The sequence below is a fragment of the Myodes glareolus genome, chromosome 3 (genome assembly GCF_982192425.1).
Source record: "Myodes glareolus chromosome 3, mMyoGla1.1, whole genome shotgun sequence".
Classification (NCBI taxonomy): domain Eukaryota; kingdom Metazoa; phylum Chordata; class Mammalia; order Rodentia; family Cricetidae; genus Myodes; species Myodes glareolus.
In genome coordinates, this window is record NC_142028.1 from 125551829 (window position 1) to 125840186 (window position 288358).

The 288358-nt window shown below is 41.5% G+C and overlaps 1 protein-coding gene across 1 annotated transcript; it reads right to left on the reverse strand.

Moving 5' to 3' along the window:
* Positions 1-3600: 3600 nt before the first annotated feature.
* Positions 3601-238570, reverse strand: Pappa (pappalysin 1). Its single transcript, XM_048459342.3, has 22 exons — positions 238165-238570; positions 207232-208294; positions 189334-189479; positions 184627-184920; positions 177006-177198; positions 169496-169617; positions 161346-161844; positions 132734-132862; positions 125256-125347; positions 98151-98344; positions 70627-70740; positions 69584-69719; positions 66573-66786; positions 59489-59657; positions 56927-57110; positions 47609-47819; positions 46185-46356; positions 38852-38999; positions 34536-34645; positions 25522-25593; positions 20918-21016; positions 3601-10480 (listed from the first exon to the last, which is right to left on the reverse strand). The coding sequence occupies exons 1-22, from the start codon at positions 238568-238570 to the stop codon at positions 10373-10375; spliced, it is 4875 nt and encodes a 1624-aa protein (XP_048315299.3). The 3' UTR covers positions 3601-10372.
* Positions 238571-288358: the final 49788 nt, after the last annotated feature.

Genomic DNA, 288358 nt, shown 5'->3' on the forward strand with positions numbered 1-288358 from the left:
TCGGTTTCTCTAATCTGCATGAGTCTTGTGATTCCTATAATTGCAGTGTTTCATTAGAATTAAAAGAAAGCACTGATCCACTTCCTCATATTAAAGAAATGTGTGTTTTCTCCATACTTGCTCTTCTTGTCACCTATTTGAAGCATATTCCAGGAACTATGAGATCATGCTGATTTTATTTTTTTTTAATTTCTGTTCACTCCAGACCCATGCAATAACTTGGTCTTGCAGTCAAGGTTTGTCTAGTTTCAGAGATGGACACAGCTTCATGGCTTGCAGAGCATCTTTCTTGGTGACATGAAAGTGATGCAAGTCTTCCCCATGTAAACAGTAGGGAGTTGGGATCAGTGCCTCACCTGCCTGCCTCCTTTTCTGCTATGCGGAGCTTCCCATGACGGGGGGGGGGGGGTGTCAGGGATGCGAGTGGAGAAAGGGAGAGAATGAAGGAGCGGTGAGCAGCATTTTCTAAGTACTCACTGTACTTGTTAGGCTTCCCTTAAGCTGCCCATGGTTTCCATAGCTCATCCCAGTTTGGATGGGAAATCTGAAAAGAGCTAAGAAGCAGAGCATTGCTCAGGATACCACAGTGTCGTTACAGCTGTGGTCCCAGATGCCTTCTGAGACCTTCCCCAGTGCTCTCCTACTATGGAGACCTCATCACCATACTCCCTTTGCCAGAACATTAACTCTGTTTCTTTTGTTATTTATTTTGTTTTGATTTGTTTTTGAGACAGAATCTTATATGTCTCAATCTGGCCTAAAATTCACTACGCATCTGGGAATAAGGATGAACTTCTCATCCTCAGCCCTCTGCCTTCCACACATTTGAGTAATAGGCCTGTACCATTGTGCACTGTTTCATGCAACGGAGAGCTCAAACCCAGGCTTCCATTGGTGGCCAGCATTCTGTACTGAGTCATATACCCAGAAGATTTTCCAAATCCTGATCGCCTGATCTCACTTTAGTTTCCCGAATGGTAGAACGGTTAAGACTGTCAGGATAACTTTATCTAACCATGTCATTGAACAGGAAGGAAAAGTTTGTTTTAAAGTCCTGTGACATTGAGCCAAGCAGTGGTGGTGCATGCCTTAAATCCCAGCACTAGGAAGGCAGAAGCAGGTGGATCTCTATGAGTTCAAGGCCAGCCTGGTCTACAAGAGCTAACTCCAGGACAAGCACCAAAAGCTACAGAGAAACCTTTTCTCGGAAAAAAAAATGTCCTGTGACATTTTCACATGAGCAGTGATCACTGCTTTTCCTGTACTACCCAGTGTTTTCTCGGTTATTGGTGTATCCTCTCTCAATCCCTCTAACTTTTGCTTTTCCACTGCCACGTACGGGGGCTTCCTCACAGTTCGTAGCTGTTGTGTTCGCCACTCTTGCCACCATTACTCTAGCTCGCTGTCGAATATAGAATACCTCAGTCCTTTCCAATTAGAGCACCGTGCTTTATTGTTGAAATCATTCTTAGGTTGGTCAGATGCAATGCTGGTCTCGTCGTTTCGTCCAGCACCTGCATTTTCTCATTATCAGCTCCTGTCTTTGCGAAGGCACGGGCAGATTGTACCTCAACTTCCCTTCCTCCACGGCAGCATTTACTTTCAACTCAAACCTTGTTCCTTTAGTGCTGAAAACTTCTACTCAGAGGTTGACAGACCTCTGTGATGAATATCATTGGTGCACACCTTTAATCCCAGCACACGGCAGGCAGAGGCAGGAGGATCTCTGTGAGTTCTAGGTCAGCCTGGTCTACAAGAGCTCGTTCCAGGATAGGCTCCAAAGCTACAGAGAGACTCTGTCTCGAAAAACAAAAACAAAAACAAAAAAAATCAGAAAAAACAGTGCTTTTATCCTAAGTTCTGATCACTGCCTCTCAGCACATTAGTCATGGAACGTATATAAAATTCTTTTTATGTTCATAGTTACCTGCATTTAACTACACATGAGTCTTATCATTAACAACTAGTTATGGAGCCAGGCCTGGTGTCACACACCTCTAATCCCAGCAGAGGCTGTGTAAGATCTCTGTGTAAGACCAACCTAGTCTATAGAGCAAGTCTCAGGGACAGCTAGGGCTACACGGAGAAGCCCTGTCTCAAAAACAGGCAAACAAACAAAACCTAGCTATGGGGTGGAGGAGTATTTAGCAATGTTTTTTGTTGCTTGGTTAGTGACTTCCCTTCTGACTCTCAGTATACTGTGTTTCAATGATTTTAAAAATGCATTATAGCTAGTCCTGCCTTCCCTTGTCTTGATTTTGCATATCATTCTAACTGATGTCCCCCAAACAGTTTTTTTTTGTACAAAACTCATATCTTTAAACATCAGCACACAAACAAGTATTTTGAGATGCCTTCTGGTGGGACGGCCAGCCAACAGCTCGGTGGACAGTGCCAGTCATAGAGATACCTATGAAAGAATCATGCTAGGGTATATTGTTCTTATTCAGTTTAAAAAATAAGGTCAACAGTAAAATTGGTATGGTATTAATGTTTACCATAAGCACCTTTTGTCTTGATGCGGGAGAATTGTCTGTATTCTGTCAATCATATTTTAATAAAACGCTGATTGGCCAGGCAGACAGTATAGACCGGAAAACCAGACAGGAAGTAGAGGTGATGCAATGAGAACAGGAGAATTCTGGGAAGCAGGGAGGTTCCTCAGGCATTCCTGCACAGACCACCGAAGAGGCAACATGTAAGCTGTCACACTGAGAAAGGTACTGAGCCCATGTGGCTAACATAGACAAGGATAATGGGGTAATATATGTTATAAGAGTTAACAAGAAGCCTGACCTAATGGGCCAATCAGTTTATAACCTTATGGAGTCTTGTGTGTGATTTTCTTTGGGGTTTACCGGCTATGGGGTACCGGGCGGGACAGAAACCCCAACAAGCCGGCCCCTCGTGTTACGTGGTCTCAATATGAAGAGAGCCAGTGCAACCCGTGGCTGTAATTTTCTAAATCACTGAAAACTTATCTTTGAGAAGATACACAATTAAGAGCCATACGAAGGCCCGGGCAGTGGTGGCACACACCTTTGTAGTGGCATTTCACTTGTGTTTTAATAAGTAAATCTTGCCAGGGGATTGGAAAAGTAAAGCAGCCACACTGGCCAGCCTTAAAGACCTGTCAGAAACGAAACATGCCTTTAATCCCAGTAGCCACATTTGTTGCCATAGAAACCAGACGGTGCATACCTTTAATCCCAATGGTACAAACCTATAATCCCAGCCCTAGAGAGGATTAGGAAACAGGAAGAAACAGCTCTCAAACATAGTCTCATTCTGAGATTCCTGGAGGTGGGATCACCATTTTTGACTGAGGTCGAGGTAAGAGCCAGTGACTGGTTGTTTTGCTTTTCGGGTCTTTAGGTTGAACCACAATATCAGTCCCTGAACTTTTGTTAATTGCAATTCATACCTTTAATCCCAGCACTCAATAAATAGAGGCAGGGGGATCTCCAGATCTCCATGAGCGAGAGGCCAGCCTCTTCTACAGAGTGAGTTTTAGGATAGCTAGGGCTACACAGAAAAGCCCTGTCTTGAAAAACAAAACAGCAAACAAACAAACAAACAAAAAACAAAACAAAAAGGGAGCCTTATGAAGTTGATATTTTATTTTCATTTCACAGATAGGAAGACAAGACCTTAAAACAATTTAATAATTTTCCAAAGACTGCCTAGTTACCTACTAACTGGCGCCTGGAAAACAGTAAAAATGTGCTACATAGAGCGAAAGCAGCAATATTTCCGTCTCAGCTATCGGGTACATGAATGGACAGGATGATTAAGTGTTCATTGTTTTATTTATTATTTTTAACACAACTTCATTTTTAAATTTTTATACATATACATTGCGTTGTAGTCAAATTCACCCCTCATCGTCTCGTCCCCTTCCACCTCTGCAGATGTCCCTTTCAAGGCAGTCTTCTCACTTTATTGTTTTTTTTCTCGGACACTTGTTTAAATAGGTTTGCTTCTTTGAGCTTGGGTAGAGGGTTATTTACTGGAACATGGGCACCTTGCCAAAGGCTAAAACATTGAAGAAAATTACACTTCTCTTCACCTGCAACCGTGAACTGGCAGTGACACCATAAAGAGAGAGGAGTCACAACCAGCACCCTGTTCCAATCCCCAATCCATGGTGGAATGTTGAAGGACCCCCCCAGTATCTCACAGGTTTATGTAGTACCATCATCTGTAGTGAGCTCAAGATTGCTACAACCATATTGTAACCAGAAGATAGGATGTGATCTGTTTTGGTTTTGTTTCGCTGGTTCTTTTTAATGAAAATAAAGAATATTCTCAGAGGTTATTGTTGAAGACAGAGTTCAAAGAGCAATATATAGTGACAAGTGGTATATGCTTCAGGGCCACAAAGTGGAAATGTCTTACAGTGAACAATAATGTTGGCCAGGTTGTGCATGTATAAAATATAAATATCCTTCAGGAATTATGTAGAAAATTTGGTATGTATCAAATTCAATTTAATGTTTTTCATTGATTTTTTAAAGTTATATACTCACATATTCTCTTTCATATTATTGTGTGTACGTGTGTGCACACACACACATGCACACATGTCCATTCTATAAGACTCTACAGTAGACAAAAAACACACAACAATATTTTTAAGCAGACAAGCTATTATATATTTTCATAATATAGAATTTTAAGGTATAGTAATCAACAGTGGCAAAATATTTGTCTTAGACATTATTTTTGTGTATGCGTGTCAGATCCAACCTGTAACTGAGACCAGAGAGAACAATAGGAAAACACAAACCCATGAGAAGAGGATAAAAAATACCATGAACAGCAAAATATGTCTGAGTATTTAAAACCGTATAGAAAAAATAAATTAGATGAACCATCGTGTAAATATAAATTAAAAAAGATGACATTCTTAATAAATAAAGTTAACTATTTACATTTTTATATATTGCTGAAAGCTTAACTTAGATCCATAAAAACACATTAACAGGAACAATAAAACCCAACCCAAGAGCAGCACATTCTGCGCGTGAGGTACAGGAAGAAGGTTAGAGTTGTACTTAGTTTTTGGTGTTTACTTTGCTTTTGTCTTTCTTTTCACTCTCTCTCTCTCTCTCTCTCTCTTTCTTTCTTCCTTTTTCTTTCTTTTTTTGTTTCTTTGTGGCTTTTTTTGTTTTTTTTTGTTTTTGTTTTTTACAGTAGACCAGTAGAATTCTCATGAGAATAGATTCTAAGCACTTAAATGAAGAGTCATATTTTTTGGTTGCTTCCAGAAGGTGCCAAACAGATTCTAAGATCATAACAATTAGAAAAACCTCAATAATTTTGACAATAATAAAAATGTATAATATGATACATAAATATGGAAGAGCAGTTTGTAATATGAATACATTTTCTCTAGATGAGATCACAGTTTTGTAAATATTACATTTAAGTATATATATACACACATATATGTACAACTATATATACATGTGCATATATATGTAAATTTTTATTTATATATAATATCTTTATATAGATAGGTATCTGCAGACAGGTTATTGATTATAGAGACCCAAGACAGTAACTCAATCATTGTTCATAGTTCTCCTCTTACTGACTGCTGGTGTGAAGTTTAAGAAGCCCAACTTGTTCTCAGAATGTTATCTGAATTATTACTGAAACACATGTTGTGGAAACTAAGTGTCGGAAGGGAGGAATCTGCTGGAGGAAAAACTTCAGACCCTCTTACTCTGCAAATTATTAATGTCCCCCCACCTCCCAAATCTTAACTAGACGTCAGTAGTCTGACTTTTACACTGTAGGAAGTCATTGGATTTTGGTCAAATCATTAAATTGGTAAAGGCCAGAATAAGAGAGGGGAAACTTGCAGTTATCCACAGAGAGAAAAAGTCCCCTGTGCACTCTGTTAAGGTGAACTGTAATCCAGGCATTCGAGGTTTATGCCTTGAAATGTCAATCAAGCACTCCCTAGGTCTGAAAAGGGCAATAGGCCTATGAATTCTTGAAAAACAACCTATGGACTTTGCACCAGGTGGTGTCTGTAACAGATTACACAGTCCATGTAAAAACCTCAAAGCCTTCTGACCCTCTGTCCTCCCACTGTGAGGTAGGTAAGTAGTAGTATCCCCATTTTTCGGCTAGAGAAACTGAGGCAAATGTGGAGGCAATCTGATGACTTGTTCAAGATCACCGAGTGAACTGACTGATGCCTGGTGTCACACATTCTGGAACTTTGTGCCAGGCACATAAACTTCTATGTTCATTGTGATTACATTACTCTTACAAAGGAAATAATAGCTAGAAATTTGACAAAACTTGAATAAATTACAAAAAGAGAATTTTATAAAACTCATTTTGTATTTTGTTATTTATTTGGTTTGTTTTCTTTCTCAAAATTCATTGGGATCACCTGTCTGGTCATTTAGCAGCTTCTTAGGAACTGAGCTATGCTGGGTGGTTCTGAGTGTGGTCTTCAGGAAATTCAGGGCCAGACAGGCAAATATAAATAACTTAGAGTGGGACAAAAACAAAGACATAGTTTATCTCCTTAACATTTGGTAAAAAACAATATCAACCCTCCTCTGTCCCCTCTGCCATAGACAGTCACAAAAAAACAAAAAAAACAAAAAAACAAAAAAAGAACAATGCCCCAGTAAAAACAATTCAAGGGAGAAAATGCCTTACTTTCTGGACCTACCACAGTGTATAGAAAATAGCAAACAGTGCCATGAAACCCCACTCTTCACTTTCTAGAGAAATCTATATGTCATCTCTACATACTTTGTCTGTGGAATAAACAGTTTCCTCAAGGAATAATAAAAATAGGGTTCATATCCTTAGGTTCTGATGATACATTTTAGTTCCTCGCAATCATATTGTCTTCTATTAATTTCTATCCATATAACTTTGTCATCGTCAATTTATTTCTCACTTGAACTAGTTCCAGAAACACACACACACACACACACACACACACACACACACACACACACACCGTTAACAGGACTATGGTTTCCTCCTTTTCTACTCTTCCCTTTTCTTTCTTTCATTTCTTTTTCTACTTATTTCTTTAAAAACAATCAAACAGGTAAGACCTTTAACAAATCGACAGTTAAAGCCAAGTTAAATCGAACCTGGAAGGGAGGTAGCTGAAATCTGTCCCAAAGAATTATTTTCAACAAATAGCATTTAAGCATTGGCCAAAGTGGGAATGGGACAGAGAACAGTCTCGGCAGTGGCCCAGTGTGCTGAGGCCAAGTGCGGCAGCTGATTCCCTCCCTTTCCAAAAGCCTGCTATTTAAGACTATTAATCTCTTCTCTGCTTTACACCCCTCTTCACCTACCCACACTGACTTCCCATACGAGCTTGTTGGCACACAGTCTAGGGGTATTGCAAGTCCTCTGGGCAGACAGTGAGTTGCGGTTTGGAACAGTTTCCCGGATGGGGCCTAGAGAACTGTCCACCTCGTCTGTGCTTCCTTGCTGCGAACAGCCTGATACTTCAGCTGCAGAACTCCCCAGTGCTTTAGGGGCCTGAAACTGTGGCTGTGCAACAGTGCTACAGACCCGCCTCCTCCTGATTACCCCATTGTCGGGAGCAGATGACTGAGGGGATGTGGCAGGGAGTTTATTCTCAGGAAGAAAATGAAACTGGGAATCAGTGCGTTGCACAAATACAGCTGACTGTCCTGCGCTAAGAGAAGATCCTCTGAATTACACATCCCTTGTGGACATGAGGCAGGCTACCAGTTGTGTAGCTTCTTTTATCTAATAGGCTCAGCAAATATGAATTTGCTCCTAGCAGGTTTGATTGGCAGCAAAGAGAAAACGGGATGGGATTTTGCCTGGAAAGGCCCACTTCACTGTATGAATCTTCAAAGAGGAGCCAGCCTCCAGAAATCGGCTGGAGAGTAGGAACAAATAACAGTGGGAGGAAAGAGAGACTTGGATGAGGAGTGATTGACAGACATTCTTATCTCTTTCTTCAGTTTCCATGACTCTACTATTTATAATGTCATCTTTGGGTCTTAGGTGGTTTCTGTACTACCTATGGGCATAATAATCTGTTGGATGGGCTGGTTCTGTACTACCCTTTAGCTTGTCCTGTCTAAGCTGACACAACATATCTAGTCAAGAGAGGGGCCTGAAGGGTTGACAAAAGTTTCAGGATCCTGGAGAGTTAATAGTTCTTATTTATTTTGTTAAAGATTGGTCCTAGTAATTAGAGTGGGGAGTGTTCTCTATATAAATGTGATATGCTCTTGGAGGATCCAAAGTGCTTGGCCATTACATCATTGGCCATTTCTCCATTCTAGACTTCAACTTCAGAGGACAAGCTTCCTACAGGACAAGCTGCCCAATCTAAGCACTATATCCTTATTTGTGGGCACCTGTGTGAAAAGCACCTTGGTACATTTCTTGATATTACAAACCACTGATGGTCAATAAATAGCTTTGCAAATATTCTTGATCAGTAGGAAAAAGCTATTGGTCATAATATGAAAACACAGTTTGTGAAGCTACTGTTGGTCCTAGTAGAAAGGAGAGCATGATAGATTAACAATGGAAGCCTGAGATGCAGGGTGGCTACGCATGGGCTGACATTTTGCATTCTGTTCCAAACTTTGCTTGTATTAGTTATCCCCACTAAACCTGAGATCAACTGGTATCCTGTCATCTTTAAGTTATACAATTCATTTAGATCCTGCCATCTCCTTTCTTCCCAGCTCCATGTTTCACAAATTATAACAAATTTAACTACTCTATACACCTCAACCTGTGTTAAATCTCTTCCCATAGTAATTCAGAGGATATGTATAGGTAACTGGACAAAAAGAGGCCCTGCACACATTGCTGGCCTCCATGTACAGTAGACTCATTTCCTCTTAATGTTTGAAAACTAAATATGGGAGGAGGAGAAGGAGTGGAGACCAACAGTGAATGTGGAAAGATGTCCTAACATCGAGAAAATTATATGGAAAGATGGAAAGTATGGTGACTGTGCTGGGTGCTGAGTCTGGATCTCCAGAACTTCTTACTGTTCCTCTCCTCCTCTAGAATACCACCTACACTGATCATATCCAAGACGTTTTAGAACGGCATCTGCTTAGAGTAATAGTGGGAGTCTGAAGAGCAAAGCTTGCTCTAGCCTACAGAGTTGGGAAAACTGAAACAAGGATAAGAACCCTTCCAACAGCCTCTGGGGGCTCCAGCATCCCCAGGTTTAACACTGTTCCACTAGATTAGAAAATCTAACACTGGTTTAGATATTCTCAGGAAGGGCTTGAGCATCTGATAGCCCTCAAGTCTTTTCCAGACTAAGAAGTCTTAAGCATGTTAAAGTTGTTTTTTTTTTCCTTGAAGATGGGCCATGAAGTGAGGAACTCTGGAAAAAATATGAATCACTTTTAAGGCAGTCTACTTGGTTATATGGAGTCTGTCCTAAGCTAGTTCTACCACCGACGAACACTCAGTGTATGGGCAGAGCAGCAGGAATAGCAGCAGGTGTGGTCCAAAGGGGAGATCTGGAGAATGGGTGGATCTGGAAGGCATTTGAAGACCTCAAGTCTCAAACAGGGAGCTGATAGAATACAGGACTCTGCAGTCCTAAGCCATTTCCAGCTAGGCCTCACACCCTGGTGTTGGGGCAAAATTCCCATGGCAGCAGAATAAAATGGGGAGCTTTGCGTACATTGGAATATTTACTTATTCTTGGTCCCTAGCTCCCTAGAAGATCGATAGTCACAAACCATTTCACTTCTGGCCTCAAAACCCTACAACATAATGATGTATGCACTACGTTTTTTGTGACTTGGATTCTGAGTTATATTTGCTTTTCAGTTCTTGCTGTAGTTTCTATAAGTCTCTTTCTCCCAAGGGCAGTGTTGGCTGGAAGCTTGGGAAAGGAAAGAGTGAGATGCACTTTTGTTGTTGTTTTGTTTTGTTTTTCCAGTTGTTTTCTGATTATTTTCTAAAACTGCCCTCACACAGATGTTTGTATGGGTGTGTATGCATGCATGTGTACTAACCACAGATGTGCATACTCCTTGATACAAAACATGGTTTTGTTGTTGTTGCTTTGAGCTTTGGTCATGTGACAAATGGTTAGAATTTTAAGAGGCTCTGGGACTACATGTAGTGTACGTAATCCATCTTAGACCGTGGGATAGTATGCCATTCCATCATTCAACATGGTGAGATTCAGTTCATTGCCCCACAGTTGGTCCTTCCTGGGTGAAATTAAAGGCAGACCGGTTGGGTGCTAAGGATCCCTGGTGTGGAGAGGCCATTTCATTGAGCAGCAGACTGTGAAATCAATACCAGAGGGATGTGGGTCCTGGCGTTAGGACATCTTGGACAGCTCCTTTGTTTAGCCGTGACTATATCCCCGAAGGTCTTTCCGGCTGTGTTCTTGGGCTTCAGGGTCCCGACAGGCACAGTCTTCTTGGAGGTCACAGGACATAGGAAAGGGAGTGACCTGAAGAGAGAAACACTGGAGTGAATCAGATGATTTGGTTTAGCTTTCAGTGTGGTGGTAAAGAGCGAGAAGACAATCATAGATTTGGAAAAGAGATTCAAGGTCATGTCATAGTTCTCCTTTTGTGAAGCACTACAATAACCTTTTCTGCAGTACCGGGTCACTTTCACAACAGCTGCATCCGGAGAGACAATTGCTACAGATAAGGCAATGCTCTCTTCATATAAGAAAATTCTGATTCCCCTTTCATCTCTACACCAACTGCCCTTTATCAATGATGAAGCCAGGAAAGGGACACTCTTTGCTGAAAGTAAGAGATCAATCTGCTACTTAAAGTAAAACAAGTTACTTCTCTCTGTGCCTCGGAAATAACTGAGTAAGTTATAGGGGCTGAGTAACATGGGTAAATATCATTATGAGTGCTAATCTAGTTTGTTAATACAGTTCTACAGTGGAAAAACTAACAAAGAAAACTGTTGTGATTAATAAATTAAAATAAAAGATGTGGACATGTCTTTTCAATGAACATAGCTCTCTGAACATACTGTATATATGGTTTGGGGAGGCAAAAATAAAATCCAAAGAATGTATGAAACAAGTTTATGTGACCTCTACAGAGCCTGAAGTTCTAAGAAAGAAGCATTTTACGCAAAAGTTTCGAATTAAATTTTTTGTGAAAACCTCTCTTGGAAACAGAATTTAGCACAAGAAAAAATGAGAGGCTGAAGTTCCATTCCCAGTCCGCCCTGTCATGTGCTCTGTGACCTTGGCTGGCTGGCCTTTCTAGAAAGTGGTAGGAAAAGCCCAACAGAGCAAGTGTCTTCCCCATCCGGCAGATGATCCGTCTTCCCAAAGATTGCAGTGCAATCCCTGCTGAGTCCCAGCCTGAACTAACGCAAGCCGATTTCACCGTATTGCATCATGACATTTGTTTGTAACTTTCCCCAGAGGGTCCCCCATCTGCGCGAATGGGCTTAATGACCTCATTCGCCTCCTGCCTAGGCAGGGTCTCCAAGTGCTCACTTTGTCTCTGAAAGCATCTTTGTCTTCCTTGTTCTTATATATTTGTAGACTAATTATCTCTCTCTCCCACCCCTCTCTCTTCTCTAAGCCTCCATACTAACAATCTTTCTCCTTCCTGAAATTTTTGCAATAATTTAAATTGAAGTGTTAATATTGGTCCCTCTCTCTCACTTATTTCCGGCATGACCTTGAACATATGACAAGTTCTGGAGTCTTAGCAAACTCATTCATTACGTAGGAACAATAGAAGTACATCCTTATGTTTCCTGAAACCGTGATGAAGGATAAATAAAATAGCTCATGAAAAATACCTAGTACAATGTTTGACAAACAAAGTGACCAATTACACAGACATATATTCATGGACACAGATTGCAGACACACTGATACAGCTCCCTCCCACCAGTTCTTTGATATTGAACTAGAAATAGGGTCAGTCTTGTTCCTTATAGCTTTCTTAGAGCCTAAGCCACAGAAATAGTGAGTTGCTCTTTGTTTCCCCTGCCATGCCCTGTCCAGTGTGCCTAAGACAACTCTTTTCTTCACCTTTCAAATAAAAGATACTTTACTTGGTGCCATGCTAGCCAGATTTAGTCTTCTTTCTTTGAGTACCTGCCTCTCAAATTACACCCACTCTTCCTTCTTCAGGGTATTTACAACCTAGCCTCTAAGGCTGTGGTTCTCAACCTGTGGGTGGCAACCTTTTTGGAGGTTGACTGACCCTTTCATAGAGGTCGTGTATCAGATATCCTGCATATCAGATACTTACATTACGATTCATGACAGTAGTGAAATTACAGTTATGAAGTGACAACAGAAATAATTTTACTGTTGGGGGGTCACCACAAGACGAGGATCTGTATTTAAGGGCCTCAGCATGAGGAAGGCTGCTCTGCTCTGAGGACTTGTTTGTGGGGGGGGGGGGGGGAATTTGAACATTCTCTCTAGAATCTACAGTATTCTTTCCAAGACTTATTTCCCATAGATTCTTCCTCTTCAGGAGGAGCACACAATGTTAGAACTGAAAGAGACACAGAGAGAAACTGCCTGTCCCAGGTGGAGAGACCGAGCCTAGATCAAAGGCAAACTCCAATAGCCAACTCAATGTGGAGAGTCCTGTGCTGGCAGCCGGGAGACCTGGACCGCCCCTCCTTCATTCATGCTCACTGTACAGTTGAAAGAAATGACCTCTCTGTCATGACCCATAGTTTCTCCATGTATGAAACAGAGATTAGAACAGCCACAATGCTATATACGGCTGTGAGGTTCAAGCAAGAGAAAACACACAGAATCCCTAAAACAACCCAACCCATAGGGTTTGCAATGAGGAATAAAATACGCTAACTCAGGCTTTTCTCTCACATATCCACCGTCCTGTCAGCCTCTCGTCCCTTCTCTCCCTCCTATGCTAACTCAGGCTTTTCTCTCACATACCCACCATCCTGTCGGCCTCTCGTCCCTTCCCTCCCTCCTCCAGACTCTGTCCCTGACCCATCCGTCCTCCTGCCCCCTCCCTTGACCGTGCTCATCTTCTGCCTTTAAAACATTCCAGTTAGCACCAATGTCTTCTTTAGATTCTCTGTGTAATTCTTTCCTACCAGGGCAACTTCACATACTGAACAGACAAGGATTTAACAAATTCTGTTTCTTGGAAGAAAATTCAAACTGTCCGCTGTAGGTCCAGGGCACAACACCATCCATCCAAGCACTTTATGATTCTCAGCCTTCATATGCCCCTTTTCTCCTTCACCTTCTGGGCTGTAGCCCCTTAGAGTTTTTCAAATACTACGTTTTTTAGTAGGATTTTTACATTTGTAGCCTTTGTCTGTTCAGATTCCTGTGTCCTAACGGCTGTGCCACATGTCTTAGCTTAAGACCTCCTCACCTTTCTCTTTGATCTTAGGAAAGCACAGAACATTACATTTAACTCTTCCTGCACAGAATTGTTCTCACTTGGGGGTCTGCTCAGTCTGGGAAGGAGGAGGGGCAACTGTTTAACTGAATATTTGCTAAGTGATGGCCCCAAGTCGACTCATCTGTGGATGAGCACGTGAATGCACAACAGACGTAGCACAGGTCATGGAGGCCCTGGTCGTGGACACATTTTCTGATAACTTTGCACGGACCCCTTCCTTTTTAGGACTTCAGTTTCCCAATTTATATAATACACTTTGATATTTATGATTTAACATCTAATATGGCTGAAAATAAGAAAGCAGAACCCTGTCCAAAAAAAGTGTGATATCATGGTGTGTGTGTGTGTATGTGTGTGTGTGTGTGTGTGTGTGGTGTTAAGTCTGGGGTCTTATACTTGATAGGCAAACCCTCTCCCACTGAGTTGCTCATACCTCCTTCCTAGGAACTTGGAAAAGACTTTTCACAACAAACTCTGCCTTTTCTGTTTCCTTTCCTACCCTCTTCCGTTCTCTTAGAGTCTCCAAAGTCGCTGGCAGGCAGAACTCCGGCACCAGCTGATTCTCACACTAGTTTGGCTATGTTTGGATGAGATCTCTATGCTCCATCCTACCAAAGTCATGGTGGGATACACTGCTTAGCCTTATTACGGGGGGTAGGGTCTTGGTCCTGCTTCACTTAGTATACCAGACTTTGTTGATTCTCCAAGGGAGGCTTTACCTCTTCTGAGAAGTGGAGCCGGGAGGTATGGTGGGAGGTGGTGGGGACAGAAGAAAGGGAGGAAGAAGGAATAAGGGCTATTATGTGAAATGTTTAAAGTTTAAATAAAAAATAAGAAAAAACAAAAAAGAGAAACATATCTGAAAGTAAACCATGAAAAATGTAATTAGAATATGATTAAAGTCTGGAAGACTTGGTCTTCAAATAGGAATCTTGAGTTCCACTGTGTTCTTTTAATACAGGTGTATTAATAAGACCATGGTAGAAGTTTGGAATTTATTTGTAGAGCTCCGAGTGAGAGTCAGAGGCCTTCATAAAGTTTGTACAATGTTCTGATGAGGAATCAAAAAGTCGGCTCCTCTACAAAGCAGCTCTGAGATCTTTGTCTCTGAAGGTGAACTGAGCCTGAGCTAATCTCATCCTGCATTGTCTCATTCAATGCTTCCCAGCAACCCTAATAAGGCAGCTATTCTTATTAGCCCCGGCTTATACCTTAGAGGAAACTAAGATGCGAAGAAGTGAGTCACCAGCTGGCACGAGGCCAGGGACATTCATCTGTGTTTATCACCATCTCTCAGTGCCACCCCCAGACCCCAAAAAACAAGAAGAGTAGGAGTCAGACTCATCTTACTGCAAAAGAAAAAAAAATCTAGGCCTAGGGACAAGGAACACAGTCTGTTATAGTAAAAGCTATGCGTCTGACTTCCAGTCTCTGAATCCCTACTCAGCTTCCCTTCCAGGTGACTTGAAACAGAAATCTGCCACACACCATGGTGGCCATATCAGATCATAACTGAAGATTCCCAATAACCATGTAGCTATGTGTCTCAAGCCAAGCTCTGCTAACAAGACTGGATCAATGACTCAAAGTAGGAATCTCTCCCTTTTCCTACTGGCTAAAGAAAGGTGTTCAGGCCTGAGTTGTCTCCATCTGGGTGAGCTATCCATGCTAAATCCTTCATCTATGGGTGTGAATGGCTCAGGAATGCAACTTAGGCAAGTCCACCACAAAACTCTGGCTGTAGGTTTTGTCTAGGGTTGGGAGACAGGCAAGGACTGGATTCTGACTCATACTCATTGGAGAGGTAAGAGAAAGCCCTCTCTCTCTCTCTCTCTCTCTCTCTCTCTCTCTTTCTCTCTCTCTCTCTCTCTCTCTCTCTCTCTCTCTCTCTCTCTCTCTCTCTCTGGTGTGTGTGTGTGTGTGTGTGTGTGTGTGTGTGTGTGTGTGTGTGTGTTGAGGAAATAAGAGGTGTCCTGTGTTGACAGTCTGAAAGCTTTGGTTCTGCCACCCCTATTCTATGGTACTTTGGGTCAACCACTGTATCTTCCCAAATCTTAGGGATTGTTTAGTAACCATATAAATTGTTAACAAGGCAAGTAGAAGACCTGACGCATATAAACACCATGTTTCTTGGGAGTGGGTGGATACAGCACAATCAATGGATAGAGTGTACAAGTGTGAGTAAAATATTCATGTTTACGAATATTGCATTAACAGTGAGGAAATCTGGTAGCAATGGAAAGAGAACTTGGATTGGAGTTCTTGCCCAGTGATTGACTCAACGTATACTCTCAAGAAAATCACTTCCTTTTCTGGGCTTTGGGGTTTTTGTTTATTTGTTTCAGTAAAATGAAGGCAATAAGAATCATATCTGAAGAGATTTTCTGGGAAAAAATGCAGCACAGTGTATTCCACAAAATCTGTGTTCATGAAATGATGGTGATAATGATCATGATGATATAGGCCATGGTGATGGTGATATTGGTCGTGCCAACACCGTCACTGATCGTGGCATGGTGAAGATGATGGAGGTGATGATATTGATAATAGTGACATTGAATATAACACCTTGAGACAGAAGAATTGAATTCACTCATAGTAACAAATTGAAAGGGCTTTTTCCATGTCTGTTGCACATAAAACGTCAGGGCCAATCTTGAACTGGAGGGAAATGGGGCACTTTTGGTATCTGTGATCACTGGGCATGGAAGAATTGGGCTGCTCTGCTTAGCTGGGCACTTGTATTCTGCTGCTAATCCTTTACTTTGAGCATATATACCCTGCCTTCTAAGAAGCATTCTTGGCTCCTATAAGCTGATACTGTGCTTGCAATACTTTCTGTGTTTCCCTATTACCTTTGTAGAATGATCAGGCATACTGGCCTGAGTGGTTAAAGCCTTATCCTTTTAGGCCTCTTTCTATTTACTCTGTGCTCTGATCTGCCTCTACAAAGGGAGATGTGACTTTCTTCCTCCTTCCCCTAAGTGATGTCTGGGTCCTGGAATGCTCTGTGCCCTCTGCTAAGACACTCTTCCTTCCTTTCCCTTATGTCTGCTCCTTTCTTAAGCCTTTCACCTGAGGTCCTATGGATGTGTAATGTCTCATCTACTATGTAGCCTTTTCTAGGAAACATTGTTAACACTCTTTATTTGCTATGTTGTCACCAATACTTGCTCGAAGAAATTACATATTTGTCCTTCTGATACTCTTAGTATGGCTGAGCCCAGTCCATTATTGTGCAGGGCTTATCACAGTATCCCTCCCATAGCAAGGGTTAACATTGCACAGATATCACATTTAGCCTTGTTACAGAGACGCCTATCTACAGTGTATGGATATGTATAAAGCAAAATACTTGCTATAAGGAGAAACACACAATGCTTTGACAATTCACAAGCCCATTGAAAGATGGTCAGAAAGCTTAGTATCTGGTGACATGTTTATCAAATGCTATAGATTTGTATCTCAGACCTGCTAGTTACTGGTTGGATGACCTTGACCTTTCTGAGTTTCATCAATACCTACAAGAGAGCTATTGAACTTGTGAAATGAAATGACAGAGAAAAGCAGGTAACTCCGCGTGTGACAGGGTCGACTGTCATAACCACTCACTAGGACAGCTTGTCTAGTAGTAGGGGTTCTTATCCCACAGACGTCTCTGTCACCTTGTACTCTTACTTGACCTCCCAAGTCTTTTCTCTTCCTCAGCAGACAGTTCTGGAAACACCATGCACAGAGTTTCCCGCCACCGGTCAGTGTGTAATAAGTCCTCAGCAGACACATTCTTGTGTTGGTAGCACCCCTGTGCTGTGGGTGAGTTCCTGAGAACCAGACTGGGTCCTCAGAAAAAGAGAATTTCCGCTGATGGAGGCCAATAGTATGGGTGAGAAGTAGACATAATAGAAAAGCTCAGGACACAAATCCAAGGAAGCCTTTCCTGTGATCTAAGAGGTTACCTACTGGGGGGGGATAGAGACAGAAGCAGAACTTTCTCCTGTTCCATGTAAACACAGAATAACCCCCAAGCTGGGCATCCTGGTATGGTAAAGATACTTGGGCAAAGCTGTTCCTGGGATAGTTGCCTTCACCATCTACAGGGAGGTTCCCAAATTCATGTTCCCTTGCAGCCTGGGCTCACCATAAAACCTCTTCAGCCTACACTGGGAAGACCATGCCAAGGTGCACGAGAACAAAGCCCTGCTCACAGGTACTGTCACCTTCTGAGACTTGGCCTTGTGCAGAAGCAAGAACAGGACTTGTGCGTCAGACAAAACTGGATTTGAATTTAAACTTTGCCAACCATTGATCAAAGGAACTTGGGAAAGCCTCATAATTATTTGGAGCCCAAGTTATTTTGTCTATTCTGTACAAGAAGTTGGAACTTATTTAGAGGTACATTGGGCAATTTGAATAGGACATGTGACATTAATGCAAGGTACTTTCCCTCTTCATTCTGGAACCTTTACTTTGAGAAGTATTAAACACTGGTGAACCTACAAAATAACTAGGACAACGTCACACATACCCTAAGAGAGTCATTTAGCATCTCTAGTCCATCCTTTTGGACATGGAGCACCACCATTCTGTCCCGAAACCACAATCACTGGGATGTCTCTCCTCCATCCTTAGGGAACTTGTCTCCCTGACGTACTGCAGACCTCATCCATCACATTTTCACAAAGACAGCTGAATGCACTGTCACTGGCTTCCTGCTCCTCATAGTCCCTAGCAGGCAAGTCTCACAAGGAAGCAGCTGTGTCCATTTGGCTCCTACTGTGGGTACACAACCTCATCCAGAGATTATGCTCAGTGGAAAGTCATCTCATTGGAAGAAGACCATACAATATACTGCTTTCTCCAGAAGGGTGGAGCAGCACAAAGTAGATGTTAATGCAAAATTCCTAGACTACATTTATATTGTTGGTGGACAAGAAAAGAAATGAGAGAAGAAAAGATCAGGAAATAGATTCAAAATCATCACAGCTCTTCTTTGGACTCCTTAGTGAAGACACTGCCTAAGTAAGGAAGGGCTCAGTAGTCTGAAGTTATTGCAGAAGCACCTAACTCAGGAACAGAGAGCCAAATAATGATTGATACATGCATGCGCGCGTACACACACACACACACACACACACACACACACACTAGAAATAAGCCACTATAACAACTTCGGTCACATTATTTCATCTCCCCACAAAATAGTCTGTTAAAAAAAAAAGTAATATGCTTAGGAAGGCTCCTAAGCAAACTGAGTTTTTTAATATTTTAGTTTATAAATTACAGTAGTATAAAATGCATTATAATCAGAAGCACTTTCTGACGAATTTTTGAGGTCACACAGGGTTGTAATTCTACAGAAACTTCTATTTGAAATAAAAATGACGCCCTCCACTCATTTTCAACACAACAGACTACTCTGATGAGAGAAAATATGAATTAAGATAGATTATATTCATTAGGAAGCAGCTATCAAGAATGTTAAAAATGCTTATGCCTTCAACCCTAGGAATTATTTTGTAAAGGAACAATAAGAGTTCTGAAAGTACTTACGTGTACAAAAAAAAAAAAACCCTCAAAAGTTCAAGACAAGAGTCAAAGCACATCACAACTCACTATAAATAATAACAGTAAACAATGACCTGAAGTGGTAGGCCATTTATACGTATAAATTTTCTTGTGCTAAGTCAACAGACGTTAGATCCCAAATTGGGAATGCACTGACTCATAGACGTGCATAGCTTTATATTTACAAAATACATAAAATAAAACACACCAAAATGGGAATGTTATTTTTTTAGTGGTATAGTCGCTGGCAAGTTGCCTTTGCTCTAGTAAATAGTCCGACCTAAATTCAGGCAAGAAACCCTGATTAAGTCGGTGGGTGGGTCAGACACAAAACGAAGGCAAGACATTAGGATCTGGACCAGCTCAGAAGGAGATTTCAATGAGTGAGGAAGGTATGAGAGGAGAATGAGGAGGAAAAGTTATTAGAATCATTGTAAAATGTATGAAACAGTCAAACAAAAATCGTTCAAGATAAAAAGCAACCATGATTTTCTTCAGGCTGGAAGACAATAAGTATGTTCTTCTGTTTCTTTCTTGCTAGATTTCCCAAAGAATAAAATATATATTGTTTCATTTTTAGGATAAAGTTTGTTAACAGGAAATTGATTGTATTCTCTTACATTAAGCATAAAATATGTTTTAGTAAAAGTACAAAACCAAAACCACAATAGGTCAGGCATTTTGTAAAAAATACTGCCCACTCGGGACTGACAGGACTCCAGAAAACATATAAGCACTCTTATGTGTCAGCCGTTAACAGTTCTTTCATTTGACTGTGTGCCCATTCATCCCTGCAACATGAGGCAAGCATGCTTCTTAAAGCAACTAACTTTCTTAAGGGCATTGCAGTATCAGAGGGCTTAGGTCGGGAACCAGGCACCCTGTGTCATTTCCTCTGCCGTGTGGCACAAAGCATCCCTCCTTTGGTTGCAGTGTCCCATTAGTGGTATGAGAAGACTGTGTGGACAATTGTCAAGCACTCAGCTGTCACTAAGATTCTTTTGTTTTCCTCTACTAGTAACTCAGACCCCAGTTCTTTATAATGAAATTGAGCAAATCATCTCTGAGATTGAAAGACCTTTTATCTCAGAGGGTAGAAAGCTGCAAACACTGAAGTGTTTCCTATGGCACATTTGCCACGTGAATGCTTTTCACAACAGGGTGCCCAGATTGCTTACTATACTCTCAACTGGAATCCCAAATTCTAGTCTTAGCTCTTCTCAGAAAGCTAGAAGAGGTAATGACTCTTTGAGATGGCAGATGAATATCTCACTGTAATGCTCTATTTTACTACAAATATTTGAAACACTGGTGTGTGTGTGTGTGTGTGTGTTGTAATGCCAGTGGAACAAAATACCACCACCGTAAACCCTCTCCACACACATAGACTAGGTCCTTCATACACCTACAATCCCACAAATAAAAAACATAAATACATAATAGAGAGTTCCAAGGTTGACGATGTCCTAGTAGGAAGTGTCCTGCACTTTCTTCCCCTCTACTTTGGATGTATCTCTTAGAATATATATTTCTCTAGGATTTGTAAGCTTGTCGCTTGTTTTGAATGCTCTTGCCCTTAGCACCTCCATGCTCCTTTCCTTGCTGTTGTGATATAGCTACTGCTCACTATGCAAGGTCTTCTCCACCCAGGCTCCTCTCTCCAGTCTGTTCGTAAAGTGCACATTGCTCTTTTATGCATCTGCTTCTACATGAAACACTACCCTTTGAAGAGTACCTCTGCAAAGACCATCCAGCATCCAGCAAATGATAGTAGCTACACTCCTAACGAAAGGAATAAAAGCTAGAGTAACTGTAAGCCTGAAGATGAACGCTAAGCCAGTCACAGCCACAAAGCATCGAGCATGAGGAAGAGACTTTGGTCAGCAGGCTAGAGCCACAAAGCTGGCAGGAACGGAAGGCTGACGTTGGCATACCTTTTTGGTCTTGACTGTGGAAGTGCAACAGTCCCCACCATCATAGTTGCAGAAGGCTCGATTGTTGATGGCATCGCAATAATTGTCTCCCATGAACGGCTGTAAAGGGAAGAGAAGCAGGAAGGGAACAAAGCTTTGTTATTATCTGACATAGACGGGGACTGCCCTCAGCCCTTCGCCGAGGCCTCTGTGATTGCCTGGCAGTTTCCCATCTTGCAAACCAGAATCAGTCAATTTGACTGTCAATCTCCAAACCCCCTTTGGGTACATTTTTATTTTTACCATTTATAAACATTTTTATAGCCACATTTCTCCTGCTGAAGTATGATTATGCTGAGAAGCATATTTTGTTTGCTGTAGTATGAAAATTAGAACACAAAATATACCCCTTCTTTCTTTCTGAATTAGAAGGTACAATTTACTTCAAGACATGATAAGATAATTTGCATTTCTGGCTTTATATTTCTTTAATTTAGTAAATTGTGTACATACAAATTAGGAATCTGGATGTAAACTATCAGAATTGCAAATATAAAAATTACAGATTATTAGGGATTAGGATGGAGAATGTGTGTATTAATAGTGGCCTTCCTCACAGGAACACAGATAAATTCAGTGTCTGAAGAATTGGCAGGTCTCTTTTTACTCTTTCTCTAAACATATGAGGTCAGCATGATTATTCTTACTTCATAGGCCTACACCTGGAGAGTAAGGGTAACGAAATGACTAGTTCAAAAAATCGTACTGGCAAGAAACAAAAAAAAAAAGTTATAATCTAAACTCATTTGCTTCTATGTTTCCCCAGTTCCCCTATCCATTCTGTGATGTTCCAGTTCACATTAATTTATTTTCTTCAATGAGATCTGTAAACCTTGTGTTATTCCAAAAATGAGGGAAAACAGAATAAAATTGTTGCTAATCTGAATCCTGAGGATCTGAAGAAATTCCTGGAGTCTCTTTGATGACACCAATGTGTGTGCGTGTGTGTGGGGGTGTACTTCAGTTTTCAATATGGTATGTTGTGTGCCACTAATATTAGGAAACATGAGCACTGTTCATCTGTTTCTCCAAATTTCCTAGAAAGCTTTGTAAAGGTACTGGTGTGGGAAGGACATCATCTTTTGTCCTAGTCTCATCCCAGCACACTGCGAGTCACCTGCTACCACCGTTCCTTCCCACCTTTGCTGACTGTAAGGAGAACCAAGTTCACAAGGAGTCTAAGCTGTGTTGCATGACTGGCTTTTGTATCCATACAGCCTTTGTGTCTGCAATTCTTCATGCCAAATTGGGGGATGGGAGAGAGAGAGAGAGAGAGAGAGAGAGAGAGAGAGAGAGAGAGAGAGAGAGAGAGAGAAAGAGAGAAAGGAGAAGAAAAAGAAGGAGGAGGAGGAGGAGAAAGGGGGAGGGAGGGAAGGAGGGGAAAAGAGAGAGAGGTAGGACTGCAAATTGAGGGATGAGTCTGTCATGTAAGTTCTATGGTCAGCACATTGTCCCAGTTATATTCAACAGCAGAACACAAGCCCTCTCCATCTGAGTTCTTCCCCATATAATGTGTGTACAGATTTGTGAAGGTGAATCATAGTCCCTTCCTGAGAAAACTGTGTTGTAAAAGGAGTAGATGGCTTTTTCCATGTGGTCTCTTCCTGAGGTGCCCTTTCCTGCAGCCATAATAATTAATCTCTCCACCCATCCACCCATTCATCCATTCACTCTTCCCTCTTTCCATCTACCATATCCATCTAGATTTTATCTATGAAAGAAAAAGTCTTTAATCAAATAGTCACTCAGTGCTATTATAGTAAATAAAGTATTTGATCTTTTCTAAGATTGCTCAATAAAAAGGTCCCAGAAGAAATGACATTTAAGACATTTAAGTGGAGAGCACAGTCATAAATAGGAGTTACTAGGTGGGGTTAGAGAGAAAATTTTAGGGATAAAAGACAGCATGGAAATGCTTGTTGTGTAGAGATTTATCCTATGTCCAGTTAATACTCTGAATTATAGGGCATTCAGACAAACAAAATCCATCCTTTGTGACATAGCTCAAAAATCATCTTGACTCATACTTATATGTGTTTCTAGTGGCCCCTGGAAGCTCTGTGCTTCCACAGCTCCTTGTTCTCATTTTAAATCCAGTATGGCTCATAATCTTAGACTTTCATCTTTGCCTTCTGTTATCACTAAGTTTTCCACATATTAGATGTATATCTTCTGGTTTTGTGCCCTGAATTTCCTATGAAGATGTCTCACAACTTATGCAAATATTAACAAAAATATAGTCAGCAAATATTTAGTAAAATGATTAATAAAATGATAGCTATTGGGTGGCTATGTGAGGGACAAAAGATAGCACAGGTGGCTGGGGCAGGTGACACAGCTGCTCTGTTACCTCGCACGAAACTGTGTATAGCCAGAACTTCATTGTGACTGACCACACAGCGAGCATAGAGTTGACTGGGACACAGTTTTGAACAGAAAGATGGGACCTGGACGTCCTTTCTAGAAAACATATTGACTTCCTTTGGACGCTTGGAGATTGATAGCTCATTCCTGTTCCCAGCATTTATTTTTCTTCTGAGCATCCTTCTATCTTTCGGTAAGACACAGATACTAAGCTAAGAAGAGCAGATGAGGTTGAGAGGCACCTGCAAGGGTAAAAGCGATAATCATCACTGTCAGGGTTCAGTGCTCGGCAGGGACAGAGGGTCTCTCGGCTTCAGTGCTGAGTCAAAGGAGGAATCAAATTCTGCTGTCACACTGAATGTCCAGACTGCCAGCTCAGCATAATGAATACTCAGGTAACTCAAGATGTGTTTCCCAAAACACGGCACTGATCCGCAGAAATGGACAGAAGCAAAAAGAGGCAAGACCATGGCCATATTTTGCTATTCTAACTGAAACTGGAAAGAATGAGAGTCCTTAAAGGCTACCATGCTTCCTGTCCTGAGACAATATACTAATTACAGTGAAAGAAATGCAAGACCCTATTGCTTTATGGCACTTATAGGAAGTGATTATGAGCAGGTAACAGACAAAAGAGAAGAAAAAAATGCAGATTGCCAGTACAAAAACTGGGCTTATGTTTTGACTCTTTGGCTATCATTCTGTACAAACAGAGCACCCCAACCCTTTCTGACCCTAATTTCCTGTTCATACTGTAATCAGGTTAAACTAGGTCATGTTATGAGCATCCTAAGTTTGGGAATTCTGTTAAGTCTCCAGAAGACAATTGCCTGAATCTGTTTCCCCATCCTTTAAAAATGATTGGGTTTAACAACCTCTTTATTTAGGGCGTTTCTAGTTCACACAATTTTTTAAGGACATGAATGAGGTCCTCTACCACAGTCTCTTTGGTGGACTCTGGAGACTAAAGAGCTTTGATACCTATCTGGGAGTGGTTGTAAGTCTCTTTTTCAATGCATCTGAGAAGAATAGGGGCACATAATTCTTTCTACACATTTGTAGAGACACTGTGTTGCATCCTTTCAGGAAGTGAGAAGGATTGAAGCACAGAAATGGCTCTGGTTTCTGCGAAAACTTTTCCTTGAGAAAAGAGCTGTATCCCAAGAACCTACCTACTGACTCCATCCCCAAAGTGTCGCTGATAGGCAGAGACAGCTTTCCATCATTCCAAGCCCAGGGAGTGGTTTAATTGGGAAATCAACAACTTTGAGGGTCAGAAAAAATCTTCCATTTAAATTCAATGGTTCAGTCAAAATGGTTCAGATTATTGCTGAGACTGAAGAAATAGCAAATAACCAAGATGTGGGAGACAGACAGAATTCATCTAGAAGTAATGATCATCCGTGAAATGGAAATTGAAAGAAAACTTACCTCATGCAGTACTATAAAGGCTCAATGTCCTATTGCTATTAACATAACTGCTATGTTATTTATGTTACACAAATAAGACTTGTGCTGCCTTCTCTTCATGTATTGTGTTGCCATGAATACATATATACATATGGAGGAGGGAAACATGCATATGTTTGCATGTGTGTGAAAGCCTGGTGTTGATGTCAGGTGGTTTCTTAAATTCTTCTCTATCTTACTTGTTGAGCCAGGATCTCTTAGTAAACACGAAGCTCACTGTACCATGTGGCTGGCTGGCTATGGAGCTGTGAGGACGTGGTTGGCTCTATTCCCTCAAGCGCACTGTACGGTGTGGCTGGACTGGCTGATTCGGAGCTGGGAGACTGCTCCTGCTCTACCTCCCTGACACTGAGATTATAAGTATACTCCATAATGTCTGCTTTTCCCAGGGTGAGTGCTGGCTGTGAGCTCATGTCCTCATGCTTGGACAGCAACCGTGTCTCTGAGCATCTTCTTAACCCCTGTGCTCCAGAAACATTTGGGTATAGGATTTGCAGAAAGAAACTCCGGGCCCAAACTCTCGGCACTGTTTTATCCTGACTTTCTTTTTGTTTCCAGTACGTTTCTATCTTTCTGTGAATTCTGTCATCTGTAGAATATGATGCTACTTCATCAGTAACAACTGTATTAGTGCATTATGCGGCGCTTAGTAGGTCTAGTAAACCATAACCATCAAAAGCAAATGTCGGAAGTATTTGTTTGAAGTGGAGAGATCTCTTTCTGTCACTCACCTCACAGCCTTTGACACAGTGGATCAGAGCAGGGTGGGGATACCACTGGAGACCAGCAGTGCAGACGATCCTCTGCGGAGAGACGGAGAGAGGGATCAGGTGGGTTTGGGCTGGGGAGGGAATCGACGCTTTGCTGGCTCCACATTAAATCACCTCACCTCTTTTGGACTATCCAAGTATTGACCTCACCCTGGTATTTACCTGAAGAAGTTGCCCAGGATCTTGCAATAACAGGGGCCTGAAGATTAAAATAATATTTGTGTTCATTGTATGTGTCATGGCTCTTTATTTCCCTGGCAGGAATAATGACTGAAGAGAAGCATAATTGGGGAGAAGAAAGCAAGAGCAGAAAAACCTTTTTTTTTTTGTATTTATAGAGAGAGGGAAGATGTGAGAAAAGTATGGAATAAAGTTCCGCCCAGTAGAAGCGCCTTCTGTAAGTCTAAGTGGAGGATCATTTAGATCAGAATGCTGTAGAACCCCACTGAGGGAAGATTCCTCTGCCCTGTACTGCATTTATTGAATCAGAATCTCTGAAGGCAGAGACTGTGCCTCTGCATCTACAGATCAAGTGTCTCCAGTGTTGATGCACACTCCAGTCGGAGAGCAGTGGGACTGCTGAAGGCATGGGCTAGCCCCTGGAGCGGAGGGAGCTTCAGGAAGAAAAAGGCCATCTTGCCGTCATGTTCTGCCAATGTCGCATGAGCCTGCTGACAACTCCCTGATGCTGTACACACTTTTGTTTTCTAGAGAATTGGTTCTTCGTTATTGAAATACTCTTCATGAGTGCTCCAAACATCTTTCTTCTTCCATAGTTCTTTTCATAACCATCTCAGCAGAACACACATACACACGCACATGTGCACACACACACAGTGTACTCTTTTAGTACTAATAGTTACAATGATGATAATAACAGACAAGGTATATTGAGTGCATTCATAGCACTAATTACTTTATGTATTGCTGTGTTTATTTCTTGCTAGTGTGCTGTGAGGTAGGCATTCATCTTGGGTCATAGTACCATAAACTCCTTAAGCTCCCAAGCTGTAAAGTGAGCAAACCAGGATTTAAAAACACCAATTGTTCCAAAAAGGATTAATTTAAGTTAACTTATTACATAAAATACAAGTGACAATATTTCTTAGCATTGATAAACAATGAAAGATAGACAAAACCAAGAAGGTGACATGGTTTGGAGAATAGAATAATCATCAAACTCCTAAAGACTCCCTTTACACTTCCCATAGAGGCCTTTCTCTTCATTCTGAATTACAATTGCTTCTTTAGGAAAGTGAACTAGCATGTACTTGGGTATGCAGCAAGAAGTAGCTATGGCAGGGGCCAGTCGTGGAAGTCTGGAAGTATATGTATGGGTAGGGATCGCTCTGCTGGCTGAGTGCCAATTGATTAATTTAATTAAGAAACGAACAGTCACATGGGCCAGAGAGTGGGAAATGCATGTGACCATCCTATTCTCTCCCGGAGGGCAGACTTCTTCAGGAGCCAAAGTGTAATTAGTTTCTTGGCAAGCTTCTGACAGAAAAAAATCACATGACCTAAGCCTAAGACTAAGAAGATTGACTTTCTTCTCCATTCTGCCATGTTTCAGCTTCATGGATTGGTTCTCCTTGCCTGAGACAGTGCCTGGCACTCATAGAATATTCAACAAATAGATTTTTTAATGAAGGAAAAGATCCATTTCGAAGTAGAGATTATTTTATTCCATGGAAAATATTTTCTCCACATGCCTTCCTTACTCCTTGAGTGTATGAAGAATATTAGTGATATTAATAAAGTTAGCGTAGACTGAGCTACAGCCCCATAATGTCTCTATTGATAAGTGACGTCATAGGGTTTTGCCACACCCATCCTCTTTTCTAAGAAAGAGTCTTGTTACATAGCCCAGACTGACTTAAATTCGAGGTACTCCTGCCTCAACTTCCCGAGTGTTGGTGTTCCTTCTGCAGCACCAGCATAAGCACGGAATTTGCAGTTGGGCATGTATGCTACTATCTTAACTTGCACTGCTTATAAAATTTTGCTATGAAGTGGGGTATTACATATATGAAATAGGTCCTTGAAAAATCTCAGTGACAGATTAAGATGGACAAATACTAAGAATGGTTTCTAGGACAAAGCTCTCACTTCCGGAGAGTGGTTCCAGGTCTCAGGTCCCTCTGTCTGCGTCAGAGGCAAGCAGGGCATCCATCTAAAGGAGCGCATTGGAAGGGATGTCGGTGCTCGCCACTGCTTGCCAGTCATGGGGCCAAAGTGGACAAACCAACATGCTCTCTTTCTCTGAGGAAGTTTACAAAGACAGTCTTCTCTGAAGCCAGAAGTTTGTTGACATCCCAAACCCAGGGATATTGGAGAGTATTTAGTAAAGGTGAAGCAGAAGAAAACAGCAAGGAAATCCACCCAGGCATTTAATGCCTGTGCTGCCCTTGCTTATTTGAGAGCTAATTTAGTCCTCCTGTAAGAGTGTGTTGATGTGACTACAAGGTTCTGTTCACTGAGGTTTATCTGATGTGTGCTCAGAAAAAGAACTTTTGTACTATCTGTATGAACATATTTATCTTTCCAAACGTTTGGACTTTCCACTGCTCCTCCAGGCTGCACACCCACCTGTTTGCCACAGGGCCGCTCTGTGTGCCAGTGACGGAGACTGGCTGTGAGAGCGCAAGCAGAGGGCAAGCTGCGTGCACTGTGAAAGGGGAGAACCTGGGAGGGCCCTCAAATGCCAGTCTTGATCTTCTCAACGTCAATGAGACATCTGACCAAACTAGAGTCTTTCATATAGGTCTTATAAGAGGGCTTTCGTTCTCTGCTTTGGGGTGGGCAAAGATTGAACTTTCTTTTTACCTTCATCACAAATCATCAGGACCAGAAGTGTAACCAACAAAAGCTTCTGGGTTTAATTCTTGCTAAGCAGCTTATGTGGTTTTAAAACATGATTGATTCATGAATGATCTGACATATCAATGAACTAGTCACTGATAAGTTAATTATTTACTGGACTATTGGGACATAGTGAAAACTTTGGAGGCAAGTCCTGATTTGAGGAAGTAGAGGCTAGGGCATGACTTCAAAGGATCTTTATTTTGCCCCTGCATCCTTCCTTCATTTCCTTCTGCCCACTGTGTGATCAGGAAAAAAAGTTTTGAGACATCAGATATCCTCATCATGGTATAATACAACATATACATACATATATATATGTGTGTGTGTGTGCATGTATATAATAAATAGTATATAGTATATAATATGCACTGTATTATATACATCATGCTATATATATAGTATATGTGTATATATAGTATATAAAATACTATAACACAGAAGGTTCAGAAAGACTGTAATCAAGTTTTCCATGGACTGAAGCCTTCATATCTATGAGCAAAAGTAAATATTTCCCCCTATAAGTTTTTCACGGTGACAAAAAGTGAATAATACAGCTATCCATCATCACTAGCAATCAATATTCACCCTCACAGCATCACTACCTCCACCACCATCATAATCACCACAAAAGATTAGTGGAGTCACTAAGAACTCATTCACCACCACCATCACCATCAGCCTTGTCCTCAGTACAAAACCGTCTCTTAAGCCAAAACTCTATAAGCACTGCGCCCACTATGCCTCACTGATATCTCATATCACAAATCTGAGAAAACTATTATTTTGACTCTGGAAGGTGAGACAATTTGAAATTAAATTGTTCAAATCACATACATATGCAGCATCCATCAAAAAGTAAACCTACTTCTGTCTTATACCAAGGACTAGACTTCAAACTCTCCATTCTTCAAAGTTTTATAACCCCTAAAATTATAACAATAAAGTATCTTCCTCTTTTGATTGATGGGAAGACCCAAGGTTTGGAAAGGTGGAAGGGCTCTGAGGCAAATGTAGGAGGAGCAGAGTGTTCCAAAGATAAAGGCCAGAAACCAAAGACAACAGTAAGAGCAGAACCAAAGACATGTGTGAAAGATCCTCACAAGGTCTTCCTCATCTCAGGACCAAGATCTTTCTCCCGGTTCCTCCTCAGACAACTTGTCCTGTTTCCGTGATTTGCAGGACCTTCCAGGAGCGACTCTTCTCAGCTACTGCTACTGTTTACACCTTCCGCTGTCAGTCACCGTGCGCTCATCTCTAGCCCTCAAGTTTAAAGAACACATGCCAGGTGGAAACACACGACTGCCACGTATTAAATGTCTGAAGGAACAAACCATCAGTCTAATGAATGGATATATGAATGAGGCAGTGAGTGAATGGGAAGTCAAGAGATGGAGGATGCATTTCTCCATGTTTGGCTCCCATTCAGGGAACTTAGCATTTCCATCTTTATATCAGGTAGGCTAAACTCTGACTTTAAGAAGACCCAGGCAGGGTTTCCCACCATGCTTCTTTCATTCTTAGAGGAAACAAATTCTGTATCCTTTGTCTGCATGTATTACATAGTTTTATTTTCAGATGTGCACCTTGGATGTGTTGCAGAATGCAACTACGGTAGCTAATCCAACCACCTTGGTTAGTAAGATGGGCAATGGCAGTGTTTCTGTATAAACTCAATCTGGAAGATGATGACCACATTTATCCTACTGGGGTGTAATGTAGACAAATGATGGAGATGACAGTACAATAACATGCTACATGATATTTACTTAGTCCATAAATGATCATTTTTCTTTCCTTAGTTTTCTTCTTGTTCTTTTTTCTATTCCTCTTTTCCTTCTCTCCATTCCTTTTCTGGAAATAATTGTAAAGGTCAAAGGCTCAGTCACCTGGAGTGATTAGATATTTGTGAGAACAAGAGATACATCTTTGATTGTGTGACATTCCTGGGAGCCCTAGCAAAGGGTACTGTACATCGGAGACCCTTGTCAAGATGGGATGGGGAAGAATCTCTAATAATTCTACATAAATGGTTGTAGGCCGGCAGCTTCCGGCTGCACAAGCCACAGAAATGCTTGTGTTGGCATACTAGTACTTTTGAAAGTAGAACTTAGTTGCCAATATTAAAAGCAAAAAGAGGGAATATTTCAACATTAACAAAACTCCAGATTTATTACACACACACATACACACGAAAATGTGGCCACATGACACCATATTTCCACATTGCTGTGTTTGGCTAGAACCACCCCCAATCTGGAAATAGTTTTTAAAAAACAATGTCAGTGGGGCATGGGAGGAGGCTAGTTGGATGATTACAGGGTAAAGCCCTCACTGTAAGACACTGACAACCCGAGTTCAATCTTCAAAGCCTGTATTAAGGTGCAAGGAGAGAACAGAGTTCACAATATTATTTTCTGACTTTCATAAGCATATGTTGACACATGCCACACACAGACGTCATACAAATTTTTATGATGACAATGATGTTTTTCATACTTCCTATAATTACTAGCATTTTTTACAGCAAACCCAATACCAAGCTAGAGGCATTTCCATCTATTATTGAGTGTGAATCACTTCACTCTTTCAATTAGAGGAAGAGTCTGCCAGACTACTGTCTCTGAAGAATCTATGGTATTTGTAACAAGGGTTATTGAAAAGGGAAAAGAGTCCTTAAAAAAAATCATAGTCCTGTTCTTCATAGAAGTTAAAATATGCTCATGAATGGAACTCATAAGATATATATTCCATGATTCTAATTAAGCTTAAAGATAAGTACCACTAATGAATACTGATAGATACCTAAACTCTGGTTGTCTTGGTGCTAGAGACATTACTTTGCCTGGGGAACAGATGCTCTCATGGCTATCTGAAAATTTTCACATTTTGATATAGTAGTGGTTTCATGAACTTAACAAGCCTTGTGCTTGATAAAAACATCTGATTTCACATCAAGAAAAATGAAGGTACTTTTACTACACTAAGTTTTCTTCTATGTTGGGCAGATACATGAGTACCTGTTGCATTTTTTGAAATCTTTTGAGTTTCTGAACTGTCTAGTAAACAGTCCAGATTTCAAAATTAATATGCTTCTGTGTATAAAATAACATACATAACAATATATTCACCTAGCACCCCCATCCATCCTATCTGCCTGGTTCTATGTGTTTTTGAACTTTGAGCACATGACCAATGCCTAGATCTCATTTCAAGAATAGGAAAATTGTAGCCTAGAAAACAATAACATTTATCCCAGAACATGAAATAGAAAGGTAAGGTACCAAGTTTTATTAGTTGTTTTTCTCCTGTCTGTGACAAGATGCCTAACTGAAGTAAACTTAAGGGACGATTTACTGTTTACTATTGCACATGGGCTGCAGGAGATGCAGAGGGTCACAGCTGCTTGTGTCTTTCCAACTAGGTAGTCAGGGATAGGCACTGAGAAACCTTGACAACCTACAAAGGAATGTTTACACCAGAAATATGGGTAAATGTCAAATATCAGAGCTCATATGTCTCTGTGCATGTGTGTACTCATGCCTACAAACCTTCTTATTAAGGGTTTGCTGGTACATCCCTTGCAAGAAATCAATAAACTCTTTGCCTTTGTTGCTATTCTATATTCCATAGAGGCTGCAGGGGTGGTTAAATAAATTGGGTGACGGCCTTCTCCGAGATTTCATTTTCTCCCCTGAAACAATAGGAGTCTAAATCCATATATGCATATGTATGAGCGGGATGGGAGGCTGGGAGTGGGTATATGGCAGTAGTGGATGGAGATACATACATGGGGATACAGCAGGTATCCATTAAATGTCTGTTCTTGTCTGTCATACTTTTACCCTAAAGCAAAGGTGGCTAAGCGGACGCATGGTGACATTCCTCACCATCGTCCTCACTTTGGGGAATGGAGTCATTTCTTAGAAGAGCCATCCAAAGCCTCCCTGGGCCTGAAAATGCCTGCACCCGTCTTCTTTCTGAAACTTTCACTGCTCAGGGCCAAGGAGCAGCAGAGACTAGCTTTGCTGCCTCATTCTGAAAGTCATCAATCTATGCCCTCGCCCCCTCCCTTTACCTACATTTTTTTTCTTCATGTATAATGAGGCCTCCAGAGACTGACGGACGTCTGAACCTCATTATGACTCTCTTGGTAGTCCAGCATCAATAAAAGCAAGCAAACCAGGGAAGAGGGTGGAGACTGTGACCGGCAAGCTGGTGGGCAACTCAAGGAGGGGCAGTTACTGAACTTTCAAATCCCTGGATTTACTTCACTATGAATTACAACTCAACTGAACGCTTTAGTGCCAAGATTTCCGAGAGAAAAAGATAGGAATTCACTCTGTGGGTAGAGATGCCTTAAGTAGGAGCTGAGCCAAGCCAAGAAGACCTTTGATACTAACATGGCAGGGAAGCCTGTAATATGTGGTGATGCTCCTCTGCTTAAAGGGAGCATATGGGAGGTAGTGTGGGGGGGAGAGGTGAGAGATGCTACTAATCTGAAGTCCTGAGTGGTGGGTCATGCTTCCTTGCTATGTGACTTTGATCTGTTTCTTAGACTATAATCCTTGGTTTCTCTAGCCTGAGCGACCTCCAACTGACTAGGGAGTCTTACATGCAAGCAGGCACTCCACTTAATGTTGCATACACCGGGACATTAGGGAGAATCCCTTTACTGATTTGTCTAAGAATGGGTAATAAAGCGGAGGAGAGCCTGAGGTTTGGGAATAAGAACATAAGAACATATATATATATATATATATATATATATATATATATATATATATATATATACATATATATATATATATATGTATATATATATATATGAGAGAGAGAGAGAGAGACTGGGGTGGCTGGGACAAGTGTAGGAGGAGAGGCTGAACCTGACGATAAAGATGGCAAAAGAAATAGAAACAGTGTTTAAAAACAGAAACAGGATTAAAGGAAACCAAATGGTAAAGACAAAAGTAAAGGCAGAGAAGGGAGGAGCAGAGAAAGAGGCAGGGGAAGGAGGGAACGTGGACACTGGCACTCGGTACCTGAGGGGCCGGGCCAAGTCCCCATGCCTAGAGTGCTGAGTAAGCCCTTGAAGAAACTATCCCCTCAGCTCATTTAAGAAACAGTACACCTTGTATCAGGTTCTACCAAGCTATCTGGATCTCCATCTGCAGGAGGCAGACAGGCAGTGGCTCCCAGAATCCCCGGCAGGAAGGCTACTGGGTAGAGATACAGTTGAGACTTCCCTGCCCACCCTCTGCTCCTGTTTCCCATTTGCTTCTTCAAGATGGAGAGTCAGTGCTCAATTGGACCCATGGAAACCTCAAAACTGTGCTCTTTTGGAATATGAGAGTGGGGTCCCAAATAATCTTTGCAGCCCTCAACTGGTCAGGTAACATGAAAAACCAATGACTATCTTCAAGGTCAATTTGGCAGTGGTCCACTTAGGGACGTCTACCATTATCGGGCCACAAGCCAGACACCCCCTCCCAGTACCGAGGGAAGCTCAGAATAGCATCCGGTCTGATCTCCCTTGAACACCTGAGAGAGCAGTACCCATGAGTACAGACTACGGGCTAAGGTTCAAGTCATGCTGTATGCAGAGCTCCAGGTACCTGAGCTCTCCATAAACAGCAGGCAGTGCTACTTCACTGTCCTGAATATTCCATTTTCATTGCGTTCCACAGAGCAAATAACGCATGGAGAAAGATGGAAGAGTTTGAGGCAGCATAAAGTACAATTACATGGAGGGTGCTAGTGATGAAGAAGAGCCCTGCCCTATGGAGTACGGGCTACACAGGCAGACACTAGGCTGGGACCGAGCTCTGTGCCCTCACCCTATGTGCGCTTGCCTCATTTTCCCAACTGATATTCTAGGTACTTGATGAGGAAAACTTGTTGAGAAAAAATACAAGGTTTTTAGGAAAGAAGCTGATGAGGTGTACTAAAAAATTGTAGAGTGAAAAACCGTTGTGAATAAGTCCCCCATAAAACTGATGTGATTAAATGTGATCCGATCCACAGAGGATGAACTCAAGTGGAGCCAAGACACAGACATCAGCAATGGCATTTCTTTTTTCCTTAGCCACAAGAAGGTGTCCCTCGTCACTCACCTCTACTCGTGGGGGGTTCATCCAGTGGGGAATGTCACGCACCGTCACGTTCACTGGCAGGATGATGGACTCGCTGTTGTGATCCAGGCACGAGGTGGCACACTCTGACCCTGAGAGGAAGCACAAGGTAAACTAGTGACTAAGTGATATCTCCAAACACCGATGGCCAACATGCCCAGGGCAGAGACTGCTTTCTGCAACTCCATTGTTCCAACATTCAATACCTGCTCCAGCCACACTGTCAATCTCTTCACCACCAAACATCCTGATGCATTGCTTGGCTCAATAGAACTGAGCTGTACTTAATACTCTCTGCCCTATCTCCATGAATTGTCCCAAATTTTCTTTCTATGACTAAATCCTATCAGCTTTTCAAGAACCAGCTCAAATGCCCCATGCTGTCTACCCTCACTTCTGGTAAAGCACACTCTTTACCAATGCCTACTACATTGAGTAACACTGCTGGACACTGGTGATCTCACCCCAGTGTTGCTCCCTGGTGTGTTAGTGTTACCCTAGGAAAGATAGGCACTGCTGACTCAGCTCTGAGCATAGCCCAGTGTGCGGCACTGAGAAAGTCCTGTGAATCTGGCCTGGTGCGAACTGAATGATGCAGCTGCATGGTCTTACACTCCATGCTTCTCCTGAGGAATGTTTAGCCCTGTCCGCTCTGTACCTTTCCACTTTCCTTCTACTAGAAAGCCACTAATGATGCCCAGACCTTAGCATAAGTGCCACTTGCTCAAGGACAATCAAGCCATTCATGGGCCCTCAGTGGTATCCGTCCTCTTACCACCTACTATTTGCCTAGTGATTGTATCATCAGGGGCTTTCTTTCTTCTTAGGTTGTCACTCTGTAGGGCCATCTCTGGCCTTGTTCCCTCTTCTGTCTAAGTCTGGAGCCTGAAACTTTACATAGCAGACTGGAGGCAATCAAGAAATAAGTTGTGTGAACTGAGTGAAAGAAACCATGAAGAAATGATTGCATCAATTAGCAAGGAGAGAGGATTGAGTGAACACATGGGAAAAAAAAGGAGTGACATAGACATATAAGGAATAGGTAGGTGTTGAGCACCTTATGACAGAGGACATGAGGCAGAGTGGATGAGCGAGTGGGTAAAACATGAGCCAGACAGGTGACCAGATAATGAGGGAATCAAGCCAGAAGTCAGTGGAAAGAAGATGACCAGGAAGGCCATTTACAGCCACGGTAGGTCTTAGTGTGGAGGTTTCTAAAGACTTTCTGGTTAAGGATGCATGAGTTGGCTTTAATTTGTCCCCAACAGTCTCTGCTTTATCCACACACGTTCTGAGGTTTCCTGAAAATTAAGCCTGTTTCACGGTATGTCCCCATGACTCCAGCCAGTTACAATCTGACCAAGTACAAAGAAGTCATTTTTCTGCCATGGTGTTCAAATTTTAAATACCACCCCATGTGAAAAGAGTGATCCAAATCTTTCTAGTAAGAATCCAATTAGCTGTTCCAAACATCCATTTCAAGATATATCCATGTATACAGACAGGTGCACACATCACACACACAGAGCTTATCCAGTGCCCTTCTAGTTACTATATCATATAATCCTTAGTCTAAAAGGTGCATGAATTTAAGCAAGGGGCAACTGGGGCTGCACATTTAAAGTGCTCAGAATAGTTTCACCATAACCTAGGTGCACTGAGTCCAGGAGAGATATCCTTATTCTTGCCAGCTGACTTCCTTATGCCTTTCTAATTTCCTGAGAATCCATCACCATAGCAATATGGGTGTTAATCACATGCATTTCATAGGCTGGGGAGTCAGGAGACACAAAGGTCATGTTTCTAAGCTTAAAACACAGAGAGTCTCACTTTCTGGACCAGTGATGGGTAAGCTATAGCCACAAAGGGAGAAGACAGAAAGGTTGCAACAGAGAGGTGAAGAATCCAGGGGAGGACCACATGACAAACAAGAAATGAAGACACAGAAGATTTTTGTTTTTAAAGAAAGATGACTAATGAGAATAAGGGGACAGATGTCACTAAGCTGTAAGAAAGATTCCGTGGCACACCCTAAGTTATCATGAGACCAATTCTAAAGGAGATTTGAGGGCACAAAGATGAAATAAAGCTGTAATGAGAAAAATTGCCTTGGAAAAAGATGTTCCATCTGGGTAATAGACAAAGGCAGTGTGTCCCAAGAGAGGAAGAGCAAAGCATGATGGGAAGAGGAAGAACTGGTTGTTCTCTGACACTGTCTCTCTCTCCCTCCTTCCCTGTTTCTCCTGTCCTTTCTTGCTGGCCCCTCTCCCACGCCAAGCTCTGGCTCTCAGGCCAAGGCCGCAGTGTGGTGACATCCGCACCACAGCTGGCATCGTCACAGACGGGTGATTTCACCAGGCACTTGCCTCTCCCTCCCAGGAAGGGAGTGACCTCCCCTGGAACTCATGGCAGCCACATATGCTCCCAAGGTTGCTTGGGGCAGCACCAAAGAGGACCAGAGTGACGTCTAGTGGGTCTTCAGCCACAAATTTGGCACCTACGTTGCCCTAATACAAGGTTTCTAACCAAACCCCTCTCCATAGAGAAAGGGGATTCCTGGGTAGGATTCTTTCTGGAACTAGATGACAGCCACTAGAAAGCAAGGAACAGAGAAAGAAAACTCCACCCTTTATTTCTCTGTCTCCATCAGTATCCTCATGTTCCTCCTTTCTCTCTACTTTTCCATAAGAGGCCCTCACTCACTGACTGACCATCCTGGATTACTACATCCAGAGGATCAGCATCCACAGTACCATGGGAAAAGGATTTAAAGGGACAGGAAGACAGTACGGTACTGGTAACACAGAAATTTCCTTTGTTTCCTTATTTAGCTGCATACAAGCCCCCACCAGGTGAATAACTATTACCACCATCCACCCTTTCCTCTGTCTATAGACTGTTCTCAGGCAGAAGTGTGTAGAGACAAGCTCAGCCATCAGAAATAATGGAGAAGAGGAAGGCTTGGCCTTGTGATACAGCAGCTAGGTGTTGCAAACCACGGAGACACTCACCCCAACTGTCTACAATGCTTATGTAGTAGTCCCCAGACAGCGCTTAATTTCTCCATAATTCTCCTGGTCAGGGTCCTTCAGTAGTTCTTTAAGATCTTGATCAGAGGAGAGCAAGCATGTGCCTCGCCATCTTTCGCCACTGGCAGGAGCTAGCACCATAAACAATGTGCTGGTGCTGGCTCGAAGTTCAGAGGACGACAAATCCCACTCTCTGTTTCCTGTGTTTTCATCTTCAGAAAGAAGTGGAAATCCCCTAGGCACCTCCTCTGTCACTCATAGCCTTGCTTCTGCGTGTGCTGTGGCTCATGCCTAGCCTAGTCAAGGGCTTGCGGCCTGCCGACATGCTTAGACGACCTTCTGTGCTAGACAGCCCTGGCAATCCTCCCATAAATCACTCTGGCCCAGAGGAAGGATGTCCAATTCCCTGGAGGCTTCCGTGCAGTCAATTAGGGAATCATCTCCAGAGGTCAGCATCATTGCCCTTATATTAGGTCAGGTTCTATGTGTTCTGAGTTTCCCCAGAGACAGCGGTGCACCTGATAATAAATGAGTCTGTCCCAGAGCCCGGGTTCTACTAAGCAAACCCCAGGCCATTATTCACTGTAAGCATTAACAACATTAACAAGCTGGCTGAATACACACACACACACACACACACACACACACACACACACACACACACACACATTGAAAATGCCATTTATCCTCCAGAGGCAACCAGGATGCTGAGGAGAGAGGTGTGGCTTTCAAATCAGTCAAACCTCAGGACTTGGGGTGAATTCCACAGTCCATTGGAAGTTTTATTCTCTCATCTGCTAATGTTTATTAAGAGGATCATTCTTGATGCCCTTTTGGGGGCCAGAGTTTGACCAGTACCATGTGCTCTTGGGTGATACATAGGCTACATTTTTAAAACTCATAATGAAAACACCACTGTGCATTGTATATGCAGTCATACTTCCTGCTCAGTGATCACTTGGTTTCAGTTTCTTCTCCTGACAAGGTCTAGCAAATTTGTGAGAATGCATCCCTTCCCCTGGGCACCTCTGTGTCCTCCTTGGTAACTGAGAGCCTTTCTTAATACACCAGTGTACAGCCTGTCACCATATGGTGTAACCATATAGGACAATCTGGATCCTTACTCTTGAGTCCCCTGGTGGGAGGACAGAGTCTCCTTCATTCTTCTCTGTCTCCGTTACAGAGACAGATTTCATACAGATATGTGCTCAGAAACACAGCAGGATGGGCACGCACATGCCACTGTTTCCCCCAGCACAGCCATCCTACCTATGGCATAGCCATCAGGACACTGCAACTTGAGGTTACTGTTGAGCTGGTTTGGGGCCAAGCACTGGCCTTGCATCTCTCTGCAGACATGGAAGGAGCCGCTCCAGGTGCCGTCTTTGCGGCAGTGAATGACGTTGCTCCCACGACCCTGAAAACCAGAGACACATACTTAGGATGTGACCGACTGCAGCTGCTCAAAGGACATGCCTCAGAAGGAAAGATGAAACAATTTGTCATTTCCTCACAGCTTTAAAAAGTGTTCCAAAGTAGTTTGTTACCAATAGCTGAATCTTAAGCATCTTGAAATGGGTATTGCTCGTGTTTTCAGATTGAGAGACTTCCTCTGGTCTTCCCAGACCGTCTAATTCCCAGATCTCCTAATTCTTAGGTTACGTATTTTGGGAAATTTCAATTTTAATAATTATGACTGAGAATTGTTTTATGACTATTGTTGTTTCTATTGAGAAGTTGGGAACCCATCAGCTGATACAGACAGGAAGATGTAGTGATGGGGGTAGGGTCATACAATGGAAGCTACGAATGATTCATATTTTCCTTCTTTGTAGACAATGAGAAAGCAGCCTGGGTGAGAGACTTTCTCTTCCAAGGAACTTCCAATGACAATGGCTCCCACAGGTTCAGAGGGGGTCATATGTATTGCTACTCTGAGTTCTTTCCCCTAAGAAACAGGTTCTTCCTTAGCCTTCTGTAAGCAAGTAGGAAGCACAGTATGAAAATAAGGCCTTTCTCTAAGCCCCACTCAGCATCCAAGACTGTATCAGACCAGAGGTTGGATGGGGCTCAGAGAAGGCAGAAAGGGAAGGGAAGTTCATTCCCGGAAGAGAGAGGTTCATACGCAGGTGCAAGCTAGGGCAGTGAACATGGCCAGGGCAGGTGTGGCTCTGTTCTGTGGCCTGAGGGGGGAGTAGAGGAGAGCAGAAGGCAGGAGGTATGGGTCTTTGATGCCAGTTCTGACTATGGAAGATAGGTGGATAACTATTATCCCCCAAGGGTGCAAGAGACTCTGCAGGGACCCCTGTACTCCCCGACTCATGCCCGCATCCTGTGTGCCCTTTATTAATGCAGGCCACTTCGTCTATCCCTTGACTCTCTGTGGTTATTTCTGTTCATTCAAGACTTGTTGATTAATGAAAGATGGGATGAATATGGAGAAGTTGTTTTTAACTAAGCAGGAAATAAATGAATAAATAGCCAGAAAAATAAAAGGCACAAATGAGTAAACAAATGAATGAGGGCATAGACAGTGGGTGTCTGTAAGAGAAAACGTGAAAGGGCTAATGTGGGATGAGCTGCCTCGTCTTTAAAAAAAACAGCTGCATGGAGTCAGGACCGAGAAGAAAAAGGGGTCCCTCTAGAGGTCTCTCCCCAGCCAGCAGAAGGTGGGCACTATTGCAAGAGAACCCTCTTACCCATGGGAGAATATGGCCCATCTGAGCTTGCAGTTGTGGGGGAACTTTAAGAGGCTTGATGTCGGTTTGTGGCTAGCTTCTGCAGCTTCATAGGCGTCTAGAGAACTTGGACTCCCCCGTTTGGAGCCCCAAGCTCTAAGCCCCATGATCCTGCTGGGCCCACAGGGGAGTAGGAAATTGACCCCAATTTCCTGGATCCTTGGCCTGGGACTATAATGCATTTGGCCTCCAGCCTCTCAAGGCATGCAGACCTCAGCACTACAAGGGCCAGAATTGGCTGAGAAGCAAGGCTTGCAGCAGAGGATGGTTTAGAGCTAACTGGAATCTACTCCGGGAATTTCAAGTCCCGGAGGCCTCACTGTGGAAGGTGGGAACATAAGGTACTGGTCTTACTTTCTCAAGATTTCCCCTCTCTCTCCTTCTCCTCGTTCGTCCATCTGGCACTTTCTGAGGCTAAATCTGCCTTTAAAATATGGCAGCCACCTGCTAAGACACTTTAGCCCTCAAAGCAAGGCAAGCATGTGGGCTAGCACTCCACAACTTTTATGTGGATCTCAGACATTTCCAGCTCCACCTCTTGGCTGTGTGTGTGCCCTTCATCTACTCAAGTAAACCTGCTCACCCCTGCCCTCCCCCCCAGCTTGCCTTGTCTCACACGTTTGTGCTGTTTTCACTGAACGGCAGTCTCTCTGGAGCTTCTGGATACTCAGCACTTGCTGACCATCTGACAGTGAGGATATCCCTGCTAACTGTGCTGACTAATTTGAGAACAGAAGAGCCAATGTAGTTGAGTATCCAATCTGAGAATACTACTTCTGGGGTTGTTATCAGGGAACCAAACCAACTGAGTGAGTGTAGTGTGTTTGATTCCAAACGCACAAGTCAAGTCCCAGCACAAGACATGACTTTACCTGCTAAAGTAAAAGATCCACCAAGAGGATTGTGCATCCTTCACCCAAACTGCCTTCCTCTCTGTGCTTATATGGAGGCCATATTGCACTCTCTTTAGACCCCCATCTCTTTAGCCAAGAAAACCACACACAGTTGAAGGTGTTTACAACTAACTATATTATTGAAACCTCCATCATGCTCAATGTTCTAAGGAATCATTTTAACTACTGAATGGAAGAGAAACCATATCCCATGTCAAATCTGAAAACTTACATTCACTCCGGGAAAGAAATAAGTGCTGAACGCTATAGTTATGGTTTACAACTACACAGGTTCAAATGTCAGTTCTGGAATATCCCAGCTCTGGGACCTGGGAGAGTCTCTTCATGTGCTGTGCCTCAGTTTCTTCAACTTCTAAGTGGGCATGGATCATCATGACAACCAAATGGTCAATTTATGGGAGTTCTTAAGACCTAACACATATGTACAGAGCTATGCATTAGCCACAGTTCCTAACTTTCCTGTAGCACTCAGTGTCTCTAGGGAACTTTCCAGAATGAGGAGGCAGTGAGTAAGAATGGCATAGGATGCCAGGTCCCAGCCCTTGACTGTGAACCTCTGTGACTTCTCTACAGTGGAAGGAGGACATACAGACATGGAGGGAGAGAGAAAATGGGCAGGAAAAATAAGCCACATCATGACAGAGGATTCCCATTGTAACAAAGCCAGGCACAGCCAGGTGGGAGAGGACAGGATGATCATCAGCTGTGGACATCTGGATCTACCTTGTCCTGATTGAATAACAATTAAGACAAAAAAAAACCTTCCTTGTCTGAATATATAGAGTAAAACAGAAACGCTCAGTGCATTTATGCGAATCCATCAACATGAAGCAACCATTCAGGACTGATGAGCAGTTCCAGGTGTTGAGGATGCACTGAAAAAAAAATGGCTTGTTCTGTTACTTGGTTTAAGACCTGATTCTGACATTAACGGGGGTGGCTCTCCTTGCCAAATGTCAGGGGACTCATCTGTAAGCCAAGTGGCCTGAGTGAAGGTCTCTGAACATCCACCAAGCTCTAATGGCATGTGCTTCCCTGGCCTTCCTCATGGTCTCGAGGCAGCCCTAGTGCTTGATGCACAGTTATCTTTGAAGGAGGACACTAGCCATACCTGCTCTGTCTGCACCCATGGGGCTACGCAGCATCCATGGCAGAGCCCATACGGACTGGACCAGTTTCATGCTTTCATGGCAGAAAGAACTGCACAGTCACCCTCTGTCTCCCCTGCAAGCAACTGGGAGTGTTGCTGGTTCTACTATTCACCTCCTCCTGCTGAGTTCTGGAAACCCATTATTAGATGCACCATTTGACCCATGAAACACAGTTAGCCTTTTGCCTTGTTGTGTTTCAAGTGTCTATCATAGACCTGGTCCTCTCCAAAGACTGGTCACTCCTCTGATCACTTGCAACACTCCTCCAGAGCTTGTCACTGCGTCCTGGGACTAAGTTGTTCCTTCACATCCAGGGCCTTCTGTGTCTCATTATATTAAGAGAGGCCTGGCACCTCTCACCAGCTGTCTGGACAGCCTACCTCGGTCTCTGCCACCAGCCTACCCTAGAGATATCTGGGGACAGTTGAACAAACATGACTGAATAGTCCCAATCCCACCAAAAAGCTCAGAGTTCTAGGCAAAAATTTAGACTTCACAGGCCTTTGTTCTGCATCTGGAAAGTGGAAAGACAAGTTTTTTTTTTTCTTCAAGGGTTTGCTTTATGTTACCAGAATGAAAGAAAGCCTGTGACACCAACCTGGCATCCATAAAATCCTCACATTAAAAAGCAAAGTTATGATTATTTGGACCTTCCTCCTTGGTTTTACTGGGGCAGGAACACTATAAATGTCAGAGCTGAAATGAACAATACGGAAGCATGAGTGACTATTTACATTTCAACACGAACTATGGAGCTGGACATGATGGATCAGGCTGAAAATCCCAACACTGAGGAGGCCAAGGAGAAAGGGTTATCAGTTCATGGGAGGCCTGTATGGGATGTACAGTAAAACCATAGCAAAAATAGGTAAGTAAAATAATTTGTTTGAGAAAAGGTCTCTTGTTTCATGTAGTCAAAGCAGCTTGTCCCAAACTCACTATGCAGTCAGGCCTGGCCTTAAACTTCTAATTTTCCTGCCTCCACCATCCACTTGTATGGATTAATGACATGCGAATTTCACATTTTTTAAAACAATGTAAAATCAAGTGTAGTATTTAATTACTTGGACACTGTAACCAAAGACTTCAGAGACACATGATTGGAGACACATGACAGATGTAGTATATTTTCATTGTAGCAGAAAGTTCTAGAAGAACTAGAGGATTGTTTATTCTACAGGTTGATTTGGGTAGCATTCGAGGTTTCCATGTAGCTCGTATGGATCCTCACACTGGACATCGGGGAGCTGGCTTCCAGCTGTTGGCTTTGTGCTCAGCTCTAAGGAAAGTCGCATGCAGCATCAGAGATCTCTACTGTCATGACCATAAAAGCAGATTAGTCTATTTGTACCGTCATCGGGACTACCGCTTACCTAGGCTCTGCACAACTCCAGGTGTACCCAAGCCTACTCTCTGCTACCACCAATAAACTGTGAGGCAGGCTGTGTTAGTTCTTTACAGGTTCCATAGAGGGAAACAGAAGCTGGAGGGGTTAAGAAACTTGTCCCTTTGTTTAGGGGCGCATAGTGACATCAGCATTTGAATCTAGATCTAGCAAGCCTCCTACTGGTTCCCTTGGAAGAGTCAATGAAGTAGAATTGTTTTAGATTCTGCAGTAGTAGCAGAGAAGAAGAATGTGACTCTCCCCCTAGAGTAGCCTCTACCCTTCCCTGCCAGGATCTGGAACTTGTTTGGAAAGCTAAGACTCTTTACTCCGTAGAAGCTGTGGGATTCAAGAAGTGTGGGCCTTGCGTTCCTGCTATGTTTACAGGCAGCGAGAGGGAATCTGAGGTGAACACTGGTGTTGGCTCTCAGGCCCTTGGTCTGAGGGTAGAGGAAATTCATTCTTAGTACAAACTAGAAACGTCAATTGTACTAAGAGCCCATTTGGCACACGCCCCCTCATTCTCTGAGCTGACAAACCATACCCTGCTCCTTCGAGTCCAGCCTTCCCACACACTGCCAAACAACAACAGTCCAGTCCTCTGCTGAATTTACATTTCCCTCTTCTTTAAATACAAACTGCCCATGAAAGCTACTTGGCAGGCTGCAAGCAGACTGAGTTTCAGTTTGATAACATGGCCATGGCCAGAATATTATTTGGCTCAGGAATAACTGTTAGCAAGAGTTTTATGTGAGGGAGCGAAAGGGAAGTTGATCAGCCTGTAAGAAGCATGGTAATCAGGGTCCTTGCTTGTTGCAGGACTTCTGCTTCTTAGGTGTTGGAGGATGGGCGTAATTCCCAGGAGTGACCACCAGCACCCCAGAGTATCCCCAGACAGCTGTGAATGTATGATACTCAGGACTTGGAGGCAATACCTACAAAACTCAGCTTATCCACAGAAGGGCCACCTGGTCCCTAATCTGTCACTGCCTAGGGACCTACTAGGTGCCTGGCACTGTACTAAGTGCTAAAGGCACAGGGACATTGATAGAGGCAGTAGAAGACTTCACAGCCTTGGTGGAGCCAACAATAAATAAGTCAGAAACATTAGAATGGGTGACTGCTGCTATAAGCAGGCAATCTGAGAGTCAGCTGAGTCCAGGAGTGGAAGGAACTTGCACAAAGAACTGTAGAAAGAGGGAATTCCTGGTCAGAAGAGGGCAAAGAGGAGTCAGGCATCTGAACCAAATGATCGAAACCCTTAAGATAGAAACACAGAGTGTAGGGGGCCTGAATTTTTCTGGGGGTGGGGGTAGAGTCTGAAACTCTGCCTAATAGGGCTGAATTTTATCCCAAGGAAACAAAAGAATTCTGGCTTAGAAGGGCTGGAAACCAGAGAATTGGGGCGATAAGAAATGACGCCATCTAGAGCACTGTGATCCAGAAGAAAGACACAGCGTTTTTATTAGTGTAGTTTCCTTGGGTAGAAAGGGAACAGCTTTAAGGGGTATTTTTGAAAGAATGAGTAGATCTTGGAATTGCTTAAATTTTGGAAAAGAAAAAAAGAGCTTCTGAAGGTGTTGTTTTAGCAGTATTTGAAGGTTAAGAAATAACGAACAGGAAAGGCTTCAACCCATAGGACGTTTATCTTCCAGGTTCACCTGCCTGGTGCCCTTTGCTCACCAGTGAATGACAGGGTTAGCCTGTCAACTCTACGTGCTGGGTTCTGGGGAAATGGGGTTTCTGTGGACTTTTGTGTTCTTTTGGGCTTTTGTTTTACTTTTGTGACACCCTGTCTATCCACCTGAGTAGCAGAGGTTGGTATAGGGATGAAGGCTATTCCATCACAGAGTCTCTTCTGTAGAAGTAGCAGGAACACTTATCCTTTAGTTACGTATGGCTAACGCTGAGACTCAAACTCACACTGGCTCCTTCTGTCATGTTCTGCTGCACACTGTGATCAGATGTGTTCTCCCAATCTTAATAAAGCCCCATTGCAGGCTGCAAGGGTCAATCGATGGCTAAGGACAGTGGCAGTGTCATGACTTTAAATGCTTCAAGGACAATTTGAGTAGTGATGTTGGCAAGGAGTGGGCAGAGATGATCAAAGTCCCCATCACTCCTATCAAAGTCAATCAAACTGCTAAAAGGCCATATATAGTTTACTTTAATAATTGCTCAACAAATATCTAACAGTTCTAGTGCTTAAAAACAATTCTCACCGCTAAGGACTCTGGGTGAAATAGGCTCATAGAGAGAAAACACAGCTCAGAGAGCTTATGAAAGAACATGCTGGATGTGTCAGCTCTGCAGGGGTGACACTTATTTACAAGCTTGGCCGTGTAGCAAGAGGGCCCTGGAGACAGCAGTGGTAAGCACGGGAGGAGGCCTTGATCTAGGTTTCAGTGGGCTTACCTGGGAGCCTTCGCTGTCTTCACATTTGAGCCTGCATTCACTGTTGAACTGGAAGCCATTACTGCATTGATAGAGCCCATGGAATTTGGCTGGAGGTGGGTCACAAGTCACAGGCACACAAGTTCCCTCCTGCCAGCTGCCGTCTTGGGTACACTGTGTCTTGAAAGCCCGTCTTCAGGAAATATGAAAGAAAAGTCACTCCAAGGATCCCATGGGTCGAACGTGAACAGTACCAGGGAGCCTCACTTTGTCTTCCTGTTCATATTCCCTGCCTATCTATGGGATGTATGAGGCATGCATGGTGGAGACCACGACAGAAAACCACAATTTGTCACAATGTAGAGTTTTGGAGCCCGGAGCCAAGCAATACATCTATAATACAACCCATGCACCTAAGCCTCAGGGATCATTGCATACACAACCAGGGGAGGAAAGGCTGCAAAAGTCAAAAGATTAAGAAGTTTACTGTCATATTTTTGTCTCCTAGAAAAATCAGAGGAGCACCATGAAGTCTCATCAACACGGCCTAAACAAGGATGACACCAATAGTCATGCTGACATGTAAATGGGAAACTTACAAGGGCTCCTCCATAGGAAAAGAACTACAGGCAACTGAGGACTGCTAAGGCAGGAGAAATAGTCTTGTTCATGTGAATAAATGGAAGAGCGACAGTTATGTGTGTGCAATACTATGTTGGCTGAGCAGGCCATATTTATATATGTTTATATATATTTAAATTTATATATATATAAATATATATATATGCACAGTACGTGTTTTGTGTGTGTGTGTGTGTGTGCGCGCGCGCGCGCGCGCGAGCCAAGAAAAACAGATCACGAATTTGAAAAGTGCAAGAGAACATACATGGGAAGGTTTGGAGGAGAAGGAAAGGGAGAATGCTGGGATTATAGTGTCATCTCAGCAACCACAACAATAACAAAGGATTCATTGAATGACATTGACAAAGATAGGTTGTCTGCCAGGTGTGGTTTGGGACAACTCAATCCCCACCAATGCCCTGTATTCTCTTTTCCTTTCTGAGTGTTCTCATGGGTTCCTGTACAGGCCTGATGCAAACATCTGGTATTTCTTGAACAAGCACTTTGTGCGAGGCATTTCTGGAAGTCCTGTGTCATGAAAACACTGTGCGATAACTTACAATCTTCATATTGCCACTGAAAATATAGGAGAGCAAAGAAAATGAACCACTGGTCTGAGATCATATAGCCAGTCTGCAGAGGGGCTGTGACTTGAAAGCAACCATATGTGACCCATACCTACTCCTCTATGTCTTTTGCATGGGACAGAATGGGATACTCTTGGTATAGTCTCCAGCAAAGTCAGGAATGATTCCTGTCAAAGAGGTCTGTGGATCTGACTCTGCCTCCTTGGAGCCTGGGAGGGTGTTCCCAGCACCACTTACTTCTTGGACTTCCGAGAAGAGCCAGGCACGTGGTATCCAGGCTTGCACTTGTACTTGCAGAAGGATCCCACCTTGTGCTTGTTCTCTCGACATCTGGCTGTCTGCAGGTCTGCGTTGGGAACTGGGGGTGGCGCGAGGCACATGAGCTCACACAGGGCCTCTGGGAAGGACCACAGCCCATCCTCCATACAGGTCAGAATGCTGTTGTTGCCTGGAAGACACAGACAGGCGGGGTTAGCAGAACAGTGAGTCCACACATGAGCTGCCTGAATTTGAACCAACATGCAGTCCCCAGGGATTCCTGACTGGAAGTCCAATGCCTCCCTCTAAGAACTCAATATCTCTGAAGAGCACCAGGCAGTTGCTGCAAGCAAACAGCATGGAAGCAAGACTCGGCCCATGTCTACTGTGCGTTAAAATCCAAATCATGAGTGCCTCTTATGCTGCACAGCAAAAAGCCGTTCCTTGTCCTTCCATCATCCCTTAGTCCTACAGATGTGTGTCCTTGCTGGAGACAGTGGTACCCATCCTAAATGGTGTTAGCCCTGCGTACAGTGCTCGATGTGATCCAGAGTCTGGGCCCTGTATCTGTCCTGGCTTCCCCAAGCCTGAAAGTGACAACACCATGTTTTTAGAAGTCTTTCTTTTCTTTCTTTTTCTCGCTTCTCTCCTCCTCTCTCTTTCTTTCTTTTTGTTTCTTTTTCAGGCCCCAGCACTCAGAGAATTTCTGCCAGAGAAGATGAAATAGCAGCACTTTCTGCCCAGAGAAGCAGCCAGCTCTGACAGAGGATTTACTGCCTTCAGGATACTCGTGTGATGGGGTTTGGTACAGAGAAAAGTAAAAGCCGGAAGCTAGACTTTTCATTGCCTGTTCATGTCTTATGGGGGCCCAGCCTTTCCTAAGCTCAGGACCATTGGAAGAGGACCTGCAGTGGGTGTGTCACCACTGATCCTTCTCTCATTGGTTAACGCTGAATGCTTTTGACAAGCAGTGCTGGTAAAACATGGGAGTCTCTGGATTTCAAGAGTGGTAGGGAGACCATGAGCTCTAGGAAGGAAACTGATGTTTATTGAGCAGTTACTATGCATCGAGTGCTTTTGAAATGCAGGGTGCTTAACATGCTAATTCCCACTTGGAAAAGAGAGGGCAGCTTGATCAAACTCTTGTAGCTTGTCAATAGCAAAAGGTTCAAAACCAGGTTTGCCTCGCTATGGATACAGCTATGGATACAGTAAAGGGTTGTGTCTGTGTGTTCAGCAAAACTCTTATTTCCCACTGAGGATGGTCTTACCTTAATTTTGTTTCTGTAGAAAAAGTGACTTTTCCTGCTTTTCCAATGCTCAGAAGGCTAAATATAGCAACACTTTTAAGAAGTGTCCATCACAGGCCTGTTTGCTCATTAGCCTTCACCCTTCCCTCCTCCTTCTCTATTAACATCACACTCACACAAGAATGATGATAGGACCGATGTGAGATGCAAAGCCACCTTCATCCATCCAACTAACGATGACAATGCTTATGGTGTGCCAAGTACGTTATATGTGGGGGCAAAGCAATGAACAAAACAAGACAAAAATAACATGTACATGGTACTTATAATCTAATGTTATATGAAGGGGGCAAAATTTGAAAATGTTATATGAAAATGACAAATTTTCATAAAATTAAAATTAACTAGTATTCTTACACATGGTAGAAACTACTACCTGAGATCAAATGAAGAAAGAGGAAAAAGACAAGAGAACTACTTCACAATTTTATGTACACGTTTCTGTTTCTCCTTTCATTGTTAATTTCCTGTGATTCACTCTCTGGTCAGCATGATTCACCTAGATGACATGAAACATGTTTGCAAAGACCCACAGAAAATGCTAACTTGTAAGCTATAATACCACCAGTCAGATATTTTTCACATCCCAGGGAAAGAGAGAGGGGTAAAAGGTGAGTCACTGAGTTTTCATCAAAGCCAAGAGACTTCCAGAACACCAGAGATAGGAAAATTCCCTGCATTGTTTTGGGGTTAAGAGTTAGGGTTGATAGTTGTTTGGGAATGCCAGATGTATCAGCAGTTTGGTAAGAATGAGAGCTTCAGCAATGTCCTTTGGCATTGAGCCTACAGTTTATGATCCTGTAGAAGCTAAGTAATAAGGTGAACCCAAAGAAAATTATATAGAGATCCACCTGGAAATTAGAAACAAACAAGATCACCTGACAAAATTGGGAGCATGGAGGAGGGAGGAAAAAGGAGGGTAGAAGGGGAAGAGGAGAAGAGATGTAGAGGACTGAGGAGAACTTGAGGGAATGGGATAGATGAGATGGAGGAAGGACAGAGATGAGAGCAAGGAAAGAGAGATCTTGATTGAGGGAGCCATTATAGGGTTAGCAGAAACCTGACCCTAGAGAAATTCCTAGGAATCTACAAGGATGACCCAGGCTAAGACCATAAGCAATAGAGTGGAGGGGAGCTGATCTTTACTTGTCCTGTAGTCAGACTGATGAATATCTTAAAGATTGCCATAGATCCTTCATTCAGCAACTGATGGAAACAGAGGCAGAGACCCACATCAGAGAACTGGACTGAGCTCCCAAAGTCCAGTTAAGAATGGAAGGATTGAGGGGCTGGAGAGGTGGCTCAGTGGTTAAGAGCATTGCCTGCTCTTCCAAAGGTCCTGAGTTCAATTCCCAGCAACCACATGGTGGCTCACAACCATCTGTAATAAGGTCTGGTGCCCTCTTCTGGCATGCAGGCATACATGCAAACAGAATATTGTATACATAATAAATAAATATTTAAAAAAAAAGAATGGAAGGAGTGAGAATATGAGCAACAAAGTCAAGACCATGATGGGTTCACCCACTGAAACAGTCTACCTGAGCTTATAGGAGCTCGCCAGCTCCAGCCGGACTGAAAAGGAACAAGCACAGGACCAAACTAGTTCCTCTGAATGTGGTTGACAGTTGAACTGCTGGGGCAGACAGAGGGGTCAGTGGCAGTGGCACCAGGATTTATCCCTACTGCTTGTACTGGCTTTTTGGGAATCTATTCTCTTTTGGATGTATACCTTGCTCATCTTAGATAGGGAGGGCCTTGGACCTTCCACAAAGCGATGTGCCTTACCCTCTCTGAGGATTGGATGTCCGTGGGGTGGGGGAGTGTGTGGAGGGAATGAGAAAAGGGGAGGTAGTGGGAACTTGTATTGGTATTTTTAAAAAAATTTTGTAAATTTTAAAAAAAAAGAAATCAATAATGTTTTGGGAAAGTAAACATTTAGAGAAAAAAGAATGGGAGCTTCAGAAGATACAGGAATGGTGTCCTTTCCAAATTGCTCAAAGGTGTAGCCATAGCTAAAGTGTTGGTGCTTTGATCAGTGTTAGGACTACACCAGCTGCAAATGCTATAAACAGTAAAAGGGGAGGCATAGTTCTTTGTTGTGAGATGATATAAAGATTGTAGAGCCTCAATAAATAGGAAAGTGTCAAACTAAAAATGTACATTGTATGAAAGAGTACATAGGAGCTATCTGTCAGAGATAAAGAATGCGCAGAGTAGAGCAGAACTATCATTCAGGAACGTGGATGTGTCTTCCGCCCTCACACCCAGCTCACATCCAGTCCAGACAAAGGAATCCACGGGGTCAGGATTTCCAGTCCCTAGCTATGGCCACTGCCTGCATCTATATGTGGTGCTGAGGCAAATACACTCTTTGCCCTTGACAATGGTCCATAGACTCAAAAGGATGGTAAATATACTGAGGTTTTTGCTTCTGGTCACAAACATGTGCTACCCATGTGCATGAAAACCAAGGTGTGCTGAAATCAACACCCAACCAATGATTGTTCATGGACCTATAGACCATTTAGAGTTTTGACCACTCAGAAATGTTCCACTCTAGAGAACAGAGAATACACTCTCATTGTTTCCCTTGCTAACCGGCTTTAGAAGAAACTCTTATTGCCTTGTCAATACCATGTCTTCCCTCTTCATATCTTCCAAGCTATGGTTTCTGGACAACATGATTTATGTCACAAAATGAAGACTGGCCTTTCTAGCAGAGGGTGAGAATGTATATATTAGACACCGAGAGCTCGTGAGTTGTGGTACTCATCAATTGCATTTGTTTAGCTTGTTAATTTCTTTAGATTTTTATTTTATTTCGTGTGTATGAGTCTTCTGCCTCCAAGTATGTACCTGTATGATGTGTATGCCTAGTACCCACAGAGGTCAGAAGGGGGTGTTATATCCTCTGTAACTAGAGTTTCAGCTGGTTGTAAACCACTATGTTGGGAATCTAATCTAAATCATCTACAAGGGCAGGGGGTATTCTTAACTAAGCCATCTCTCCAGCCACTGTTCATCTTTTAACGTTTTTTAAAATTATTCCTTTAAGTTTTTGAGGTTATAATATAATAACATTATTTACCTCCATCCTTTCCTCCCCACAATACCACATAAACTTTCTTTACTCTTTTTTATATTAATGACCCATTTTCTCATTAATTATTGTTATATACTTATATGTATATATGTATGCTCTTTTAAAGTCTGCAAAATAAATCTGGCTTAGTTTATCTCCAGATGTGTGTAAGGACATTTTCCTCTCTAGTAAGTATGAAAGAAACTGTGAACATTTAGTCATGATGGAAGAGTGATACTCACTGTGATTAGCTTACTAAAACATCACTCAGCAGGCAAGTCCCATTGAGAATGCTTTAAAACATAGGTTTGTGCATCCTATTACTGTACTTTAAGGTACACTAGGGTGACTGAGGTTAATCATTCTGTGCTGTACATTTCAAAAAAATGAGAAGATTTTGAATGACTTCACAAGTAAATGATAAATGTTTAAAATAATAGGTAGATCAGTTACCCTAATTTGATCAGGGTACAATTTATATGTGTATCCAAACATCATATTGTCTCCCCAAAATTTTTTAAATCATGGTGCATCCATGAAAAAATTAAGCACTGGAATTGTCACAAAATATAACCAAGAAGTACAGTGTCAGACCTTCAGTCTGGTTTGGTTTGGTTTTGTCTTTTTTCCTCTGTTTGCCACATGGTATGGTCACTGATACCATCCTAAGACTAGGACCTGCATTGTGCTCACTCTTTATTCCAAAAGCCTAGGACACTGTCCAGTATATAGCAGTCCCTCAGTTTCCATTTGTTGCATGACTGAAGCGTCATGACTTTATTTATGATCTTGAAGGAGTGGTTTAGCTTCCCTGATCCTAAGCAAAAGTTACTTCTGAGTTCTTAGCAAACTTGAGCATTTTAACATGAAAGGGTACTGATCACTCATACTCTGCAGAGAATAAAATTTCAATTAGCTGGACTAGAATAAGGAGAAGCACATCTTCCAAAATCTTCATTAGCCTAAAGCTAGGACTCTTTGGATTACAAAGATACTCACTTTCATTGTTCTTGGTAAGGAATAGACACTGACAAAAGTTAGCAAAGAAGGGGTAAAATGAAAAACAGATAGGAGAGAATCCAGTGGGGCAGGAAATGTGGGCACAAAGGACTTTAGACTGATTTCCCAAAAGTAACACATGGGAATTTCTGTCAGGAATGTATGGAGCTTTAGAAAGTCAGGAAGAAGGTAAAATGTTAGTGAAGTTATCTAAAGAAACAACTAATCCTTTAACAGGTAGTTCTAGGTGACTGGGATTCCCAGACAACCCATCAGACTCCTCATTCACACTGGAGCTCCTGCCCATGAACATGGTCAAAGAAATCCTACGAAGCTGCATTCAGTGAAATACTGATGGAGTCAGTGGAGCATCTAGGAATCAAGGATCAGCTACACAGTGGGATACTATCCCTCCCAGCTTCTCCCCTCACATTAAGATTTCCTTACCAAGGTAGCTCATTTTTCTTTCCAAATAGTAAATACAGAGGAAAAAGAATGTCTTAGAAAGCAGCTGTTTTCAGGGATCATTGGCAGAGAATCCTTCTTCAGTAGAGAAGTAAGGGAATCTGGAGCATTGTTTGCTACTGCGCAAACAGATGGAGGAAGGCAAAGGCAGGCATAGGAAGGCTATTTCACCAGTAAACAAGGCGGTTTGATGTCATTGTGCCACGCTTCATGCTCACCGCATATTTGGCAACACCGAAGAAGTCAGAGAGTGTCCCACAGAATAGCGTGTCTTTGTGACCTCAGTGAGTTTTATAAACTCACATGAAAATCTGAGATAGCAAAGGTCCCAGAGTCAGAAGGAGAAAGCAGAGCTGCTGTGGAGAGGTTGTCTCATGAGGATGTGCTACCTTTAGAAGCTGTATTCCTTAGTTAATAGTAAATGTACCTGTCTATTCTGCTTGAGTGAGTTAGACTTTGCTAGGTAATGAAAGCATTGAACTTAATCCATTAATTTAGTATTTATGGTCTTCATCTTAATGTTGTCTTTCTTAAATCTGAGAGCACTTTCCCCACCTTGCAGTTTTATAACCTTGACCTTTGCTTATAGAACTTATTTGAGGACCACTAACAATAACAGTAATGAAAACCTTAGCAAAATTTATTTTAAGACTTCTAACTCTCTTGTTCTTTTGCATAAATCTTGAAAAGAAGCTTGGATTAAAGCAATATTTCAGGATATTTGAGAACATAAATCATTGAGGTAGAGGAACAAGAGGGATTGTGCCACTTGTGTGGGATGAAACTCTTTAGGGGTGCAGTTACTGAATTGTGCCTAGATGGGTGTGCTCTTCTGAAGACAATACTCATGCCTGAGAACTGTCGAGGCTACAAGGACAAGGACAGCAGTGGGGGAGGGGTCACCCACTGCTGAGATGTGGAGAGGAAAAGGAGTCTTCAGCAAGCGCTTTCTCCAGTGCAGGTATCTTACAATGCAGCTTGTGTCTCTAACGGCTCTTTGTCTGTGAGAACTCCTGAGCTGATTGTTTAAGAGAGACTGTGGCGGATCACAGGAGCAACACTGACTATTAGCTAAGTCAGAGAGCTGGTACAGAACAAAGCCAGTTGAATCTGGACTTTCTTATTTTTAATTTTTTATTGTATCTCATTTATTTATCATTGCTTATTTGTTTATGTGTATGTGTGGGGGCGTGGATGTCATCATATGAAAGTTATCCAATGAGCTGTCTTGCTGGATCCAACCTAGAACTTTCTGATCCTATGGTTTCTTTTTTCCCCCTTAAAATATAGTTTAAATAAAAATAAAATAAGAAGTAAAGAAAGAAAACAAAGCAATGAAATAAAACAATGGAAGAAAAGTTATGCTGATTACTTCTTGAGGAAGGTGAAGTGGGACAGCATTGAGGAGCTCAAAGAGGGAATGGGCTGATCATCCAGTCCTTGCTGCCAGCACGTCCACGTGGAATCACACCAAGGATGTGTGCACAGAATGGTGCTGACAGCAAAGCTACAGGGACAAGATGCTGGTCCCCACAGGCCTGTGCAAAATGTCAAGATGTTTCCCTGAATTCTCCAGAGATGGGCAAAATGAGAATCAACAACTGCCCAAATGAGTCTTCTCCCGAAGCCACTTTTCTATAGCAATGTCTGTCTCCTTCATCCATAGGCACGGAAAAATGGCAGAAAGATTTGCTTGAGGATTTGATATGCTGAGAGCTTTAATAATCAATACTAATTTATTTGCCTCTTTTCCCCGGAGCCTCTGATTAAGAAAGGTATGATTTTCTAGTCATTAATCCATCCTCCATCCAATTGGCAGATAGAGCCATGTAACTGGCTCGGATTGCTTAGATTCTAACATTAGTTTTCAACCTGTGGGTCATGATGCCCTTAGGGGTTGTCTAAGACCATGGGAAACCAAGGATATTTACATTACAATTCATAACAGTAGCAAAATTGCAGTTATGAAGTAGCAATGGGAACAATGATATGGTCTGGGTCGCCACAACATGAGGTACTACATTAAAGGGCCGCAACATTAGGAAGGTTGAGAACCACTGGCCTTAGAAGCTGGAAAGCTTCCCTCTTTTCTTTGGTCTTAATCTTTACAGTAGTCCTTCTTCTTCAGATCTTCTTTGATAGAAAAGAAGGAGGAACTAGCTTAGTAGCCCAGATGCACTTGCTGTCTTTCTCGAGGAGCAGCGTACAGTTAAAGCTGGCTCTTTCATTCTCATAGTATTCCTTCTTCACAGCATTCAGCCACCCAGACAATGCATTTTAAGTTTTAGTACATGTTGTTTCCTGAGCTTCTCAACATAGCCATTGCCTCCAAATGGTACAAGTTCATCTAAGCTTTGAAAGTCAATTTTATATAAGCTTTGGGGATCAATGTCCCCTTGAAAAACTGGTGAGACTCATGATACTCGTCAGTCATCCAAGTATCCAAAACTCAGCCCACACAATAGTTTATCTGTTCTTCAGACTATTCAGGGACATAGTGCCAATGCCCCCACAGTGGACAGGCACACTTTGTGGCACAGTGGACTAGAGGAAAGGCCTGTATGATCAAGCAAGTTATTGTTAGTATCTAAGAATGAAACATCATTTCTTCTAACAAACCAACAGAAATATAGAACCCTTCTATCTCTGAAATCAGACAAAATTGCTGCTATTGAGCTCTGTGAAATTTCTTCCTTTCCTTGATGTACTTTGACCTTCAGTATTTCCAGTTATTCTGGGCGGGCTGTGAGGTCTTTTTTAAACCTTCCATTTCCAGAAATTCACTATGTGCCTCCAGACCAGTTGCTCACTCATTTCTAAAGTGTGGCTTCTTCTTCAACCTATCAAATGCCCTCTTCTTCACCACCATATTCCTATTGCTTAGCCGAGGAGATGCTGAGTGCTTACTGGCCACACCTCCTTTTCTCCAGATTCAAGCTCTCTTTATAAAGAGTAGAACTGACATTGGGCATAAAGAGATCCGGGGCACAATGTGGTTGCCATCACTAATATATCAACCTTGGGCTATTTCCAAAGATTCTAATAGTTACTTGCATTTTCCTTTGAGTAATTCAAAGACTAATAATAATACCTCGTGAGGGTTACTGATTCTTAATCATGCACAGTAAGCTAGATATAGCCGTTCTAAATAGAATTATGTTTACTGCTTTTTCCCACCCCTATCATTTTTTTCTGAAAGATTTACAAAATCTTGAGTGAATATTAACTTCCATTTTATACACACATAAATTTCTATATTTTTAAATTTCTGGCTGCATGGCAGGCCAGTTTACATGACTACAAAAGGTAAAAAGAAACCAGGAAGAGACGCAACTCTGAGCAGCTCTTGGTGTCTGAAACTCAGAGGGAGGCTTGGAAACAGCCATTGGGCTTTCCAGGGATGATGAAGGCCAGGCTGGGACAAAGAGATCAGAGTACCTTTCAACTGGGCAGGGTGGCGACACTGAAAGGAGCATCTTCTACCAAAAGTGGTGCCCTCTGGGCAGGAGAAGGAGGCCGCATAGACGTGGTGGTGATCTGGGACCCCGCAGTCCACTGGCTCACATGCCACCTGCTTGTTCCATTTGCCCTCCGTACATGTCACTGTGATGCTTGGTCCTACCTGCGAAGCACAGAAAGATACAATGAAGGATATCATTGTATGGCAGGTCACTGTATATGAGGACATGCACTTTTCTGCAGGTGACAAGTCACACTCTTGTCTAGCAATGAGAAAACCTATTCTCAGTGTTGAATTTGAACTCATTTTTAATAACTCAACAACGTTTTGGACTAGATATTTTAATCCTCATTTAATGATACAGAAATAAAAGCCTAGAAATATTATATGACTGCCCCAGGTTACCTACTCAGAGAAAAGCTAAGTGTGACTTGAACTCAAGTATGTTCAGAACTACAATCTATAATGTCTTCCAGATAGATCATCAAATCCATTTTTTTTAAATCTGTTTTTATGAGAATCTGGAGATTCAGAGACCTTACAGGGTGTGATTTCTGTTTCAGAGCATACTTTAACACATGTTCAATAGACTCACACCAGGGGCTGGTCCTGATATCTTCTCTTGAAGGGATTTACACAGAGGTAGCTGAAGTACTTGGTACTAAGTTAGGGAGTGCCTTTGGGTGTGGGAAACCTGATGTCTCTGCATGAGAAGGCCCTCTTTCTTGAATTCTGCCAGTCAAAAATGAATGGACTGGGCCCAAGGATTGCATCATATGCTACTGACTATTATGAGATTTAGGGGCTCCAGTAAAAAAAGATTTTTGAATAATAAAGAAGAAAATTGATTCAAAAACAAATTTAAGAACACTGAAAGGTCTATCTGATTTCAACTGAACTAGGAAATGGCAGGGCTGTGTAGGTGGAAGGGTGAGGCCAGGCTGCGAAGCCAAGAGAAAGTCTGTCATTGGCAGCCCGGAGTCTTCCATTCAAGGAGGAGGCAGCCAAACCCCTGGGGGTTGAGAGTGCCAAATGTTGACTTGGGCTTTTTAAAAGCAAAGGACATTTTCCTCTCTTAAGTACACATCAAAGGGAACAGTGGTCTCTCACTGCCAAGGCAACCTAATTGTTTCCATAGGAGTTCAGACCTGCCGTGTCTGACACACGGAAGTAGGTGTCTAAGACAAGCCAGCCCAGAAGCTCTACATGAATAGGCATTGCCAGCAATGAAGAATGTGCCCCTGTGTGCTAGCAGCAAGAGGATGCAGTCTACCGGTGGGAGCCGTGGGAAATGCACCTACACTGCTGTGGGATCCTCAAAGTTTGGGGGCTCCAGTTCATTCCACTCACTCCTGTCCGACCTGAGATTCCCAAAGCAGCATCCGGCTAAAGCAAGCTTTGCCACACCACTTATCTCTGCTGGTTTCTGATAACTTTATGAAGGATACGTCCCAACCTTCAAGGGCTCCATCGCTAACATCCCCATGGGGCTGTCTGCTGTCTGTCTCACTGCTTACATTCTATGCCACTCTCATGTGGACAGGCAAATGAGGTCTTTGTTTATCGGGGTTTAATCCTATCATGCCCTTCTACAGCTTCTTGTTATCACCACAATTCCAAACTTCCCAACTAAACTGGCAGGACCTGGCTTCAATGGACTCAATTTGACCCTCTAGGCTCATGACTTGAGTGATTTTAGAAGCCTAGTCCTCAGATGTGGTCACTTACAGCACTAACAGACTTTCACATATATTTCCCTGCCTGTACAAGAGCACACTCTTTTTATTTGTTTCCTTAAGATACACCTATGCCCACAAACCACCTCTCAGTTGTCATATTACTTCTTTTGGGCACTTTCTTAAGTGCCTACATTTCTTCAAAACCGTGTATGTCCTTCTCTGTCTCCATGCTCTCCTAGTCACTAAGATACAATTCAGTCTTAAGGGCTATTTTTTTTTCTCCAGAACCTAGCACAGTTTCTAATTTATGGTGAACTCAGACATTGCAATGAATGAATGAATGGGATAGTGACTGAATGAAGAGACACGCAGACTGAGAATCCCCATCTACCTAAAACATCTCACTCCATCACGCAGAATTTTGAGGGTCAGACTCTCATTCCAATATGTTAATTCTATATCCTAGATCTGTAACCTACACAACAGTATTGATATATGCTGTCTACAATATTTATTGGACAGAAGCCCTCTTCTTACAAATTCACAATTGATTTATATTTTATGTTGACTGCATCAATGATTCATTAATTGGGATAAATCTACATACATGAATGTGTGCATATGTATGCTTACACACATGTATATGTATATATATACATATATATATATATATATATATGAGAAAGAGCTGAAGAGAGGGAGAGGAAGAGAGATAAGAGGAAGAGAGAGCACATTTTTTATTCACTTGTTTTCTCTGGCAGTAGTATTTTTAGAACTGAGGCTGAGGCTTCAGCGGTACCCATCCTACACCCGCCAGCCTTCCCTGACTGGAAAAGGGCTCTCCTGTCTGCATCCACAAACCTGGCTCTTGATCAGCTCATCATCCCGCTGTATCTGCAGCACATAACCCGTCTGACAGCTCACAGTGCACTGGGCACCATGGTAGCGGTGACTGCCGGAACAGTTGAGAGCAGCATTCTCCACAGTCAATACTGGACAGTCCGTGGCTTCACAGACAAAATGGACACAGCTGGGGAGGAAGGAATAAGAAGGTGAAGTGGGGTTTCCTCACAAGGCAGCTTTACTCTAGCTAGAAGCTCAAGACTAAGCCTCTCCCCAAAGTTTCAGGAGACGAACACTGAGTCGAGCAAAGATGATTCAGAAGGCCACTGTTATGGCTTTTTAAGAATACAAGAAATGGGGATAAAGTTGAATCCGGGGTCATCCTCCCCCATTTCTTGTGAGTTCTGACTTCCAAGAATCATGGGGAGAATTCTGTTGTGAGTTAACACTCTCATACACTGTAAAGATTTGTCACTCATATTGGTTTAAAAAAGCAAAAACACTGGTTTGCCAGTAGCCAGGCAGAAAGTATAGATGGAATGAGCAGACCAGGAGAATGATAGAAAAAGGAAAGGTAGAGATACAGTCTCTAGCCAGACACAGAGAAAGCAAGATGAGAATGAAGAAAAGGTATCAAGCCACATGGCTAAATATAGATAAGAATTACTGGTTAATTTAAGTTGTAAAAACTAGTTTATAACAAGCCTGAGAAATAGGTCAAACAGTTGATAATAAATGCTTAAGCTTCTGTGTGTTTATTTGGGACTGGACAGCTGTAGGACCAGGTGAGACAGAAATTTCCATCTACAGGATTCGATGGATTAATTTATGAAATGCAAGTAGCCAAATTCCCAGCACATTCTAAGCCTCAACCATCAGTACTGTATTTATCACCTAGAAATTGTGTGACTTGGGCAAATGCGCTATTTATGGGAGCCTCATTGCCCTTGAGATTCACCCCATCTCACAGAGTCATGAGACTCTGTGGCAGTGGCAGGGGCTGTCTTTCCAAACTGCAATGCAACTCACAAAGCCTTAGAATAAAATGTCCAGAAACCATGCCTTATATCTTTCTTTGGCTGCCGTTTTCACTTTCTGGCTAATCTGAATTCTGCCCAAGGTTCAAGTCATAACGAATTCCATGAGAGAATTCCCTGCTGTCCATAATGAATTTCCTCACAGGCATTCTGACTTCCTGTCTTTCATCCTGTTGCCTCTCACTCAGTGCATTTCTAGTTCAGGATGTAGACGCCTACGCAGCACCCAACTGTAAGCTAATCTTTACAGATACAAGTGAAAATGACATAAAACCCCTGTACTAAAGTAGCCTTTCCCATTGGGCAATTAATCACGGAGAGTGGATCTAAGTGAGCTCATTTCAGTGTAACAATAAATCTATGAGTTAAGTGTTATTCCTTTTTTAGTTAGAAATATTGAAACCTGGCAAGAAGTTGCTTGTTTAAATTTCCACCCCTATGTGAGACCTGAAGGTCTTTATGGCTAACTTTACCCTATGGGTCCGGACTAGAACGTTGTTAGGGATGGACACAATGACTATTTCATCCTGCCATTATGAATAAAAATGGCTTTCACCTAGATGTTGACTAAATAGAGAGAAACAACTGGTGGTAGCACCTTTCAATAGCTTGGAAAAGTTTCACAGGTCCGGGCGGTAGTGGCACACACCTTTAATCCCAGAACTTGGGAGGCAGAGGCAGGCAGATCTCTGTGAGTTTGAGGTCAGCCTGCTTTATAGATCGAGTTCCATGTTAGGGATACAAAGCCACAGAAAAACTCTGTCTCCAAAAAACAAAAACAAAAACAAAGAAACAGGAAGGAAGGAAGGAAGGAAGGAAGGAAGGAAGGAAGGAAGGAAGGAACGAAGGAAGGAAGGAAAGAAAGAAGAGAAGAAAAGAAAATTTGTGATAGTTGAAATAGTGTTTTCGGCAGCAAACTCCAGTGAGCAAAAGTTTTCTCTATGTCCATCCTAAAGCCTTGACTACAGTGTTCCCAGATGGCTAGATTTACATCCAGAACTCTAGGTCTTTGGATTTCTTGAGATTTTTTTTGGTCGGGGAGCGGGGGAGGCGTGTGGCATTTAAGGCAGGGTCTCCCTATGTAGCTCTAGCTGTCCTGGAGCTCAGTATGTAAACCAAGCTGGCCTCAAACTCACAGAGATCTGCCTCCTGCTGCATCCCAAGTGCTGGGATGGAGGTGTGTGATACTTCATCTAGCATTTATTTTCCTGCTTTTATGTAAGAAAAACGAAAATGTTTGGAGTGAAGCAGCTTCAGATGAATGTTCCAAACCTTCATGGTCCCAGCTGTGAGATCATTACCAGTATTTTGTTTTAGCAGGGAGTACAGGACCTGGACCTCATCCTCTCAACTACTCAGATTAAACAATGAGTAGGAAAGAAGACTTTGAGGAAGTAACATCTGAAGGGCTGGAGCCCACAGGTTGAAAATCACTGCTCTAGAACTCACAAAGTTCAGTTCTCAGATGCACTTTGATGATGTTCAGCAAGGCCAAAAGGGGAGGTCACTTCCCAAATGCTATTTTTTTTATTATGGGGCAATTCTTAGACTCAGTGCCTTTTTAGAAAGTTCTTTGGATGTAAAGCATCCTTTTCTTCTCAGAACATCTGTCTGCACCTGACTTGTAGACTTGCAAATAAGGAGGAAAGTCACAGGAAATGAAGTAAGCCATGCCAGGCATTAGGCACAGACGTCGCTGTCCCACCTTCTCAGCGGCTGCACAATGGCCCCAGGACTAATGATGGTATTCCCACTGGAAAGTGAGGATTTGAAATTGCTTGCCCAAGGGCACGTCAGCCTGGACATTAGCCTTTATGCTCCCCAAGACCTCGGGTTTGTCAGTGCTATCCCATTGTCTAGAAAACGTTCTATATACACACTGCCCAAGAATGACAGTTGAACCTCCCAACATATCATCCCCCCATACAAGGGTTATCCATTTTTGAAACACAAGACCTAGGTAAACAAAACAGAAGGCTCTGATCCAAAGCAGAGGGGCAGGGTGAGGGTAGCAGTGGGGTGTGGGGCTCAAGACTAAAGATGGGCAGTCAAGAAAAAAGAAAAAAGAATAAAAGGAAGTCTGTCTCTAAAGGAAACATATGTCTGGTTGGGTAAATGGACCAGAGGAAACGTATCAAGGTATCACAGCGAGGCAAAGGTGCTATTTTCCTTCCCTTAGCAATCATGTGTCCACACTCCCTGCATCTGTTTCCTTATGCCTTCAAGATCTCCACAAGGGAAGAACCTACTGCAACTCCATACCAACCCTTCAGCTGCCCTCTCCCCACCGATAACTGAAACGAACACCCCGCACTCTGTGACTTACACCTGAGCAAATCTGCTAGCCAGGAGGAAGACAGTATTAAAGAGTGAAGAGGACATTTTTCTCAGCCTCTGCCCTTTTCTTAATGACTGCAGCCTAGTGCTTAACTACAATGACGCCATGAGCGGCGGTCACAACAACAAGTGGCCACATCGTCAAAAGTGGAAAATGAAAGGAAAACCTGGGCACCAACTCTTCAGGTCATTTTGGGAGAAACAGAGAAAAGTTAGCCCAAGAGGACCTTGCTTTACTGCCCAGAAATGAGGGGAAAGCAAAAGTGATATTACATTTCCTACCCAACATTTCCTGGGGGTAGGGTATGGAAATCAGATAAGAGTGAGGGACAAACTCAGTGACCCACAGTGTGTAGAGAAACTATTGAAAGTCAAGGTGAGCTGGTGGGTGCCCTCTGGCCAGTGTGTGACTCAGGAAGTAGTGAGTCTTTTCTTGACTCTCAGATTATTTAGTAGATAGAGGCCTGTGACTTCTAGACCCTCTGACTTAAATAGTTCCATATGGCCCTGAAAAACTTCAGTCTGAGCTTCAAATGCGAGGTGCAAATATTTGTTTAGTGACTTCCTGGGGTATCCACACTTGGAGTCCTGGAAAGTGTAGACTTCAGGACCATTTGTCTCCAGTCTGAGTCTTCTTCTGCCCGCCTGGAAAGAGACCCCAGCAGCAACCTGAAGAGCTCGAGTCTAGCAAAGTCTTCTAAAATACAGGTGTCAGTGTTACCTCTAGAGAAGGGCTGGCTAGCATGGAGAAACGGAGAAAGTTTGAAATAAAGGAAGAGAATAAGAAAATAAAAGATAAGAGAAGGTAGGAGGGAGGGGAAGGAAAAAGAGAGGAAGGGGAAAGGGAGAGAGAAGTGGTTTTAACTTAGTTGTTTAAATATTTCACCTACAAAAATTTATAAGTTGTTTGATTTTGTTTTTCTGTATTAAAAATCGAGCAGTATACGGATGGGTGAATGACTGGCTGGTCGGCTGCCTGGATAGATGGAGAGGCAAAGGAAGAGATGGGAAGAAAAGCAGACAGAGTACATGGAGAAAGACGACACTGGGGCCTGTTATCACGACTGGACATTTGTCCTTAAAGAAGCCTTTAGCCCCCGACTCCACCCATGCCATCCCACTTTTGTCTCATTCTCCTGCTAGGTATAAAGCTAGAATTTATACTAGATTCCAGCTAGAGAGAGGCTGGAATTCGATAACTGAATCTCTTACTTGAAACCTGATCCTTTTGCGGGGATAAGGCTCTGAGGCCCAACGCTGCTCAGGTGCTAGGGACCCTTCGCTCTAGGTCGGAACACACAATCTGCATTGATTTTGCTGCGGCAATGTTCTTCCTATGGCAGTTCACTGGAGGGAAAGGGGAGGGAGAAGAGGGAGAGGTGCAGGGAGAAGACAAAGTGTCCGGGTGGGAGGGGAAAGTGACTTTTAAGGCCAGAAAAGAGTAAAATGAAAAGGTCCAAGTCCAGCCAACCGAAGTCTCCGCTGCAAAAACCAAAGGCATTGACTGCTCTGATTTGCTGATTTTAAGAATGAAACCCACATCCCAGGCCTTTGTACACATTGCTGCTTATTTTTCTTTCTCTTGCTTTCTGGGTTGTTTTACTACATTTGCATGATTGCAGAGTCCTGCCTGTTTTTGTCAAAGCCTCTGCAGCTCCCAAGGAACAGCTGCTGTCCTTTCCCCATTGGGGAATTCAGAAGGATCCTACAGCTTTGCAGCCCAGCCCTCTGGGCAGCCTGGTCCAAGTGCAGAGCCCAGCAAGCCAAAGCCTTCATGGCTTCCTCTGCCTCACTTTGCCCGGAGGAGAAGGGTGATGCTCAGAAAACAACAGGTTCGGAAGTGTCTTTTCTCCCTTGCACGTTCTTTGATTCAGTGGGTGGGCAGGCTTTGCCTTTCAAGGACGAATGGCAGGGTCCCCCTCTTTCTGCCTTCTTGCCCTTGGTTCACCAGCTATTTCTCTGTGATATGTCATTCCCAAACAGTGTGAAAATCAAGTCAGATACTGCACTTATCACAGGCTTAACAGAAGTTTGTTTCTTTCTTTCTCTTCTTACTATGCCTAGTTCTTGGAATCACAGGCTGTGAAACCTGGAATAAGCCACAGAAAATACACTACTCATTAGCATCTCTTAAAGAGAAACAGAGGCTTGGAGAATGGGAATGACTACAATCTAGAGTCATACGAAGTGGAGAGGATAATGCTTTGTCCCACATCCGTGTTCCTCTGCCACGAAAGAACTGTATAATCATATATCGAGTGATTTGTTTCAGGGCTTAAACACTGTTTTCTTAGTACACAGGAGCGGCGAGAAGTCAGTACTGGCTTTGGTCGGCTTGTGAATGGTACAGACAATCGACTGAGGATGGTACCACATTGTGGGGAAGAGCCAATGGATTTGCATTTTCCATCGGCATTGTTTCCCTGGGGTCAGAGAATTCACTTATTTTTATAGCGCCTGTAGAGCTGGGGACAGAGAAACGCTGGTAGAAGGGATCTGACAATGAGAGACATGTAAGGAGCTCTCCTGTCACACTGATTGTGCCACACTGTGCACAACAGAAGCTGGGGACTGTGGGTGCAAAACAACGCGGATTTTGCAACCACCTTTTTTGTCCTCTTGAAGCAGGGGTGTGGGAAAGGCTAATGTCCCCCATCATTCCTCTTCCTTCTCCTTGCCCCAGGTGCACAGGGCAAGGCTGAATGGCTACACCGAGAGCTCTACTCTGCAGAGCCCACCAATATTCCAATTCTCCCTCTCAATGTTATTAAACGAGTTTGAGAGATTCTCAACAATGCTGAACCATTTCCCCTCTCTGGGCCTTGGAGTCCTCGATGCTAACACTAAGTTCGGATACGCTGATTGCCCTAGATGTCTCTGAGGTTTCTTTTGTTTCTGACTTCCAAGAGCAATATACACAGATTTCTGTGCACAGAGGCACCACCGTCGTAGTTGGAAAGTGACTGTTAATAGTCCTCAGTGATACACTGACTTTTCACAAGGAACAGCTTGCAAGATCATTTCATCTACAGTATAATAGTTCCCCCTCACAATCCCCCAGCTGGGTGGATAGCCCATCAAAGAAGCAGGAATGGGGGGTTCAGCCCCAAGTTAAGAGTATTCCCCAAACTCATCCTTTCAAAGAATACTGTCCTTTTACAGCAAGAGCTGAGGGTGTTAACAGATGCCAGAGCAAAGGCCTTGATGGAACGATGCTGCGGTGCAGTTAAAACACAAGATCCTCCACCGCTGAGGGACTCCCCGGAACTAAGGCTGCAGAGGGGAAGGGGCTTCAGTCATCACTAAAACTCCTAGGAACTGGAATGAAACACACAGTGGTCACATCATCCTTAATAGATGAGGACTATGTCACCTGCCACAACTCCACCATCAAAGGAGAATATTCAAAATCAAGAAATTGTCCTAACTGGCCTGTCTAGTGAAGAAAACTGCTATTTCTACATCACCTGGGAACGTATTGTCAACTCAGCAGCTGAAGGTCAGGTGAAAGAAGGATTCCTCTCCACCACCCAGTACATATTGGCTTTCTAGGATACTCTAGAGCTCAGGGATTTGTGGACTTCTCAATCTTGAAGACCAAGTTGGCCAGAGGACAGAGAATGGAGGACGCTGAGAAGAACACAGATCGTAGCAGCAACAGCAGTGGCTCTTCAGGCTCTCTCGACTACTGCAAATGATCCAGGGTGGGGAGGCCCTGGTCGGCTTACCTCTGCTCAGCAGGGCTGTAGGTCTCTCCTCTCTGGCAGCTGCTCAGGGTGACGGGGTCAAAGTTGTCGAAGGAGCGGAGGGCCACCCCCGAGATGGCGACCAGGGGTGATGTGAAGCTCACACGTACTGCTTGGCTGTGGTAGAAGGGCTGGCTGAGGTCATGGACCACAGGGATAATCAGGGGATTGTTCCTGCAGCTCAAGACATGGAGGCCTGTCAGGGGAGACAGAGGGCCGAGGGGCCAGGCTCATTACTCAAGGCCAGTCACGCCCTCCCCAACGGGCCCTTCCCGAAGCCCCCAGACCCTTTCATGTCACACCACAAAAGCACCATTGGGCGGCCAGTGAGGATTTTGAGTTTGATTGAAAGTTTCTTTGTCTGCCTTTTTTCTTGCCTCCAAATCTTTCCAATCCCCCTGCCTGCCTGGCCCCTAAGCTTTCCTTCACCTAATGCCTGCACTCTCTCTCCCTCCCCCAAACGGCCACCCTCAGCCAAGCATCCATGGCTCTCCCTCCCTCCCTCCCTCCCTCCCACGATGCTTCAGGACTTGAAGATTTGAGCCTTCGATGTTCATGCTGCCTGCCTGGGCTGTAGTAAAGGTGGAGAAATAATGCATCACCGCAAGGCCTTTGCAGAGGAAAAAGTCCACTGTCACAGCTTGACCGCAGGCCTGTGAGCAGCCCTGCGTGGGAAGGACCTCTGTCCAGTCTATAAGGATGGAATCTGGGAAGCACAGACAGGCACAAAATAATTGTGGCACCAAGTACAAGTCGAATCCAAATTTGTCTTAGCCCCGTCCTTCATATTTTCTTGTTCCTTTCCCCAGGTTTAGGAAAATACACAGGGAAAATACAAACAGATTGCATAGTAAGTACGGAGCAAAAGCAGGCTTCGGTGGATTAGCTGCTTGCTGCTGATGGAGTTCTAGTAAGTTCTTAAGCCTTTACTTCTGCCAGTAAGAGTGGTGCAGTCTTGGCCCTGTGCCGGCACATGGGAGAGTTCTCCTTGTGGGAGGAGGAGGAGGCCCTGAGCCCATCAGGTGTCCTTTCTCTGTTTTACACTCACACTCAGAGTTATTAATCCTCTGCCCAGTATTCAGGAGGCAGAGAACAGGACGATCTGGTGGGGAGAGACAGGGTAACACTGGAGCCTCAGAGAACAGCAATGGGGTCCAAGGAGCTTCTGGCGAGCCTGACGTTGCTCCTCTCTGTTCCTCAACCTTTGCAGTGCCAGGATAAGTATGAGAATAGTCGCTTCCAACTTCCGGAAGTTTCCCAGGAATCCAGAGAACTCCTAAGAGATTTTCTTTCTCTTTGTTCTTAATGTTTCTCTTTTGCCTTTAGAACTACTAAATAAATAAACATGTAAACACAACAACAGTAACGGTCTCCTTGCTTCTCTGGCTTTCCTTGGACCCTGAGGTGACCCTTTGTCTGCCTGCTTCTTAAGAGTTTTGAAATGGGCTCTCCTACACAGTGATGTGCACAGAGGTTTGAAATGCCAGCTCCATGGTTAACTTCTGATTCCAAACATTTGCAATAAATGGCCCAAGGTTCAAGGTAGGTGGCTATAAGAGTGTGTAGCAATCTTCTCAGTAGCAATAGGAAGCAATTAGTGCCAAGCATTACAGTGAGGACAGTCACGGTAGTGACAAGTAATGTCCCCTCTGGTCATACGGCACCACTCTCAATGCAATCTGAGAATGCCCGGCTTTGAGTGGGGTGTTATGGTATCAATAAAATTGCTCACATTTTCAGATTGGGTTAACGGTAAATATGGGATTACAACTGTGAGGCCTGCCATCTTATACTCGTTCAACACACTGGTGGAAGTGCTCAGGGGGCACCAATGTTCTTGAGCTCACAGACAACATTAGGAAAGTCAGGGATGTTTAAACATGCAAGGCCAACTATTCAAAGAACAGCATGAATAACCAATTTGCCACCCAGAAGTCTGGGGTTGGAGGTAGCTAATGGCCTATGTAAGCCCTATGCTTTCTGTTGGGCCAGGCTATATCTGACTCCCCCAAGCTCCCACCACCAGGACCAGAGGTGACTCTAATAACCCAAATGATCACTGTGCTGTCTGAATGGCTGAGACCACACCAAACCCTCCCCTAGGCCCTCACGATAACACATGTAGCCTATCTCTAGGTCCCATCTTCACGGAAAAAGTAATAGTCACTCTGAAAAGAGTTCCGGTGTAGTTTTGTCTCCTTGTGCACAGGTGATTGTGCTATACCAGGAAACTTTTCCTCTTCAAATTGTACTGTGCTTAAATATGCCTACAATAGACTGCTTGGTGTCAGACACTAGAAGCTTAAGCCAGCACTGGCTATTGAGTGGTGTTCAATTCAATTTCTTTCCTGCATGTATGAATTGTTACTCTGGAAACCCTGATGCTTACAGAGACCCCCACAGCTCAACTGAACACTCCTTACATCTCTGCTCCCCCATAGGTGTGACTTGATTTCTCACTTACTTCTCTCATCCTGAACCTGACAGAAAGCTTTCTAATACCTGTCCCCACATGGATGGCTTCTGGAAAGTGTGCCAAATATACAACCACTCTTGAGATTTGCAGAACATCTGGCAGAAAGGGTTATGATCCTAAATCCTGGCTTCTGGCAGTGTTGGATTGCTGAGTGTTGTGTGGTCTCTCCAGTGCCTACCAATAGGTTTCAGATGTTGACATAGATGGTGGGGAAATGGCCTTGCTCAGTCGCCTGCACAGAGTCCTTTGAACTATGCTGGATTCCTAAGTTTAAAGGTGTGTAGCATAGGGAGCTGATGAAGGTTAACTTTTGTCACCGAATCTGTTTCCTCATATTTGCCAAATTCGGGATTATCTGTATACACCACCTTGTGTTGATTAAGGCAACCAGAACTCCAAGCAGAGAGGAGGCAAGAGAAAGAGAGGGGGAAGGAGGACATCCTTTGTAAAAGGGGGAAGGCAACCACACATGGAAGGAGGTACCAAGGGTGAACCATGCACAGAAAAACATGCTTGCCTAGATCATGGCTTTGCTCTTTGGTATCAAGCAGCTGTACACTGATGGTCTCTTGCTTTTGGTCCCCATAGTATGTCCCATCAGTCACCAGATGGACAATAACAGCCGCAGCGACCATTGGCTGAGAGAAAAATGTCTGAAACAGAAAATACGTAAGAGGATCATTCATTTACTCAGCCACATGATAGGGAAGCAATCACATTAAAGTATACCAAAGGGGAATCTTGCTCTATTTCTACCTATTCCCTCAGTGGGAAAGAAGAAGCAGGGGATCCCAGTGGGGCGGCCAGGCCAGAAATCTTGCTTAAGACTCTGCTCTGCTCCTGCCTTTTTCTCTGATGCTGGTGGATGTCTGGAACATTCTGACCCTAAGTTCCTTCATTTCTAAATAATTGATTAAACAAAATAGTTTGTAGGGTCACTGTGGAGTTCAAATAAGACAAATGGAATATAGTGTTTAGCACAGGGATAGCACATAGAGAAACTGCACACACACACACAAAGTGCATTGTAGGTTTATTACCCATCACTGAGCCACAGTATCCTCTACCAGATTCTAACATGCAAAAGACAAATAAGGCATGGTCCTAGAACTTGTGTGAACCATGGAGCTCAACGTACGTTAGCGACATATAAATAAAAATGAATATAATCCACAGTCTGGAGACATGATGCCACATATAGATGGGAAATGCCACATGAAGGTTGCTGTCCAGCAAGTGACCAAGCTTACACAGAGTTACATGCTCACTTCGTTTTGTGGATCACAATAGATTCCATAGTGGAAAAGATTAATATTAAAGTTTTGAATAATAAGTAATAAGTGGATTTCCAATTTTTCGTGATATAAGCATTGGGTGGGTGACTCCATGAGCAGTTGTGGCATTCGATTTTAGGAAACATCCCATGAGTTCCTGTTTCCTGGCCTCACAAATTGACAGTCTTGGAGAGTGGAGAGAGAAGCTCAAGCAAAAGTTATCACAGTGCTCGGCACTTCCTGGAGACCAGACCTAAACACCATGGTTCTCAAGATAGGAGCTTACCTGGAGCCAGAATGTGGTCTGAGGCAGCTGGTAGTATGGGTAATTAATGGTGCAAGGGTACCAAGCATGCTGGGAAATGCCTTCACTGAGATCTATCACCTTGGTTCGGCACACCTGGCAAAAGATGGAGGGAAAGATAATATTTTTAGGGTCCTGAGAATTTAATTAAAGTTAATAAACCTTCAATATCCGTCTGTTTTGTTGGTAGTCGAAGAGAAAGCAGAAGTGAGTAGACGAGTCTGTTCCAGAGACTCACAGTCTCCTGTAGAAGTAATTCCCAAAGCTAGAAAGGAAGGAGGATAGATGACATATTTTGGTGGCAAAGTAACAGGGATGTTCTCATAGGAACAAATCCAGGAGGAATTGACATTGAATCTAGCTGGACCTGGAATGCATTTCAGGCAGAAGGACTAGAAGAAAAGACCCAGAAGAAAACAGATAGAATGCCTAGGTTGGTATAAAATACCTAGCAACCCGAAAGCTCAAAGAAAGCTGCAAAAAAGAAAGTTGAGAGACTTCTCACTGAATCTTTGATGTCATGTAGAGTATTATAGAAAGAATCTGTAAATTATGTTCAGAGCTCCACGGAGACAGGAAAGATATTGAGTGTGAGCTCTGCCTTCTGTGCCATCAAGAAACATCAGTTCCAAAACACCCCTCGTCTCCCTCTCCTTCCTCCATCTCCCTTCACCCCATCCCCTCTCTTTCACCCAATGATGCTAATACTAAAGTGCAACAAGAACCAAGAAGAATTTATACAGTGGCAGGATTTTTTTTAAGTTAGCAGAGTTTTTGTTTTTGTTCTTGTTCTTTTTTTTTTTTAATTGCATGTCCAGTGGCCATTCCATTTAAGTGATTCAATTCATTCAAAAGCTACTTAGTGAAAAACTTCTGCTTATTAAGCACTAAGGAAAAATGCACAGAAAAGTGAGGTACAGAGGAGACATTGCATGCAAATATGAAACAAGCAACCCCTCACATGTGTGCAACTGTAAAGTGACCAAAGCTCAATGTGGGGAAACGAAAGAGCGATGGAGCTATTGATATCAGATGGATGTTTGGTAGAAAAGGACCCTGAATTAATGCTGACCTGTGATGCGTCTCCGCTCTCAAGACTTTTGTGTGAGTTTAGACCTGATATTTTACACTTCCAGACTGCAGTCTAAATGTTTGAGTAGAAAGGCTGACTTAGACAGTTGTAACAATCTTAAAGACTGTGAAAAAGGACAGCAAGGCAATTTAGTCCCAGTCAGACTAACCCCCCCCCACACAAAGAAAACAAAGAGTAAAATGGATAACAATTAACAATAAAATATGTCTAGTTCTTCAATAACTACACATAAATGTATATGTATAACTGATGCCACAAAACCAGAGATGGTCTTTGTGTTCATCTCTTGGGGACGCGGTATATAAATGTGAAATATTCATGTGGTAGAATTAAACAGAGCACAAGACTGTTAAAGATGAATTAACTAGACTCATTTGAGCCCAGGTCAATCCCAAAGGGAGATCGAATGATGAGTTAGAAGATAGCAACATGGAGCAATGGCATGTCAATGAAGAAAAGAAATGTGCAAATGACTAAGTTCATTGTGATATATTTTTTAAAACCACACATTAAAACCTTCTGTATGTGGCCAGAGGTTCGTATGGACTACATAGCACGAGAAAGTACACACTGAATGCAAAGAGGCAGCTGCCTCTGCTATCAAGGAAATGGAGAAAATGATGTGGAGCCTTATCTGCAGTGTGTTATCTTATAGGCAAAAGAGAGAAGCCAGCAAGACCAGATTCACACAATTATCAATTTAAGTACTACACAGACCTGTTACATGATACACATACTTGACAAACATCACTGTTTGGTTTATATTATTTCACATAATTTTATGAATTAAAGGAAAGTAAAACTCCCCAAACTGTGTATAGAAGTATGTACTTGTAGTCATAGCTACTTAGGAAAGTGAAGTAGTAGGACTACTTGAGGCAAAGGGTTCAAAATCATCCAGGAAAACATAGCATAGATGTTTATCATGAAGGAACCCAATCCTGAAATATTAGTTTATAAAGTCATCAAAAATAGACGTAACAGTACCCATGTTAATTCCCTTAACAGTGTGCTTTAGCTCAGGGGCTCCAGTGAACTGGACTAAGTCAGGTTCTTTTGTAACAGTTAACCCTTCTTGCTCTGACCATCACCAAAGCCTCCTTTTAACATCCCAAGAATCCCACCTATACACATGCTAAAATTCAAATGTCATTCTCCATAATATTTTGGGACAGATGTAACTTCTGGAGGTTCTCAGAAAATGTCAAGTATTTGGCTGATTGCTCATCATTTTCACCACACAACCCCTAAGACTCAGGGGACATACAGGAGTGGAGGCATAAAGAATGTGAGAGCCAGAAGACAGGGAGAAGAGCTGCAAAATGCCATCTTCAGTCATGAATTCTCAGCAGCTTTTGATGCCTACATTGGGCCTGCATTTGACTAGACCTGTCAACAGTCCATCATAGATGGAGGAGGAGCTCACTGGCCCTTACTGAGCTTTGACAAACTATTGGCTACTGGTAAGTTCTGAGAAAGGGATGGTCACTGCATTCAGTTAGCAATGCTTGTGAAGTCACCAGGTTCTAATGGATAGTCAAGATGCTTCATATATGGAATTATGCAGTTAGCCCTGCTTAAACTTGAGACCACAAAAGAATGAGGGAAAGAGACTTAGAGAGAAGAGGGAGGGTTGACAGTGTCAGGAAGGAGATAAGATAGTCAATGGCAACCAGACAGTCAAGAGTAATGAAAATATATTATATACATGTATAAAATATCAAGGAACAATAGAAAGAAATTAAAAAATTAAAAAGAAAATGTCGGGTTTGTTTTGTTTACAAAAATGTTACACTAAACAATGTTCAGATAAAACACATCTTCCGTTATGATTGGAATGGCAAATAAAGTTTTTGGAGTAAATTCACTTGTGGGGTTTTAAAGAAAATGCGGAAAGACATTTACACCCTGCACATACTTTCCCTTCATGTTAATACCTCTATCAATTCTTTCTTGAAATCTCAGAGGAAGATAAACCACTTATATAACATTAAGAAACATCAAATATCACCCAGAAAGATCAGTAGTTGGCTTTAGACAAAGTAGATCTACTCCTAGGGCATTTTGGCTCAAAACCAGAGGGAGGAATAGAAATCGGTTCTGCCTCTTTGAATCTTAGCTGATCTTGGGCATTTGAATGTTGGATTGGTCATAGACACAACGGTGTCTCCTTGTGATCAACACCTTGTTGGTATTGGCCTGGATGTCTACTTAGTATCAACTGGGAGAACCTTTAGTCTTCTGCTAGTTTATAATACTTCATTTAAGAAAATGACTCATTATTTTAGAAATATCAAAAAGTATTAATCTCATCAACAGCCAGACTTCTCCTCCAGCTCTAAGAACTAGAGCCTTGTGAGCCTTGTGAACGCAATACTGATTTCTGAATTATCAGAAGATGCTTTTAAAAAGTATGAAGGTGCCAAAAATCACCTATGCATTGTCCAGAATTAGGCACAGATGCTGGGAATAAAACATCTCTACTTTAGCACGCAAGTAGACATTTTTCAATTTATTTTTTTCTCAAAACAACTGGGACTAGACTTAGGCAGAGCAGCCGATAAACTGTGTTATGACTTTAGAACAATGTGAGACTTTGCATAAACTATCTATGGCATTTAAAAGCCTGGCCAGCGATTCGACATGTATCATTTTGGAATGCACTTGCGTTCTTAGCTGCCTGTCTCCCCACAGAGTGTGGTGAAGCGTAACCCTAAGCTCTGAGCTGGGGGTCTTATCTCTGCATCTAAAGCATCCATGGTCAGAGAGTCGACCAAAGTGTACAAACCCTTCTTATTACTTAAATACGATTTCCTCCTATCTCGTCAGCTTTATCAGGACTAAACAGGTCATTAGCGGAACATGGTGTTGTTATTTTGTTCTCTTATTTTTTCTATTTAGTTGTGTGTCTCTTTCAGGCTGGCTGTAACCCCAATCAGGGATAATCAATCCAAATCAGAAAGGCACAAACAAATCCAGCTGAACTTTGTCCAAGACTCTCAGCCGACCTTGAAATAATCTGTGTTGCTAGGGTGGAGGAGAGAAATTGAGACTCAAATCTTTAAGAGCTTCCTGCCTTTATTGGCATTGCATGAATTTACCTACTCAGCAGCCTAAACTGAGGGTGCAGGCATGTCAGGCTCACCTGTGCTGAACAACACTCAGTCCTGTGGAAACACAAGTTTGAGTGCTGATTTTATGGAAATGTTCTCTTTTCAACCACATGTTTTTATCCAAAAAAACAAACAAACAAACAAACAAACCAGCAAGTCTAACTCCAAAGAGAGATACTGATAATAAAGATTTTGTGTGGATATTCTGTTGGGTACATATACATTACACATTTTCTTACTCTCTAAGACTCTCCAGCACCACTCCGGGCTCTCTGTCCTCTCCTCTCCTCCTCTCCAGGGTCCCTGTCCTCTCCTCCTCTCCAGGGTCCCTGTCCTCTCCTCCTCTCCAGGATCCCTGTCCTCTCCTCCTCTCCAGGGTCTCTGCTCTCTCCTCCTCTCCAGGGTCTCTGTCCTCTCCTCCTCTCCAGGGTCCCTGTCCTCTCCTCCTCTCCAGGGTCTGTCTTCTCTCATCATCCTCATCCCTCTAAATTCTCCACTGTGACTGGCTCCATGTTCTTTCCAATCTTTCCCAACCTCCCTTGACCAAGCCTGTGTTCATGTCTCTGAAATCTAGTGAAGGGCCATTCTTTTATTCCTCTTAATATTCTAATTTTATAGGGCAAATTTGAATGACTGTGGTTGTAACTGGCTCTCTCTCCCTATAGTTGTGAAGGAACTAAGCACAGCAGCACTTCCTTCTCGACACATTAGTGTGGCTTCGACTCTCTTCTTTTGTGTGTTTCACTGTGTTTTGGAAGACAACAAGGATACTCTAGAAAAAAGCTTGCAGCCTCTTGGCAAAGCTTGCAGCCTCTAGGCTTTGGGTCTTCAGAGAGAGATTAACACGGGCTTCTCTGGAGCTCAGTTGCTCTGTAGTTCCCATTCCTATATTTACTCAACCAACGGGAAAATTGTAACAACCTACAGTCTATAAATGGATGGATAAAAAAATATTGTGGTGGGCTGGAGAGATGGCTCAGAGGTTAAGAGCATTGCCTGCTCTTCCAAAGGTCCTGAGTTCAATTCCCAGCAACCACATGGTGGCTCACAACCATCTGTAATGAGGTCTGGTGCCCTCTTCTGGTCTGCAAGCATGCACACAGACAGAATATTGTATACATAATAATAAATAAATTAAAAAAAAGAAAATCTTTAAAAAAATTTTCAAAAAAAATATTGTGGTGCATGCATGTAAAGGAATGTTATTCACCTTTTAAAAAGGAGAAAACTCTGCCACCTTCAATAAAAATGAACCACGAGGACATAATACTTTGTGGAAAAGGCCTGTTTCAACAGTGGCCTTATTATTATGAAGGTAATCAGCCACTTCATGATTGAAGTAGATGCCTCCTCCACAGGAGGGGACTTATGCCTGTTTCTGTGCCTGTCAAGAACCAGAGGATGGAGAGAACTCCTAATGTCCCTGGGTCATAGGACAGAGTCTAGTGCTGTTGTTTTGATAAGTGGAAATGGTATCAAACTGCCTTAAAAATGTTCATGTGTAGGCCACGAGATTAGTGACACACTTCTTTCTGTGATAAGCTTTTTTCTGCAGTGGGTCATGGTTAATGCAAAGACTTGCAAACGGTCGAAAAGCCCAGAACAAGTGAATGCTGAATCTGCCCTGAAGTGGAACCTGAATCATCCTTCCAAGGTTCCCGGAGCACTGCTGAAGAGTGAATGGAAAGAACATGAGGGGGAAGCTGGGGAGCAATGCTGTAAGGCTAACTTCTGAATGTGACAAAGTCATTGGATTTACAGACTCACTGTAGCTGTGGTTACCTTCATAATTCCTGTATGATAGATATTGGACCTGCTAATTTTATCATGTAGAGGGCAAAGGCTTGTGGTACCGGAACCCTCACTAAGGGACTATGGGAAATTAACAGATGCTGATGGAGTGTCATTTTCTTTAGAAGTATAACACTGATAAGTTGTCCATAGTCCAGTAAATAACCTCCCACTGATGACTGTGAAAGCAACATTCATTACGCTCAATGAAAAACAAAGCAAAGCACATATAGTAAGAGGGACCTTATTGTTCAGTGAGAGAACAGGGAAGGGGAAAGGGGGAAATGGGAGGTGAAATTATCAGCTATCAAATATGTACTTGCATGCATTTGTCAAAGAATGAAATAATTTAAAAGTTACAAATAAATGAAACAATTCTACCGTAGACAGACAAATACCACATAACTGCTCAATAAGAGGCACATAAACTGGATGAAAAGACTCAAAGATGCAATGGTGGGTGCCAAGGCTTTAGGAGAAAAGGAATGGTGAGTTGTTCATCAAAGGACTTGTAGTTCAGTTAGTGAAGATAAGATAGAAAGGTCTGTTGCTTATCAACATACCTGTAGTTAACAATTCAGTGCTGTGCATTTTAGATTGTCAAGAGGCATAATCATCTGGTGGGTTCTTTATTATAGTAAAGTCTTGAGAAAACAAAGCAAGTGTGAGCAAAAAAAGGAAACATCAATATTGATGAATTCATAAATATTGCAATCAAGAAAATTTAAGTGGAGCTGAGCAGTGGTGGCACTCGGGAAAAAGAGGCAGGCAGATCTCTGTGAGTTCGAGGCCAGCCTGGTCTACAAAAGTTAGTTCCAGGACAGACTCCAAAGCTACAAAGAAACCCTGTCTCAAAAAAGAAAATTAAGTTGAGACTTTAAAATATTGGTGCTAGGCAAACAGCAAAGGTGGTTTAGCTGGCAAGCACCTTCACCTTGGTCCTTTCAGGGTTGGAGGAGGAAATTACCCAGCGTTTTCTCATTGTTTGTATCAAAGATTGAAAACTCACTCACTTCCACTTTTATTCTTAGGACAGCTTTGTCTTCAAGTGTACACAGTAAATGGTTGTTGTTTTCATGTTTATCATCTATCTCTATCTATCTATCCATCTATCTATCTATCTATCTATCTACCTATCTATCTATCTATCATCTAAGTGCAAGTGTGTGTTGTGGTAATTGGTTGTTTTGTTTTCCAGTGCTGAGAATCCAACCCAAGATGCTTCAAGCATGTTTCCCATCATCTGTTTCTCTAGCCTTATTTGTAGTGCTCTAATTAGACTGGGCTTAGAAGAGGTACCCACAAAGAGAATTCTCTTTTCAGAGGGCAAGAGGGGCATAGTTACAGGTATATGGTAGGGGGCAAAATGGTCATGAAAATACAAACTCCTGTCTCTAGTTTTAGTGCATGCTTCTCCCTGATGCTCTGGGTCTTTGCGACTTTGGTGTAAAGAACCATCTTTGATAAGGCTTTCACTTCTTTCCCTAAAATAGCATAAAAACATAGCATGCAGGAGTGCTGGGGCTCGTGCACCCTCTTCTGTAGGAAGTCCATCGCAGGCCAGGTGCTCTCTCTCCTTTACAACAGCACTCGAAGGAATCAAGGGACAAGTGACCACTTCTGCTCTTGGCCTTGGAGAGCCTCTACTCACATAACCCTTAGACTCTTCATCGCATGTGTTTATGGAGACAAGAGGAGCCCTCCTCCAGTTCTATCTGGGCCATGTATGAAACAAACGGTGCTCTGCCAGGCATTTTTCCCATCTGAAGGGTGTAGTGGTCACACTGAATGAGTACTGAGAGCCCTAGCAGCTTGCAGACACTCGTAGTGATCCTGTCCACCCAGGCTCTCACTTATTTCTCACATACTGCACAAGGCTGCAGTCATTACCCGCTATCTGTCAGGAAGAAATTGGGGTGCAGAACCTCTGAGCAGTGCTCTCTTTCACATGCTCACTTGTGTATAGAACTAGGAGGTGTGCACTCTGACTTTATGCTCTGGAGTTTAATGGAAAAACAGCACAACTGTTGCTTGGGTTTGACACATCGTCAGCTTCCCCGATGGAGAAAAGGGCTTCGCCACTGCTACTGCCTCAATCACTCCACATTCATTCCTTTTTCAAATAGAAAAACTAATCACATCACCTTCTCCTTACAGCCTACCCTGGGGCCACTTGATGGAGATTTTCCTATATGCAAATGACAAAGACCTTTGAAGCAGTCTCCTGACCAGCTGTTCTTTCTCTTCACCCACCAAGCAGAAGTTGCATGTCCACTTTGGTACTTCTTTGTCACCAAGAGACTCGTTTTTGTCCCAAAACTCATGGCCACGCTGCCTACCCAGACTCACACCCTGCCTCTCCTTTGCCTGTTCTGTGTACACATACTTCAAAGCCAGTCTCAAATAATACCATTCTTCTAAGAGCTCACCCCACAGCCAGAATTAATTGTTGTCCCTTCTATGTCCACAGCTCCCTGTGTGTACTGTAGTTATAGCACTCGTCCATTACATTAGAGTTACTCCGAGCCTAGCCCATCCCATTCGAGTCTGAAGATTTCTAAGTTGAGAATGGTGTTTTATTTTATACCCACACAAATCCCAGTTTATTCCCTAGAACCAAGAAAATGATAAATGCCTGTGTCTCAGGCCACAGCGGCAGTAGTGACATACACAGTCACCTGTTCTAAGCCTTAAAGGTGTTCAAATACTCTACAAATCTGAGCATAATGGTGAATCACTCAAAAGGCTGGGACACAGGGATTATAAACTCAATGCTAGTCTGAGTTACCTTGTGAGTCTCATGTTATCTAACAGGAGAAAAAAAACCAACAGACAAACAAAAGACTCTGTATGTGCTGAATCTTAGGAGGTAGAGGTGGCAACTTGTATATGTACCCATTTCATACATGAGAAAACTGAAGTCCTGTATTTTCCCTAAGGTCCTAAGCAGTTTGTGGTAAAACCATGATTCAAATCCAGATCAAACTCAACCTATACTCTAAACCACAAATGCTCCTTTGAAAAGGACCCATCTATACCTACCACTTATCTGAGGATATATTGAGAGAATGGATATATCTATATCTGATGAAATTTAAGTCCCAAGCCACATAGACCCCATGCTCAGAACTGCTCCTATCTGTTCTGGACACTCAGGAAATAAAAGCTGCCTCAACAGACCCAAGCAGGCCTTTGTAGATCTGCTCTGAGTATGATGAGCTTATGGCATGAGCCTGGGTTACACCGGAAGAGGCCTGCCTCCTTGAACTGACTCAACTGCTCAGTTTCTGACCCTCGTCCTTCCCACTTAAAGAAAGACAGAGTGAAGTGAATTTATTTCCTAAGGATTTGGTTTTGACAAGTTGGCAGCTTTACATCCCCAACCTCTTCCAAGTGGATGTCCTAGAAGACAGGACTGACCAAAGCAGGCAAACACATCCTCAGCATGAACTCAGTGACTATCCTGTCAACCCTGAGACTTACAGGTCTCATGCCTCTGATACTGAGAGAGAGACAGCTAATCTCCAGTTCCTTTGTCTAGTAAGGACAGCAATAGGGAAGTTGAGAGCTTTAGTGCAGCCATCCTATCAAAGTGTTTTCTGATTTTCCTTTTCTTTTCTTTCCATTTCTGTGCTTACAACTGCAACTTATCACTGAGCTGGGGAAATTTGTTACCTAGATCTTGAGATTCCCAGATGTCTCACCTGAGAAGGTACTTAGAAATCCTTAGGCCAAATATCTCATTCTATAGAGAACAAAATAGTGAGATGGGAGGAGCCTAGCTTGAAAATGCACAGTGATCTCTGTAGCCTCTGTGATAGTCCACCAGTCATCCTGGAGGTAGCTGGAGATGCGACTCTCAGACCTGCCTGCAGCTAACTCTCATCCACTCCACCTATGCCAAAGACTACATCTAGCACCCCCTTCCAATTCTCCACATTTGCAGAAAGCTGTTTTCAATTAGAGGAGTTAGTGATGTTTTGCTTTCAAAGGCTTTCTAAATCCAGTTTATCCTCGACCCACTCACAATGTACACAAAGAAGGGGAAATGGAGGGAGAAAAGAAGGACAGAGGTTCTGGTAATTTTTTGCACGGGAACCTGCTATGATGTCTCCATAGAATTCTGACGTCACAGTTCTCCATGCTCTCTTGTCAATCAGGGGAGGTAAGAATTGACTTTCAAATCTTTAGCCTATCCTCTCCAATTTCTGCTTTCTACCTGGAGGAATGTGTGCTGGGCTTCATAGAGAAACAGAAGAGAGGAAGAAGGGAGAAAGTAATGTAGGGTATCCGCTAACAGCAACACTGCTGTGTGCCTGCAAGAGTGTACACGACAGCGTAGCCAGGCAGTTGTCCACCAACGTCGCTCACTACAGTTTATGTGAAATGCAGTTTCCTTAAAGCTATGGTTCATCTTCAGGCGTGCAGTCCCGTAACCAAGATACATGCCCCAAGATACAAACCATCAAGATCTCAGGGTCCTGAGCGGAAAAGACAGGGGGCTAGGAGAGAGCCCACCACCCGCCACAGCTGAAGGGGGCGGGGAAACTGGACACAGCTCAAATAAAACGTACCTGCCTCCCTAAACATAACTTTACTCCCTTCTCCGGGCTCTGTTGCCAGATGGAATGGGCACCGACTTTTAAATATAGTATGTGCTTATAGGCTGGTGTTCATCAAATAATCTCATGTCCCCTTGTCATAACATGGAGAATAAGCATTTGGTTTCCCATTTCAGAGATACGGGCTTTGATGTTTGGGATAATACTGGTCAATTTACTGCACCAAACTAGTCTGACTCAGTGTCTGTTTCCTTCCCTCCGCCTGGCTAGCCTTTCCCACACTGTGGTTTTTCTCCTGCCTCTCTGATTCTCCCTGTCTACACTTGAAGAATAATGACTGGCCACTTTTTTCACCAGAATCTAACCTGGGTAATTAGGTAAGGCTCATTGAATATTGCCAATATTGAATTGACATGTTTTTCCCAAGGCCATATATGACCTATGGGTAATGCATTCAATCTAGGGGTCCAGGTCACCAAGACCTAGACCAATATACAGAAATGCTGTTGCAGATAAAGTCCACGTAGTGCCAGGAAGGCACCAGGATGCCTGGATAATTCCAGAGCTGTGAAAGTCGCAATCTAACTCATGTTACTTTGATATGATGAAATATGTAGTGGCGATACTTTCCCCCAATAAGTATAATTTACCAAAAACCTATTTGAGTGTTTTATTTTATTAAAACATTTATTTATCAAAACTACCCCATAAGAAATCAATTAGAGTTACCCTTATCTCCCAGATAAGCAGCAGGCTGATGACTGTTGTCAATGGCCTTGAGCCTGCTGGACCAGTTGAGCAGAAGCTATGTTCTCATTGCCACCATTCTCAGTCCATTCCCCAGGGTGGGCATCACTAACTGAGCTCGGCACCTCCTCCACTGTTCTCTGGCTGTTGTTTCTTCTTCCTTCCTTTCCTCCTCTCCTCTTTCTGCAAATCCTGCTCCTCCTCCTCTTCTTCTTCTTTGTGGCATTTCAAGATAGGGTTTCTCAGGGTAACAGTCCTGGCTGTCCTGGAACTCGCTCTGTAGACCAGGCTGGTCTCAAACTCACAGAGATCCACCTGCCTCTGCCCGCACGTACTGGGAATAAAGGTGTGTGCCACCACAACTGGCTCTCTAGGTTATTTTAACAAAATGCCATGGAGAGATACTCCAAATTGATCAGAACTGACCCAAGAGAAGAAGCCAATTAGACCTTGAACTTGAGCATTAACTCACTATGGGCCAGACTGAAGTCTTCACCACATTATCAGGATTGAGAACAGACTAAGTCCATAGTAGGCCCTGAGAAAGTATAAGCAGGATGAAAAGGTAAACTTGGGGCAATAATACTTCACATAGGTGAGATCAGTTGACCCACACATTGAACAAATGTAGTTCAAACATTCCATCCTGATTCAGGGCTCCCACTGCCTGCAGAACAGCATAGACCTCTCCCATCTGGGTAGTTTTCACCGTTTCTAAGCCCATTTTTACTGGTATTCTCTACCCCTGATTCTCACACTGACCCACTAAGCATGGAAACTTGAAAGGCAATAAAGGGTTAAGAGATGTACAATGCAACACACATACACATACACACAGCTCCAATTTCTTTCCCCAGCCTCCATTCGCCGCACTTAATAACAATGGAGAAGGAGGAGGGATGGGGAGCTGGCTTTCTTTCACCGACCATTAGAAACAATTATCACTTTCCCCAGGCCTGCTGAGCACTTTCCTCTTTGATGCCTGCCTTAAAGAGATAGAGAGAAGGGGAAGGGTGGGCTGCCTTTCTTCCAGTCTGAGGATTTATTATATGGTGTCAACAGAAAATCAAGCAAAGAAGCATTTCCTGTGTACAAGACAGAGAGTTGCTTCCTTCACCCTCCTAGAGTTCTGGAAATAACAGCAGACCTCTGCCTAGGAGAGACGCTTACCAATAAGAATTTGGCATTTAAAGCCTTCCAGCCTTGGGTTTCTGCTCAGGCTTGAATAGTACCTCATTATGTATGTGACCACCCCACACACAGGGAGCTGTCCCTAACATATTATGCCTTTCGTATTCCTTAGAGATCCAATACAGGCCATTCTTGCTTCTAATTTGATGTGCAAGCCTTTGGTCTGTTATGACCAGGAGAAAAGGTGGGCTTTTCCATAGAAATTACTTCATACATGGTTCTCTGTCCCCTACTAAGATGGCTTACAGATGGGTTAACTAAATCTCACAGAGGAGATAAATCTCTGAATCATTGTTACAGACCTGATTACTGGAAAAGGACTGCATACTCATTTGCTTATTTCTTAGAAAGTGGCTTCGAATTCCTAATGGACAGAAATGGATATCTCAACTGTTTAAGAAAATAGCCAACACAGTATCCATAAAGTTGAGCACACTAGTTTCTTTCATATCATTTACTGGCCAACTTTTATGTCCCAAGCACAGTCCTCATGGTCTTGGGGATATACTCCTTTGGGGTTCAGAAAAGATAAACAGCATGCCAGGGCCTTACCTGTCAAGGGGCTGAAGCCTGGGTATGATTTCTGTCTGTGTTTCCTACCTCTGATCCATTCTACTGGTGAGAAAACGAAGGCTCACACAATGTAAATGATGCTCATAGCAAGGCCAGCTACAATAGAGGTGTGATATCAGATATCACCCCAATTTTCTTCAACCCTTCCTTCCTGTAAGTAGGGTAATTCATGTTCTATTTTTGTCAGACAGTCAGAGTAAATAATCACGATAACAATGACAATAATAATCAATAAATTCCAGTTCACAATTTAAGGTATAGGAAATGTTAGTTCTCGTGTGTCCTTAGTGTAGGGTTGGTGCTCTCCCCACATGCAAACAAGAGTCAGGCACTAGCCTAAGCCCATTCTGGACACCGGCATTTAGAAGGCTGGATGGTGGCTCAGGATTCTCCAGCTAGTAAATCCTCTAACAAGGCAGAGTGATTAGTGTCGGATGTGGTGGTAGGCTTTTGTGCAGCTGACAACTGCGGCCATGAAAAGCCCGTCCGGGCTTATTTCACAGAGGCCCTCCCAGGCTGCCCTGGCTCTCTAATTATGCCATTCACCAGTCACCCAGGCTTGCCTCTGAACTCCTGACCCAGTACTGAAAGACTTGGGATCTCATTACTAATCTCTTAAGCCACCTAGTTCTCCAAAATACATCCATTTAAGTTGGAGGCCAAGGCTTCAGGGTGGGAGGTAGAAAGAGAGAAAGCCTGACTCTGGGGCTTCTCATGCCATGACCAGATCTCTTCCTGAAGCCTCTGTCCCAGTTCATAGAGCAGCTGGTATGGCTGGGTGACTCAGTGCAAGGCAGCCTTGCCAAGGGTCAGTGTCTGAGCTACACTAGAGCATTTGGCCCCACCTGTTTGTAATTTCAGGGATGCGGGTGGGGGGACAAGGGTTGTGTTTGTTTTAATTATTATTATTGTTGTTGTTGTTGTTGAAAAGGAAGAAAAAATGAGCAGAAACTGCTAACATCTGGAGGCTGCCCTTCAGTTTGTGTAATCTCCTACAACAGACCGTGAGATTTCCAGCCTATGGTTGATGATGATGGTTGATAGGTGGCTCCAGGCTCATGTAGCACTTTCAAGACTAAGATGCTGTCAGGCTAAGGCAGAAAGGTGAAGGACTATCTTGTATTTCCAATAGAGAGGGGGAATGGTTATGGGTCTTCATAAATCCAAATTTTCTTTTGGAAGAGTCAGCTGACCCTTCTGTTGAAAAGAAAACCTTTCTCTTATATTATTTTTATTCTCTCATTCATTCATTTACTCAACTAACATTTATTTAGCTCTTATTATGCTCTAAGTTCTTTATTCCTAAGGTATATGTGAGAAAAATGAAACCCGGAGGAAAATACCAATAGAGACTTATGTGTTTTCCCATTTTCAAAAATGGTTCCAACATGGGAAAGAAGAGGCTGAAGAATTAAATATAGATATACATTAAAAAATGGGTTGGTTTTGGCTTCAAGATTTATATAAAGGATGGGCATGGACAACGAGGCGCTAAAGCCAGATCAGACGTGCGAAATTTTTGTGTCAAGTAGACTCTGGAGATAAAGGAAAAAAAAGCAGCTTAAGGAGTGGAAAACGGAGCCACAGCTGAGCCACGACAAACACGACAAAACCAGTTTCCCAGATGTTGTCAGTTGCATAAGCACGAAGGTTGAAGGTCAAGAGGCTGTGCTCTATTCTGCATACAGCTCCCAACAAAGCATTTTTGAAAAAAGAAAATGCTATTTTTTTCTGATATTTCTTCTTTTAGAGTTATACAGAAAGCAATTTTCAATATCTCTTGATCATGACACATGACCAGTATATATTGTATAAACACGAAACTTTCAAAGCCAGAAATATTTTAAAAATTCATATAGACTCTGAATCAAATGAAAAGGTCTCTGTTTACTTCCATCCAGAATAAACACTGAACACTAGAGAGGAGAATATCCCCAGTAGCTGGTTTCCTGAGTCATCACCTGATACAGAAAAGAATCAAGAGTTGTGGATTTTCCTTCAGAACTGTAAGACACTGGTAGTTCTAGAGAAAGAAGGCATTGAGAAGATTCTATGAGCAGACCACAGCAGAGAAAGCCATGGTGCTTCAACAAGATTAAGCAGTATCTTCTGTTCTCATCCTGGACTGCCTATTTAAGATTTAAATATAAGAGCTAAAATTACAAATCCAGTTAACTTTAATTAAAAAAGAATGATCTCATTGGCCTTAGCGCAGAACTGGGAGTCATAGCCAACTCTAAATCAAAGCCCTACAATGAGAAAATCCTTACCACCCAGCTCAAAGACTGAGGGGCAAGGTTGTCAGACCCCTTCAATCTCTTCTCTACTTTTCCTTGAAAAGCCCTGAATGCTCATGGGTTAATCAAGAAAGTGATGACCACATCCAAGCTCCATTCCTGGTCACCTAAACCCTTGATTGGGAATAGCTAAGCAGTGGTTAATGGCAGTCTTGACCACAACAGTCAATTCAGAAAGGTCAGAAGAGTGATTTTTCACTTCAAAACATGTGTCCTAAAAGAACACGAATTTCTCAAGTTCATAAAACTGGGAGTCACCAAGTTGTTTTTGTTTTTGTCCCTCTCTGCCTTCTGCAGCCCTGCTAACAAAGATCTGTGTTATACAAATTGTATTTGGGATGAAGCAAAAGTTACAGTGCTTGTAAAGAACTCTGGCCATATATGCCCATAGAGAAAGGTTGTGTATATTTGCTCCTGGGATCCTCCTTCCTACTTTAGCATGTAGGCTTTCTGATGTCCTACTAGAGATGCTACATGCTTGGCTTTTTTTCTCTTTGCTTTTTTAAAGGAGGCAGGTACTTCCTGAGATGTCTAAAACTTCATTTCTTCTGGGAAAAGATTCCAAGGATTACTTTAGTGACATGTGCAAGGGGCAGAGATTGGAGCTACTGAAATTGTTGACTGAGTCCCTATGACCTTGTGGTTTGAAGAAGTACCTGAGTATTTAGGAGAAAAATAGGTATCGTGACTGTCTGGACTGGCATGAGAGATTTCAGAAACAGAGATAGTAGCTGTGATCAGCAAAATATGAAGCTTTTGGGATTTCTTGGGTGCCCTGACTTTCTTGTCTACCAGTTGATTGGAAGAGTCTCTGAGAGATGGGGACCTGACAGAATGATGCTTTCACCATTGGCCAAGTCAACTTGCATCTGCGCACATTGGCATTATGTTTGGGATCCTACAGAAGAACTACTTCACTTCCCCTACACCTGACTCTTTTGCCAATCACTGATTGAATGACTTCAAACCAGTCACTGCCTGTATTTCCCCACTGCAAAATGAGATGACTTTCTATTCTGGAGATAGGACCTAGGAATTGAAAGAGTTCCTGAGCACACACAGGTGTAGGCACATCAAGCAGAGTAGAATGTTTTTCCTTCCTACCCCTTTCTTCTTCCTATGCTTTTTGGGGCAACATCTCTAGACAGTCCCAGTTCACCTTTGGGCCAACTGAAAGCTTCTTAATGTAGTTCTTCTGTAAACGAGTGAAAATTATACAAGCTGCTTCATAGGACATGCAGCAGGTGTGAATGTGAGCACACAGTCTAAAGATCCAGCTAGAACTGTTACCCTGAAAGCCCTTCATAGTCTGCTATGCTCATTTGTTATTGCTATCACAATTCTGTTGCCATCAGTACCTGCTGTTTACTACTGTGATGACATCATTCCTTCTTCCATGTGCCTTCATAACCCATAATCCCCTTTCCCTCTACATTTCCTTCTTTCTTCCTTCCTCTTCCTCTCTCCATATTCTGCTGTTTCTTACTCCTTCACACCCACCAAGGCATAGCCTCTTACTGGGAGACCACTCTGAAAGCGAACCACACTTCCATAGATCTCATCGATCTCTTTAGGAAGCCAATCATGAGGACTTTCTTGATATTGATCTCTCCACAGTATCAGGAGGCAAAGAAGCAGAGCCTTTCCCCCAAATCTAAGCCTCCAAAGGCCATTTCCTACTGTCTGTGTAAAGTCATTCATAAAGGGAATGTTTATTCTTTAACCTTTATTATAAACTTATGACAACATATTGGATGGCAGGACATGCAGCAAACAACAGCAAGGGAAAGTCTGCAGGGTGTAAGGTAGGGTCCTTCTGCAGGCATAAAGGATCCTAAAGCTCTCCTTCTCTCTTATCTTCAGATATGCATCATCATCATCATCATCATTCACCAAGTGATAGATACATCAGGTGATTAAGAAGGCTAAGCCTGCTCTGGCCACCTGTGCATTCACAGGAAATTATGACCCAAACATTCAATTTACCACTTCCAGACACAACTTGTCGATTCAGTCCAGTCACAAAGAAGACGCTCTAAGCATATGTAGTTTATACTGGTGTCATTCAATAAATACAGAAACATTTTCACCAAAGGATGAAGAGTTCTCCAAGTATGGAGAGCCTACGCTAGGCATTGGAAATAACTAAAGGCAGACGGTAGAGCCCAAATCCTTAGCTCAACATTTGTTTATTTGGTATAAAAGTTCAGTGCTAACTGCAAGAACCCTAAATGCTGAATTATGGCTAATAGTCTTTAAAATGTGCCGGAAAGAGTGATGCCTCTCTCTACAGGAGGAAAGAAAACTCTCATCCAGGTCAGCCATTCGGCCTAAACCCTGCCCTTTAAGGGACATAGAGAAGTTCATAGCAACTGCACCAGGCCTCCTGCTACACAGCTTCTCAGTTTCCCCAGGCTGTGAGAAAGGATAGAGAGAGCTTTAGAAACAAGTGTGACGGTGAGCAGCCAGGTCTTGTGAACATAGGAGAACGGATTCTAAGGACAAAATTCTCTCATGAGAGCAGGTGCAGACAAAAGGAAGTCAGTCCATCGTACCTCACTCTGAGGAAGAGAGAAGGGTTCAGACAGCACCTCGGGAAAGGTGGCATGGTGTAGAACGCAAGGGGGTTGAGAGCTAGAAAGGGTGAGTGGTTCTCCTGCCACATAGTGTGCAGCTCTTTGAGAGGCTTCGCTTCCCTATCTGGGAAATGGGTATACTATTCCACTATGGAGTTCTGATAATTCAATTTAATGAATGAACTTAGGGGGCATGCCAAGTGCCTTGTAGCAGCTCATAGTCTCTAAGAAGTCACTTAAATTTAAAAGGCACAAAAACTGTGCCTTCATGATTACATGAGTCACATTTTATGACTTGGTGTCACAGGTGGCTGAGGATTGCTGGGTGAGACAGGGCAGCGTAGGACGTTTCTATCGAAGTAGGATGTTCCAGGGGAAAGCTGATCCACAGCTCTCACTAACGACGCAGTTTTGTTTGCTCTCAGACACAATTGTGACTTTAGCCTCTTGATATGTGTCAAGCGATATTCTTCCTTGGTTTGCATCCAACTGCTGTTCTGTTTCTGCATCTTCTGCTTTCAGGTGGCGAATGCAGGTTTGGGTATCGCCCAGGTAGCCTCCGTAGTCCCTAAAACAGTACCTACCAGCAGAAAACACCTTGTCCAAGCCCATGTTTCTCTAAGGATGGGCATACTCTTTCTCAGGAAGGGGAAAAAAATCACTCACTCTAATCAAATGTCCCCTTCCACTAACTGTACATATAGGCCTAGCTTGAGGAAGGGCACAGTGGGACACAGGAAGCTACAGCAAAGATGTATGCTTCTCAGTAGCAGTACCTTCCATGGGACCCTTGGAGCCATTTCTCTTTGGAAATTGCATATGTTCAAATGTGTCTAGGACTTGTTTATGCCTAGGACTAGTTGACGAAATTAAAGTTTTAAGAATGTTACGTAGTGAAAGTGGAGATAGAAAGCCTCTTCTGGTCTGATTCTACAGATTACACTTCAAAACTGACTTTTCAAAAGCAGATCCTGGAGGGAACTAGAGAGTGGAGCTTGGGGGCCTTGAAAAGCAAACATAAATGAAGGAGCATGCACACAAACAAAAAAAGAATCCTGGGACAAGCCAAACCCCAGCTCCCTTCACAAGCCCCTCCTTTATGCCTCCCTTGCGAAAGTTTAATTTCAGACTAGAGAAATGAGCATGTGGTTTGGGGGCAGAATTCAATACCAGCAAAGGAGCAGGCTCAGCAAAGCCTGACTGACGCTTCCTAAGCGCGTTACAGCTGAGTTTTCACATGCTACTCGGGTACAGAACATGGAACCTAAATTATACAGCAAAGGTCGTGTTGGCTAAGGCTGGTGACACCACTTAAAACAAAGCAGTAGTATGGGGTGGGGGAGAAAGAGAGAGGAAGGGTGGGATGGATAGAGAATATTAAATGCTTAAAAAAAATCACAGTAAAAGATCTCTGAGGAAGTCTAAGGGAAAGGCAGGCATGGAAGGAGGATCTGGTCCTGAAGCTGAAGTGGAGAATAAAGGCACCAGGATCAGGGTGGGTCAGATTTGGATGGAGAATATAAACAAAGGCCTAGGAATCTTCCTAGATGAGCCGTGGAGAAGGATGGCAAGAGACGGGTCTGATATCCTCAGAGCACTCCGAGGACTGAGCCTCAAGCCACAGAGTCCTGCTTGTTCTTGGGCTTCAAGTCAAATCCTCTGGCATCTGTGTGATAGAGGCTCACTCTTGAAGCATGCCCTCGGGGCTACACATGGCATAGTTCTTGAGAGTTAATCCATGTTTGGTGCCTGCCTGGAAGGGTTGACTCACTCTCTGTGACTTCTCTACCTGTCAATATTTTGTTCCCCTGTCAAACTTAGTTACTCTGGTACCAAATGTTTTATAGGGAGTGAGATGTGAAATTAATCCAATGCCCCGTAAGAGGCAAACATGTACTGTGTACTTGGTATGTTAGCTCATTGCACCATCAAGACCATAACACAGAGGATGGTCTGCCCTGTTTGCATGCGAGGGAAACTGAAGCTTGTAAAAGAGAGGTAATTTGTCAGATGTCACAAAGTTGACAGGTGCATACTCATATTTTTTTTCTGGCTGTGAAGCTTAGGCTTTCTTTATGTGACAATGAAGCCATAATACGACCTTTTGATTTACTCCCAATGCCCACCGCAAAGAAAATTAATTCCATGCTTACCTTCCAAGCCAACTCACCCTTCCTCCTCAAAGTACATCTTCCCAAGGTTACTCATATGTCAGAGCACTTTCTCACCATATGCTTTGCCTCAGTAGAGGGTCCCATAGCATTATCCTTCTCCCTTGAAAGTGGTGGCCATATTATTAATCTCCACGTCATCCAATTGCTAAAAATGGTACTTTGGAGAGGTTGGATACCAGAATCACCCCATAAGCAATGGGAGGATGGGGAGGTGCAGGAATTTATTTAGTGAAAGTTAAATCTGAAGTAAGGTAAGACTTGGGAACTCTCTAAGTCTCTAGCCACTCCAATGTCTGTGCTGGAAAACCAAGTTTTAAAAATCTGTATTCTAGGACTGAAGAGATGGCTCAGAAGTTAAGAGCACTGGCTGCTCTTCCAGAGGAGATGGATTCAATTCCCAGCATCTACATGACAGCTCATAACTGTCTATGCTTCTAGCTTCAGGTATCTGAGACACACAATGCACAGACACAGATCAGGCAAGGCATCCATACACATATATTAATAAAAGTAATTCTAAAGTAACGCTGTGTGTTATTTTAAATCATGTATGTCCCTCAGTTGCAAAAAATTAACAGGAGACAACTGCATTTCTGAGAGAGTCTATTATCAGAAGGGAAATCACATGCCACATAATCTCACTCCAACCCTTGAAAAACAGAAATTACGTGGGGACCAGAGGTCTGACTTGACTGACGTCACGTGACCAGGAAGCGAAGGACCCTAGACATACTCTCTTTGCAGATGTCAATTAGTTGCATTTGTTTCAAACTTGCATCACTAAAATATTTTCAGATGAAATTCCAAGTACAAACACAATGCCAGGGTTTCATCTTCTGTAGAAGGGCGATGAGCGAAGGGTGGAGAAAGAGGGCTGGGAAGGAAACCAGGAGCGTCTCTGAGAGCTTTAGTGTATTTAACATCTCTCGCAGCCCAAGCTCCGATGGGCTTAAGGGATGACAACTTGGGGACTCCATCTTGTGCTTGTTTTGGAGGGAGTTTGGTGCCCCACATGAGTGGACAGGCTGTAACAAAAGCACGGTACTTTCTATTCTGTCACCTCAGATGACTTGCACATGTGCTCGTGAACAATTATTCAGAAACCACCAGGAGAAAGCAGATCCCTTGGGCCTTTGGGGAAACTACTTGGAATCTATCTGCTCCAGCATTTCAGCATGTTCCCTTTCCCTCTCCTTCCCCACCATTGGCAAAGGCTGCCCCATTTTACTAATGAGAAGAGCTTAACGCTATGGTTGAAGGCAGGGACAAGGAGGGAAGGGACAGACAGCCTTTGGAACTGTCTCCTCAGCATGAGGCCCGGAGGCCAAGATTTCTCCTTGTTCTTCACAAATATTATTGTCTAAGCAGCTCTGGGGAAATGCTTCCCAGTACAATATTTTCGAGAGGAGATGTTTTCATGTTGACACCTGCAGCAAGGTAGAAGAAAACAGGGAAGAGAGGTGTAGGCGGGGATTTCATGTCTCTGAGCCAGCTTCTTCACTTTGAGAGAAGCCTGTTATGTTCAGGAAGTGGCCATGTTGTACACAGGAAAGGAAGCACTTCATGGGGTCTGGCATACAGGATGGCTTTAGAAGGCATTATTGCTGTTCTTTCCATCCTAGCATCTCCCAAGTTCACCTCATGCTTAAAACCTCAGAAGCTCCCCACTGCTCTGGGGGTAAAGAATAAACTCCAAGCATCTGTGGTGTCTCTGAGAACCCCTCCTGACTCATTTTTGCTGAGGTTTTGCTTTCTTATCAGTCTTTTTTTTTTTTTTTTTACTTTTTGTGTACCATTTGTTTTGTCTCTGTCACCGTCTTCGTCTCTAGCTCTCTTTTTCCCATAGACATGGGAAACATGCCCGTTTTGTTCTGTCCCTCAGTTTACCCTTCTTAAGACATGATCTCCTGAGTAAATTGGGAGCATGGGGACCTTAGGAGAGAGTTTAAGGAAAGGGGAGAGGCAGGGCAGGGAGCAGAGAAAAATTTAGAGCACAATAAAAATCAATAAAATAAAAATAAAAAAGTTTCAGCTCAACAATCATTTCCACAGATGTGTCTCCCAGTCTTTCTCTGGGGCTCCCTGTCTAAGCATTTCCTCCACAGCATCAAAGTGCATATATGAAGATGGTTTTTATTTCATTTTTTCCTTTTACACATGCACATGCCTGCAGCCATATGCATGCACGTGTGTGTGTAGTGTGTGTGTGTGTGTGTGTGTGTGTGTGTGTGTGTTTGTGACACAGACTAGTCTCACATTCTCTATGTAGTCAAGGGTGATATTGAATTTCCAATCCTCTCTTTCCCAGTGGAGATCAGAATGCCAACATGCCCAGGCAAAATGCAGAATGATTTCCGTCTTGTGCTCAAAGAGCCCAGGAGATATCTAGCCCTTCACTTTGGACACTAGTGGACTCCCCACTGTCCTGACAAAGATTGTGGCCATCAGGGGTGTACAGATTTCATGATTATCTTTTCTTGATATTTTGGAATTTCCTGTGTATAGCTTGTGAGAAGTGATAACTTGTGAAAGACTGTGCTTGCCTTCTTTTCCCTTCCCTCATCCAGCAATAATCAGGCACACATTCTAAACATGAGGCCTCTGTTTCATATGCAGGGATAGGGACTTGAAGTGTTCGCTATGTTTTTTTTTTTTAATGCCCCCTTATACTGTACACATTTTAGAAGGTTTTCTGAAAGGGCAATGCTCAGGCTAGAGGCACGGAGGCTGACCGTGGTATATACACAATGGTGTTTCATCTCATTATAATGAAGGAAAATACAACTAAAGTAATCACAGTAAGACAATTGAGTTAGAGTTGGGAGCGTAAATACTGACTGTTTTCTCTCAAAAAAATGGATCGTACATTTTGTGTGTGTGTGTGTGTGTGTGTGTGTGTGTGTAATTAAATACCACATTACAAAAAAAGTAGAGGCGAATTAACAGATACAGGAAGGGACTGGAAGAAGGAAAAGGGCGTGAGCTCAGAGTGTGAATACAGCCCAAGTAAGCTGTCCATGAATGGAAACATCTTTCTAAAACCCACCACCATGCCAATAAGGTAATTATTGAAAAAAGAACGGCGGCAGAGGTTGGAAACCTTAACAGCAATATGAAACAACTGAGTGGTATTTGATGTATTACATGCAAGAGATCCCACTTTCTTGCTATTCCTGAACCGCGCAGGACAGACTAGATGACACAGAAAGCCTTCATTCTTCCAACCATTTTCCCACACCCAACTCAGAAGTAGGTGTGAGCTGCTTAGTCTGCATCTGGGTTCCTACCCGAACACAAAAGCCTGTGTCCCAATTTGGTCTTTTCCAGACCTGAGCCCAAAGCCTTAGTGTGTTCATCTGTAAATGGAGACCACTCATCCTGTTCGGTATGGAGCTAGAGGAACTTGGTAAACATTGTTTCTATGATTTATCCTAAATGTTCTAGAAGTGGGCACAGGACTTTTCCACACAGCATGCTGGCTGTGATCCCAGCTGGCATAGTAAGACAGCAACAGTGTGTTTCCTTTCTTGGAGAATTTCCTCTGGATTTTACACCCTGAGATCTTTGACTACTGTTTTCAGGTGAACATACTTTTGGGGAATAATAGTTAAGCTCTCAGAAAGCAGCAAGAGAGCCTTGGCTTTCTGTAATCCCTGCAAGGACACTGTGAATTCTAGACCGTTGGAGCATCTCCATCTCTTCTTTAAGCCATGGCAAAGAAGGGCTGCCTGTTTAGACAGGAGGAAGTAGCCTTAGGTAGAAGCTCTGGGGATGAGAGCATAAGGAAGGCATAGCTACTTTGCATTTTGGCAGCCCTTGGTGTAAAGCATTAGAGAAATGTGAGACATGGAAACAAAGTATGAATAAGACAAGATCTTTGCAAGCACTTAAACCAAACCAAACCGAACCATTTCTAAGGTTCCCAGAAGAAAGAGAACTTGATTCTCTTTCTTCATTTCAAGTTTTGCTCACTTACAGGAACTTCTTGATTCCAGCTGGGTCAGGAAGGCGCATGCCCCAAATATCCAAGGAATGTCTCTTATTATAGGAGATTGGGCCCCATTTGCAAGACCGGGAAGCTTTGATATGTCTGATAACATTTGGATACAAGACTCAGCATTCAAGGGAAGGTTTACTATAGCCAAATTTGGGAAACTTGCTTAAGGAGAATGGGGGAGAGAGACTGGAAATCATTAGAAGTGGCAGGGTTATGCAAAAGCAAAGCTCAAGTTTAGATTGGTATTCTAATCACAAAGTGTTCCTCATTCGCACTAGTCACAAGCATGTGCTGAATTGCTCTGATGCAACTCTGATCTGGAGACAATTCTCACACCTATGTCTTTTATACAGTACAGAGGTTAGAGATGGGGTCATAAACTTTCATGGGAATAGGTACAGAGACCCAGAAAATACCTGAGCTTTTATAACACCACAGAAAGGCTTGCAGAGAGTAAAATAACGTGGATTGTAAAGGGGAAGAGGGAATAGCTATTTTTTTTCATAATCCCTAGGGTCAAGCTTGTCCTGGTGAAGATCGCAGACTGCAGATGAGGGAGTGTGTTTGGCAGGGAGTGGGAACAACCTCCATTACAAGAGACTATGATTCTGCTCCGAGAGGATTTGAGCCCCTGACACAGGTCATCTAGAGCTTTACCTGTTTTCCTGGAATCCAGCAACTCCCCACTTTGGGTATGGCCTCATCGTTCTAGGCTTCCACTGTCATCTTCTAAAACATTGCGTTATGATTAGAATATCCGCATATAGGTTACGTCCAGATTTGGAAGACCACTGCATGTCTTCCAGGGTTCCAAGGCAGACAACAGATTTTTTTTACCATGAAAAGGGCGAGGTAGTTGGCTATGTGTGTACGTTTAGCATGGTGGGTGGAGAAATTTAGCTACTACTGACTCCTTTACCTCTGTTTTATTGTATTTTATTTGGTCAGTGTCTGGACTGCGATGCTATGGGCCGATTCATACTTACATATGTGGGTGGGGTATAAGGGAAAAGCATGAGGAGAGGTTGGAAGAATGGGTGATGAGGAAGGAGGGAAAATGAAAAGGAGAAGGATGGGAAGAAAGCGAAGAGAAAAGAAGATCATGCCTAAGGAAGGAGAGGGATCCAAGAAACACCCTTCTATCTTATTCTTCAATCCAACTCTCAAGAGCCTCCCAGCTCCACCTCACGCCATCAACGTCTTCACTAGAGTCCCCGACAGAGAGAAAATGAACTACTAGGCTCCTCTACTCACTGACCAAGGTAATGAGTGGCATAGCCGTGCCCTGAAGGAAACAGACACTATGCTGCCTATCTGAGTGCATATCTATTTATGTGCACATGACTGTACCTGTGTGCATGGGCAGATGTGTACATGTGGGATAGGGACATATGTTTTTAAGTAAGGAAGCTGGGCACTGTTGTTCTGTACCCTCCAAACCTTCGTTTTCATTTTCGTGATGCTCCATCTAGGCTGCACACCCTGACCCTGTATACTCCAGCGAGGCGACCTCATTATGGCAAATTTCGTTACAGCTGAAGTGTCCTTGTAACAAAGACTATATCCAAGCTCAGAGTAATGGAACCTAGTCGATTTCAATAAAATAAAATTGGTAACAATGAATAATTCAATAGGATGATTTTGTTTCCTCCTCTCCTCTTTATAGATCGAGGAGTTAGTATTTATAATGATTTTTTAATTGGATTCTTGTTTAGTTAGAACTAATCAGCCATAATTCCTGATAGTCTTCTCCCTACAAGATTGGATTAATTGTCCCATGAAAGTCCTTTTTTTCCCAAACGAGATGGGGAATTTTTTCCTTTAGCTCACATGATGAGCAATAATCTTTGGATGGTTTTTAAGCACAGTTACCCCATTTCTCCTGTGCCTGAAAGGTTCTTAGGGTACTAATAATTCCCCCATTTGAGTGATTTTTTTCAGACACCTCTAAGAATGGGATGCTAGCTGAATTTGGAATTCCTGCGTCTTTGATGTGATGGAGAAACAATGAGTGGACATCTTCTTTTGGCCTCACTTATAAGTAGGGGTGTGTGTGTGTGTTTGTGTGTGTGTGTGTGTGCGCACGTGCCAAGCATGCAAGTGAGCATTTACAATCAAAGCAAAACTCAGACAATGCTGGCACCTAGCGTTGTCTATATGCTGGCCTTTGAGTTTGGGAAAAGATGAATGAAGCCCAGTCTATTCTCAGAGTTGTGGCAGTTCACTGTGGGAGGTAAGAGGGGATGCAGATAAGTCACTTGAAGTTCTCTGTGAAGGGAGGACCATGCGGGTGAGACCAAGTGCTGAGCCAGAAAAGGAGAAGGAGATCGCTGACCCTTTCCTTGTTAGGCTAGCACTGCACATGGAAGGCACCAGGGGATCCTGAGTACCCACATCTTTCCACTCTCCTGAGGGCATCTACTCACACATACAAGTGAGCAAGTAAAAAATTCAATAATAGGAGCATAAGTAGGAGAGATGATGAAATAAAGGTGAAAATAAATAAGGGCACCACAGTCAATAATTCTCAGCGGACCCCAACCCAAGGCCCAATTTCTCATTCATCTAAATTTCAGTTGGACTACAGTGAGCTCGAAATAAAAAAGCCATATTAGAGAGGGATGACCGAGAAGCATGGCTCATCTGCAAGGTCAGGAGACAGATTAGCTTCAGAAATGACCACTGTGCTGGCCAGGAAGAAGTCCTGACTTGTGTCTCTGAGAAATGGGATTCTCCAAAGAAGGCAGGAAAATTGTAAAGGAGGCTCTAGGGAAACACAGCCATCCCTAGGACCACATAAGTTCTGCAGCCCCCAAACTCCCCACCGCTCATCTAGGCTTCCAGTCCCCTGTGGGAGAACAATGTCATACACATAGTGCATTAGGGGACTGTGGGATGAGTCCCAGCTTCACAGAACAATGTCCCTGGGGTGCAACAAGCTGAATGCCTATTTTAAATATGGGGGGAAAGTGGAACCCAGAAAAATGGAGAGACTATAAAGGAAATCTGGATATGGCTGCTCTTCATTCAGTAAGCAGACAAATTGAGAGTTCCTGTTTAAAAAAAAAAAGACTAAAGATTTCACAAATAGTTCTCACCCCCATTGAATTCCAAAGGTATATTCAAAACAGCGTTCTTTCCTGTATCTGAGTCATAATGAAAAGAACATGGGGGCACAGCTGTTGTTTCCGTGATGCTCGCATCCCCTCCTCTTCACTGCTGTGTGCTGTATCCTTAACCAGTGGTACCGAGCAGGTGCTGGTATCACACTTGACTGAAGAAATGCTCAGGTGGACATGTCCTGTGACACTGTGTTTGAAGTGGGCACCTTGAGAGCCACAGCAAAGAAAAAGGGAGCCTTCGGCAGGAGCGCCCCCAAATTAGCAGCTTACCTGGGATGCTGCTGGTTGTCCGATAACAACCCAACCTGGGCACTGCTGGTCCTGATGGGATACTGAAGCATTGGACGCCCACTGGTCCAGAAAACCCTGGGGTGTGTAGACACCGCAGTCTTTAATGCTAGTTTTTTGTTCAAACTCTTCACACATTCCATCCCCATCATGGAAATAGCACCGGCTGGGTTCATCTGTGAGAGATTGACATAGAAGGAGGACAATAAGTAAACAATCCTTTGGCTTCAGCTATCAGCAGCAGCTGTGGAACAGAACATGCAAACTAGAAACTGTTGAACCCATGGTCGTTAGTCACATTAGGACAGTCTTCTTTAGCCTTAAGGGGAAAAAATATAAGGAAGTCCTGTTATACACAACAGCTTACTCAGTGGTTCTCATCCTGTGGATCAAGACACCTTTGGGGTCTCATATCAGAAATCCTGAATATCAGATATTTCCATTACAATTCATATCAGTAACAAAATTAGTTATGAAGTAGCAATGAAAATCATTCTATGGTTGGGGGTCACCATAGCATGAAGCACTCTATTAAAAGGTCACAGTGTTATGAAGGTTGAGAATCACTGGACAAATGAAACTGGCAGAGATCGTACTGAGTAAATGAGCACATGCTGCATGACTCCATTTTCAGAAGAAATAAAACTGTAGAAACCGAGAGCCGAAAATGCAACAGGAATCTAGAGGGACGGTAATGGAAACTGGGCAATGACCAAGCGTAAATTATAAACAATGAAATTATAAACAATGAAATTATAAATTATAAATAAGGTTGGCGCCTGTGGCTGACATATCTGACTGCACACCTGTAACACTTTGAGAGTAAAGAGCATGCTATTCTGTCTGAACAACAGACACACAAAGAAATTTACCATCCCAGGTAAATTGGGATGTTAAGCTCCCTTTTGGATAGGGGCTTGATCTTGATCATCCATCTAATACTTGCACCAAAATAATGGAGCAGAACTCTGTAGAAGATACTGAGTTTAAGACCAAAGACTTGAGTTTCCTTTATGCCCCTTGCACTGCCCGTATAACTCTGAAAAACAGCTTTCCTTCTTAATCTCTTTCTCACACCTATACTAGGGATCTAATTGTCCCTATCAGGACAGCATCTTCCCAGGAAATTAACACAAATATGGCTTGTACATTCTAAAATAAACACAACAAGAAAATGTTTCTCTTCTAAAGGGTCAATTCATTTCTTAGTGACTGAATTTCAGTAAACTTTTTAAATCAATACTTACTTGAAATACTTTCAAACATTCTACCTTCTAAAAAGAACCTGGGATCATGGGTTCAGGGGAAGGACTTGAATTTTTCTACTGTTATCTGTAAAGGGAGTCATTGCATTCAGGGACAGCAAAACTTTGAGTCTCTTCCAAGCCCCCCAAGCTTTTATTTATTTCTGCAAACAGTTTACATAGCAAAATATTATCACGCACGCCAGAATAAGTCTATTCATTGTAATTTAATTATTGGATGATGGGTATAAGACTGTTGAAAAGTCCATAGACCAGCACGTTGGGTACTTCTAATATGGACAGAATACAAGGTCAGTACTTCCCACAGTTTCACGGTGACCATGAACAATAGTTAACTCAGATACAACAAAACTTAAGATCCAACCCAACAGAAATTCACCATAAATCCAATCCCCAGGAAGGGAGTTGCAGCAAATTACATTGTCCAACTCTAGGCCAGAGACAGCGTCTCTGGGGATGAGAAGTATAAGCATTGCACTTTATGCCTAGCACAGAGATATTTTCTGTACTCAGAATTCATAGAATGTAAAAACATGACCTTTTAAGGATAAGATTATGAGGTTGGCTAACTTGGGTACCACCTTTGTCTTCCTTCAATGTAAAGACAGAGAGGGAGAAATTATAATAAGATTGCATAATATCTACCTCTTAAGACGACTTAATTCATTCCCCAAGGCAAAGAACCCTTTCAGTACAACAACAAAAAAAATTGTCCTAAAGACTTACTTCTTTATTATTAGATTTAAGATCATGATAAATCAGAACCAGAACCAGAATCTGAGAATGGAGGGAGGTACAGACAGACACAGTCAGGAGAAGAGTTACCCGGCTAGATAGTAAGGTTGGCTATAGACAGGGAGACCAAAGCAGTCGAAAGATAGAGAAGACCTAGTATTAGAGAGACAAAGGTTCAGACTGCTGAGATGGTCCGGTGGGGAAAGACACGACATCAGCCTGGTGATCTGAATTCAACCCTCCCACGTGGTGAAAGGCGAGAACTGGCACCTCCAAACTGCACCTAACTTTTATACAGGCACCCAGACACCCCTTCTATTCCATTAAGTAAATACATGGAATTTAAAAGGCTTAAGAGAAAGGAAGCTGGGTGGAAAGGAGTGAAAGGGAGAGCAAAAACGAATGGCTGAGAGAGAGGAAGGGAGAGATGGAAGGAGGGAGGTGAGAAGGAAAGAGAAAACAACCACATCTCATTTCTTCTCCAACATTATGCTGACAAAGCTATTGTGAGTCTCTTTTAAAAATAACATCCGTAGAGTCTGCTATTCGATTTCTCCTGCTCCGAGTGTCCTAGGGGAGCCTCTCCACTCCATCCGCCAGGGTTTTGTCTGGGGAATTCTCGTTCCTTCCCCACGCTCTCTGCCTCAAGCAGTAAAAAGAACAGGGTAAGGAACTGAATACAAATGCATGGCCAGGAGAAACAAAGACAGCAGCAACAGCAATAAAACAAATTGGGCTTCTTGTTTCCTTTGCATCAATTTCCTTAGTGTCCCTTGAATGCTTTATGTTGAACGAGGAGCCGGTTATTGTACAGAATTTAAAATCTGTAGCAAGGGCAAATGATTACCCTGCCATCCCACCTTCTGTGTAGCAACCAGGTGACATTTATAAAGACATATATTCCACTGGAAGGGGGAAGGGATATTGTAAATGTTGAGAGAGAGACAGAAAGAGAGAGAGAGAGAGAGAGAGAGAGATAGCTCTAGAAACCACAGCAGACTTTCAACAAGTATTTGTGGAATGAATAAACGACTAAACTAGAGAATCCCTGACATGCACATTCCTACTGAGACTTTGGAAGTTTTCTTTAGACTTTACCTTAGGATGAAGGATCGAGAACTGAGACACAAGTAGGGATTGGTTTGCAGCGGACCTTACACTAAGCAGTCTGTTTTCAACATCTAACCCCATCTCCTCCTGCCAAAGAGGAACTGAGCATTTTGGATTCATCACTATACATGATGACAGATTTAGAAATCTGTCTGCCCATCAAGAACACTTGATGAAACGCACAAGGCCAACCTTCCCAAACTGAGTTTTTACAAGGTGAAACTTTCTCCTCATTTGGAGGAAGCAATCTTAGTTTCAAGACTGTGTGGCACATGGATAGGCAATTTATCAGCCCTACATAGACTTATTGTTCCGATTTTATCTGTATTGAATGTCAAAATAGAATACTTTGTCCCTGAATCCTTAAAGCATATGATAAAGACCTTTTTGAGGTAGGCAGGAATTGTTTCACCCACTACAGCTTTGTAGGCGAAGTCTGAAGCTATGAGACAATTTTCATTAAAATATAGACCAAGGCTAAGGTGGAGCTACTGTGAAAAGTTCCTAGGCGTGAAGTGGCACTCTGGGTTTGAGATAGCTAATGATCTGATTCTGCTTAGCTGTTAATGTTATACATGATATTTTGCCTTCCCATATCTCATGCTAACTTTTGGGAACTCAAGGGTCTGGACCAGAGATTCTTAAGTGATGGGATCACGAAAAACTAAAAGTTATCAATGTAGAAAGGGGAGTGGCATGGTGGGGGGCTGATAATGCTACGGGAGATGAGAGGAGAAAGGGAGCATCCCAATGTGCTTCTTAAAAGATTTCCTTCTCTGTTTTTATTTAGGCATATACACCTGCATGACTTGATTTGCACTGCCTGCCTGTAGGAGGCCAGGGGCAATGAATCCTCTGCAGCCAGACTTTTAAGTGCTTGTGAGCCATCTAACATGGGTTTGGGAAACCCCAATCCTCAGTAAGAGCAGTCAGAGCTCTTACCTCTTACATGAGAAGCCATCTCTCTAGGCTCACAAAGCAAGGGCCTAGAGATATACATATATGAAACTGTTCAGAAACAAATTTAAATTAAGTTTTCAAATGCACAAAATTAGCATGGTTGAAGCCATTTTCTGAAACTCTTGGGAAAATATTCTGTAGAGAAAAAGTTGAAAATCCTCCTTGAGCTTCTAATAATTATGATTCCTTTCCTAGTGAATCTGACCCCACTAGAGTATTAAATTATGGGAACAAAATCGAATGTCACCTTTGACAACTTACAATATTACTTCTAGGGCATCTTTAGATCTTCTCACAGTTTCCATTGGTATGGACAAAGGAGTCTGGAAGCTATCGGAGTTACCAAACTTCTACCCCAGGAAAGAAAAGGTACAAACTGCCTATGCATAGAGCGGTGGAGAATTTTGGTGCTAGGTGATAAGCTTGACTTGGGATACAATGAAGAAACAAATCAATTCAATATGTGCTTCTCGGCACTAGACTACCTTCCAAAGGAAGGGTGCGATCTTTGAGTATTTCCTCAAAAAGTCAGCTGAGCTTTGAGACCTCATTGTCTATGTCTATCTCCAGCAGATGGAAGAATGACTGCGATTTCAGAGATTTTATTCAGTACAATAATTGCTGCTTTTTTTCTATTTCTTTGAAAACAAGAAAAAATAGTATTTTTATGCTCAGCTGTTTATTTAAGAATGAATCTAAGGACAACAAACTTGGTGTCACATAATAATTCATCCAAACACACAACAGCAAAAAGCATGCCAAAGTGTGTAATCTTTGGATTCTAATAATAATGTCTTGGAACAGAGCAATTAGTAGTGGATTAGGACCCAATAGCTTAAACAATGGAAGGTTGGGGACTTGCTTGGGGAGGAGGTGTTGAACTGTTTCATCTGTAACAGAAATATCTTAATCTGACGCTTCTTTTCTTTTAAAAATTTCATGTCAAGGCCACATCACTGCCCTCATTTAGTTTTCTTCAGACCAAGACTTTGTTTATAACTTCTTCAACTGGATCAGCTTGCTCAGAATAGAACAGACAGCGTGCTGAGGGCTGCCACAGGGCCCTCCACCTGCTAAGCAGCTTCATGTCTGGAATCTGAGGAGCTCTTGTTGCTGTCTGCTTTCTTCAAGGGCTGATCACAAGCCAGCATGAGCCTGAAATCCCTTTCCATGCTCGATGGTGACAGCTGGGTGTCCTCTAGCCAACTGAACAAAGCAGAAATGGAAGGAATCCTCAGTGCATTGCCTATTTCTCCTTCGATTTGGTCTTCACGGTAATCTCACACTGGACTTTAGGTCGCTTCCACCTTCAGCTCCCTCTCAGTCAGTGTGACTCTAAAGGGAGGATTTCACCATGTTGGGAATATTTAATTGATCCCTACAGTATTTCAGAATCTTTATGTTACTTTCAACTCCTTTCCTAGTCCAGCCCAGATTCCTTGTTTAACCTAAGTTCCAGCCACATCTCTTTACTTCTTTTCATTCATTCCTCAGAGCACCCACTCCTATTTCTTCAGTCTGGAAGCCGGGTCTTCAGGCTGCGTCTCCACCACGAAGACTTCACCCAGTGTCTCCAGCAGAGGGGCACCCGGCCTGCTATTCTAGGACATTTTTGTATTTTCAGTTTTAACCGTTCATTTCCAGGCAGATTATTCATTTCTTACAGACCATCAGGAACGGTACAGTCTACCCGAGTTTTCAATATTTAAAACTAACTTTCCTTAATACAAAGTCTTTAAATAAATAAAAACACAGACACTTAGATTTAGTTTATTATTATTATTGCTCCTACCTTACATCTCATAAGAAAGTTTATTCAGAGGAATCTGTGTATATCCCTTCTACTTTTTCTTCCTGTAATTCATTCTTTATTTGTCTCAGCTCTGACTTCTGTACTTGCTACTCTAATAGTAAGGCTCCCAGCAACCTCAGTGTTGCTGAAACTAATCATGACATCAATATCTTCACTTGATTCCCTCAAGACATGTGAAAGTGTGGCTCCACTCTTTCTACTTCCATCTCTCGTCTCTCCTCTCTTCTCCCCCCCATCTCCTCTCTGTCCCTTAGTTCTGCCATATCCCTCCCCTCCTCCATGCCACCATGCCATCCTAGCCCCTTCTGTCATATGGCATCTCTCACATACCTTCACGTACAGTCTCTTAGATTCATTTACACTGAGCATTTCCAGACTTCATAGCTAAGTCTGGGAACATTGAATTCTTCTAAATTCTCTCATCTATCTTAAAACTTAAATAATAATTTCAAAAAAATTTCTGCCAATGAATTGTATTCACATACATGGATTTAGATATGGTCTCTTCTCTGAGTTCCAGTGGCCTATAGTGGAATTTCTACCAAACATCTATTTAAATGCACACCACAGGAACAGCAAGGACATTAGCTTCACCCCTTGTCCCTTTCTCCGTGTTCGTGATGGAGCACAGCAGCAATCATGCCACAGAGGAGAAACCCCAACCCTCTCTGTTGTCTCTCTTGTTTGTCTTTCCGCCTCACTTTGCCACATCACATTCAGGCCATAAACACATCCTTCGGCTCCTTTGCCTGCGAATATTCCAGATAGATGCCTTCTGTCCCGTTGCCACCATCCGGGACCACCTTTCTTCCAGTGGCCCTTTTGGATATTTCCTTGTCATCCTTCCTTCCCTTCAGACATAGTTGCAATGCTTACCTTGAAACAACACACTTCCACATACAATGTCTCAGTGGTTTCCCATTTTATCATACACAACAAAACCAAGAATTTGGATCATGACCTACCAGTCAGCTCTATGTGACTGTCTCACTATTATTCCTACTACTCACAGGTTCATCTACCCACCCATATACCCACATACCCATCCATCTACTCTCTCTCCATCTACCCATTCATCATCCATCCATCCATCCATCCATCCATCCATCCATCCATATCCATCCATCCATCTACATAGATTGACTGCTGTCCACTCAAAAGTCTCTATTTCAAATTTTCCTTGCGTTAGAAGCTTAAACTACAAATTAGTGTTTATTTTTCTTGCTCTTTTTGTGACCTCTTCAGTGAGGAGTCAACTCAAAGAACAGCACTGTTTACATATAGTACGTGCTCATTCCCGAGTGGTGGAATCTCTTCACAGCATTTATTTATATATCAGGAAACCCAAAATTTGAAATTTGGGGTGTAGATCATTGATTGGTACCATGTTGACCTACCATGTGTGAAACCTTGATTTGATGACCCAAAGGACCACACAAAAATATTTTAGAGTATTTTTTATGTGTTACTATTCCCTGCATCCTTCTAAGTTTCACAGAAATGCATGTTTTATTTTTAGAATCTATAAAATTGCCTGATCATACTATGTGGTTACTATTTAATAATAAATAGATGTTATTATTTATACATCTTGATTCTGAGATAGTGCTAGACTGGCTCCAGCTTACTCAAATCATGTCCCTGATACTTAGGATAATGTCAGTCTTAGAGGAGAAACTCAGTAAATGATTAATAAAGGTCTTGTGGAGTTTTATAATTGCCATAATCAATTATCTAAAATTGTCTCAGTGATCCATGTGTAATCTTGGGAAACCTGTAATCTCAGCACTTAGGAGGCCAAAGGAAAAGAACCATGAATTTGAGTCCTACATGAATTGTTAGGACCCGATTCTAGGCCAGACCATAAATTATTTCTCTAGACCAGACCTCAACATAAACTCTCTCTCTTGACGGGCGTGGAGGAGACGGAAATAAAGACACAACTCACATGGCTTAATTGGGAGGGAGATTCTCAATGGTCCCTCATGAAGTCCTGAGTTCACATCCTGAAGAATTCTCCTTGTTTATTCTTCAAACAGCTTTTACACCAACACACAAGCCGAGCAGGAAATACACCAACATTCTGTCTCCTAGGTAACCAGGTGAATGGTGTTTTGTCATGTCCACATCTACCTGTCTGCTGTGTATGCTAGCTGTCATGTAGGCTTGAATCAGCATCTCTATAAGGCATCCTCTAAATTACAAAGAAAGGAGCAACAACATCCTGACCTTTTGTTGGGGCAGTGACAGCCTGTCTGCAGGGCTATGTGACCACCTCAGGTGGGCCCTATGTCTTCAGAGCCTAGCTGCCATACCATATAGAAATATGGGCCTACAATGAATGCATTAGCTTGACTTTTGTTGATGTGATGATACACTCTGACCAAGAGCAAAGGGGGAATGGCTTCTTTGACTTATACTTCAGATCACAGTCTGTCATTGAGGTATGTCAGGGTTGGAACTCAAGACAAAAGCTTAGAGGTAGGAACGGAAGCAGAGACGGATGCTGCTTTCTGGCTTGTTTCTTGGCTCATACTTAGGTCGCTTTCATGATACAGTCCAACCCCATCTGCCAAAGGATGGTATTATCCACAGTGAGCTAAGCACTCCTACATCAATAACAAAATAAGAAAATGTGCCTGCCAGGCAATGGTGGCACACACCTTTAATTCTAGCACTTGGGAGGCAGAGGCAGGAGGATATCTGTGAGTTCAAGGCCAGCCTGGTCTACAGAATGAGTTCCAGGACAGTCAGAACTGTTTCACAAAGAAACCCTGTTTGGAAAAGCGAGATAGATAGAGAGAGAGAGAGAGAGAGAGAGAGAGAGAGAGAGAGAGAGAGAGAGAGAGAAAGAAAGAAACATATGCCCACAGACATGCCCACACCACAGGCTAATATGATGAAAGGAATTCCTCAACTGAGATTCCCTCCTCCTGGAGAAGTCCAGGTTTTGTCAAGCCAACAAAAACTCTGATACTTGGTTAGAGTGAGACACTATTTACAATAAGAACAACATCAACAAAAAATAAACTGAACACCAAACCTGATTTCACATTATTCCAATAGGTTATTCTTCATAAAGACTTTAATGCAAGTTTTAAATGAAGGTCTAGTACAAGTTCTAGCATACATTAATCATAACAGTGCAAATACGTAACTAACTCATTACCAGGTCCCTTTGTCTCACCTTATGTCTTAAACTCTACTTTATTTTCTGCCTTTCGCAACTTTGAAAAGAAAGAGAATACCTGGATAGGAAAGAGAATATATATTGTACTGAAATTTAGTAAAGGAAAATTGGCAACCTTCTGAATTAGAATTGAAGGTGTGTTGATATTACCTTGAATTTAGTATGTTTATTAAATGGCCTGAAAAGATTGCAGCAGAGATAGCGGCCTGAATATAAAGACAACACATCCAATAAGCCTGAATATTCAAAGTCCCAAATAACTTTTCTACCTAGGTCTCTTTGGAGCTCCAATTACATCTCATGATATGAAAGGGTCGTGACAATTAATACCATATGAATTATTAGTGGCAATGAAATAGATGTGATCACAGGAACAAGTGATGTCTAAGATCCCAAGACCTCTAAAATCAGCAACAGAAAATAACAAAATAAAATTTGACTTAGAGAACCCAAGTTAATAAATGGGGGAAGGGAGCTAAACATTGATATGCAAAAAGACAGCATACTATAAATAGATTCTAAGTGTTTTGGATAGGAAAAGGAAGGGAAGGGAAGGGAAAGGAAGGGGAGGGGAGGGGAGGGGAGGGGAGAGGAGGGGAGGGGAGGGGAGGGAAAGGGAGGGGAGGGGAGGGAAGGGGAGAAAGGAAGAAGTCTACAGGAAAAGAAAGAGGAAGGAAAGAAGAAAGGAAAGGAGAGAGGGAGGCAGGGAGGAAGGAAGGACAGAGGACAGGTTCTTCTCATTCTGGGCTTTAGTTTTTTTTTTCTGCCTAGTATACAAGTTAGATTAACTAACTTCATAATGTTCAAATATTTTACTCTAAAATTTTCTTGGATCTTTATTCCTTTAACTCTTTAATCCTCAAGCCTATATTTTTCAGAATGAAATTGGAGACTGGAAAGTAAAATCTTTGAAAACTGTGAGCGCTGAACTTTTCTTGAAAGACATGGAAAAGGGCATTAATGAAAAGCATATCTTCTGCCAGAAATAAAAATTCTAATTTCAACTCTGGTCTAAAGTATTCTTTGGCATCTAATAACATATACCATCCTTCCACGACTCTCTGTTTGCTTTGGTATTTACTCTTTAAAGCAACTTTACTTTTCTTATCCATTTTGCAAAGTGACTGGAAAGATCTCATACAATAATACACAGAAAATACTGGAAGGTGTCAATATTCTTAAGTAATGTTTTCACCTTTTTTTTTCAGGTACATACCTGAACTCACCTCCCAAATCACCAAATCGCTTTTTATTTCTTTACTTATGTCTTACCATGACCATTTGCCTGTTTAATGAAGGGTTATCCAAACAAATTCCCCAAATACAATTCTAAGCTCTCCTACAGCTTCTGTTTACTGCTAATCTACTCCTCTCAGAACATTAACTTCTCTCTTCAAATATTTATCTGATTTTTTTTTCTAAATGAGAGCAGCCATTCCATGAAAGAAGAGGACAGGTAGTTTTGTCACCATGGTGTTCAGATTCTAGACACAGACCACCTGTAAATACGTGCACACTGAATAAACAAAGGTCTGTGCTGCACATGCCTTCGGGAACTACACAGCCCATGAACATCCTGCTCACAAATGCAGCAACTGAGATTCAGAAGAGTTAAGTATGGTGCCAAATACAGCACAGTTAATTGATGGAGACTGTTTGGATGGAAGCTTCACCTCAGTCCTTGGCATCCATACACTGAAAGAGTCTGAAATGTTTGGGTGGAAGTCTTGTCCCCTGGGAGTTTCCTCAGTTCAGACTCTGCCCCTGAGAAAGCCTTCCAAATGATGACCCCTCTCCAGAGATGCTCAAGACCACTTCCACAGGGTATTTAAACTGTCCCCAGAAAACAAATACTTGGTTTTCTGGTCTTCCTTTCCCATCTCCTCTCTGGGGGGCTGGAAAGCTATCTGGGAGAGTATGCATCCATTAAATCTAGTTGTTTTTTTTTTTCTAATTAGGTTTAAGTTGCTTTAATTCGCATTATTGTATTGGTGGAGAGGTTTATTGGGGTGCAGAAACTTTTCAGAAGCCAAGGGTCCTGACTGGTTAGTGAAGAATCATTATTAATACATAAAGACTGAGAAAATGCAATGTTTGATAATCCTGAGAACTTCATGTATATGAGCATAATGGAAGACTATGCATGTAAATAAAAATGTGTATCCTTCTCAATCCAGTAAAACATGGATCCCATCATTCTGTTACAGCAGCCTGGAGATTCCAACCGAAGCATTTGGATAAACTTCTGTGTTCCAGTGGGCCAAAGACTGGAGGATGAGTCAGGGCACCACATGAAACCAAGCCAGTAACCATACTCTGGCAAGGCTGGTCATGACAAAGGTGACTGCAGTATACTGGGTTCGTGGTAGGGTTCCCGTGTAGTAGCCAGAGTATCAACATGGGTGACTCCCATCCTGAGCCCTGATTGGTCTGGCTCGACACAAAGTCCATCCTCCTGCCATATGGTTCAGAAAAATCCAAAAGAATGAGGCATTCAAGTCACGGTGCCCTCCATTTCCAATTCAGTGTGACACATTGACGTGCTTGCAAGACCAGGAGACAGAAAACAAGCAGATCACCTCTGGGTAAGTTTGTTCTTTCTTTTATGTGATAAAGAGGATAATAGTTAGACTTTGGAATAGGATGTTATGTCAATTAGAATCTGTATGCTTTTTAATTTGTGTTGTTTTACTGCATTTGTTCTTAAAGAAATGTGTGTGTGTGGGGTGTGTGTGTGTGTGTGTGTGTGTGTGTGTGTGTGTGTCTTTCCACTATCCTAAAATGAAAGGGGGAAAAGACAAGCGGGAGTGAGAAGAAAGGAGGGCAATGGTCCTAAATCTAATGAGTTAATAGGAACATTCGGACACAGAAATCAAAACCATGACCCGTTATGATCAGGCACAGAAAGGGTCATCATGACTTTTCCTATTCAAAACAGCTTTCAAGCATCTGTGGTTGCTCTGAGGTCAGTCTCCACCGACTGAAAGAGGAGTTTTCCCACACAGAAACAAGGGATGGAAAATGGCATTGCTAGCTATCAGTCCCTAGCCAGAGATGGCCTCTTGTATTTAGCTGGATGAACCGTGCCTTAAAAGATGAACTCTGGGTCACAAGGAGCAGTACTACAGTCAGATCCAGTATAAGCATCATGAACCAAGCAATCCTCATTCGGGAATAAGATATCTAATCTGAAAAGAAGGGGGTTCAGAGGGACCTGGGAGAATGCTTTCTTTCAAGCTTCAGTGGGTCTGAAAATGTAATCAGCTGCTTCAGATCCTGAATTATATGCATCTACTCTTTTCTGACAGACTTAATGACAATTGCCAGGTGTGATCTTGTCCCTAGCTATTTCTACAGCCTCCTCACCGCTAACGCATTCTATTTTTTGGTCGAGCAGATCACTAGTGAGGTTGCCCCTCGCCCCTCGAGGGAACCATGCCCACCCTCACACCTCACCCTCCTTGCTTGTGCAGGGAGGGAGTTCGTCCAATGTCCCAGGTGCTCTCCCTACGACTAACCTCATTTAGTTTTAATTCATAGATTAACCAGGCATACCTTCTGGAAACCCTGTCTGTCATTCCTTCCCTAGGAAGGCTAGTTGCCATCCCTTGCTATGTTTCTTTAGCATCATCTACTTGGTCAATTAAAGTCACATTTATTGTATTTGCTAAGTAAATAAGAGGATCGTTTGCCAAGTGCTAGACTCTTAATTAAATGTTTCAAATACCTACAATTACCTAATCCTTGTAGATCTTTTTGCAGTTAATGTTGTCATTGTCCAAAAGGTAGAAAGAAACTGAGGTTTGAAGACACTAAGTAAGAGAGCTGCAGGATCAAGACTCTAATCTACACTAGTTTGATCCTAAAATCAAAACTGTTCTGAATGCGCATTCTCTACATTTTACATCTTTTTGAAACAGCTGTATATACAGAGGAGGGCCTTCTGCAACAGGCTGGCTTGTTTCTTTTGGGGGCACCCCATGATTTTGTGTCACTTGATGACTCAGAAGTCTAAGACAGCAGGGGGCACATCGCTGGAATGGCCAGCACCCTTCAGTTCCATCCAAGGCCTTTTTCTTGTAAAAAAAAAAATGGTGAAATAATGATTAACCTTACAGATGTTAGAAAAGCAAAATGATAATACAAATTCAAAGCACCCATTCCCAAAATCTAACATTTGGAAGAAAATCTCCTGTAGGGATCAGTAGCCTTGGTTTCCCTGAAGGAAACACTTAACATCTACTACCTTGTGCTGCGCTTAAAGTACAGAGGCTCGTGGACTTCAGTTTGGCTAAACGTTTTAATTTTTTAAAAGAGGAATCTATGTTTTTGTTGGCAAATGAATGAAGGTGCTGGGCCCAGCCTGCAGGCCCCCAGTCCATTAGGAAATTTACAAGGCGAGCTGGGGGCCTTGAGCTCAAGCGCTCCCTGCACACACAGTGCTTACAAAGCCATCAATTTCCTTAACAAAGAGCATTGGCTTAAATGCCCCTTAAGGCAGCGCTATTTACAGAGTTACCCACTTCCTTTTGAATTCGCTGCCTAGGGGGTGGCGTGCCTGCTGTTCTTTCCAGCCACCAGTTAATTAGGTTTTGTACCCCAAAGGAAGCTAGCCTAGGATTGTGCTTGATACTCAAAAGCCGCACAATTTGGGGTTATCTAAGAGTCTTACAGGTAATCTAAATAACCACTCAATTCACCTAAAGTTGTCAAAAGTCTGGACTACTGTCAGCACAGAGGTGGGGGACGAGAGGCATATGGGCACCTGACTCCTTCTTCCATGAAAATAAAATAAGGGTCAAAAAGGCTTTAATGAAGGATATTACAAAAATTTGGGGGCTTCCTGGAAAATAGCTTAGTAAGAAGTCCATTGTGTGGGTGAGGATACAAAAGTAGCCCCCACTACTCTTTCGCAGAACTAGGAACTGAACACACACATCACACTCGAGGGTCACCCCGACTCAGAACCAGCTGAGGTTCTTCTTTAGATAAGAAGAAAGCTTCATTCAAGCCACAATCTGTTGGACTTTGAAGGTCTTTGACACCTCAATGCCTAAGAAATAAAGTTGTCTCATAAAAAAAAATCCTTCGTTAATCCATTTATTTCTTATTTACTAAGCCTACAAATTATATGTCAGTTTCTAGTGAGTGAAGGGAGATGCTATATGTAAATTTTGACCGCATTGTATTTTGCTCTGGGATGTCTGGGAGGGACATCCCCTCCCAGACCATCAACTCAATGTTATGTTGAGAAGAACTGCCATAGGAGTCAACACCTAGGCTGTATCTCTCCAGGAAGCAATTGGTGGCGGGGAGGACCTTGCCAGGAAAGAGGATGCTGTTAGCCAATGAGATGCTAGAAAAGCAAAGCAAAAAACATAGAAGTGCAAGGTGAAATAGGATCCTAGAACCCAGCCTACCAATGACTGCAGCAGATCATGAAGGTCTTAGCTTGAAGGCCATGCTAACAAAAAATGTAGATTTTCTGATGAACCAGTCTGCTACCATCTTGGGCTTGAAAGACGTCATATAATAAAGAAAAACTACATTCATTCCTGATTATGATTAAATCACTGGTTCTCAATGATTGGGCTATGCCCTACCTGCAACCTTAGCTACAAAATAGTTTTATACTGCCTTTATTAGGAAACAGCACCCATGCCTTTATTCTTGGAGGCTGTTATGACCTACATTTGTTTCAAAGTGTTATTATGACTTGTTATGATTACCATGCTATGTTCTGCTTCTATAACCTATCTGTTTACCTACCAGATCCCCTTATTTGGAAACTCCTTACCCCTGCACTATCAAAACCCTTATCATGCCCACTGACCTCATGAACCCCACGTTAGGGGAGAGAAAGCAGTGTACAAGAATTTTTTTGAAAGCTTGCTTTAATTAATTACTTCTTTTAATTAATTCCTTGCTTTAATTAACTTGGCCACAATGACTTATTCTGTGTTTTTTCTCCTTGAATCTTTGGGATTACCTTTTTCCTCAAAGGCAATGCAAAGCCACTGTGGACACGTTCTAGACGATAGGGCCAAATGAGATGTTTATTCTAGGAAAAATGCTCTCTTGCCATATCAGAGGGCAGACTGGGGCTAGAAAAACTGAGGAACTTGGAACCTGCGGGAGCTCTCTTGTCATACTTTCTTTACACAGGAGCCGTCATTCATTTAAAATGACTTAATAGAAAAATCACAGAACTAACTTAATTGCATTAAGAACCTATCCTCTGTATATTATGACTACTGCAAAGGGCCTTGGGGAAAGCAATGGTGAGTTTAGGCTGTGGGAAGAGATAGATGTGGAGTAAAATACATATTTTCAAAGTAAAGTAGGGATAGCAATTATTGGGATATAAGTGAAGATAAAGGTGGTAAGAATGAGGTTGTTTCCAAAATTCTCATTTAAATGTTTGATTAGTTAGTAGGGCCAACAGAGGCTTGGGGAGAAAGCTGGCAAAGTACATGTGCTGAGTGTAGAAGGGAATCTCAAGTCCAGGCAGAGAAGCTAGATTTGTGAGTGGGCAGGAAAAGGGAAAGGCTGGGCAGTAGTTCCCCAGTAGAGAGTTAGCCTCAAACATGCATGGAGGGAGAGCAGTGTGGGGAAAACAGTTGGGCAGAGAACACATCAGCGGAATCCTCGGATCTGAAGGGATGACTCTGGCAGAGACGAAAAGGAGAACCGACGCTGCTGTGGACTTCAGAAAGACGTTTGTACCAAAGACGGAGAAGTAAGGAAAGCCATAAAAGGCTAGCCAAGTGTAGCTAGAAACATACTCGGCAAATTTTCTTTAATCATGATGTTTAATCGAAAGCCCTTCATGACCTCCTTGTATGATGCATGATTCTCAAACTTGTTTGCTATCTTCCATGGATAGGGTGTTCTCTACTTGTGAATGAAGACATCACTGTTTTAGTACCATAATAATCAGATTTAATGATCAGTTTCTGGCCCATGCAGTGGCAGGAAGGTATTCAGGCTTCATAGCACAGGACGGCATGGTGAGAGTTGCTGCATACACGAGCAACGTACACATTCACTGGGTACACGGCAGGACAGATGATACAACCCTCTGAGGTAAGGAACTGTGCTCCCATTTCTCACATGGGGAGAGATGCTAAGGGACTAGAGGAAGTGCAGGCTCCCACGCTTCAGGTCCCAGCGGCCAATTATCCCGCTTGTTGATAAGTTCTCTTGGCGAAGGGAATAGAGACAGACAGACAGAAAAGCTGGGGATTCCAGTAGTTCACACAACATATTTCACAGTAATGAGGCTGAGCACAAGTTTTTGCGCGGTTTTGGACTGCTGAATGGAGGGACGGCTCTTGCCAGGGTGTTCACATTCCTGCCAATGGCAGTTGATAGCTTAATTTAAACTCACCGATAATTTGGGCCAGCTTTCTGACCGGTGTTGAGAGGTAAAATCATACTGATTTCTCATCAGGTCGGCTTGCCAAAAGTAATTTGTTGGCCCCTGAAGAGCATCCTACTCAGGGAGGTTGATGCCTTAAAATATTACTCCAGTCTGCTGCGCTTCTACCTAGAAACAATGCTTGCTACAAAATCAGATAGACCCAGCCAGGCCTCTAGTGGTCATGGATTAGGCTCCATCAGGACTAGTCTATTTGCTGTCCCTACAGAAGGACTGCCTCATTTCGGACTTTCAAGCTCCATAGAGCAACTCTTATCATCTGAACCTTATTGCTTAGAAAACTGTCCTAGACTCACCAAGTCCAACCATAAGCTTTCCAGGATTCTGAGGGGCCTTCCCCATCCATCCCACCATACTGAAGCTGAAGCTTCGCTGTGAAGGTCCATATGTAGCACAGAAAATTTGACATGCAGCAGGTGCTTCAAGCAGACAAACCCCTTGTGTGAGATCCTTAGGGTCACTTAGAGCTGTTGGCTGCCACCCAAGGGATCACAGGGGGCAATGTGAAGTCGAGCTGAGCCTCCCAGATGCAGATGTTAGCACAGGGCACTTTATCTTTCTGTCCAGCAAGTTAAAATAAAAACCTTTGCTGATTATTATAATTTCAGATTTCTTTTATGCTAATTTTTCTTTGATCCTTAACCAGTGGCAACTTAGAGAAAGTGGCCTTTCAGTTGCTTCCTGTGTTAAGTATTTAATGAACTGTAAACAAACAGTCAGATGGTGTTTCTTAAAGAGACCCAGGCTACTTTGTAATGAGAAGCCTTCACTGTTTCTTGCATTGCTTCCCATTCTCATTATCTATTTGCTGTTAGACCCTTCAGCTCCCAGATTACACATTTTATTAGATAATCCTAAAGATAAATATGTAGCAGAAAATAAGTTGTTCAGCTCCTGAGCTACACTCTCAAACCTAAAGTCCCTTACTGGTGAAAGAAAATCTTGAATAAACTACTGAGCATCTCTGTGTCTTGATTTCTTTATACAGATGGGCTGTATGATGTAAAAATTAGCCTATAGGAGCCACATCATTAATTTAAAAGGTCTTAATAGAAAAAATCATGGAACTAACTTAATTAATATAACTGCATTAAGAACATATCCTCTGTATTATTATGGTTCCCGCCGAGGCAGGTGAGACAGACAAGCTCTGGTCTGGTAGAGGGACCGGCGTTCTCATGGGAGGAGTCTGGGAGCTCTTCATTTGTCCCTGGAGCAGATTTATGTTCAAATCTCAACTTCACTACTTAAGAACACCTACTTCCAACCCACTCTCAAAGCTTCTATAGAACGGAAGGAAGCATGGCCTCTGCCATCCAAGCACTGCGAGGAGCAGGAAAGGAGGGTCGGTAGCATGTGTGGCAGCCAGCCTGGCTCAGGGGCACTTGGAAAGGTTCATTCCTCTGATGGTCATTTCTCAACTCCATAAATATTTACTGAATTGCTCATGCACTTGGGAGCTTTGCTGTGTCATCGAGAAAGAGGTCGCCACAATGCTTGTCTGCCAGGAGCACTGTAAAAGCCGCTGGAAGTGACACTGGGGTGGAGACATCAGTGTTGGGCTACAGGTAGGGTAGGGTGCAGATGCTGTCTGAATCTTTGAGAAGTGAAGCCATATGGGTGGAGGGGGTCATTGCTTCCAGTCATAAAATGCCCCATGCTTAAGCTTAACAGAGCTTAAAGCTTCAAGATGGGGACACAGAAGTGCTTCTCTGCTCAAAGATGAAGGACACGGATGTGTAAATACAAATGCACACTGCCAATATTGGGATGGGTAAAAGAAACCACTCTTTCTCTCTCCCTCTCCCTGTCTCCCTCTGTCTTCCTCTCCCCTTATTCTTTTCTTCCTTTCTCTAGCCCTCTCTCTATTTTTACACCTAAGAGCCACCCATCTTTCTCTGCAGCAGCCATCTGTGACCAACATCGTCAGGACAGTGACAGATAGCAATTGCCTGACCTTGTGGGCCACAGAGGTCTTCCACTGGCAACGCTGTAGCCCTCCTTTTTGGTGGCGGTATATTAACAAAGGGACCTACATGTGTTTCAATGGGACTTTATTGTCAAAACCTGCAATGGGTTGGCTTTGACCTTAGGCAATGATTTACTGATCCTGGTCTGTGCAAGTACACAGGGAACTACTGTGAGCAAGACAGAGCACAGGGTACACAGATTGGTCACCTTCTCCTTCCTTTAGTCTATCGCAGTGCTCACAGGCCATGAAGACCCTCTGCCTGCAAAGCTATGTCCTCAGTTTTCCTTGTAATCCACCTTGCGGACCCTCTTCTCATACTACAAAAGCTCTTTCCTGCCCTGAGTGCTAAGTAATCTGTAGTACCTAGTAGTAGTGACTTTGAAATCACCGTCAGGGGCATTTTTCAGCCCTCCCTGGCCTTCCTTGTATGCTGTTGCTTCCTTGAAACAAGCACAGAGCTTGGTAAACAGAAGGTACAGTTAACAGAAAGTGAGGGAAGGAAGGATAAAATCTAGTATGCAGCTTGCACCCCCTTCAGCCTGTGTCTGTGTGCACATGTTGGAGCTAGTGTTCGCCCTTTTCTACACAGTGAAGTTTGCACATCACCTTGACTGTCCATCCATCATTTTATTTTAAAAAACATTCCTTTTGTCTCCAAAAAAGAAAAGGAGGATACAATTAGGACTATATTCCTCCCTTGCTTAATATTTCAATTTCCCTCGGGGCACTCCCTTCAAGTAGAGATCACAGCTCATGAATATTAAATATCTATTCCAACTCAACATGAACTCAAAGCAACAGAAGAGAGCCACAGCCCAGGAAGAGGCCTTGCTACCCGTCTAGAGGTTTTCTACCTCTTTAAGCTTACCAAAGCTCTAAGTGTATGAATGGACTTCAAGGCAGAGGGGTTTCTGGTCCCTGTTAGTACCACAAGGAAGTCCTTGTTCTTAACTGCCCAGATTCACCTGCCAGGACTCCGGAGGGCTGCCCTTCAAAAGCACACATCAAAGTCTGGTCTCAATTGCTTACATTTAAGAAAGCTTCAAGTGGGTTGCCTGGTCCTGACCCCTTCCTGAGAGTCAGCAAACTGACTCAGGGCTAAGGGCTAGAATTCCTCCCTGCTGGAATCAGAGGCCTCCTGTTTCTTTCGCTCCAGTTCTGTGGGGCAGGCCTCCCTGGTTTGTAAACGGGGTAGTGGGCCTCAGTCTGTGGCAGATAGACAGTTTGATCCTAAGGAATACTGACTTGAGAACTTTGAATGCGTTCCTCAGACCTCCCGCTGGAAGACTCAGATCTTTGGTCCTGCCCACACCTCAGTCTTCCGCCCCATTGCCTCCTTTTCCTGCTCTTTTGTGACCTCGGTGACCCCATTTGACCTTCAGGGTGAAAGGAATTCCTTTCTCCTCCCAGATCCCTTGTCTTAAAACCGCACAGTTTAAAAACAATAACAGCCGGAGATTTTGGTTCTAGAAGTTAGACTCCAGAGCCCTTGGGGTCCATCTAACTGATCCCCATCACTTGAGCTGTGTGGCAAGTCCTAGATACTTGTAAGAGGTACCAGCCACAGTAATTTAGTGTCAGGATTCAATGACTGGCTCAGAAACAGTCCTGCCTTAGATGCACCATCTGCTTCTGCACCAGCCAGTTCTGAGATACAGAGGAAGGAGAAGAAGAGTCCATAAGATGCCCTAAATCATTGTTAGTACTCCAGAAAATTATGCTTGATAATGGTGTCTGTTTTCCAGAAGAGGAAACTAAACATCAGCATTGAGAGAGAGGTGCTCATGACGACACAGAGAGAAGCTATGGGCTCCAAGCTCCCCTGTGTAACCACAACAATGGGACCCAACCCAGAGCTATTTTATCCCTATGTTAGATATTAGAAAGCAATGAGGCTAATATGGAGGAGTGAGCGAGAAGGCTTGGGAAAAGATGGTCCTATCACACTATCACTGAAGAAATAGACTTTATGCAGACAGGTTTTGTGTGTTTGCTTTGATTTGGCTTTTTCGTGGTTGTAAACATGTCACGGCAAAGACATAAAAAGATCCATGTTCACTTTCCTTCCTTCCAGGACTCAGTGGTATCAATCAGAAATGCCAGGAAATACCTTCCTGCTCATTCAAGACTATACTCAGGTTTTAGCCACAGTCTTCAGTGTTGGAACTGTTCTCAGATCTTCCTAGTGAGATGATTTTAGACAGCTCCCTAAGGCTTGACTCAGTGCATCTTGATTTTCTGGTCAGTAAGATGCATACTGCTACTCTAGAAGGTTAAAGGGTATCATATTTTTCAGAAAGTTTCTTAGCATGATAGAGTTAGGCGTCTGACAAATGGAGCCCTGCCTTGACTGCCTGTTACAAAATTCACTTCATCTGATTCTAGCTGTACTACCGTGGGCAGTGTGCATAATATTTCAGATTCACAGTTTTGTCCTCTACCAAACAAGGTGATGTCTATAGCGGTTTTAGATGTTATATAGTTTCTGGGAACACTGATGCAACTTTTGAATGAATCGTGTAATAAAAAAAGTAATGAGCACTCATATCATGCTACCAGGTGTCACCAGTGTAAATGGTGAACATAAATGAACTGTTTTCTACTTGTTTGTCATGTGTTGGGCTCAAACTCGTGGTAAACTAATCCCCTTCCCCAGATCTAAAAGTATGTGTGGCTCTCACAGCATCTCTAAAAAGAAGCAATAACTAACATATTACTGATGAAAAGGGAGACGTAGGTTTACAGTGTCTGCACCAGGATTTCACCCAGGTGCCGTGTTGGTACCTACAATGCTATACGCTATGTGTTCTCTGGGAGTGCTGTGCACACCCGGAGTCCATCACCACCATGGCTTTGCTCTTCATCTCTTCTTTCTTCTTCTTCTTTTTTCGTTTCAAATAAAGGACTGTCTTTAAGCCAAGGAAAACATTGTTTCAAGAAAATCATTGAGGGGAAAGTTGGTACTTTTCTTTATACAGGCAAGTGCGAGTGGATCTAGGCAACCGGGAAAGCCTAATTTTGATTCTTAAATTTATTTTTTTTCTAAGGTGAGGAATGGATTCGCCCATTATGGTTACACGTTGTTAGAAAGAAAACTAATAACCAAAGCTGCTCCTAGCACAGCTCACTCCCTTGTCTCCATCCCCACTGGCCTAAGATACTGTTTTCTAAACTCTCCTCCCAGTATCCACCAAGAAGACACAAAGATTCATCTTCTTGTTTTCCTTTCTCGCCTTGGCTCAGCGAGGCCAGGACAGTCTGACAGAGGGGCCACAGGCGAGGTGACCCCCTGCCCTCCCAGCAACTGGTGGCAAGGCAGATTGATCTTCAGCTCCTAGCCCTTATCTCCCTCACAGAGGAGGGGGGCCCTGGGCTTCAGGGAGTGCTAATTGAGTTACTGACCCTGGCTCTAACACAGGGGTGCAGATGCCCTGTCAGGAATGAGAGACAAAGTGATGCTGAAAGCTGCTGGGGGTGGGGGGAGCTTGGAGGAATAGAGAAGAGACACAGTGGGGTGCTGCAGTTCTGGGAGGTAAGATATGGGCGTCTCTGTGACTTTGTTTTTCCTTGACTAGGTGTCAACATTAAGTAAGGCTTAAGTCTCCTCCAGCCTTTAAATAGCTACTAGGATTGCTCAGCATTAGGTGGTTATTGAAAACATAAAGAGTCTTTCAAGAAGGGAAAAACTGAGGTTCCAAGGTGCTGCACAGGGTCCACCACTACTACACTGGGACCTAGAGTGGACTATCCGAGACTACCCAGAAACATGCAGGGTGGGAGATGAAGATGCCCGTGGTTGATCTCCTGGAAGGGCTTAAGTGCCTTTCTGAAAGTAACATGTTTCCAGCTTTGCCTCAAGATATATGACTAAGTACAAACCCTTTGGAAGATCCTGCACATTCTGTCTGACTAATTTGACCATTACCTTCCCTCCTTCAGCTTTTATCAGTAGCCTGTCTGTGGTTTATGAGTCAGCGCCTTCCAGAGGAATCCCCACTGCTGCTGAACAATGCCTTCAGCCAGCGCCTGCTGGGGGAGTTATCACTTCACTGATACCATGGTCTTTAAAGGAAACCCCAGGCCTGGTGTGTGTTATAGTTCTAAAAGGCGGAAAGAGGACAAGATAATTTCCACATTGCAAAAGGGATGTAATCGGTATTACTCAAGAGGTCTTGTGGGCGGTATTTGTTTTAATAAGAAACTTATTATGTGCTGGGGGACTGGGGCACCGAGGGTGGGAAAGTGGGAAAGGGAAGTCACCAGAATGTTGCACAATAACACATTGGCACCTTGGGAATACTTCCGGATGTGTAGGCTTCTGAAAAGTGAAGGGGAATGCCCCCATAAATCTGTCACCCACCCTCACACTGCTGTCACTGGCCCAGGGAAAACAGCCCTTCTAAATGGCCTGTGATAACAACAGCAGCAGAGGAGAAGGAGCAGGAGGGGAATGATGACAAGAACTCAGAGGAAGACAGGCGGTGACAGAAGAGGAAAAATCAGAAATGAAAAGCAGAAGGAAGGAAGGAAGAAAGGAAGGAAGGAAGGAGGAAGGAAGGAACAAAGAAAGAAGAAAGAAAAATCTTTTCAATGGCAGAGTTCCAGAGGAGAAAGGCAGGGTCCTTTATTCAGTCTGGAGGTAGAACCATATCTCTGCAAGTTTGGGTCAGCTGAGACAACATGAAAAAAATCTCAGATCTCACATGCGGGATAAGAGTCACACATAGGTGCATATTAAACAAAACTGCATAATATAGAGCTACCCCACTGTGATGCTCCCATTGAGGACCTATTGCAGCTGATACATCTTCCACAGCATCAGAAGGAAGCCTCTTCAGGAAATGCTACTAAACATCCTCCTACGTTGGGAGGATATTTTTCAGTTAGAATTTTAAGGTAAAATCAATTTTGGTTAGCTTAGGCAAAATAAAATAAGCCAGCTATTTGAAACACCCAGTATCTGGTGGAGGCTTTCTTGGAGAACTGAGGACTAGGAATTGCATGCCCTACAGACCAATTTCAGGCAGAAGATTTGGCGTTAGGAAGAACTAACACACCCGTTACCGTGTCTCCTCAGTTGTGATGCTAATGCTGTCTCTAGTATTTTGGATACTGTCACTTCCTACATCCTCATCAGAATGGATTCCATAGTGGTTTCCAAATCCAAGTTGGGTATTGCTTGTCTGTTGATAAAACGTAAATCTAGACTGTGAGCCCCACATGAGCTGGAGTGGCTTAGGGAAGAACCTTGGATATTCAACTATTCTAATGAGGATTGGGCTTCTACATCATTGGGAGAATGATTCTGATTCCTGAAGTCTAGATAAAGGATGTGGATAGATATCTGTCAGAGGAGCCCTAGGTCTTTGTGATATTTTCTGGATGAGAATACCTTGTATAGCGAAGCTGTGGTGTGAACCCAAGTCATTTTTACAGGGGCCCATTTTCTTGGTCACTATTCTTGACACACACAATAATAAGAATGCCCACATCAACAAAGCCCTCCACAAAACTCCAGTCTCACATCTCTGGGTCATTAAAGCTAGTGTGCATCTGTACGCATGTGTGTGTGTGCAAATTTCCCTCTTAATATTTGAGATGTTTTTCTTAAAAGGAAGTTTTTCAGACTCAAGCTTTAGAGTTTGTGTTGGAATAAAATCTCCGAGATCTGGTATCTCAGGAAGCATTCCATTCTGCCTGGAATGCCTGTATGTCTGTAAGAGTCTATCATGGAATTCTAAATGAGCAGTCAGGGTACAGCTGAGATCTTTACTCTAACACAGACATTACTCAATGTAAAAACGAAAGACTTCCTTTCATATCATCTATGTATTCCACTCCATTACATTATTACATGAATTGGCTCATAATAATAAAGTCCCCATTAATCTCCAAAGCTCTTTAAATAAGAACTGATGAGTGACCTTTTTTGCAAGTAATTTACCCTGTAAGTATTTCCTCAGACCTGGTTTTAAACTTGATTTAACCCTGTGTGTCTATCTTCTACAACAAGCGTCCTGCCTTGTTTTGTAAAAGTGATTCGTAGAAAAGGTGCCCAGAGAATAATGGTTTACAAATATGCCTGACATAGAAAAGATGACCATCAAATACTGCCCCAACAGAACACTTAAGATCTAGTAAGGAAGACGTCTGCAAGATGAACTTGGTCTCATCTTCTCGACAACACCCTTTCCTTCAGTTTTAATTCTTCACAAATGTCAGCATAGTTTGAAAACTGCTAATCCTGAATCTTTACTCAAAGTAGAAGAAAAGTGATGCCTAAATTGGGAAGGAAAACAGAGTCTAGATTCACCACTTAGTGCTACTCTAGAAGAGTCTCCCAACCCTACTACTCTGTATTTAAAATTCAGTTCAGTTTCGGACAAGTGGTTGATAATACCCTAATTTCCATGCACTCTTTGCACCAGGTTGTAATAACCAAAAGAATCAAAATTCTGATGCACACGGGGCTGGAGAGATGGCTCAGAGGTTAAGAGCACTAACTGCTCTTCCAGAGGTCTTGAGTTCAATTCCCAGTAACCACATGGTGGCTCACAGCCATCTGTAATGAGCTGGTGCCCTCTTCTGCAGCAGACATACAGACAGAATACTGTATACATAATTAATAAATAAATCTTTAAAAAAAAGAATTCTGATGCACAGATCAGCAAGTAAAATCTTTATAGCTAAAGGGACAGATAATATTTTGAGTTCTCTGGGGCACAGGATCTTTCTTTGACCCACTCTCCTCTGAGGTGTCTGGGAAACTTTCAGACTTCAGAAAGAGAGTGAATGTGGTTCCTGAAATATACAAATCCTACTTCCGGTCTTCAGACCACAGTTTACCGACCCACGCCTGAAGCAGCTTTCCAGTCATTGTGTATTGTTGACTAGTTCTAGAGAACAGTATAAGAACGTTAGACACAAGCATCTATTTTAGGGGGTCCATGCTGAACACCTCACCTTCACCAGAACCAGTTCCAGGGAACTCTAAAGTGACATTCACATAAGTAAGATAGGTAAGTATTTTTTGGAATAGATCAGGATCAGTGATAGTTGGCAAAGGTGAGGGTTGGGTTTGAGTAAAGTTTACAATTCAGGCACACACATTGGGAACCATATAGTAGAACGGCCAATTCTCAGAGATCTTTACCTAATCATTTTCATTTAGAGGAAGTGGACATAGGCCCAAACCTGTTCAACCTTGTGTATGTCTTTAACATTAGATCTAGAGCTTGACTCTTGATTTAATTCATGTTCCCTGTTGCCCTACTACTAGGCAAGTTAGTAATCAAGTTTTCACAGTAGGCTACACTCAGCTCTTAACCTGGGAGAAAGTTTTCTGCAATTAAAAAAAGAAAATGAGGCGAAGTTCTGTCTAGAAACTGCCAAGTCTTTCCTCATTCAATATCTTCCTTTTTGGAATCACACTCATTTGCACAGCATCTCCATGGTGTTCCTCAGCTCCAACTTGGTGCAGGAGATAGACAGTAGGTGGATCGGAGTTGTGTTTAGAATGTAACTGGCAGTAAATGATGCATTTCTTCTATGCTCACGGACCTCAGTCTACTAGGAGACAGAGCAGTGCTTTAATGCACTGCAGATGCAAAGATGCAATGACGTCTCATCCCCACAGTCCTCCTGGAAGACTGCCTTTCAGAGAGAAATCTTCCCACCGAGGTTTTCATCCTTTCTGGAGCTGCCCAGTCCCTTTCAGATAGTGCACCTCTGTCCTTTGTACTTGCAAATGAATTGTGATTGGTTTTCACCTCCAGCCCAAGGGATTAGCGAGAGGACCTTTGATCTTCAGGTATCGATTTGCATCTTAAAGGAAGCATGATCTCATCTGGGCCAGCTCGAAATTCCATCCCTGCCCCCACTCCCTGTCTGTTTACCAGCCCTGGGGCTGGACAGGGCCTCCCAAGTGGGGCTGAAACAACAAGATAGGCCAGACCCCTTGAGAAGGCAGAGGAAAACATTTTTCCCACCCGACTTGCTAAAGGTGGGGGAAAGAGGTTTGCTTTCAAAGCATAGACCGGTCTGTTATTTGTCCTGCCCTATAGATCCCTGAGACTGTGCGGTTTGGATCTGAAGCAAACACCCAGGCAGCAGGTAGACCGCCAGGTGGAGAGTGTAAGAAATAGGGTGAGCAGAGACATGAGAATTACACACAATCAAGGTCAAGACATTCTTCAGCCTCTGCTGGCCAGTGTGATTCAGAATACATTTTGCGATTGCTTCGACTTCTGATTTTTCCCTCCTCCAAAGAATAAAAAACTTACACATGATATACTATAACATAGCCATCTTGAACAATTAGAGTGAAGGAAGTCAGTAATGTTTGTAAGGTAAAGGGTCATACTAAAAAATATCACCTGTCATTGTCATCATCTAAGAGGACCTGAGCTCTTGAGGACAGCAATATCTGCCCTTCTGTCTTGCTTTGTTTTTCCACTTCTGCGTTCTTAGTGTTTGTGATAGTGTATGTCACATGGGAGAAACTTAATAAATTTGAACTAAAATGAGTGATTTTATTTAGTCATAATTGTTATTGTTATAATTGGACAACCAGCCAAGGACAAAGATAAGGCAAAGACTCACCAACACAGTTGAAGGAGACTTCTTGCTGGCAGAAAAGGGAGCAGCCATCACCATTGATCTTATTCATGTCGTCACACTCTTCCCCTTGTCCTCTGCACAATGAACAGAGAAGGGGATATCCCGGGTCAGTTTCAGAACTGAGGCTAAACGCAGAAAGGTATTACAGGGATCCTGAACTTCTGTTTGATCTTACGCAAGTCTCTTTCCCTGAATTCTGGTTCCGCATCAAAATGAAATCAACAAAAGGAATGGATTTATAGAACATGATTACTCTAGTCTTAGCTGTGTTTTTATGACAAAGGACAATTCTGCTTCAAAGTTGGCCATTATGTTGACATTTCTTTTTTACATGTATGTGAAGCACGATTAGTGAAAACTCAGAGAGAGAAACTCAGGTTCAACCTGAAGGTCAGAAAAGTAAAACAGTCAGCCACTGGCTCTTATCTCTACTTCAGTCCAAAATGGTGATCCTGCCTCCAGGGATCTCAGAATGAGACTGTGTATGAGCTGTTTCCCCCATCATATATTCCTCTCCAGGGCTGGGATGAAAGGTGTGTTCCACTACCACCTGATTTCTATGGCAAGCTAGTGTGGTTCCAGTTACTGGGAACACAGGTGCGAGTCATTGTGGCCACTTAAGGTGTGTCATTACTGCCTGGTTTGTAAGACTGACCAATGTTGCTATTTTACTTTTCTGATCCTCAGGCAAGTTTTATTTATTAAAATACAAATAAAATGCCACTACATGGCATGCTTGTGTTTTTTGTGTATCTGCATGCGTACACACATGCATATGAATATCTGTATATGCACACATGTGTGCAGATCCGTCCATACATAGATGCACATGTATGTGAAAGCAGGGTGTGTTGTTGCTGTCAAGAACATTGTCCAGTCAGTTTTTGATTCAAACGGGCCTAGAGTCACTAGGTAGGCTGGGTTCACTGGCCAGCAGCCTAGGGATCCAATTGTTCAGCCTCTGCTGTGCTGAGGTTATAAGCCAGCAGCAGTTCTCCTGTTTCTAAAGTGGGTTCTGGGGATCAGCTCAGGGCCTCATGCTAACAAGGCAAGCACTTTAGCATTGAGTGAAACCTTACTTCTTTATTCTTTCTTTGTTTTTTGTGGCCATCCAAACCTCTCCCAGCATTCAATCTGTATTCCAAGTCTAGGCAGGCATTTTACCACCGGAGACATCTTTCCAGTCCTTATGCTTTGGACCTCCAAGTCCTTTAAACTAATAAGACAGTGGATAGAGATGGTGGAATAAATTAACAAATGACTGGCCACCTTTTGTTCCTGATGTCACTCCTGTCTCTAGAAGAGGTAGTCTTTTCATTGTGATGTCACTCCTGTCTCTAGAAGAGGTAGTCTCTTCATTGTGACATCACTCCTGTATCTAGAGGTATTCTCTTCGTTGTGACGTCACTCCTTCTCTAGAGGTATTCTCTTCATTGTGACGTCACTCCTGTCTCTAGAGGTATTTTCTTCATTGTGACGTCACTCCTGTCTCTAGAGGTATTCTCTTCATTGTAAAGGATAGACATGTTCAAGGTCCTTCATGCTTCGGCCCTCTGTGTGCTGACAATTTCCTCTCTCCCTCAATACACCAAAAGATTCTGTCTTGCTTTCACTTACATCTCGGGTCTAGTAATCTTTAGCTAGAAAGTTCTACTCTCCCCGTTGAGTTTGGTGTTCTTGTCCAGAAGTCTGAGGCCTGTTCTTCTTGCAATTATTTCCATCACCTAATGATGATTTTGCAGCGATCAAAATGGCCAGAAAATGAGCATTGTCCCCCTCTACTCCCTCAAACTAGGCTTTGGCAAGGAATAAGAAAAGCAAAATCTGGGAAATTAGATGGATTGCTGCTTTCTGGAACATTCCAATCCTTTAGATTAGAAAACCTTACACTTAGAACTATATAACCCAAAAATAACTGCCCGGTCTGCGTGAGTCCCTTGGCCTTTCTGGCCGATCTTTTCGTAAGTTTAAATTTATTGAAAGAAAATACAACTAGGATTTCGTTCTTCAGACACAGTAGCCTCTTGTCAAATAATCACCTACAGCATGTGGCCAGCGTCTACTATGTTGGACAGTTTAGAACAAGTCCCTCAGCCCTGAAATATGTATTGTGTGGTGGTACTGCTAGATGCCCACTCTTGTTTCCTCATGGGTTATGATGGAAATAGTTAAGCCTTCTTCTAGGAGTTGGGTATAGAAACTGAAACATGACTTAAATTGTCTAGCAAGCTGGATAGCACCTAGCAGATGCTAAAAGATTCAGTTCCCATTCCTTCTTTGCCTTGGGAGGTCTCTGTAGAGTGTGTGGCAGCTGTCCTTCCCTTCTCAGAGACCAGCTGGGAACTGTCACAGCAGGAAACAGGTCTCTCAGACTTTTCCTTTTACCAGGGGCAATTAACACCGGGCAATGTTTGTTGTCTTTAGGAGGTGTCGGAATAGCAGAATAGGGCCTAGCAATCACTCTTTAAGATGACCCAGGACATTGTAACACTCTCTAAGGAGCCACCCAAGTTCTCTCCTGTCTGAAAAGCCATGAGCTACAAGGGTTGTACTCATAACTGTCTTCAGCATTCTCTGTTAGTGACTTTCACAGGCTTGAAATCACAAATGACCTTCAGCTTCCTGGTTTTTTCCCACGTGTTATGTAGGGAGACATCCTCCCCCTAAATCCTAGTTTCCTAATTCACGAGCAAAATTTCCAGTTTACCTTCCATCATCCCCTGATCAGCTCATTCTATTGTCTTAAGCAAAACATTTGGGGTCACTACAAACATCTTCTAGGCATGGTGGGTCTTTCCTTAGCTAGAGCAGTTTTGAGAAACCTCCTTTGACCTGTTAGACTGGAGTGGGCAGGCATCATTTTCTGTGTTACGGACATTTTGCTTCATCTATCACAGAACCGACTACCTTTGCCTAATACCCGAGTTCCTGTAGTAGGTTGTGACATGCCAAAGGAGGAGGCAGAGTCTGCCTCATCTGAGAGGTACAGTGCCCAGTGTTTGGGATGAGGGAGACGGCATACAACTACCCCTCTACTGTCCAGTTTGGTAACCTTCTCTTCTCACATTAAAATAAAGAGATGAATTCTGATGACAATCAGATCATTAGTACAAATGTTTGTTCTACTTTTTAAGATGAGTGAATGCTTGAGAAATGGACTTTAATATTTTTGTGTGTTATTTTACTACAGGGTATGATAATGGGTCCATTCCTGCATGATAGCAGAACACAAGGACACAAGAACATAATGCTGTAACGTAGGGTCTCCTATGTGTGGAAGCTTGACGGATGTTCCCATACAGCCTTAGGATCACAGCATCCAACCAGTCTTTTCATCCCACACCATGTGAAGTTGGGAGAATCCATTGCTATGTGTCCTTCACAACAGAGTGCTTACCTCTTTGTGAGTGTTGGGCCTGTTCTTTCTGTTTATTTTAAATCACATTCATTCATTTAGTGTGTTTGCATGTGTGCTGAGGTGCTTTTGTGGAGATCAAAGGGCAACTTAGGGAAATGCATTTTCTGCTTCCACCATGTGGGTTCAGGGGAAGGAAGCCAGAAAGTCAAGTCTGGCAAAGTGACTTTCCCTGCTGAGCACTCTGCCCACTCTTCTCTGCCCACTACCTTATCTCCATCTAAGCTGGAGCTTCCTTCCTCCTTCCTTGCTAGGTCATTTTTAAATCAGATTCATTTTTCTGCAAAGCATGTACAAGTAGTTACTCCATTTTACTAAAGGTAACCCAAATATTTGATATCTATGCAGGGTTCTGATTCTAAGTAAACAAATTATAAAATCTATTGTTGTTTTTATTATTGGTGATGCTTTAAGTTATTTTGACGAGGATACTTTCAGGCCACCAAAAAGGCTTACATTCCTTGTCCTATTCTGTAAATGCAGCTGCATGTGTTTACAATATAGACAGACTGAGCTAGAAATTAAGGCTCAAAATCTGGAGAAATTCTTTTTGATTATGATGGTTTGGATATGAATGGCTCCTATAGGCTCCTATATTTCAAAGTGTGGTCATTTGAGAGAGATTAGGAGGTGTGGCCTTGTGGAAGAAGTGTATCCATGGGGAGGGCTTTGGTTTTCTAATGCTTAAGTTAGACTCAGAGTCTATCTCTCTTTCTGTTGCTGGCTGCTTCAGATGTAGGACTCATAACCTGCTCCAACCCCTTGTCTGCGGTCACGCTGCCATGCTTCCTGCCGTGATGGCCATGGGCTAAACCTCTGACTTGCAAGCCAGCCCTAATGCAATGTTTTCCTTTATAAGTGTTGCTGTGGTTATGGTGTCTCTTCACAGCAGTAGAACCCTAACTAAGACAGTGGTGAGTTGGAAAATTTGAAGTTACAGTGGTGGGTTCTTAGGAATGCCTTTAATGTGGGTACCCTGGATAAGTTATGCGATCTTGACACTTCCTCCCGGGTGACTCTGAGATCAGTGTTCCATCAAGCACAGGCTTTCCAAAGCTTAGAGCTGACATCTCAGTGTAGGAGGAATCAATAACTGGGTCTTCTCTCCCTGTTTTGTTGCCCTCCATGTTCTGTCGCTGCTTTTTTCTTTACTTAATACAGACCTAAAATACCCACAGCATATCATAGGTTTCCCCCTCTGACTGTATTCATGAAGTCCAGTTCTTAGCAACCAGGTGATTTGTGTCATAATTCAAGACTTAAAAATTCTTCTATCTTCAATACTACTATTGATAATTCTGTTTTTAAATGGTTGTGATACAGGTCTTTCAGGGCACAAATATACATCCTTGAGATGCATGTTTCAGTAAACCACGGGAAATTATGCAAATAATCACTGACTGTATCTGTTTCCTTCAATTTAGATATTACTTATTTTAAAATGGCTTAACTAATACTTTCAAGGATATCAGAGAAAAATTCAAATATATACTTCTCTCAAAAATAATACAAATTGAGTACAAATTTTTGTGTATCAAAAGTCTGAATTAATCATGGAAATGCAACTATTTAAACATTAATTATAATGTATTATTTTTATTAATATTATTACGTGTGGATTAGTGTAGTTGGTTCTCTCCTACTTTTATGTAGGTTTTGGGACTCAAGGTAAAGTCAGGTTTTCAGGGCTTGTTTGGCAATTCCTTTTATCTGCCGGGCCACGCTGGTACTCCTGGAAACACAACTTTTACATGGGTCTTTATTTCAGAAGAGCTAAAATGCTTTTTAATAGAAGCTATATTTTTCCCAGTTAATATAACTTTGACATATTCTATGTCAACTTTTTTTGTTTAAATAAACAGAATTGTTAATTTTTTTTTTTTTTTGTGATGAGGTCAGTCTGGCCTCAGACTTTCTGAATTTCTGAAGATGATCTTGAATTTCTGACTCTCCTGTCTCTGGGCCCCCCAACCCCAGTGCAGGTTTGTGCTATCATACTAGATTTATAGATATCTAACTTAGGCCTTCAAGCATGTCAGGAGCAAGATCTATGCCAGTGGAAACAGCCTCTCTGTTCTGAATATGTCAGGTTCAGTTCTCAGCATCCACATCAGGCAGTTCACAACTGCCTCTAGCTCCAAATGAGACATCACTTTTGTCTAGACTCTCTGCAGACATCAGGCATGTATGTGGTGGACACACACACACACGGACGGGAACACACACACACACCACACACACAGGGACGTACACAGGGGCACACATACTCATACAACAGAAATAAATCTTAGAAAATGACAGCATATTGCTATCAAATACTTATGATTTTGGTTTTTTGTTTTGTTTTTTTGTTTTTTGTTTTTTTGAGTGAATTTTTGAGTATAAACTGCTTTTCCCTTCACAAGCACAGATCTAGTCCTAGCTGTTCCTCTCTTCCCAGTGTAGAGGTTTCCAGTTTCTGTCACCTCCCACACAGTCACCAGTGACGAGTCAAACTGCTCTCCCCTCTAGCATCACTGTTAGTGACAGTCACAGGCCGCGGACATCGAGTGCTCTCGTTTCATGTGTGTGCCATACCTGAGAGCAATTCCTAGGCTGCACACCAGTGCTTTCATCAGCCCTGAAGCAAACGCACTCTTCACATTACCCATCCCCCAGCCGGAATAGCAATTGCAATCCCTAGTTGCAAAAATATTACATGACATCCAACAGTGCATTTAATGAAGGAATTTGCCCATAGCTTATTTTGCCATCTCACACGTAAGGCATGTGATTAAACCTGCCAATTGTTTTAGATTTTAGTGATAGTGTCCCTTGCAAATAAATATGCTAGCAATGGAAGCAATAACAAGCTTAATTTGGAATGGTGCTTGGTCTTATCTTCATTTATATAGGAAAAAGAAGACGTCCATTTTGTACCAGCATCTGATTGTTTTGTGCATATTTTAGAAGAAAATCGACCAGAAGTTGATGGTGGTGAAGTTCCATGACTTCTTGCTTCTGTTTGGCAGATGCATACATCCTGCCCCAAGGACTAGGCAATTAACAGACTGTACAGACTACAAGATATATTGCTTTTTGCATACAATTTGATATTTTGTCATCGTAATTTCTAGCTGGACTGAAATCTCTACATTTCTTGATTTATTGACCCCAGTGTATTTATTTTCAGGTCTCTACTCATTCTGGAATATTGTTTAGTGCTTACAGTTTCAATATTTTTTCTTACAATACTCTTATATTTCTGAGCTTTTGGCATAATTTCTGAATTGGTCATTGCAGTTTTAACAAAGAAACATAATTTTTCAAATATTATCATATTTAATATAAAAGGAAATCTTTGAATACATTTTAAGTAGAGAAACTAGGTGAACAAAATTCCACTTTAAAGAGGATATTGGGTGTGGTCCAGATTAAAGGTGGATCATCCCACATCAATGATCCAGATTAGAAATTGGGTGGGTCTTGCCACTTCAAATGATTGTGTGTGTGTGTGTGTGTGTGTGATTAAATTTAAATATAACTTTAAGAAAAAAAAAGTTTTGATTTTTTTTCCCAAGATGGTCTCTCTTTGTAGCCCTGGTTGTCCTGGAACTGGCTCTGTAAAGCCGGCTCACTTTTAACTCCAAGATCTGCCTTCCTTTGCGTCCCAAGTGCTGGGATTGCATTCATACCCATGCCTCGTTTAAATAAAGTTTTTTTCAGATTTCTTTTAAAGAATTTATTTAAGATGGACAGTGGTTACACAAGCCTTTGGTTTAAAAAACAACCAATACTGAAAGCAGAGGGTAGGAAATGCACATTGGTATCTCTGGCTAAGTCGTGTATTATACAACTGAGAAATGTGTATGACCCCAGAAAGCAGCCATTGAATTTTCTTCCAAAGCCAGCAGATGGCTTAAAGGCCATCTAGCAGGTTGCTGGGGAGCTCCAGTGCCTCAGAGTGTATGCATAGGGAAGCATCTCCTAGTCAAGCCCCTTGTTCATCTCTTGACCTAAGTACCATTTCCCCAAGCCTCCTTTTTCAATGGGTGAAGCTACTTACTTCTGGATAATGCCATCACCACAGTACCCGCTTCCATGGGTGTATATGGCAGCCGGTGATGGCTCACTCTCTTTGGTTCCTGAAATGGTGATAATCTGGTACTGGTACACACTGCCAAGTTTCAGATCCCTGGAAAATGCAGAGGAACTCGTTAGTTAGAACAAATACAGTGTTTGGGGCTGATAGGCAGAGAAGGAAATATTGATTCCTTTGAGTATTCAGTCTTGTTCTTTTTTTTTAATCAAAGACACATTTAGTAATACAGTAATCTGTATTATGCACTGGCTTAAGCTTCTTTGTTAAGCACAATGGAGTGCATTATATTGTACACCAATAAAAACAGCCTTTACCAGATGGAGAGCTGTGTAGTCCTAAGTGCTTTGGACTTTGAACTTCATAGCAATCCTTGCAGAAGAGTAGCAGCTAGGATGGGATCCATGCATTCAGAGAGTGTGGGAAGAAGAGATCCTGGTAAAAGACTAGACAGGTAAGAACACAGCAAGTGGAGGGAGCTCCAGCTTGTCGCCTTTGAAGACCTGTGCGCAGAAACCCCACTGAGTACGAGATGGCCTCTTCCTTACACAGGGTTATTAGAGACTAGCCTTTTCTCCCCACATTCCTAGCCATGACTCTGACTCATTACTTAAATAACAGTAGCATTCATTAATTGAATCTTGGCCTTAGGCTATGCACTTGCTATGTATTTGCTTATTTGAGAATCAAGACAACTCTACGTGGTAACTCATATTTAATGTTGTTTTTATAGATGATGAATATGAGGCATAGAGAAGTTAAGCCAATTGTTTCCAACTGCATGCAGTTGAGTAATAGCTTATATTTTGCTTCCTTTAACCTTAATAACCATGTCTCTTGAAGAGAAGGATCTAGTACTAGAATAACAGTTCCGGAGCCTGGTACCTGCCAGATTTCCAACATGCCAAAACTGCATCTCTCCTCTGGCTTAAGACATCCAGGCCTGTCCAGGCTTCCTCACCAGGAACCTGGCTACCGCCAATTCTCCTCTAATACAAAAGCACGTTTGTGTCAATTCTACATGACCACATCTCCACTCACATTTTCTGATAGACAGTATTCAAAGGGATTTGTTATTTTTTATTTGCATTGACTTATGTGTTATCAATTACTCATTTCTTAAGATAAAAAAAAATGTCCCATGGGGAAAATCATGAAAGGTTAATAAGGAGATTCCAGCATGAAAGGAGGCAGAATTTATAAATGGAAAGACTATGTCAGGAAATCTCAGGATCTCCCTGCGCATCTGTTATTTCTGCTGCTGTGAAGGCTGAAGCTGTTTGGATAAAGCCAACAAGATGACAGGTGCATGGCCAACGGACAAGGAAGTGTTCCTGACACTCAGTGTAGTCACAGTTAAGAGTTTGTGAGCAAAGGAAGATTCTTGTGAGTAACACAGCACTGGGGAAACAATAGACACACTATCCCCCAAGGGAGTTTGTCTTAGCAGCACTGAAGCAGCTAAACCAAACACCCTTAGGGATTGTACAAGAGCTCTGGTGATGAACACCTAGTGGGAGAGTGAAGAAATATCTTGGGATATTGCGTAGATAAATGATGGTTGCATTGAAAACTCCCAGAATGACATCACTAGATGATCCCTTTTATTGACTCTCTATTTATACCTCGACTAATGAGTGACTCTTCCAAAAGTAAAAGAGGGGACAGAGGGAGCGTCTAAGGAGAACATAAAGGCATGAGATGAATATGACATGAATTCTACTGAAAATTCACCTAACTCTAAAATATGGAGGTACATTAAAAATATGACAAAGTTTTGGAATAAAATAAGAACTTTACTTCAGGCTCCATCCTGGGCAACAGAGGGCGTTTATTCAAGGTCCGAACAGATGGGGTCCTTCTGCCAAAAAGCTTGCCAAAGTGAGCAGTGTTTCTCAACTTGTTTTTCATGTACATGCCTCTTGTGTGTGTGTGTGCGTGTGATATGATAAATTATTTGTAGCTGAAATATTTAATACGATAGGATGTTTTCCTTCTAGCTCTACCTTGGCATTTCTTGGAGCATCTTCATGCCGTGTCCTCCGATGCCTCAGCAATCACCAACTTGTAGGGAAGCAAGCATGTTTTTGTGTCCTGGTTTTTATCACATTTAGCCAGAAAGCCATGGGATATTTTTTTCATGTCTCTGAGCCTATTTCAAATTAATTCAAAACCTGGCCTCATAGTATTTTCCTACAGCTTGAATGTGAGACACCAACAGTGTCCCTGTGTACCTAGTCCTGATGAATCCCCAGGAAAGGCTGAGCTGTTATTATCAACAACTGACTAGCAATGTTCCCAGTGAGTGAAACTATCCTATGGGCTCTTTAATGAGGTTTGGGGTGAAGAGTCAGGTTATACATGTAACCCTGTTGAGGTGAATTCATGAATATGGGCCTACCATCTGCCTTTTGTTTTGCACAGTCGTGGCCAGTCCATCTTGTAAGGCATCATTTATTTGGAAAACATGCAGTGCCAAAGACTTCACTCTTTTTCAAGGTGACCCTTGCCAACATTATGAGAATTTTACAAGCCACGTCTTTCTGGTCTTTCTCTACCCTCTGGTAAAAGCTGCCTCCTAATGACTTCTACCCAGTGACCCACATAGCATCACTGTGAACATCAATTCATGGAGACATTTTCATAGCTATTCTCTCAGCTGTGTTTCTGCTTCTTACGTCATCTCTTTGAAGCCTAGTAGCAACTACCAGAGTCAGGGGCTAATATCGTAAGTTCCCAGATGGGGATGCGGAAACTTGAATCATTCCTTCAATACAAAGGTGAAGGGGGAGGTGTACAACTGGTACTAAAATGACTGTAGATCTCTTGTAATAAAACTACACTTTAATTTACCTTAAAATTAATGTCAAACACAAGTTCTTAAGAACTTAGATAGTTTTCGTTTTGAAAGACAAACTGGTTACAGTATTTATATCTACTTTATCTTAACTAAGGAAAACTATAACTATAAATTCTTCCACTCCATCAAGGACTCCAGAAGGATATAATATTACCTAAGGAAACAGGAAGTGCGCTGTAAACAACTTCTAAAGCTCTAGAATTGACAGAGACATCTCACTGCCTGGACAGTCACCCAAAGTTCTTCTGTACCATTGGGGCATCCATCTTTTGTTATACGCAATTTTACTATGTTAAAGTTAAAGCCCTCCCTTTTGTTTAAACAGAATAAAAGAGAATATAGGTACTGACAGAAAGAATATTTGGGACTCTTAAATCCACAGTCTGATACCTAATAAAATGGTAAATCCCACCTGTATTAATTTTCACTGTATGTAAAGAGTATAATCACATTTAGAACCAATTTTTACTTTTGAGAGAGTTAAATGGAATAATAGAGATAAATGATTAAATATACATAGCATTTATGGTTTTAGCCATCTAAAATCCATATTTCTGTGTTATTAAATATATTCCTGTTTCTGTGGAAAAAAGAAAGACAAATTGCTGAGGGCTGAAGAATTTGCTGGTTTGGTAGAGGTTAGACTCTTTCCTACAACTGCTCTAAAAGCAGTAGGCGGGTGTTCATCCTTGCTTTCAGCTGCACTCAGCCCCCCTCCCCACATCCTCACTTCTAGTAGCCTTGTCTTCTGCCTTTCCAGAGGCTTCCACTGCATCCTGCAGCTTGCTGCTAAACTGAAACCTTTCCTCTCCTCCCCCATTTCCTTTCTTTTTCAAAACTAAAATGTTCAGATTTCATCTAAAATGTGATTATTTTATTTTGATCACTTTTGATTTTTTTTGCAGAATTTGGAATACTACTTTAAATTTATCATTAAAATGCATTAATCTTCATTAATATTTTATCATCAGTTTTCAAAGTCTTTGATTACTTTTGCATTTCTAGCTAATAATTTCTCATATGATGGATTATTTAGCTAATACTGAGGAACTGTTTTTTGGCTACTTTGCATACCAAAACTTAGTCATTGCATCTGTACAAATGTCTCAAATGACATGTCTGCCTAAGGTTTACATTCTCAATTATTGCAGAAACGCTTTCATTTCTCATTGTTATGATTTCCTCAGTAGTCCTTAGAAATGTGATTATTAAGCTGGGTGTGGTAGCTCACATGTATAATCCCAGCGACTGAAAGACTGAGACAAGATTGCCACAATTTCAAGGTTAGTCCAAGCTACCTAGTGAATAATAGACCCAACTGGGTTATTAACTGATAATCTGTCTCTCTCTGTGAGTATGTGTGTTTATAAATGTGTATGCCAACTTATATTGAAATATATCTCAAATACACAGTATAAACACACATGAAACTTGGATAGATTTTGACATAATTATATTAAGAATATAAAAAAAAACTTAGTCCCTCTGCATATATAGAACAGTTGAGTAGCTGGATTTTGTGGGATTCCTAGCAGTGGGAGCATGGTCTGTCTCTGACTCTTTTACTGGCCTTTGGGACTCTATTCTTCATAGTGGGTTGCTTTGCCCAGCTTTAATACAAGTGGAGGTGCTTAGTCCTATACCTTGAAATGCCGTGTTTTGCTGGTATCATGGGAGGCCTGCCTTTTTCTGAACAGAAGAGGAGGAGTGGATTAAGACGGGACAGAGGGGAGGTGGGAGAGGAGGGAGGGGAAACTGCAGTCAGGATGTAAAATAAACAAATAAATATAGAATAAAAGTTAAGAAAAGAATATAAAACCCAGAAGATGTCTAAACACCCTTAGGTTTAAACACTGAGATATTCATTTTCAAATGCATATTTAAAATTATTGATCTATAGCTAATATTATGATGGGTCAATTACAAATTATAGAAACCTATAGGAAATCAAACCGTTACAATTCCTGGAGCCTGAGTTTTGAATTAGGGTTTGTTACTGTTGTTCCATACTTCCATGACAACGTGAAATAAAAAATACAGAAGCAGGATAGGAGGACTAGAAGACAGACCCTTTTACACTATGGTACTGCCCTACTTTGTTTCTTTCGGGAAACTTCTGAGCCCCTTGATTATTCTTTATCAATACCCTACTGTCTCCTTACCACAGCATTCTGTACCATAGTGTCGCAAGATGGTCTCTGTTTTCAAGTTTTATTTTGTTTCTTTTCATTCGCTATATTCTAAATAAACGACTGCAACTATAGTTTCAACTTGTTTCCCCCTTGCCTGGCATTTGTACTTACAGTTTCAATCAGAGCAAATATTCCTTGAGCAATTGTATTATTATACCTTTTCAGGTGAAGAAACTAGCCCATTAAGGATAGAATAAACTACCTGCCCATAGCTTTTGCAATGGACAGAAACTTGAACAAGTTTTGTATAACCATGTCCCAAGACAGTGTTTATTTTAGTTACAGACAGTCCCAGGTATTAAATACAACAGACAGGAAATCAAAAGTCAGAATCTGCAAACTAGAAAGGTTTACATATGAAGTCCAAGTGGAAAGATATAGAAATCAGAAGACACACACTCTCTTTTAAATACTATCACTGACTTGGTGCCATGGGAAGCCAATACTTCCCTGAGCATCCATCTATTCATCTACAAGGTAGATTTGGAGAGAAGGGCAATGCTAGGATCGTCAAGCTATAGCTATAAGCTAATGAAGAATGTGCTTTTCAGTCTTCATGGCTTGGACTTTTATACAGGTTAGAAGTTGCCACTATTGTTAAAATTCTGTACTAAGAACGGGTGTAGGTCAAGGCCTACCACCCAGACTGTCTGAGCTGGAAGATATGATGACAAGACCACCTAGGCTGCTTCTGGCTCAGGAAGATCCCAAACATCCTGGTCCAGCCTAGGGCTAAGATTCAGTAGGCAATGCCTAGGCACTTCAGATACCAGCTTGGAGCCAAGAATGGGGAAGGAAGGAAACAATCATTTTTCAGGTCTGGGAAAAAGTGCCAGAGCTTCACAGAAACCCTTACATCTGTCTTAATTAGAAGACATATCAATTATACAGAAAAGTGTGGAGAAACCAACAAATGTACAAAACTTCCTCTTCTGTCAAATGTTACATTGGGCTACATTTTATTTTTATACTCATTTGCTTTATATCAATTTTTACTTAGTATATAAGCACTAGTTTACATATCTTAAATCTCGAGGAGTTTATATTTTTATATTTACTTATTTATTTACTTAGGTTTCTCAAGACAGAGTTTCTCTGTGTATTTCTGGCTGTCTTAAAACTCACACTGTAGACCAGGCTGGCCTAGAACTCACAGAGATACGCCTATCTTTGCCTTCCTGAAAATTGGCATTAAAGGCGTGCACCACCACTGCCCAGCAGAGGATTTGATATTATATTCATCTTTGTGTAGCTTTTTTTGTACATTCACATTGTTTTGGGATTATCCCCACTGGTACAAGTAGATTCTGTTCATCATTTTCAGAACCATAAGACACACTTTCAGTGGCCATTCTATATAGAATGGGAACCTAGGTTTAGTCTTTTAATATCATTGCTATTTAAAACATTTGTTTGTTGTTTTCAGCAATGTTGCTTTAAACAATGGTGTTCACATTCCTGTGGACACAGAACAAGAGTTTTCTGAAAGAAATACACCGAACAATAGCATTATTAGGCAGAGAGTACTTGCATTTTCAAACTTATTACATGTTGCCAAATTGTTCTCCCCAAAGGTTACACCAATTAGCAAGTCTACCAACAGACTTCCCCTTGCCTCAGTCTTTGCCAGCACTCAGTTCTGCCAAATATTTAGTTTTTTGCCAATCGGCTAGTTATTAAATTATATTTAATTATTGTATTATTTTGTTGTTGCTTCATTGCTAATAAACCAGAGTATCTTTTTATATAATGGTTGGCCTCAAACATTTGTAGGCCCCTAGATTGCCTGTTCATCCTTTTCCAAAGTCAGGCTCTTTCTGCATTGATGTGCAGTGTTGACACACACCAGATAGGAACTATTTCTAAGTGATGACGTTGAAAATGCCATTTTTAAAGTTTTTACCCTACTCTGTACTCTGCTTATGCTGTTTCATTGGACAGTGATTTTTGTTCCTTTCATGATTTGTGCTCCAGTATCATACGATAGCTTCTTTAATTTAAAAACAGTTTTTTTCTTTTAAATGATGTACCTATGTGTGTGTCTGTGTTGGGGTATGAGTATCTGTGAGCATGTGTGTGGGCAGGTACCCACAGACTCCAAAGTAGGCATTGCAGGTGAAGGTGGTTGTGAGTTGCTCAACATGGCTGATAGGAGTTGAATTCAGTAAGTAGGTGCTCTTAGCCACTGAACCATCTCTCTAGCTCTCTAATGACATTTAATTAGCAAATAGTTCGTTTTTTACACATATTTACGTATGAATTATCCCATTACATTGGCCTTATTTATTTATGTATTCATTTATTTGTTTATTGTGGGTGTGTGTGCATGTGAATACCCATGACAAATGTGCCTCCCCCGTAGAGGCCAAGGGTCAGCCTCAGATAATCTTCTTCACTTGCTGCTCCCCCTTAGTTTTGACAAAGAGTTTCTCATTGAATCTAGAGTGTGCTGTTTTATCCAGAATGGTTACTCAGCAAGGCCCTAGAGTTCCCCCATCTCAGCCTCCTCAGCACACTAGCATGCCTGGCTATTTGTGGACGTCAGGAGTGTGACCTCAAGCCTTCCACACTTGCACAGAAGGCACATTACTTACTGAACCCTTTTCTTAACACTTGAGTCTAATTTTGCTATCATACTGTCAGTAACAATCTTCCTTAATCTCCATATCTACATATAAATCTTGATTTGTATTACAAGTCCATTTTATACTTTGTTTTATCTTTCAAAAGATTATTTGCTCTTTTAATGAGCTATAAGATTATTTGTTTTTTAATTTCTAGTAGAAGTTTATTCCTATTTTATCAAACACATAGAGGTTTTGGGGGAGAAAGGATGTCTTTCTGATTTAAATCCTCACGTTAACTCATATAACATAACATTTCATATATTTAAGTACTCTTTTAAAAAACAAATAATCTCATAGCTCATTAGGATTTCTCTGTGTAGCTTTGGAGCCTGTCCTGGAGCTCACTCTGTAGACCAGGCTGGCCTTGAACTCACAGAGATCCTCAAGTTTCTGCTTCCCCAGTGCTTGGATTAAAGGTGTGCTCCAGCTTAAGCATTCTTTCATGTAACATTTTAAGGCTTTTTTTTTTTGACAAAAAATGTGGTAATTTTGCTTATTAGGAATACACCCCTAACTAGATATGTTTTGGATGTCAGTGCTATAATTATTGTGTCTCTGTCTCTCTACACACAGAAATCTATATGTATTATAATTCTCTGGGGGTTATAAAAATTAAGATATAATTAAGACCTGTTTAGAAGCCTTCAAAGACTATTTCATTAATTCCAATAACATGTTGGCTTTGTAGTCTCAGCAGAAGAAGAGAGTCAGCTTTGTTGTTTGGACTCAGGGCCTTGCACAACTAAGGAAGCAATTCTTTTAGCAAGCTACATCGGTAGCCCTGTCTCTTCATTTCTGTTCCTGTCCACATGGAATCAAGGACAGGCTGGGCATTCTGGATTTGATTTGACACTTTGTTTTTAAAATGATGCTTATCATATATAAATATGTATAAATATATGTATTTGTGGTGCTGGGGATCAAACCAGGGCTTCAGACTTGCTAAGATGAGCACTCTTTTTTGTTTATTTGTTTGTTTATTTGTTTTTGTTCGACTATTTCTATATCTAACAAATAACTCCAATTCAAAATTTAGTAATTTTTAATTATTTGATAACTATAAACTAATTTAATAATTTAGATTACCAATAGCAGATGATGTAATACTAAATTCATCTTTCATTCTAGAATAATCCAGCTAGAATAATGTAATAATCTATCTATAATAATGTGTTTTCCCATGAGTTTGCAGATGTTGATACACTACAGAGTTCTGTTTGGTAATATCATATATTAAATTATTGCTGTTTAGTTATAAATTTTACCAATTGAAAGTTTTATAATCTTTTTATTTATTTATTTGATTCTTTGTATGTGGTCTAACAGAAATCACATGATAAAAATAAACTTTTAAAAATATCATCTTCTATAAGATACCAGTACCTTATTGTTTGCTGAGATATGTTCTGTTGTCTAATACATGGGGAAATTTTAAATATATATGTATATATATGTATATATATTTGTAAATGTAGAAACACATAGTTTATCATATTAAAAAGAACACATTTAAAAGAACAATTACTATTGTGTAGTTAAAAATTTTTTAGTTTACCATTGTATCTTAATGAACTTTGTAATTTTCCACTGAGGCTAGGGGTAGCTAAGAACTAAGGAGAGAGAAATTCAAAAGAAATATCTGAATTAAACAGTTGATTTGGGGTTATAGCCTCCTTAAATTTGTTCACATGTTCTAGCTGACTTCTTAGGAAAACATACATAAGTAAGCCATGCATTAGTGGACAATAAAGTTCAGAACATTACAACATTTAAAGACTGTTCATGCTCTGCTTTATGACTGTCCAGTGCTTTAGAGATCTGCAACACAGATTAACAGAAGGGTTAGCATTAAAATGGTCATATTTAGTGCTATATAAAAAGTCTAGAGGCTGCATAAAGAAGATTTCTATCACCTGGGATCATAAGGGGAGCATCCTGGGTGAGTTCTCACAAAGAAGTGCACTCTGCTCACCTGACTGCAGAAAGGTTAGAGTTTAAGTCAAAAGAACAAGAGACTTGGCTTTTCTAGCAATGACTTAATGATATTTGCCTTTCGTAACAGAATAGACATCTGGCTTGGGGAGAAAGCAAATGTTCCCTACTGAGTAGAAGATATTGTCATATCCTACTGCATTTTAAGAGAGCTAAAATTTGGAATAGCATACCATACCTCATGGAATGACCTTGAAGACATGAGTCGTCTATCCAAAGAAAGTCTTTCTTGACACTCAGACAATAAAGGTACACTCGGGGTTTTCATGAGTGACTGTCATACAGTGTTTTTAATTTCAGTGTGAGCCTCATGTGAATTGTTAAAGGAAAGTTCCATTTCTATTTCCGGTTGGGAAGTCCTTTATCTTATTTTTTATTGGTGAGGCGTTTTTTTTTTTTTTTTTTTTTTTTTTTTTTTTTTTTTTTTATTGGTTGTTTGTCAAAGATTTGGTGTAAAGTACCCTCATTGTGAGGAATATCTTAAAAGCAGTCCAACAAGCCAGTACTGGATGAACTGGCAAAAAAAAAAAAGTGCCCAAGATTCTGTCATTAACACTGCTATGATATTGGACAAATAAGTCTTTCTATTCAGTTTGTTTTCATTCAATTAAAAAACATGGAGTTTAGGACTGATGAATAACACTAAGTGAGATGCTGTCATTGACTTCAAATAGTTCACAGAGCAAAGCTGGAGATAAGCTAAGTTGAAAGTCATTGAACTACACTGTACAGCTGGAAAATGGTTAACCCAGAGCAGGACTCAGCCATGCACATGAACATGGAGAGGGTTAGATAGACTTCTTTTCGACACCAGGATTAAGTTGGTTTCCTGGTATAAATCTTTAGTTTCTTGTACTCTTTTTTTTTTTTAAGCAACCACTTTCTATATATCATATTGAATGTCTGTTTACTTGCTGAAGTTAGAGGACACACTGACCACTGTAGTTAGATCTTAGTTTCTAGCAGCTGTCCACAAGTGTCTACCAAACAAATGGTTTGAAACAGTACATTGAGACAGAATAGAAGACGTCAATAAGGACTATGATATTCTGAGCAGCAGGAATGACCTACAGCAAAGCCCAGGGAAATCTTTTAAGATAAAGAACAGTACATTTAGACTGAGCTATCAGATTAGCCACAGGATGAGGAAGCCTTTACTACAATGGTCAAGTCAGAGTGTACAGTCAATGAGGGATTCGTCAGTCATGGGCAGTGGTTTCCATTATAGTAAAACACGGCTGGGTGTAGTGTTTGCCCAAGTTTCTTCCCAACTACAGTTATCAAACTCAAAACACAGATTTCGTCTAATAGTTGAGACATAAGCTCAGCATCTCTCCTTTGTACTGCTCTAGGGTCTCCCTCCCTCCATCCATCTTTTCTTCTCTCAGTCCAGGTACATGGAAGACACCAGTCTTTTTACACAAGTCTCTCCTTACTCTTTACTGAGGTCTTGTTGCTAACAACGATTGTTTTGCAATAGCTACCACCCTGTTCTTCCTGGTGATCACTGTAGCCTCCAGTGCATACCCTGAATTCAACAAATGAAGAAAGAGATGTCCCGAGCTGTGACTCTATTGAGCATTTGGATGATGTCCCATTGGAACCAGGGTAGAATCGCTCATACAGGTAAGACAAAACTCACTTTATTCCTATTGACAAAGCTGTTCTTAGTTCATGTAAGACCCAGAAAAGAGCAAACAAATATATACACACAACTGATTAATTCCAGCAGTCTTTGATATAATTGTCCAAAGCTTTGCCCTGGTACCAATTTAAAGCCCAGTAGCAAATTTAATAAAACTAACAGTTTGCAGCCAAGGCCTTTGTTATTTTGTTTTAATTATCTTTTACCACCAATTGAAATAATTTTCTTACTTTCTTGGTGCAATGAAATAAAACATGAGGAAAAGAAAGGAGAGAAAATGTGGAAATTATAAAAGACCCCGAGCTTAAGATCCTGTCATAAGGTGACAGGCATCCTGTGATTTTTCCGGGTTATTTGTGTCATGCTGAGATCTGAATGGAGTATATTTACCACTCTGGGGGAAACTCCACACCTGGATAGCATTAAAGTGAAAGAGAGGAAAGCATTCCCAAGGGTCCTTCACTTTTTTTTCTCTGATGGCAACCAAAGAAGGTATGTGACAATCTCCCCCCAGTCATTTGCTGGTGATGGACAGGTCACTTGATTATAGAGCAGAGGCTTGTGACAAGCTACTTGATAGCCAAGGACTCTGGGAGCCCAAACACCAGATATAGTTGGATGTAAACAAGGCATGCAGTATGGTGTGAAAATCGAGGCCAAGTTGGGGCCAGCCAGTACAGCACAGCGACCCAGTGACAGCTGGTGATGGAGCGGCACAGAGGAGTTACTGAGGGCTGGAAGCCGGTGGGGAAAGCAATCTCCTTTCTCCTCCTGCAGCCTTTCTGGGTGGCCAGCAATTTTATTACTGGCAGAGGGCGAGCCCAACAGCATTTTTGAATTTGGCACCACATCTAAAACCATTTGGGGGCTGGGCTTTCCTTTCTTCTCTGCCCCCAACATCCCCATGGACACTTTGGGTTCGGTGAAAACCCGCGTGCTCTTAGCAGGCTACATTTCCCCTCAATTTTGAAACCCATGTGTGCTTGGGGAAAATGTAATCCTTATGTTTCTGATTCATTTACACTTAACTCATCCGAACGCTATTTTGTAAGAACCATTTGATGTCTGCAGACTCTGCTGAGCCACTTTGTAAGTCCTGGTTCTTAGAAGCAGGAAGTTACATTTCTGTTGGGGTGAGGTGGGGGCCTGAACCTCCAAGGTTGAGTTTGTTTTGCAATGAGGACTTCTGGAGGTTCACATGGACCCTGAACTTGACCAAATATGCTTACTTATTTCCTATGTACCCCTTCACCTAACCCAGCTGCAATGAGGTTACTGCATCAGCTTTCTATGATTTCAGTTTGAGCAAACACAGAAAGCTACCCCGGTGTCAGGGTGAGCTGCGTTCTGTTTGGAATCCCAAGGTCTAGCCAGACTCCAGCACTCTTACTATGTAGGGAAAGAAACACCTGGGTGGCAGGTCAGGATCCCTGAGTTCTATGCTCCAATCAGTCACCAAATGGCTGCGTGACTTTAACAAAGTTACCTTGCCTTTCTGGGTCCAGTCACTCTTTTGTAAGTTGTGGATGGTGTCTAGATGATTTTCAGCGCTCCTTCTAACTCTCAGAGTTTGTAGCCTATTTTCCAGATAGATTCAAGCATCTCAAACAGTCTGATTTAAAAATTTGGTGCTTGATTTTTTATCTAAAGAGCTTAGCTCAGGCAATTTACATAAAACTCAAAGATCTCAGTCAAACTCCATCCCCTACAAATGATCTCATGGTGGATGAGTAGTAACCCCAAGTCACACAGTCAGCTGATGGCAGAGTCTGGTGTACCAACACACACAATCACAAACAGGAAAAAATGAGAAGCTCTTCTGTACAGCTACTTCCTGGCGTTTCTGATAAACATGTTTGTATGGGGGTTACCAACCTTTTTCTCCAGAGACCACTGAAGCTCGGGCAAAAGAAAAGGCAAACTGCTTTGCACTCTGAGGGCAGGAATGTGAAAACCGCCATCAGGATGGAAGTGGAGGGCACTGCTTTGCATGAGGTAGAGTCTGGCTTGTATTAAAGCCCATGAGTGAATGATTAATCCTGGGTAGCAAACAAAGCCAGAGCCCTGTAACATTAGAGGCATTAGTGCTATGGAAGATTAACCCTACTGCCCCCCAGGGGACCTTTTCAGAATATTGGACTCCACTTTGAGAATCAGTGGGTGATGAAAACTGGTGGTCTCACAGGTCCAGTCTGTTCAGTCCCAGCATGCATGCACATACGCACGCGGGCGCGCACGCGCGCACACACACAAACACAGAGATACACACACACACACACACACACACACACACAGAATAGAGACAGCAGAGAAGGGAGATCATGCATACATACGTGTGTATGCATATGCACAACTATTTACTGTATACCTCATTTCTGCCTGCATTCCTAGAGGAGAGAAATGTTGCAGTTCAACGTGACCTACAGCTGGTCCCTGACTGATTCATGGGCCAGCAACTGGACGTCATTTTGTAACTCCTCCGCTAACCTCACTCCAAGCTTACCTTTGTATCTATATTCATTCCTAGTCAGGGTACCAGTAGGATGGATTCCCAAACCCAAACATCCGCATCTCCCTTCTACATGGTTGTGAGGCTGTATTTGTTTAACCTCATCTAGTTCTCACCTTCCACCTCAGCCTCCTTGACTACAACCAGCCACAGAGTGTTACTTTAGCTCCACACCGCTCTTCCCTTCATTACTATTTGCACTTGATGCCGCCTGTCCTGCCGCTACAAACTATGCACATATAGCTTAACAGATGTGCTATGACAAAATGTGATCAATGTTTCATGCTATCCAAAGCACCATTCCCAGTAATTCCAAGTCCCCAGGATGAAGTCTAGATTCTTCAGCAAAGCAGTCTAGGATCATTATGAACGACTCCCTTTCAACCTCTATGGCATCTCTGTTCAAACTTTCCCCTTTCTGTTTCTTCCCTCATCACCATAAGGAGGCAGTTCACCTCCATTCTCTGATTAAACTGTATGACCCTTCAATAATAATAATAGTAATAATAATAATAATAATAATAATAATAGTAATGCAGTCTATTACAGGGGCTTCTCTTTAACTCTTGGAATAGAGTGAAGAACCCTTTAACATAACACTTTACTTTGTTTTGCAATCTCTTGTTTATTGGCTCCTTTCACATTAGTGAAGCTAAACTCCTAGAAGGCTAGTCTTCAGCGCCTGATAGACAGTGGTACATAAATGCCTCCTGAAAGAGTAGAAGACTGAGTCACACCTGGTACCCAATCCCCTCACTTTCGGGGGAAGGGCACTGAGGTTATGGGAGGAGAACCCTTTAGCAGGTACGAAGATACACCAAATACAGGATTAGTGATGGATCTCATGGTTCTTTGGATACACTACAGAACATGCATTCTTTGTTTGTTTTGCTTTTTGTTTTTATTTCTTGAGACAGGGTTTCTCTGTAGCTTTGTAGTCTGTCCTGGAATATACCTAAAATGCACTACTATTGTGTGACATTTAAAGCCTTGAGAGAAGTTATGATTCTAGGTTTCCTGAAAGTTCCATTGTGCTTAGAATTTTCTTTAGAAAGACTTGCTGAAATTCAATTGCTTCCTTCATTCTCCCAGTTAGATTAGCTTACTCAATGCCACTAAGCTCAAGGCAAGCTTCAAGAGACTGCTGGACCCAGGCATGATCTTCAGAGCTATCTACCTGTTCTTCAGTTATAGTAGGGGGGGCTGGAGTGCACAGATGGAGATCCAGCTCCACAGATACATAAAAAAAGCAGTACTAGAATGCTGCTACTGGAATCCAGGGCACCAATCCCAGGCTAGCAAATGTTGTGCCCCTCTTTATCTCACTCTGACTACAATGCACTTGATGTTTTCTTTTTCTTTCTTTCTCTTGTTTCCCCCAATCTAACATTGAATCACAGCAATTGCATTCTTTTGGAGGCTGTGTGTGTGAGAACATTCCAGTCCCTGCCTCACACACACACTCCAGTGTGGGACTGGCCAAGAGAAAATCTAAAGAAAATCAAAGAAGAGGAAGAGTCATGGACATTTACGTCTCTGCAGTTCTCAATACGGCATCATGTTCTTGCAAGACACAGAGTCCCAGCCGTTCTGTTCCGAGGACGGAGCTGAGGCTCCACAGTGAGGAGCGCCGGAGCACATTGCAGGCTGCTTTGTGAGGTAAATTTCATGATTCCAAATTCAGCACCTCAAAAGTGATGTGTGAAGTTCCTGTCCCAACAGTCACAACAAAAGCCATCTCGACCTGCCTTCATGGTTCTCAGTGTCTCCAAGGGTAGGCTGAACAAATTTTGTCTACTTCTTTTGCTAGTGCCCAGTGTGAGATTAAATTCCTCCTTTTCCACATCTGTAATTGGTCTGGCAGCTGTCATTTTCCTTTTCTTTCCTCTTCATCTATTTGTTTTTTTAAAAAATCAAGAATTTGAGCAGCATAACCAAGTCAAGTTCATCCTATCTACCCTCAGGGTGGATGGAAAATCACAGAGAAATATGTAACTCTGTGAGATCCATTGTCACCTGATTTCATGAATTCATTTCTTACCAAGGAGCTCCTTTAAGAAAGTCAGGCTTGAGATATGCAATTAAAAAGAAGGCTTCATTTTTGTTTTTTTTTTAATCTGAAGTCAGCAAAACACTGAATACAACATTCTAACAAGTGGGAGACTTGACAAGGAAGAGTCAAGATGCATGAGCATCTTTAGAAGAGGAACTCCTAGTAGGGTTTGAACTGATGGTCTCTATAAAACTACAGAGTCGCTTTTTCCTTTCTCATTGCAGCTATTAATGTGCTGTGGGGCTACTGACCTGTTGAAATCTATGGAAATCTGCATAACTAAGCATACAGACATGCCTCTTTATTCCACAGGCTCCCCCAACACAACAGGGGCTGGCACTGGTGTAGTCACGAGTCACCGCTGGTGTACTGAGACCCATCATCCATCTCCCTAGAACAGTAACTATTCTACTATAATGCTGAATACCAACTGAACTTGACTGTCTAATCGGCAACCACACCTGAGGAGAACCAATACAGTTGTTACTACAGTTCTACAATACTACATGCTACTGTGAGAGTCAGGTGAACAGAGTTTTAAAATATTATCTCAAAATTCTATGAATAAATTTATTTTATGTTTTGGAGGAGAAGTCTTATACAGGTGTTCAGAGCTAACCTTGAACTCACTATGCAGCCTAGGCTGGCCTTAAATGCCTGATCAGACTGCTTATATCTCCTCAGTGTTGGGTGTATAGACATGAACTGTGAAGTCTAGCTTTAAGTAGTTTCTTTCTTTGACTTCATAGTTAACAACAATAAGAATTTAAGAAACTCTCTGAAATGACTAAATGAAATAAACATTTGAAAGTGCTAAACATGGTACCTTGTACTTAGCCATTAAATATATATGCACTAACACATGTGCATTGTTTGATATTTTTTACATGTATATTTTAGTTGTGAGCCTAGACTTTCATGGATGATCCATCTCGCCAGTCCTATTGTATGGTGTTCTAACATTCAGTCAGCAAAGCCATCTTTCGCCTATGGAACACACAAGAGCCAGTTGTATACCTTCTCTGAGTATCTTTTCAAAATGAGGAAACCATTTATCTTGTGGGGTCACCAGGATTGCGTTATACAGAGAAGAGTTTAATATAGGCAATCTCTAAAAGGTAGAAATGTTATTAGAAGTAAGAAGATTATTTTGTCTGTAATGATTCACTAAAAATTACATAGGGTAAATAAGATTGTATGAAACAGAAACTCTGTGGCTATGGGTAGGAGCTGTTTAAAAGAGAAACTCAGCATAATGTGAGTAGAAATGGCGTCTGTGGTTTCAGTTCTGGTTATGAATGAATAGGGCCTGTATATTTCACAGCCCTCTGAGCCGAACGTCTCTCTGTACATGATTCTTAGATATCTCTAACATGATAGACTAAAGAGCAAGTGTTAATCTGTTTAGCTCCCTCATAACAAGCTAAATTAAAATATATTCTTCCTTTGTTTCAGAAAATGAGACATTGTTCATTCTGCAGTTAATCCCGATATTCAAAAGTCACTCACCAGTCTCCACATAACTTGGTGTTAGTCTGAAAGTCTAGTTGTCCATACCTTCAATATATATTTCAGTGATTTGTTCCTTTGCTTGGTCTTTAAATGACTCTGCCATGCTTTCTTCATCTTTCATTCACCAAGAGCAATGCCGTGGAACAACTCAACTGACATATTGTGTTGAGTCCCTCTATTTGCAGTGAATAAATCCAAACTCTTTAACATGAACCTTTTAGCGCTTCATAATCTTACCTCTGTTTATCTGTCTAGTCTCTTGCTCCAAATATTACCCATGTAAGGGTGGGCTATTCTATTGTGACCTCCCACATAAAGATTCCTCAGATTGTAACCTTAATTTTGGGTACTTACATTGAGTTTACTTTAGTTCTCCCATAAGACTGTAAGATTTGGGACTGTGCTGCCGTCACAAAGGCAGGCATGTTGCAGTCATTTCTTTATATTTTTAGATTATTTCTTTGTGTGCCTCTATGTGGTACTCCAGTGCCACTGCATATGTGTGGAGGTCAGAGGTAACTTGTGGGAGTTGGTTCTCTTCTACCATGTGTTTTTCAGAAATTGAACTCTAGTCAGTCAGGCTTTTTGATAGGCATCCTTCCCTGCTGATCCATCTCGCCAACCCAGTAGTCAGATCTGAAAGCTTTGTGCCCCAACACTTTTTGTTGGTCTGTTTCCCAACTTGTAGAAGAATGTTTGTGAAGAAACACTTTTGTTAGAGCCTAGTACTGCAGCTGACTGACTCAAAAATTCAGATTAGGGATTCATCATCAGACAGGGTCCCTTTGTGTTGTCACAATCATGAGGGTGGTAAGACACATTCAGTATTTCTAACTTCTAATCCTGAAGATTCATCAATTTTACTGAGCCCCTTTGCTTATTCCGATATTCCTAGAAGTCATTTTTCATTCTGAGGGGTATTTGGCCGAGGACTAGTAAGCAGAAGTCATACCTGGATGAGACCCAGCTTCCAGATACAGAGTAAAACACTACTCACAATGCTTAGTTTGAGCTAAGAACAATGGTACTAATTCTGGGATTGGGGAGAGACCTCTCAACCCTCGTACTCTGTGCCACTTGCAAGTATGGTCAGAATCCTGTAGGGCAAATGTGGGAGAAGGCCGTGTGCAGGAAGAGGGCCAGCCCAAATCCTGCATTTCAGCAATGGATTACTGGAAACCTTGTTGGTCTGACAATGTCTATGCCTCCTTAATCCTCCTCCTCTTCATTTACTTAATGTTTTTTTGAAAAGGTGATTCTTCCTGTCCCCCTCCACTCTCTTTTTTTTTATTATGTTACTTTTGGAATTAAGAGTAAACTATTTTTATCCACTTTCTCCATCCATCAAGATACTACTTTGTATTTTTTTCAGAAACCCAGTACCTTATGTTCTGTAGCTTTGCCAGGCAGGTGCAGCTCTTGGGAGGGGGAAGGCAAATAGATAAAAGCTGCGTCTTGAGGTCTGTTAGTTCTAGAGCTTAAATTAATGACTGTCTCTCTGAGTTTTTAATTCCTCATCTAAAAAATTAGATGACCTAGGACTTTATTGGTAAACTTACAAAAAGTACTAGGTGTCTGTGAGGTGTTTACTACATTGTAATAATGTCAGTGTTGATAGCAAGAAATGCAGCAGTTCATAAGTACATGTCAGGGCGATTACCACACTGACTAAATTTAGGTTCTACTGAGGACAGCAAGAAGATTGGCTCTTGCTATCTATTTTATCTTCAGAACATGGCCTGGTTCCCAGCAAAGGGAGTGCAGTAAAGAAGTGTTTGATAAATATACCAATTCATAAAGGATGACTCAGAGTAACCACTTCATGAATACACGTTTCCTCTTGACTTCCTGTTTTACCTTTATCCCAACTTATAATGGAAATGAAGGAGGATTGGCATTAGAACTCCTGTTTAATAGAAGGGATGATGGAGATCTGAAGAGATGAAAGATAAGTGTTATCTTTAAGATATTAAATCTCAGAATGAGATTTGAGACTATCTAGGAAATATTTGAAAAGATGTTCATTCAAGAATGACATGTCATTGAAAAGTCACGTTGAATGCACGAAGTGAGCAAAGACAAACGACTTTCAATGAATAAAAGAGTAAACACTGGCTGTGGAATTACAAAGGAGGGTGCACTATGGTTTGCCTTCTCAGATTGCTTTAGGGAATGTCTACTAAAATGGAAAAAGTCCCTAGTTTATGGTCTAGCAAGTCCGTTTATCAATAGTGACCCTAGAGAAATACTTGCATGCTTGTGCTTACACAGAAATTCAAAAGGACACACACTGTAGCAGATTCACTGAAGAAAGAACATAGAAAAATACAGATTCTGTTATTTGCTTGCTTATATGTAATAAAAAATATAGGTGAAACAACGTAGCCTCTAATATTTATAGGGTCTGACTAAGTAACCCGAATCTAGTTGTTTTATGATACATTAGATGACAGTTTAAATAAAGAGCAAAGTGATATCAACTGTAGGAAAATGAACAGAACTTGAAAAATCACATCGACCAAGGCAACCCAGATTCAGAACACACTAGAATTCCTCCTCTGAAAAAACAAAACAAAACAGAGAGAAAGGAAGACAGACAGACAGACAGACAGACAGACAGACAGACAGACGTGGAAGTTGAAGGAAAGCTATTTGAGGGGCATAAGAAAGAGATGTTGAAAGAAGAAGATAGTTGCTGGAAAAGAGAGCAATGGAGAGAAGCAGAAGGACAAGTACCAAGGGCTTTCTTTCATATTTGGAATCTATATTTAAATATATGCTTGTACGACTTGTTATGGAGAGAGAAGTAGGTATAGTATCATTTGGGAAAGCAAGAGTGGGTAATAGGGTGAATATGAGAAAATTATAATACTATATAAATATTAAACTGTCACAACAAACCAATTCTTTGTGTAATAATTTAAAAATTAATAATAAAAAATAGGCTTATGCATTAGATAGATAAGTGAGAATGCAATTGTTTCTACTTCAAGGCTTCACATTAGGTCTGTTATTAAGCGTGTACACCCATGAACTTCCTGAAAGTGTTCATTCATTCATTCACAAATGAATTCATTTTTTCATTCATATTTTTACTCATTCATCACTGCTCACTGGATGTAAAATGGTTTCGAACATACAAGCCTTGAAAAACTTCAGTGATCAAAGTTTGCATGTATTTTAGTTATATGTAGATTTAAGTCCAGAAGACCTTCCTTTTCTCTCAAACCAGGCTAGCACCACTTCTGGGCTTTCCTATAATCCTTCTTTGCTCCTCATGGTGCTTTTCAAGCACAACTGTGTCCCCAGCTCCTCTCTGTGCCCTTTTAAAACTGGGGTAATGGAGTGATCACAGCTATATCTAGTCTAAACATACTGCACGGCACAGAGCAGACACTGCACAATATGTTCACTGAGACATCGGAAAATGATTATGCTGGATTTTGACTATTTAGTGAATGAATGAATGAATGAAAAATGAATAAGTAGAGACTAGTTATCTTTCGTTTTAGATCTAATAATAACTTGTGAGTGAGTACACACCTTGTTTGTCTTTCTGGGTCTAGGTTACCTCACTTGGGATGGTTTCTAGTTCCATCCACTTGCTTGCAAATTTTAGGATTTCACTGTTTTTTACCTCTGAGTAAGTAGTATTCCATTGTGTAATTGTTCCTCATTCTCTTTACCCATTCTTGAGTTATGGGGTATATAGGTTGCTTTCAGGTTCTGGCTATTACGAATGATGCTGCTATGAACATAGTTTAGCAATTGTCCTTGTGGTATGAGTATACATTCTTTGGGTATATGCCCAAGAGATGTATTGCTGAGTCTTGGGGTAGATACATTCCCAGTTTTGTGAGAAACTGTCACACTTATTTCCAAAGTGGCTGTATAAATTTGCATTCTCACCAACAATGGAGGAGTGTTCCCCTTACTCTGTGTCCTCTTCAGCATAAGCTATCATCACTGTTTTTGATCTTAACCAATCTGATTGGTTTAAGACTATATCTTAGAGTACCCAGGAATCCACAAGGATGCCCCCATCTATGACATTAAGCAATAATGGAGAGGGTGCCTATACTAAGACTGATAACCACCTTAATTGTCATCATAAGAATCTTCATCCAGGAACTGATGCAAGAAGATGCAGAGATCCACAGCTAAGCACTGGGCTGAGATCCTCCAGTCCAGTCAAAGAGAGGGAGGAGTGATAATATGAGCAAAGGGGTCAAGACCATTATAGGGATATCTAAAGAAACAGTTGAGCAGAGCTAGTGGGAGCTCACTGACGTCAGACTGACATTGGGAACCCTCATAGGACCAACTAGGCCCTCTGAATGTGAGTAACAGTTGTGTGGCTGGGGAAGTCTGTGGGGCCACTGTCAGTGGGATCAGGACTTATCCCTAGTGCTTGAACTGCATTTTTGAGCCATTTCTCTTTGGAGGGATACCTTACTCAGCCTAGATATAGTGGGAAGGGCCATGGTCCTGTCTCAAAGTGTTGTGTCAGACTTTGTTGACTCTTCATGAGAAGCCTTACCCTCTCTGAGGAGTGGATGGGGGTGGGGTGGGGGTAAGGAAGGCAGAGCAGGAAGAGGGTAGGGAGTGGAAACTGTGGTTGGTATGTAAAATGAGAAAAGTTTGTTTGAAAAAATAAATAAAAAGAAAAAGAATAAATATCACAACAAAGAATGGGTGAATGGATGATTAGGGGATAAAGAGAAAGATCTACAAATAAATGGGGCTTCAGAAAAAAAAAACCCTGAAAGTCATGATTCAGCTGAAAAACCACTTAACAGCCTGTAGGAGCCACCTGGGCCTTCAACTGACCCTGAGTTAGGCTAAATGTTGGCTTAAGTTGGCATCACATGTCTGTTTTTACATGTCATATGAATATGTGTTTATTTTTGTCTTTTTTAAACTTTGTTTTAGTAATCAATGAAAGCAAGGTCTTTTTTCCTGCTCTATTCATTATTGTATTTCTAGCAACTGGAAAATACCTGGACTTCAGTAAAAACCATCAAAGTATTTACTGAAAAAATAACTGATGAGTAGACAAAAGGCTTCACACTGATGAACATGGGTCCTGAGCATTTGGAGTCCAAAGGAAGAGTTTGGAGTCTGATCTGTAGAATTCTGGAGTCAGAGTTACAATATATCTTATGAATGAAATTTCTTAGAGTTATGCTAAGAATGTCAGGAAGATAAGGAAAAATGGGCATATATAGAGTTGGAAGAATGCCAATCTAAATATTAGAGAATTATAAATGCATACAACGAGATATACAAAGAATTGACTTGGGAGACAAAGATGTGTAAAGATCTTTATGTTCCTGCATTTGAAAAGAATGTGAAGAGAGAAGGACTAACCAAGAGAATGGCAGTTAACACTCAACAGAGTCACCCACTTAATACGCCCCAGATCTGTCACTTGATAGCTGTGTGGACTCTGTCATCTGTCCTGCCTTGGTGTTTCAGGTCATTATCTATAACCTGGGAGGGAGGGGATGCTGTAACTACTAAGGTCATGGAGGTTATCTACGTGAACCTCTTAGTAAGTGTTTGACAAGTGCTTAATAAACACGTAGTAAGCTTAAGGTTCTTTGATTCTCCTTGAATGTTAACTTCCTTCCATTCCTCCATTCCAGATCCACTAAAAAATATTTACTGAGTGCCTACTTTGTGGTTGGAATGGTTCTGGGTGCTCAGAACACATCAGCAAACAGACAGAAGAAAAAGTAATGCAATATTTGAAGAACTCATATTGCAGTTGTGAGTTTATATATCAATTTTTTAATCTTTTGGTGTCATCAAAACATCATTTACAGAATGTTGTGGAACAGAGTTTTTGTATACTGTGAAAATGTGTCTTCATCAAGACGCCTTTTGATTGGTTTAATAATGAGCTATATTCTGGCCAATAGCCAGGCAGAAAGGTTAGGCAAGACTTCTGAGCAGAGAGAAAGAAGGGATGAATCACGGTGCGTGAGAGAGACACCAGAGGACACAGAGAGGAAACAAGGGGTGCGAGATGGAAGAGAGGTGATAAAACATGAGGCAAAACATAGATTAATGTAAATGGTTAATTTAAGTTATAAGAGTTAGTGGGACACGTCTAAGCTATAGGCTGAATTTTCATAATTAATAAGTCTCTGTGCGGTTTTCTGTGAGCTGGCAGCGCAGACAAAAGTACATCTACAACAGCAGTAACATTGCTTCCCATACAGCCAGAGACCTTGAGAAATTAGCAACACCCCTTCTGCATTTCTAAGCACAGAGTGCAGCATCAAACAGACAGCTAGTGAACATTTGAGTATTTGTTGACTGAATTGTTAGTTGGATGAAACAGATACCAAAATGAGTGAGTGATTCCTCATTTAATACTTCACATCATCTATCATCTATCTATGTATCATCTATCTATCTATCTATCTATCTATCTATCTATCTATCTATCTATCTATCTATCTATCTATGTATCATCTATCTATCTATGTATCATCTATCTATCTATCTATCTATCTATCTATCTATCTATCTATCTATCTACTATCTTCAGTTAGTTTTATATAGAGTCTTCACTTTGGGGAAATCTAAGGGCTGTATGAAAGCCAATTAAATTGAAAAATAATCTGTTCCTTTTTTTTCCATTCAGGGTCATAGAGAACCAGGAATTATGTATTTTTTGATACCAGCAATAGGCCACAGGAGTTGATTGTTGGCTGGCAGCTTCTGTCTTGCAATCCCCTGTTCTACATCTAGAAATCTGGACAAAGCAGCACATCCTTCAAGCTCTTAGACTGTACCTTCTGACATGAGAGTATAAGGTAGAGTGCCTAGGAGAGAGAGTTTGGAATTAGATCTGGGACGTGAACCCGACTATGAACTAGCCATTCAAGGTTGAATACAACATTTCGAAGCGTGATTTTACAACCTGTGTTCTAAGCACTTAGAAGAAACTTAAAGAAGTGTGAACAGTAAATGATTGGTACTGGTCACAGGTAACACATCTCAGTGAGGTTTTCTAAGCCAGTTAGAGTCTCGTAAGGACTTATTATCCTAAGCAACTCCTGTTGAATTCTTTTAGTGCAAGAAAGTATAAAACTCACTTTTCCTAACCTCTCTCTGTGTAGATTTGTCCACAGAGAAAATGTTAATGTGCTGGCCCTTCATTTTGTATTTTATAGGATTGAAAACCAAGACCCAAAAGGTGACATAATCTGCCTTGGTGTCACACATTGAGTTAGTTAGTTATTAGCAAAGTTGCTGCTGGCCCTTTAATTCTGATAGTGTCAATTCTCATACTATGTAGTGTTTGGCTTAAGTAGGTGAAAACATTCCACATTTCTTTCTTGTCCTTGCCAAAAGTAATTAGTCTACCAGAAACTTCCATGGAGTAAGCAGAGAGGGCTCTTTCCATCAATGTCTACCTTGGAAAACTATCTCTAGTGCAGATAACAGAAAGAATAAATATTTTTGTCGGGAGAAAAAAATGGATTCTAAGGTCAAAGGGAATCACGTAATGGGTTGAGTCAGAAGAAAAAAGACCCCCCCTTCCATACCAAACAGTCTTTATACAGAATTTGTATAAAAGCCAATTTATATAATATGGAAAAAATAAAAGCAGCAATCTCTCTCCCTGTCTCTCTCACACACATATACATACACACGTGTACCATTTGTGGTACGGTTCCATAGTCACACTACCGAGAGATGAAAGTTGTGGAAGTTGTGCGTGGACTTGAGGCACTCTGTTTTCCTTCTCTTCCTCAGTGAGTCAGGATATAGTCAGTTGAGAAAGCCCAGTCCAACCCAGCATTAATCTCCAACAATTTTATTTGTTGATTATCAAGAAAGGCAAATAGGAGGGGCTGGAGAGATGACTCAGTGGTTAAGGGTGCTTACTGGCCTTTGAGTGTACCTGAGTGCCATTCATTCCCCTTCACCCGTACGGTAGCTCTCAACCTTCTTTTGTTTCTGAGAGACCCAGTGCTTTTCTCTGACCTCTGTGGGCACACATGTGGTACGCATATGTTCATACAGCAAAACATACACATAAAATAAAAATAAATACCTTTAAAAACCAGGCAAACAGGAACATTAATCAGTACCTGAGTCTGACACTTGTCACATATAAGGGTCTATAAAGAAATGTTTCATTGTAAAATGGAAAAACCAAATAAAACAGAACAAGTGGTACATTAGGATTTTGACCTAACAGCGGTGCTTTTTGATGTAGAGTGGCAGAGGAATCACTCTTTCTATCACAGAAACTCTGTGGGGTATCCTCTCCTCAGCACTCAGGAGGAGTGCTTTCCTTGGAAGGGGAGTCTGAGTGGTTCTTGGCATCCACAGGTCTCAGTACAGATGACTACACAGATTGCTTTCCTCTCATACTTGCAAATTGAAAGAATGCCTTTAAGAGTGAAAGAAAATTTGGCGATTCCTAGGTCTTAGAGCTCACCAAGAGTAGTGGTTGTTAAAGTATAACCAGCAAGAGAATCACCTGGAGAGGCCGTACACATGGGATTTCTGATTCAGTAGGCTGGCCAGGGCCTGAGAACCGGCCTTTCTGGGTTCCCAAGTGAGGCTGGTGTACTTGATCTGGGGCAGTATGCTAGGAGCTAAGACACTGCCTAAGTGCAGGCAGCCTGAAAGTCCATGACATAGTATAATCAGTTCATGAGATGCTTATAAGTCCTGATCTTCAGACCTTACTATTAACTAATACCCAGGAGGAAGGTGGGAGAGGGAAAAGGTTAGAACAAGGCTATTTAAAAGTATTTCATGATTTTGAAATGAGCAACCTAATTTAAGAACCAGAATTTAAGTACAACCTCCCTCTTATAGAATTGAGGCATTTAAAGGCTAGAAAAAGTGACTCATACAAGATCCCAGAGTGAGTTAGGGACTTGCAGAGAATAGCATCCGGGGCGCTTTTTCTTCTCGTTCACTTCCACCACTCTGCATTTATCAAACCCATGTCAGCTCTCACAGACTCATAAATCAAAGCGAAAAACGAAAGCCATGTTTAAACTGAGGCTTTAAGGCATCTACTCTTGCTTTCCGCTATTGTTTTATAAAGAAATCTTAAGTGGCTACAAATTTACAGAATTTTACCAGCCCAGACAAGTGAGGAGATGGCCAGGACAGGGCTATGGAATATTTTCCTGGAAAGACGATGTACTTAAGTTTTAAGTACATTCTCAAACACAAGCCAAGTGCTCCCACTGAGTCCTTAAAGAGATGGTCTTCATCTCCCATTCAGTGCGGGGCAGCATTTGGCCTGAGACGCGTGCATTCATCGTGGGCATTTAAAGGGAAGTGCTGGTAAAGTGTTTGAAAGTGGTTCTGTCTCATAAAAGGATTAAAAGTTTCCTTCCAGTACTTGGATTCCATTAATGATTGGTTTAGTAAATATTTTTGAGTAGACAGAATAGAGATAGTGTCTTCTATCATCTTAGAACTGAATAAAGAACCACACAAAACTTGCAGAAATCATGGAATTCAGTATTTTCACCAGAAAGAAGAAAAAGGAGTGCTCAAGAAGGGAAGCCAATTTACCTCATATTAGTGAGTGGGCTGACTAGGGCCAAATATGAAGCATTTGCAGCCTGGGCTATTGTTATTTCCATTATTCAAAATGTTCCTACCAGCATTTCTTGTACATAGAGAGTATTACATAAGGTTTGTTGTTTGACTGCATAGACTCTTTATGCTCAAATTAGGCAGTTAAGTCTCCACTAGATTTTAAAGCCTAAAATAGAAGTTAGACAAATCTGATAGAACACAAGTTGGATGGACTGACTCGGAATTACATTCCAATCTCCCATCTCACCACTCTCTAGACAAGTAACCTCACATCTGAAAGCCTTCTTTTTCTGCCTATGAAAATTGATAATGACTGTAGGACTTTGATTATAGAATGGGCAACAGGAATGAATGACACTTTATTATAGACTTTTGTCTGGTAGACAGGATGCTATCTATGATTTGAATCTTAAATATCGCCTGAGAGTTCATGTATCAAAGGTTTAGCTCCCATTGAAGCAGAGTGCAGAGATGTGGGCATTTGAGAAGTGATTGGATCATGAAGTCTTTGATAACATAAAGGAATTAATGTATTCATGGATTCATAAACTTATTGAACTCTGGAGAATGGATGCTATTATGAAAGTGAAGCCTTCTCTTTGCTTTCAAGATAACATAAACATCTCTGCTCTACTTTATGCTCTCTTTTGTGGTGTTCTGTTCTGCCTCTAGCAATGGTCAGGAACAGGTCCAAGTGATAATATTCTAAAAGTTCTGAAACCAGAGACAAGATAACCTTCCACTTGATTTTCCTCAGTTCTTTCTTTCTTTCTTTCTTTCTTTCTTTCTTTCTTTCTTTCTTTCTTTCTTTCTTTCTTTCTTGTCATAACAACAGATAAGTTATACACACATACACCACCACCACCCCAACCACCATTGACCTCATCACAAGGTATATTTATTATAAGACATCTATCTTAAGAATGAAAAAAATGCTAGAAAAGTGCTTAAAAAGTAGGTGTTGATGACAAATATAGTGAGCGCCTCCTTTTCATCTACAAAAGCAGTTAGGGACCCCTACAGCTGTAAGATACTTGACGATCAAAGAAGCTAGGAACTTTTCCCTACCTCAGGAAATAAAACAAACAGAAAAATGGTATCTAGAAGTATTCAAAGTCTAGACATATTTTATGCAGCTACCTAGGTGTGTACCCAAGTTCCAATGAAGTTGCTACTACATCATTATTTTTCTACACTGGAGAAGCAATCAGAATGTGCAAATCTACTTCAAGTTATATAAAAAGAAATCATTAGTAAAGTTCAGCTCTCCCCTTTTCATTAGTAATGAAAGACTTTTTCATTGCCATTCACATCCAACTCCCGTGTTTGCTGTTGGAAATACCAAATTGTGAAGAGATAAGTGAATTTCACAGAGAAGAAATATCTCTACTCCTGACCCCTTTGATTATTCACGGTCCTTCCCATTGTACCAATTCTGCCTTATTAAAACAAATTCTTCACTCAACACTGGGATACAATCTCTAGAAATAAGTCTAACTGAGATGAACTTTCTCCTTCTAGTCCAGGATTTCTGACTTTGCCCACATCTCTCCACAGCCCATCCATTACATCAGCTTATGCTAGAAGCAGGCACTCACATGTCCACGAATCTTCTGTTGAGGTGTAGCAAAGAGGCTATGTCTTCCTGAAGAGGAGGGTCCCGGAGCACTTTATACTGTAGGGGTTTACACTCCAGACAGAGTGGACTGTCTGAGGCGGAGGTCAGCATGGCTGCATCAATCTCTAGGTGTTCATCAAGAGTATAGATCTGGATGCCATACACTTCTTCAGTCACTTCTCGGAGTCTGACGGTCAGTGGGATATCACAGAACACATTTTGAGGACCCAAAGAGATGTTTTTTCCACTGACCGTCAATAGTTTGATGTCATTGACAGCTCCACTAGAGTCCCAGTCAGTGGAGACAAAGGTCACCCAGATGGTCAGAGACTCAGGGACCAACGGGTACTGGAATTCCAGCTCAAGGTGGCAGCCTTGTGGCTCAGGACAAGCAGGAGGGACTGTATGTGGATTGACTGCTGAATTCGGACTCCAGGTTCTGACACTGGATTTACATGGCTGTTCCACATCTGGATGACCTATGGAGAAAGAGATGCAAATGAGCTCTTGCTTCGTTCTAGTTTTCACAGTTTCCCCTAGACCCCAGAAAAGATCTGTGTGATGAGAACTTCGAGATAAAAGAGTGGATCTCAGTGTCATGGATAATCTGCTGTATACAGAGTTCTCAGCTCATCCTTCACCCTACAAAACAGAGCCCAAATGAGTCACTTAAGGGAAGTTCAAATGTCCGAATACTGAGCTAATACTCAACTTTCCTTCCTAAGCTTCCATTCAGAGGCTTTGATGCCTTGTATAGAAATAAAGAAGAGATCCTTTCCTTGAAGACTTTCTCTGTCCCATGAGCTTGTTTAATGATTGAACAGATTAATCTCTTAAACGAAGCAATTAAGGTTCAAAAATAGAACGAATTGAACAAAAGTCTATACCATGCAGTCCTTGTTAAATGCAGGGATCACTGAAATTAGAGTCCCGCTGGTATCACCGATGTTGGTTCAACCTATTTAGACTTACAGAAGCCCCAGAAAATACCCATCAGAAGAGGAGAGCAAAATTGGCCTTGCCTCTCAGACAGAGACTCAGAGGAAACTGAACTGTGAATGACAGACCTCCAAGTCAGACTTGAAACCATTTTATCTCTCGTCCTCCCTTCCCCTACATGAGGTCATTCCATACCACTGAGATTCTCCGAGTTCTGTCTGCTTTGACTCAAGGACAGTGGAGTGAAAGAAGAAAAAAAATGTGCTGTTGCTACTTTTCCTCAGAGAAAGGCTGCTTCATCTCTACCGATCTCAATCTGCTGCAGCTTCTAAATTCTTCTCTCCTGAGGTCACATCTAGACCTTGGGGCTCTCTCCCGTGCAGCTGAGAAGAGTAATCATAACTCAGTGTGCTGATGGGCTCTATTTGTTTAAGTGAGAGAGAGACTGTTGGTGAGGACAAGAGAGAATTTCAAACTGGATTGTCAGTCATAGCCTCTTCCCCTAAGAATCACAGAGTGGGAGTGTTTATGTTGTTATTGTTGGTGGTGTGTGTGTAGGGAGAGAGCATGGTGTATATTTCTAAGCCAAGAGAGGAAGAAAAACAACCTTAGTCTGACAACACTTTGTGGTAATGTTACAGGGTAACAGGAATCACCATAACATAAGCATTAAAGATCTAGGAGTGTGTGTGTGAGTGTGTGTGTGTGTGTGTGTGTGTGTGTGTGTGTGTGTGTGTGTGTATGAATGGAGGAGTTATTACAGTGAAGGTTTTTAATATGCTGTGCAGTATTATCTTTTCCCACGGAGGAAGAAGTGAGATGTTACAAAGTAGAGATGGCAAACGAGGGCATGGAAAATGCACGAAGACATTTTCATACATCACACACTGGACCAAGAAGAGAAAATCATGGCTAGGAGATCTCCTCCAATACACCTTGGTTAGTTTCATCCTCCACCAACAGCTGCTGCTGTCTGGAAGCAAGTATTCATTTCAGGAGAAAGCACAGAGCCTTTTTACCTAGGTGAGATCTTCCTATTTACTCTACAATCCGCCATATTTCTGACTCCCAAGTTCGGATTTGGAGGACACACAGACCTCTTGTTCATCCCACTTCCATTATCCAAGACAGCAGCTTACAGGATATGAAAAACATTGCCTAGTCAGCATTTAACTTAAATGACTTTCATCAAACTCTTATAAGAGAGTATCCCTGTCTCTCTTCTACATATCTAATTGACTCAACACTCACAGCCTTTAGTTAGTACGGTACCTGGTCTGCAGAGAATACACACAGTAGATATTTGATCAGTATTTGCTTAGCAAAATCATTTCTCTCTTGCAAATAGGGTATTTAAAAAAAAGAAGGAATTTTAAAGTCTGCTGTCCAGTGCTTGGGTGCAGGTGAATATTCCATCCCTTCCATGTGCTTTCCTTGGAATTGGCAAGGGATAAAGTGGTCTGTCTCCTGACATTGGAGAAAATGACTGTCAGTGGTAGGAAGCCACAGAAGAACAAAGATAATAAGTATGTTTGGTTCATAATTCCTGTTTTCTTGTTTACCAGCAGAGGGACCAAATGCTTTCCAAATGATAAGGTAAGTCTGATCAAAATTTTCAAATAAGTACAAGGAGTAGAAATTTTAGCAAAGTTTCTACTTGTCTTGTTATTAGAGACAGATTCTTATATATGAAAAAAAGGACCACAGTGATCACAAATTAACACTTAGCACCAAGCAGCACACCTATTACTCATACTACAAGGCTTCATACACCAACCAGACTCTTTGTGTGTGTACTGCGCAAAGCACATTGCATGTCTTACTGTCTTGTATCCTGGCAGCAGATCTATAGCACTGACTGTATTAAATACATTCTACAGAAGATAAAACCTAGCTTCAGATGGCTAAGCAATTGTCTTACAGTAATAGAACATTATCTGATATTGCTGGTCCAAGCCGTGTGACAGGCTTTGAAGCAATGATGGTTGAATTTAAATCTCAACTGTTCAACTTCAGCTGTGTTACCAACTTCAGTGTTACCCACTTCATAAGATAGTTATAAAAAGGAAATAGAATGAGATCTTTAAAAAATCTCACAAATGTATTAATGCTGTCATGAGAAGGAATGAGGACCTAGGGAAGAACGTCTTTGTATGAGAAGCAATACAAGCACAGGCAACGGTGGAGAAAGAGTGTGAGCTAGTAAGACTTACAGCTTCACAAAAAGAGTAGTAAGTGTTGACAACCGAATAAACAGAATCCATATTAGAAAGTGTTTTGTATATCACATTGCAGGGCATGAACTGTGCACTGAGATAGATGAAGAACTCCTTGTGAGATGAAGAACTCCAAGTGAGTGACATAACATCTGTTGTTAAAAAAACACTGTTTAGAGAACAGACGCTGTCTGTTCATCAGTTACTCATCTGTCTCTTCATCCATCTGTCCATCCATCCAGCTACCAATTCATCATCCATCAACCCATCCATCAATCTGCGCCTCCCTCTCTCTATTCTTCCTCTTTCCAACCATCTATCCATCCACCCATCCACCCACCAATCAGCTATCCATCCATTCATATGTCTCTCCAAGCATTGTAATAATAATTATGAGTTCTGGGTATGTATAGTGTATAAGCTAGTCCCTGGGTAGTAGGTTTTCGGATGTTCTCTTGGTGTTCATGTAGCTTCTAATCCGGTGAGGCCGGTAAGGATATTGCAGAGAGTATACATCTATGGACTGGAAAAAAGGGACCATCAGAGATCATGAGTTCAAGTCCCTAAAGAGTAACAAAAAGTGAGCATAATTGTGTTCTGATTAAAACTGATTGGATAAATGGTTGTGAGACACAAAGAAGGGATGAGAATAGGAAGCAAAGAGTTGAAAGAAGGAAAAGAGAGAAGGAGGAAGGAGATAAAAACGTGACAGAAGAAAAAAAGGAAATAATCCAAAGAGAGTTACAAAGATCTATTAGCTGCTTATAAACACAATATTCTTCAGTATATATAGTGACTACATGAGAAAACTCATTTTTATATAAGCAGTTCACTATGAATAAGTCATAAACAGAATAAGTCATGTACTAGGAATATATTTACACAAATTTATGTTGATCCAAATTTACATTTATGAAAATCAATACAGGTATCCCTGAGCTGTTGACATGAACATAGACACAGTGCCAAGATATTTTTAAGCATGTTTTAGCACACCTGAAATGTTCTAGGAAGAACAATGCAGATAGCACTCACACAAACAGGAAATAATGAAAATAGGTGATGCCATGTGCCCATCTCCCATGGAAAGCCCAACACATGGAAAAAAATACTGCTTGCCTAAGTGATTGTAAGTGGGATTTGAATCGGTCAGATTCACCTATCTAGTTTCTGCTTTATAAATGTAATGTAGTAAATACTTCAAGAAATATGTATCCATGAAACATAGATTTTGCTTTAGAAATAAGAGTACAGCTGTTTTCGTGAGCCGAGATGAGATTTTTCCATTTGTTTTTGCTTCTGTTTTGTTTTCCTACTGTGGAGGAAAGGTAATTAATGCAGTGCACAGTCAACAGATTTCTTAAAAATGAAAATCTTTATTATACTAATATGGAGTTAAAGAAGCTCACTATAGGTTGATTGTCCATTCTGTGAGTAAGATACCATGTTGGGAGTATTTTAAGAACTTCAAAGGCACAGAACTGCTGGCAGCAGCAGGGTGAGGAACACCCCTTTTAATTCTGTCCCATATATATATTTTTAACCCCACAGGTTTATCTGGCATTGCTCATGAATTTGAGAGTTTTCTGTTAGTTTAGGAAGTCCCAAAACTTAAACACACAAAGATAAATAGGTAGAAAATGAGTTGGGAGATAAATTATAGAGTTTGACTCATAGAATAGTTTATTTCTTCAAGAATAGTAAAAGAGTCTGTGCCAAATGGATCACAGAGCACGTAATAGGATTCCTTAAGCACAGAGCGGTGTCTCCTCCTAGCAGGAATGTAGCAGATGCATATAGGAACTTCCAGGCAGTCCTTAAGAGCTAGAGTAACTCAGACATCCAGGGGCCTCCACACTTGTACTTGACTATGAACTGCATGCCACCCTTAAAGGGAGCCAGGACAAACCAGGAACAGGCTTCACTAACGGACACATTTGGCTTGCATGGAGGAGTGTTTTGGTGTCTGGAAACAAGTAGTAGAATAGTTATCAAAACAAGATGATTTTAGCTGAGGACGATCCTGCAGACTCTACCTTTCAATCTCACAACGCCGATTTCCTCCCTTCTCGTTGCCTCGGACCCTTGGCATCTCCACAGGTATCACCTGTGATCACCTCGATTCTGACTGTGGTAAAAAGTCGTTCCCTTCTCTCCACAACCTTCGTCCTTTAACACATTTACCGCTGAACAGGTAGCACGTTCTCTATAACCTGCATGCACCTTACCATTTTGCCTACTTTTTTTAATTGCAAAGCTTCTGTTGGAGATAGTTTTAAGTGACTCTTGGTGTACAGGTACCTAACGTGGTATACAAACCAAGCATCTCCTGACAGTAAGTCTTACAAATTTTACTTTAAAATAATTCTGCTGCATATGTATAATTATATGTATTAAAGGCATAAGGAAAATTGCAAACTCATAATTGTCTGATTTTATATAAAGAAGTAAATATCAACGTATAGTATCTTCAATAGCTTTGTAGAGTTGGTCAATATTTTGACTTTAAAATCAGCACCATTGAGAATACTGTTTTGCTCAAAATATAGTGCAGAGCTGACAGAAGTATGTTTAGGACCATTTCAGAAATTGCTGAAAATTCTATCTTAAGCCTGAGCAAAACTCAGTTAATTTTTAAATGAAAGTCAAATTAGCAACCCAAATATTATAGAAGAATAAATCAAACATTGTAACACAATATAATCCTGATATATAAACTGAATGCACACTGGGACACGACAATAGGGATGTATTAATGTCTGTGTTTACTGTTCTATATATGAACAAAACACTTTGAATCAAGAGTATAAACACCTCACTTCATAATGTCCAATAGTCTTGGATCTGAAGCATTTTAAGGCAACACCCACTAGCACTAATGGTGCAAGGACAAGGATGTACAAGTGCAGGTGTGTTTACTGATGTTGCACATTGCAACATGGGTTTTTGTTTCCAGACACACCCCGGATTCATTACATATTTGCAAGTTAATTTTTGGTGGTTCCAAGTTCTGATATGCAACCCTTCTATGGAGTTCCAATCTAGAGTTCATGAAGTGCTGATCTACTCTGACCTAAGGACATCACATTTTTGGGACTACAACACCATTCTTATGTGGGCATTACCCACCTCAAAAGTTCAGTACCTGTTACCCTCACCACTCTGCTCATGCTGTGAATCACATAAATGCACACCACAGTATTAGGAACTTTCCTTTGGGTTGCTTATGTCTACTTGTACACTATTGCACATCTATGAATGCAGGCATCGTACAGTTACAAATGTGTGGTGTACATTCCTTTATCTGTGAGAGGATTAATAGCGTCTCGTGCTCTGTAGCCCTGAAAAGCTCCACTGTATTCCCAGGAGAAAATGGGAAAGGAATAGTAAATGATGTCATGATAATTACAAAAATAATTCTGACTTTGAAGACACTTTGGACTGCACCTAGGACACTTCCCTTATTTAAATATTAAAATTGCTTCAGGGCTTAAATGTGTCTAGTGACATTTAGTGGGAAGCACAATTCTGCAGTCTTGGGTGAAGTCTCTTGTTTACTGGGTCTTTAGCTCTTGACTTACATGAGCATGGTCTATTTTCACCACATGGTCACTGCCCATTCGCTGACCTCACTCCTAGGGAATAGCCAGCCTAGCCTCACCTGTGCGCCCAAGACTATTCCCAGCTTATGCTCCCATGGCACGTACACAGGAAGGTGGGAATATGTTGTGCAAGTCTGCAAAGTGCTTGCAGGTGTCAGAGATGTGTAGATTTGTCTGAGTGGGTTCCATTTGGGTGGGGAAATTATGTCTACAAATTAGGAAGAACTTTCTCAGAGGTTAGGGAGTACCACAGTAAAGAAGATTATTGAAGAAATTCCTTCCCAGATGGGACTGGAACCTGAAGACCTCAGGTGTCCCTTACAGGTCTAGTAGTCTGTGACTCTGTGAGGCTGAACTGAGGGCTTCTCCCAGATATTGCTCTTGCTTTATATGCCAGAGAGATGTATTTAGAGTTCCCACATTCAAATCTCATCTTTATTTTAAGTTATTTTAGAAAAAAATATTATAGGACCATCATTTTCAATTTCACTTTCTTCTCTGATCATTTTCCTTTGCTTTAGTCTATCTTTAGCATCCTTTCCAACCGTCTTTCTAAACATATAGAGGGTAGAGAAGGAATTCTCATGGATGCTTCGCTAGGTATAGGTTCTGTTCCCTCTGAAGCACTGATGTCATGTTGTCGTACCCAATGACTGCAATGGAGTTTTGTGGGACTGGCAGGGGCCAGGGCCAATGTGTGAATGTACCAGAGCAGGGAATGGGAAATGTGATATGAGCAGGAAGTCTTGGGTTCTCTGCCAGTCTGGATTCAGGGCTAAGTGCCAAAGTGCCAAAGGCAGGGTTTGACCGAAGTTGTTCTCTCTGTTTCTATAGAACACAGGGGACGTTTTCCATGCATATACAACACAAATATGCTCTGAGGAAGTCCAGTCATTGTCCTCTTGGGACGCCTGAGTGTGCCCTCTGTACATGGCAAGATCTGGCCGTGGGTAGAGAGTAGAACAGAGGTAAGTAACAAAAGTTTACATGGGGGAAAAGGAGTTATGATACATACAAGAAAGATCCATCTAGCCTGTGTAATACCTGAAGAGGAGTTGAAGACAACTGATGCTTTAAAGTCACTCAATATAAGCATTAGATCTAATGTGACCTGTCTGTGCCAACAAGCCACTGGAGTCTGTACATTATATGAACACATGAATGTATCATGTGGCTTTGATCCTTATATAATATTTTCGTGACTTCATTTCATCATACATAACATGAGAATAGTGTACTCAGAACAGTATATATGCTAAAAAATGCTTGTTAAATTAGTGAATAGTGTTAAAGACTGATAAAGAAAGGAATAAAATTTCATGTACAGGAGGTTATCTTCTGTATGCCACATGTGTCAGTAAACTCTGACTTACCTTCTGCTTCTCGAGGACTCCAGTGCCCTGATGGTCCACAGGGCATCGGGGAAGAGGCATTGAAAGCATACTGCACCAGGATTCTGCCTTCTAGGCAAAGGTCACATGCTGATCCCACTTCTCTAGGAGGCCAAGGAAAGAGGGAAAGACACCGACTTAGGAACAGTTGAGTGGACACCTGATAGGACGGGGGCAGAGGACAGAGCCTGTGTTTACTCCCTAACACTCTAAGACTAAGAACATGACTGTAAATAAAATCCTGCCTATTGCCCAGGATGTTTTGGCAGCTGTCCTGATGATGCATACATTCCTCTGATATCAAGAAGCACAGAACCAATTGGCCAGAAGACCACTACCTGCAGTCATTTTAACTGTATATGGTATAAAAACCTCCACTGAGAATTTTTTTGTAGTTTTAGGAGCATCTTTTTCCTTATTTTTGTCCTCAGAAATAACGTCTTCGAAAATATTTGCCGGGTACCAGATATTTTCAAGGCACCAGTCTGCATCACAGGCATTGAACATGAAGAAGGTGTGGTTCCTTCGCCAGAAAATGAGTGGGCTAGATGAGATGATGCCTAAGAAACCTTCCAGCCCTCACAGTCTGCGGATGAGTGAGTCACTTACAATTTAATAGTCAAAAGTACTTTCTTTACTATGCCATCTAACTCATTTTAACAGCTTTCCAGGGGGTGAGCCAATCTCTCAGTGGGACCATTCCCAAAAGTGGAGTATTATGGTGGCTTCTCCAACTGTCTGGAGTATCTGGATTCAATCTCTCTCTGGCTACAACTTACTCTAGATTCCTTACTGGTTCTCCAAATTTGGCATCTATGGGAGGTGGTTATGGAGAAGACAGAAGAATGAATCTTTTATATTCTCATGGATCTAAAAATCTGCAAATCTGAGTGGCATCTGCTGATATTCCTGGCAACAGAATCTCTAGATGATGTTGAGTAACATCCCAACCTACTCACTGTTTCTCCAAATACACAATCGCTGTGAATCCTTTTCAGTCAGTCCCAAAATCTGCATCACTTGGCTACTTGCAAAGTTAGAAGGACAGAGCCAGATCTCAAGTTGTAGGATTTCCCCTAATAAGGAAACTCCATAATTCTGGGGTTATAGTCTTAGAAAGTATGTGTGTGAAGCTCATAGTTGGCTGGTTTTCCCAGGCAGGGGTCAGGAAATCACCACAAAGCCCACTCTGTACAGGATCTGCTTCCACTTCATCATCTGAGGGACTCCAACATTCCATGGCCCTAACTTTCCTCGTCACCCCGGCCTGGTCCCTCTTCCACATTGAGTTGCATTATCCCGCATTTGGTGGTTTTACCTGGCTGATGTTTCTTATCCTTCAAGGTTCACCTTGAATAGCTTTTCCTCGATGGATATATTTATATATAAATGTGTTTCTTTCATATATTATGAGGCTCTTGAGAAGCAGATCCATACCCTAGGCTTCCTTTTCTATCTTAGGATTCAGCACATAACCTAATGCTGGCTAGCATATGCAGTCGAATTGATAGGTGAGCGGATGCACGTGTGAACAGATGTTGGTCACCTAGACACATATGTAATGTTCATGGCTAAACTAAGCCAGGCCTTCAATCTGCATTGTATGCCTTCTCAGCACAGTAGTTGAAAAATGTGAAAGCACACATCAGTAAAAGGTTTGGGAGAACATTAACACTTGGTGAAAATAAGAAATCAAATATCTCAAGGTTAGTGTAAATGGAATGGTGGGCAGTTATTATAAAACAGCTGTAATTATGAAGTATCATGCAAAACATATTTGCTATAAACTTAAGTAGAATAGACTTATTCAAGTTTAACCTATAATGCTGTCTTGACACTATTCAGGTAGGCTTACAAAACAAAATATTGGCAGTAGTTTGTGAGTTGCTTTTGGAAAAGGAACTATCTTATTTATATCAATATACTTATCATAAGGGAACAAGGAAAGTAGAAAAAAGTTGAAAAAGAGGGCAAGAGGGGACTGGGGGATTCATCAACAGTCCCTTACAGTGTTAGCCTCCATGCGCAGCAAATCTGGGTAGCAGGACTGAAGCTAAAACAGTGACATCATGAATGCCCTTGGATGGGTTCAGAAGCTGTGCTGACCTAGACGGTTGCTGAGTTTCTCCACTTCTAGGGCATAATGTGAACTTCACTGACCTCTTATCATGTGTCTGGTTCTCAAGAAGTACTCTGATGAGTGAATCACTATCCGGCTGATAGCAAATGTGATGGGTAGTGTCCTATATAGCCAGGGAACGCTTGTGTCCTCAACGAACCTGTATACCTACACACACACACACACACACACACACACACACACACACACACACAACTATATACCTGCAGAATGCTAATGTTGACGAAGTTCATCTTTCTTTTTTTTTCTTTTTTTCTTTTTCCTCTCTCCTTCCCCCTCACTCTCTCTGCCTTTCTTTTCTTCTTCCTTCCTTCTTTCATTTCTTTCTTTTTTCCTGTCTTCCTTTCTTCCTTCCTTCCTTCCTTCCTTCCTTCCTTCCTTTCTTTCTTTCTTTCTTTCTTTCTTTCTTTCTTTCTTTCTTTTCCTGCCCTCTTTCGTTCTTTCTTTTTGTGCTGAGACAGGGTTTCTTTGTTAAAACAGTTCTGGCTATCCTGGAACTCTGTTTGCAGACCAGGCTGGCCTCAAACTTAACAGACGTCCATTTGCCTCTGCCTCCCAAGAGCTGGGATTTAAAGCATGTGCCACCAGTGCCTGAAGAGGTCATCTTTCTTATACAATTTGTCTGTGCAAAAGCTCAAAGATGAAGATAAATGTGTGCTATTGAACAAAGAGCCCAGTACCCAATGTGGTCATTTAAATTTAAACTAAACAATACAAAATATATTTTAAAAACTTTTGAACATTGGTGATATTAGTCATAGTTTCAAGTAGGACATGGTCACTATCTTGGTGAATATGACTACTAGGAAAATGACTGCTGTCTTGGTGAATGTTGATATGAAACAGTCCATTAGCAAATAAAGTTTTTTGAATGGTGTTCCAATAAACCATCCTAGATTAAAAAGAATTAGCTTCTTTTCTCTGCAGCTAGAGTGGTACTTACATGTATAACCTTTGTGGGGGAAAATTGTTCATTATTTTATGTATAAGATGTGCAGGGTAAATACTGTCTAAGCAAGGCTAAGCCTCTTCAACCTACAGATCAGGAAAAAAATGAAGTTAAAGGAGCAGAAAGAGTGGATGCATCTGTGGGGTGTTTAAACCCTTGGCACCTAGTTTCTAGTCCAGTGTGCTTTACAGGTTATGTAGCCAATTGTTCAGACAATTGAAACCACCCAGTCAACACATTTGCAAGATAGGTAAAAATAAAAGAGTTAGAAAGACCAGGGGTGGCCTTGAATTATTTATTCAGTTGCCCCTGAATGAGGACTCTGGTTGTGGGGGAATCTGAATATGTTTTTTTAAGGGAAACCCTTATATTCTCCTAGACCACAGATGTGAGAACAGCAGGAGGCCATGAGCAGGGCCAGGAGCAAGATGCTGGCATTGATGGATGGTGTGGAAAATACCCAAGGTTTTTCAAGGGAAGGGGATTTTCAAGTAGCTAAATAGTTCTGGAACCACACACAAGGTAGAAGCTAACATTTCCCGAGTGGGGAGTATGTGTGCTTGGTACATCACGGATGTCCTTTGCTGACACCACACAGGTCATGCGGGCAAGTTGGCACCTTTTTATGGAGGAACACTCCAAGGATCACAGAATTGAGAGGTCTTGCTCAAAGTCTCAACTACTGAAAGCAATGAAGCTAAGGGTGGCTGGTGGCAGTGTGTGTGTGTGTATATATGTGAGAGAGACCATACATATATCAAAGCTTCTATGCCTCATACTAATCAATTTGTAGAACTGTAAACTTTCTGCTTATGGGGGAATGACACACGAAGAATATAGTGCAACTTCTTTATAGCAATTTATTGATACCTGTGAACCAACTTCCTTTAGATTATGGTCTGCTTAGCTGCTAACCTTAATTAGACACATTTCAAAAATGTCAGTTTGAATTTAGCATGTGATAACTCCATTAGGCAATCTTGCCCTGAACGGAATAACTATTGTATATGCCTCATGTACTAACTGACAATAGGTTATTAAAAACATATTGATTAAAGCTCAAGCTGAGAGCACTATGTAATAGAGACACATCTCATTACACAACAATTAACCCTCTAATAGTTTTCCAACAATCAGATGGAATTTATTTAATGGACAATAACTGCTTTATGAAATTTAAATTGAATACATACACAGGAAGCTTCATTTACACAAGTTCCATTTTTAAGTAGAATTGAGGCCAAAGCTTGACCAAAAGTCTGATCCATCTCATCACCACAAAGAAAATAAATAAATCTACAGTCTGCTGGCGAACTTGCTCCACAGTGTCACATGAGCATTCCCAAACCCAGCTCTGAGTGCTGCAAGGCCGACTGGGGCCAAAGAGAGGGAGTTCCCACAGCGAGTCTGGGGAGTACATTTCCTTCCTAACAGATCAAACTCTTGCCTGGATGCAAAAGGAAGGTTCTAGATTCAGGGACTGATAGTGGTGTAGAACTTTAGAGTCCCAATTTAATGTGATATCATCGTATAATGTGTTTTTCATTTTAAATTTATTTTAACTCACAGATATTAACTTTGTATGCTTTAAAACTATAAAATTCTCATACAGGTTTTTAATGATAAAATAAGGGTGATTGACAAATCTATCACGTATTATACCTAACATTTTGTGCATATATGATGAAGACACTTAAAATCTAGTTTATCCATTTGAAAATATACAAAACATTATCATTCATTGTAATATCACTTGTGGCAGTAGACCACTAGAGGTTATTTCTATGGTCTAATTGAAATTTTTGCCTTTGAACAACATCTTCACTTCTCACATCCTCTGTCAGGCATCTTTCTCTCTGTATACAAGAGTTCAGCTTTATAAAACTCCACATGTAATGAAGATCAGGTAGTGTTTGTCTTTCTGAGATTGTCTTCTTCCAACAAGCATAAAGGTCTTCCAGACTCTATGTGTTTTAAATCACAAGATTTCCACACTATCTTTTAGCTGGCTAATATCTCACAGTATACAGAGGCATTAAAAAAATCATTATCTGATGAAGAATATTCAGGTTCTTTCTGCATCTTAGATATTGTGAATGCTTCTGTACAGGTCATATGGAACAGGGTGCCTCTTCTACTGATACATTCTATCTGCTTTCTCCTTTTTCATTCACGTGTGTTGTACCTGTGTTTGCATTTTTTTGTTTTTGTTTTTGCATGTGTGGGTGCACATGTGCATGTGTGTGTGTGCATGTGTGTGTGTGTGTGAGAGAGAGAGAGAGTGTGTGCATGTGCATTTTGTGTGTGCATATGTATATTCCTGTAGTGGAGGCTTAAAGCTGATGTCAAGAGTCCTCATTGCCCTTGCATCTCATTCATGGAGGCAGGGTCCCTCAGTAAAACCAAGGACTGGTTTTTGTGGTTACTCTTGTCAGCCAGTTTATTCTGGGCTCCTCTGTCTCCACTCTCCTAGGTCATGGCTTTTCAGACTTTAATGGGGCTTGGGGACATTAGCAGATTCACACGCTTGAATGGTAAGTGGTTTAACTACTGAGCCACCTTCTTTGCCTCTAGTTTGACTTCTTTTGGATGTCTATGTAGTAGTGCAAAGCTGAACCATGCAGTCTTAGCGTAGTTGTACGAGGGGCATCTCATTTGTTTCTGTAATGACTGTATCAGTTTGCATTCCCACAAACAATATGCAAGATTCTCTTTCCTCACTACGTTTTTGGGAATAGGCCATTTTAAGTTGTGAGGTAATAGATGAATCACTTCATTTAGAAGTTACAGTTTCTCTGGTAATTACTGATAATGAGCATTTGAAAAAATTATCTACTAGTTATTTACATCTTTACCCCTGAGAAATTTCATTGAACCTTATGTTTCTTTATACATACAAACAAACACACATACATATAACTTATAAATGAGAGCTTTTTGCCTCTTTTTGTGAGGAAACCTAAAACCTCCTTCACACCTCTAGTCTGGAGCAACTTAGTTAAAGCATATAAAATTCATAGACAAGGCATTCTCAAATGTGGTTGAAGGCCAGCTTCCAGCACTTTCTATTCGTGCTTGGTCACATTTCCCAGACTTTTTCAGCTCCAGTGCTCTCCTTATCTGGTATTTAAGGAAAACAATCATTCTTACACTGGGTTACAGGGAATATTAAACAAGACTCTGTACAAGAAGCATTCAGATTAGAATCTATCACATGGTAAGCACTTGACAGACAGCTGAGAAAACCAGTTAATGGTTGGCATGGCTATTGTCTTCACCATCGTCAGTGCTATACCCCTGATGCTGGCTAACCATCCCAAGAAGGGCTGGTGGGGGAGTGAGATGTCACCTGAATAATGAATAGCTGTACGGTCCCGAAATAGACATAAACGACTTTCATGAATACTCATTTTCATTATTGCACGAGTGGGGTTGTTTTCTTGAATCCATACATAGTATACCATGAGCTAGATACATATACATAGCTATGACTCTCTCTCTTTTTTTTTTTTTTTGTAATCTTATACACCCTAAGCTCCTTGGGAGTCCACAGTGAAAGGGCAGATGAGAAGTCACTGAAATTAGGACTCTGCCTTCTGACCATCAGAAGATCAGAAGTATAACTAGACACATTTTCTGGAGAAGACAGTTAAAAATTGGGGTGGGGTTAACATGTCAAATGGCATTCAGAAAACAAGTGACAAAGCTTTGCTTCCTTTACATTTGATTAGTCCCTGGTTTTCTCAAAGTATACTAGGTATCAACTTTATGGCTATACAGAACCATAGGCTTTTGAAAATATGAATAGTGACACATATGCATATTGTATACAATGTGAATTATATATATTTTATATGAGAGGGTGTTCTTCTTAACCAGATGCAATTTTAACTCCTAGGCTAATGAAGACAGCAGCAGGAAGGATTTCCTTCAATAGAAGTATTCAAACTTCTTTTTTGGGGAGTGGAAAATTGTGGGAGTTGGGATGTTTCCCATTATATAGCCTCTGCTGTCCTAGAACTCTCCTGTTAACTCAGCAAGTGTGGAGCTCACAGAGATCTGCCTGCCTCTTTCTCCCAAGTGCTGAGATTAAAGACATGAACCATCAGAGTAAGGTGCATAAGATATTTATTTCCCACCCACCCCGGTTTCCAAGCTTCTAATAATAAAGGGAATTTAACCTCCAATTCACGTAAACGTGTGCATCATTACTGGCTCATTTCTGTTAACAACATTCTTTTATTCTCTGACCCAAACTTCCAATGTGCCTTTGGGTCCCAGTCACTGATGCGGTCTCTATTTCACAAGCAAAAGAAATCTAACCCTTCAGGGTTGCCTCCCTTCTGAGTCTTCCTCTTCCTGGCAAAAGAAAAAGGAATCAACACTCTATAGGACACACTCACCTTTCAAAGAAGTGGCCATCGATGGGTGGGAACCACTCTAGCATCACAGAGTTGGCTGTGTGGCTCACAACCTGGGGGGCAAGGGCTACAGGTGCCGGCTTTCTGGAGGGCTGCCAGCTCTGGTATACAAGGTCCAGGTAACAGTGCATTCTGGAGACTTGATTGGGCGTGAAAGAGTCTGTACAGTCGTCATCTGTTAAGAGTCAGAGAGAGAGAGAGAGAGAGAGAGAGTGAGTGAGTGAGTGTTCATGCGTGCGTGCTTGAGAGAGAGAGAGAGAGAGAGAGAGAGAGAGAGAGAGAGGGAGAGAGAGAGAGAGAGAAGCCTCAAGCTGCACAGGCAGGCATGCAAGAGAAGGATGACGTCCCCATGCAGCTAGAGAACCAGTACCCCGTTCTCTCCTTGCCAGCTCAGGGCAGCCTCTACCAGTGCTCAGAAGTTAATGGTCTGTGAACAAATCAGTGCAGTCATCACTCCTAGAGACAGGTGAGAGGAAACAGGAGGACAGGAAGGGTGGGGAGAACTGGGAAAGTAAGCCTGAAACTGAGGAGCGTGCTGCTAAGACGTTGCAGCTAAGGACAAGGAAAAGCCACACTGCTTTCCAGGGACCCTATCTATACCCTCTGGTTCCCAAGTCAGCCATGTCTCCATCTCCATTCACTTTCTCACTCGCTTGTTTATACACTCAGGACTTCCCTGTTGTATTCCTTCGCATCCATTTTTCTATGCGTTAATCAATTCTACTCTTCACTGATGCATTTCACTGGAAATGCTTCTATTAATTGATGAATTCATGTTCAGTACTGTAGGCCAGTCTGTGGAAAGATGAAACTTAAAACATATTCCTGCTCTGAAGGAGGGCGTAAACACTATTCGTCTCACGAGCGAGGGTTGTTCTGTGACAACAGACATGCAAATCATCAGCAGTTTGACAGAGATGGCATGTGAGGAAGGACCACCTAGGAAGGTGGTCAACGAGGTCACTTGGTTGAGGCTGAGAAAGGAAGTGACAGCACAAGAGAGGTCACTACACAGCTAGAGGCAAAATGTCCCGTACAAGGCTCAGGCCAGGCCAGCGTCAGACAGTGGTTATACACTCCTGGCTATGTGTAGGATGTTCTCTTAGTTGGGTTTCTATTACTGTGATAAAGACCATGACTGAAAGCAACTCAGGGAGGAAAGGGATTCATTAGCTTATACTTCCCTGTCACCATCCATTTTAGGAGAAGTCAGGGCAGGAACTCATTTGGTAACTGGAGGTAGGAACTGAACCAGAGGCCATGGAGGAATGCTGCTAACTGACTTGCTCCCCAAGGCTTCCTGTACGCTTTTTCTTACACAATTCAGAACCACTCGCTCATTGGTGGCGATGCTCAAAGTGAGCTGTATTCTTTCTTCTACATCAATCATTAACCAAGAAACAAATAATTGCTCATGGATTTGCCTACAGGCCAATCTGATGGAAGCATTTTCTCAACTATGGTTTCTTTTCCTCAAATGACCCTAATTAGGGTCAAGTTGACAAATAAATCAAAGCAGCACAGATGAGAGAAAGAGCAAGCATATCTCTTACAGCATATGTGATTGTATGTCTGTAGAACATATGCTTAGCATGTGGTAAGCATGAGCCAGGAATGGTGTCCTAAGTTTTGAACGTTCACCCCTCTCTCCCGACACATGCTACTTTTGAGTATATACTGTCATTTTCTCTTCTTTACAGAGATCGGAACTGAGTCTGTGTTCAGGCCAGCAACTTTTCCTAGCTCACAGGGCTAAGCATAGCTGGGACTTGAACTAAAGCTGTGCTTCCAAATGATGCCGGAGCTGTTTTTCTAAGCACAAGTGAAATCTATTATGAATAAAGTCTCCAGCAGGTGGCTCATAAATGGGAGTTGAGCCAGTTCTCCTCTAAGGGGGATTGGAAACTGTCAGGTGGTAGATATAATGACCTTCGATCCTGTTCTCCCTTTGCCAGGGTGTGGACTGCAGGTAGAGCCCAAAGACTTAGTTTCTAAGTTAGAGATTTATCTCCTGTTTCTTTCTCCAAAAGTATGATTCAGCTCCCCTGGGAACAGAAAAAAGACACTGTTTGGCTTGACTTCCCAGTGTGCCACTTCTCGGGGGATCTTCTTGGTGAGGATTACCGCAGCTGGCCCCAGACAGAGGATGTAAGCTCACCAGATCTTACAACTAAATGTGCCCCTGGAATCCAGCAGCATAAACTCACTTCTCCTTATCAAACAAACAGAAAATAAGTTTGGGCAGGTGCTGGGCAGCTAGGCGTGACCTTGAAAGGGAATGGCCAAGGTTGTGGGAGAGTTTGTATGCAGAGGCCTGCTTGTATTCCCTTAGTAATTTTTGTCAGTCTCGTTTTCAGCACCCTGAGGGAAAATTTTAAGACATTTGGCCAAATTAGAAGAGCGCAGTGTTCTTTTGCAAGCACCGCACAGAAAAGACAGAAAATCTCTCTCACGTCCAGAGCTACCATGTGATTCTCTAAACACTGTGACTACCTGTCGCCAGGAGTGTATACACCTTGACCTGATAATGACCAATATGAAGGTTCATTTTTTATCATTGATATGACTTTTGCAGTTTGTACTGAAAGCAGCCTTTCAGAGACAGGTCAAGGGTTTGATGAAGTATGAAGAATGAAGAAGTATGATGAACAAGACACAGAGTCAAGGGAGAGAGTGTCTTTACGTCCTTGGCACCTCGGTTTCTCATCTGTGAAATGGAAACAATGGTGGTGTGAGGGTTGACCCCGGAATACGGCTGAGCTGGAGCATGGGGATAAGAACCATGTCTACTTGACGGCAAATGTTCTCTGCCTCATGTCGGAGAGAAGTGGGTGAAATAAGAATGTGTGTGTCTGTGTCTATCAGAAACTGAGAAAAGGGGTGTTCAGAAACAAAGCTCAAATCATGAAGACTTTCCAGTCTAACAGTAGCCCACTATGGACTCCACATAGCAGTGTTGATGGATAGAGATGAGAAGAATCATTGAATTGGGGCAATGGGGTCCCGAAGTATTATCATTATAGTAAAAATATTGACACATCTCTTCCTTAATGGAGGACTGACTATATATTTCAATACATCCTTAAAAGAAAATACTAACTGATCACTACCAGCCCTCCTAACTATGTATAACAGTTTCTTGATATATAAATTAGAGACATTTAAACAAACTCAACTATAAAGTGGTATTAAGGACTCAAATGGGGCACAGTGAACAATTAACAGGGTTAATGAAGATGACAATATAACGTATTTTTCTTTATAAACTTCTAATTAATTTTTCTTTAAAAACATGTTTTTATTTTATAATTTTAGTAGCAACCATTCCCAGTTTGTCAATAGGAAACAGTTTGAAAAATGGATAAGTGTAGAAATTAGTAGTGGAACAGAGATAACATTTGAAGATTATTAGGTCAAAACATCTGTCCCAGGTTGCATCACACTGAGACTTAGCTGCTATCAGAATCTTGGGCAAAATCCCAAAGGGATTCCATTCATCATAAATGCTCTGTCTCGGTCAGCTCACGCCCAGAGTCAGGCCTACTTGGCTTCCAGCCCCACGTAGCTCCACTTCTACCATCTGTGGTCCCTTTATCTAGGCCTCCAGGCTCATCTTGTTCCTCCACTCCCATTTCATCTCTAAGTGGAGTAAACACTGAGAACTTGAGCTCTTGGAGAAGCTTCTTGGGCCACCATGCTATTATTGCTGCAAAGCTCTAGGCCTGCAACCCAAGTTGTGTTCTGAGAGGTACATTACATGAAGGATCAGGACAGACACTTAGTAACTCTCCCTCCTTTAGGAACTTGAACAATGTGCTGCCCCTGGCAGCCTTATTTCCACTCACCACAACAGGAGGGATGGCAACAGAGCCTTCTCCAAAAGTTGACATGAGCTTGCTGACATCCAGTATATAGGTAAACGGGGAAGTTTTTGTAAAAGCTCGTTGTTTGCGCTCTGGTTTTAAGATCTAACAATAGTCTCAGCAGTAAATGATTATAAAAATGATACCCACTGTAAAGTTTTTGAAACATATCCAAAATAAGCATCACTTTAATGTCAGTACCTTATATACATTAGCATATAAGGTCAGCACCTTATATACATTAGCATATAAGGTCAGCACCTTATATACATTAGTATATAATATATATGTGTGTATGCATACATATGTATACTATGAATATGCATAAAGTAAATTTCTACAGTCCTTATTATACATGTGTGTTACACATATCACTGGGGTATTCTCTACATCAAATAGTTAATAAATTATTAGGTTGCTTTTTTCTGTAAAACAATACTTATCCTACAAAGGACAGATCTAGATTCCTTACTTATATGATCATATCTCTTGTCATTCAGTGTGAAAATTATTATTCTCCATGAATTGATAAAATAAATGAGGCTCCAAAAAGAAATAATTTGCCTATAATCAAATTCTACAATGTAGGAATTTCAGTTTTGGGTTCCTGACATAACATCCCGTTTTGAAGGTCACGTCTCTTGACCATACTCTAAATCATGTTCAGCGGCGTCACACTGTTCTGTCATGTGTAGTGTTTTTTTATTTCATTTCAATATTGCATTAACTTCAAGTACATAGATAAACATTTATCTCTTGTTCCTGGCATATAGTAAATACTTAATAAATATTTAGAAAGGGAACACTGTGACGAACATTCTTATTGCTAAATATTTAAACACATCAGTTGGTTTACTTGCTTCAGGTACATTCTTTAGAGACAGGACTGTTTGGCTGAATGCATGTTTGATTAGTAGAAGTCCTGACACATAGAAAGTTGCTACCATAGCCAAGAGGCTGAAAGAAGTCCTCGGATCCTATACTATGTGCCAGGTAATCTTGGGCTACCTCCTAAGTACAGCTTGCTATCTTCAAGAGGTTGGGAGACAGGTTTGCTTCCCGTCCATCTGGCAAGAGTCAGTAGTTCAGAACAAACACAAGCCCTAGTGCTTTCTGGTGAAGTGTGCTGGACCATCAGCTGCCTGTTGCCTGCTAGACTGGACCACTTGGAAGCCTCTCAAACTTCCTCAGAACAGTAAAGTGACTGGTTAAGAACTTGGACTCTGCAGCAGCAAGAAAGGCTTGGACTTAAGTCACGCATTAGTCTTGTTTGCTGTCTTTGCATCTGGGAAAGTTTTTTGCGCTATGCAAACCGCATTTTCTGCATCTGGAAACTAGCTACGTTAACCATAGAGCTTATCTCTTTGGGTTGGTTTGCACTATTTTTGGCATATGGTTTCTTGTACATCAGAGGTACTCAATTGTTGTTACTCTTCAAGAATCAACATGGTAGCCACCAGGACATGTGGTCTTTTCCATTTAAGAAAATCAAAATATTTGAAGGATAACAATTCAGGCACTCAGTTGCATCAACTATATTTAAAGTGATCAGTAGCCACATATAGCTAACAGCTATTATACTGAAAAACACACACACAAGCTGTGACCTCTTGGCAAGCAGTTCCGCTTGAGAAATGAGCACCCAGCAAGGAGAAGCAGCTGGAAGAAGTCAGCTTGGCAATGACTCTGCCCTCTGTTCTGGAAGAAGGAGCCCTGTGCATCCCTTCCTTCAGCTCTGAGAGCCACATTCTGTTCTGCATTTTGAATTCCATCCAACAGCTTTTGTCACCCCATCTATCAGAGATCCTAAAGAAAACAAACATTTCCAAGCTCGTGCTTGCCTTGAATATGCTTTTGTGGGTGTAAGTTTGTTATCGGAGCTTAGTGAATTAGTTCTGCTGTTAATGGGTCACTGGACTGAGGAGCTCCTTTAGGGACAACAATACTAAATTAATCACCCTTTGGATCTCCTCAAAGGGAAACCAAAAAGGAGACTTAGTTTCTAGGGATATGGTAACTGGTAGATCTTATAGCCTCAAAGAAGCAGGCAAACTTCCAATGTCTTATTAGTGTTTGCTTCCCATGTGTGCTGAGTTGGCCAAAGAAAGGTGCTACAGAGTTGGTCTGTCTGAGAGCACAGGGTTCCGCATGTGGAGAGCCAGTGTGCTTGGGAACGGGAGCCCATTGGGAATTTGTTTTTGAGGAAATACCCAACATAGTGGCTGTTTTTAGAACCAAACTAAAGAACACTTTATGGGTCCTGAGGTGGGTCACTCACTTTCCAAGCGACCTCACTTTTAGGCTGTGTGAGACCAACACATGAAAGCCCCAGCAGTAGGCAGCCTAAATGGGAAAGAGGAAGGACCATTGGGATCATCAAATATTTTGACTTTTGCCAGCCAAACCCCTTTTCAATTACAGCACTCATCAAAACTCTAACAGAACCATAAAACAGCTGGCAGAGACCTTTCCTTGTTCAGCGCTGAATTAGGACCTTCTGCCTTACTCTCACACAAAACAAAGCATCCTCCATCCCATTACAAGAAGCAGAATGGAAAGACCATGAGGAGTATTCAATTCCTTCACCTAACCATCAACAAGGTCTCTTTAAAATAGCGTTAAGACAGAAAGGGAAAGAATAGTTGATATCCAATGTGTCATCAGAAGGAAATGACCCGAGTAAGCCTCAGTATTGTCATCTGAAAAATGGAATGGTTCCTACTTCATAGATGTGCCATGAGAATTGAATGAGAGGAAACATATTGAAATCTTTTACACAATATAATGGCTATACAGAAGAAAATAACTATTATTGACAGAAATAATTTTATGTATCTCAGAGAAGAAACTAGCATGGCTAAAATATTACAGGAAAAAGGAGAGTTTATTCATTTTCTTGTGAGACAAAAGAAATAATCTATTTGCTTGCTCTAGTGAGGAAAGAGCTTATTAGGTGTTATAGTAGAATTCAGTACTGGCCTACTTACTGTGTGTAGTTGTGGACAGTTGATCACAGAGAAGCATACTCCAAGCTGTGACCATCACAAGGAAAGAATGTCTTGTTTTAATTTGTCAAAGCTGTAAAAAGTGACTCTAAGTGAACTTGATGTAGCCTGAGCTGACAGGAAGTACAGGGCATCCTGGGACCTAGATCACAAGTCCTTAATACTGCTTCTGATGGTGTCTATGGGGCTGTAGAAAGTTAAAAGCCATCAGAGAAGATACCATACTCAGTACTATGTGATAATTTGGGTTCTTAAAAAAGAATTAATTATTTTTCTCCAGACCCCAATAGTGAATGAACATACAAAAATTATATGTTTGTATGGAGTTTGGTTAAATGCAAATCTTCAACAAAGCAGGATGGTGGATCAAGACGGCTGCAAGTCTATAAGGAATCTTATGGATCAAGTTGAAAGATTTGGGTTTTCTTTTAAAGTAGAGATAGAGTGCCCCAGAACATCAGACCCCTATGGTTCTTCTACCTGGATTTACGGACTTTTGTCCAAGCCATCTGGTACACAAGCATGTGGAGTACCTCTCTTCTACTCCAAGTACCTCTCTTCTACTCCAGAAATGCTAGTGAATGAAATGCTATTCTGATTACTTGGAGCGAAACTTCTCCATCTTAGGAAAATCAGCAGCTTGTTTAAGGCTACCCCGAGGCAGGACTAGAGGCCAAGTCTGACATACAGTCCTGTGTCAGAGTGGACTAAAATCAAGGATGTGTAGGGCCCTACCTGCATAGCTCATAAAGTTGTTGTAAGGAGTGTTAAAGAAGCTATGAAAGCCACAAGTGTCATTCCCTGGTCCAGGGTCTCCACAAAACTTGTGTTTGGGGGCTGGGTTGGTGTCATTGCAGAGGTCTCCAGTTTCAAATGAGGGCTCTGTCTCCATGCAGGGATCACTGCAGGACTGGATTTCTGAGATGCCACGGAAGATGTGATAGAGGCCCAGGCTGTGCCCAATCTCATGGATCATGGTGTGGGTGTGTCCAGGAATGCCATAGAAAGATGGGTTCAAGACAATGCCGCCTGCAAGGGGAAAACCAGAGTATTAGGCAACAATCTGCTTTAGGCTAAAGGAGTCCTAGTTCAATCAAAGACCAAAGGATGATACTTAAAATGACAGCCTTCTTTACCCTATGACCCTACTGCCCAACCGTGTCACAACTCTGCTGTAAGTCACTGGTTACCAAAACTGGTAGGAGTGCCATGAATCACTTTGCATCATATTTTAAGATAGAACACTTATGCCTAGGGAGGAGTAGCATTATCCTAAAGGGATGCTGAGGTACTGAAAACACACTATTCTGAGTAAAGAATTTTGATTTCTGCCCTGATCTGCCTTTCTTCTGCAACCTATTCCTTAGACAGGAACATACACTCGCTTTACACCCGTTTTAAATGCTCCTATGTAGATGCAACCCTCAGACAGGTTCACACTCCTCAACCCTGGCTTTCATTAACTCTGTGACACACCACAGCTTAGCTCCCATCTTTGAATCTCGTACCTTTATCTCTGATGCTGTAAAGACAAGAACACTAAGAAAAACCGGCACTGGGTTGTGCTCTGTCAAAGGATTGCTCCTAATGCCCCCCTGATGTTTGTCAAGCATCCTATGTGTCCTCCAATGCTGTGCTGAGTCTAAGGTGTATGGCTTCTCTTACCAGATCATAACTCAAACAGAAAAACACTCATCCATAGAAAGCCCGAGTGACCTGCCTGTGATTAAGAGAAGTATGGAGATAGAATAAAATCAACGTTCTTGGGTTCTAAAGTCAGGGCTCGTATTCTCTTTCCCAGTGTTAATGACTATCACAGATACTAGAATAAAGTTTTTATTGTCAGCTGTACAAAGGGAAGAGTTGCCTGAAAGGAGAAGGCTCAAGGGAGGTATTTCCTGGATGAGGCTGGTCTCAGGTATGTCTCTGAGGGTTTGTCTTGATTGTTAATTTATGTCAGAAGGCTCAACCCCTGATGGTGCACCGTTCTTCTAGAAGGCTGGCTTGGGCTGTGTAAAAGCTGTGCATGAACTAGTGAGAGAGCTGGTCAGAGACAAGTCAGCAAGCCGCAGTTGTCCCTGTTTCCTGCCTTCAGGCTCCTGCTCTGACTTCCCTTGAAGATGGACTGTGATCTGCAAGTGTAAACTAATCCAAACCTTTCTTCCTCAGTTGGTTTTGGTCTGAGTGTGCTATCTCGTCAACAAAATGAAACTGGAACACTGGCTAACTATGTGTTGGATATTTGATGAGTGGTCACACATCTAAAAACGGTTGTGAGACCTAAATAATTACTTCTAAGCAGGTTAAGTAGCTCCTGGAAGCTACCAAACAGCTACTTATTGTCTCCCTGTACGAGAACAAAAACTACACCAAGTATGAACCTAGCAGAAATCAGCTTCAGACTCTAACTCAGACCTGGAGCATCACCATCTGCATTTTAACAAGAGTCTGAAATGACTTATCTGCCTGCTCTGGATTGAGAAATACATGGCTGTAACTCATATCCCCGAAGAGGGACAATCACCTAGTTTGTAGAGACAGAACAAACCTCAGTAGAAGCAATGGATAGTACCTGCTGCATATGCATCTTAAACCTTGAAATGAGACACACAGGCCATGTGTCTAGACAAAGATTTATGCTTTTAAACACAGGAAGTGGTTAAGAGAAGGTTAAAATTCAGGTATGAGAGTCTTGTAAGTGGAGACATTGAAGCATGGAGAAGTGTCTTATGGAGGAAGGACAGGACTGTAGTGCCTTGTACAACTGCAATGGCATGTTCAGAGCAGACATGAGACAAGGTTTAGATTGGACTGAATTGCTTGATATGTCCTCAGGATCATGCAGTCTATCAATTCTGCAAAGCTTGGAGGCTTCTAACACTAAGATAAAGTGAATGTGTGTGTGTGTGTGTGTGTGTGTGTGTGTGTGTGTGTGTGGTGAGAAGGGAAGGCAGAGGTAGGAGAGGAAGTGAAATTGAAGACAGGAAAACTTTCTGAATTATTTTCTGTCAATCATAATCTGAAACATAATCCTTTACCCGCCCAAGACTTTTTCTAGGGATAATGAAGTAACATCAGGAAAAGAGGGTTAAAAACTATGTTTCTAAGAAATTGAGTTTGATTGAGGCTACTATCCGGGAGTTGCTATTATCAGCCACTTTCAGGATGGCGAGCTGGCAGCTTGCAGGCCCACGGTTGCAGTGTGACCTTTTTACTAGCAATCCTCCTACCTCACACTGCCCTTAGCTTCTGAGAAACTGGCTTTGTTTCTCTGGGGAGTTTCTCTAGAAAGCTCTAAACTAAGTAAATACAACAGTGCTAATGACCTAGCTCTTTCCAGAAAGCCCTGCAGTTGAGAGGGGCAGGACCAGCCTTGGGATGGTGGTAAGACAGCTGTCTGAATGTTCAGCCTGGCTCTGTTCATTCTATCCCAGGTGACCCTTTCTACAGAATGATGGCACTTGGCCCCAAGTCCTATTTCATTGCTTCTCTTAAAAGGTGAAATAGCTTGAGCCTGACATCATTCTGAAATACTATAACATGCTATGGATTTACAGCCCCCCCTGTTCCTGGCCCTGATCCAGGCTCTGACATTCATGAAACCATCAGGAGTATTTTTCTCTAATGTTAGAAGCCCGCTGTTCAGCCCTCCCCAGATGCAGATCAGGAACCTTCTGGTTGCTTTTATTTTCAAAAGGAGCAAATCTCACAGTTTAGAAGGACCCTGGGCGGTCGTCTAGTTAACCTGTCTCTTCAAAATTTTAAGAAACAAACCCAAGGAATCTTGCCTAGGGCTATCCTGTTAAGGACAAGGAAAACCACGCCTGCCTTTGACTCTAGTCTAATCACTTCCCAAGATGACCTAAACAAGTGATAAGGGCAAATCTTTTCAAGTTTGCACGACCTGTACAATCTCTCCTGCTCAGCACCTCTCTGTGTCTGAATGTCCGACTGTCCCCCTACCACTTATCTCTGATCTCGGGGTTCCAGATCTAAGCACTATTGACATTTTAGAACACCTGATTCTTTGCTGAGGCCACTGTAGAGCATTTAGATTCATGACTACGGCTCACGAGATGCCTGCAGTGCTTCCCATCTGTAATGATAAAACTGACAAGAGTCTCTTAGGGACCAGACTTGCCCCATTTGAGAACATATATTTATTTTTATTTTTATATATATCATTTAGGGGAATAAAGTGGTCCCTCCCCTTACCCCTCTCATTCTCTCTGACACACACACAAACACACACACACACATGCATGCACACACACACTAGCTTCCTCCCCCTATAAGTACTAGAGAACTAAGCCCATGATTTGATTAAGCACAGTTTTCTTCAGCTGGTTTTCAGCTGAAATTATAGAATTCTTCATCTTCCAAATACCATAGATTCAGAATAGCTACTAGACTCTGGGTTTACTACAGTGTGACCCTACTGGCCCCAGACTGCCAGTCTGCTGAGCACTGAAATTCTCCAACCACCCTTCTCTCACCGAGTCATCAGAACTCATTGTTACAAATGAGGAGAGCATTTTATTGAGGGGAAGCAATTAAAGCCCCTGTACTGCCTTGTTCAATGGAATATTAGATGGCTATTAAAAAAAAAGCTCATCTTTAGTGAAATGTAAACAACCTAGAAGGATGCTCTTCTTTGTGATTAGGTGAAAAATGTAAGCTGGAAGTAATTTTAAAACTCCTGTCTGCGAAAACATGTAGATAGCCTAGAGTATCAAATGAAAAGGAGACTTGAAAACTGTGCCTAGACTACAGTTTCAAGCCAACACAAGCAAAAATTGCCTCTGAACATATTTATGTGCACTGGACAAGAATATGGGGGAAACCTCAAATACTGTAATTTTTATTATTTACAATCACTGGTTCAGAAATGATTGACATTTCTGACTTGCAGTGATTAGTCTGCACAAACAAAATACTCATGTGTTATGAGTATGCAAACTTGAAATGACAGAGAGCTCCCTGCGTTGCTAGTGGACAGAACATAGATGAAGTCCCTATATGATCTGTTTCTGTTCCTTCTTTGATGTCTTTTAGGACTGTCTTAAGCCAGCTGTGCCAGGATAATGTGGCCAGAAGGCCAAGAAGTATACATGAATTAGGAAAAGAAGGTCCAAGAAGAATTCAGTTTCTGACGGTCAGAAGCTTGTGCTGCGAGGCTGTCTTACTGATGTGCATGACTTTGGATACACACTGCTCACTCTCTGGGTCTGAGTTTTCTCATCAGGAAAATTGCCCTCAGAGTATTGCCAAGTCATCAAAAGCAGGGTCAACTATGCCAGCTTTCTGTGAGTTAGACAAGTAAATGAGTGACTCCCATTGCTCCTGCTGCCTGCACCATTATGGTTATGCTGAAGTCTTCCTCACAGTAGGATTCATACTGGCTGGCTCTGAGTTACTTCCAAAGGAGCATCTAAGACTCACCCAAGTGCATTAGGGCCTCCTTGTCCCATGGCCAAGTTGCCACTCCCGCCAACTCCTCCTCTGAAGAGTTTGCAAAGAAAATATTGAGATGTGTTGATCCATCCAATCTAAGAATGTTCTTTAGCTCATTAACATCCAAGTAGGCTCTGAAATACAAAAGTAACCTTGACTGTTACCACTGTCCCACAAAGGTAGTATTCAAACAGTAGGCTCTTCCCCACATGGTCAGGAGCTCTTATACTGGACATAGTAGCTAAGTTCTTTATGAGCACCACAGCATTGTGCTTCTTAGAAAATGTTGTATTATCCCATTTTATTGAGAGGAAAACACATTAAGTTTATCTATGAAGAGCTAGGCTCAGTTTTGAATCTCAATGCATTGAGAACCAATGCTCATATTTCTAAGGACTGTGTTATTTTGACTAAGAAGAGGACCACACAATAGAAGCATAGAATAAGCACACAGAGCCTGGGTGAGATAACATGTACTTTGCTCTTGGCTTCTCTGTCTCAGTCATTCACTATGGACCTTGGTCATCTTCTTGGAAAATGTGGAGCTGTCATAGAAGGTGTTTATCATTTCTAAATTATTCTTGTAAGGAGGTATCATGGCATTTTTAAGGATGAGAAATGTGTAGTTCAATATTTTTAAATAGGTCACCCAAAGATGCAGCGTTGGGATTCAAGGTTAATGTTGAATAGCTTGGAAATGTGTTCTCTTTTCACCGAGGCTTCATGCTGACACCCATCAACCATCCTGCACTCTGTAAGACTCTATTTCACCATCTGTAAAACAGACTGTAGACATTGTGCCTAGTGTTGCTGTCCTGGAGGTGGTCACGCCTTAGAAATAAATAAACTATTCATGTCACAGCAATCAGCTCTCCAATAGAGGGAGAAATTTGTTGTTAAGGGAACCAAAAAATAAAAGACAGAGGAGAGAGGAAGAGAGAGAAAGAGTAAGAAATCACACAGAAAAGTGAGAGTGAAGGGAGACAGAGAACAAGGGAGAGAGATGAGGAGACAGAGAGAGGGGCTTTGAAACAGGAAACATGGTTTCTATGTGCTCAAGAAATAAGAAACTACCCTTAGGTAAGCTTCCTCACTACAGCAGAAGCACTATGCGTGAGAGGTTGCCTCTGCTCTGCTCAGGTTAGCCACGGGCAGCTTGTTCTGTGCCTATTTCAATGCTACCCTCTCATGAGCCTCATTCCAGCCTGCTCTTTAGGAATTCTTGTGAGTAGCTGACAATCATTGGCGGGTGAGGCTAGAAATGTGCTCATGTTTCTGTGTCTGCATCCCATAGACCACATTCTTAGGGCAGTTGAGTATGGAGGAGGTGTCTTGTTCATCTCTGGGTATCTAACTTTCAGCTGAGGGCTGTGTATCTAGTGAGACCTCAGTAAAAACTGATAGAGCTGAATTTAAATTGGTCAATATAGAAGCCCAAATCCCTTGGTCCTGGTCTCAGCGTCAGTGTCTGCTGACCCAGAGGCTGCATTAACCTCATCGCTACTCCAGTATGAAATAGGATATATATGACACCTACTGCATTCTGGCCACTCCCATCATATGTCCCTCTGAGGTCAAATGTCCCTGCGATCTTTAATTTGATGACTTGTCAGAAGAAAAGATTACTGGCATAGGAAACACAGGCTCACAGTGGCTAATTCCAGGGATAACATTGTCAGCTAAAATACTGACTCAAAATCTTCCCTTTCTCTAGGAACCCACATCCGGCTTCTTCCGCTAGAGGCTTCATGAGGAGTTCTAATAACTCTGCCATCTAAGATTGGAATGAAGACTGAAATCTAACACTTATTGAGTACTTGCTGTATTCCAGCATGCCAGTTGGAGTGTACATGCATCATTTCTGGTACTTCAGCGTGTAGCTTGGGTAAGATTAATTGTTCCCAAGCCACAGCTCCCGGCTTGAATCCAGATATTTTTAATATCCAGGGGCTGTGAGCAAGCTGCTTACCTTCTTTTGTTCAAGTTTCTTTATCCAGAGAACAAGGATGATAATGGAACCCCATTCCTAGAGCTGTTCAGAGGACTAGGACAAGGTAAGTGGGAATGAGTCTGGGTGATGACCGGCATGCAGAGAGCCCTAGCAAAGAGTGAGTAGCTGTCAGGTATCCTCACCCTACAGGTTGCACAACTAGGGACAAGGCCCAGTGCAATTCTATGCATGTCTAACAGTTCCGACCCACCCTCTCTTTTAAGTTGACTCCAACCCATGGGGGATAGAAAAATAATCCAGAGAGGAGAACAAAAAGGCAAAGGAGCTTAGAGTTTGCTTGGAGCAACCGTTTTCACATTTTTTTTTCTAACTGACTTACCCATTTCCCTCAAATAATCTCCCAGACATGGAAGACACATTTTATTAGAGAAAGCCACCTCTGGCTCTATACTCTGAGATGAAAAAGTTTCATGCGAAGAAGATACAGGGGGAAGGAAGACATTTTAATTGGTTGTTTATTCAGTGGTAATTGCAGAGGCAATCTTTTCAAGAGGTGGTATTCATCCTAGCCCAAAGCAGAAATGTTGGTTGTTGGATCTTCTTTCTGGCTCCTATGTGGGGTTTTCTCATTCTTTGGGAAGGCTCCATCTCCCAAAACGTCCACGGCAACTAGCCAGGCTGCTGGTCCCACTGGCCTTTTTTCCTCCCTGTCTCTCCTGCTGCGGGCAATCCACCCAAAGAAAGAAGTAGCTTTGTTAATAAAAAGTTCTCTCTCTATCAACTGAGGTCTTCCAGCAGTGCAGAACTAAGCTGGGTATCTCCCAAAGACATCACGGGGAAGCCTTTGAAGACAGTAGTCTGTGTGGGTCTTATTATGTCCATCATCTTAACTCTTGAAGATGATATTGTGGTTTTCATCTCTCACCTTAAGCAGTAAATGGAAGAGAAGGCAGCAGAGGCAGAAAACTTAGAAGAAAGACTAGTCTAGGAATATTCACTTAACCCAAATGAAAGAAAATTAGTTGATAAGTCCCCTTGGCTTTTTGTTTTGCAGCTATAGAAAAACTAGCAGTTAGAGTTTGGATAGGAAATGTCCCAGAGGCTCTAGTGATAACACTTGATCTTCAGTTGGTAGTACTATTTGGGAATTTTTGAAAATCGAGGAGATTAGTTGAACTAGGTTACTTGAAGGTTATACCTGGTCTTGAATCTCTCTCTCTCTCTCTCTCTCTCTCTCTCTCTCTCTCTCTCTCTCTCTCTCTCTCTCTCCGTCCTGTTTTCCATGAGCTAAACAACTCTTTTCCACCACCTGTCCACACTACCTGATGCTCTGCGTAAGCAGAGAGAGACTAGTAACATAGATTTAATTCTCTAACACTATGAGCTACAATAACTTTTTTTTTTTGCCCACGAGCTGTTTCTGTCATTTATATTGGGGATAGTGATAACAAAAGCAGCTAACACTTTAGCCTTGTGCATATATTACAAATCTGTGAAATTTATTTAAAAAATAACTTATGCCTCCTAGAAAGATCAATCGACCTCTAAGCAGTGTTTATTAACTGGCATGTGAATATCACACAGAGATAAACAGAAAGACTTAAGTCTGGGAACAAATTGCTTTAACTTTCTGAGCTCCTAGTTCAGAGGCAGATCAGGATCACACTAGCACACACCGAGACACCATAGCTCCTCTCTTTCCCTTGCCTCCAACTTTGCCCTTGCCTTTGGCATAGTTCTCTCAGTCTCAGCTCCCAGTGTCTCTTCCCCATTGACTAAACTTCTTTTTCCATTTGCAACCTCAACCGTACAGGACCTTATGATTTCCTTACCCAGAGCCCCCTGCGTGTTTTCTAGCTGCACCTTGAGTATTTCTGTTTGCTTCCATCTTCTGTCTCACAACATTGCTTCCTGAATTTTAATTATGTAAAATCTTCCCTCCTTGGGAAGTCTGCTACTCCATTCTGATCACTTCCAACTGAATTTCGGAGATCAGAGAAACCACCTCTCTTGAGTGTTGAGCTAGGTATATCTCCCACTGGGTGATATACCTAGCTCTATGTACCCACATACTCACAGGGCACTATACTAAACCTACAAGACACTTAGTGGTTAGTGTAGGCTACCCGCACTACATTAGTTACTATTGTGACCAACAGTCTAAGTTCATCATTACCAGTAGTTGAAAATAAGGATACTGATCTAATTTTTATTTCTAATCTTTAGCATTCTGTTTTGTGTTTTACTCATACTGTCAGCACCAATTTCATTCATTAGACTGAAGGATTCAAATAGTTATGGCCAAAATCATAATTTTCGTGGCTTTTGAAAAGTTTCTCAAAAACCCACAGGGAGGTATCACTCATTTGAAGTTATTGGGTACTTGTCTTTTGAATCAGATAGCATCAAACCTGAATGACCAAGAACAAGACCCAATGAAGTGAGATGATTTGCCTGTGCTTACATCCCACCAAGAAAGAGAAGGACCAAGTCATGGATCTGGCTTTCCTGGCTTATGTACATCTGATCTTGATTTCGGCACCTTTCTGTTGGTGAGTGATGTCACCTCTTCCTTCAGGTAGAAACTATTTTCTTCAACTGCGTATAGCTTAGCAGACATACCATGCTAGGGATGGTAGTCCTACAGCTTCCTTGTCTGGAGACCTCCACGTAGATGCTGCATGGATATTTAGCCGCATCTCGTCTCACTACGTACTACCTGCAGCCTGCTCTGGAGCTTAAGGTCTGTGTCCGGCCAATGGGCTTGTGAACTAGATTGCTGCTGTCCAGCTTACAGCCTACCAAAAACTAAATGCACAAGAAGTAGGCGTGTATTTAAGAGGAAAAAGTTACGGAATCTTTGCATTTAAGAAATTCTTTCTGGAACAAGTGAAGAACCTTATAGTTTTGATTGCAAACATTTTCATAACCTTACATAACACAAAATGAGAACAAGGCAGAAAATACTTGAAGTATTCTCAAGCATTTTTGACCACAGTCACAGCGTAGCCCCCACTCCTGCCACATCCTTCATCTTTGCCAAAACCCCACTAATAATACAATCAACCAAGTTTTGGAAATGGTAATCTATGCTACAATGTCCCTGTTAAGATTCAGTCCCCTCCCCAAGCTATTTCTCAGCAGTGCTGTCTGTGTTTCTTTCCCCCCTGCACATCTCATGCACCTGGATTCCACAGTGAAGGTTGTGGGTCCCTGGAATGTCTGTTTCAGGGGGCCCAGCCTTGATTGCCAAGGCACCCAGACTTTAGCCTTTTGCCAGAACTGCATTTCAAAGCCATGAGTGCAGTTCTGGAGGGAGATCAAAGCTCCCTCAACTCAACTGTCATTAGAATATTTTCTTTATGCATCTCACTTGCTGGTTAGTGCCAACAACATATTTCCTAAACGCACTGGCCTGAGATGGTACAACTCTGTAATAATATGAATGAGAGAGCTGTCAGGGCCTGTTTTATTGAAAGACAAGCAAAAGGGAACCGCATTCAAAATGCAAAACAACAACAAACCCCTTCCATGAAGTCATGGGAAAAGGTCTAGGAAAGATCGAGCTCTTTGGGTACTAGAAACTCAGTACCCTGGCTACACTATTTACCCATTTGAGAGAAGAAGGATCAAAAGTATGGCTCACAGGAAGCCCAGGTCAAATCTCATGTGCTCTGATTTCTATGCAGATACTAAAGCAGGTTGCCTTTCAGCTGACTTCCTCTGTGCACAAGTGAAAGTCCTATTCTCCTGGGTTGCTCCCTGGGCCTTTGATGGGCGCACTTTGGTCACAGAGGATGGTATTGGACATGTGCAGGTGACCTCAATTTGTGGAGTATTTGTCTGAGCTGAGAGTGGGCCAAGCTAAAAACAGTTCTTTTTGGGTTAAAAGAAAAGGTAGCAGATGGCTATTTTAAGACAGAGACAGAGGAATTCGAATCCTTCTTCTGTGAACTGCCCTTCTGACCTTGAACATGTGACTCACTCTCTGACTCTCAATTTCCTCACCTGTAAAATGGATGTTACAAAATCTGGCATAGAAAGGAGCACCTAAAATTCAGTACGATGGTCCATCAGAAAGTACCTAGAACACCAACCTCCTCAGGAAAAGGCTCAAAGAGAGTGATTCTGTTTTGAACTTGCTGGTGGAGTAAAAGGGAACTTGCCTCAGCTCCCATTGCTTATTGGGCTTGTATTCCATCACTGACCCTGGCTCCCATCTCTGGGGGCAGTGTGTGTATCCTTCCTCCTCCCACTGTGGGTCACCCTGCTTCTCCAGCTCACAAAACAGGGCGCTGACCATCACTGTCCTGTTCACAATTCCAAATGCAGCTTGCCATTTTGAAGGAGCCCCATGGATTCATCAACCACTACTTCACTTTCAGAACACACCAGACCATTTGAAAATGATTATCAGAAATAAAGATCAAAGCTGTGTGAGGCAAGTCATCAAAGCAAGATAAACCTCAGAATGTTTATTGCGTCCAATTCTTGTTCCAAACAACAGCCTTTCTCCAAGCTGTGACTGGTTCTAAAACCTGAATTTTGTATTTTATTTCAAGGTCCCTAATGATCTGGAATTTATTTTCCTGTTTAGCTTCACCATTATAAACGCCTAAGTTTGCCTCTCTTCTTTAACAAAAGACTCACGCACACGCAGTTCTTGGAGGGTATATTAAATCCTTGGAATCTTGAATGTTTGCTTTCTGAAATAATAGCTTTTATATGAAAGTTTGACCCTAAGAAAAATATAACAGCAACAAAGATAATTGAAAAACTGGTTGTTCTTTCATTCATTCATTGAACATCACATTCTTTCATTAACTCTCCAATTTCCTGCCTTCTTTCCTTTCTGTCTGCCTTCATTCTTTCTTTCTTTCCCAACGTCCTTCTTCTCTCTCCAACATTCATTCTTTTGCTCCCCTATCATCTATCAACATTCATTGAGATACTATTTTATACTATGGCTAAACTGGTCATAAAAATATGGGAAGAGAAACAATTACTATAAAAAACTAGAGAGTTTATGAATGAAGTAAAATAATGAGATGATGATAATAGTAACAAAACAACACAATAATACCATTTCAGGGGTTTTCTTCCTGCTAACCCTGTTGATAGACTTTCAAAAAGTTATCTTTTTGAAGTTAAAAAAAAATGGAAGTCTAAGTCTGGTTCTCCTCTTCATGCCTGTGAAGAAGCTATGATCAGGTGAGGCAGCAACACTGTTCCTAGGTCCTTCCACTTGTAGATGTCAGGATGAAACCAGGATGGGTGCAATGGGATAGGTGTGAATATTTGGATTACAGGAGGTGTTATATTGAGTCTTGGTTGGGGCAGTCGGGGATTAATCAGAATTTTGGATTATTTTTAAATGAGATCAAATTAAGTAGAGATTTATAATCTTTATGAGGAAAAGAAAGCATTCAAAAAGGAGAACGATGTCACTAATTATGTCTCTCATAAAAGGTACCTGGGTAGTAAGAATTAGTGTAAAAGACTCTACTTGATGACGAATGCATTTCCTTTAGAACTACATAGCTGCTATTTTTCTCATTTGGCTTTTTGAAAATGGTCTTTAGAAAGCATTGGGTAGATGACAGGGGCAAGAACACCTGGTTCTGAACCAGTCCATCTCCACACAGTTGGTTAATGTGAAGCACACCTCAGGGCTCAGGCCTGGCCCCACCATTTCTGAAGCCACCCTGTGCTTTTCCAGCACCAGTTCTTCCTCCGATCAGCACTGATCCACATAGATACTCACTAACAGGGACTTTCCACATGGATAGGTTCATGTCAGGCTTGTGCCCTGCTCAGTGTTGTATACCCATGGCTCGACACTGCCCACATAGACAAATAGTCCTCTCCCTAATCTTTATTTATTGCTAGGCAATAGTACCTTTGATAGTCCCAGGAGCTCAGAGTTTACTGATTTTCAGAGCAGCCTATAAGTCATGAAGTATCCCTGACTACATAAGAGAACATAATAACTTGAAACATAATAATATGCTTTAGAAGAAACATTAGAGGAATATGACAGTTTGTGTCAAGCTACTGCTTTCACAACAAAGCCATGGAGACCTAAGACCCACAGCTTTCTCTTCCCACCATCTAGTTTCCTTCCTGTAGAACTCAAACCACAATTGATAAATAGTACAGTTGCCCACACTGAAAAAAATATGCATAGCTCACGAAAGCCCTAGGGTTTGTCTTTCTCAGTGAAATACAATTAAAAAAAGACAAATCCCATGTGTTTCACAAGTTGTAGTAGCTATGATGTTTTAGGTACAAGAGGTTGTTCAGAGACTGTATACTTTGGCTCTAGTTTTAGCTATGTTTGCCACACAGCAGATGGAAAGACTAGCTAAATAACACTGAATTTAGGAAGGATAAACCAAGAATTACATCATCACCAACAGTTGTCAATATGGCAGCATCTGGAATTTATTCTGGACCACGGTTCCATATGAATCATATAATCCTAGGCAAATAACAAATGTATTTTAAGTTAAAACAATAAAATTACAACAGTAGGTGTAGATCTCTCTGAGTGACCTTTAACAAACCTAATAACTTCTCCAGATTTTGTCTTTCCTGAGATGAAAGCAGAGATAGCTTTCACAGGGTCATGTGACAATAGAGCTCAATTTAGGGAAAGGATATAGGAAACATGATGTTGTATGTCTGGTGTTTGAAAATATCATTAAATTTAAATTAATTTTTGGAATGAGGATGCTACATTTAAGACTTGGAAGAGAAAGAGGTAGAAGGCTTGCACACTTCCCAGGTGTCACTCTCGGCAACCAAGGGACGTTCACAGGGTCTCAGCATGTCATCTAGCCTGACTCCTTCCCTGGAATGCTAAACGCAACACATTGAATTAGACACAGGAGCTGAGAAATCCTTTGAAAGCAGGATCTCACTCTTACTTCTCTAATTGCATCAATGTCCGTGTGTGACCTTATCGTTACCGTTAAAGACATCAAATCCTACATTTGTACCCTTGGTTTCTGTCCCATCCTAATCTGCTTTGCCTTTAGGAACCAGAATTGCAAAAGCTGATTTGAGAACGTCTCGGTCTAACGAAGAGTAGATCTTCAAGTTTGCTGTTTTCCACACAAAGAATTATAAGTAAGAGTGAAGACGTGTCCAAATCTATGGCGGCCACTGTGCTACCAGAAGAACCTCCTCTCCTCCTTCCTTGTGTATGCCAACCATACTTTCTACCATGTCTTTCTACAGGGATCTTCTTCCTGTGTATGTCTTCCACCTCTGTAAGATGCTGAGACACCTTGTGCTTCTGCAGTGTTACAGTCACCAGTGTCCGCTATGGCTATAAAAGTAGTTCAGTACTAGGGAGTCAAGCTCAAGGCCAAAGGCTGTGGTTGGCTTTCTGAACTCACAAAAGGCTGGAATCACAAACATCAGAAACATAAAAATGGAGACAGTGTTTGTCCCGCTGTTTTACCACCAGACCACTAAACCCACCTAGAGCTCAGAAAAGAGAAAGACAGAGTAGCAGAGGGTGAAGGGAAGGTGAGAGGGCTCATTGTGCCACTTGCGCAAACAAATCTGCAAGGAGAAAGTCTCTGCTTACACATTAGTTCACTAGTTTGGTGTTTATAGAACGCAAGAGCAGAGGTGTGGGGCTTCCCTCTAAGGTGGCAGGAATAACCAGTGCTGAGTCTGAAGGAGCGAGCTGAGTGGAGATCCATTTAGGAAAGTGCCCACAAAAATGAAATGCACTGTTCTCTGTAGGTCCACCCTGCCCTCGCAGCCTCGTTGGCTTTATTTCCTAACTGGAAGGGAATTTGACCAAGTTCTGAGGCTGTCATGAGCTGTCAGTGTCACCAGTGGATCGAGAAAGGGAAATGAGTGCTGAGTGTGCCAAAGTTAGAATGGAAAATCCCCAGTCGTCTCCTGGTGGAGTGAGGCCTTCGAAAGGGCATCCAGCAGACCTGTCTGTCCAGGGTACTGGACACGCAAATGCACACCAAATCTAGGAAAGGGGTAAGAGAAGGAGCCCCCCAGATCCTGCTAAACTGGGAAGCTTCCAGGGATGGGCTACCTATGGCCAGGAGCCAGCTTGCAGGGAATCGTACTGACTACGTGAGTCATAATATTCAGTGGACCTGGGACCCACACATGCCTATTGTCTCTGTCAGAAGTGTCAATCATAGTGTGGCCTGCCACTCATCTCTCCAGAAGAGAAATGCATTAGTATTTAGTATACATAGGGCTTTTAGAATTTAAAGAAAAACTCTAAAAGATATGGAACTTATAGCAGCTACAACCAAAGGGCAATGGTGATGGATTCAAAAGTCTCTGATTCCTATCCTAGCCTTGAAATTCTAGAATGAGGGCTCAGCACTGCGAAGCAGGTGAGACTGAGGTAGGAAAGGGAGACATCAGAAGACTTCCCAGGGGAGGGCCGCCCCCAAACAACAGCTGCAAAATCATTGTTCTGTGTAGTGCTATGGCACCCCATCAAATCTAAACCACCCGGTGAAGCAGCCTGTCACTGCCAGCACTGATGCCCTGGAGCAGGCAGCTACACAGAGCTAAGTATGACTGCTTTGAATGTGCTCGGTCTCCCACACTTGTAGGGACTGTGTGGCTTTGCATACCTCACTGTTTGGAGCTCCCTGCTAGCCTCATGTTTTGGAGCCCTGTAGACTCTGTTGATACCAGTTTCTCCTGCACGCTGCTTCCAACAACTAAAATGTCACAGTGTTCGGAGGCGGAGACCGACTAAAGGTTAGCTTTACTCAGTAGAAAATCTTGAAGAAAGTCCCAGATTAAAGCAGAGACAATTAGACCATGCACACTACTGTGCCTGCTCATGTTCATTGTGTTTCAACGTTAAAGCAAGCATGGTCAAAACTCTAGCATCTTCCATCAAAGTAACATGTGCCTCCTTATGACCACTGCCAGCACAGCATGGGATGGTTTGTGAGGCAATATATCTTCTAACACAGCTAGACATTTGGGATAATTGTCAAATAAACTACTGTACAAACTCAATAAGCTTATATAAGTCATGTGGTCTTTATATAACAGCACCAGATCTGTGGCTGGTCCTTAAAAGAAAGCATCTTAAGAATGAAAGTAGTCTGGGTAAATACTTTCAGTTTGTGTACTGCAGTTAGTTCCCGTCTTTGTTATGAGCCTGTAAGAATGCAGTCTCCCCAAAATAAGAGCTGACGTGAGCGCAGGGCTGTCGATGTGTACATGGAAGGAATGGGGAGAACATCTCTAATACCTACTGTGTATCACACTTGAAACGAAATGTTTCACACCAGTGACTTTATTTATATGTTATGACATGCTGCAGTATAGCTGTTATCGCCCAACTTTAACAGATGAGAAACCCACAATTTTTACTGAACAATGAGCCAAGGTCAGACAGCCAGTGCAGAGTGGAGCCAAGACTCAAACTCTGGTCACTCTCCAGCATGCCTATTTTTTCCACTACACCAGCCCTGACTCCTGGTATTGTTGTAATGACTATTAGTCACGTTAAATAAACCCTGATATTCTGATTATAAGATTCCAAGGCAATTTCTCTTACAGGATTACTGGAAAGAAATGAACGAAGTTACTGAGAGAGGGAGAGAGAGGGAGAGAGAGAGAGAGAGAGAGAGAGAGAGAGAGAGAGAGAGAGAACAATGCCATTTTTCATCTGCTAGCTGGTTAACTCTTTAGGACACTCTGTGATTCTCCTTTTATGTGACCCCATGGCCACATCAAATATGTGATGTGTACCTTCAGATATTTCTTTCAGTAGATGTGAAAACAGAGATTCAGAGTTTAGAACACTGGCTGAAGATTTCATAACTAAGAAACTGGCCAGCCAAGGACACAATGTGTTTCTCTTGAATTTTTATTTTACCCTAAGTCATGCTGATTCTTGGAGATGAACATCAAGGAACAAATTATGTATCTCCATGCATGAAGTCCCAACTAGACTTAGCTTTTTCCTACTTTCTGACTTGTCTTCCTATGTTAACCTTAGTAGCCCCACTCACATAATCTGTCCCAACGAGATCTTTTCTGACATGGCTAAGTCTGCCCATACTTCAAAGATCTTTTGTTCATGCCACATCATGAAGATTTCTCTAACTTCTCAAAACCACAGTAGATATTTCTTTTTCTAAAGTCACAACCAGAAGTGGGAAACCCTTTCCATCCAGCTACAGTTTTTACGAATGACAGCTGCCTGTCCATCTTATCCCTATAGGCAAAGGTGAAAATTTCTGTCCATGCTTGATAACGCTGTAGTGAAGAGATAAGGTTGTTTGTTTTCTTAAATACATACACAACATTGTAAGTAGTTGTTGCTTCAAATTCACCCCTCCTTCAAGCCTCCTTGATTATTCTGTTTGAATGTACCATCTGTTTTCTACCAGGACCCTGGCTGTCACCTCTCAAGAGTATGACTATTCCTGGATGCTTGGTGAAATCATGGTTCTTCCAGGTATCTGCCTTGTTTTTTCTACACAGAATAATTTTCTGTATTTGAAGTCCACATATTGTATGGATTGTTTGTATATGACTTTCCATTGAGGGGGTGTCCTTCAATAATGAGGAACATCTTCAGCTGGTGAATAACAAGGAGGCAGACAGAAACAGATACATGCAACAAATTACTGTGAGACCAAAGAGAAATAGTTCCCATGTTGTTTCCAACATGACTTGAAATACAAAATCAGGAAAATGTTGGACTATCCAAGATTTACTCCAAGGCTAGCAAGGTTACCTTCTCTATCATGGTTGTAATCTTAGCCTGAACATGGTTATCAGTGCCAACTTAGACACCTGTATGGATGGGAAATCTATTCACCTATAGTTAAAACTTCACTAGAAAGATCATGCCAACTGTAGATGACACCATCTCATTCCCAAACTCCTTCTGGTATCATCCTGTCCCATCATGGCTTCAAAACCAGATAGACTGTGTCTGTTCCCTTTGACACAGGGTCGGTCTCCATAGAATTTTAAGTGCAGGTATCATGGTCCTGTTGTTCAGGCCATACGAAATTGCTTTCCTCAAGGCCAAGTATCTTACATGGCTTCCATTACATAGCTATTCAGCATTCTCTATCCCAGCCTTATTTTACAGCATCCTTAGGCTTTCATTGCTATTATCATTGCGTCTTATGAGAAAACACAATGTCAATACTCCCCTGGTTACTTTGGTGCAACCATAGAAACAGAAAGGGACCATCTAAATCACTTGCAAACTCACTGTCCTATTCCTTTTTATCCCCAGACTCTTGGGAGAATGCCAAGAAGGTTACAAGGTTACAAGAACAGAATATGCGATTGTCCAGGAGAAAATGACAGACTAGTACTATAACCCTGGCCAATATCTCAGGACTGTGGAATATACAGGCTATTGGAAAAAATTGCAATTACTATTTTGCTAAATAGTCATAGTATCAAACTGTCCTAAAATCTATATCTCTCTACCCTTACATTTATGCAGCTCTAGAACTTCATTAGAGAAGTTTCTTTGTTCATTGGAAGGGATTAATCATATAAACTAATAATTCACCAGAGTACAAATAATTGTCTGTGGAGGGCTCAGTCATAAATGAGAGATCTATTTCACACTCCCTCTCAAAGATTTAAAAGTCATCATATAAGAGGAGAAGACAATCTTAGTAGCCAGAAGTCCAGGAAGAGCAGAGAGAAATTGTTCTCTGCACACGATAGGACTGCTGCATTCATGAACTCAGTAGCTATGGCTGTCTGCATGTGTATGGGGTGGGGGAACATGAGCTGACACCCCTAGCTCAGGAGCCATTAGCAGTTGATTAAATTTTGGGGAGGGGAAAGCCAGTTTTCTTTAAAGGTGTGACTCTTGTTAGATTAACCATACAACCATATTCCAGTGAATGGCAGCAAATCCATGGCCAGGACAAACTGTGGGTTAAAAAGTAAAGGACAGAAAGTTGGCAGAGAGTGGAGGATGGATCTGAGAGAAGTTAAGGGGATTAATGGGTAGAGATTATGTTTAAAACACATTGTATAAAATATGAATTTTTCAAAGAAATAAGTAGAGTCTGAAAACCTGGAGAGGAAGAAAGGTGGTTTAGTAGTGAAGAGTAGCTGTCCTCAGAGATGCTCTGGGTTCAGTTCCTAGCATCCATGGGAGATGACTTACAGCTATCCACAGCTGCAGTCAGAGGGGATTTGATGCCCTCTTCTGGACTTCAGAGTCACATGCCCACCTCGCGTGTGTGTGTGTGTGTGTGTGTGTGTGTGTGTGTGTGTGTGTGTGTGTATGCATGAGCACACACACACATACGGTAAAATAAATTTAGTTTTTAAAATAATGAGAAAGAAAAACAGCAATAACAGACATATGGAAATAAAGACAGATGGAAAGAGAAAAAGGGAGAGAAGGAGGAAGAGAAGAGGATGAAAGAGACAGGGAGAGAGGGAGGGAGGGAAAGGAGGAGGGAGGGAGAGGGAGAGAGAGAGAGGGAGAGAGAGAGAGAGAGGAGGGAGGGAGGAGAGATCCTGGATGATTTTTCTATATTTTTATATAGCTCTTTCTTAAAACTCACCTAAACAACACCAGTCTGCATTTCCTGGCTTCTGCTCCAGTAGCCTGCCTGCTTTTGTCCCTTTACCCTTCTCCCCTTTTTCTTTGTCTCTTCCCTTTCTCTCCCTCTCTCTTGTTCAAAATCACAAAGTGAGTATTTCTCTGAAACCTTCCATAGGTTTCTCTCTGCACACAGGGCAGCTGATTCAGCCTGAACCCAGCAACCCCAGCTTAGTCCTGATGACACAGGGCCTGGCGGGGCTCAGCCTGTGCTCACAGTTTTTGCTGGCAGCAAACAAGCAGACCCTGGCGTGAGTGGTCACACTGCTGGTATACGCCATGCACAGACATTTGGAACATTCGGTCTCGTGATGAGAAAAGAGGAGGCCTTTGGAATCTGCCAGTGTTGCCTGTTGATTTTTGAAATATCTTGAACCTGAGGCCATGTGGTCCCTTTATCCAGCATGGGACTCTGAAAAGGCCAGTTGGCTTCAGTTCTGACTCAATTATTACCACCAGACTTCTCACAAAGTTTTGAAACACTACCCTGCCTATAACCCCTGTTCTTCAATGTTACCTAATTGTTCCTCGGATTAAAAATAGTTCCATTCAATAGTTTTAGAATTAAAAAGTTCAGGTTTGAGCCCAAGCCTTCCACACACAAGCAGGATGACTTTAAATGTACAGCTTCATCTTTCTGAATCTGGAATTTCCTTATATAAAACCAGATTGGGGAACTTGCCTTCTCAACCCTTGGCAGATGCTAAACATAGATTTGTGACATGAATCAGAGAATGGTTAGCTGAATCAACCTGTGCGTGACTTTCAGCTGTCCATACTCTACTTTCTGCTGACTCTACGGAGGTATTTCGTGTAAGCCTGATTTAGTCGTACACTCTGCTGATCACAGAGAACCTGTGTTGTTCATTTGCCTAATGACCTTACTGAATCAGGCATACTGCACTCTCTAAAGGCCACTATTTTCCATAACTCAAATGAACATGCTAACTTTCATTTTATCTCCTTTGCCAAGTTCTTCCAGGTCTCAAATGTAAGCAAAATTGACCAGAACAAACTAGCCTTCCACTCAATCTTCCTTTGTATGTGGCACAAGATGGTAGCAAGGGAGAGTCCAGAAGCCCCTCCTATACCAGCAGGCAGAGCTACCACGCTCTCTGAGCTACTTCCAGGCAGGACATTCTTCTGCCAGAATCCTCATTTCTCTGCTAGGTATTTTTCCTATGCAAGGGAGGTCCTTGCTCTTTTGAGAGAGACAGAGAAGAATGAAGAGAAAACCCGCAGAGGTTGGCCACTGTGCCGAAACCATCAGCAAGGCCAGGGTCATGTATGCTGGACAGAATAGGAAAGTTTCCTTAAAACAGGAAAGTGGTTGTTGACCCTTTCCCTGATTTCAATGTGGAAGTCCCACATGAAACAAAACTCACCCTCTGGTTATGTTTTGGATGTTGGGATTGCAGGTTATAGTCAATACCCAGGAAAGACTCAAATGTCTTGGGCAGCAGACCTCCTTTCTTCCTGATTCTAAGGAATAATACAATTACCTCTTCCTGAAATGTCTTTGTTTCTCCCCCAGCTCAATCTCTGGTCGAGTTAAAATTATACCTATTCTTTGTGTACACACACTTTGAGTGTGTGTGTGTGTGTGTGTGTGTGTGTATTCACACTCAGAGAACAGGATAATGTCTAATCTTTTACTCCATCACCCTCCATCTTGTTGTTAGACACAGTGTCTCTCACTGAGCCAGAAGCTTACCATTTCTCTAGCTTATTGGCTAGAGAGCTCCCTGAATCTGCCATCTCTGCCCTCCGAGGCAAGGATTGAGGCATGCATGACTATGTGTGACATCTGCATGAGTGCTGGAGATTTGAACTCGGGTCATCCTGTTTTCAAAACAAGCATGCTTATCCATCAAACCATCTCTCCAGAACCTTCTATTTTTCTTCTTCTTGTTGTTAAAATAATTAATGTTTTATATATTCAAGGTTTAAAACATGTTGTGATGGGATATAAGCACATAGAAAAGAGGTTACCATAGAGAAAACAACAAACATGGTCATTATCTCACAGAGCTACCTTTTTTGGTGTTCTTTTTTTTTCCATAAATACTAAGTACAGTGCATATTTATTGCCCATAGCTGTCAAATTGCATGCTAGATTTCTGGAATTCCTCAGTTGTGCTTCCTGTTCTGCCTGCTTTGGAAGACCTCAGTGAAATTCCACCTGTCCCAAAGAACTTTTCAGGACACATTCAAGGTTCCGGCACATGCTTTGAGTGGTACTCCCTGAATACTGAGCCCTTTTCCTTAGATAAATATGCTTTCCTTGCAAGTTAGTAATGTGCTGGCCCCTGAAGGAAAGATGGCATCTTGTATGCCTTCTCTCTAACCTCTGCAAACTCCACAAGACATCACTCACATATCTTAGATGCAGAAGGAACCTCTAGGAGGTCACAGAGTGGGGAAATGGTAGCGCCGGGATCTGAACCCAAGGCGTCTATTCCTAACTGACCTCCCATTTACCAGCTCACTACCCACAGAAAGCCCAGACGCTGGAAGATTTCTGTATCATTTTCTCCAGAACAACAGCCACAAACAACAGCCAAAAACAAAAAGTAGCAACTGAGTAACAAAGGAATTGACTTTTACAGTATTATTTCCTTGTGCACCTATGTATGTGTGTGTGTGTTGCTAAAGATTGAACCTAGACCTTTGTACTAGCAAGGCAAGTGCTCTACTACTGAGCTATAAACCCACCCCATTTTTTATTTTGAGATAACATCTCTCACATTTTCCTAGGCTGGCCCTGAACTCATTCTGTAGCCGAATCATAACATCTTCCTGTTTTCTGTCTCCTAAATTGTTGAGATTATAGTCTTGAATCATCAGGTGATGCTGATTTATGTATTTATAAATGAGGTAAAAGTAATAAACAAAAATGTAAGAATAGAATAAAAATAAAAATACAAAATTAATAAAAGTAGTTGTGTTTACTTTTAACTGTGTTAAATTTGAATAGCAGCTTATGGTGTGAAGCTACGGGATTGGTGGGCACAGAGCCCATCACCACTACCACACACAGTACAACAGTTACTCACATGCAGTGCATGATCCCAGTTTAAACCTGAGCTCTTTGAGAGGACAGGGCTTTGTGGCCTTCTTTATGTTCAATAGTAAGCACTCAGTACATAGTCTTGTAAAGGACTATGCATGCACATCGTCCCCTGGATAACCTTAGTATTAGACTTGTCTTGGTCACAAGCCTGTTGTCCTAACTGGAATACTGTCGCAAACCCCAAGGAAACCTAGGTGTCTTATCTATAAGATAAAAACGTAACAGTCAGTTCTCGACGGGCCATCTTACCTGTGTGGAGAATCGGGATCAAAGCATGTCTTAGTGACATCAGTGATGTCTGGGTCACAGCACTCGCCGCCATCGAAATTAAACCTTTCGTAGTTACAGTCCATGTCACACACGCCATTCTGCTGCTTCTTCATGAACGCGGGGTAGCGCAGCTGGCGGCAGTCCCCACCATCATGGCCGGTCAGTGTATGGTTGCATTCAGGGTCGCATTTTTCATCCCCAATCTTGCTGATGTCGCAGTTGGCGAGGATGAGGCGATGACGCAGAGAGGAGCTGTTTATGTCCAGCACCTCCAGCTCCCAGGAGATGTTGTAGTGCTGGAAGGCCTCAGCCAGCTCCTGGTGTTGAAAGTCAATCTGCTGCAGGCTCACCGTTGGGTTCTTATGGTCATCATCGTAGATGTTGACCACACGATAGCGTACCACCTTAGGGCGACGGAAACTTGGGAGCTGGTTGTAACTGGAGATGACTTCTGTGTTGTCACATAGCGTCTGCCCACAAAGAGGGGGCTCTAAACTAGTGTCCAACAGGAAGCTGTGGGCATTGCTGAATTCCATGCGGGGGATGTTACCGTCCTTCATGGGGGACCAAGTGCGCTTCACATTGTCCCAGTTCTCCTGGAGGAGGAGCTGAGGTAGAGGGGTGTGAAGGCCGTGGCTTTCCATGTCAGACAGTACCTCTCTCTGTGTTCTGGCTACCTTCCAGAGACGGAAGTTCTCGATGTGGCCCCTGAAGTTGTGATTTTGAGCACTGCCCCCTAACATGAGCACTTTACACTTCTGGGTCAGTGGGCTGAATATGCCACCAACTTGCTCCCCAGAGGTTGCCACCTGGGCACCATTCAAATAGAGCTTCATCTGTCGCCCATCATAGGTAGCAGCTAGGTATACCCACTGGCCTGGCAGGTAGCTGCGATGGGCATCAATGGTGGTCACTTTCCTGGCCCGATCTGTCTTCAAGGAGAAAAAGTAGCGTGGGTCTCTGTTGCCTTGATCACTGATGGTGTGAATGCCCACGACCCATCCTCGGTCACGTGAGGTATAAGAACATTTGTCATACAGTCCTATGTGATCCCAAAAGAGAAAGATTAATAAATAAAGCACGGAAATAGATGCTGGTTAGATTATTTTTTTTCTGATAAAATTCACACCAGAATATTCTAGAACAGCTGTTTGTTTTGATTTTTCTTTTGTTTTTCTTTTTTGCTTGTTTGTTTTGTTTTTTGAGACAGGGTTTCTCTGTAGCTTTGGAACCTGTCCTAGAACCAGCTCTTGTAGACGAGGCTAGCCTCATACACGTGCCTCTGCCTCCTGAGTACTGGGATTAAAGACGTGAGCCACCAAAAAGCTCTTTGGGACCCTGGTTGTTACTAACGTACTCTCTGGTATCCTTGACCACCCCAAGGATAATTCAGTAAGGGCTAGAGGAACTAACAGGGAGAGGGAGTAGGATTTGTCAATACCTCATGGCAAGTGAACTCATAAAGTTTTACTTCTTTTTATTGAATGTGGAGTATACCAGAAAGCTTCTGTTACAAGAATGAGTATTTCACCAATTAAAAATTAAAAACAACACCCCTCCCCTCCGCAAAGATCACAGCCTCTAACTTCTTCAACTCTATCAGCAGTGAGGAGGCTGAAACAGAGAACAGATGACAGGGACTTATTCAGAATCACTTACAAATCTCCCAAGAACCAAGTGCTCTTTATCTAACACTCTCCTCTCTGTAATGGGTGTGAGTATGTGTTGTCCACACGTAAGTATGTGGCCTTTTCAACTGTAATCAAGTATAAAGTCTAAGTCTGTACAACAGGCAAGGCATCATGGTAAGGTCCTTACATGCAATAGTTTATTGAACACATATAAATCCAAGGCAGTGATTTTTTTCTCATTTAAGCAATGGTAAACATGGAAACTAAGGGAAAAGAAAAGATGGGTATGAGGTCAGTTGGTTGATAAGTGGACCCTAGCTCTCTTTGATCCTGGAATTCGCTGTCTTGTATACAAGTTGCATAACACCCCCAAAACTCATACTACCAAGGATTTGGATTTCTTCATCTGCCAAGGAAAGTTGGAGGTAGGTATCACAAGTTTTAGTTGGTTTGTAAGGACATTTAAAGGCAGGCATCCCTCTTGAGAGATCTAGAAACTCCAGTAAGTTGCTCAGCAGATTCCCTATGTGTCTGACTATCTTTGTGCTCAGCAGTTCCCCCATCCCCAACTCTTTCTGAAATGTACCCGCTGTACCTTGGCACAGGCAAAGCTTTCCAGATGATGAAGAGGATTTTCTAATTACATGTGTACTTTAAGTGTCAGATGCTTGTATGAAGCCAGGTGAGAGGAGAAAGAAAAGGAGACAAGAATGAATAAAAGATGCTTATTATGGAAGGACAGTCCCTACTCTCACTGGGGAATGAATCAGTGCGGTCACCGTAACTCTGAGTGTGCATCTGCCATTAATACTCATCAAATAAACATGGAGAGTATCCAGCAAAATCAATAGAAACCCACACAGTCTTTCTTTCCTTTGTGGGCACTGGGACCTTAGCATCTGTGTAAATGTCTATGTTAGCATCTGACATGGCCAGCATTTTGGCAGAGGATCTAAGCCCACCCACTTCTTTCTTCTCACTCGGAACATTTTCAGGCAATGGACAGAATATCCTAACACAGTCTTTTGCAGTCTGGGTGACGCTGGCATTGCAGTAAGTGCCTGTGGGTCTTATTTGAATTAAATTTTGTATTACACAGTCAATCCATGCATGATTTTATTTATTACAGGCTTCCCTGACTAACACAGAAAGCACTTTTTCCAAGGGTACATTCTCTGAGTTCTGTAGCATGGGCCATTTTCTCTACTGAACCATTTTGCTTTCAGAAAACAGCATTGGCTTACTCACTCTGGAGTTGCCTGTATCCATCCTGTGGTCTCTTCTCTGCTAGACTGGACGGCTCATGAGGGTAATGACCAGTTTGGTTATGTCTGCAACTGGTCTAGTCACTTGTTACAGTAGGCACTCAGTATGTGTCCCATGAATGAGAACATGGATATATAATTCAAAACAAAATATGGAAAAGGGGGTTTTAAAGACAAACAGAACTTAATGCACTAATTCATGTCTCAGTTATCAAAAACAAAGAAAGTAAGAGGAGAGATATGCTTCTACTGTAAGGGAAGAGGGAGGATCTTTGGGCCCAGAGTAACTTGTTTTGACTCATAATGACCGAAATTACAGGCCATATGTTTTGATCAAAATCACGTCATCTCTCTGGACCTTGACTCCCTCATCTGTATCTCTTTTTACATATGCTGTCCTACTTGAAAGACATAATGGGTATAACATTCTTGACATACACAGGCTATCTAAACAAGAGCTGTTTTTTAAGATGCTAAAGGGACTGGGAGTAAATTACAAATGAAAGAGTAGGAAATAAGTGGAAATGAAATACAAAGGGGCCAGAGAAAGGAGGTACCTTGAAATCATCTTGCTTGATATGGTAAGATAGAGCATAAAGGCTCAAAAGCCACTTAGAAATCTTGTATTTCCATCAGCCTAGACAACAATAAGAGACTATGCATTAAAAGTTACTTCCCCACTGACTCCCTCCTAAGACAAAAAGCTGTCTTCATATTTGGGATGAAGTTCTTCAGAGATCATGTCCTGCCGTCTTTGTAGAATGTCAGTGGGACCAGAGGTTCCTAAATACATCACATTTGTATCCTCCTTCTTAGCTCAGTGTATCCCTCTCATCTACTTAATTCCTCCCTTATTATTCTATAAAACAAAAAAGAACGGTAATCTAATAGGAAATATGACTCTCTCTCTCTCTCTCTCTCTCTCTCTCTCTCTCTCTCTCTCCCCCTTTTCTTTTGCCAAGGGCTCTTGGTCTCTGCTTTTTTTGTTGCTTTTGGGAAGAGGTCTGCCTTATTATGGAGTTAAAATGTTTACACATTTGTAGGGATCAGCAGCCTCCTGAAACTTGGAGTATGGTTCAGGCTACCTGATGCTGCCATAAAGAGGTTCATAGGAAGAGATGGCTTGCCGCAGGAGGCAGGAAGGTAAGGCAAAGAGTGGTTTTCAGTGACTCAAAAGCAAATGACATTAAAGTAAATGAGACCCTTGAAGCAGGAACTTCAAAAGTTCAATGGAAATGTTTTCCTGAACTGTAATTTGTTGAAATGAAATCACTAAGTTTCCTAGGGATGGCATAAAGACGTGGGGCTGAGAGACCGTATCTGCATGAAAACTATCTTAATTGCAGTCACCTTGTAGAAGACCGGATATGAAACCCTCCTGTACGGTATCAGACCAGAACCAAGCCTCGGCACCAGAGATCTGTTTTGTTGTGCCAAGTAAATTGTCTGGAACTAGTCACTGCACTCTCCCTGCTGCTGGGGCTCATTCCCCTTTTCTGAAATGGGGAGGGTGAGATAAAATGATCCTCTGCTAAATTTGAAGAGCTCCTTTGTTCACTGTTCTGATGGACCCTTTTGGATGCTGACAGTACTCAGAACTGTGTGTTGATTTGAACTGGATGCCTTATGTCATTCTCAATCCTTGCATGCTTAGATTCCTTCTCTTCCGTGCTACCTCTTGCAGGACACAAAACAGAATCTTCTGGAGCACCCAGGAATATTCACATAATACCACACTGTCCTTTTTCACATTTTTCAGTGAAATAGAAACAGTTTAAATAAAATGGAGCAAGTCTGTCTTAAGTTAGCCATCTGTGTGGAGATAGAGGATAGCCCAGTGGACATATCCCTCTGTGACAAGGCAGAAGGGCAAACACAATTCTGCACAGAATCTACAAGTAACGAGTATACACCTGCTTAATAATATAGCCTACAGAAACAGAATAAAAGTGACTTCAAGTGTCCTTTTTCAGACCAGTGAGGAATCTGGAAACATTGCCCAGATAAGAACAAATGAGTCACAATTCCTGGGTCACCAGGACACAAGTCTACTACCATTCTAATATGCCCTGGTCTAGAAGCAGCTAAGTTTGATATTCAAAGGGCTTCAAACATTTCCAGAACTTTGATATGCCTTTGCTTCCATTTGATTTTACTTCTTACTATGTGTGTGGGGTGCACACATGTGCTACGGTACTCATGTGGAGGTCAGAGGACAGCTTTGTGAAGCTGGTCCGTTCCTTCCATTCTCAGAGGCTTCAGGAACCAAATGCACGGGGTCAGCCTTGAGCAACAAGTGCCTTCAGCTGTTGAACCATCTCTTCGATCTCTTGTAGCCCTTTACCAGTCTCACTTCTCCACTTCTGCTCACACCTGGCAGGAAAGCCTAAAGGCAGAAGACCTGCACAGGGTGCTCCGAAGCCTTGACTTGGGAAAACACTCTGGAACATGTGACATCTTCATGTATCAACTTAAAGATTCTACTCCAGGGGGTATACCTTCTATTTCTCTACTCTTTTCTCTGTTTAAACATGTTACTCTTACTTAGGAATTGCTGAATTTCAAGGGCTGTACATTAAGTTTCTCATTTAACCTGCTCCATGAAGCTGTCAGTATCCACTCTGTTCTCTTCAGAGAAAGTGAGGCTCGAGAACAGGAAGTTTAAACCTTTGAAGAAAGAGATTGAAGAAAACACCAAAAAGTGCAAAGATTTCCCATGCTCTTGGGTAGGCAGAATTAAAATAGTAAAAATGGCAATCTTACCAAAAGCAATCTACAGATTCAATGCAATGCCCATCAAAATCCCAGCAAAATTCTTCACAGACCTCGAAAGAACGGTACTCAGCTTCATATGTTTTGAACTGAGTGTTTGTGACCCTTAAGACATATACATTGAAGCCACATCACCTGCAAGCTCAGGGAGTGGCTGTGTTTGATATCAGCGTCTTTAAAGAGGTAACCATATAACACCTATGTTACCATATAGTCAAATCCAATGTTGGTGTCCTGATAAGAGGAGACATTGGGGATATATTTGTGCGCGCGCGCGCACACACACACACACACACACACACACACACACACACACACAAGATCAGTGGATTCACAGAGAGGACAGTCATCTAAAAGCTGGAAGGAGGAAGTAACCCGAGGCAGACTTGCATTTCAGACTTGTAGCCTTCAGGATTGTAAGAACAGAAATGAGCCAGACAGTGGTGGTGCACGCCTTTAATCCCAGCACTCAGGAAGCAGAGGCAGGCAGATCTCTGTGAGTTCGAGGCCAGTCTGATCTACAAAAGCTAGTTTTAGGACAGGCTCCAAAGCTACAATGAAACCCTGTCTCAAAAAACAAAAACAAAAAAGCAAAACAAACAAACAAAAAGACAGAAAAGAAATGAACGCTGTTTCAGTCAGGCAAGCTCTGAGCCTCTGCTAGGGAAGCCAGAGCGGACTGTTGTTTTATCATTCAGCATGCTTTCCCAACACTCCCACTGGGATGTGGCTAAGCTGGTGTCCATCTCCCCCTGTCTTGTGTTCCGTTCACATCCCTTCTCTTGCTCTGACACAATGTCTCAATCGCCTCTCTTCCTGGGTGGAGCAGAGCAGTCTATTAGGAGGAGCCAGCGATGGGCACTGCAGTCTCCATGCACACAAACACCTTCCTTACTGGGAGGCAAGCGTCTGTGTTTCCGTTGGACTTGACTTCTCCGAGGCCCCTGCTCTGTACTGGCCTCACGGGCAGATGCTCCACCTTCGCAGTATCGCTTATGATGCCCTTGCCAGCCTCATACAACAGCTGCTATGCCTTTGTCAGTGAGAAAAGTTAAATCCCCTCGCCAGCAACACATAGATCTAGGCAATAGGAACGATCAGAATTTAGGCGTCATAGTGTCCAGTTCCATTCCCCAACTCTGCCTCGCTTTCCCTACACTATTCTCTTGGATGCACTTATATTTGCCACTGACTGAAGAGGAGAATTAGCCAGCCATGGCACTGCATATTCAACTTGTATTGCTTACTTATTTTTCTCCTTTGGAGAATATCTTTATAAGAAAAAAAAAGTCTACCTGGGACATTTCTCATTGTTAAAAAAAGTAGCAGATGCAAATAAACAATGGAGATAACAACAAGTTTTGTAAAGCTCTGTGTGACAATCTCTATGTTAAGCATATATGACTCTGCAAACGCTCTATTAACATGTCTTTGGCAGACATGAAATTTGCATGTGAAGACCTTAAGGCATGTCCCAAATATCTCTGCTAGGGTCTGGGAGAGATACCACTCTGACTGCTGTCTGACTCTGAAGCTAAAATGGACGTCAAGATACTTTCCTGCATGGGAATCACCCTCAGCACATGTCCCCCACTGGGCTGATGCTCGGCTGGGCATCACTGGATAAACCAATTATTTTCTGAGTTTTCTTATTCCCTCTCCTGATGGGAGGACCACAGTAGATAGGCCTAAAGGTTCCTCTAATCTCCTAGACTCTTGATTTTCGGATCATGATTTGTCAGATAACTCCAGCGTGATTATCCACTGTGGGAAGTTTAAGGTAATGGGTAGGAGAGGCAGACTCGGGTTCCCCCACTTTACAGTATACCCATGATCTGTGGGAATCTGACAGGAGAAAGCAACCAGAGGTAAGAGGATGTAGGAATAAAAGAAAATTTAGGTCAACAATCGGTTTCTTACAGAATGCTAAAAAGAATTAAAAACTAAAGGTCGACACTGGTCCTTTTTTGCTTTGTTTTGTTTTCCATTATTTAATTGCTAGTATCAAAACCATAGAGAAATGCTTGAGAGAGCAATCCTATGGAAAGCTTTTATCTCTCCAGAAGAGAGCAATTAAAACAGACAGATTTGGGTTAAGTATACCCATGGTCCCTGCATTGGGTTTGTTTGGGAGAAAACCCCAAAATGACCCGAAGGATTCCAAACCATCAGACATTCAGAGAAAGCTGAGATGGTACCAAAGGGCAATTTTATCTCTTAGTGTCAGAGAAGAAAACCATCAAATGTAGTAGCCTCAGTCACAGGATCAAGACTCGCTGAGGAGAAGTCTCCTGTGAGTCAGCTCTGCATGAGTTCTGATAGAAGCAGGTTTGTAGGAAGCAGTTTGTAGGTGCAGACAATGTTCCCTGCATATGCTTTCCTGCCCAGATTCTTTCTTATGCTAGAAACTAGTTTTGAGTGTCTTGTGACCTCATGGAGCAGCTTACCAGTTTCATTAAGTGGTATGACCTTAAATGAAGTTCTCTGAGTCGGGGGTCCTTCCCCCTGCCCTCTAGGGATGAAAGTTTTTAGTCCATGTACTTCACGTGCTTCACACGTATCTTTGGAATGGTAAAAGAATACATACTTTTTGAAAACTGCTTCAAACGATGTAGACGTGAGGCAAATTTGAGAATGGCACATCTAAGACCTAAAATTTTCTCTTGTTTCTTTATTTGTTTATCTAGACAGAGTTTCTCTTTGTAACGGTCCTGGCTGTTCTGAAAAGCACTCTGTAAACCAGACTGGCTTCAAACTCATTGAGATCTGCCTGCCTCTGCCTCCCAAGTGCTGGGATTAAAAGCATGTGCCACCACCGCCCGGCCTGACCTGTGAGATAGAACTGGACTGACAAAGTGCTTCTGGAAGCTCAAATAAAACCTGAAATTCTCTCTACATTTGACTTTCCAGCCTGAATCCTTTGGTCCTAAAAGCAGCCTGTATAAAAAATATGGAAAGGTAAGAATTTAGAACTAGAGTCATGGCTCAGTGGAAAAATTGTTTGATGAACAAATATGAAGACCCGAATTAGGATTCCCCAGTGTCTATGTAAGACCTCTTGGCATGGAAGTGTGCATCTAAACCATAGTGCTGGAGGAGGGGTACGGTGCGTGGAAATGGGCAAATCCCCAGAACTTGCTGATGAGCAAGTCTATCTGAAATAGTGAATTTCAGGTTTAACAAGAAAGCTTGGCTCAATACATTTAGAAGAGGGCTAGTCAGGAAGATGCCGTATTCTGGCCTTTGCAAACACCTTCACACATGCGCCCTTCTTGTGATTATGCATACCTACACAAAACTATATGCACGTATCACCCCTCCACACATGAGTGTGCATTGGTTTAAATTAGAATTGGTTTAAATTAGGTCCTCATAGGCTCATAGATTTGCGTGTTTTATCCTTAGGGTGTGGCACTAACTGACAGGAATTAGGAGGTATGGCCTTGTTGCGGTAAGTGTGTCCTTGTTGGAGAAAGTGTGTTACTGGTGTGGTCATGGGGATTTTAAATGCTCAACCAGGCCCAGTATCTTTCTGTCTGCTGCCTATGGATCCAGATAATACTCTCCAGCACCATGTCTTCCTTCTTGCTACCATGCTTCCCACCATGATGATAATGTACTAAACATCTGAAAATGTAAGCAAACCCCAATTAAATATTTTCCTTTATAAGAGTTGCTGAAGTCATGGTGTCTCTTAATATCAATAGAACATTGATGAAGGTACATGCACACTCACACACAGACACACACACACAGGTGCACACTCACTCACACACACAAGGGAGAAAGAGAGAGAAGGAAGTTCAGAGTTTAATAAACCAACTGCTGGCTCTATCATTTATCAATGAGGCCACCCAGGAGTTCTGGAGGACACCTTCCCTGATTTAGTACTCATCTTAGAGTGGGGATAACCCACTGCCTTCTGACGGTTAGAGAAGGGACTAAGGAGATAATCAGCTTGTCAGGACTTGGCACATGGCCACCGGCAACACAATAAGTGTTAAAACAGCTGTAGTGTGCAGCCAGACTGGTCTGTTCGAACCCCAGCTCTGCGCTTTTTTTGCAGTGTAGCCGCAGGTAACACCGCCCTCGTTTCCGCACCCCCTCTCCTACCCCACTCTCACTCCTGTGCCTTCTGGTTTCTTCATATGTAAAGTGGTAAAACAAGTACCCAGGATAGAGTGGACTGAGACTAGAAAACTCACTCTTGCGTAGTATGAAAAAATGTGACTACATGTTTTATTGCTATTCAGAGTAAAGTTTTCTTTTTCCCTCAGAACTGGGTTAAGTTTTCCTTCTGTGCTCTTCAGCCATTTTTTTCTCACTCCTGTATGTAATGAAGAACCAAGGCATTGCCCTCTAAGTCATACACGGGGAATGAAAGTGATATATATCAACTTAGAAAAAGAAATGAAGGAGGGAAGAAGAAGATCAGAGGAAATAGAAGGAAGGAGTGGAAGCTTGGGATGGGATGCATTTCAATTTCATACACCTTCAGAGTTTGCATGACTCAAGTCAGATCCTAGCTGATGTTGATAATGGCTCTGCCTACCTTTGCTCGTGTTGATGGCCCTAGAAAGGCCTTTCTATACTCACTCTATACGCTGGGAACAGTATCGTTTCTGAGGAGGTGTCAAGGACAGATGGCTCCTGCAGTTGTCTTCTTTCATAGCAGTGCCTTCTTCACCCTTCACTTCAGTACTAGGTAGACTCATGGGGGAGAGCCCTTTGCTAGTTTTTAGCATTAAGCCATTTCCCACTCGATAAAATACTAAATCACCTTCACTGCATCTTAACAAGTGACCCTTCATATTTCTAGAATCAAAGAACCCCCTAGTCCCTGAGAGGCCTAGACATCATCAGGCACACCTCCACACTGTCCTGGACAGATCCTGTTACCTCCCTTTCTTTCAACCCAGTGACCCCTGTTCTAGTGTCTAGGACTCCTCCGAGCTATTGAGTGCCCTTTATCCCCAGTTAGACTTAGAGATGTCTGAGTTTGTTGTCTGTGATATCTACAGTTTCCCAAATAACACCTACAAGTGTCATCTGATGTATGAATTTGTCCAAAAGTTCATTCATCATATATTCTGGTAGTTTCTATCATATCAGACCCTAGCTAACTATCTGGAGCATAGGGCATGGCAAGAAGCACCAGGAACCCTCTAGCTAAGGACAGATGATTCCTGATGGTCCTGCTGGTCCATTTATAAATGGATGCACTGTAGATACAAACCAAAGTGATAAAATGCAATTAAGGAAACCTATGACTATCATGTGTCCCATTCATATGTCCAGAATATTGCTAATTCTATGTGCACCTAGAAATAAGTGTGCTCACTAATTATGATCTGCAATGGTCATGACCAGAAACGGCCAATGTTTCAGCTTCTTGAGCAATTCCTACTTCTTTATGAGGTAAGTTTTACTATTCTCCCAACAGTGAGGCAATTGAGTTTCAAGATATTTTACAGTGATGGTCAAGGTCATTTGACATGTGATAGCCAGGTCTTAACCCATATACTACGTGTTCTATGGATAACATAAGAATTCTCAGTTGAAATCAGCTGAATATTTATTTTTATGTAATTTTTAAATTTCTCAACTTTGATTATATGTTCTGTTGGTTATAAAAACAGAAGAATACAAAATTTCTACAATATTGAAATTTACAGAGCATCTCTTTTATTAATTCATTTGCTTTTCCCAACATTCTCTGAAGGCAACAAAATGGAGATAATTTGCTTTACATGAACGAGAAAAGTGAGGATCCCAGAGTGGTACCGATTGTCTGATGTCACAGATTTTGGGATAAACAGAACCAACACCTGAATCCTAATCATGGCCATGGATTACACTTGTATCCTACCAGTAACCCTAGAAATAAAAAAGACATCTACCCAGGACAGAATTGAGAATGCACAGGGGAATGGAAGGAAGTGAAGTGGTGTGGGATGCCTGAGGCTAGATCAAAAATGATTGAGCTTGGCATGCAGTGAGATCTGAGATTTTTTTTTTAACAGACATTAGAGTATCTCTGAATTTTTTTTAAGTAGACAGTCCAGAAAATAAGGGACTATTAGCTAGGAGTAATGTGGTACCTTTTTTCCCACAGTGACAGAGCAAAGAAATTCAGAATCACTGTGTCAGAACTTTGTATCAATTTCGAGAAATGCAGACTGTTAATGATAAGAGTAAAGTGCGATCAAGATGCTGGAGAGCATTGGTGGGATTCCTAACTGGATGCGCTGCACTGATGGGATTCCTAACTGGATGCTGATGCTGGAGAGCACTGGTGGGATTCCTTACTGGATGCTGATGCTGGAGAGCACTGGTGGGATTCCTAACTGGATGCTGATGCTGGAGAGCATTGGTGGGATTCCTAACTGGATGCTGATGCTGGAGAGCATTGATGGGATTCCTAACTGGATGCTGATTTTCTTTTGTTTTGACATCTATTACAAAATTGTTAGTTATGGCTAGACTCAAAACAAGTTCATTAAGGCTTTGTAAAAAGACATAAGAGACATTTAGACTCTTACCGGGGATTCAAAATTGGCATTATGCTTCATCAGATGGAGAATTAATACATCATCTTTGATCCTGGTAACTAGTCCAAGGGTTTGAATTTCAGTTCTCTTGGATTCCTGTCTGTTAGACTGCAGGAGGATGCAGAGTTAATCTAAGCCCCATTCAGGCTTAGCCAATCCATCTACACAGGTTTATCTCCTTTGACTTAAGACCCTCAGTGATCAGCTTGGTTTTTGGCATATGATAAAGTCAATAAACAAATCTGTCAGATATGTGAAATAGATTAAATTTTTAAATTTAAGGTTCCTGTGGAATCTTTTGGGGAGCTTAAATCAAAAGTTTGAAATTGTGTATATGTTTTACATTTTTTAAAGCATAAAAATAGATTAGTCACTCAGATATAACATTTCCTGTCTGACTTAAAAAGACTGAGAGTGCAGTAGGCTTTAGAATGTAGAAGACTGATGAACAGGAAGCCAAGGGCACCGTAAGGTCAAGGAAGAAGTTAATGCAAAAAGACACTAAAATGGGAATTTGTGTTCCAAGAATACCAGGCAATTCTGATGAATCTAAAGTATGTCATTCTCAAGCGATAGAGATCTTGCTCTCTGTGGGGTGTTTGGGAATGGATACTTCCATTTCTAGTTATCAAAACTGCACAGTAGATGGGACTTGCTCTGAACACAGCAGGTAAGGGCTGGGGATGCTGGTGAGCATGTTATAGTACACAGGAAAGCACTCGCAAGGAAGTTCCATGTTGCTGAGGTTTACTAATCTTAATGTGTTTCTCTACAAGCTACTGGTAGGACATAAAGTCTAGACAGCATGTGGAATGCCGTGCTGAGCATTCAGATCTGGGGTTAGGACATCTGTGATAGAGTATGTTTGCAATGCTGACTCAGAGGAACTGATTCTATCACAGAGTGGGTGCACATTTCAAGGATATCACTTAAAACTCTACATCCCTCACTCGACAAACTGGGGTGCTATTGTTATCACTTCAGAGGTCCTTGTGAGGAGTAATGCAGAGACAAAATACTTAGAACAGGGTTTTTCTTATATTTCATATTACATATTTCAGCTATTTCCATTACTATGAATAAGTAAGAGGGAGCCACAGTGGACTTGAGTTCAAGGGAGTGGATAAATCATTCCCTTGATTGCTTAGGACCTGAGAGAGACTTGTTCTTCATAGAACTATTGCACCTACCCAACTAATGACCCTTCTTCTGTCAGCTTCTGCTTCAGGTAGTCAGATGTAAACTGCATGGTTTAGGTTTGCTTTTACCATCACAAACAGATCTCTGTCTGCATTTCATCGCCCAGCTCTCCAAAAGGTTCAGGCCAGCATCTGCTCAGTTCTTAGCCTAGACTTTTCATGGTTTGACTGCCTAAGTGGAAGGTGTCAGAGGAAGGAAGACATGCAGACAGATAGAAAGATGGAATTCCTTTGAGGAGGGCTGCAGTGGGTGCTCAGGAACCACAAGGATAGGATCAGGGGCGTCTTCCTTTGTTTTATTTTGTTTTGGAGTCTTGTTTAAGTTGCTGATACTGTTCTCTTGGAGCCTTTGTTTGTAAACAGATCTTGCTGCTGACACAGAACTTTGTAATGTAGGGAAGAGTAGAGGCGGTGGTGAGAGTTACAGAAAAAGGCAGGTTGTGCCCCAAAGTCTTACAACCATGTGTTTGTTGTTGAGAATACAAAGACCTCACTGTATTAAATAAGAATGCTTGTTTCACAAGGCAAATTGGAATATGATAGGTGCATGTTGAAAATACTTCAGAAATGCCAACAACTTCACACCATGAGGGCTTCTTGATGTTTCCTATTTCCAGGGATGCTCAGAGGTCACAGATACTCAGTTTCTGAGTGGGGTGGGGTTTGGGAGGTTTTGGCCTACGAAGGTCAAATCAAGGAATCAAGTTATTGACAGTCATCTGCCTTGTCTCTACCTAAGAAAGGGGTTTCCCTGTTAGCGAGGTTCCATTCCCTATACTTTATCAGTTTTCTACCATCTGCTGACCTGAAGATCAAAAAGAGGATCGACCAAAAATATTGGTGTTGATAATAATAATAATAATAATAATAACAACAACAACAACAGCAACAACCAAAAACCATGCCTGACAGTGCAGATTCAGACTCCAAAAGCTGCATGAAATACTTCCTATTACAGAGCGGTGCGGACAGCATACACGAAATACTTCCTATTACAGAGCTGTGCGGACAGCATACATGAAGTACTTCCTATTACAGAGCTGTGCAGACAGCATACATGAAATACTTCCTATTACAGAGCGGTGCGGACAGCATACATGAAATACTTCCTATTACAGAGCTGTGCAGACAGCATACATGAAATACTTCCTATTACAGAGCTGTGCGGACAGCATACATGAAGTACTTCCTATTACAGAGCTGTGCGGACAGCATACATGAAGTACTTCCTATTACAGAGCTGTGCGGACAACATACATGAAATACTTCCTATTACAGAGCTGTGCGGACAGCATACATGAAGTACTTCCTATTACAGAGCTGTGTGGACAGCATACATGAAGTACTTCCTATTACAGAGCTGTGCAGACAGCATACATGAAGTACTTCCTATTACAGAGCTGTGCGGACAGCATACATGAAGTACTTCCTATTACAGAGCTGTGCAGACAGCATACATGAAGTACTTCCTATTACAGAGCTGTGCAGACAGCATACATGAAGTACTTCCTATTACAGAGCGGTGCGGACAGCATACATGAAGTACTTCCTATTACAGAGCGGTGCGGACAGCAAACTTTAGTTCTGACACGAGTGGTTTTCAAGCTGTATTGTACAGAAGTGCAAGGTTCAGTGGAAGGTTCTGGAGAATTTTTAATTTTTTTAAAAGAATTCACAGTAGCATAACAACTAGAACTGGAGTCTTCTAACTCATGCCCAGTCCTTAGCCAAAAGCTTGGTAAATGAAAGACTACACAGACCCATGAAAGGAAGGATGGAAGGATGGAATAGAAGAAGGCATGATGGGGAACTAGTAGGAAGAGCTTCAGAATTGATCAAGGCATAGAATTGGCTAGACTAAATTAATATATAAGTCCAAAGAGAAAATACCAGCAGGAGCATTGCAGGCATCAATGAAAGTGACTTTGCCTACTTAAAAGCTCAGAGAAATCCAGAAAGCAGAGTTTGAATAAACAAAGTTGTAGATTATATTTCTAAGGAATACACTAATTCCTCCTCAGAGGAATAAAGGCCCAAATTCTGTTTACTGCAACTTGGGTGAAAAGGACAGAAAGTGCAATTCCTCAGACTGTTGTGACAACTCGGTGTCAACAGTCTCCTTTCCACAGCTTCTCTCCTGTGTTCAGACTCTCTTGCATGTGTGCATGCTTGTGTGTGTGTGTGTGTGTGTGTGTGTGTGTGTGTGTGTGTGTGTGTGTGAACAGCCTTTGGGGAACGGACTGGTAGGCTCCCTGCTGGATCTCAGCATTTAAGGCACTCCTTGGGGTTGATGGAAACTTTAGACTCCAAAAAACAGTATGTACAATCACAAATTTTGACAAAAAATTCTTGAGACCCATAAATATCTTCAAATTCTCCTGAAATCAAATGAGAAAGCTCATCTTTTTCCCTATTGGTCTAAAAATGAAAGAAAACAGTGTATTTAACCTACAAATGGTATTCAAAAATAAATGATATTCATCAAAATTCTAAATTGTGAAAAAAACATTTCAGCAATCACTTCATCCATGATAATGTTGAGACTGAGACTCCTACCTAGCATCATGGAACCCAGTCCCCTTCTTAGTGGGCCTTTATAGGTCATTGATTGAAAGTATCTAATCATTTCCTCATACATGTAGATTAGTATCCACACTTCATGATTTGGGCTATCCTCAGCTCTACACATCCACATCTTTCGGTGACTTTGGTATATTCTGTCTCTGTGCTCACCTTTTCTGGCTATGGTCTGTCCACATTTCTGATTCTGTCGCTGACACTTGTCACTTGGTCTTTCTGCTCTCTCATGCACGTTTCAGCTTGACCTATGAGCCAGTGTTTCTCTGTGGTAATCATTCTCCAAAGCCTGCTATTTATACTTTCTTTTTCTTTTCTTTTTGCTATTTCTGTAGCCTACACTGCCTATGTACCCTGCTCACTGTACATTCCCTATACACGCTACACAGGCACTTCTGCTTGGTCAGTGCAGTCAGGGCATGGGCAAAGAGGCTTAGTACAAGAGACAATTGAGAGCTGGCTGCCATGTGGATGCTTAGTCTGTGGAAAGACCAGTCTGTGCTCTTAACCACTGAGCAATCTCTTCAGCCTCCAATCTTTTTTTTTTTAAAATCATGACTGTCACAACCAAGTTCTAAGTGTTAATTATTGCTTACTAGGTTATTGCCTTCACTTCTCCTGAACACAAATTTCACAAGGGCAGAGATTTGCTCTGTGTTATCCATGACTATATCTAACAATATTGAACTCAAGCTATGATTTTGTTGACCTAGAGAGACATGCAGAGATTACCTGAGGCAGCTCTGAGTGGTCACTGCATCACTACCAAATATAGAAACTAATCTTTTTTTCTCTTTGGGCTTCAGGCTTCCTAGGTTAAGAGGACAGTTAGAGTCATATCTAACTATAGGTTTTGATTATCTGAATTCTTTTTAATCTAAATTTGAGCATCTTGGGTCCAAATCCTAAGACATTAAGATAAAAGGGAATGGGCAAGGGAACTAAGGCCTAATTTTTCTCTGTCTCTAAGAAAACTTGGAAGTTGTGGTGAGTTCTTTCCCATATTACAACAGCAAATTCTCCATCTGTGTGCCAAGACCTGGATTATGAATTTTGCAAATTTGCATTATTTTTCTATTCAGATATTCACTTAAAAGCAATTGTTGGGCCATGTAGCGTCCACATCACTGTACATGGTCCTTGGGAATGGCAGTCATGATGAGTCTCAAATGAAAAGAGGTTGTTTAGGCACAGGGGAGGCTTGTGAGAAAAGCAGTCATACACCTCACAAATTAGAACGGGATGGGCTGGAAAGGCTTAGAGAGAACCATGAAGAAAACAGAAAATGAACAGATAGTGTACACTACCTGCTTGGAAAGAATGAAGACAAAGAAATAGAAAAGGCAATAGCAATGGCATTTCAACAACTCAGAGGCCAGGGCCGACCGTAACAGTCATTGCTTTCCATGGTGTATTTGCTTTCATGATGTGGAATTTCCTGAAGCCTATGATATCAATTCTCAAAGCACTAAGCCTTCTAGTACCTTTTTTCAGTCACCTTTATATTCTCCTTCATTTAGATAGATCTCAAATTTATTCATTCATTTAACAAAGTTTATTGAGCATGCACCAATATGTCCATTCTAAATTATGGAAGTTGTATAGAGATGAAAACAGAAATGGACTAAAGAACCTGGACTCAAATGGGAGAGATAGGCACCTAGGCAAGTGCATACAGTATAGTAAATAGCACATAGGGGAATATAACGGACTGTCTGAGCTTAGCATGGATGGTGAACAAGGGAACTGCGTAAGAATTATTTCTCCCACTATATTCCGAAGAAATGCTCTATGTCAATATCCACTGCTGAGGCATGAATCAAGTCATATGGGTTGTTATCATTAATTAATATCTTCACGAATGTGTTGAAAATGATATACTGACATACAAGTATGCAAGACAAAGCATGCTGCTACAGACAAATGCCCTGATCCTTTCAGATGGAAGAGACCATCTATGGATTTGAATCCTCAGAGCACTCGCTTTTCTGTCCCATGATAAACATGGGTGTTCTGCAGCAGAGGGTTTCTCTCCCACTGCTTCCATGGGCCTCTAGTAACTGCTTATCACAGCAGTTGCCTTGATGCCAAGGGTCTGTTTACCATTTGTCTTCTGCTACAAGGACCAGGAGGTCCTCGGGAGATGGAGCCATACCCTGCCCCTCTTTTAAGTCTCCATCTCCTTGGTTAACAGACACCACTCAAATGTTGCTCAATAATGTCCTGTTAAATATAAGGAAGGATGGACAGAGATATGGGAGGAAGAAAACTTTACCTCTCCCAACAAATTCTCATTTGTTATTGAACTTCACAAAAGTATCTAGGACAAATCAGCTTTGTATCTCCAGAATTAATCTTCCACTGAAAGTTCAGATTCTATAGTTCAGGCATCAAGGCCTCCTTCATGCTTCAGTTCAACTCAAAATGCATCAGGGTGCTTATCAAAGGGTCAAACACATCTTCCTTGAGGATTCTGGGGGAACGTGCCTTAAGCATGACAAAGACAGCATTTATGAAATAATCCTATTTCACCCAGTAGACTACTTAAAGGTGGGGAGTTTCAAGTTTCCAAGTTTCTATTGGAACTGTCTTTCTGCTAAAACATCACCTACAAATAATATTATTTTGCATGTTAAAGATATTATTAAGCCAATATTTTTGAAGTCTCATTATTTTCTTTCAGATTTTTCCTATTTCTTCTTCTTCTTGCCATTATTCTCTTTTTTATTTATTTATTTATTTATTAAAAATTTCCACCCCCTCCCCTCCTCCCTTCACCCCCACTTCCTCTACCCTTCCCTCTCCAGTACTAAGAGAAGGCAGTATACCCTGCCTTATGGGAAGCCCAAGACCCTCCCCCCTCCATTCAGGTCTAGGAAGGTGTGCATCCAAACAGACTAGGATCCCAAAAAGCAGTAGAGACAGGTCCCAGCGCCATTATCATTGGCTTCTCAGTCAGCCCCCATTGTCAGTCACATTCAGAGAGTCTTTTTCTTCTTTTTCAGTCTCTGTTCTGTAAGTACTCACCCTGGACACTGGGGGCACTATTATTCTCACGCATTCACCCATTCATTCAGTCAGATAGTCTGACTGAATACAGGTAGTGTTCTAAGCAACATGACCAGCTTGAATGAAGAGAGAGAGGGAAGACGGACTTTGGATTCCAGTTTTACTACCCAGCAGCAGAGGGTCCTTTGGTGAGGCATGCAGTTATTTGCCACAGTTTCAGAGGGTACAGAAGGTCACCGTCAGTACAGTGCCAGGACACAGTAGTGTTCATTAGAAGCTGGATGTTTTGCTGCTATAAAAATGTGCACTCCCCTCAAAGGTATATAAGCAGTGGACAGAGAATCCTAAATCCTGAGGTTGGACTTGAAGGTCTCCCAAGATCAAGTGAAGCAGATAGAAAGGAGGGAAAGGGATGCAAATCTGAGCAACAGATAGAACTGACAGAGCCTTGATGGCTCAGGAAGGTAATGATGAGGGGAAGAATGGGGAGATCTAAGTGTAAAGCTGAGGATTGTTTACTACAAGGAAGACAAAAAAACAAGTAATTTGCAAACAGACCAGGGACTTGCAATGGGATGATGAAAACCAAAATGTGGCTTGGATTAGACAGGTCACCAGATGAGCAGAGGAGCCCAGGAACCCATTGCTCCCCTCCTCTTTCTGTTTTGGAAGACCAAAATTCTTTTTCCTTCTGACCTCTCTGCTCAAGGGGAAATGGAATTAACCACTGTGTAATGTTTCTAACTGTGACGCACACACAGGTCATGTGCTTGGGTTACGTAATGCCTGGGACATTCCTGGACCTTTCTCCCATAGTCAATAGATATTAGGCTAGTCCTCATCTCCATCTATCTATTCATTACATAAAACAAAACACAAGACCTTATGAGCTCCTTTGAATGCTAGGGAGGAGAGAAACTGAGATTGAGATGATTCCAAATGTGCACATAATTAAGTGTGATGAAGTCCAGGCATAAGGTATAATGGAGAAAGGAGTAAGAGGTGCGAGAAACAAGTCCCACGTTGCAAAGGGCAGGAGGATGTACAGCCTTGAGCCTGACGTAAAACTGCATACAGTAATATTCAATAAGTAAAAACAGTGATGTAGTAAAAAGGCCTGCAACATTTAAGGGAATTATGAATAATTCAGTTACCACTGAGGATCTTTAACTAGGAGTGACAGACATAGATTTTTCTCTTTTAGTGTCAGAATAGTCTGGTTATACAGTGTTGTAGATAGTCTGGAGGTCCTAGATGGGTTAGGGCTCAGAAAAGCGGGTGTTTCAATACTAAGAGGTATAACTTAAAAGAAGAGCAGTTGCTAATCAACATGCTGCGAAGCAGAATCTATGAATTGGTGAGTGAGGGATCGATGGTGTACCAGGAGTTGCTAACATTTAACAAGATAAGGGCATAGGAGTATTGAAGGAGAAATGATTCCATTTTGGACATGTCAAAAGTGTGGTGTGTGCTGTCATTTTCAGTGCACCCCTGGGTTTGATCTGTGAACCTAAACTGAAAAGAATTTGGAGCTAGAAGATGGCCATCAGCAGAGCTGTCCTAATTAAGATCTTACCAAGTATGGAAGATGTTGAGTGCTCTTTTTCCTGGCTCAGGACTTAGACGACAGTACTTTCCAGCCCTGACCACTGATCACATCCACCCACCTTTCTCACCAGCATCTTAGTTCCACATCCGTGAAGTGAAGATCTGGGCACATCCTTTTGACACTCACACACCTTGATTCTTTGAACTTCATGGTTTGGCTTCATAAGACTGACTACAGAGTGTGTTTGTTTCTTATGTTTCTGACTGTGAGACTTGTATCTCTTAGAGCAGGGCGATCTTCTTCCCAAATGCTTGTTGTCACATCTTTCTTTATGTCCTCAGCAGCCTGGACATAAAAGATCTCTGGCCTCATTTGGGAAAATCTTCCTTTCTACATAAGTCCATCTGGTGTCATTCAGCTCCGCTGCCACTCCCATTACACAGAGCAATAGGGATCGAGAAAAGATGGATACAGGGCAGACCCAAGAGCAACTTCTTCAGCATGGGTAGAGTAGTGCCACCTCTACCTGAATTCTTAGATTTCTTGCTCTATGGACTCTGTGACAACCTACATCCTTGATTTTCCATAATTTTTTTTGTTGCTGTACTTTGAAAATGTGTTGGAGCCTGGCACCTTACAAGGCTCTTTAAAGTTTATGATTACCCCCACAAGTTTCACACACACACACACACACACACACACACACACACGACAAAGAGAGGGGGCATGCATATACGCACTTTCTATCCCTTGTTAACTTAGTAAGAGTAGTGGGAATGAGAAGTAGGAACACAGTAAGGAGAGAAGGGAAGAAGGGACAGATGTACTGTAGGGATGCTGATGTTGGATGTTCTGGAAGAACACAAGAGAAAGTAGCTTCATATCTCAGAGTTTCAGTGTGTGTGTGTATGTGTATAAGTGTGTGTGTGTGTGTGTGCAAACTCAGGTCTATGCTTGCATGTGTTTGTGCCTGTGTATATGTGTCCATGTGTAATACATGTGTGTGTGTGTGTGTGTGTGTGTGTGTGTGTGCATGTTTTTTGGTAGTCAGAGATCAACCTTAGCTATCAATCCTTGGGACTTGTGCATGCCTTGTTTCCTTGAGATAGTACCTCTCGCTGAGGTTTGGGACTCATTGATTTGTCTAAGCTGTCAGGTCAGCAAGTTCCAGGCTAGAGTCTATATTCACCTTCCCAACACTTGGGTGACAAGCATTTACTATGGTTTGCTTTTTAATGTGTGTTTTAGAGATCAAATGCTGATCCTTATGCTTGCATGGCAAGGACATTACCAAACAAACTCTTACCCTAGCCTCTGAATTTTAATATTTCTTAATGAACAAAATAATCGCTGATGTACATGATAGCAAAGACTAATAGGCCAGTAGGTGACTGTTTTGCCTGGGAGTTCTTCTAGATTGGTCTTTATCTAGTAAACACGATTATGAAGTTTGTATAACTTAGTAAACAATTATTAGAAAATTCATCTGATGTGGGATTCCCCTCTGTATGCTGTGATTACCACTAATGAATAAAGAAACTGCTTTGGACCTCTAGCAGGGCAGAACTTAGCTAGGCAGGGAAAACTAAACTGAATCCTGGGAGAAAGGAGACGGAGTCAGAGAGAAGTCATGTAGCTGTGCAGAAGACAGATGCCGACAATTTAGCCCGTAAACCACAGTCACGTGGACCTACACAGATTAACAGAAATGGGTTAAATTAATATGTAAAAGTTAGCCAATAAGAGGCTAGAACTAATGGGCCAAGCAGTGATTTAATTAATTCAGTTTCTATGTGATTATTTCAGGGCTAAACGGCCGGGAACCAACAAGTGGCTCTCTCTTTCTACAGTAATCCAATGAGGGCTTCTATGGTGGGAATATTTGTGACAACTGTAATTATTTCTAGTATTAATGAGATGACTTCCAGCTATTAGGAAGTACTGACAGTCACCAAATAATGTTTCCAGTTAGTCTTTGACAAAAATCCTAACACTGTGATTTTGGCCTGCAGCATAAAGTACTTTGGAATTTCATTAAAGTATTTGTCAAAGAAAAAGTCAATGATACCTTAGCAAGAAAAAAGTAGTGGGTCTTTCTTTTCTGAGAATTAGTATTGCTCTTGCAGAAGTAAAAAAAAAAAAATGTAGGTACTTTGCCCCTGAGGGTAATAGGCCCAGGCACCACCTAGTGGAAGAAAATAAACCAAAATGGAAGAAAACCAGAGCTATTTATTACCAACTTCACAATTATATTCTAGGATAGCCTTGGTTGGGATTCTAAGACTGCAAAAGGTCTCTACTAGAAGGACCTTAGGGCGAAGGTAGTGATAAACTTATAACACGTTTCATGCCACAGACAAGAAAAAGTTGGTCCAGAGAAGGAAAGTAGCACGGTGAAAGTTTCAAAGCAAGCTTTCTTCCAGAACTGGCGTCCGTCAGCTTTCTTCTCTAGATAGATCCGAGTCTTCCCCTCCTCCTCCGTTCCAGTGTTTCTCTTAAGAAAGCCCCCTGATAATTCTACGGAAGCCTTACACCTCCAGCATCCATCTGCATACCTAGTGTCATCTATATGTCTGTCTGTCTGTCTGTGTCTGTCTACCTAGTTTTTTGAGTTAACCTTTACCTGGCATTAGACGACATGTCAGCATGCTTGTTTACAGTTAGTCAGCATCTCTCCCCAGAATGTAGACTATAAACTCCGTGAGGGCAAAGAGAGTCTACAACACTCAAAACTATACCTAGCGCACAGCAGGAGCACACAAAAGTACCTGTTGAGTGCTTACTCTTGTATTTTCATTGCTTAGATTTCCTGTTTTTGAGTCCACTCCCTCTGTAACATGAGGCAGCCACCTTTTCTGTTTTACTCTCACTTTTGCTCTGTTAGTTTTGTTGCTGTTTTACTGTTATAATGAAGGTTATAAATCTCTTCTGAGTGGCAAGGTTGGAGAAGGGAACCCTTGGTCTTGTCAAAGGAGATGAACATGTCTAAGCACAGACTCATGGAAGAGCTGGAAATAATGTGCAGCGAGGGTCAACACAAGTAATAGCAGCGTAAGTTGACAGTTGTTGGGCTACCTGTCATCTGACCTCCATTACTAAGCATTTTCCACAAGGAGACCCAGTTAATCTTTATAAAAATTCCATGATGTAGGAACTGGTGTTAGCTGGATACTCTAGATGGCAGAAGTGAAGTTGGAGATAGCGAACAGCAGTAACTAGCAGGTACAAGAGTCAGGAAATCAAAGGGAGTCCAAGACTGCTGAGAACTGCAAGCTGCGCAGCCATTTGCTTTGAAGAGGAAACATAGAGACCTAGGAATGGAAAGTGGATGGTGGCTACAAATCACCAGCCACAAGGTATTTGTATTCCTGATAGTTGAAAAACTCTCATCTGTAGATATCTCTTAAGGCCACATTGGGTATAGGAAGACATAAGACCCCCCTCCCATCCCCGTTCCTCCGGAAGGACTCTTGTCTACTTGAGGCAGAAGGCTCCTGTCCAACATGCATCTGTTCCCTTGGGATTGTCCCAAACAGCTCCACCTCATTATTGTCACGGGAACCCGGTGAGATGCTCTCAGCATAGGTCAGAGCAGTGCCCTCTGCCCACATGGATAGGAGAAGGTGTGATTTGTGCAGTCGAGGTCACTCCTAGAATGGTGCCTTTCTTATGGTGCACACTGCAGAGAGTACGGATGGAGTCAGCAAGCCATCTCCAGCACATGACCTCACTGCAGCCCTCTGATGTCAGGACTTCACAACCTTGCCAGACTCTTTGGTACGACCTTGGCGGCTGTGGCTCCTGTCTAGCGTCCATTGTTTTCAGTATGTAAAGCCGAGGCAGGGATGGCAGGAACGCTTTACACCATGTCCCCATAACGTTAGGCAGCCTCTGGAAAGATATTAGAGGCTTTGATCATACTTCATTTACTTTCTTCCCATCCCCTGCTCTGCTAACTCACATCATTCTACAATATTCTCTTTAAGGGAGAAAACCATATTCCTCTTTTACACAGCATTTGAATGGAAGAGACTAGTAAGGAAGGGTTTGAAATTGTGTTAGATGTGATTAAAGTATTGTTAGCACATATTTTAAAAGATCCTAATCTGTTAAAAAATACACACTGAAGCACCTTTAAGTTGGGTTGTGTTATATCTATCATTTTTATCACTGTTTTAAAAGCTTTACAAATATAGAAGCTTAAGGAAGGCTAAAAAAATGGTTGGTGTATTGATAACCACTGTTGAAACAATGCTGTGGGAACTTGGGCTTAAGACTATTTTTGTATTTACTTTTTCAAAATGTAATTGGATGTTTCTATAATAAGAAAGTTAGAAAGATTTGAAGACCTGGAGAGCCAAAGAAGGAGATGACATCTCAAAAGTCTGGACATTCTGTGAGCTCATGTGTGCACAGATACTGGGAGAGGCCCAGGGACTCACCCAAGGTCACAGAGATGAACTGAAGTCCTGAGGCACTCTAGGCTTCAGACACTGGTATCCCCTCGCCCTTCCCTCTGTACACCTGCAAATCCTGGTTACCATGACCAGACGGGGAGAATTTGAAGGAAGAACATAAGGGGTCATGTAGATGAGGTAGTGAAGATTTGCCGTTAAAATGCATTTGAATGACAAGATTCTTTGCTGTTTAGGACACACTTCAATGTGGAGAAACACAGTATCCGTGGCCTGCCAGGAGATTTATTACTCATTGGAAAAATCTACTATGTAACACAATGATAATAGACACTGCTCAAATTTGCACATGGCTATAGTTCTCTTTTACTAGTTCCTCTTTCTCTCTCTGCCAAATTGTCCAGAGTGTTTCCTCCCATCATCTAGAGCCTCGGAGAAGACCAGGGCATGAACCAGAAAACCAAATGTCCTAGTGGTATGAGTGTGTCTCCTTTTGGTATATGCCCAAAGGTGGTATTGCAGGGTCTTGAGGTAGATTGATTCCTAATTTTCAGAAATATCACCATACTGATTTCCATAGCAGCTTCACAAGTTTGCACTCCCACCAGCAAGGGAGGAGTGATCCCCTTACTCCACATGCGCTCAGTTATGTTCATAGCAGCATTATCTGTGATAGTCAGAATCTGCAAACAACTTTGATGTCCCTCAACCGAAGAATGGCTAGAGAAATTATGGTACATTTACACAACGGGGTGCTGCTTGGGGTAAGCAAACAAGCAAACAAACAAACAACGGCATCTTGAAATTTGCAGGCAAATGAAGGAAATGAGCAGAAACCATCCTTAGTGAGGGAACCCAGACCCAGAAAGACGAATAGAGTATGCACTCACTCAAAAGTGTCACATCAGTGGACAAAGTATAGCCACCCTATAGTCCACATCTCCAGAGAAGCTAGAACCTTCCTCCAGAAACAGAAGCAGATCTAGAGAACAGGTGAAAAGAGGAAGAACCGATAAGATGAACAAAGGGTTAAAGATCATCATGGGGAAACCCACAAAATCAGCTGACCCAAGCTAGTGGGAGCTAACTGACTCCAGACTGAAAACTGGAGAATTTGAAAAGGACAGAACTAGGGCCCCTGAATACAGGTGACAATGGTGTGGCTTTGGTAGTATGTGGAGTGGGACCAGGTTCTAATCCTAATGAAGGAACAGACTTTGTGGAGCCCATTCTCTGTAGAGAGACACCTTACTCAGTCTAGTCATAGGTGGGGGTTTGCTCTTGTCCCCAAAAAGATGATGGGACAGACTTGACTTCCCAGGGAAGGCTTTACCCTCTCTGAGGAACTGATGGGGGCTGGGGTGAGGGGAAGAAGGGGAGAGAGAGAGGAGAGGAGAGGAGGGAGCATTGGTGTCTAAAATTGAGGATTGGTATGTAAAAAGTAAATTAACTTAAAATTAAAAAAGTATAAATTTTAGAAAAGGAAAAAAAGAAGAGTGGGAAAAATGAGTAAGTGTTTACTGAGGAAATATATTGGAGTGATTGATCATGGGTCAGTCTGATGGATATGGAAAGAGAAGCAGAATTGCCAGGCACAATCCAATCTCCGGGTGAGGACTCTCCATTTCTCACTCTCTGATCTGGAAAACCATGGGTTGGTACATAGGCGTGCAAGGGAACAACAGCATTCTACAGCTACATCATCTCTTCTCCTGCTCTCCAAACCGCAGAGGAGCCAAGCACTGTGGAAGTGCCTTCTTGGGTAGGACTATCTAATGGAGGGGATGTGGAACTTTGATCCAAATCCCTTTAACTCTTCAACACAAACTGACTACTCTCTCTCTCTCTCTCTCTCTCTCTCTCTCTCTCTCTCTCTCTCTCTGTGTGTGTGTGTGTGTGGTGTGTGTGTGTGTGTGTGTGTGTGTGTGTGTGTGTGTGTGTGTGTGCGGTCTGTGTGGATGCCAATGTCTACCTCACAAAGCAGTTGGGAGGACAGAATGCTCAGCCGTAAAGCAAGCTTGAAGTGCTCTGCTTTGAAGAGTAGGCGCTTCAGTATCCTCGGTGTCATCAGCCCAGAAAGCCCAAGATCTTTGAAAAGTCCTGTCTAAGAAAAGAAGTGTTTGTCGTATACCCACTAAGTACCAAGGCCAGTTCTGGATACTTTACACCCTTGTGTTCAGGTGCCATTTGCACAGCCTGCTGTGACCCAAGTGTTTGCAGCACCTTTACATTGTGGAGAAGGAAGTTGGAGCCAGGGGAACCAGGCAGCTTGCTCAAGGTCATAGCTGGATCAGGAGAGAGGTAACCTGGCTACCGATGCTTCCTTGTGACCAGTGCAATACTCTGCATCCCACGTGAAGTTACAGATATTAAAGAGAGAGTTATGATCATGTGTGAACCTCAAATGAAGCCTCTGAGTTTTTGAAGGGTTGGATGAAAAGTATAAAATGACCTACAGAAGAGGAAGAAAAGCGTTCTTAAGAGCAGCCAGCAAACTTCATTCCAATGCCTACAACAAAGAAAAGGACCTTCCAGCAGAGGTGCTGGGTGGGCACAGGGTCAGAGCTCTTTCTCCTGAGCTGGAACTCTGGATCACTAATTCAGGAGGGGTGCTAAAGGTGAAGGAGGAGGAGCGAGGCTCTTTTGGGGTCCACTTTTTATTTACCTATGGGTCAGGAGGAACTTTAATAAAATTAACTGCCATTCAGGGCCTCTACTTCGCATAGCAAGCTGAGTCTACTGTTTTCTGTTCCTTTTAGATTATAGGGGTGGTGGAACATGGTTTGGGTTGGTTAGGGATGGAGGCAGGGGGTCTGGATCTGTCAGGTATGGTACAAAGGCAAAGAGATATGTCGTCTGCGAGATCACACACACACAACCACCAACACTAGCAACAGTGCAATACCTGGATGGTGGGTCTGTGTGTGGTGAGAAGTGGCTATTTATGAGATTCTTTTCTCTGCCAGGTAGTGAGTGATGCCTAGAAATAGGAGTGCCAGAGGTTAAGTCCTAGTTCCTGACACTGAACTCTGCCATCCAGCATACCCTTTGACCTTCTCTGGCTCTCTTCCTATTAAGCTAAATGATAACTGGTGTATAGCCTCTAAGGACCCTATTCATAGCAGCCTTAACGGGCTCTTCAGTTCTTAAAGTGTCTCTCAGCTTTGGCAGGAGAGCCTGGCACCGTGGCACTTTCTACTTGTGGTTTTGCATTTTCCTACATAGGCTGCAATACTGTGTGTTGTGTGTGTGTGTGTGTGTGTGTGTGTGTGTGTGTGTGTTCACTTTCCCTTTCAGACAAATAAAAGGTATGCTTTCTGTGCTTCTTCCTCTTTCCCTCTGCCTCTGTCAGTCGGTCTGAACCATGTCCGTGAAGTAAAGTTTGAACCCTTGCAGAAATAGCACCAGGGGCAGGCGGATCTGGGAGAACACCCGCCTTCCAGGAGAGGCTAGGCCTGCCCCTGCCAGACGACAGACCCGGTTAACAACACCGTAAAATTAGACCTTTAAGAAACCCAATTGAATCGTGCAGACTAGTGATGTAAGGCCGGCTGGCCTGACAGAGAGGCAGCAGCCCTCGGCCCAAAATAGCAGTTGCAAACCCTGCTGAGCGATGACTGCTCTGGAGATAGGTGACAAGGGATTCCTGCGAAACTAGCGACGCCCAGACAGAGGTCAGGCAGCCAGCCGGGCACCCGAGGTCGCTGTAGCCAGCCTGAGAAAGCACACTGACACCCACTTTGGATCCTCTCTCTTCCAGCCCGAATTTAATCGCACAGCAGAAAACCAAACAAGTACTTTTAGAAAAAAAGAATTCCCTCTGTTTGTTTGTTTTTAATTCTAGGAGAAGCAGGTTCTCTGTAGCCCCACAGTATGCTCCGCGTGGAGGATCAGGCAGAATAAGTCTTTTCTGGCTCCCTGCCAGGTGTTTACACACCGCCAAATCTGGCTCCTGCTCAACTAGGGGAGGGGGGGGGGAATTCACCAGAATTCTCTAGAGAAAAGCTCCTTGGCTTTCTGGGGCTCCACGGCAGCCGTGCCATTTATTTATTTATTTACTTACTGTGTTTTTTCCCCTCCTGTTTTGTGAGAAATGTTATTTCCTCACATAAAATGAACCAGGCATTTTATACGAGCAATAATAACCTAACATCCCCAATCCAATTAAAGTATTTTACTGCAACAATCATTGTGAAAATGGATTGCATCTTCCAGAGAACGAGAGACCTTGGTCTGAGTTAGACACTTAGAAGGCAGTCTTCCATGCAACCCCTGGAGACACAGATTTGCATATATGTATACATGAAATGCACCAACTATCTGTGTAACCCTGGGCTTTCCTCTCTGGGGGATTCCTTCTGATTCACTGACACCTCAGATAAAGACCAGCAAAGCCAGATCTACCGTTCTCTTAACCACTTCCAAGCAGCAGACTGCTTGTGTTTTGAAAGCGAAACACACTCACACACACACACACACACACACACACACACACACACACACACAGAGAGAGAGAGAGAGAGAGAGAGAGAGAGAGAGAGAGAGAGAGAGAGAGAGAGAGAATCCTACATTGTCATCATCTTCTTCATATTTTGAAGCTTGTCTCCCCGGTTAAATATTGTTCCCTCCTCTGACTGACGAGGATTTGGGAGCTGAAAGTGAATGAGCTCGGTTTCCCTCTCCTTTTCAGGGGAGGGAGGGCTAGGGATGACGTCAGTTATGTGTGTGGGGAGTCGTTCTCGCTCTCCTTTGGTAGCTGGAAAGTGGGAGCTTTGAGGACACATTTTATTGTCATGATAGCAGAGTTTAGATCCCCGGAAGGCGACTTTGTGTAAATAGGAGACTCAGAGCAGTGTTAGGGAAGGTCGAAGCCAAGGCAAAACAGCTACAGACTGCTAGAGAGCGGTGTGTAAGCGGTAAGAGGTACCATCCAGAAAACCTCTGCCCGTTCGCTACAGCGAAGGGGGATCCCCCACTCTCGTTTTAAGACGGCCCAGGACAGGCAAGGTTGTTTATGCAGTGAGGGAATCTCCCAGACAGAAGAGGCAAAACTTTGCTTCTCTCCTCCAGCGTCGCCCCCCTCCACCACCCCTCTTTTTATTAAAGGCATTTCCACACATTCGTTTAGAAGGGAAAATGGATGTTGAGGCGTTTGGAAGGTTTGCAGCCCTCGTGAAGTGTCCGGTTTCACTATGGGCTTTGCTGGGAACAGCGAAGGGGAGAGAGGGAGAACTAAAATTCACTATGGGCTCATAACAGTCCCCAAAGAGAAAAGCGCCCCAATTCTCAGCTGTGTCTGGGGAAGACTGCGCTAAGGTCTGCCCCAGCCACGAATGACAGGCAACCAGTTTTAAAACCCAAAGACCCAGAATGGCAGTGTGGGTGGCTATAGTGATGGGGGGGTGGATCCCAGAGGCAAGCTTCCGTCAAGAGCAACTTTGGGGGTACTTCTAGGAGTTCTAATTCTGTCAATCACAACAACTTGGTTCCTGCCGACTTGCGCGGTAACCAGACTATTAAGACTCACTTCCATGAAAAAGTAAAGAGAAATGTACGGTCCCTTCAACTCCTTTCATATAAAACCCAACTGGGTCATGTTCCCTTTCCTCCCATACCGAAACGGAGTCTGTCCGCACATCCCGAACACAGACGAAGTGTTCTGGTTTCTCTGGGGACTAGCCATCCCTAGCCTGTGGGCTTCCAAAGGCACGGAACTCCCAAACGCAGCTCCCGCGAGGCCAGGCAGCATCCTTTCTCAGTGTGGCCATTCCGCAGATGGGCTAAAGCGAGTCTCAAAGCTCACCTCTACCTTTTCTGCGCCGCTCCAGGGGCGGCTCCCGGAGACCCACCCGCCTTCTGCACCCCAGACATACGCGCGGCCCCGGAGGGGCCCGCGGAGACTATCGGGGTGGTCTGTCGAAGGGAGTAACCCCTTTCGCCTTACCTGCGATCACGGCTGGAGACTTCTGGCCCCCCTCCGCTCGCAGCCACACTTGCAGTGTGAAGGCGTCGCGGGGCAGCTCCAGATCGGCCCGGAGGCGCAGCTGCTCCCCTTTCCCGCTGAAATAGAGCGCCCGGCTCGGCGGACTCGGCTCCTCGGCGCCCCTCGCCGCCCGCTGCTGCCGCCGCCGGGGGACGCGCACGGCTTCCCAGGCACCGCCCGGAGGCGGCGGCGGCGAGGCGCGGCGACCGCGGGCCGCCCGGGTGGCGCAGGTGGCCGGGCTGGTGGCGGGGCGCGGGGTGCGCACGGCCCGAGGGTCTCTCCGGGCCCGGCGGGGGCGCTCGGCCAGCCCGCAGCCCAGCGCGGCGCTCAGCAGCCCCAGGCGCAGCACCCAACTCCAGAGCCGCATGTCCGACGGTCCCCCCCGCCCCCCCTGCGCCCCTGCACCGCCGCCCGGAGCTGCCAGCTTTGGGAGCCGCTCGCGCCTTGACTTTGTCCCCCTTCTCGGGCTAACCCCCCCTTCCACTTGCTTTTTTCTTTTCTTTCTTGCTTTCCTCCTCAAGGTGTGTGCTTCACTCCCCCCACCTTTCAAAAATACAGTCCAACTCCTCCTGGTTTGCAATTAATTTCTCTCCTCGCTCCTTTATCTGCCTTATTCCCCCCCTCTAACAGCTGGATGCCTTCCTCCTTGTTTTATTTCATTTTATTTTATATATTTCTCGCTCTTCCAAAAAAAATCTCCTCTAACACACTGATCGGCTGAATTCCCTCCCTCCCCCCAAGATGCTCTCATTTATTTATTTTTTGCGTCCTTTATAACACAAGCCACAGCCCCCTTCTCCCCCCCCCCCGTCCCCTCTCCTCCCTCCTTCTTCACGAAATGAAAGGAAAGAGGGGGAAAAATCCCTTAGAAGATGAGTAAACAAGCGTGTGCTAATCTGTTCGCCAGCACTCCACCTTCCCAATTGAATGAGTCCCTGTTCAAACTGCGGGGATCATGACCAATCAATCGGTCTGGAGAGGCCGAGCCATCCAGCCTTTCTCTACTTTGCCGGTTCTCTCCTTTCCTTCGCTCCAGCTTCTCCACCCCCTCTTCTATTTCTTTCTTTCTTTTTTTTAAGAAGACAATCTTAAAGTATCAATTTAATGAAATTCTGTCCACACCCCCATACGATCCTCCTTGCTTTCCTCGTTCTTGGTTTGGTTTGGTTTTGCTTTGCTCCCCCTTCACTCCCGCTCCTTGTTTTTATTTTTATTTTGCCTCGTGGTGGCAGAGAGAGCGGTCCTGTTTCTCCTTTGCTGTTACATCTCGCCCTTTTTCCAAAACACATAGAACGTTGGAACTTGATTTTCGGGTTCCTTTTCATAGTCTCTGCGTCTTTCTCTTTCTCCCACCCCCTTTTCTATCATTTCTTCTCTAGTCCCCTTACTTCATCTCCTCCATTCTCTTTCTTGCTTTCTCTTGCTTTTTGTGTTTCTTCTGCCTTTCTCCTTCTCCCTCCCCAAATTTCCTTAAAGTTATACTACAGTGAGTGGGTCGTTTCTTTCCAAAGCACCTAGTACAGCCACCTTCAGACTTCAGCTAATGAAACCCATTTTCATTTCTCCTAGATTCAGCAGACCATCAGATAAGAAGCATTTCCGGAGCATCTGTCTACCTTGTAGAAACTGTGAGCCGGTGCTGGGCCCCTTCAGTGCTTCTGAATATTCTTAAAGCATTCAGGTGGTTGTTATACATCATTTTTTGTTGTATATAAAAGAGAGGAAAATTGAACGTACACAATTTCAAACAAAAAAAAATTTCCTAGTCTCCCGACGCTATCCCAACACACAGGTAAGAAACTTGCTGTTTTCAGCTTGTGTCACTTATACTTTGAACTGAAACATGTATGTAATAATATATTTATACATATGTATGCATATATATATATATTCTCCCCCGCCCTTTATGGAACTCAAAGGCTCCCCCTTATGGCAAAACTGTAATAAGTCACAATGAGTTAGCTGTGGTGGATTAGAAATTATTAGTTCTTTGCCAGTCTGTCCAAATAACATCCCGATAAAAAGATTTCATTACAGGTAGAATTTATGGTGAAAACCAAAGTGAAGTTGATGCTACCAATTTGTGACTTGCTCTCTTGTGGTGCCCCTGAGCTCAGGGCTGTTCCACATCCTTCCTGAGAGCTGGGACCATTGCCTCATGCTACAGGGACGGAGAGGACCATTGGAGGATATGCGCTGGTAAAAGGATAAAGATCTGTAAGATGAGTGATGACTCAGATGTCCCCTCCATAAAAGTTGGAATGTGGTGTGCAGGGATCATGGCACTATTCTGTAAACAAGCTGTCCCAGATTCGTGTCCTCTTGGTCAGGGAAGAACTAGCGATATAGTCTTAGGCTAAGAGCTCTGGAGCTCAGTTTCTGCACTTAGAAAGTGAAGCTCACCTTACATCCTACCTTTTTTAGAGGCTGAAAAGAAAGAAAAGAATTAGTATGCACAATGCCACAGAGAAGAAATTTCCTTAGGCAAATCTCTTAGCTTCTGTAACTTTCAGTCACCTGGACAAGCCAAGAGGCTGTCCTTAAGAGAAGAAAAAAAGATGGAGAATGAATACATAAATTTTGTCATTCAATACCCCCCTCCTCAATGGCCTTTAGAACATGACTACTAATCAATCCAATTGTGGTAATTAGGTATTTGAAGACTGTGTTCCCAGGGGACACTTAAGTCATTGTGTAGAGTAGTTTTATTTATTTGTAGACATTTAAATTCAATCCATTCCCAAGCAGAAATGAGTATTCGAGGCTCATCGACTTCCAAAGTGTGATATCTGCACCTTGTCCTCTTGAAAGTCATTTAACTGCATCCTCCGATTCTGCTACCTTTATAACAAGCTTATTTTGAGGACAAAACTTCCTGAACTACAGAATTTGTGTGTAAGCACCATGCATTCTGCTGTTGCCAGCCAAAGCGCCCCTTGGGTTATGAAACACAAACAGCCAAAAAACTAGAGCAGGTCAAATTATTTCCCCTTTCTGACAGTGAACGAAAATGAAGGAGTAGATATCATAGGTTGTTTTGCTCCTTGACCTCAGTTCTTAAATGCATTGGAAATGTTTGGAAAACCGTGTACTTACATATTACTAAATGTACAACTATTGACCAACTGGATGGCACATTGGGTAAAGGTGCTTGCTGCCAAGTCTGCTGACGGGAATTCGATTCCGAGGACCCACATGGTTACAGGAGAGATGCAGCACTTTCAGCTTAGTGACACATAAGCTGTGGAATGTACTCACAGCCCAACAAATATATATGTAAAAATGAATGAATGAATAAAATAAAACTTTCAAACATACAATTGCTGTTTATTTCACCTCTCTTTTGGCTATGCTTACGCTTTATGTATATACACACTTACTTTTTTTTAAAAGTGTGAGTTGCATAGAAATAGATGAATTGCAAACTATGGGTTATAGGCCACTCAAACTGACCATGTATGCTTGGCCTTTGTGTTACTGACTTCTAGTTATTTATTTTTTTGTTTACTGACTTTTAAAATCCCCTGTTTTCTTTATCATTCAGTTTCTTGTGGATTCCCCCCCATTTTCTCTTTCCATTTTTTTTCCTCTTTTAGGACTAAGAGCCGAACACAGCGCTCCACATGCCAGTCACGCCTGCACTGTGCTATGGGATGCTCCCAGCCCGTCAGTTCATACCTACCAAACCCCACCTCCTCCTCGAGGTCTCCCTTACATTTCTAGGGCAAGTTTTGGCACTAAACCTCCTCTTGTGCTGTACATTCAATCCTTGGGACACGAATCCTCAACATGTATTTAATCTGGAAATAACTGAGAGCAATACATGTTGCCCAGGAGGGTATAAGTTTCTATTGGAAGTTGGAGTAAAGCTGGAGTGGTATCTTGGAGATTTTGGTGGGTTTGACTGGGTAAATCATGTCTCAAAGTACTGGTTTCAGAATCCTCATGACCTTCAGGAAGTTGGTAAGTCCTCTAAGTTTCAATAACAGCACTATGATGCTATCATGAGGATTGAATTGGTTTTGACAAAGCTCACTAAAGGACTTTTTCTGCAAATATACATCTAACTGCCCAGCGGACTTCCCTGACGGCTTTCTTACTCTGAGAGAGTCAATTATTCTCTTCTTGGACTTCCCTGCAGCAGCGTTGTCTTCTTGAAGAACCTGTGAGATAGGATCTTGCATTGTTCTTGGAGTCCTGTTTCCGTCTTTCTGCCAAGATTAGGAAGTGTCAAGGGTAAGAACTTCCAAGGGTCAGTTCAGTTACCTGACCAGAGATTCTTCACTAGCCATACAACTCCCGTCCCAGCTTGGAGGGCTTCCTCCTCTGGGCTCTCCTAAAACTTACACTGAATTCCTATCAGCAAGTTATGCTTAGCTGTCTGCCAGTGTCCTGAAGAGTCTTCAGTGTTCAAGACCTTTATATTGTATTTTCCCAAGCATATAGCTTAGTGTTTCACATGTAACTGTGTGTTCAAATCATTGCTGAGGCCGGGAGAGGTGGCTCAGAGGTTAAGAGCACTGGTTGCTCTTCCAGAGCTCCTGAGTTCAATTCCCAGCAACCACATGGTGTCTCACAACCATCTGTAATGAGATCTGGTGCCCTCTGCTGGCATACAGACATACATGCAGGCAGAAACTGTGTAACAAATAAATAAGTAAACGAATAAATAAATGAATAAATAAATAAATAAGTCTTAAAGAAAGAAACATGTGGAACCCACTTGCCTTTCTGGGGTCTTAGAGCAAATACTAATAAGGTTCAAATTCCTGTAGCAATCAGAATGGGTACTTCATACATTTGAGGCCTGTCCCTTCATTTCCTGCTTGTTGTGTTGAGGTTGGGTGGGAGAGGTGAGACCCTTTTGTCTTTGAATTGTGGTCTATAATAATTTAAGGCAGGGACTGCTAGCCATATTATTTCTCTCTGTTTTATTACCAAGGAAAATGATACCATCAGAGTAAGAGTGGCAGATAATCCTACCATTTGGGGAACGAAATGTCCATTTCCAATCAGCAGATGCCAAGACATTCACTCTTTCTCTTAAACTAGTCTCAATAGAAAAACAAGAAATCTGCTTCTTGATTTACAAATGGGATTCTGACTTAAAATATGTTGTTTTACTGTTTCTGCAGATAATAAACAATTGTCATGAGTGTCATGTGCCCGGAACTGTTTTAAGCATCGTCAGTTGTAACAACCATAAACGCAAATGTGTTACTTCCTTTTCTGTTGCTATGAGCAAATATCTAGTAAGAAATAAAAACTATTCAGAGAAAAAAAGAAATAAGTCACTGTTGAAAATACACACACGCTCTCTTTCTTACACACACACACACACACACACAAGACATACGTGTATGTGTCTTTATAACACAACTTCTCTTGTAGTGTTAATCATGGACACAAAGACACTAGGCTCCCAAGGAACATCTAATCTAAGTCCTCAGTCTCCTGAGTTCCTGGTGATCAGAGCCACATGGAAAGGGACGGGTGATCATATTGTCTGTATTATGTATAGGTAGAAAATGGGGAAAGGAGCCACTTCATCTGGAAGTAGAGTGTGCAAGTCTGCTGCACATCCTAGATTCTTTCTGAAAACCATTTTTGTTTAGAGCTCAGTGGCTCTAGAATCAGCTGAGTCCCCTTTAACTTTTCCTGCTAATTTACAAGAAGCTGAAACAGAAATTGCTAGATTCTATACCTAGTCATTTGACTTATACCAAAAACTACACACACACACACACACACACACAAATAAAACAAAACATATTTTTGCTTATCTTAGGTACCTAGAGCATTTGTTGAGCTTAGAATTACAGTTGAAGGTGAAAAATACTTATTGACACTTCATGTACATTTGTAGAAAATGTTCCTTTTTCTTGCTTTAACTGACATATTTTTCATCTAGTAGTAATAATAATTCATCGTAATCTCTGTTCATACTATGACATTTAACTCTCAGGACTATAATCTATAATTTTTCATACTCTTCACAGTTTAAAAGTTAATTAAAGTTTAAAATAATTTTTTTCAAAAACAAAAAGTTAGTTGAATTCTGTGACACACTGAACTCAGAGCTATCTCAGTCCAAAGTCCATATTCTTAACTGCAAGGCTAACCCACCTTTAATCCTCCTTTATCTTTCTATTGTTTTGAACTGGAACCAGGGAAAATCTAGGGGAAGAAGCAGCTTTGTAAGACATCAGAGATAGGCAATGGAAAACAGCCTCTCCTTTTGGTCCATTTGGCTTTGTTCTGTTCACCAGAAGAGAAACATTTGACAGCCTCAGCTTATCTCCAGAGCTAACACAAGCAGAGAGGAACCTTGACTCGCATAAAGAACAAAGTTTCCAACTCATCAACTCCCACCTCCAATAGCAACTGCAAAGTTACTCTCCCCAAATGGCCACTTTTTATGTGAACTGAGATGGAAGGCACTCACTTAACTGCTGTTCATGAAGACTTTTTCCTGAGAAACTAATTCAGTAATTCTTTCTTTCTTTCTCTCTCTCTCTCTCTCTCTCTCTCCCCCTCCCTCCCTCCCTCCCTCCCTCCATCCCTTCCTTTCTTTTTTGCTTTCTTTTTTTTATTATTATTTTAAAAAAATCAATCCAAATTCCCACTCCCACCCCTCCTCCCACTCCTTTCCCACTCCCTCCACAGACCCTTCCACCCCACCTGCTCCAATCCTAAGAGAAGGCAATGCACCCTGCCCTGTGGAAAATCCAAGGCCCTCACTACTGCATCTAGTTTGAGCAAGGTTTACATCCAAAGAGAATAGGATCCTAAGAAGCTAGTACATGACGTAAAGACATATCCCAGTGTCACTATCAGTGGACCCTCAGACTGCCTCAACTGTCAACCACATTCAGAGGGGCTTGTTTGTTCCCATGCTTGTTCACTCTCAGTCCTGTTAGAGTTGGTAAGTTGGTTACCATTAGCTCAGGTAAACTGTTTCAATGGATGAACCCCTCATGGTCTTGAATTCCTTGCTCATTCCTTCCTCTCTTTAACTGGATCTTAGGAGCCCAGTCTGGGAATGGGATAGTCGGGATGGAGAAAAGACAGATATGAGAGCAAGGAATGAGATATCTTGATTGAGGGAGCTATTATGGGGTTAGCAAGTAACCTGGCTCTAGAAAAATGCCCAGGAATCCACAAGGATGACCTCATCTGGGACCCTAAGCAATAGAGGAGAGGGTGTCTGATCTGACCCTACCCTGTAGTAAGACTGATGATTATCTTAAATATCACCATAGAACCTTCGTCCAACAACAGATGGGAACAGAGGCAGTAATGCTTTCTGACGAACTCCGTCTGCATCAGTTAGGAATGTCTTGACTTGGCAGCACTTTTCTGCTTGCTATTCATGGACTAAACCTTGATTTCCTAACTTATTTAGATTTTTTTTAAAATTGAAGACCCATTAAATTTAGAAAGAGGAACAATTCATTTCAAGTCACTTAGATAAAAATATATAACATTGTTCTTGATTAATCATTAAAACAAACTATTTTCAGGGAATTATAGAGTTTTCTGTCTTTTTTATACTGTTAGGTGTGTGTTTCTGTTTTCTTTTCTATGCTAGATTTTAAGCATCCTTAAGATAAGACCTGTAAATCGTGGGGATTTTTGCCCCTCCACATAGAGTGTACCTTCTGTGTTTTATGCTACGTAAAGAGTAAGTATTTGGTGACATTCACCAGATGTTGCTTAACTCCTGTTGTATGTGACTTCAAATAAAGAAGGCCATGCTTCCCTCATTTCACCTTTTACAAAGTCCCTCCTTCCATTTCTTAAACCCCAGAAGAGGAAAACCAAAGCGACCATAGGAAGCCTGCCTTTCTAGCTAGCAGCTGTCAGGTCTCATTGCTAAACCAGCCAGCAAGACAGTTGTGTTCTTGTCCAGTGAACACAATTCTAGTCATATGCAATTTGAGAAAAAAATGTTAATATATGTCATGCCAGCCCATTGTGTTTGTTTATACCAAAAGCCTTTTATGATCTTTTAGATTGAGCACTCTTTTTATAAGTAAAGGGAAAGACTTGCCTAAAACCACTTGTCCAACCTACTCCAAAGAAGTCCTTGGTTTCTGCTTCCAAAATAATTGCGTCTTCTACAGAAGTGCTGACTATCTTACTTTAAATATGATTTATTTATTCTTTCAGCAATTATTTATCAGTGTCAGATCTTATACTTGACATTTTGAAAATGCCTTGGTAGCTGTCTGGAGTGATACTTTTTATTCTTAGGTTGTTACTATCCTTGTTACCAATAATTGATAACTGTTGTTTGCTTTTATGTGCTGAGGGCTTTATAGATTATATTATTTGTTCTTTATAACTCTCAGTAGCAAGTTATAGGACTATTTTAGAGAGAAAAAATTAATTTTGGAGCTCTGTGTGAATTTATAACAACCAAAGCCTAGATTCAATTGTCTTTAAAGCCCATGTTCTTAGCCTCTATGACAAGCTGCAGATGTGGAGGCTCCTTCTGCATGACTTGAGGCATGGAGCCAGATGAGAGCCTTTACATGCCTGATATTGACTGTCAGTAATTGCCAGCCCACCATAGTGAGGTCGGAAAACACTCGTGAAATGAAAACTGAGAGAGGTGACCACATAATTACAGGAGATTACAGACAATGGACTTGGAGCATATCAAAAAGTACTCTTCTGCCTGTCTATCTATCTATCTATCTATCTATCTATCTATCTATCTATCTATCTATCTAACATCTGTATTCTTACTTATATACCTGAATATATTCTTGTGATGAAACTGAGGACTGTAGATGTTGAACATATGCTTTACCACTTAGTTTTATTATCACTCACTCTAAAAAAACTAATTTCAAATATTTAATAACTATCAATAGCTGTAAACAATGACCCTATTATGTAGGGAGTGCTGTATGATTCTAATTTGTTCATTGGGCAGCAGTTCATCTATGCGTGTATTTTACAGTGTTCAGTGTGTGCTAAACTGAGATCTCACAAGAACGAGCAGGTTCTATTTTCTTACTATGATTTAATTCCAGCACTACCTTCCCCTTTTAGACTGTAACTAAAATATGGAGGCAAAAAACTGTATCGCTCCTGGTTTGATAGCTAACAGACATGCCCTGATGTAACTGTGGTGTTATTTTGTTCAGTTAAGGGCATTGGATTCATGGCTTCTCTGATTTTTCAATTATTGAATGAATCTGAACATTATCCCATGCTTACACATAATTTCACAGCTTATTTTGTAGAATGGGCAATGACTGTTTTGATTCCAATGGGAATTCCATAATGAGATCTTTGCAGGAATTCTCCCCACTCGTTAGCCGTCTCGGATTAGTCTCCATCACTCTCCAGCACAGTGGAAGATGCTGTCTAGCTCTTATGAACAAATATATTCCAAGGATAGATGTGGTTCTATGCATGGCAGCCTTGATCAGATGGACTCCACTTACCAAATGATTGCAAACACTTTGCCAAAACAGTCTGGTCCATTCCAACATGGATGTGCTCAGAGGCAATATTAAATAATGTTCTTGTCCTGATTCACAAGATAAAGCTTTCAGAGTGGGGAGCACTGGCACTGATAACCCTAGAAGACAAGCGGGGACAGGGAAGCCATCGCTGGCTTGACTGCTACAGATCTAACTTAACACTTGCATGTGAAATGAGCTAACAAACTCCAAGGAGAGACTGCTGGGTTCCCAGAAGCTGAACTGGAATGCTGCTGCTTGACCATGTCAGTGGGACTCAGTTAGGTCTCTCATTATTTAAAGGAGGGCAGCAATACCAAGCTCTATTTCTTAGGGCCTTTCTAAAGATTAAATGAGTCAGTATGCACCAAAAACATGGAGTTTGTTTGTAAACATTTGATTAATATAAGTCATTTAAATTGTAGTAGTCTTTATGTAGAGTCCTAGCTCCTCAGCATCATTCTCAAATCAGGAGAAATGTAGATGTCTACTAACTTAAGAAATAGTTATCAGTATTCATTGGGTGCCAGATATTAGGCAAAGTCCCAAAGATTCAAATATGACTCTCGTCTCACTGGGTTTACATGTCTAATAACATTAATGAACATGTGTTAAGAATCAACAAGTGTTCAGGCTGGAGAAGTACTTCACAATGTATACACTAGGCCTTAAAGCATCGATTTTACTCATATGAAGTAAGCAAGAGTCTTAGGCATGCTTTCCGGTCGGAGAGCCTGAGGCTTACTGGAAGAGGCCAACTGATTCACTGGCTGTTGCATGGGATTTCAGATAAAACCACTTAACTCCAAAGATTTTGAGCTTGTCTGCTCTACCTAACTAACCCCTTTCTTGTCAGTCATCAGAAAGTAGGAAGAACACCAACATGTCCTCAACCACAGGGCTAGGTCCTAAGTCAAACTTCTTGGACATCTAAGCAGCAGCCCTGCCATTATCCCCTCACCATTCTCCCCGTCATCTGTTCCTCACTTTCATGTTCTAGGGAAATGAACTAAAAAAGATAGCCTTCCGCTTTTTCTGTAGTTATAAAAATGACATAATCCAATGGAGTCAAAATGTCCACACAGAAGTACGTTTTTGCAAGAAACCCCTCCAATGCAACACACACACACACACACACACACACACACACACACACACAGAGACAGACAGACATACACACACACATACACACATACACACAGACATACACACACATGCACACACAGACATACACACACATGCACACACAGACATACACACACAGACATACACACACAGACATACACACACACACACACACACACACACACACACACACACACACACACACACAGAATTTGCTGGAGCTCTGATCTCTGAAGCCTTATGTAAATGTCTCCTTTGGCCAAGTAGGATGTGAGGACTTGGAGAAGGGATTTTGTGTCTTAGAAACAGGCTTGAGGGCACACAAGTTGGGTTTAAATCCTGGCTACGTCACTTACAAAATACATGCCCCTGGGCAAATTACCTCAGCTTTCTCTTGGTCTCCATTTCCTCATCTGTAAATAGGCTTAAAATTACCTCCTTTCGATTATTGTAAAGCATGAATGAGTTGGTGCACTAAAGCCCCTGGCACAGTGCCTGGCACAGAGGATGTGCCTAGAGAGGCAGCTGTCTGGGTAAGGTGTCTGTCTTAGAGCACACCCAGGCCACAGCAGCCATCAAGGCCTGTGAGTGACAGTTACACAACAGGAGCCATTCAAACCGCAGATATTTGTTCTAAGGGATTTCATGTTCCCCAGATGGGCCCATTCATCTTTAGTCTATATTTCTGAGCGGGAGAGATGGCATTCTTTATTTTGACTGAATTTTTTTCTTCTCTTATTTCTTTCATTTCCCCAACTTCCTTTCTCTTGTTTTCTTCCTCCTCCTCTTCCTTTGCTGCTTCTTATCACCTTGTCTCCTCTCTTTCTTTTTTCTTCTCTTCTACATACTATGCTTCATTAGTGATTTCTTTAATTTTAAATTTTATACATCACAGCAACCAAGAAATGGCTATGTCATTTTGACATTTTTAGCTGTCATTTTCTCTAGACCACATATGTATGTGAAATGCCTGATAAGCAACATTTTTAGCAAGTGATCTTGGTCTCAGTACTGAATCTGTCCACTGACATGGGTGACTAGGGACAGTTCTGTCCAGGCATTGGCATCTGGCATCCTACTCTTCAGTGACTACAGGTTTGGCTTTTTCTCCCTGTTGCCAGGAAGGCTGTATTTTATTTTAGTAATGGCAATGAAATCTTTGCAGTAGGAGATGACAATTAAATGTGAAGAAGGAATCCTGCTTATTGGGGACCCTAGATGAAGACGTAAGTATTGGAGCTACTGTCTTCAGAGATGCTCCTTCACTCTTCTCACCTTTCCTCCCTTCTGCGATTCCCTCCTACCTTGCTATTGTTTCCCTACTATTTTCCTCCTTGTCTGTATCTCACTTTTATGCTCTTGGAAAATGAGATAATATGGAGGAAGAAAGTCAGATCTACTAGAATCCATGGTCTTATGCCCACCATGAAAGGTAGAGAGAGAAAGAAGATGCTAGTGTCCAGCAGCATCTTCCTGGGTTAGAAACAGGGAATGAGGAACAGGGGTGAATGTCACTTAGCCCTGGATTTTGTTGAGGGCAAGATCCAAGTTCCCATTAGTTCTGTGCAAGTGGCCAATCCATTACAATTCCCATGCATGTCTCCAGTCAATTAAGCATTTCTCAAAGAAAGAAGCACTTTTGTTGTTATTTTTTACTTATGTGTTGCTGGGTGGGACATATATACTTGAGTGTAGAGGGAGGTCAGAGGGTATTAGATCCCTTGGAATCTATAGTTGCAGGCAAAAAAGAGGAGACCTTTGAGAGTGCTGGGAACCAGGACTCTGATCCCATTTCAAGGGCAGAACATGCTCTTAATGGCTGAAACATCTCTCCAGTCCCTTATTCACTTTTAAGGTTCAGAAATTTCCTTAGAATATGGATCAGGCCAACTTTCTATGATTGGTTAATAAGGACATAATTAGAAACAAACAAACAAACAAACAAACAAAAACCAAAACCCGATGTTTTAACAAACACCATGCCCCTCTTCTTGGTAGTTTCAATACAAACAAGCCACACAACTCCTAGTACAGGAAAATTTTTGCAAGGATTAGTGTGTGTTTTAAAAGCATTCCCAATACCCAGCTGAAGTGAAGCATGGACTACTTAGTGAGTTCCAGGCTAGACTGGCAACAGAAGGAGACCTATATCAGAACAGTACAACACCCTCTAAAAGTTCTCATTATCATTAATATTTTATACATGAAAAGTGACTATCAAACCCTTCACATTTTCTATCACGAATGCCATAGTTCTGGAAAAGTTATGCCGCTCTCATCCCAGCCAGGAAGAGTCTTGAGGTAATTATAAACTTTTGCTGTTGTTACTTTTCCAGATTAATAAACTCCAAACAACACCTCATTGCCCAAGGGAATGCCATCTGACAGCTCCAGGTGGCTCCTCATCAAAGGCTGAATATGCTCCTTGAATCTTAATCCTTCCTAGAGAGAGTCTGCGGTGGGATTGCCCACCACTGGCCAGAGCATTCTGCAGAGAAGAAAGGAAATGCTGGCTCCTTTCACTTCTGAGCTATGACAGAGAAACTGGATGCCGAAAAGCCATTGACTATGACACTGGGACCTGTTTCCTCTACATATACTGGATTTTGGGGATCCAGTCTCTTTGGACACTCACCTTCCTGGACCTGAAGGGAGGGGGAAGGAACTGGAACTTCCCACAGGGCAGGAAACCCTGACTGCCCTGGGGGATGAAGAGGGAGGAGGAGGGGGAGTGGGGGGAGTGGGAGGGTGTTGGGAAGGGGGGCGGAAATGGAAACTTTTATAATTTAATAAAATTTACTTAAAAAAATAATAAAAAAAAAGAATCAGTAGTCTATCCTTCGTCTGTCTTTTCCCAGGGGAACATGAACGGGATTATCTCTTGCTTTATTAACAAATGTTTTGTTCATGATTCAGTATCCAATAACTGTGTTTTGTATGTTCCCAGATGGTACGGGAAAATGAAAAATCTCACCTATCTTGCTTATTCTTCATTTTTTCTTCATGACACTAATTATACAGTCTAATTAGCATTCTCTTGAGGCTGCAGATTGTGAACTACCTGAAGAAAGGAGGTAAATTTGCTTTATTTTGTCTTTGTTCAGTACTTGTGACTTTTTCACAACATGCAACAGTCTAGAAAATAATTATTAAAGATTTTTATTTAACATTTAAATACTAATGGGATGTCATGAGTCCAACTTTCTTAACAAACAGTATCTGTCCTACAACTGGAATGGAATTTATTACAATCAAGATACTGAAGCAATTTTGTAAAGAGCTAGTATAACAGAAACACATGTTGACAAAGCTGTACAAAGAATCTTGGATGCCCCCAAGGGACAGGTAGTCAAATGGGAAGTGATAGCATTTAGGAAAGGCAGAGTATCACATGCAAATGATTCAGGGGAAAAATAGAGAAAGACAAGATGATATATGCAGCTCCTTTAACTGACCCACAACTATACTGTAAATGCTATTAAAGTTGTGGAATTAATGCTGAGTATAAGAGGAGGCAATAAATGATAATATAAGGAACTGATATGAAAGTGTCATTCTTTTTATATTAGAACTGATGTATTTTAATTTTTAATTTTCCTTTAAAGAAAAAAGCTATCTTATCCCAGTTCCCACTCTTCTCCACCAACCCCCACCTCCATCCACTCCTCAGAGAGGGTAAGACACATTGATTTGTAGAAGGTTCAAGGTCCTCAATGCTATATCTAGGCTGAGAAAGGTAACCATCCAAAGAGAACAGGTTTCCAAAAAGTCAGCACAAGCAGTAGGAATGAATCCTGGTGCCACTGTCAGTGACCCCATTGTCTGCCCTAGCCATATACCTGTTACCCACATTTAGAGGGACTACTTTTGACCTTTACTGGTTCTGTAGGCAGAGACTGCTTGTTCTTTCCCTGCTTCCCAGATCTACATTATAGATCTATAATATTTGCAGAAACTATATTGTTTGTAATACTGCTTGACAAATAACTTAAATTAACCCATTTCTATTAATCTGTGTATTGTGTGGCTGTGGTTTACCAGCAAGGTTCCAGCACATCTATCTCCGGTGGCAGCTACATGGCATCTCTTTGACTCTACCTTCTTTCTCCAAGCATTCAGTATAGTTTTCCTGACTAGCTCTCTTCTGCTAAACCATCGAATGAAACAGATTTATTCATTAACCAATAAGAACAACACTTATACAGAAGCATGCCCCACACCATTTCCCCTTTTCTGTTTATATGAAAAGGAAAGTTTTTAACTTCAACATAGTAAAATTACATATAACAAAACAGGCATCAAGCAAGAATTACAGTTATAATATTTACAATATTTATCCACTTTATCTTTTATTACAACTAAGGAAAACCATAATTATAACTATCTATTCTTCAACTCCATCAAAGGCCCCAGAAGAATATAATATTACCTAAGTAAACAGAAAGTGCATTGTAAGTAACTTCTAAAACTGTGGAATTGACAGAGACATCTCACTGCCTGGGCAGTCACCCAGCGTTCTTCTGTAACATTAGAGCATCTATGGGCCCATCTGGCAAACTTTTCCATGAAGCAGGTGATTTAAAGATCTCTTATGCTTTGTATTGGCAAAGTTCATCAGTTGCTTTCTTCTGTGCCCTGCAGAATGTCTGGCAGACTCTTTCATGAAACAGGAACCCTAAAGGACAGTCTTACCTTTAGGCAAGTTCAGCAGTCATTTTTCTGTGGGTCCTACTTATCCAGTTGACACAGCAGAACTTCAAACAGTTTAGGCAAGAGCAGCTTCTTGCCCAAATGACTAACAAACTCTTTGAGGAGTCTCTTTGATGCCCATCATCCTCTTATGAGTATAAAGTGTCCTTCTCCATCTCTTTGGATTGATTTTAGTTTCAAATAAATTTTGTTAGATATTAGGATAGCTACATCCACTGTTTCTTAGGTCCATTTAATTGGAAAATATTTCCAAACTCTTTACTCTGAGGTAATGTCTGTCTTTGAGGTTGAGGTGTGTTTCTTGTAAATAGCAGAAGGATGGATCCTGCTTTCATATCCATTCTGTTAGCCTGTGTCCTTTTATAGGTGAATTGAGTCCATTGATATTAAGAGATATTAATGACTAGTGATTAATAATTCCTGTTATTATTATTATTATTTTTTGGTCAGAGTGTATGTGTATTTTCCTTCTTTGGGTTTTAGTGTTGTGAGGTTATCTGTTGTTTGTGTTTTTGTGTGTGCAGTTAGGTTCATTGAGTTGGGGTTTTCCTTTTAGTATTTTCCATAGGGCTGGATTTGTGGATAGGTATTGTTGAAATCTATTTTTTTTCTTCATGGAATATCTTATTTTATCCATAGATGGTGATTGAAAGTCTTGCTGAGTGTAGTAGTCTGGGCTTGCGTCCATGGTCTTTTAATGTCTGCATCGCATCTGCCCAGGACCTTCTGGCTTTCATGATTTCCATGAGAAGTCAGATGTAATTCTGATAGTTCTACCTTTTAGTGTTACTTGACTCCTTTTGTTTGCATCTCTTAATATTCTTTCTTTATTCTGTATGTTTTGCAGTTTGATTATTATATGGTGAGGGTACATTTTTTTGATCCAGTCTATTTAGTGTTCTGTAAGCTTTTAGTACCTTCATAGGGATGTCTTTTTTTAGTTTGAGAAAGTTTTCTTCTATGATTTTGTTGAATATATTTTCTGTGCCTTTGACCTGGATCTGTGCCTTTGACCTTTTTCTTCTATTCTTATTCTTAGGTTTGTTCTTTTCATGGTGTCCCAGATTTCCTGGATGTTTTGTGTTAAGAATCTGTTGTATTAATATTTTCTTTGACCAGTGATTTTATTTCTTCTATAGTATCTTCAATATCTGAGAGTCTCTCTTCCATCTCTTGTATTCTGTGGATTGTGTTTGCTTCTGTATTTCCCATATCCAGAATTCCCTCGGTTTGTGTTTTCTTTATTGTCTCTACTTTTTACTTCAAGTCTTGAATTGTTTGCTTCATCTGTTTGATTGCTTTTTTCTTAGTTTTCTTTGAGAGATTAATTAATTTCTTCCATTTTTTGTTTGTCTTTCCTCCATTTCATTAAGGGAATTTTTCATTTCCTTTTTAAAGCTCTCCATCATCTTCATAAAGTTACATTTAAGATTGTTTTCTTCTGCTTCTTTAGGTTTAGGATGATCAAGTCTTCCTGTTTTATGACTACTGGGTTCTGGTGTTACTATGTTGCTTTTTAGGTTGCTGCATAAATTCTTGCATTGATGTCTACCCATCTCTTTCTTCAGTTGATGCCAGCAGTGTCTTTGCATCTTTAATCAATCTTTGCAGTAGTGGCTGTCTGTGTCTTGGAAACTGTTCTTGGACTGCTCTGTACTGTGTCTCAGGGACTTTGGAGCAGCCTACCTGCAGGAAATTCACCACTGCCTGGCTATAGAAGCTGAGGCAGTTGGGGAAGGGGCCTGAGTTTTGTCCCTCTATGTAGGGCCTAGGGAGTCGGGTGTCCTTCTGGGTGGCTGGTCACTCACCTCTTGGTCCTCTCTGTGTAGCAGCAGACTGTGCTTCAGAGTTTCACTTATGGTTCTCTCTGCAGGAAGCTCTCCTGCTGGCTTGAAAGTGTTCTTTCTTTCTTTCTTCCTTCCTTCCTTCCTTCCTTCCTTCCTTCCTTCCTTCCTTCCTTCCTTTCTTCCTTCCTTTCTTTCTTCCTTCCTTCCTTCCTTTCTTATTTTTATTATTTTTTTAAAGAAAACAAACTATCATTTTTTTCATCATGCATACCAATCTAAGTTTCCACTCCCCGCTCTTCTCCCATTCCTTCCACTTACCCCACTCCCATCCACTCCACAGAGAGGGTAAGGCACATTGCTTTGGAGAAGGTCAAAGGCCCTTCAAACTAGTCCCTCTAAATGTGGGTGACAGTTGCATGGCTGGGTCAGGCTGAGGGGTCCCTGGCAGTGGCACCAGTACCTTTCCCAAATGCTCTACATGACACAAGGTTCCAACAGGATATCCAAAAGGGTCTCAGTGAGAGGCCAGTATCAATGGTGTAAGCAGAAACCAGAGACCTCCAACCTGTCAATGTCTCACTGTAATGAGCACTTGCAAGTAAAGATATATGTTACACTACAGCCTCCACACTGAGATTTTTTTTTTACTTATATATGTTACTTTGTTTGATTTTGATTTTGTTTTTCTTTCTTGTTCTCTTAAGTTTTATTTTATTTTGTCAGGGATGTTGCAAGTTCAGAGCATTGATGATATGAAGAGATGAAGAGATGAATGGGATCAGGATGCGTGATGTAAATCCTCGAAGCATCCCTAAGAGAAGTTAAGAAAGAAAGAAAGAAGGAAGGAAAGAAAGAAAAGAAAAGAAAAAAAGAAAAGAAAAGAAAAAAAGAAAAGAAAAGAAAAAAAGAAAAGAAAAAGTGAGCAAACCCCTGGTTGGGCTACAAAAAACCATGCTTAGGAAGCAGGACAATGACACTTGTTGCAGGCAGAGGGAGTACAACATGGAAAGAAGTTTCGGGACTAACTATATCGAGAATCACTGGAACACAAAGAAAGCCAGCACCACATACTTTCTAGGCTTCTTAGAAAGGCATATTCGTAGGAAACCAAGAATGGGCACTGTCTGAACACCACCCAATGCCATTGCAAGCATGGATTGCTCTTCAGCCAGACATTTCTATCTTGCTAACTTGGACACACTCTTCCAGTCCAGGACAACAATCAAGCATAAATTCTTACTCTAAAAACGTACAGATGAGTAATGTTTTTGAGACTGAGCAGGTCATATTCAGGAACATATATGTATAACCATATATATGTAGGCATATAACAAACAACTTTAAAACAAAAGGCCATGCATTTGAATGAGAGAAAGAAGGGGCTTAGAGGAGAGGAAAAGGAAGGGAGAAATAAAGTTATCATATTATCACATAAAAATAAGTGAAAACATAAGACCAAAGTAGTCACTGCAAATAAGAAGCTCACGGCCTCTCTAAGCCTTTTGGCAGCAGAAGGACATTTTGCCTCCATCAATACTTGTGCATACTCGGACCCCACTGTCTCACCAGAGAACTGTGTGGGAACTGGGAGAACTACCATGCTGTATACGAATGCTGACTCATTGACTTCTCACTCAGAAGAACATGGTTGCCTGCATCAAATTCTTCCAGCTTCATGAGCCTCCATCTAGGCAGACTGAGAGACTCAGAGAAGTTGACCGCATTAGAAAATTTTGGATGAGTTGGGGCTGCTCTGCTGTCCCCACAGTGAGTGGGAGGCAGTCACCGCCCTGTAGCAACGCACCACAGGACCTCAGCTCCCCTGTTGCGCATCAGTTCACCTGATGTGATCCATTTCCAGGAGGGAAGAATCTTTAGGATGATCACTTTCTCCGTGCTTTTCATGTGACAAAAAAATACATGAGCTCTTTATTAGAAAAGTAAAACAATAACAAATGAAGAATATTTTTCTGATCTACTCCTTTTTATCTTGAAAGACGAAGTCTAAAACTGTTATCTTCTGAAAGGGTTATTTATGATTCTACCCCCTAAGCAATGTCCCGTAATCTTTCTAATGTTGCAAACCTTTCATACAGTACCGCATGTTGTGCTTAGTTCTAATTATAAATTTATTTTCATTGCTATGTCATAACTGGAATTTTGTTACTCTTTGAATTGTAATGTAAATATCTGTGTTTTTTGATGGTCTTCGGTGAACCCTGTGGGGGTCATATGATCCAGTGGTCAGGACCCACAAGTTGAGAACCACTGCCCTAAAACTATAAAACATTAACCTCCATAGTCCACCTGAAAATTTTTCAACTGTGGAATTTTCATCAGCCAAACTTTTACATATAGTCTCCACTTTTCTCCACCTAGCTGTAAATGTTTCTTTTTTTGTTCAGTTTTCTAAAATGTTACTAATTAATAGTGGGTACAACAAATAGAAGCCTCACCACAACCAGCTGGTCCCTGATTTAAAAAGGCCTTAACCTTGTATACAAGCTCTTGATGATTTCAAGAAGCCAAAAGAAAGTTGTCACGGCATCAGGGACTCTGCCTGACCTTCTGGCAGTGCCAAAGTGGCGCCAAGTCATTTAGATGAAAAGAAAACTAATATGACTCAGTTCCCAGATGTCTAGCTGTCAGGTCACTAAGGATCTGGGAATTGGATGCTGATGTTAGGGTCTCTGTGGCCATGTGTAGCCACAGTTTCAAAGTTTACTACACCTTAAAAGGCTAATTCCAGACTTAAAGCACAGGGATGGAAGGAAGAATACACAAAGGGCAGGAGATACAATCAGAAGGAAGTGGATCTAATGGAGAGAAATTGGAGGGTGCTTAGAAGACCAGGGATTGGAGACAGTACTGTATTTTCATAAACAGACTTCAAGAGTTCTCATGGGTTTGGAGGAAGGGCATACCACCACCATTACTGAGCACCAGCACTGGGTTTGAGAGTTTAGTATGCTGGTTGTGAGCATTGGAAACTATTATTACATTATGTGCACTTGTGTATTTTGGAGGTTCATGCAGATGGAGGACATAAAAATGTCTAAGGCTGTATGCTTCATCAGGGAAGCAGTGGACAGAACCTTCTAGATTTAATACAGATCGTATAATATAGACTAGAATCTGGACACGGAGATATATACAAATAATCTTAGGATTCCAAAGGATAAGAGAAGTGAATTGCAAGTACAAGGCCAACCTGGACTAAAGGAATGCCTTATCCACAAAACAACAGCAATGGTAACAAAAGATTTAAGCCTATAAATGAATGCATAGTGAGGAAGATCCTAGAGATTTTAAATTTTTTCTTTTATTTATCAAGTTAAAGGTCATCTACGTGAACAGAGACAAGAAACAGAATGGAAACAAAAGAACTTCTGATTTACAAACTGAGAGCAGGGTGTTCACTTACAAATAAGCATTGTTCTGGTCATCTGCTCTTGTTGCTACCACCATCCTCCACTGCTTCCTTCTGCCCCTGTCTTACTGATTCCCCTTTTCCTCCTCACCAGGTCCCTTCTGTGAGAGTTAGTCTTTTTTCTTATTTATTAAAAATTTCCACCTCCTCTCCTTCTCCCATTTCTTCCCCCCTTCCCTCTCCAGTCCTAAGAGAAGTCAGGATTCCCTGCCCTGTGCGAAGTCCAAGGTCCTCCCTCATCCATTCAGGTCTAGGAAGGTGAGCATCCAAACAGACTAGGCTCCCACAAAGCCAGTCCATGCAGTAGAATCAAAACCCAGTGCCATTGTCCTTGGCTTCTCAGACAGCCCTCATTGTCAGCCACATTCAGAGAGTCTGGTTTGATCACATGCTCCATCACTCCCAGTCCAGCTGGCCTTGGTGAGCTCCCATTAGATCAGCCCCACCATTTCTGTGGGTGGACGCACCCCTCGCAGTCCTGACTTCCTTGCTCATGTTCTTCCTCCTCCTGCTCTTCATTTCGACCTTGGGAGCTCAGTCCAGTGCTCCAATGTGGGTCTCTGTCTCTATCTAAATCCATAGACAGATGAAGGTTCTTTGGTGATATGCAAGATATTCATCAGTGTGGCTATGGGATAAGACCAGTTTAGGTACCCTCTACTCTGCTGCCCAAGAAACAAACTGGGGACATCTTCTTGGACACCTGGGAACCCCTCTAGAGGCAAGTCTCTTGCCAACCCTAAAATGACTCCCTTAATTAAGATATCTACTTCCCTGCTTCCAAATTCACCCTTCCTCCATCCCACCCATCCCATTCCCGCAAGCTCTCACCATCCTCTTCTTCTCCCTTCTCTCTTTCCATCTCCCCTTCTTCCCACCCCACCCCACCCCACCACCATGCTCCCAACTTTTGCCTGGAAATTTTGTCTACTTCCAATATCCAGGAGGATAACTATATGTTTTTCTTTGGGTTCATCTTCTTATTTAACTTCTCTAGGATCAAGAACTATAGGCTCAATGTCCTTTATTTATAGCTAGAATCCTCTTATGAGTGAGTACATACCGTATTCATCTTTTGGGTCTGGGTTATCTCACTCAGTAAAGTGTTTTCTATTTCCATCCATTTGCATGCAAAATTCAAGACGTCATTGTTTTTTACCGTTGAGTAGAACTCTAAAGTGTGTATTGCCACACCTTTTTTATTTATTCTTCTATTGAGGGGCACCTAGGTTGTTTCCAGGTTCTGGCTATTACAAATAGTGGAACCTGGAAACAACCTAGGTGCCCCTCAATAGAAGAATGGTTAAAGAAGGTGTGGAACATATATACATTAGAGTTGCTTCCAATGCTGGGATTATATATATGATTCCATGGGGGCTATTATTAATTATTAAGTCAGGGTGTCTAATTGTACATGTGTTTTTAGTGAGGATGGGGATGTCATAATACAAGTAAAATTCAAATCAGCTCTATTGAATGGCATTGTGTGGTCTACACATAATTAGAAGTCACTATTTTCTTATGGCTGGCTTAGCGACTGAAAAGACAAACCACACAGTTATTGATTGATGTGAAAAATGATTCAGGGGGACGGCTAAGAAGGTAGATATCTTGTGACCCAGAAAAATGACCTGAGTTCAGATTCCCAGAAGCCTTGTAAAGTGGGGTTTGTGTTTAGAATCTCAGTGTTCCTATTCTGTTTTGGGAGGCAGAGACAGGAGAATGCCCTGAAGTTTATAGGCTAGCTAGCCTGGTGCTTCCAATGCTAAACCAGAAACCTTGTCTCAAACAAGTTGGAAGGTCAGGACAAACACCCAAAGTTGTACCCTGATATCCACATCTGTGCTGTGACACATGTGTCCACACTTACACATAAGAACACACATATGCACAAATGCATATTAAAAGATTGAAAACCCTCCACATGTACCTTTATTGACTGTAGTAGAAAAGACTACCAAGACAAACATCCACTCTCTGCCTCAGTTTGCTTGTATTGAAATTAAGCAAATTCGTGTCAGTTATATGTCTTCCTTCTACAGTCTTACATATTGATCAGCTCTGAAAGTACAGTAGTCCAAAAATCAATTCAATGAGCCTCTATTTTAGTGCTACCCACTAGGATGTTTGTTCATGTGTTAAAAATTTGGTACTCAGCTAATTGCACAATTGGGAGGAGGGATAGTTACCTAGTTACAGAATGTAAGGGGCTGGAACCATGAATCCAGAGGGCTGATGAAGATCCTGGTCTCTTCCTCAAGGAATGAGGAATATTCCCTCATATGAGGAACAAGAGAATATGTTCCCTGCCACATATGTCTTGCCACATGCACACATGTAACCAGGTGAAAGAACCATGGACTGAAACCTCTAATACATGGAACTTCGAGAAATACATTACGCTTATCATCAGACAGATGTTCTCTCTCTCTCTCTTTCTTTCTCATTTTAAGCACATTCCAACATCTCTCTTTTCTATTTGAAAGAATGAAGGAACTGAGCTTAGCACATGCAGACTCCTCTCAGTCTGGAGGCTGACTTCCTACTCCAGAGTTTTCAGTCCTGTTTGCTGTAATGTAAGGCACCACATTCCTGATCCCAGAATCTCTGTAAAACAAGCTTTTGGCAAAGTCAGAAATCACAGACAGGTAGCCTATGAACTTTGCTGAAGGACCACATTAAGCTTGCACATATGTATAAAACATTTGCACTTATTGACATTATTAATATTAACCATTAATTTCCAGCACATCAAATCTGAATTCATTAGAGTATCTTTATAGCCATAGAAGGCAACAACCTTAGGACAGGAGCAGTAGCTCTGTACTTAGATGCTACTTTGACTTCCTACCTGTCCTCCTGGCAGGCATCCCGTCTTGGCCTTGGTGGGTTTTAAGCTGATCATCTCTAGACCTAGTGGTTTCAAAGGCATTCTTCACCATTAATACCTTTGGGGTCAATGTCTGGTTATTTGGTATAACAAGAAACAGTTAATAATAAGTAAGGTTTCTTACCTCAATAGAATAAGCACTTAAAATGCATATTATGATGTCATGTTAAAAAAACATCAAGCTTCATTTGAAGTCGTGTAGTGAAACTAAGTTATTATTTTGCCAGACTGCCAAGGTTTTCACTATTTCCCACTCTGCAGAACTCCTCACCAGACAGTTAAATGTTGGGAAATATGCAAACCATAATGCAAGCACATTTATGTGCAAGTAAGAAAATGGTGAACTCTGAGTTAACCCAGAGTGTACTGAGTCTATGATGACACATAGTCCAGGCTGGCATCTCAAACCTGCAGCACAACATTTACATGAAAGAATAAGCCATAGAAACGTCTCTATAGTGATGGGGCGCATAGGTATGACTAAAGATCAAGGAGTTGGAACTTCTGTTCCCTCAACATGTGTGGCTAATAGCCAGACCTGGTATTCTACGTATTAAGAAGTAGATATGTTTCTACATCAAACAAAAGTCTAAGACTCCAACTAGGTTCCTACTCCCTTAGGGAGATAACCATGGATTCCACCCAGGGAGTGGTTTGCCTACAGGATGTTTTGGTCTAGGGTATAAGCACTACTTGTCCTGCTCTGGCAACAGAATGTTTAACTGAGAATGTAGCCCTTATATCATGCTAATGAGGTTCTTTTTTTTTAAGTCTTACTATTACCTCTTGAAGTCAGGATATTTCAGGAAATGCAAATTAACTGCAGGAGACTTTCAGTAGTCTCCTCTACACTGGAACAGTTGAACTTGTTGACAGAGGTTTCTTTCTCTCCTGATCCCACAGCCATTCAGTCCCCCCCAAAACACACAGAGGTCTACATTAATTGTAAACTGGTTGGGCTATGATCTCAAGCCTCTTATTAATTAATTCTTACATTTTACATTAACCAATAATTCTTGTCTATGTTAGCCACATGACTCGGTACCTTTTGTCAGTGAGATGTTCTCATCTTGATTCCTCTGGGTCTGGGTGGTGACTGTAGACTGAGCCTTTCCTTTTCCTAGAATTCTCCTTTACTGGTTACCCTGCCTATACTTCCTGCCTGGCTACTGCCCAATCAGTGTTTTATTAAACCAATACAAGTGACAATATTTTATAGGGTACAAGTCCATTGTCCCACAGTAGAGACTGGCAGAAGTCACATCCAAAAGTTAGCTTACACTACCTTTTTACACTAAAGCAAGCTTAGAAACATCAGTAAAAGCTAGAACGAGATCAAATACATGTGATAAGCATTATATGTAATCCATAGTATTCATTTAATAATATTATTATATACTCAGGAGGAAGTGGGTGAAGCAGCTCTGCTGGAGAGATTCCTAAACGTACATCAAGGGCGCGATCAGCATTTAACAACAGTATTGACTCTACCTGGGTTCCATGCCAGAAGGAGAATCAAGAACTTTTGGACACTGACAACATCTCAGACAGTTCACCATTGCTCACCCACTGACTGCAGTCATAACAAGCAAGGCTCCTGTAGCTCAGAGACATAAAGGGAGGGTTGCAGAATCATGGAGTAGGATTTGCACTCAGGCCACTGGGATAATTGTCACTTGCCACTCCTACTGAATCTGGACTGTTCTCCTTTCCTCTGAGACTCCTGTGCCATTATTTCTGACAGTATCTCCACTGTTTCATGTGCTTTTGCTTCTGGTGACAACTTAGCAGGCACCAGATTCCCAAAGTCCTTTTAGAGAAAAAAAAAAACCATCCATTTGTTTTTTTGATTAAGAGTGGCTGGCTGTGTTTGTAAGTGGGTATTCCCTCTACCTTTTAAAAATTAAAAACAAACAAACAAAATCTCTTGCTCTTATGCCAAATATGAAGGAGAAGCCAACAGAGAGGCGTTGTGCAGATTGCTCCTCTCCCCGAGGCCCTGTTCCTGCAAGCTCTTAGTGGGAAAGAGACCGACTTTCCCTGATTTAGCAGAACAGAACAGATGACAATCAGGCAGACTTCCTGGGCAAAAATAAACACATGGGTACATAAAATGGTCTCAGAGATTCGTTGTCATTCCAATTTTCATGAAAGGTAGGTCTTATGGTCTCTGATGTGTAAAGATCTGAGAAGAGTGAGTCCACAACATGCTAGGGCCAGAAACAAAGGTGGAAAGAAATAGAGAAAAATAAACAATGAAGACAGAGGTCAACAAAACCCATGACAGACTGGACAGTGTAGAACACTCCTGTAGGATGCTGGTAGGCCTGGGAAGAAAATTTGCTACTTGTCTGAGGGGAAAAAAAAAACTATTCACAAAATACATATGTGTGTGTATTTATATGTATGTGTATATACATACATATATATATATATATGCACTTTAATGTCCAGTGCTAAAATATATATGTGCTAAAATATATACTACCCAGAATGAACTATTTTAATGATTAGGAACATGTATGTATGTGTGTAGGTATGTATATTGAGATCAAACATGTTGATGTAATGTGTCTTCCACGGTTGTGTTCTTCCTTGAATTTTGATACAGGGTCTCCCCCTGAACCCAGAGTTCATTGATTCTACTATACTAGCTGACTCACCAGCCCCAGAAATTCTTTTGTGTCCACTTCTCCAGCATTGGGATTTAGAGGTGCAGAGGTTCACTGTTTCCATTTGGCTGGTCACACAACAAATTCTTGGCATCAGATTATGTCTGTCAGTGCTGAGGCCACAGACATTTATGGCTTTGTACAGGTTTTTTTTTAAATAAGGAATTGGAGATCAGGCACTCTTGTTGTATACCAAGTTTATTCACAGGGTGATTTTCCAGGACAATTTGAACAGATTTTGAGTGTATGGTTCTTTGTCATGAATTCTATATCCATCATTAAGTAAATATAACTAGCATCCATCCCCAGAACTTTCCCAGCTCGTGAAGCTGAAGCTCTGCTTCTGTGAGCACCAGCTGTCTATTTGCCTTTGGGTTTTCATGCCTTTTAAAAAATTGTTTGTTCTGTATCAGAGAAAAATATGGTATTTTGGTAGGAGTGGCCTAAATTTGTAGATGACTTTATGTGATATGAGCATTTTAGTCTCATCCTTCTTATTTATGAGCACAGAATAATTTCCCATTTATTTGGGAGTTCCCTTTTTGAAACAGTATTTTATAATATTCAATGTGTCATCTTTTTCTAGTCATTTCCTTACAAATTTCATTTCTATATATATCATAAATGAGGTTATATTTTTATTGTTTCATAGAGTTTAGTGTCAGAACATAGAGATGCAAAGATTTTGTGTGTCGATCTTATGTTATGTAGCTTCAGCCTTCTGTTATCTTTCACAGATCAACAGGTATTTGGTTTTACATGTTTGCTGTGGAGTCATCAGGATTTTCCATAGTTTGTCATCTGCAAACAACGACACTTTAACTTAGTTCTTTCTCCTTTGAAAGCATTTTTGTTTTATTTTTTCCTGACTGATTTCCTAGAGTACAACTTTTACCATTCTGAGTGAACGTGATAGGAATGGCCATACTTCGCTGATCTGTGATCTCAGAAGGACAGAAACCTTCAACCTTTCATCCTTAAATACGAGGCTAACTATGGGTTTGTTTTCTGTGATATTTATTTGATTGAAGCACATCCCTTCTATATTAAACTTATTGAGAATTATTAATCATAATTGGATATTACATTTTGCTAAATAATTTTCTACCTCTATTGAGCTGATAATATAGTTTTTGTCTTACAGCAATAAAGCCTTTGCTTTAATGTTCATGCCTTGAAGACACATTATCTTCTGTTGTGGCAAATGTTTCCATGTTCCTTCTATGTCTTAATTTCTTGCATCCTTTTCATGTAGGGCATGCCTTTTTATCCATGATGTCTTTGAGTTTACCACAAGGCATGGATCCCAGTCCTCATGGGGAACCCATCTGCTATATCTAAGGCATGGCCTTACTGTCTAGGAATACCGGCAGGTCGGTGGTAGGAGCTAATATTTTATCCAGACCTTGGGAATGATTTGAGTCTTGGGATTTGGGTAAATTTGAATAATGAAAGGCTCTTAGGAGAGGCAGTTTCAAATTATGAAAGGGGACTAAAGTCTTCCTTGGTGATACCTTGGTCCCTTGTTTTACTTTTCTGGGGCTCTTATAAAAGTTATTACTATTTCCAGAATTAAAATAAATTTGATCATAAACTGTTTGAAGCCCTAATCTCATAAAAATTAAGTTTGTCTAGATGTTACAAAGTATATAGTGACCTCTGTTATGGTGTCATTGTTCAATGTCCAGGTGTTTTCATGCGTGCATGTCTTGCTGAGCTTCAGATGCTTCCACATTGATTCGTTTGCTGAAATGGTTGAATTCTATCTACTTGTAAGACTGACATTTCTATCTCCTTGCTCATGTTAAGTCTGGAATGGTGCTGAGAAAGGAAGCTAGTGATCCAGTTTAAGAGCCAGTTTTAGCTTTGCATGTGTTTGAATTTTAGAAGGGATATGATCTGATTGTTGTTTCTATGCACAATTCAATAATCTATCCAGAAAATTAGTTGTAGCAATATGAGAATACCCAGCAAATGAATGCAGTATTTATTATTATTATTATTATTATTATTATTTTGGCTTTTCAAGACAGGGTTTGTCTGTGTAGCTTTGGTGCCTGTTCTGGAACTAGTTTTTGTAGACTAATCTGGCCTCAAACTCACAGAGATCTGCCTACCTTTGCCTTCCAAATATTGGGATTGTGCACCACCTATGCCCGGCCAGTATTATTATTTAACAAGATTATATAACTTATTGAACAATTTTTTTCTAAATTGGGCAGATCATTGTAAGATATTTCTTCTGGTCTTCCTGAGATTCAAGAGAGCAGCTGAGTGTGCGTAAATCTCTTACTCTCTTAGACAATCACCTTTGCTTCACAGGCCTCAGGCTCAGTCAGCTCCAGGCCTGTTCTTGCGAGTACTTTGATGTCCCACTGGACAAAAACTCATATTCTCTACCTTTAGCACCAATTTCTATTAATTCAAGAAGTTAGAAAATTTACAATTAGCTACTGTGAGAGCCTGTGGGCCTCAACATAGATAATTATTTTCCCTAACTGGACTGGTACGGAGGCGCAAGGAATAACCAGACACAGCTTACACGGTCATCATGGAAGGACATCTCAGGCTTCTCCTCCTGAAGATCTCCCCGCATTTATTATTAGGGAAAATAGTTATCTATGTTGGGGCCCACAGTCTCTAACAAGTTACCTATAAGTGCTCTGTCTGCATTCTGACTTAGAAAGGTCAGAGTTGAGAAGCAGTACTCTTTTCAAGTATGCCTAGAACAGAGTATAACTTTGATATAATGTCGATATAGTAACATCAGCAGGGCAGGGAAATTTAACTCTGTACTCACTGCTGGGATAGTAGATGATGGGATGACTCTATGAGTAGAAAATTTTGAAGACATCCATGGGGCAATCTTCACTCATGAAGTGAACTGGCCTCCTTAGGAACACACACTGCTTCTCAGAGCCCAGGGTGTCTTGTTGACAGCTACCCTCAGTCCGGGTGACTTTGTGTAGAGGACAGAGGAGGGAAATCACTCGAGAATAGCCATGTACACTGAAAACGCTGGAGAGGCTTGTGATCTGGCTCTGAGGTGCCCGTGGAGTCTGTGGAATAGCAAATTTTCAGTGTTTATGGCATCCATTGGGGATTCATGGAGAACTTAGGCAGTTGTAGCAGGGAGATATGCCATTTAAATTTATATATTTATTTATGAAATGTAATGGCTTGCAAAATATGCTGCAGCCTAGACCTCTACCACTTAGCGTAATTGCTTCTTTCATGAATTAACAAGGTTTTAGTATCAACAACCTGGAATTCATTCCCATTACTTAGTATTTTTTCATTCAAATATCTTTTCAATAAAGCGGCATGAACGATTTGAAAATATTCTGTACTGTCATTTGACCAACTTTGAATCAGTTTTTTCATTTTACCTCTTAGTGGGTTCAATGTTAGCGGACTGTCTACCTTTGTGAAGGGTGATTATCTTTCTTCTACCAGGTTTAGGGAAGGAAGAACAAGAAAACATGCTAAATTCCTGACAAAATCAGAAGGTGTCTAATATAAAATATTATTTTCATTTCCTAATATTTACTAGTAGCTCTGTATTTTTAGAACCAATAGATTGTCTATAGCCCCAGAACCTCACTTAGGGATTTAATGAGCCCCCAAGGAGTAATGGTATTTCATCTTCCTCTCTAAGGAGTGGGTTTCTTGAGTTCACAATCACTGTTGTGTGCTGCATAGTAGAGTCAGCATGCTCCCATGCTTGCAGAGGATTTGATGAGGTAACACCTCTTCAAAGAAATTGTGTCATATCTCTCAAATGGAACAGTTATCTAGTGCATTTTGGAAGATAGACTTAAAAAGACAAAAAAATGTCAAATAGTAAGGAATGTTGCTGATCTTTGTGTGTTAATTTTGTATCCTGATACTTTGTTGAATGTGTTTATCAGCTGTAGGAATTTTGCGGTGGAATCTTTACGGTCTGTCATGTACAGAATCATACCATTTGCAAAGGCATATAGACTTCTCCATTTCTTGTGTATATCTCCTTTGTCCCCTTTTATCCCCTTTTTGCTTTAGCTGAGATTTCATATGGATAAACAAAAAAAAAACACAGAATACTGAAAACAGCACTGTACAATAAAGGAATTTCTGAATGCATCACCATCCCTGACTTCAAGCTCTACTATGGAGCTATAGTAATGAAATTTTCATGCAAATGAATGGAACTAGAAAAAAAAGCATCTTAAGTGAGGTAACCCAGACCCAGAAAGATTAACATGGTATATACTCACCAGTAAGTGGATACTAGCTGTAGAGCAAAGATTAACAAGTCTATAGTCCTCAACCCCAGAGAAACTAAGTAACAAGGAGAACCCAACAAGAAACATACATAGATCCCCCTGGGAAGGGAAAATAGATAGGATCTCCTGAGAAAATTGGGAGTGTGGAGGTGGAGGGATAAGGGAGGGTGGAGGGAAAGAGGAGGGGAAAGGGAAGAAAACTTGAAGGAATGGGATAGTCAAGATAGGGGAATGGTGTAGGAGGTCCTCCTGTCTACATGCTGCTTTTATTGGCTAATGAATAAAGAAAATGCTTTGGCCTATAGCAAGGCAGAACTTAGCTAGGTGGGAAAAACTAAACTGAATGCTGGGAGAAAGAAGGCAGAGTCAGAGAGAAGCCATGTAGCCCCACTGGAGGCAGACACCGGAACTTTACCCAGTAAGCCACAACCTCATGACTATATTTAAATTAATAGAAATGGGTTAAACTAAGATGTAAGAGTTAGCCAAAAAGAAGTTACAACCAATAGGCCAAGCAGTGATTTAATTAATATAGTTTCTGTGTGGTTATTTTGGGGTTGAGCAGCTGGGAAAAAATGTCCTCTTACAACAGGGAAAAGACAGAGAGGGAGAGTAAGGAAAGAGGTATCTGATTGAGGGAGCCATTATGGGTCTAGCAAGAAACTTGGCTCTAAACAAATTCCCAGGAATCCAAAAAGATGATCCCAGCTAAGACCCTAAGCAATAGAGAAGAGGTTGCCTGAACTGGCCTTGCCCTGTAGTCAGACTGATGACTATCTTAAATGTCATCATAGAACCTTCATCTAGCAACTGATGGAAACAGAAGCAGAGACCCATAGTGGAGCACTGGGCTGAGCTCCCAAAGTCCTGATGAAGAGTGGTAGAAATGAGAATATGAACAAAGAGGTCAAGACCATGATGGGGTCAACCTACCAAAACAACTTACCTGAGCTAATGAGAGCTCACCAACTCTAGTCATACAGGGACGGAATCAGCATTTGTCCAAACTAGGCCCTTTGAATGTGGGTGACAGTTGTATGACTGGAGAAGACTGCAGGCTTACTGACAGTGGCACAGATTCATCCCTACTGCTTGTGCAGACTATTCTCTTTAGATGGTTACTTTGCTCAGGCAAGATATAATAGAGAGGACCTTGGACCTTCCCCAAAGCAATGTGCCTTACCCTCTCTGAGGATGAGTTGAGGGGAAAAGTGGAGGGAATGGAAGGAGAGGAGGGAGTGAGAACTGGGATTGGTATGCAAAATGAAAAAAAGATAGTTTGTTTTCTTTTTTAAAAAATTAAAGAAACATACAGCAAATAATGGAGTAAACTTCTGGAACTGTAAGCCAGCCACAGTTAGATGCTTTCTTTGTAAGAGTTGCCATGGTCATGGTGTCTCTCCATAGCTCTAAAACCATAACTGAGCCAATTTCACAAAGCAAAAAGAGAAAAATCTTCAGGGATGTGAATTTCAGTTCAGTAGGAGTGAAGGCAAATTCAGAAGCAATAGAAATACCTGAAGTAAAATAAACTTTCTTAGGACAGAGACCTCTCATTAGCGGAATATGTTTAAATAAATACACATACCACAATTCCATTGAGAGAAAGCAGGAAGGACAAGTATTCTCTGGATCAAGTTTTAAACCTTCAGAATCACTATGTTCCTTTCACATTGTTCACATGCAAATAGAATACCCTACTAAAGTATATGAGAATAAAAGTTTGGTGATATATTTTAAGGGAAAATTATTTAATTTTTCATTTGTTGGGGTAAGAATAAAAATGAGAGAAAGAGATTAAGTTATGGGGTTGATCAGGTCCCAGTTGACACAAGGGGGAGAGTATTTGGCAAAATTTCAAAGAATGGTTGATTTGGTGAATATGGACAATTTTTAATTAGCATAGATAATCAGAGAAATTGTCAGAACTCCAGAACAAAAGCAATATACCTTGCCATCCAATTTCACTCACCTAATATAAGTTAATATTTGACATAAAATTAACTTATTTTTCTCATAGAAAGTCAAGTAGAAGAAATTGTGAAAATTTTCAAGTTGCACAGACTTAAACATTTTAAATACGCTAAACATTTCTCTGAGTGAAAGGACGCATGGGATCCATATATTCTAGAGACTTAGCGGCCATGCCTCAGGAAATCACGATGTTGCTAGACTTTTTCGAAATGGAGGATGAAAAGGAACTTCCCTTAACTTAGATGTAGGTTTGCACACCACTGTACAATCTCACTTAAGGGGCATAGCATGTAGGCAAACTCATAGAGGGAGGAGAATGCTGAGTGCAAAGGTCTGGGAGGTAGAGAGAAATTGGCAGTTGATGTTTACTGCATAGTTTCTCTTCTATGTGAAAGAATCTTAAATACAGGTTTTCCTTCAAGTTTCTGAAAAACAGAGCTTGAAGCAGGCTTTCTAGCACAGTAAATTCATCCAGGAGCGAGTATTTGGTAGCAGCAGGGGGATAGTGGTAAAGCAGGATGAAGAAGAGAAGAAAATGAAGAAGAGAGTTACCAAACAAGCTACAGCAGGCAATGGGAACTCTTATTCTACTTAGGGAAAGTATTGAACTACTTAGTAGCCAGTATTGAACAGGTTCTCAACATGATCCCATTGACCCCCATCACACTTATTAAGAAAGGCTGTTAACTTTCCACCTTTTCTCCTTCTTTGATATTCCCTTGAGCTATAGGTATTGGGGCTGTGTCGTAGATGTACTAATTGGGAATTCACATTCATGGTCTCCTAATTTCCACATTTTGACAAATTGATGATGTCTGTTGTAGCTTCATCCACTCATGTGGTGAGCATTCTTTGATGAGAGGTCAGTATAATGATAGGACTTTAGAATAAAATATGATGCTATATCAATTTAGGAAAATGACAGTAGTAGGTTCTTTAGCTGTGTGTAGTTGGGTAGGTTTATTATAAGCTCTGGATGATTGGTACACATGTCCAAGACTGTGTCTTCTAGATATAACAGAAATGCCACACCTATAAAGTTTCAACAATGAACAATAAGTACACCAGTTGCCATACTAATATCTATAGGTGAAGTTCACATGGATCCAAACCTAAGTGAAAAATAATAGTCTATGAGTATATATATATGTATATATTTACATATTATATACCCATATACTATATATTGCACATATACCAGATACACACCTCATATACTATACATTGTATATATCAATAATAATTATAGATGGCATATGGGAGAATTGAAAGAACAGAATGAGGGGTGAAAAATATTTAAATATGGTATATGAAATTCTTAAAGTAATAAAAATTAAATAAGAATTAGAGTTTGTTCTTTAAAAAATTACTACCAAAAGACAAAACCACCAGAACATAGCAGGTGTCAATGAGGATCTGAAGAACCCAGACTCTTACCATCTCTTGGTGGAAATATAAAAAGTCTGCATTTTTCATAGAAAACTGCTTATCATTTCATTAAACAATGCAAATAGGGTTATCAGAACACTCTGCTAATATTACTTCTAGATTCGTATTCCCATAGAATTTGAATATATGGTATAAACATAAAATGGAACATTGCTATACCTTAAAAAGAAATTTTGACAAATATTACAATATGGGTGAATCATACTATTTGAAAGAAGTCAAACATACGCCATACACACAAATACACGCACAAACGTGCTACTGCATGACTTCATTTCTGTGACGTATCTAAATTGCTCAAATCATAAAGACACATAATGGTGCTCAGAAAGGAATGAAAGTAAAGAGAAATGGGCAGCTAGTGTTCAATGGATACCAAGTTTCTCTTATATAAAATTGAAACATCTGCCTGGTAGTTTCTCATCAAGGAATATAGCATGAACTCCAAAACTGAACATCTAAAGATGAATATTTTATTGATTATTCTTCAGTGATCAAGAAGTAGTCTATAAGAGGAGAGAGAAAGCTGGCTTTGGGTACTGGAGCCCTCTCATCATCAGTTGAGGAAGGTCACTCCAAGTTAAGTTATCCCACTGCACTTCTGTCTGACAGACACAGGCCGACGGATATCCACACACAAATAATTGGGTTACAACATGGCTTTAAGTGAGGCCCTCATATAAGGAAATAGGAATTACGGTTGGAGAAAAGAGCACCTCTACTATGGAAAGGAAGAGAATGTGAGCAGCTCCACATGAAAGCAGTGAGTGAGAATGCAATGTAAATAGCAGGATGAAAAAACGTGACCTTGCATTTCATTTCAATTTCATAATCAGTAATTATTAAAACTAGTTAAACAACATGGAGATAATTTGTCAATTTTCTTATCGCTCAAGTTTTCACCTGTAATACTGACATGATTGTCCTTTGAGGAATGACTGCCATTTTGTTATGGCATAAACATGGGCATCTTTGAAGCTTTGAAAGTGGAGAGGAGCGGCAGTGAATATGCATTTCATTCAGCATCTTGTTCCACAAAGCACAGCCTAGATGTCGGCTGCGTGCTCTTACGCTGTAATTTACAGGTTGACTTGTGATGATTTAGACTCAAAGTGACAAGAGAGAGAAGATTTTTAGTTTGGGTATGAGGTAGAAATTTCCAGTTTCTAGTTATTCTTTGAGGATAAATGAGATTAGAGACTGAGAATATTTATAAAACATCCGGCCGGGCCTCTCCCTTTGCTGCTTGATAAAGTAGCACCTTTTTAAAAAGACTTTTACTGCTGATTGCAGGATTTGCCTCTGTCTCCTTTGTGCAGACATCCATGATACTTCTTTCCAAATATGTATTCTATGAATGTGTCCAGCCAATTGATTCATAGGCTTTTGCTCTGCAACATAACTGTATTTAGAAAAAGGGGCAAGATTATGGTCATATGAAGTTTGGTTGTAGTTCATTGACATTGTCTAACAGAGACTTTTGGAATTTTGTTTATTAATGGAGGTTTTAAAAGATTTATTGGTCTAGCTTTTGTATCTCTATGTTTGTATGCTTGTGAGGGTTATGCAAGCATGGATACATGTTTACAGGTGTGGATATATGTGTGAACTTATTGAGGATTTAGGCTGAGGATGTTTGAAGTCTTTCTCAGGTGTTCTCCAACTTACTCATTGAGTTAAGTTCTTTTAGTCAAACCCAGAGCTAACCATTACGGCTAGCCCGTTAGTTAGACTGCTCCAGGGATCTCTGGTTTCTGACTTTTGAATACTAGGATAGCAGGTGTGTTACATGTGCCCACTCAAAAACATTTATGGGTTCTAGGGATACAAACTCTGTCTCCATACTTGCATGAAAAGGGCTCACTTTAATCCCTCACTTTAATTTTGTATTTTCTCTAGTTGACACTTTTCTCCTAGTGAAATTCTAGTTGGAACTCCAATATATGAATTAAAAAGAAAGACATTAATTTATGGTAGAGTTTAATGTATAAATTAGATATAATAAGAGCTTAAAAATGAGAAAGCAATATAATAATACACTCTAACAAAAGTTGAAAGGATGGAATATTCTCTCTCTCTTTCTCTTTCTCTCTCTCGCTCAACTGTTCCAAGAGTATGAAAATCCATCATGGTAGCAAATATCTGTAATCCTACATAGGAGCTATAGAGACAGGAGGCCAGCCTGGGCTACATAGTGAGATTCTATCTCAAGAAACAAAATATATTGACAAAGAGTGAGTGGTACTGAGACATTTAAAGTGATGGTTTATAAATGAGCAGTTGGTACAAATCAGAAAGGTATGATATTCACATAACAGAACATGACATAATTCAAAGCTCATGAATTATTTATGAAATAGTACCAACATTTGCACATACCATGTTTCCCCATTATACATTGTTAGGACAGAGAGTAATTTTTATTACACAATAAAAGCTTATCAAAAATACCTGTGATTGACCACGGGTAACTGAAATCACAGGAAATGATACTGTGGAATGGTAGCAGCAGGAAAGTATCTACTAAACTAATTTGCTCTCTTAATTTATACACGTAAGAGACACTCAATGAAATTTCATTAATGGAAAGTTCTACTGGCAGGGTGTTACCTGTAGTTACCCTACTCTGTAACTTCAATTCTATATAGCATTTTGCTATCGTCAAATTCATTTTTAAAACAGCAATTAAGTGAGAACTCCAGAACATAGAAACTTATGGTTTGGTGGGAGAGTGGAACAAGTACAAAAAAACTCAATAGGATACATGATACTGGGTTGATGTGATGACTAACCTTGGGTATCAACTTGATTAAATATGGAATCAACTAAAACACAAACAGCTGGGCACACCTGTGAGAAATTATTCTTGATTAGATCATTTGAAGAAGATGCAGCCTAAGTCTGAACCATTTGGGGTGCGAAGATCTATCCTAAATTTAAGCCATACCTTCTTGTGGCAATACACAGAAGAAGAAGAGGACGAGAAGTAGGAAACTATTGCTTTTTGTCTATGAATGTCTATGAATGAGGTGTCATTCTTCCTGACAAGTTCATCTATTCTTCTGCTGAGGAAGTCAGTGGAATTATAACCTACCTCTTAAACATTCCAGTGGAGACCAAGGACCAGGTGAAGCATCTAGTCTTGGGGACTGAGCAACTACTATTTTCGGGGCCTTTTTGTCAATAAAGAACTGGAGAGAGAGAGAGAGAGAGAGAGAGAGAGAGAGAGAGAGAGAGAGAGAGAGAGAGAGAGCATGTTTTATAAATAAAATAATATTTTAAGATGACAAATAGAAACAGCTAAGTCTAACCACTTTGAGATTCATCTTAGTTGTTGGTTGTCTCCTCCTATTTTATGTACTACTCAGTGTTATTTCAGGATAGGAACACATAGCTTATCAATTCTGTTGGAAGCATTTGAATTGTATCTGATCTCTTGAAATTGCAAATGAATCTTAGTCAACTCAGGCATTTAAAATTAAGTACCACACACTGGGTATAGGTTAAAAATAAAATATTTTGCAAAGGTGTGCAGAATGGAAGTTAGAGAGGAGGGTGCCAGTATGATTGGATTCTGGTGAGCTGTCCTTGTGGTTACAGACTTCTGATTTCTCAATGTTTCTTTGTAGGAGAGAAAAAAAGAGAGATCTATTGCCAAGTCCCTTATAAGCATGCCAACTCCATTGATTAGGGCTCCATATATATGCTTAATTTTATCCTATGTCCATACGCCCCAATACTGTCACCTTGAGGAGGCTTTCAATAGACGAGTTTCAGAAGAAAACAACACTCAGCATGTTCGACGATGACATGAGCGTTAATTCACAGTTTTTCTTATGGCCATACCCACAAGTGCCATGCTTGAGTCACATGGAAGCGATATGTTTCACTTTATAAGTTGATATGCTATTTTCCAGGGTAAGTGAAACATTTTTCATTTCTTCCAGCAAAGTATTATGTATCAGTTTACTTTGCATCAGCACATAGTTTTGCCAGCATTTTCATTTCAGTTATTATATTAAGTGCACACTGGCATCTCACTGTGGTTTTCATTTGCATTTCCCTAATGGTGAGTGGTGCACATTTTTGTAGGCTTATTTGTTCTCGATGCAGTCTGTGCTATGTTATTCAACAGCTCTTTTGCCAGTTTTCTTATAGGACCATCTTCTCACTGTAGTGTCGTTCTAAACAAATGTGCTTTCTAAGTACAAAGCCTTTCTCACATAGGTAATTTGTAATATTCTCTCCACATTTACAGCCTATTTAAAATTTTTTGTTGTTTTTAACAGTGAAAACATTTTTTAAAGAAATAAAAATGCACATTTATCTTTTATATGTCATGTTTTGAGTGTCACAGAAGAAGTTATAGAAATAATGACAATGTTGAGCAAAATGAGCAGGACATGAAATTGATATCTAAAACAGCTTCATTTTACATTAGGTCATAAAGACTTTCTTCTATCTATAGTTCTTTTAAAAGTTTAATTTTTGGAAATTTTATAATTGTATTCTTGGATGAGTTAATTTTGTAAAATGTAAAAGTCTCATGGTACTTTTCATATTTGTCTATGTCTTTCTAGCTATTTCAAAGCCATTTGTTGAAAAGTATATCTTTTTTTAATGAATTGCTTTGCACTTTGCCCCTTAAGTTGGATGTATTTGTGTGACTTGTTTCAGAGTTGGATCTCTATTTCGTTGATGTAGGATATATGTCTATGCTGTTACATAAATTATAGCAAGTACAGAATTAGATTAAAATAAAGGAAACATAGCAACCTAAAGGATGGCTCAACTGTTATTTGCATGTGAAGATTTTCCAGAAGACCTGTCTTCAGTTCTTATTACCTACATGGGGTGATTTATAGCCCCTCATAGCTCCAGTTCCGGGAGATCCAAGAGCTTCCTGTGGCCCCTCTGGGCACCTGCACTCAAGTGGCACGTACATACAGATACGCAAACAAATAAATAATACTAGTATAATGATAAAATCAGAGAGTGTCATTTGTCTACCTATATTATCTTTTTCTAGATTTTTTAGTTATTCTAAATTTTTTGATTTCCATGTTTATCTTTGAGTTAGACTATTAAAAAATTTGTAATGGAGTTTTATAAAAGTTTTACCAAAAAGTTTTATAAAATTTTATAAATGTTTTAACAAAACTGATTTTCATCAGTTGCAATCTAGTTTGCTTAGTTTTCTAATTCATGAACAATTTTGTCTTTGCATCACATATATATATACATACATACATACATACACACACACACACATATATATATATATATATATTATCACATACACACACATATTTAGTTAGTTAGAAAGTGTTTCTTTTTACCAGTGACTAACAAAGACCCTGTGTATGTTTTGTTCAAATCACTCCCAAGGTCAATACCTAAGGGTCACATCTACAAGCTCATGCTTAGGAGAACCAGTGAGAGTAATTTGTGTTAAAATTGGTTCATTGCTTAAAAACGGAAATGTTACTGAGTTTATTTCCTATTGACTTTGTCTCCATGAACCTTCCTACTCTTGTGAAGTGTTTCTAAGAAACACTTGAAAAGTGTTTTGAAAAGGCATTGGGATTTCTACAAAGAAATAGTTTCTAGTCTTTCTTCCTCTGCACACTGGCATATATTCATTGTACAGAATGATGGCTTTCGTAAGAACATTTGTACACAACTGCTTTGATTTTCTCCTATATAGTCTCTTCACCTTTTTCCCTGCCCTCAATTCCATGTCTATTCTCATGCGTGTGTGTCTCAAATACATACATATATAAGTGTATATGTAATGGCTTTATGCATATATACAACATATATGATCAAAAAGACAAGAGAAAACTCAATATTTTTCTTTCTAAGTCTAGATTATTTCTCTTAATATGATAGTTGCCAGTCACATTGTTTTTTCTAAAAACAAAATAAATTTGTTTTACTTTAGGGCTGAATAAAACTCTACTGCACATGTATGTATACACACAAACATGCACAGAGAGAGAGAGAGAGACTCACACACATCAAACATGTTTTGTTCATTCATATATTTGCAGACTTCTAGACCAATTCTATCAATTATTGTGAATTATAATGCAATGAACATGGATGAATTGGTAGCTTGCAGCTCTCTTGGTAAATTTGTTTTTCAACAGTTTCATATATGAAATGCACTTTGATAATTTTTCTTCTCACTTTTTTCCATTTAATATATTTTTATTTATTCGGGATTTTAAAAATTACATCATCTCCCCCTTTCTTTATCTAAACATCAATTCACACACATACACACACACACACACACACACACACACATACACATACACAATACACATTAGGATATCAGCCTTTTAATTGTTTAGTAGAATTTGCTGTACCAGAGGGTTGTTTGTTTGATATTGCTCTTTTGATTATTGACTCAATTCTCTTATTTATTTAAAGCTCTTTCAGATTTTCTATTTTTCCAAAGTTAATGTTGATATACTCTCCCCCACAATACTACCCATTGAGAGTGGAAGAAATAGTCTTCTCCAGGGAAATAAAAAACACCAATTGTTGTACAACGACAATTGGTCAGTCTTGAAAGCATGCATACAGTAGTATTATGCATAGTGAACCAGTTATATTTAGGAATCTATCATCTATCTATCTATCTATCTATCTATCTATCTATCTATCTATCATCTATCTATCTTTCTATACATGCAGCATCAACTAATGAAAAAAGAGGCCACGAATTTGGAAGAATGCAAGGAGGGGTTTGGGTAGGGGATTGCGGGAGGAAAGAAAGGGGAGATGATATAATTATATTATTATAATCTCAAAAAATAAGTTTTTCTTTTCTATTATTTAAAACAATTTTCAATTAAAATATATTTTGAAAATATTTTTTCCCTTCCCCAGGTCCTCCCCAGTCCTCTTCCTCTCCCTACCCATCCTACTTTAAGTTCTTTTACAACAAACAAAAAAAAAATGCAACAATAAAATCTCCAATACCAATAAAACAAAATAGTCACACCCTTCCTGAAAAATGCCAAATTGGAACACCCCCGCTCCCACAAATTTGGATTCCATTATTTGTTGCCCAGCGAGTCCTGAAGGTGAGGCCTGTCCAGGAGTGTTTGAGGTTCCCAGTGTCACTCTGCAGGATTCCGATTGCCCTCCTCCAACAGGTCTCTTTCTTTTGCTTTTCCCTCAGCTCCAGCTTTACTCTTCCTTACAAATGTATTTCTCACATTCATGTAATTTTGTTTTGTTTTGTGACCCACTGAATTGTACCATGGTTTAGTAAGCTCACACATAGGTATGAAACTGACAAAATGACATCTCTCTCAGAATCTGTCAACAGCCATTCCTTTAGCACTCAGGGATAGGATCCCATCAACCCCTCCCGATACTGGCTTAATAGTGTTTGTATTGGGCAGACATCTATCGGCAACAATACCTGCTGTGAGTTGATAATTTCAGTGATCATGTCCCCCTAGAAAATGATACTTTGTCTTCTTTCTCCCTATCTTCCAATGGTAACATTCTTTCTTTTCCCTTTTCAGCAATGTTTCCTGGATGTTAGAGGGTGAGATATAACTGTTTTGTCTAGAACTGAGCCTTCAACTATGTTATTTTTACTGTTTTGAGCAACCCTGAATCTCTGCATTCACTGCAACTTTCTGTTGTAGGAGGCTTCTCTGATTAAGTCTAAGAGTAATCTTTGTCTGTTGGTATAGTCATAAATATTTAGAGAGCAATTTGACACTATGCAAATTTATATAAGCAACAGTAGTGAGTTTCCCTGAGAGATTATAACTTCTCCAAGCAAAGAGTTTTATTTATTTACAGAATTAGGCTCAGGTTCCCTTTAGAGAATAGGCTTAAAATTCAAGGAGAAAGAGGTTGGTTATCTCCATAACAGTTGTCCCACTGTTGTATCTACGGGCACACCTTGCCTGACATACTGGGATAGGCTTAGAATCTGAGTTTAAAAAGTTGATGCCTTTTCTCTCCTAGCAGCTTGATGAAACCTTCCAACACTTTGCAAACTAGCTAGCCGGCTAATAAGGGTCACTTCCAACTATACTTCTCTATACCTTGCAACCAAAATGTGAGGTTCAGCAAGAGAGTTTTATTTAGTTAGTTAAGGTTGAAAATGAGCAGGAAGGACAAGAGCCTCTATGCGGTGTTTCAGAGGCCTTTAGTTCTCTCTTCCTTGACCAACAACTCACAGGGGATGTCCCATACCTGGAACTTGGACTCTCGTTTAGTAACCTACTCTTTGTCCTCAGTTAATAAATTATTTGGGGAAGTGATTTTTAAGCAATATAACATGTCCATAAAAATACATCAACCCTCAAGGGGTAGAGAAACAAGATTTAGAATCTAGAGATTCATGTTGCAGAAACAAGTAATTAGAATGGGGAGAAAGAATCTGTCTACTGTAAACTGCATTGTATTTTATCCAAGTGATGGATAAAAAGACTAACAAGGTTGATGTCTTTGCCCAAACAAACAAAAAACAAATAAATTTCTGTCATTATTGAGTAATGTTGAGTAAGCTTTCTGATTTTGAGTCTAAATTCCCTGATCTTGAAAAAGAGGTTTGTTCTAAATACTTACTTTTTGTATGTAGTGTGTGTATGTGTTTGTGGTTCATGTAAATGAGAACCTCAAAATGCATGTGAAATCAAAAGAAGCCTTGACATATCATCCTATATCACTCTTTAACATACTGCTTTCAGAGAGGGTCTCTTATTAAATCAAAAGCTCTCCATTTTAGCTAGCTTTCCTGGAAAGTGAGCTCTCAGAATCTGCTTGTCTCTAATGCTGGTGTTGGAATTCCAGGCATATCTGTCGAAGGAAGCGAAGCTTCTGTGCAGCTGGGTCCCACAACCACTCAGTCCCAAGTAAACACACAGAGGCTTATATTAATTAGAAACTGTTTGGCCTATTACTCAGGCTTCTTACTAACTAGCTCTTACAACTTAAATTAACCCATAATTCTTATCTATGTTTAGCCATGTGACTTGGTAACTTTTCTCAGTAAGGCATTTTCATCTTGCTTTCTCTGTGTCTGGCTGGCGACTTTCCTCTTCCCAGAATTCTCCTTATCTGGTCACCCTGTTTAAATTTCCTGCCTGACTACTGACCAGTCAGCATTTAATTAAATCAATATGAGAGAGAAATCACTACAGCACACAAGAGCATTATCCCATAGCACATAAATACATAACAGGCATCAAGGCCTTTTTTTTTCTTTCATTTTTGACTGTGTAGTGGGGATTTTAACTCAGGTCTTCATGTTTGGACAATAGGCACTCTTAGTCACCGAGTCATCTCCCTAGGCCCCCGATTTTTATTGTATATTCATATTTTATAAATCGCCATACCATTGTATTGGTTTTGTACCACTTTTACCAATGAATATCTTACTGGCCCATAGAGTTAATCTTCCTCAATATCATGCTCTTCTGATGAAAAGGTCCAGTGGACACACGAATCAGAGGACTGTTGGCTTTAAATTCCATCCTTTTAGTGATGAAAGAAAGCAGAGCCACACCTAGAGAGACAGAGGAGTTAATAAGGCAGAGCAGGACTACAGAAGGATCATGTACAGCAAATCCACAGTCTGGCCTTGGAGGATAGTAAATTATCTGCCTGGAGAAGCTTATACATTTATTACAATGATATTGTAAACACTATCATAAGAAGTAGGACCCTGAGAAAGTACCCTATTGCACGGAGAATACATGCACCGCTGCCACATTTTCATTCAATTTAGAGGGTTCTAGATCAAATTCAATTCCTGAAACTGTTTTCTACAATCTATGTACAAAACCTCTACATTGAAAGGAATAATAACAGTTATACATAAGCATGAAGGGGAAATAGGAACATAGTTTTACTGACTGTCTCTGACGAGCAGACTTGGGTTTAAGTTATGAGAAACTCCATCCACTTTCTTTCTTTTTTTCTTACATTAGAAACTGAAATTTATTTTTTCAAATAAAAAATAAATAATTTTTTTAAAAAAAGTCCATCCACTTTCAATCTTTGTGTTTGATCATACTGCAAATACAGTGAGATCCCGGATCAGGGCTGGAAATGTCTTTCCCACTGACTAGCATTTACAGTGCTAATAGGCATCGTGAAGGCTGTTGCTGGGAACACAGCATTCATATCCTTACCCAATAGTCGATCCTCTGTACTGCAATGTTGACTTGCCTGGCAAGAAATGCTCATTGATACAGAGGTATCATAGCTGCTCTAGCGATGGCAAGATTTTCCTAGTAGGATTTGAAGCTGTGTTCATAGGAAGGAACTGTATATATAGCACTGTAAAATCAGCAAAAGCCTATGGAGGAGAGGGTCATAGACCCTAAGTTTAAACTTACTACTGATCTTATGCTAAATGGACATATAGCCACGCTTTCTTCTAAGCATTTAAATTTATACTCCTAGACAAGCATTGCTCTCAGACTTGGTCAGATAAGTTTCTTTTTGCAATAAAGGATGGTTAACATAGAAACGCATAACTCTTCCAAGTGTTGAGGATAAGTGACTGCTAATTGCTCAGCCCTAAATGGACTATCTGTACCACCCACTCGAAGGCATAGGAAATACCAGTGTAAAGGAGATAACAAATATCAAGAGCTGGAGGGTAAGGACAAGTGGGCCAACACATTGCCACCTTGATATAATGCAGCCAATGTGGTCACGAGTATAACAGCTATGCCTACTTAAACAAGAACAGCACCAGATAATGAGACAAGATAGTAGAATGCGACTAGTTGGAGGAAGTAGCCTGGGAGAGTGAGGCGGAAATATGAGAAGGTATGGAGTGAATATAGTCACACTACATTTTGTGTATGTATGTATGAATTTGTCAGAAATTCAATAAAATTCTTTTAAAATATACTCATCTTAATAATAGATCAATGGTGTGATCTCATTTAGTTATAGTGGTACAGTCTAAGAACTACTGACTGGGTACCAAATGTCAGATTCCCTTGTATTGAAAGACATACTCCATTCAATGTTTCATGGAGCCTTGTAAAAAACAGACAATTCTAATCTTGGTTTTGTCACTATGGAAGAACCTACTCATATTCCAAAGGAACTATGGAATGGATACAACTGTGGCATTGCTAGAATGGATGACAACAATTAATCATTTGTCTAATTGAATTGTGTAATTGCTCCTGCCATCATTGTCTTATATTTTTCATTCCAAGTTTCAGATTAAATATTTATTCATCACTAAAATATTAAGTAACTCCACTGTTTCTGTAACAAATATTAATTTCTTATGCTATTTCCAGGCAATGCCTAAGTTATACACTGACTATCCTACTGTAAATATCTCATCTTCTGTTTACTTTAGCTCATTGTTTTGTTCACCTCATTTGGGACCAGGGGTTAGGGAAAAAGCCTTAAATATGAGGCACTGGGTTTTGTCTTGTTTTTAACCTATATAGTTCTTCTGTGCATTCTCTCAATCTTTGTGATTTCATATGTTATCAGTCTTATTGGGTCTTGAAAATACTGTTTCCTTGGATTCACCTACAACCACTGGGTCTTACAATCTTTCTACAGGGATCTTCTCCCACACAGATCCCAGAGTCTGAGGGGAAGAGTTTAATAAAGACATTCCTATAGAGATGAATGTTCTAAAGTCCCCCACTTTCTATACAATGTTCAGGAGTTGATCTGTTTGTTAATTACCATGTACTGAAGAAAGAGACATTTGTGATGAGGGTTGAACCACCCTTTGTTATATAGTTATAATATTATGGTACTAGGAGTCATCTCACTGCTATTCTTTAGCAGAATAATAATAATAGGTTTTAGCCATGATCTGTTCAGTCTTAGGTTTTGGTCATGTTGACAATGACATATATGGGCTTAAGCTCATGAAACTTCTTAAATCCAATCAGAAGTTTACTCCCATAACATTTTGGCCATTATTACAACAGTGTATCTTTAAGTCAGGTTTCTGTTATAGGTTACAGCATTTGTAGGTGGGTGATATTGATGATGAATTTTCTGCTCAGGTAGCATACAAAATATGTTCCAGTGTGGATAAGGAACATATGCTACACTTACCTACTGGATTACTTTAAGTTATTAAGAAAAATCAATTTATAAAATTTTGAATGTTAATGGAGGAAGCTAGAAGCAATCATATTGAGTATGGTTGACCAGATTCTAAAAGACAAATATTGTTTATAGTTTTAGAAGGTAGTAAGAAACCAGGTGAGAGGAAGAGATCGTCAAAAGAAAGGGAAATAGAATAGAGTATTGAAAAGAGATGAAAGAGAAATCAGGTTAGAAGGATTAAATGGAGAAGGGAGGGGAAGAGAGAGGAAGGTAAGAAAATGGAGGGAAAATGAGTAGGTACAATTAATACCAAAAGCCATTTGAAAAGTCATATGGAGAGCTATTGCAGAACTAAAATGCATACAAATGTGAAAGGAATTAAAATGGAATCATCATATAATGGGAAGACAATGCTCCAACTAGGCATTTTGTCCCACCAAGTAAAACCTCCAGTGCCAGAAATGGGAGAATCGTGAAATTAAACTGGTTGGCTATGAAGGTCATGCCTGCATAGGGCTTCCAGAGAAGTCTCCTACTTGTGAGATTCATGAGTGAGATGTTATGAACAAATAAATGAAGCATTATAAAGCCAGAACAGCATTTCTCTCAGTGAGATCCTCAACACAGGCACATTTTAACATGGCTATTTTATATTTAAAACATTTGAGAAAAGTTTGTTGATGTGGCTAAATACCTTCCCAGAACAGTTATACAGTTATGTAGTTAATATGTATAAAAACCTCTAAAATTTGTTTGGTCACAAATGATACCACATACTGGGCAGTTTTTCCTGAGTGCAACATTTTCTTACTCTATGTATGACAAGGGTTTGTCGAACTTCTGGAGTAAGTGTTAGAGCAAAAAATGTTCAAACCATGGCTTTGCCATTAATAACTATGACTTTGGAGTAGCTTACTTTTGTGCCTCTCTACTTCCTGTATTTTGTACCCCATACTCCCAGATCTGAGAGCAAGCAGTACGGTACCATATATGTTGAGCAGGTATGATAAATGTGTTCTTTGTTATTCTGGATATGATCTAAAAGAAGCTATGCTTTTTGGGTTATTTGAGATTTAATTGAATAGAAGTTTTCTTAGCATTATCTTTAGGGATATTATTTTGGTAGTAGCAATTTAATGTTAAAGTTAAGTATGTGCTTTGATTCCTTCAATATATTCTAAGAAAGCTACCTTCAAAATATTTGCATATATGCATGAGTACACAAGCCAACTAGAGCATTGTGCATAACACAAAGGCCTTAAAAGCTCTATGCAATGTCTTTCACCTGGAATTTTTAAGCAAAACAAAGCAAAACAGAAATTTCTACTACAGAATTCAAAATGATCATTAAAGAGAATGATAAAGGTATGCTGTTGTTGGCATGAAAATCATATCCATGGTTATATCCTGTGCCTATAGCAAAGTTCTGGGCTTAATCTGTAAAACTGATTTGGAAACAGTATGAATTGGTAATGTGATTTATTGCTGTGGAGAGAAAGCAAGTTACAAATGATAGGAAATACTTTTGTACATATGTGTGCACATATGGTATGCATTCTCATAAAGGCAAATATACACATATATGCATATTGCATGTATATTGAAGAAATTGTGTATGTGAGGCTGAGTATAGATATCTGTCTGCCTGTCTATCTTTCCATCTTAGTTATTTTTCTATTGCTATGACTAAGGCAGCTTACTAGCAAAAACATATTATTGGGACTTACAGTTCCAGAGTGATAGAATCCTTGACCATCATGTGCTGTGAGATGACCTGTCTGTATGCTGTGAATATATGCTGTTGTCATTGGTTGATAATAAAAGCTACTTTGGCCTATATCAAGGTAGAATATAGCTAGGTGGGAAAGCTAAACTGAATACAGGGAGAAAGAAGGGCAGAGTGGAGAGAGACGAGATCAAACCACACAAGGGACAGATGTCAGAGAACCAGTAAGCCATGGGCTATGTGATGATGTATATGTTAATAGAAATATGTTATTTTAAATGCAAGAGCTAGTTAGTAATAAGTTGAACTATAGGCCAAACATTTTATAATTAATATTAAGCCTCTGTGTGATTATTTAGAAATGGCTGCAGGACAGGGCAGGACAGAGAAATCTCCATGTACAATCATGGTGGAAAGCATGGCTGCAGATGGGCAAAAATGAGGCTAAAGCAGCAATTGAGCACCTATATCTTTATCCAAAAGTGGGAGGCCAAGAAAGAGCCCAGTGGGAATGGTGTAGACTTCTGAAAGGTCAAAGTCTACTTTTTGTGGCTCATCTCCTTTAGAAAGTCACACTTCCCTGTTTTTTCCAAAGAGACTTACTAAGGACTAGTTTTTCAACTATATGAGCACATTAGGGCCACTCTCATTCAAACTACCACAGTTTATATCCAGAATCTATTAATATGTCTGTCTGTCTGTCTGTCCATCCATTTGCCCACCCACCTGACTGCCTGGCCATCCATCTGTCTGTCTGTCTGTCTGTCTGTCTGTCTGTCTGTCTGTCTATCTATCTACTTACCTATATTAGTAACTGGGAACACTAGACAGTGTGTCCCGAAGTTAACTCCAGGCCTTATTATTTCAATACCTTTCCCATGATTTCAACAAGCTTCCAGGATTTGTCCTTTCTGTCTTTCCTTTGCTTATGTTTTTGCTTATGGTTTTATGGTCTAGGAAGATGGAAATCCTGACATAAAACACTCTTTCCTTTTACTTGTGTCTCTAGGAACAATTAGTTCCTTTTTTTAATAGAAAAAGTCTATTGACATTGTTGGTTATGAGATGATTAAACTTCTGCTCTTGGGTCCCCAGTATAACATTACCTTGTTCCTCTTCCTTTTCTCTCCATTCCTCTTCTTTCTCTCCTTCCACCTCTTCTTCTGTCTTAAGTACTAATCTAATTCCTTTAGGACCACACAAAACACTTCAATTTTCTTATCTCAGAAGCTCATTTATACTGATCCCAAAAGAAACGCCCTCTAATGCCATAAGTTCTACAAATCATCTCTTCTATCTAATTCTGATGGTTGATGTGTAATAAAGCATGGTGGGATATACATCACACCACTAAGAGTCACAGTTACTAGACTGTACTCTTATAGAGAGTGGAGCCCTTGGTTCCTCAATTGCTATTTTCATGTACACATTATTTTTTTTCAACTTGGTTTCAAAAGGATAAACTTCCTTGTAATCAAATTAAAAATGGAGAGACACAGTTCTAGTTCACTATTGCTTATTTCTGCTCCTGAACGAAAGGTCACATGACAAGTGAGAGATGAGATTGCTTGGGTAAAGATGATGAAAATAAGAGGAAAGACCAAGTTCAAGCAAACTGGACTCTCTTCTAACTGATTGAACTTCATAGCACAGTACTTTTGGGAAGGGCTTTGAGTTTTCTTGGGTAGTCTCATAGCAGAGACATAAGAGCAGCCAAACACAGGCATTTCTATATTAAGCAGCTGTTGTTTCCCCAAGGCAAAAGCCCTTCAGTTCAGTCATAATAAGAACATGTCTAAATAAAGTATTGGCTGCTGTTGTGGGTATAAACCTGAGGTGAGAGTTCTGGTGGGTAGATTGTCAACAATCTTCCATTATGCTAAAGAGCTGGGAAAGCACTGGATACCTGGCTGCTGAGATAATAATATTGATGGTGTTTGAATATTTTAAGTCTGTGACTAATCTTTTTCCTTTTCTTTTCTTATGGTTGAAATTAAATACTTGTCTTTCTTCTGGGTAGTTCATTTCCTCAGAAATGTTGCTGGTTGATAGCTGAGAGGATGTGAGGAATTCATTTTTCTCAGAAGCTTAAGAGTTCCACAGGTAGGTTGTATCACTTTGAATTCTGTTTTGGTTCCAGAAGTTTGTGGGGCAAGAAAAAAGAATAAACATAATGATCAAAACAATACATACAATGATGCACTTTGAGGGCTATGAATTCATCATGTGAACATGGAATTTGATAAATAAGGGCTTAATCAACCTTTGCCATGACCATGAGATAAGAGTCATCTTTCTATGACTATTTCATAGATGAAGAAAGCAATTGGTGATAGTGGATTGCTTTGTTGTAGTGAGCTCCAACAAGATCTATTTGCCAAGAGACCAAGAGTTGCACAATTTTGAAAGAATACACAAAGGCAGAATTCCAGCCCCTTTGTTTTACAGGTAGGAAGAGACACCTAGTATTACAGTGACACAACAGATGTGTACAATGGTCAGAAAACTATGTATTTTGTATAAAGAACCATCATTTATTCCGTGACTGCCCAAACAAACTA

What these genes read in the sequence shown, in the direction of transcription:
- Pappa (XM_048459342.3), bottom strand. Translation starts at nt 238,570, where the DNA reads ATGCGGCTCTGGAGTTGGGTGCTGCGCCTGGGGCTGCTGAGCGCCGCG. An exon ending in GAGTCCTCGAGAAGCAGAAG is followed by an intron (nt 161,845 to 169,495) that starts GTAAGTCAGAGT and finishes CTTTCTCCATAG; the next exon opens with GTCATCCAGATGTGGAACAG. An exon ending in TCTTCTCGGAAGTCCAAGAA is followed by an intron (nt 46,357 to 47,608) that starts GTAAGTGGTGCT and finishes TATTTCCTGAAG; the next exon opens with ACGGGCTTTCAAGACACAGT.